The sequence below is a fragment of the Gorilla gorilla genome, chromosome 3, assembly GCF_029281585.2.
Source record: "Gorilla gorilla gorilla isolate KB3781 chromosome 3, NHGRI_mGorGor1-v2.1_pri, whole genome shotgun sequence".
Lineage (NCBI taxonomy): Eukaryota > Metazoa > Chordata > Mammalia > Primates > Hominidae > Gorilla > Gorilla gorilla.
Window position 1 is genome coordinate 123,826,861 of NC_073227.2, and position 288,358 is coordinate 124,115,218.

The 288,358-nt window shown below is 35.9% G+C and overlaps 1 protein-coding gene, 1 long non-coding RNA gene and 1 pseudogene across 2 annotated transcripts; 2 read left to right on the forward strand and 1 right to left on the reverse strand.

Annotated features, from left to right (window-relative positions):
• The first annotated feature begins 71,563 nt into the window (after window positions 1-71,563).
• LOC101125663 (ATP-dependent RNA helicase DDX3X-like) lies at window positions 71,564-73,598 on the forward strand (annotated as a pseudogene).
• Window positions 73,599-87,792: 14,194 nt separating this feature from the next.
• Window positions 87,793-217,638, reverse strand: TACR3 (tachykinin receptor 3). The gene is made up of 5 exons (XM_004040220.4): window positions 216,256-217,638; window positions 155,230-155,418; window positions 153,202-153,352; window positions 91,131-91,327; window positions 87,793-89,632 (listed from the first exon to the last, which is right to left on the reverse strand). The coding sequence occupies exons 1-5, from the start codon at window positions 216,801-216,803 to the stop codon at window positions 89,320-89,322; spliced, it is 1,398 nt and encodes a 465-aa protein (XP_004040268.1). The 5' UTR covers window positions 216,804-217,638; the 3' UTR covers window positions 87,793-89,319.
• Window positions 216,345-221,814, forward strand: LOC134758351 (uncharacterized). Its single transcript, XR_010133445.1, has 3 exons — window positions 216,345-216,575; window positions 218,454-218,834; window positions 220,035-221,814. It is a non-coding gene; the product is annotated as an uncharacterized lncRNA (long non-coding RNA).
• Window positions 221,815-288,358: the final 66,544 nt, after the last annotated feature.

Consider the following 288,358-nt stretch of genomic DNA (forward strand, 5'->3'; position numbering starts at 1 on the left):
ATCAAGGGGTTATGACAAGGTGGGGAGGGTTAGGGAGGTATGGCCAAGGGGGTAAGGTCAGGTGCTGAGTAGAAGAGATTAAAGCCAGGAGTTTAGGACTATGTGGTCAAGGCCAGATGAATACAGCTAAGTGGTCAACACCAGTTTGGTAAAGCCAGGAGACTAAATCTAGAAGGATATGGCTAGGTGGGCGATGCCAGAAGATTAATATCATGTGGGTAAGGCCAGGTTGGTAAGACCATGAGTTTAAGGATACCAAGTTAAGGCAGTATGATTAAGTCCATGTGGGTAAGGTCAGGGGTGAGTTCAGGTGAATAAGTTCAGAAACTGAAGCCCAGGTGGATAACCTGGAAAATAAGGCCAAGCGGGAAGTACAGTTTGGTAAACCAGGTAATGAAGTTCAGAATGTCAAGGCAAGGATTTAAAGTGAGGAGTTTAAGGCTACAACTTTAAGGCCAAGTGTGTATGACCATGTGGGTAAGACAGGTACAACTAAGCCCAAGAGTTTATGAGCAGTGGGTGAATGCTAGGTGGTCTAAGTCTACTGAAAACTTAATGGTTAACATCAGATGGGTCAGGGCAGTAAAGCAGGTAGGTAAGTACAAGAGGTTAACACAGGGAGGTTATGGCCAGGAGGTTGAGGCCAGGTGAATGAAGCTAGGTGATTAACACCAGATAGGTAAGAGCATGGCATTAAAGCCAGGTAGTAAGGTAAAGACGTTAATTGTAGATATATAAGACCAGGTAAGTAAGGTCAGATGGGTGAGGTCAAGATGTTAAAGCTAGGAGGTCAAAGTTAGATGAATCAGGCTAGGTTGTTAACACCAGATTGGTAACAGCAGAAGTTAAAGCCAGGCAGGTAAGGCCAATTGTCTGAGGCCAGGTGGGTAAGAGCAGGAAGTTAAGATTGGGTGTTTGAGGCCTGGTGGTTAATAAAACCATTAAGTAAGGCAGGAGGATAGGTCCAGCAGTTAAATGCCAGTTTGCTAAGACCAGCAGGGTAAGGATCAGTGTGTAAGGCCAGGTAGGTATTCCTAGTTGAATACAGTTAGGTGGTTAACATCAAGTTGCTAAGTCCAGGAGGTTAAGGCCAGGATGGTGATGTGGCTTGGCTCAGTGTCCCTACCCAGATCTCACCTTGAATTGTAATAATCCCCACGTGCTGTGGGAGAAACACTGTGGGAGGTAATTGAATCATGGGGGTGGGTTTTTCCCATGCTGTTCTCGCGATAGTGAATAATTCTCATGAGATCTGCTGATTATATAAAGGGGAGTTCCCCCGTGCATGCTCTCTTGCCTGCTGTCATGTAAGATGTGGCTTTGCTCTTCCTTCACCTTCTGCCATGATTGTGAGGCCTCCCCAGCCATGTGGAACTGTGAGTCTACTAAACCTCTTTCCTTTATAAATTACCTAGTCTCGGGTATGTCTTTATTAGCAGCATGAGAACAGACTAATACATATGGTAAGACCAAGTAGGTAACCTGGTGGGCAAACACAGGTTAAGGCTCGTACGGCAAGACCAGTAGGTAACCTGGCATTAATATCACAGTCATAACCTTGGAGGTTAAGGATAGAATGTTCAGACTGATGGTTATGACTGTGATATTAATGCCAGGTGCGTGACTTGGTATTTAAGGACAAGCGGGTAAGGCTAAGCGGTTGCAAAGAGAGATTATGGCCATAAGATTAAGACCAGGTGGGAAGGCCAGGTGGTGAGGTTTTGTGGGTAAGGCAAGGGGGCTGGGATGAGGCGTATAAGGTCAGGGGGGCACAGTCGGGAGTATAATCCTCATGTATAAACCAGGTTGGCAAGGCTAGAAGGTTAATGGCAGATGTGTAAGGCCAGGTGGGTATAGCCAGGGGTGAAGGCCTCGGAGTTACAGCTAGGAGCATAATGTCAGCATGATATAGACAGGGGTATGTGGCATGGGAAGTGTGATTAAAGGGGGACTTCCAGGGGGTATGGCCAGGACAGAATGGCCAAGGGGGTGTCCTGGACAAGGGTGTATAACCAGGTGGGTAGGTACAAGAGGTTAAGCCTAAGAGTTTAAAGCCTGGAAGTCTAGGCCAGCTGAATAATGCTAAGTGGTTTACACCTGGTGGGAGAGGCCATGAGGTTAAGTTCAGAAGGCTAAAGCTTACAGGGTAAGGCCAAGTGAGTGAAGCCAGGAGCTTAAGACTGAGAGAGGCCACCAGGTTAATAAGATCATGTGGATAAATCTAGGCTCATACATCTAGATTAATGCCAGTTATGTAATGCTACTTGAGTTAGGACAGGTGGTTAAGGCCAAGTATGTGTGGCCAGGTGGTTAAGGCCAGGAAGTTAAGACTGAGTGATAAGGCCAGGTGGTTAATGTGGCCAAGGGGTAAGGTAACGGTCTACCGAATAAAGCTATGTGATTCATACAAGGTGGGCAGGGCCACACGGGTAGGGCCAGGAGATTGAGGCCAGGTGGGTAAAACCAGCTAAGTATGATTCCCAGGTCGAGGCTGGGTAGGGAGGACCCAGAGGCTATGGTTAGGAGGGTACTACCAGGAAGGTAAGGTCAGATGGATAGACCTGGGGTTAAAGACCTTGGCCAGGTCCTGGCTGAGCCTAAGTCTCAGTTTTAGCAGTTACACCTGCGAGAATATAATGTTCCTCATACATCACTTTATTCATAGGAGATGATAATAATCTCTGGGTCGTTGGTCGTGGGTCTATGTGAAATACAGGCAAAGCATGGCATACCACTACTTCAAGTTAGTTCCTCTCTTGTGTCATCACCATCACGATTTAATAGACTAAATGGGACAAACTCATCCTTGCACTGGACAAACACCTACTGGAGGATGGCCACCTTCTCACTTGCTCATTTGCCCCATGTCAAGTCTATGCCAGCTCCTAGGGCCCCTGCAGATCAACTATGCACCCCGTCCTTCCCTATGGCAAATCCTGTTTATTAACTTCGTAGAAGGGTCACTCACAGAAGTTATTTTGCTACTGGCTTTCCTATTTATTAATCCTTCTTCACTACTACAACTAAGAAATGAAGAGATGTGTAAAATGCACAGGGTCAAGGACTGAAGGCGGGAGGTGGTGGCATTTGCTGCCTTTGGTAGGGAAATGGATTTCTGTTGATGGGTGCAGCCAGCTGGGACTGTTTCACTCCTGGCAGCAGTAGACCATATATAAGACACCACAAGAAGGAGATCTGTTTATTGCCCAATGAGGAGTCCTGCCTTGAGGGCAAGTCAGGCTCCATCATAAAGGGAAAACACCTGGGGATGTGGTACTCTCAAACACAGCCTACTGCAGCAATGGTGGTGATACTAACTGTTGTGCTTGTGTTTATAAATCACATTATGCTTCTGCTCACCAGAGATCAATTTCTAATCTACACCAACACAGGCACTGCAAGAGCAATGCAAATCCCCTCCTGCCTGGTCGGAATCTCTGGCAGCAGTGCAGAGGCACAGCCTCAACTGTGATGGCCACACCTGCTGCAGCCTTTTCTTATCCTCAATGCCTGTGCTAGCACTGTCCAGCTGTAGGGCCAGGTTGCCTCAGATGCAGCTCTGCCTCTACATCTCAGTAGTCTGCCCCAGCTATGACATGAACCCTGTATCCCACAGCAATCCACTCCTAGGAAAACCAAAGTCCCGGAGAACAACCCCCACAACCCCCTCCCCCACCACAAATCACTGTAGGAGGGGAGACATACAGATGTACTGACTCGTGGCAGTAGTACATGACTCATGGCAGTAGTACATGACTCATTTTGGGGTACCAGGCTTGTTCCCTGGTACAGCCCCTTCTTCTGAAAAGTGCTTCTTCTTATTTCAGCCGTGCTGCTCTAGAGCAGCTGTTCTCTTGCAGCAGAGAGTTAGCTGGCCAAAAGTGGACCAGCAAGACCCTTACTAGAAGGGTAAAGTAAGACCATGACATTGAGGCCAGGTAGGTAAGTCAGTTTAGTAAGGCAAGGAAGTAATTAACAATTGTATTAAACAGATAAGGCCTATCTGAGATCGGATGAAGGGGCCAGGCTTTCTCCACAAGCCTCTAATTTATGACATAAAACTGGAGTAACTGGAAGGTACACAGACCAAGAAATAAAGGCAGCCAGTTCTGATAACAAGAGAAGAGAATGATGCAAACCTATAACGTGCCAGACTATTGACAGAAGTTTTAACATATATGGTTCCAGCTACATCTGCAAACAATCATTTTGTTACAGAAAAATGCTTAAAATAAATTCCTTTACTTGTGCTCACTAAAATTGTTTGTCTCTTGCGCTCCAAAAAGAAGCTAAGAAAGAAAATTTTCTGGCGTTTTTAAAATCTACAGCCTTGATCTGCCAATTCCATTGACCATATGTCCAGCAGTCAGGCTGGTTACCTGATAAGCACTTGTACCTCATGAGCCCTCATCCTTCCTTTAGCTTTCTCCAGAGAGAACTAGAGAGCGAATGGGTAACAGAAGAGAGGGTAAAATCAACATCCAGAGCAGGCTCTCTGAGCCACAGCACTACTGACATTTGGGCTTAGATAACTCTTTGTTGGGGATCTTTCCTTCACTGCAGAGTGCTTAGCAGCATCCTTGGCCTCCACCCACTAGAGGCCAGTAGCACTCTCCAGTCCTGACAACCAACACCAACATTACAAAATCACCCTCAGTTGAGAAACACTGACTTAAATGCATGATATCTGGGGCTATGCTGACTCTAAAACAGATCTCTTCAAAGATGATAGTTAAATAAATATACAGTTGGCTCTATTTTCAACTCTAATTTTCAGTTAGGAGCATTACACCTAGAAGACAGAAAATCTGACATAAAAGGAGCCAAGCAGTGGGTTCCTGTGGCTGCTTGTAAACACCCATCATGGCAGTACTAGTTTACCCTGTAGTGAGTTTTACGAGCACAGAAAATAACCATTACATAACACATTGTGGGTCAAAATCTCAAAAGAAACGCAAGTTCTTTACTATAAAGGAAATTGGAAAACAAAAATACCACTTATAATTTTGTTCATCAATAATGTGAAGAACAATAATACAAAATTTTCTATAAACCAGTACTGGAGCTTGGTGACTTTCTTACTGAGATATAACCTTGAATGGTAGACTTCTGTTATACCTGAACTGACACACACACATACTTGACAGCTGAAGATGTGGCTGACAGGGTTGCCAGTCTCCAGGAGGGCAATTTGATGGTCTGAATGTTTTTGTGCCCCCTTCAAATTTACATGTTGAAATCCTAATCCCCAATATGATGGTATCAGGAAGTGGGGCCTCAGGAGGTATTTAGGTCCCGAGGGTGGAGCTCTCATAAATGAGTTTAGTGCCAGATAAAAGGAACCCCAGATATCTTTTTGCCCCTTCTGCCACATAAGGACACAGTAAGAAGGTGCTGTCTATGATTCGGAAAGGAGGCCCTTACCAGATGCTGAATCTACCAGTGCTTTGATCTTGAACTTCCAGCCTCCAGAAATGGGAGAACTGAATTTCTGTTGTCTATGAGCCACCGAGTTTGTGATGTTTTTGTTATAGCAGCCCAAATGGGCTAAGGCAGGGCCCCACCTTTTGATATTCATGCCTATGTCATCTTCTTCTCACGGAATTTGCTTCTATAACCTATAGGAGATTGGAAATGACAGAATGTAATTCTGAAGCTAGACGATTTCCTGTTCTCTTGGGTCACTTGCTCTGGTGAAAGCTGGTGGCCATCTTGTGAGGACACTCAAGCAGCCCTCTGGAGAGACCCTTTTGGTGAGGAGCCAAAGCCTCCTACCCACAGCTGTGTGGGTGAGACGTCTTGCAAGCAGTCTCTCTAGTCCCTGACAAGTCTTCCCATGGCTGTAGATAAGGACAACATCTCAACTTCAACAATGTGACAGACCTTGGAACAGAAGTGCCCAACAAAGCCACTTCCAAATTCCTGATCCACAGAAACTGTGAGGGATAATTTTTTATTTCCATTTGAAGTCACTAAATTTGGGGGTTGTTTGACAGTAATAGATACCTTACACAGTGGTGAAAGAGTTTTCTCTAGAACATAAAAAAAAAATGTGTTTCTTTTCATCAGCTGGGTAAGTCATTGAATATATTTTTGGAGGGATCTTGAACCCTCCATAAACTTAGTTCCATATGAAAATGTTATTGGGATAGTCACCTAAAAGAACTAGATTCCACCCTCCATACCCCAAACAGGGCAGCTTAAATCTTCTCATCACTGTGCTTGATTTCCTGAAAGTCTGCTCCGTTTCTGGAAACTGATGCTGAAGGAAAATTGAATAACCTAATAAAGACCTTGTTTGTTGACAATGGTGAAGTACAGCAAGAACCAACTAAGCAGGCAATTACTTTAGTGTTCCCTGAAAAAGAAAATCACAATGTTGCTGGTTCAATTCTAATTTGTGGTCAACGACAACACCACAATGAAGTTGCAAAGTCAAAATGCAGGTGATATTCAAGTGCAGAAGTAAGAAAACATGAAGTTAAAGGGCCAAATAAAAGGATGAAAGAGAAGAGATTTAAAAATGATAATGACACATAAAGTTGAAAATGATGCCACAGAATAAGAATGCTACACAAATCTCACTTGTAGATGTTTACCAGGCACACTGAAAGAGTCCACAATGACCAACCGGAGACAAAGCCACAAATATAAATATAAGGAATCTGCATATATTATTGACCTCACTGCCTGATATGGTTTGGCTGTGTCCTCATTCAAATCTCAATTTGAATTGTATCTCCCAGAATGCCCACGTGTTGTGGGAGAGACCCAGGAGGAGATAATTGAATCGTGGGGGCTGCTCTTTTCATGCTATTCTCGTGATAGTGAATAAGTCTCACAAGATCTGATGGGTTTATTAGCGATTTCCACTTTTGCTTCCTCCTCATTTTTCTCTTGCCCCCACCATGTAAGAAGTGCCTTTTACCTCCCACCATGATTTGGAGGCCTCCCCAGCCATGTGGAACTGTAAGTCCAATTAAACCTCTTTTTCTTCCCAGTCTCAGGTATGTCTTTATCAGCAGCATGAAAACAGTAAAGTGGGGTGTTGCTGAAACGATACCTGAAAATGTGGAAGTGACTTTGGAACTGGGTAACAGGCAGAGGTTGGAACAGTTTGGAGGGCTCAGAAGAAGACAGGAAAATGTGGGAAAGTGTGGAACTTTCTAGAGATTTGTTGAATGGCCTTGCCCAAAATGCTGATAGCCATATGGACAATAAGATCCAGGCTGAGGCGGTCTCAGGTGGAGATGAGGAACTTGTTGGGAACTGGAGCAAAGGTGACTCCTGTTATGTTTTAGTAAAGAGACTGGTGGCATTTTACCCCTGCCCTAGAGATTTGTGGAACTTTGAACTTGAGAAAGATGACTTAGGGTATCTGGTGGAGGAAATTTCTAAGCAGCAAAGCATTCGAGAGGTGACTCGAGTACTGTTAAAAGCATTCAGTTTTAAAAGGGAAACAGAGCATAAGAGTTCAGAAAATTTGCAGCCTGACAATGCAATAGAAAGGAAAAACCAATTTTCTGGGGAGAAATTCAAGCTGGCTACAGAAATTTGCATAAGTAGCAAGGAGCCTAATGTTAATGCCCAAGACCATGAGGAAAATGTCTCCAGGGCATGTCAGAGGTCTTCACAGCAGCCCTTCCCATCACAGGCCCAGAGGCCCAGGAAAAAAAGTGGTTTCCTGGGCCAAGCCCCGGTCCCTGTGCTGTGTGCAGCCTAGGGACTTGTGCCCTGTGTCCCAGCTGCTCCAGCCATAGCTGAAAGGGGCCAATGTAGAGCTTGGGCTCTGGCTTCAGAGGGTGGAAGCCCGAAACCTTGGCAGCTTTAACCTGGTGTTGAGTCTGCGGGTGCACAGAAGTCAAGAATTGAGGTTTGGTAACCTCTGCCTAGATTTCAGAGTATGTATGGAAATGCCTGGATGCCCAGGCAAAAGTTTGCTGCAGGGGCAGGGCTCTCACGGAGAACCTCCGCTAGGGCAGTGAAGAAGGGAAATGTGGGGTCAGAGCCCCCATACAGAGTTCCTACTGGGGCACTGCCAAGTGGAGCTATGAGAAGAGGGCCACCATCCTCCAGACCCCAGAATGGTAGATCCACCAACAGCTTGCACCGCGTGCCTGGAAAAGCCACAGACATTCAACGCCAGCCTGTGAAAGCAGCTGGGAGGGAGGCTGTATCCTGCAAAGCGGCAGGGACGGAGCTGCCCAAGACCATAGGAGCTCACCTCTTGCATCAGCGTGACCTGGATGTGAGACCTGGAGTCAAAGGAGATCATTTTGGAGCTTTAAAATTTGACTGCCCCGCTGCATTTCGTACTTTCATGGTAACTGTAACCCCTTTGTTTTGGCCAGTTTCTCCCATTTGGAACAGCTATATTTACCCAATACCTGTACCGCCATTGTATCTAGGAAGTAACTAGCTTGCTTTTGATTTCACAGGCTCATAGGCAGAAGGGACTTACCTTATCTCAAATAAAACTTTGGACTGTGGACTTTTGGGTTAATGCTGAAATGAGTTAAGACTTTGGGGGACTGTTGGGAAGGCATGATTAGTTTTGAAATATGAGGACATGATATTTGGAGGGGCCAGGGATGGAATGATATGGTTTGGCTATGTTCCCTTTCAAATCTCATATTGAATTACATCTCCCACAATTCTCACATGTTGTCGGAGGGACCCAGGGGGAGATAACTGAATCACGTGGGCCGGTCTTTCCCGTGCTATTCTCCTGATAGTGAATAAGTCTCACGGTATCTGATGGGTTTATCAGGGTTTTCTACTTTTGCTTCCTTCTTATTTTTCTCTTGCCGCTGCCATCTGAGAAGTGCCTTTCGCCTCCTGCCATTATTCTGAGGCCTCCCCAGCCATGTGGAACTGTAAGTCCAATTAAGCCTCTTTTTCTTCCCAGTCTTGGGTATGTCTTTATCAGCAGTGTGAAAATGGACTAATACACTGCCTTAGGAACACACATAATATGGTCAATGTCCATTTTGACTGAACAAGAGTTTACACACGGTACACTTCAGCTCCACAGCCAGCATCATGATTACTAGTTAAAGATCAGAAGCACTCCTGTCTTATCTATGTTTCCTGATAGTGCCTGTACCAATTAGAAAAGGTAAAAAATTATCATTATTTGCCTTCATGAAAATCATTAGAAAAACTATTATAACAATAGCTTTCCTTTATGTTAGCAATAAACTAGTAGAAAATATAAAAATTAAGCCTCTTTCACAATAGCCATAAAAACTTAGAATACCCAGGAGCAATCAATATAAAACATATGCAGAACCAAGAAGAAAGCTACCTAACTTCCCTGAGGAATATAAATAATGACTGGAATAGATATATAACATGTTATAGGGCCAAAATATTAATATTACAAATCAAACTGCATGATAAATGCAATTTAAATCAATATCGCAAGTTTTGAGCATGATCTTAAAGAGTTGCAAAACAGATTTTTGAAGAGGGCTGGAGAGGAGTCCAACTCTACAAACAGCCCCAATCAATGGGAACCTGGTCCAAATGGCTTGATTGTGTGGAACCCAATCCAGTCTGGAATCCATGGCCCTCCTGGAAACAGCCCTTAGATTCTCCTCCTGAGATTTCCCTGTCTACTTCACCAGGGCTTGTGGCTCCTGGGTACCCCTCTGTCAGACTCCAAAATGGACAAGGACCATAACTGAATGACACCTTTCTTTCACCTGGCCTTGAGATGAGTTCTGCACCCAGCCAGGTCCAGCAAGACACATTTGGGGGATGAGCTTGTTCTGGATGCTGGGCTGTGGAACTGTAGCCTGGAGTTGCCAGTAGTCCTCTTGGCACTTGAAGGGAGAACATGCCTAGAAATGAATCCAATCCCTAGAGGTAAGGTAACCTCCAGGATGGCTTCAACCATCCTGATTTTCAGAGTTTATAGCCTTGTCTGATCCCCTCCTCTTATGTGGCTGACCTGCTGACTTGCTTCTAACCTCCAGAATCAAAGGTGAGATTAAGTCTCAAGAGACTGTGACTTTCTCTTTCTCTTTTTCTCTTTCTCTTTCCCTCTCTCTCTCTTTCTTCTTCCTCCTCTGCTGCTGCTGCAGCTGCTTCTGCTCCTTCTCCTTCTCCTCCTCCTCCTCCCCCCACCTCTCTAACTTACTTTGAGGAAGCCAGCCATCATTATGTGAGCTGCCCCGTGGAGTGGTCTATGCGACAAGAAACTGAGAACCACCTGAACCAGGCAAGTGAGCTCAAAGTGGATCCTGCCTAGTGGCACTCAGGGCAACCACAAACTGGCTGACATCATTTCTGTAGCCCCTCAGGCTCTGGGCTCAGGACCTAAGCTCTTATCTGACAGAAGCTGAGGTGATAAATGTTGTTTCAAGTCACTAAGTTGTGGGAGTAGAGACATATTAGGTGACCCCCCAACCTCTGTCCTTCTCACAGCCCCCACTTTAGGGAAGACTTCACAGTGCTATTACAAAGAATAGGATATGGCTGGATTATAAAAAAATGAATTTATGCCAGGAGATTTGAGTTAGAGCTAAGGTTCATTGATAAATATATTCTAAGTGGATAAAGGAATGAAGTAGAAAAGATAAAGCTAACAGTGCTATATCTGAGAATGGTAGGGTAAGGAGCTTCAGGTCAAGCCTGCTGCTGAAAACAATGACAAAATATTAATAAATTAAGAAATGTGTATACATTTAAATCGTGTAATAAAATCAGAGCACTCCTTAGGCAGGGAGAAGTAAAGGGCCAGGATCCACACCCAGGAGGGAATGGAAACCCAGGGAAATGAGTCAGGACCACTTTTCCAGCCCTGGAGCACCCCTATTCCAGTCCAGCAAGAGAGGGACTGATGAACTGAAACTCATAGAGCTTGGAAACCAAACCTAGAGCTGCCCACCGGCCCCCCAAGAAGCAAGGCTTCAGGCAAATATCTAACTCTGGGGCTGGGGGCCCCAACAGCCACACTTTGAGAGGAGAAACCTAGACACTGGAAAGAAACTTGGCTTTCACCGAGAACAAAGCCCAGACTCAGATTCCATGACCTCAGGATTCAGGAGTAGACTCCATGCATCACCACCATTCACAGACTAGCCACTGAGAAAAGCAAAATATTCCCCTCTGAAGGAGGGCATCATTCATAGGCTCAGATTTCCTCTATAGCTTTTGAATAAAAAAAAGTCTAATAATGAAAAAATGCCAAAGCAGACAAGAAGACAAGTCATGACCAAAAGACCAGATCACAGAATTAGGATAATGAAATCACTGGAAGTAAACTTTAAAATAACTATGATTAATACATTGAAGAAATTAAAACTCAAGAGTTAGAATTTCAGCACAGAAGGAAAAACTATAAAAACGGAATTCTAGAACGGAAAAATACAATAACTGTACATCAGACACAACTGGACACAGGTCAAACAATGCCCTCTGATGCTGGAAAAAGCAGAGCCACCACCATACATGAGCCAACAATGCTAAACAGCCTGGTATCATTTGACATGTCAAAGAAACGAACCTTTACATGAATGATTCCTTATCCATTTATTTCCATCCTCCAAACTAAGATTTGGGCTTGCAGCTCCCTTTCCATTTGTTAAAGAAGTTAAATCCATGTGATGAAATTGTCCCAAGTAGATCTTACTGCCAGTCTGAAAGAGCTCTGCTAATGCTGAAGTCTACAGACTAGGATTTCAAAGCTATCTGGAGTTGCAAAACCCCATGGGATTGTTTAATTTTGTGACTTCCCTCCTATTCAAGCCTCCTGTGTGTTGAGAGTTGGGGGCACATCCGAGTTATCACAAAATGAGGATGAAACTACCCCTGGTAATCTACAGCCACATCAACTTTTGTGCTACTTATTTGGACAATATTAAACATTTTTATTTTATATTGCATACTATTTCAAACAAGATATCTACATTAAAAAAGATTTTCAAAGGAAGCTCTAAAATAATAACTTCTAAGAATGAATAACTGGATTAATAAATATCTGGATTAATCTAAAAGTACACCAGACCAAAGATAGGTATGTCTTTATAACTGAGCCTCAAACTCAACCATGAAGACAAAGTTAGAGGTTGACTTCACCATAACTATCTCCCTTTCATCCTTCTCTGCAAAATACGATTTAGGTTCTATTGATAGAGATGTCATTAGAATCTCTGTCATTAGAATATTTTAATTCAAACCGTAATTTTTCTGAGAGGCAAAAGAAATAGCATAGTCTAAAAATAAGACCCACACAAAGTACTCTAGTCATTAATTAACAAGCGAAGTAAACTGTTATGCAATAGCTGAAAAGATCTGATGGGCTATTCCTTATGCTGTTATCATTTACCTGAGAAGTTCCAAGAATATACAAACTACTGTTTTGAACTTAGGCCTCAAAGAATCTTGGTAATCACAGTAAATATTGATGAACAAACACATACTAATGAACGGAATGAAGAAAAAAAATTTAACCTATCCAAAAATTCACTTTATTTAATGTTAAAATTCAAGATATGTTCTCTTAAGTTTATATTCAAATGAGCTTATACTTCCAACTCTTGCTGAATGACAGAAGCACACATAATGTTCACATTTTGCTGTAAATGATGGACAAAGCTTTAATGTCCTTCATTGATAAAGGGTGGGTACAAATCAACAGAAAAATAGAGAAACATCTGAAAAGAAAAATGAGCACAGGATATGTTCATCTATTCACAAATAAATATAATGTTTTAAAAGAAAAATACTAAATTAAAAATGCAAACTAAAAAATGCAATTTAAAATCTTACCCATGAAATTGAGCAAGTTTTGTGAGTTTTTAAATGTAAGAAGTGGGCTGCATTCCAGGCTATAACAAGCTGTAGGGGAGGCACTACTGTCACTGAGTAAGGGTAGACCAGGTATCTTGATGGACAGTCCCCTTGGCAAGAAAATTCTTGTCCAAGATGCCAATAGCAGGAGTTAATTGTATTAAATTTCTGGAAGTAACCCAAAAAGCTGTTGCTAGGGGTTACTTTGGGGTGTGATCAGACATTAGGTTTCTATTACTTGGCCTGTATGAGCTTCTGTGTTAATTGACACTTGTTCTCTGCTTTCTGTCCACACAGTATATGAATGGAAGTGTTCCATTTGAATTTTTTTTACCTTGATTATTTAGCAATTGAATTCAGATAAATGAATTTTAAAGGTAAAAACCAAGCTCTGATTGCAGGGGTCAGGGACTGAATCTCTCCCATCTGTGCTTTCCCAGCTAGGGCTGCACCAAAAGGGTTCTGTAGGCTGCTTCAAGTTCTTTCTCCTCCTCTGTCTCCTCTTCCATCCCTTCCATCCATCTCCCCACTCAATCTGTGACAAGCACATTCCTAGTATCCTGCTAGAGTTTTAAATGTACTCTGACATGACTACAGCTAAAGAGAGAGAAGCATTTTCGAAATGAAATGTTAGCTATTAATCACCAAGGAATTAAGGTATTCTCACACATTTCATACATGGCTGGAAAACATGTTGTTGTTTAAATAAAAGAGTTACAATGTCATATGAAATCAACCTAGGTGCCCACCAATGTTGGGTTGGATACAAAAGTGTGGTACATATACACTGTGAAATACTACACAGCCATAAAAAAGTATAATGTCTTTTGCACCAACATGGATGCAGTTGGGAGGCAGTTATCCTAAGCAAATGAACACAGGAACAGAAAACCAAGTAACCCATGTTCTCACCTATAAGTAGCAGGTAAACTCATGGACATGAAGATGGCAACAATAGTAACTAGGGACTCCAGCAGGGAGGGAGAGGGGCAAGAATTGAAAAATTGACTATTAGGTACTGTGCTCAGTGCTTGATTGACACGATCAATCGTACCTTAAACCTCAGCATCACACTATATACCCAGGTAATAAACCAGCTCATGTACCCCCTGAATCTAAACTAAAAGTTGAAATAAAAAAGAATTACGTGTTTTGTCTAGATATCTTTTAAAAATACACAAATATCTAATTTATTTGTGTTTTAGAAACAAAAAAAAATCAGATTTATAGTTGATGCCAGGGCTCACACACACTCCAGCAGACATCAAGGCATCCTGAAAGTCACCCAATTGTCCCATAGCAATGATATTTATGGGTTTTTGAATAAACATGGAAATTGAAACTTCCAGTCTTAAAACTTGAAATTTACTTTTGTCTCATCTGAGTTCCACCTTCAGGAAACTCTCTGTCAGGCAAGGGACCGAAACTCACTAGATCATTGTATACAGGCAATGAGATATCAGACCCTTCATTCCTTCTGATTGTTTCTCAGATAGAAGATAAGAAGTCCCAGAGTTTGTAGTTGGCAAGCTGGAGACCAAGGAGAACTGATGGTATAAGTTCTAGCTCAGGTCTGAAGGCTAGTGACCCAGGAGAGCTGGTGGTGTAATTTCCAGTCTGAGTGTAAATCCTAAGGAAAAGAAGACTGATGTCCCAGCTTGAAGATAGTCAAGCACACAAAATGAATTCTCATTCCAGCATTTTCGTTCTATTCAGACCTTCAATGAAGTGGATGAGGCCCACTCATACTGGGGAGAACAATGTGCTTTGCTCAGTCTACTGATTCAAGCATTAATCTCATCCAGAAACACCCTCACAGGCATATCCAGAATAATGCTTAACCAAGTATCTGGGCACCATGGCCAAATCAAGTTAACGCACATCCACATTGCTGCTAAGGACATGGTTTTATTCCTTTTATGGCTGCTTGGTATTCCCTGGTGTATATGTGTCACATTTTCTTTATCCGGTCCACCATTTGTGGGTATTTAGGTTGATTTTATGTCTTTGCTATTGTGAATAGTGCTGCAATGAACATGTATGGGCGTATGCCTTTATGGTAGAAGGATTTATATTCCTTTGGGTATATACCCAGTAATGTGATTGCTGGGCTGATTGGTAGACCTGTTTTAAATTCTCTGAGAAATCTCCAAACTGCTTTCCACAGTGGCTGAACTAATTTACATTCCCACCAACAGTGTATAAACATAACCTTTCTCCATAACCTCACCAGCATCTTGTTATTTTTTGACTAAATAAGTAGACATTCTGACTAGTATGAGATAGTATCTCATTGTGGTTCTGATTTGTATTTCTCTAATGATTAGTGATGTTGAACATTTTTTTCATATGCTTGTTGGCTGTGTGTATGTCTTCTTTTAAGAAGTGTCTGTTCATGTCCTTTGCCCACTTTTTAACGGGGTTGCTTTTTGCTTGTTAATTTATTTAAATTTCTTATAGGTTCTGGATATTAGACGTTTGTCAGATGCATAGTTTGCAAATTTTTTTTTCTCATTCTGTAGGGTGTCTGTTTTGACTGTTGATGGTTTCTTTTGCTGTGCATAAGCTCTTTAGTTTGATTCAGTCCCATGTGTGAATTTCTGGTTTTGTTGCGATTGCTTTTGGTGCTTTTGTCATGAAATCTTTGCCAGAGCGTGTGTCCAGAATGGTATTTCCTAAGTTATCTTCAGAGTTTTTATACTTTTAGATTTTATATTTAAGTCTGTAATCCATCTGCAGTTGATTTATGTATATGGTGTAAGGAAGGGGTCTAGTTTGAATCTTTCGCATATGGCCAGCCAGTTATCTCAGCACCATTTGTTGACTACGGAATTCTTTCCTTATTGCTTGTTTTCATCCACTTCGTTGAAGATCAGATGGTTGTAGGTGAGCAGGATTATTTCTAGGCTTTCTATTTTGTTCTGTTGTCTGCTTTTGTATCAGTACCATGATGTTATGGTTACTATAGCCTTATAGTATAGTTCAAAGTTGGGTAGTAGGATGCCTCTGACTTTGCTATTTTTGCTTAGGATTGTTTTGACTATTCTTCCTCTTTTTTGGTTCCATATGAATTTTAGAACAGCTTTTTTAGTTCCGTAAAGAATGTCACTGGTATTTTGGTAGAAATAGCATTGAATCTGTAAATTGCTTTGGACAGAATGGCCATTTTTACCATATTGATTCTTTCAATCCATGACTATGGAGTGTTTTGCCATTTATTGTGTCTCCATTAATTTCTTTCAGAAGTATTTTGTTATGCTTATTGTAGGGATCTTTCACCTCTCTGAATAGCTGTATTCCTAGGTATTTTATCCTTTTTGGTTATTGTGAGTGGGATTGCATTCTTGGTTTGGCTCTCAGCTTGGATGTTATTGGAGCATAGAAATGCTACTGATTTGTGTATATTGATTTTGTATCTTGAAAATTTACTGAAAGTATCAGTTATAGGAACCTTTGGGCAGAGACTATGAGGTTTTCTAGATATATCATCTGCAAAGAGAAACAGTTTGACTTCTTCTCTTCCTATTTGGATGCCATTTCTTTCTTTGTCTTTCTTAATTGCTCTGGCTAGGATTTCCCAGTAATATGTTTAAAAGGAGTAGTGAGAGTGGGCATCCTTGTCTTGTTCCAGTTTTCAAGGGGAATGTTTTTTGCCCATTCAGTATGTTGTTGACTGTGGTTTTGTAATAGATGGCTCTTAATATTTTGAGGTATGTTTCTTCAATGCCTAGTTCATTGAGGGTTTTTAACATGAAGGGATGTTGAATTTTATTGAAAGCCTTTTCTGTCTCTTTAAGATGATCATGTGGTTTTTGTTTCTAGTTATGTTTATGTAATGGATCACATTTATTGATTTGTGTTTGTTGAGCCAACCTTGCATCCCAGGAATAAAACCTACATGATCATGGTGGATTAGCTTTTCGATGTGATGCTGGATTCAATTTGCTAATATTTTGTTGAGAATTTTTATGTCTATGTTCATCAGCGATATTGGTCTGAATTTTTTTGTTGTTGTTGTGTCTCTGCCAGATTTTGGTATCAGGATGATGCTGACCTCTTAGAATGAGTTAGAGAGGAGTTCCTCCTCTGCATTTTTCTGGAATAATTTCAGTAGGATTGGTACCAGTTCTTTTTTACACATCTAGTAGAGTTTGTATGTAAATCACTCTGGTCCAGGGCTTAATCTGATTGGTAAGTATTTTTATTACTGTTTCAATTTTGGAACTTGTTATTGGTCTGTTCAGGCATTCAATTTCTTTCTGGTTTAATCTTGAGAGGTTGTAGGTTTCCAGGAATTTATGCATTTCTTCTAGATTGTCTAGTTTGCATGAATAGAGATGTTCATAATAGTATCTCAGGATTTTTTGTATTTGTTTGAGGTTAGAGGTAAAGTCACCTTTGTCATTCCTGATTGTGTTTATTTGGATCTTCTTTTTTTCTTCATTAGTCTAGCTAGTGCTCTATCAATCTTATTAATTGCTTCTAGAAACAAACTTCTGGTTTCATTGATGTTTTGTGTGGATTTTTACTTATCAAATTCATTCGGCTCAGTTCTGATTTTTGTTATTTCTTTTATCCCTGTAATCTTAAAGTTGTTTTCCTCTTCATTTTCTAGTTCCTTTAGGTGGGATGTTTGGTGGTTAATTTGACATCTTTGTGACGTTTTTAGCACTATGGTTTTCCTCTTAACACTGCTTTAACAGTGTCCCAGAAATTTTGGTATATTGTATTTTTGTTTTTATTTGTTTCAAATAATTTGTTGATTTCTTCCTTAATTTCTTCAGGAGCAGGTTGTTTAATTTCCATGTAATTGTGTGGTATCGAGAGATCTTGGTATTTATTTCTACTTTTATTGTACTGTGGTCTGGTTGGTATAATTTTTTTTAATTTGTTGAAAATTGCTTTATGGCCAAGCCTGTGGTTGATCACAGATTATGTGCTATATGCAGATAAAAAGATTGTATATCCTGTTGTTTTTGGGTAGAGTGTTCTGTAGATGTCTGTTACACATTTTGTTAGGTGTCAAATTTGAGTCCGAAATCTTTGTTAGTTTTGTGCCTCAGTGATCTAACACTGTCAGTGGGCTGTTGAAGTCTCCCACTATTATTATGTGTCATTTAAGTCTCTTTGTAGGTTTCAAATAACTTATTTTATGAATCTGGTGCTCCTGTGTTGGGTGCATTTATATTTAGGGTAGTTAAGTCTTCTTGTTGAATTGGATACTTTATCATTATGTAATGCCCTTCTTTGTCCTTATTTATTATTGTTGATTTAAAGTCTGTTTGGTCTGAAATTAGGATAGAGACTTCTGCTGTCCTTCGTTTTCTGTTTGCTTTTTAGATTATTCTGCATGCCTTTACTTTGAGCCTATGGGTGCCATCATGTGTGAAATGGGTCTCTTGAAGACAGCATACATCACTCCTGTTTGTTTATTCAGATTTTCACTCTGTGCGTTTTAAGTGGGGAATTTAGCCCCTTTACATTCAAGGTTAATATGGATATGTGCAAATTTCATACTGTCATCATATTGTTAATTGGTTTCTAGGTAGACTTGATGGTCTAGTTGCTTTATAGTGTCAGTAGGCTACGTACTTAAATAGGTTTTTTTCATGGCAGGTAACAGCCTTTTGTTTCCATGTTTAGTATTCCCTTATAGACCTTTTATAAGGAAGATCTGGTAGTAATAAATTCCCTTAGTATTTGCTTGGATGAAAAGCATTTTATTTCTCCTCCACTTATGAAGCTTACTTTGGCTGGATATGAAATTCTTACTTGGAATTTCTTTTCTTTAAGGATGCTGAATATAGGCCCCCAATCTCTTCTGGCTTGTAGAGTTTCTGCTGAAAGTTCTGCTGTTAGCCTGATGGAGTTCCTTTTTATGTGATCTGCCCCTTCTCTTCAGCTGCCTTTAATATTTTTTCTTTCATGTTGACCTTGGAGAATCTGATGCTATGTGTTTTGGGCATATTCATCTCATATGGTATCTCACTAGTGATCTCTGAATTTCCTGAATTGGCATGTTTACCTCTCGTGAGCTTGAGGAAATTTTTATGGAAAATATCTACAAATATATTTTCCAGTTGCTTGCTCTCTTTTCCTCTCTGGGATGCCAGTGAGTTGTAGGTTTGGTCTCTTTACATAATTTCATACTTTTCAGCTGTTTTGCTCACTTTTAAAAATTCTCTTTATTTTATTTTATTTTTTTTTGAGATGGAGTCTCACTCTGTCACTCAGGCTGGAGTGCAGTGGCATGATCTTGGCTCACTGTAACCTTTGCCTCCTGGGTTCAAGTGATTTTCCTGCCTCAGCCTCCCAAGTAGCTAGGACTACAGGCATGCACCAATATGCCTGGCAATTTTTTTTTTTTTCTGTATTTTACGTAGAGATGGGGTTTCACTATGTTTGCCAGGCTGGTCTCGAACTTCTGACCTCTGGTGATCTGCCCACCTCAGCCTCCCAAAGTGCTGGGATTACAAGCATGAGTCACCATGCCCAGTCTTCTTTATTCTTTTCTGACTGAGTCGATTCAAAGAACTGGTCTTCAAGCACTGAAAATCTCTCAGCTTGCTCTATTCTGGTGTTAATACTTCTGATTATATTATGAAATTCTTGTAGTGAGTTTTTCATCTCTAGAAGGTCAGTTTGGTTCTCAAAATGGCTATTTCATCTTTCAGCTCTTGTATGATTTTGTTGGATTCTTTAGATTCCTTGTATTGGGTTTCAACTTTCTCCTGAATCTTGATAATCTTTGTGCTACCTGGATTCTTAATTGTACATTTGTCATTTCAACCATTTCAGACCAACTTAAAGGACCATTGGTGGGGAGCTAATGCAGTCATTTGGAGGTAAGAAGACTTCCTGACGTTTAGAGTTGCTAGAGTGCTTGTGCTGGTTCTTTCTCATCTGTGTGGCCTGATGTTCCTTCCTTAAATCTTTAAAGTTGCTGTCCTTTGGATGGCACTTTTTGCTTTCATATTCTTTGATGACCTTGAGGGTTTGTTCATGTTATGAGTTGGGTTTTATTGATTGGTTTCATTTCTGGATTATTTCAGGGGGCTGAGGTTCAGAAGGGCAGAGGTGTTCCTTGTTGGCTGGCAACAAAACTCTGATGACGAGTACTGGCAAAACTGTTTCACCAGGGAGGTGGTGGGCTGCAGTGGTTCCCATATGTGTGCTTGCACCAGTGGTGGTGGGCAGTGATGGGTCCTGCATGTGCACATGAGCCATCAAAGCAGTGGAAGGAGGCTATGGGTGAGTTCAGACTGGAAGGAGAAGGCTGTGTGTGGGTGCATGCCCAAAGGGACCTATGTGCAGAAGCTCTCTGACTGTTAGGTGGGTTTTGCTGGCAAAAGGCCTGTGGCATTAGCTGCTGGTAAGCCCTGCAGATGGGCAGCTGAGGCTGCACTGTAAGAGGTGGCAGACAGGCTGGGACCCTGGGATAGGCCAGCAGGCATGGGGGACACCCAGATCATACTATCCCTGTCCCATGGGCAAGATAGCCCTATTCTGTCCCAGTCTGGCAGATAACAAAGGCTAAAGCCACCTAGATGAGTACAGAGAGCTTTGGGGGATGGGCACCCTTTACTGTGCCCCACTGCAGCCATTCACATACCAAAATCTTTTGGATTCATGAAGGCTGAAATTCTGTCATTGCCAACTCTCTGGGACATTCCCCCTGCCGTGTCAAATGTTCATTATGGTCATGGGGTCTCCTGCAACTAGGATTCTGGAGATCTGTGGTGAGAGTGGGCCACTCTATGCCTATTTCACTCACCCCTCTCCCAAGATCCCCTTGGGGCCAGGAATGAGTCCTGGTGCTAGGCAACCATGTGCATGGGGTCCCAGCTTTCTCCCTTTTCAGGCCAGGTTTGAATCCTCCCTTTGTCCACTCTCAGTGCCTTGTTTTCAAAAATCTGTTTGGACTATCCGAGCCTACTTGATGATCTGGCCTCTTGGTGGGAGAAGTTCTTCCTGGCTGCATCTAGTTGGTCATCTTGGCTCCAATAAATACTTAAGATTATTTTCTGTGGGCGAATACCTGAAGGTTTTGGGAAGATTGGGAAGATGTACTGAAGATCTCAATTTCAGGAAAAGTAACATCATGCTAATGGAATTTTGTCAAGTGGCCTTTGTTATCCAGATAAAAAAAAATTTGGATGATGGGATAGAAATATAAAGCCAGGATATATAATAATATATTGTTTCTGAATGCCTTATGGAAAAATGCCTAATTTTAAGATTTCTTTGTATTATTTAATTTTATTTTAATCATTTTTTAAATATAGGTTTCTCAAAAATAAGTAGTGCTGAGTAATTTCATTTGACTTAAAGTCTAAATGATCAAGGAATATTCACTATTGTTTTAAATTTTTCTATATGGATGCTATCATGAAGTCTGTAACAATGAAAGAATCCAATTTATGAAATAATCTTATTTCCAAATATTCTCTATACAAGATAAATTAATGTTTCTAAACAATATGTTTGGTCATTTTGATAAAACTTGGTCAACTTGGCAACTTTTACTTCATCGGTAACTGAAATGGTATCTCTGAGCATTAGTGTTTTCATTTTTTGAATCTCTTTATTGACTGGTACTTCCAGAAAGTGATGGATAAATATTTTTGCAGAAAAATCCTGCCATTTTCTTGAGAGGTCACTTTGATTAAGCAAGATATTAAAAAATTCAAGAAATTTATAATCTCTTCTTAGCCTTTTGGCTAAGATTATGTGAGTAAATTTGTATATTATTTTATTTTGTAAAAGAAAGAAATACTCTTTATTCAAATGTCAATGTGTTGTAAGCGTCAACAGAATATAATAAAACCAATGTAAAGAAAGACTTTTAAATATTTTTCCCTTTAGAGGCCAGGTATGGTGGCTCAAGCCTGTAACCCTAGCACTTTGGAGAATAAACTTTACAGTTAGCCTAGAACATTTATAAAGAACATGGACATTGTTGTCAAACAAACCTGGATTCTAATTTGGTGTTTTTATTTACCTCTTGCCTTTACTTGGGCAGGGTATTCTAAACTATCACATATTCAGACATGCCATTCTTCAATAATGAAGGGCTACTGTTGTAGCACCTTCTTTCCCATTAATCTTTATGCCTTTTCCCTCCTCCCTCAATTTTTTTTTGATGAGGGATTTATTTCTACATGACATTTGGTGAATATATGTATGTATGTGTATATCTTTACACCCACACATATATATATGTACACTTACACATAAACATACATGCACACACAAACAATATGCCCAGAATATGTAACAATGCCTGACGCATAGTATGTAATCAATAAATATTTGTTCAATCAATACATTGTAAATTTAATTTAATTCACTCATAAATTATACTCTGTTTCATGCCTTTGCACTACAATATATTTGATAAAGAATATTATAAATTATTGGCCACAATTCCAGTCTCAGAGGTTATGGGTAGCATCAACACCCACATATTGGGACCCTAGAGAAAAGATGGCCAAAGCAGCATCCTACCCACAAAAATTATCTAACTCGCTAAGTATACCTTCACTATTCTTTTTTTCTCTATGCTTCTGCTTGATTATATGGTGTTTGTTTTTAAATAATTATTACAGAATGCTTATTATAGATCATTAGGAGAAGTATAAGAATAAAAGTAAAAACACACTCAAAACTCCATCACTAGACACCTGCTTTTATAATTTAGTGTGGACTGTATTTCCTTCTATTTTTTTTTCTTTAAGATGGAGTCTCACTCCATCACCCAGGCTGAAGAGCAGTGGCGTGATCTCGGCTCACTGCAACCTCTGCCTCCTGGGTTCAAGCAATTTCTCCTGCCTCAGCCACCTGAGCAGCTGGGATTGCAGGCACGTGCCACCACACCAGCTCATTTTTGTATTTTTAGTAGATACGGGATTTTACCATATTGGCCAGGCTAGTCTTGAACTCCTGACTTGAGGTGATCCACCCACTCGGCCTCCCAAAGTTCTGGGATTACAGGTGTGAGCCACCATGCCCAGCCTCTTTCTAATATTTTTAAATATACATTTCCTGCCTCCCTACCTCTCCTCCCTTCTTTTCCCTTCCCCTGCCCCTCCCCCTTTCCTCCCTTCCCCTCCCCTCCCCCCAACCTCCTTCCCCCCTCTCCTGACTTCTCTGGTTTCTCTTTATTCCTTCCCATAATTGATATCATGTTATATACTTTTATATTGTGTATATGCACTTTTACCTTTAAATTAATTTCCAGAAAAGTTTTCTCTTATTTCCATCAAAAGATTCCCATTTATCCAATCTCTGTCTTACAGCAATATCATTTAAAAATGGTTGTTAATTCTTGCTAATGTGAGAGATGAAAATAGAATATTAATATTGTTACTCAAAAACATATTTCAGCATTTCAAAAATCTGTGAAATTTAGTTTTTATTTTTCTGTTTTTACCGCTTTTAAGTTTTTACAGCTTTCTGCTGTAGATTCCTTAGAGTATTCTTTCTATGCACACCCATGACTTCTACAAATAATTATATTCTTTTTAATCTTTATAACTATTTGTGTCCTATTTCACTGGCTAGGACCTTCAGAATAATGTCGAATTGAAGGTGACAGAGCAGATATTATTGTCTTACTCCTACCATAGATAGAAAGGGCTATCAACATCGAGCAGGATTCTAGCTATAGGTTTTTTATAGGTCACCTTATCATGTTGAAGAAGCTTCTTTCTATTTCTGCTTGCTGAGAGTTGTTATTTTGAATGATTGTTGAACTTTATAAAAATAATTAATGCTCCTGTTAAAATTATCATATAGCTCTTTTTCTGTATTCTAGTAATATAATAAAATCTATTATTTGATATATGGTTGCTAACAATCTTCATTCCCCGGTAAACTGCACTTAGTCATTATGTATTATCCCTTATATATATTGTTGGATTTGATTTGCTAAAATTCTTTTCAAGATCTTAGATCTATGTTTATGAGAGATACTTATCTGCAGTTCTCTGCTTTTATAATGTCTTTGTCTGATTTTGATAGCAAGGTCATGCTGACCACATAAAATAAAATGGAAACTTCCTCTTCTACTTACTGAAAGAGTTTTTTGTGTGAAATTAGTAGTATTTCTTCCTAAAATTTTTGATAGAATTTGAAGTGAAGCCATCTGGACCTGAAGTTTTCTTTGATGGAAGGTTTTAAGTGATAATATCAATATTTAAGATTGATATAAGAGTATTCATTCTTTTTTTTCTTCTTGAATTAGTTTTGGTTCATCTATGTCTTCCAAGAAATATGTATATTTTATCTAGGTTGTAAAGTTTATTTTCATTAAGTTGGTAAAATTATTTCCTTATTATACTTTTTGTGTGTCAAGAATCTGCAATTATGTCCACTCTTTCATTTCTAATATTATTAATTTGTATCTTCTCTTTTTTATTCATGATTATTCTGGGTAGAGATAAATCAGTTTTATCAATATCTTAAATGAACCAATTTTAGCTTTATTGATGTTTCACTACTGTTCGTTTGTATTTCATTGATTTTTATTCTTGTCACTGTTTCCTTTATTTTAGTGAATATGGATTTATTTTGCCCTTCTTGACAAATTTCTTGGTGCTCAGATTATGGGTTTCATTTCTTTGCTTTTTTAGTATTAGCATTTAGTGCTGTTAATTTCCCTCTAGGAACTGCTTTAGTTGCATTTTTAAAATTTTGGTATGTTAGATTTTATTACATTTAGTTAAAAATAATTTTTATTTCCCTTGTGATTTCTTCTTTGATTTGTGAATTGCTTAAATATGTGTTGTTTAATTTGCAGTATTTGGTGGTTTCCTATTCCAATGTAGTGAAATCTTTTTAATTTATTAATTCCTGTTTTATGTTTTATCCTAGTAATGTACCATGTACATTTGAAAGAAATGTGAACTCTACTATTTTTAGGCATAATTTTTTGTAATTTTCATCAGGACAGTTGATAATACTGTTCAATTTTTCTACATATTTGCTAATTTGTATATCTAGTTGTTCTAATAATTGTTGAGAAAGAGGTGTCAGCATGTTCAACTATGACCATGGAGTTATCTCTCTCTCCCTATAATTATGTCAATTTTTGGTCTGTCTTTAGATGCATACACATTAGTGATTTTTATTCCTCATAAATTGACATTTTATTATAATTAAATATTCCTCTCTCTGCTTATACATTTGTCTTATATTTTATGTGATATAAATATAGCCACTTCAGCCCTTTTATGCTTATTGTTTGCATGTCATATTCTTTTCCATTCATTTACTTTTAGCATATCTGTGTCTTTAAAGAATACTTTTTTTTGCAGCATGTAATTGTGTTTTAAAAAAATTCATTCCAACACTTTCACTCTTTTTTAGTTATTAGTTTTTGTTTGATTAGTCTATAGTATTTAATGTAATTATATATATGACTGGATTTTGTCTATGTCTTCATAATTGTTTTTTCTACTTTCCTCTTCTGATTTTTTTTTTCTGTTGGTTCTACACTCTTGACTTTTTTGGATTATTTAAGCTTGTTAAATTTTTTAAACTTGTTTTGGTTATTTTAGGTTGTACTTCTTCATTTTAATTAATTATTTTTTTAAAAAGTTTGCTCTAGGGATTATAATAAACATTGTTAACATTTGTAGCCCAGTCAGTGTTAAACTTGTACAGATCCATGTAAAATACAGGAATCTTACAAATGTATAGATCATTTCCTAACTGATTATGTATATTATAGTTGTTATATGTACTACATGTCCAAAATTTATATGGTAATATGATTATTCAATAGTCACTTGGTCGTTATTTCTTAAAATATTTTTTCTGTCTCATTCTTCCTCATCCTTCTTCTGACATTGCCATTACCTGTATGTTAGGCCATTTGATATCTAACAGATCCCCAAGGCTCTGTTTCCTTCTTTCAACATTCTTTAGACTGTATTTTAGTGTTGGATAATTTCTATTGAGCTGTCTTCAAGTTTACCTACTTTTTTATTGTGCTCTTTATGGGCTGTTCAAACCACAGCCACAGAAATTTTTAATGTCAGATCTAGCATTTTTTAGAACTACCTTTTTCTGTTCTAGAGTTTACATTTGTTCTTTTTTATTGGCTCTTGTCTGCTGAAATTTCCCATTTTCCATTCATGAAACCATATTGCATTTCCTGAGGATAATTACAATAGCCATTTAAAAATCCTTGCCTGTTAGTTTTAGTACTGACTTCATCTTATGTTTGGATTTAGCTGATTTTCTTTCTCTTAAGAAGTTGCTTATTTTCTTGATCCTTTATATATTAGATCATATTGGATTAAATTCTAGACAATATAAATATTAAATTATGGAAATTCTGTATTCTTTTATTTTTGTACAGTGGGCAGTGTTTTGTTGGTTTTAGCAAGTAATTATCTTGACTGAGATTGTATTACAAACTTCTTTTTTGGGATGGCATCTCCAGTCTAATGTTAGACACTTTGTCTTTGACTTAGTCGTTTTGAGTTTATTCAGGACACCCATGGCTCAGAAGTCAGCAAAGATGTAACTGATAGAATTTGTCACCCCATTCGAAATTTTCTTTCTTAATTCTTCCATTCTCTTCTGAAACTATGGTTTCCCCATCTAAAGAGGCTGGATTTTTTTCTAGCATTGCTTTTGACACCAGTGTGCACTTAAAAAAAATAAAAAAGGATAAAAGTTATGAAAACGGGGAAAGTATATTGTACAGCTCTCCTCCTCCTCTCTTTAAGCCTAAATTGTCACCAGAATCTGTTTGCTTTTGTTCACTCTCTAGTTCTTTCAGGGAGTTGCTTTTTGAATTCTTATTTTCTGTGACACAGTCATCTAATATGATCTTATTCTGTTGTAACCGAAATGGAAACAAATGGTATTATTTTAAAACTATATTGTCTATTTGTGTTTTCTTTTTTCCTGATATATACATGTAGAGAGAGAGAGACACAGAAAGTAGTATGGTGGTTGTTAGAGGGGCAGTTATATATATGCATTATAAACATGCATATATGTATGCATTATAAACATGCATATATATGTATGCATTATAAACATGCATATATATGTATGCATTATAAACATGCATATATATGCATTATAAACATATATATGCATATTGGTCTTTGTAAATCCTCTTATTGATTTCTATATATAATTTCATTATACATATAATTTTCATTTATATATATTTACTGAATATGTATACTGAAATTATACATATAAATGCATGTTGACCTTTGTAAATCCTCTTATTGATTTCAGAAGTTTTCTTGTAGTTTCTTTTGGAGTTTCCATTTTACACTATCTCTAATACAATGTTGACTAGAGTCGGTGATAGTGAGCATTCTTGATTTATTCTCAGTGTCAGCACAAAAATATGCAATAACTGACGATTTAATATTTCTTTTGAAATACTTTTTATCAGATAAGGAGGTTTCTTTCTATTTATTGCTTGTAACGTGTTTTATATAAATAGCTATTGAATTTTTATCATATCCCTTTCCACATTTATTGAGGTGACTGAAAAATCATATAATTTTTCTTTTTTCTGTAAATATAATGAATTACATTGATTTTTTTAAAAAATCACATTTGCATTCTTAGATAAAGACTAATGATTGCAATATACTATCCTTTTTATAAATTGCTGCCTTCAAATTACTAACATTTTATTTAGGAGGTTTGTATGTATGTTCATGAGTTGGATAGGTATTTAATTTTTTTCTTTTCATATTATCAGCCAGTGTTAGAATCAAATTTATTTTTGTTCTTATAAAAATAGGTGTTGAGAAATACTTTCCTTTTGCTATTCTCTGGAAGTTTGTATAAGATTCATTTTATGTAGATCTTAATAATTTAGAGTAATTTATCGGTTAAATCTCCTAGGCTTCAAGTTTTTCTTACAGAATAGTTTAAATAATGAATCCAGTTAAAAATCGGTGGCTCACGCCTGTAATCCCAGCACTTTGGGAGGCTAAGGCGGGCGGATCATGAAGTCAGGAGATCGAGACCATCCTGGCTAACACGATGAAACCCCGTCTCTACTAAAAAAATACACAAAATTAGCCGGGAGTGGTGGTGGGCGCCTGTAGTCCCAGCTACTCGGGAGGCTGAGGCAGGAGAATGGCATGAACCAGGGAGGCAGAACTTGCAGCGAGCCGAGATCGCGCTGCTGCACTCCAGCCTGGGCAACAGAGTGAGACTCCGTGTCAGAAAAAAAAACAAAAAACAAAAAACAAACACAAAAAACCATATAGGAGTATAATATTTAAATACTTCTTTTTTGGGGGGAGGACAGTTTTCCCCCATTTTAATCATTTGTAAATGTACAGTTCAGTGGCATTAAGTACCTTCACATTGTCATGCAACCATCAACATCACACATCCACAGAACGCTTTTCATTTTGCAAAACTGAAACTTTGTATCTATTAAACAATAACTCTCCTTTTCTGCTGTCCCACACTCTAACAGCCACCATTCTACTTTCTGTCTCTATCAATTCGACTACTGTAAGCGTACCTTATGTAAACTTACGTGGAATCAAACTCTATTTGTCCTTTAGGGACTGGCTTATTTCACTTAGCATTATGACTTCAGATTCATTCGTGTTACATATCTGAATTTTCTTTCTTTTTAAAGGTGAATAATATTTTGTTGTGTATATATATATATGTTTTGTTCCTCCTCTTACCTGCCAATGAACATATAGGTTGGAATTCTTTCAACTTTTGGCAACTACAAATAATGCTGCTTTGAATATAGGTGCACAAATATCTGTTCAAGTCCCTGCTTTCAATTCTTTTGGTATATACTCAGAAGTAGAATTACTTAATCACAAGGTAATTCTAATTTTAGTTCTTTTTAGGAGTTGCCATACTTTTTTCCATAGTGGCTGCACCATTTTACAGTCCCATCAACAGTGTATAAGAGTTACAATTTCTCCACATCCTCAACAACACTTAATTTTCTTTCTTTCTTTTCTTCTTTCTTTCTCTTTCTTTCTTTCTTTCTTTCTTTCTTTCTTTCTTTCTTTCTTTCTTTCTTTCTTTCTTTCTCTCTCTCTCTCTCTCCTTCCTTCCTTCCTTCCCTCCTTCCTTCCTTCCCTCCTTCCTCTTTCTCTTTCTTCTCCTTCTTCCTCCCTTCCTTCCCTCCTTCCTCTTTCTTTCTTTCTCCTTCCTTCCTTCCTTTCCTTCCTTCCTATTGGTCTTGCTTTGCTTGTTTTTTTCTCTCTCTCTTTTTCTTTCTTTTTAAATAGACATGATAATGGATGTGAGGCGGTATCTTACTGTGGTTTTGACTGTGCATTTAAGTGGCACCTTATTTTACATTTCCTTAATGACTAGTGATATGAAGCATCCTTTTATGTCCTCATTGGCATTTGCATATCTTCTCTGGAGAAATGTCTATTCAAGTCGTTTGCCCATTTTAAAGTCAGGGTTTGTTGTTACTGAGCTATAGGAATTCTTTAACATTTTGAATATTACTTCCTTATCAGATATGTGATTTGTAAATATTTTCTCTCATTTTGCGGGTTGCCTTCTTATTCTGTTGATAATATCATTTGATGCACAAGTTTTTAATTTTGATGCAGTTCAATTTGTCTACTTTTTCTGTTGTTGCCTGTGTCTTCAGTGTTTTAGCCAATAAATCATTGCCAATTCCAATCTTATGAAGCTTTTCCTTTATGTTTTCTTCTAAGAGTTTTGCAGTTTTAGCCCTTATGTGTAGATCTCTGATTTGTTTTAATTTTTGTATATGGTATGAGGGCTCAATTTCATTCTTTTGCATGGATATCCAGTTTTCCTAACTTCATTTGTTGAAAAGACAGTTTCTTCCCTCTTAAGTAGTCTTTACACACTTGTGAAAAATCATTTGTCCCTTTCAGTCAGAATTTATTTATGGGCTATTCTATTCTATTCATCTGTTTATCCTTATGCCAGTACTATATTTTGACAAGTTGTGGTTCTAAGAATTTTCTATATTATGTAAATTGTCAAAATTAATGGGATAATATCTGATTATTTTTTAATGTCTAATGGATCTGTGATTATTCCCCATTTTTACTTTTTATGATTGATAATTTGAGTTTTTGCTGTTTTTCAGCAATCTTTTTAGGAACTTATGAAATTCATTAACTTTTGAAAAATCATCTTTTGGTTTTATTAAAGTTCATTTTTGTATGTTTGCTTTCTATTTCTGTGATTTCTATTTTTAATTGCTCTCATGTCTTCTCAATTCACTGTTACAAAATATTCTTCTATTTTCTATGGAAAGTTATTTTATGAGGTAACTACAATTTTCAAATTTCATTACTTGTAATTTTGGTCCTTGAATTTCTAAAATAACTATATAATTCTTAGAGAAACAGGTATGTTCCTGAAAAAGAAGTGTATAATAATTGACTTGAGTTGTGCAAATTATAAAGCAGTAAAGTATGTATTAATGACTAACACTAATTACACCAGGTCTATTTTCTACATATTTTTCATGCTTCAAATTTCTTCGTCAGCACTCAGTGCAGAACCATCCTTTGTTTAGTGATTGCACATTCAGAGCTGTGGAATGAAGGCTAACTGTGTTGAAAATATAAGAAAGAAAACACAAAAAAGACCTATTAACCATAATCGAAGGCACATTTATGCCATACAATAGATTAGGTACTTAATTAGGTTAAATGTTGAATTTCAAAGGTGAGAAATGTGTGCTGCTGCTTACTATCTTTTCCAAAAAGGTGGCTAGGCCATTACACAGAAGGAGTAATTTCTTCTGAGACAGTGGAATTCTATTTACACTCTATTAAAATACAAATTTTACATCAGTCCAAAGCTTGTATCCAGAAATTAAATTACTAGCCATTGTGCTCTGGGAGGTAATTACTTGAAAATCTGATTAATTCTGAATTAATTTTTAATGCAGGTAGAATATTAAATGATCTATAAAGAGCTAAAAAATTATCAAGACAGCCGTAAACTGTCTTAGTTTAGACTCAAGACACTCTTTGCTTTCTACAAAGTATTTCAGAGAGAAAAAATAGATAACCCTGGCATTTATTTCATTATTTGATTTTATCAGTGACTCCAGGCATTCAAATCAGCTAAGATAAAATTCTAATCTAAAGATGTGTTTAGATTCTTTTCTCCTTGAAAGTCTGCTTAATAGGAACTAAAGAAGACTTTAGGTAAGTGAATGTCCTATAATTTGTCACCTTCTTAAAAAATCCATCTATTATGGAAAATATAATGTATGATTTCAAACTCAGGATTACAAAAAAGGTAAAATCATTGATAGAAAATTACAAAACTATTTAATTTTTTATGTATAATTTCAAGTTTAAGGAACTTCAGAAATGTTTATCATGTCAGGGTATATCAGTCCATTTGCATTGTTAAGAAGGAATACCTAAGACTGGGTAATTTATAAAGAAAAGAGGTTTATTTTGGCTCAAGTTTCTGCAGACCATATTGGAAATGTGGTGCCAGCATTTGCTTCTGGTGAGGGCCTCAGGAAGCTTACAGTCATAGCAGCTGGTATGGGGGACAAGGCATATCACATGGCAAAAAAAAAGCAAGAGAAAGCGGGGAGGTGCCACACTCTTTAAATAACCAGCTCTTGTCAACTGCCAGAATGAGAACTTACCATGGAGATGACATCAAGCCATTCATGAAGGATCTGCACCCATGGTCCAAACATCCCTTATGAGGTCCCACCTTGATATTGGGAATTACATTTCAACATGAGGTTCGGAGAGGACACACATCCAAATTATATTACATGCGCCATTGCCTTTTATTATTTTTTAATTTAGCAAATTCAGATTCATACTTTTTTTGATGCTCATAATTTGATGGTCATAATTTTCCTTCAAAATGCTCAATCCTTATGTTTTGTTATGGCTTTTAGTTGTAAACTTTCTAAAATTAACCCTATTCTTTCAGGTGGGTTTACTCTGGTAACCAAATAATCCATACACTTTTTCATTGCATGAGCATGCAGATGAGTTGATAGGCAGATCCATATACTACTGTTAATGACAATCTTTTGTCTTGGTTGTCCAAAGTTGCCAAATTACTATTTGAGCAATAGTTTTGCTCTTAGCAAAGAATGTTACTCTTGGGAAAAAAAGAGTGAGGTTAAAATTTTTCCTACTGTTTCATTTAATATAATTTTTATGTAACATTTATCTTTCCTTGCACCTTTATTGGCCATTGACCTTTTCTTTTGGCTGATCTCTTCCTGAGTTGTTCAAGCTCCTACCTTAGTTCTCCACCTATACTTGTCTTTATCAAGGAAAACTGAGGTCCTGAATTTTTCTGCTTTTCTAACCATTAAAATATTAACTTAAACTGTGTTCCATCATTTTAGATTCCTTTTGAAGATACTGATGATCTGTATTAACAGCTCTATGAAATTTATACTTCTCCAAAGGGGACAAATTTTTAGTCCAAGTCTTAGATGTTGTTTTTTAGTTCGTTCTAGGATCATTATTTCACCTCTTACTGAGGTGACTAATAGCACTTGATTTGAATACTACAATATTTAGATTTATGTATTGGGTCAAAAAGTGAGAAATATGAGTCATCCATTTTAAATTAATATTGTGTGTTCGTGTATGTATAGACATACATAATACATACATATGCATGAATATATGTACATATATGACAATATGCATTGTTTGAATTTATATTTTCCAGTTATATTCTAGTTAGAACAAACATAGAAAATGTACTAATTTCAGTAATATTTTAATAAAATCATAGTAAATTCATACTTTTATGGGATTTTGTGTGTGTCATATAAAATTTTTTCACTTATTTGATGTAATGTGTTATGCAGCAATTCTGTAGAACCAGTCTGGTTGTGAGAGGGCTGGTGAGGAAACTTTAGTGGAAAAAAAAGTTCTTTGGAAATCAAACATTTGTCTTGCATGGATTGCTGCACCATTTGGACAACATTATTCTAGTTTCTTGTTTATATATAACCTGAGATTTTGTTCACTACAGTTAAGAAACTGAGGTGCAGACACAAAGAAATTGGCTGATTGGTTGGTAAGCTATCAATTATTGCCTCAATTTCAGAGCCTCTTATTGGTCTACTCAGAGATTCAACTTCTTCCTGGTTTAGTTTTGGGAGGGTGTATGTGTCGAGGAATTTATCCATTTCTTCTAGATTTTCTAGTTTATTTGCGTAGAGGTATTTATAGTATTCTCTGATGGTAGTTTGTATTCCTGTGGGATCAGTGGTGATATCCCCTTTATCATTTTTTATTGCATCTATTTGATTCTTCTCTCTTTTCTTCTTTATTAGTCTTGCTAGCAGTCTATCAATTTTGTGATCTTTTCAAAAAACCAGCTCCTGGATTCATTGATTTTTTGAAGGGTTTTTTTTTGTGTCTCTATTTCCTTCAGTTCTGCTCTGATCTTAGTTATTTCTTGCCTTCTGCTAGCTTTTGAATGTGTTTGCTCTTGCTTCTCTAGTTCTTTTAATTGTGATGTTAGGGTGTCAATTTTAGATCTTTCCTGCTTTCCCTTGTGGGCATTTAGTGCCATAAATTTCCCTCTACACACTGCTTTGAATGTGTCCCAGAGATTCTGGTATGTTGTGTCTTTGTTCTCGTTGGTTTCAAAGAACTTCTTTATTTCTGCCTTCATTTCGTTATGTACCCAGTAGTCATTCAGGAGCAGGTTATTCAGTTTCCATGTAGTTGAGTGGTTTTGATTGAGTTTCTTAATCCTGAGTTCTAGTTTGATTGCACTGTGGTCTGAGAGACAGTTTGTTATAGTTTCTGTTCTTTTACATTTGCTGAGGAGTGCTTTACTTCCAACTATGTGGTCAATTTTGGAATAGGTGTGGTGTGGCACTGAGAAGAATGTATATTCTGTTGATTTGGGGTGGAGAGTTCTGTAGATGGCTATTAGGTCTGCTTGGTGCAGAGCTGAGTTCAATTCCTGCATATCCTTGTTAACTTTCTGTCTCATTGATCTGTCTCATGTTGACAGTGGGGTGTTAAAGTCTCCCATTATTATTGTGTGGGAGCTTACCGACCAAAAAAAGTCCAGGACCAGATGGATTTTCAGCCGAATTCTACCAGAGGTACAAGGAGGAGCTGGTACCATTCCTTCTGAAAGTATTCTAATTAATAGAAAAAGAGGGAATCCTCCCTAACTCATTTTATGAGGCCAGCATCATCCTGATACCAAAGCCTGGCAGAGACACAGCAAAAAAAGAGAATTTTAGACCAATATCCCTGATGAACATCGATGCAAAAATCCTCAATAAAATACTGGCAAACTGAATCCAGCAGCATATCAAGAAGCTTATCCACCATGATCAAGTGGGCTTCATCCTTGGGATGCAAGGCTGGTTCAACATATGCAAATCAATAAATGTAATCCAGCATATAAACAGAACCAACGACAAAAACCACCTGATTATCTCAATAGATGCAGAAAAGGCCTTTGACAAAATTCAACAACCCTTCATGCTAAAAACTCTCAATAAATTAGGTATTGATGGGACATATCTCAAAATAATAAGAGCTATCTCTGACAAACCCACAGCCAGTATCATACTGAATGGGCAAAAACTGGAAGCATTCCCTTTGAAAACTGACACAAGACAGGGATGCCCTCTCTCACCACTCCTATTCAACATAGTGTTGGAAGTTCTGGACAGGACAATCAGGAAGGAGAAGGAAATAAAGGGTATTCAATTAGGAAAAGAGGAAGTCAAATTGTCTCTGTTTGCAGATGACATGATTGTATATCTAGAAAACCCCATTGTCTCAGCCCAAAATCTCCTTAAGCTGATAGGCAACTTCAGCAAAGTCTCAGGATACAAAATCAATGTGCAAAAATCACAAGCATTCTTATACACCAATAACAGACAAACAGAGAGCCAAATCATGAGTGAACTCCCATTCACAATTGCTTCAAAGAGAATAAAATACCTAGGAATCCAACTTACAAGGGTTGTGAAGGACCTCTTCAAGGAGAACTACAAACCACTGCTCAAGGAAATAAAAGAGGATACAAACAAATGAAAGAACATTCCATGCTCATGGATAGGAAGAATCAATATTGTGAAAATGGCCATACTGCCCAAGGTAATTTACAGATTCAATGCCATCCCCATCAAGCTACCAATGACTTTCTCCACAGAATTGGAAAAAACTACTTTAAAGTTCATATGGAACCAAAAAGGAGCCTGCATCACCAAGTCAGTCCCAAGCCAAAAGAACAAAGCTGAAGGCATCACGCTACCTGACTTCAAACTATACTACAAGGCTATAGTAACCAAAACAGCATGGTACTGGTACCAAAACAGAGATATAGACCAATGAAACAGAATAGAGCCCTCAGAAATAATGTCGCATGTCTACAACTATATGATCTTTGACAAACCTGACAAAAACAAGAAATGTAGAAAGGATTCCCTATTTAATCAATGGTGCTGGGAAAACTGGCTAGCCATATGTAGAAAGCTGAAACTGGATCCCTTCCTTACACTTTATACAAAAATTAATTCAAGATGGAGTAAAGACTTAAATGTTAGACCTAAAACCATCAAAACCCTAGAAGAAAACTAGGCATTACCATTCAGGACATAGGCATGGGCAAGGAGTTCATGTCTAAGACACCAAAAGCAATGGCAACAAAAGCCAAAATTGACAAATGGGATCTAATTAAACTAAAGAGCTTCTGCACAGCAAAAGAAACTACCATCAGAGTGAACAGGCAACCTACAGAATGGGAGAAAATTTTTGCTATCTTCTCATCTGACAATGGGCTAATATTCAGAATCTGCAATGAACTCAAACAAATTTACAAGAAAAAAATAAACAACCCCATCAAAAAGTGGGTGAAGGATATGAACAGACACTTCTCAAAAGAAGACATTTATGCAGCCAAAAGACACATGAAAAAATGCTCATCATCACTGGCCATCAGAGAAATGCAAACCAAAACCACAATGAGACACCATCTCACACCAGTTAGAATGGCAATCTTTAAAAAGTCAGGAAACAACAGGTGCTGGAGAGGATGTGGAGAAATAGGAACACTTTGACACTGTTGGTGGGACTGTAAACTAGTTCAAGCATTGTGGAAGTCAGTGTGGCGATTCCTCAGGGATCTAGAACTAGAAATACCATTTGACCCAGCTGTCCCATTACTGGGTATATACCCAAAGGATTATAAAACATGCTGCAATAAAGACACATGCACACATATGTTTATTGTGGCACTATTCACAATAGCAAAGACTTGGAACCAACCCAAATGTCCAACAACAATAGACTGGATTAAGAAAATGTGGCACATATACACCATGGAATACTATGCAGCCATAAAAAATGATGAGTTCATGTCCTTTGTAAGGACATGGATGAAGCTGGAAACCATTATTCTCAGCAAACTATCGCAAGGACAAAAAAACCAAACACCGCATGTTCTCACTCATAGGTGGGAACTGAACAATGAGAACACATGGACACAGGAAGGGGAACATCACACACTGGGGCCTGTTGTGGGGTGGGGGGGAGGGGGCAGGGATAGCATTAGGAGATATACCTAATGTTAAATGATGAGTTACTGGGTGCAGCACACCAACATGGCACATGTATACATATGTAAGATACCTGCATGGTGTGCACATGTACCCTAAATCTTAAAGTATAATAATAATAAAAAAAAGAAATTGGCTGATTGGCCTTTGATTATTATAGTCATTTATTCATTCATTTAATTTTTTTTAAACTAACAGTTACAATCTAATGGGAAAAATAATCTAGCAGCATACCTAATTGAAAATCCTGCCATGAATTTGTACTCTAGCAAGAGCATGAAACCTGGTTTTTATTTTGAGGTACTTAAAATATTAGAGTAAATGAAAACATTTTAGCAACGACTTATAATTCCTCAAAATATCAGCATTTGTAAACTTTTGCATCTAGCTTACTTAAATTCTTTATGCAAATTAGCGTCCAATTATAATTATCAATATTACAGTAATTGAATATAGTGATGGTGTGCATAGCAGAACTAACATTTTAATCCTTTATGTAGTTCCTTGAGTCTGTTGAACAGTACACATATAAAATGTCTTCAACCTACCTGGTGTCGAGCATACTGTGCTGCCCACAGCAGTTCACAGTAACCACAACCCCTGACTTAAAAATATGGAGAAAACGCTCTTGACAGACCTCTGTTGTTGTACTTTCTCAATGTAGTTTGTGATAGTCTTGGCTAATGTGTTACACCTTGATTTACTTCCTATCCTATTAAATTATTCATATCATGCCATATATGAACATGCCAATCTTTAATAAAATGAGCTGAAAATTAGCATTTAGAGAAAAACAAGTTCAAGAACAAATACTCCCTGGAAACATAGTCTTGAAAGAGTCAAAATGAAATCCATTATTTTCGTTTTCATTGAAGGTAAAAATGTGGGTTGTGGGTTGTCCATCTGATAATGCCCCTCACACACATATGAGATCCACGGATTTCTATACCACTAGGTTTCCTGGGAGGTCTACATTAGCCCCAAGGCAGCTGGCCAGCGTGAGTTGTACCTGCATTGTGAGAAGATCATCTTTATTATGTGTTTACAGTTGCCTGACTCAGTATCTGTTCCTAGGCAGACAGTGGACTGCCCACTTGTAGGCTCACCTAACTAAAGTTGTCTCTTACATATCTGGCTATGGAAAATTTAAATGATGATGTCCCTTACATGGCCTAAAGCATGTAAGGTACCTAAAGAGTATATGATGTGTAGAAGATGCCTAAAGCACATGCCTAACATGCTTGGGTGAAAATCCAAGCTGTTACAACTTACTTAGAAAAGAGGTTTACTCATTTTTGTGATCAGTTAAGTCAATCACAATAGGAATATTAAATACTTATTATATGCTGAACATGACAGTCATTGCTAGTATGAATTTAGCCAGTATTGACTTCTCTGATAATCTCAAAACAAGGTTAAAATATGTATAAACAATGATTTGTTCTCTTAGATGAAAAATATTTACAATAAGCAGAAAAAAGCACCATTCTTGAACTATGATTTGGTTAATTTGTAACCTATTATATGTAGTGTTTTTCTTTTTTAATAGAAGCACTTTGGCCCCGTTGCTTGCAAATAGTGCATATTGTTGCTAATACTTTTGTTGTTAACTTACAATTTTGAAATTAATTAATTTAACCACAGGGTGATATGAGATAAGATGACCTATAAATGTTCTAATTTTGACAAATTATTGAAATTTTATGTGTGGTATTTTTATGATTGTTATGAATATTTATAACTGAGAAGATGATATATTTTATATTCGAAGGGTATATATTTTTGCATATATATGAATTTATTTAAATCAGTCTCATTATTTAAAGTAATCTATGTCTTGTTAATTGGCCATTTCACAGGTCATAGATAGAGATATGGGAACAATTTGTACTCTGATTGTTGCTATCAGTTTCCTTTTTTTTTTTTCCTGAAAGATTTTGCTTATGTATGTGATGCCTTTTCATTTGATGCACAAAGTTAATACTAGTATCAACTTTTACACCTACATTATGGACTAGAATTTTGAATTAACCCAATAATTGACTGAGTCTACACTGATACTTTTTAAACATTAAAATTAAATTAAAATTACGATATTAACATTACAAACTCATTTTTATCATTTCTTGCACAACTCACTCTGGAAGAAACTAACATTAACCTCACACTCACCCCTTATTCTATTCTCAGTGCCCTCCTTGGACCCTATGACTCCTTCCCAAGGTCAGAACTGATTAAACACTAGTGCTACTAAGAGTTTTAGCTGAGAGATAGACTGATTTGTTATTTGCTAGGTACTTTGAACAGAAAGGTATTGCAACACTGGAGCTTAAGTGACTATGTTTGAATTTTGAGTCGGTGAAACAAGAAAATATGGTGTTCAGAGAGAATGAAGTTTGGAGTAGACATGCAGAGAGAAGCAGGGACCAAAGACCATACAATCCAGAGAGCGTAGAGGGCAGTGTTTGCCTGGTGCTAAAAATGTTTTGGTTGTTGGTTCCAGTCTTTTTAGATACTCAGCTGTTCTTTCTCCTCAGTTTATTTCCTATCAATTCCCTTGAGCGTCTTAAGCAGCTTCTATTCTTTCAACTAAATAACTATTAGGATACTCATCCTCGCTTTATTTGGTTAGCATTTGCTAAATGTATCTACTCCTATTCTTTAACTTTTAACCCTTATCTCTCAAGATTTTTCTGGATTCTAAACAAACTTGTTAGATAATTCATTAGGAGTTTCTGAGTAGGATGTGAGTTTCAATAGTCATACAAGATAATGAATAACAAATTTGGTTAAAGTAAAAGAAAGTAAAAGACAGAAATTGTAATAGATGTTGCCCATACCTGATGCAGATTTAAAAAACTAGATGAAGGCATCATGAACCATTAACTAACAACAGTGAAGTATTGAGCAAATAACCTACCGTTTTTCAATCTCTCCCTCTCACTTTTTAATTTGTAATAGAGGAATTGTATTAGCTGTCTAAACTATTTCACAGGGAACTTGTGAGGATCAAATGAAATAATATATATGAATGTGCTTTTCAAGAACCCTATTACTGTTTTGTAATGCAAAAGGGTGTAAACCTACAGATACTTCAGATTCAAAAAGAACTAAGTACTTATAGATCTTTATTCTATACAGGTTTCAGATTTGTTGGCTGTGTCAGCACTTCAGTATATCTGGATAATTCTGAGTAAGGTTCTTCCAGGCAGAAGTTAGGGTATGGGGTAAACTTTCTAAAACACTCAGCAACCTAAGCACTTGGTGTAATTTCATGCAGTAAATATGGAATGGGAAATTTTAAAGTGGAGCAGATTCTTTGAATCATGGATTGCTCTAGAATCTATAAAGTCACTTTAAAATACCGAGGTTTGGCGATAGATGCATTTGGCTGCTCTAAACATGGTTGCTAGGCAAATAGCTATCCTGTGGGGATCCCCTGGGAAGTGAATTGCCCTTAAACCATGAGATTGGTGTACTTTTTCAGTGGCTCTTACGTTGTCAATGTACAGAGGAGTTGTGAAAAGTTGCCATTCCTTATCTGTAGCATCACACTGTCACACTGAATATTTTACACGTTGCATAAACGTTAGTGGTGAGCAAAGTACCTCTTTATTTGGACAGAGAAAATTTTATATTTGCGTATAATTACATATAAAAATTATATCCAAGAAGGCCAGGCGCGGTGGCTCACGCCTGTAATCCCAGCACTTTGGGAGGCCGAGGCGGGCAGATCACGAGGTCAGGAGATCAAGACCATCCTGGCTAACATGGTGAAACCCTATGTCTGCTAAAAATACAAAACAATTAGCCGGGCTTGGTGGTGGGCACCTGTAGTCCCAGCTACTCGGGAGGCTGAGGCCAGAGAATGGCGTGAATCCAGAAGGCAGAGCTTGCAGTGAGCCGAGATTGCACCACTGCACTCCAGCCTCAGCGACAGAGTGAGACTCCGTCTCAAAAAAAAAAAAAAAAAAAAAAAAATTATATCCAGGAAATTGTCAAAGGACATGAGATATATTTTTGTAAGGTAAAAAAGCATAATAATGAAAAATGTGAGTTTTGTAGTTACTCTACTTAGGTTCAAATTCTGGCTTTTTGTTCAATTAACTGACTGCATGGTTTGCTTGCATTGTTTGGCCTTACTGGATCTCATTTCCCTCCTCTGTAAAATGATGTAGTAATAATACCATTATCATAGTATATTTGTAAAACTTAGAGAGAAAATGCAGATGAAGCAAATATTGCAGTATTTGGACCCAGGTGCTCAGTAAATATTAGCTAATGCTATAATTTAATAACAAATACTTTAAGACAAAATTTTTGTTTGAAATGAAAAACAATGAAACTGCTGGTGTTGCTATAACATCATTCACTAACATCACTGTTTTGTAATGAAAGGTGCAAAGTATTAATCCAGGCATCCAAATTTATAACAAATATAACCTTAAAGCTATGTGAAAAACTTCAATATAAACATTTTTCAACACTATCAATCTCTCCCAGTTTTGTGAAATGTTGACACTGGCACAAAGATTTTGATGGTTATGTGATTCTTTGCCATGACAAACAACGTTTTTGTCTGTTTATAATGCGCTTTAATTAGAAGTATAAAATCAGAGTTAAGAGGATTTTTGAAGAAATTAGTAGCTTCCTAAGCCCAACTGTATGAATAAGCTTCTAACGGAAACCAAGGACAGGATTATTTTCAGGCTTTTAGTCTTAATAAAAATGTGCAGAGAATTTCAATTCTAATTTATATAAGTAAGTCAGATAAATCAATTTATTTACTTGGATTTTGGCCTGTCACGTTCTATTTGAAAATGAAAAGAATTAATTTTCATATTCTATGCATATTTATTAATGAGTATTTTTTACACTTATTGTTACTACCTTGCCATTTATTATTACCAATTAAATAAGTCCAATCATTTTTTAAACTTTTTATTTTGAAATAATTTTATATGTATAGAAGACTTAGAAAGATAGCATAGAGTGTTCTCATATACCCTTCAGGCAGTTTTTGTTAATGTTAACATTTTATGTTACCATGGTACATTTCAAAATCAAGAAATTAATATAGATACAATGCTATTAACTGAACTACAGACTTCATTTATAATTTCACTGGTTTTCATTCATGTCTTTTGTTTGTTCTAGGAGCCAATCCAAGATGGCGCCAGTTATGTCTTCTTGGTTTCCTCCAGTCTGTGACAGTTTATCAGCTTTCCTTCTTTATTATGACCTTGACACTTTTGAAGAGTATTGACCAGGTATTTTGTATAATGTTCCTCAGTTTTGGTTGGTCTGATTTTTTTTTTTTTCATGAGCAGACTGAGATTGATTATACATTTTGGGGAAGAATAACACAGCAGTGAAGTGCTCTCCTCATATCAAATCAGTAATACATTTGTTCAACAACTTCTTACTGATGATGTTGATCTTGATCACTTGGTTAAAGTTAATATTTTTCCTGTCATATAATCTATTTCCTAGAATTAAGTAACTAGACTCAGCCCATATTCAAGGGGTTTGGGAATGATTAAGCTCCACCTTCTGGAAGGAGGAGTATAAAAAGTTTGCGAGTGTAGGCTAATATCACCATAATAATTAATAAATATTTCAGAGAAGTACCAATACAATAGTTAAACAGTACTTTTGGAGAGATATGTAAATATTCATTTTTCCTAAAAGTTTCTTCCACTAATCTTAGCATCTGTCAGAGGATTTTGCTTGCAGCAATTGTTGTGTGTTCTAATGGTTCCTTCATTTCTCCACATTTATTATTTGAAATTGTTTTGTAAAGAATAGTTCTCCATTTCCCCAGTTGTTTGCTTATTTATTTATGCAATTATTTATATATGTCAGCACGGGCTCATGAATGATTATTTCAATCTTTGGAATATAATTTAATACTGTCATTATTTTGTTGCTCAAAGTGTTTCATCTTTGGCAATTGGGAGCTCTTTTAGGTTGGCTCCTGTATCTTTTCTGGAATGACAGTTCCTCCAAGCTCATCTTGAATTTTCCCTGCCCTCATCCCTATCATTAACCATTTCTTCGAGGGTACCTGGTTCACTTCATTAAAGCATGGTATTTGGGAAAGACTATCTGGGCACAGAGCATGCTCACTGCTACCGGAGTGTCACTGGCTCTAAAGCCTCTAATCCTGTCTGATAGGCCGATTTAGTCAGGAAATATTTGTATGTAAAAAATCCAAAAAACTTTGCTTGTGCCTATATAGATATATCTATATTTGTTTGTCTATTTATTAAAATGTTTGAGTATATACTGGTTTATCCAACTCAAATTCTGCACCACAGAGTTTATTCTAGCCTTCTTTATTATTTATTGTAATTTTTTTTTCTGACAGTAGGAACTCTGACTCCCATTATCTACAATTCATGTAACTAATGAATCACTTATTTATTTATATGCATACCCCAGTATGCATCTAAAATAGTTTCTGAATAACTAAACTATACTCTTGTGAGAATCAAATTTGCCATTGGGTACAGTGTTTGTTATATATGTATACATGTGCCATGTTGGTGTGCAGCACCCATTAACTTGTCATTTAACATTAGGTATATCTCCTAATGCTATCCCTCCCCTCTCCCCCCACTCCACAACAGGCCCCGGTGTGTGATGTTCCCCTTCCGGTGTCCATGTATTCTCATTGTTCAATTCCCACCTATGAGTGAGAACATGTGGTGTTTGGTTTTTTCTCCTTGCGATAGTTTGCTGAGAATGATGGTTTCCAGCTTCATCCATGTCCCTACAAAGGACATGAACTCATCATAATTTATGGCTACATAGTATTCCATGGTGTATATGTGCCACATTTACTTAATCCACTCTATCATTGTTGGACATTTGGGTTGGTTCCAAGTCTATGCTATTGTGAATAGTGCCACAATAAACATATGTGTGCATGTGTCTTTATTGCAGCATGATTTGTAATCCTTTGGGTATATACCCAGTAACGGGATGGCTGGGTCAAATGGTATTTCTAGTTCTAGATCCCTGAGGAATCGCCACACTGACTTCCACAATGCTTGAACTAGTTTACAGTCCCACCAACAGTGTCAAAGTGTTCCTATTTCTCCACATCCTCTCCAGCACCTGTTGTTTCCTGACTTTTTAAAGATTGCCATTCTAACTGGTGTGAGATGGTATCTCATTGTGGTTTTGGTTTGCATTTCTCTGATGGCCAGTGATGATGAGCATTTTTTCATGTGTCTTTTGGCTGCATAAATGTCTTCTTTTGAGAAGTGTCTGTTCATATCCTTCACCCACTTTTTGATGGGGTTGTTTGTTTTTTTCTTGTAAATTTGTTTGAGTTCATTGTAGATTCTGAATATTAGCCCTTTGTCAGATGAGTAGATTGCAAAAATTTTCTCCCATTCTGTAGGTTGCCTGTTCACTCTGATGGTAGTTTCTTTTGCTGTGCAGAAGCTCTTTAGTTTAATTAGATCCCATTTGTCAATTTTGGCTTTTGTTACCATTGCTTTTGGTGTTTTAGACATGAAGTCCTCGCCCATGCCTATGTCCTGAATGGCATTGCCTAGGTTTTCTTCTAGGGTTTTGATGGTTTTAGGTCTAACATTTAAGTCTTTACTCCATCTTGAATTAATTTTTGTATAAGGTGTAAGGAAGGGATCCAGTTTCAGCTTTCTACATATGGCTAGCCAGTTTCCCCAGCACCATTGATTAAATAGGGAATCCTTCCTACATTTCTTGTTTTTCTCAGGTTTGTCAAAGATCAGATAGTTGTAGATATGCGACATTATTTCTGAGGGCTCTGTTCTGTTCCATTGGTCTATATCTCTGTTTTGGTACCAGTACCATGCTGTTTTGTTTACTGTAGCCTTGTAGTATAGTTTGAAGTCAGGTAGTGTGATGCCTCCAGCTTTGTTCTTTTGGCTTAGGATTGTCTTGGCAATGTGGGCTCTTTTTTGGTTCCATATGAACTTTAAAGTAGTTTTTTCCAATTCTGTGAAGAAAGTCATTGGTAGCTTGATGGGGATGGCATTGAATCTGTAAATTACCTTGGGCAGTATGGCCATTTTCACAATATTGATTCTTCCTATCCATGAGCATGGAACGTTCTTCCATTTGTTTGTATCCTCTTTTATTTCCTTGAGCAGTGGTTTGTAGTTCTTGAAGAGTTCCTTCACATCCCTTGTAAGTTGGATTCCTAGGTATTTTATTCTCTTTGAAGCAATTGTGAATGGGAGTTCACTCATGATTTGGCTCTCTGTTTGTCTGTTATTGGTGTATAAGAATGCTTGTGATTTTTGCACATTGATTTTGTATCCTGAGACTTTGCTGAAGTTGCCTATCAGCTTAAGGAGATTTTGGGCTGACACGATGGGGTTTTCTAGATATATAATCCTGTCATCTGCAAACAGAGACAATTTGACTTCCTCTTTTCCTAATTGAATACCCTTTATTTCCTTCTCCTGCCTGATTGCCCTGTCCAGAACTTCCAACACTATGTTGAATAGGAGTAGTGAGAGAGGGCATCCCTGTCTTGTGCCAGTTTTCTAATTAAAAAAAAAAAAACTTTAGTCTTAAAATACCCAGTTAATACACTGTTTCCCAAAGTTACATAGATCAGATTATTTTCCCTCACCCTCTTCAGTGAGATTTTATACAATACATTTGTAATACAGTTAGATTCATTTTTTCATAGTCTGCTTTCAAAACTAGAAACAAATGGGTTTGGATCCCCAAAATCTAGTTAATTGTTAAAAGTTGGCATATTGTAATGTTTACTGTATGTGGTATACAGTTCTTTGGGTTTTGACAGATGCATAAAGAAATGTATCCATCACCACAGTAACATGCAGAACAATTCTATCACCCTAAAACTTCCCTCATACAGTCTTTTTATAGTAGGAATCTTCCCACAAGCCATGACAATCACTAATTTGTTTCACGTTCCTATAGTTTTTGTGCCTTTTCCAAAATGTTACATAAATGGAATTGTATAATACATAAGGTTTGGTTATGGTTTCTTCTATTTGAAAGATGTATTTAAAATTTATCCATGTTGTTGCATGAATTCATAGTTCATTCTGTTTTATTGCTGAGTAGTGAATTCCATTGCATGGATGTATCACAGGGTTTTTACTTAGTCACCTATTAAAGGACATAGTGGTTATTTCCAGTTTGGGACAATTATGAAAAAACTGCTACAAATATTTATGTAGAGGTTTTTGTGTCAATATAAATTTTCAGTTCATTTGGGTAACTGTTTAGTAATGAAATTGTAAGTGGTATGATAACGGTTTGTGTACCTCTCTAAGAAACTGTCAAATGGTTTTCCAGTGTGGTCAAACCAGTTTGCATTCCTATCAGGAATGAATGAGAATTCTTGTTGCTCCATATCTTTGTCAGCACTTAATATATTGGCCTTTAAATGGTTCTAAATTTCTTTTATTTTAAACTGTTAATAGTCTCAAAATGACACTGAAGCATAACTGGTATAATATTATTTGAAAATATTCTGTTGCATGATACTACATAATACGTAGCAAGGTAAATTATTAGTATGTTTAAAGTTAAGGGAAAGGTAACTTCCATATTGTTGTGTATCATTTACAGTTTTGCCCAGTTTTTAAATTTTTTTGGAGTGCATTCCTCTCTTTTGAAGTCAATGAATGACTCATAAGAAAAAATATAAGATCCTATTTGCAATTTTTTTGCTTTTGTTGCAATTGCTTTCAGTGTTTTTGTTATGAAATCTTTGCCTGTGCCTATGTCCTGAATGGTATTGTCTAGATTTTCTTCTAGGGTTTTTATAGTTTTGGGTTTTACATTTAAGTCTTTAATCCATCTTGAGTTAATTTTTGTATATGATGTAAAGAAGGGGTCCAGTTTCAATTTTCTGCATATGGGTAGCCAGTTCTCCCAGCACCGTTTATTAAATAGGGAATCCATTCCTCATTGCTTGTTTTTGTCAGGTTTGTGAAAGATCAGATGGTTCTAGGTGTGTGGTCTTACTTTTGAGTTCTCTATTCTGTTCCACTGATCTATGTGTCTGTTTTTGTACCAGTACCATGCTGTTTTGGTTACTGTAGACTTGTAGTATAGTTTGAAGGTGGGTAGTATGATGTCTCCAGCTTTGTTCCTTTTGCTTAGGATTGTCTTGGATATACTGGCCGTTTTTCTTGTTTCATATAAATTTTAAAATGGTTTTTTCTAATTTTGTGAAGACCATCAATGGTATTTTAATGGTAATAGCATTGAATTACTTTGGGCAGTGTGGCCATTTTCACAATATTTATTCTTCGTATCTATGAGCATGGAATATTTTTTCATTTGTTTGTGTCGTTTCTGATTTCCTTGAGCAGTAGTTTGTAGTTCTCCTTGAAGAGGTCCTTCACATCCCTTGTTAGCTGTATTCCTAGATATTTTATTCTTTTTGTAGCAATTGTGAATGGGAGTTCATTCATGATTTGGCTCTCTGTGTGCCTGTTGGTGTACAGCAATGTTAGTGATTTTTGCACATTGATTTTTTTTTTATGCTGAGATTTTGCTGAAGTTGCTTATCAGCTTAAGAAGGTTTTGGGCTTAGATGATGGGATTTTCTAGATATAGGATCAGGTCACCTGCAAACAAAGATAATTTGTCTTCCTGTCTTCCTACTTGAATACACTTTTTTCTTTCTCTTGCCTGATTGCCCTGGCCAGAACTTCCAATACTATGTTGAATAGGAGTGGTGAGAGAGGACATCATGGTCTTGGGCTTGTATTCAAGAGGAATGCTTACAGCTTTTGCCCATTCAGTATGATATTGAATATGGGTTTGTCATAAATAGCTCCTATTATTTTGAGGTATGTTCCTTCAATGCATGGTTTAATGAGAGTTTTTAACATGAAGGGATGTTGAATTTTATTGATGGTCTTTTCTGGATCTATTGAGATTATCATGCAGTGTTCATCTTTAGTTCTGTTTATGTGACGAATTACATGTATTGACTTGCGTATGTCAAACCAACCTTGCATTGTGGGGATGAACTGAACTTGATCGTGGTGGATAAGCTTTTTGATGTGCTTCTGGATTTGGTTTGCCAGTATTTTTCACATTCATTTTCATCAGGGATATTGGCCTGAAGGGTTTTTTTGCTGTTGTTGTATCAAAGTGAACAGAAAACCTACAGAAAGGGAGAAAATTTTTGCAATCTATCCATCTGACAAAGGTCTAATATCCAGTGTCTACAAGGAACTTAAACAAATTTACAAGAAAAAAGCAAACAACCACATTAAAAAGTGGGCAAAGGACATGAACAGACACTTCTCAAAAGAAGACATTCATGCAGCCAACAAACACATGAAGTAAAGCTCAACATCACTGATCATTAGAGAAATGCCAATCAAAACCACAATGAGATACAATCTCATACCAATCAGAATAGCAATTATTAAAAAGTAAAGAAACAACAGACGCTGGTGAGGTTGTGGAGAAACAGGAACACTTATACACTGTTGCTGGGAATGTAAATTAGTTCAACCATTGTGGAAGAGTGTGGCAATTCCTCAAAGATCTAGAAATATGGTTATAAGATAGAAATACCTTAATATACAGGTGATATAAGATAAAATATGGTTGTAAGATAGAAATATCATTTGACCCAGCAATCCCATTACAGGGTATAAGTCATTCTATTATAAAGATACAGTACATGCATATGTATGTTCAATGCAGCACTATTCACAATAGCAAAGAGATGGAATCAACCCATATTGCCCATCAATGATAGACTGGATAAAGAAAATGTGGTACATATTCACCATAGAATACTATACAGCCATAAAAAGAAATGAGATTATATCCTTTGTGGGGACATGGATGAAGCTGGAAGCCGTCATCCTCAGCAAACTAATGCAGGAACAGAAAACCAAACACTACATGTTTTCACTTATAAGTGGGAGCTGAATGATGAGAACATATGGGACACATGGCAGGGAACAACACATACTGGGACCTGCTGGGGGGTGGTGGTGGAGGGAGAGAGACCATCAGGAAGAATAGGTAATGGATGCTGGGCTTAATACCTAGGTGATGGGTTGATCCTTGCAGCAAATCACTATGGCACATGTTTACCTGTGTAGTGTAACAAACCTGCACATCCTGCACATGTACCCTGGAGCTTAAAATAAAATTGATGGAAAAAAATAAATATGCATTTTTAATTTTGGAATTACATATGTTAAAATGCTAAGATAATAACAGCTCCACATAAAAATTAAAATATAGAAAACTTTCACCAAATTTACAAACATTTTTGAAAAACAAGATTACTACTTGTTTTTGTGTAGGCATAAAGAAATCATTGGGATTTTAAAATATTGATTTATTGTATGACAATAAGTTTATACAGATTATAGCAAATATAAGAAAAGGTACTTAGTAAAAACACAATAGAAGTATTGAGAAAAAATTGAGTTAATCTCTGAACATGCCCCCTTTTATAACCTAAACCGAAACCTCAGAAACTCCTGGAACATTACAGAATATACAATCATACTTTCCATTAGCTATCAGAGTGATGATATCATCACACATCATGTAACCTCTGGAAAACTGTACCAGACACTCATTAGAGAATAAGAGTGAAAAAGACAAACAGCGTTTTAGTTTATTTTAAAAATAGTCGTGTACGCACTGACAGAGTGTTGATGACCCCTAATACTGCGAGAACTGCTCTATTAGGCTGTGAACAGGCACTGACAAACTGGATTGAAAAAGAAGTATAGGGAAGCATAATGAAAAGTTCAGATACTTGAGAGTTTTAGTAATGGAACTTTATCAAAGTGAGGTGTTTACTTGAGAGAGCATCTTAGTCTTTTAGTAAATTATTGAGTGGCAAGGTCAAAACCACCTTATATACATTTAGTAATTTTTTGCTGATATAGTACATGAACATCTTGATAAATATTTAATATTAAAATATGGTTATAAGATAGAATCTTGTAATCAATGACCCAGAAAGCCATTTAATCCATCATCTAAAAAAGAGCATATCAATAGTGAAAGGGCACTACTAATTATAATGCTGAGTCAATCAGTGTAACACAGGTTTGTCCCAGGGGATAAAAGTTCACCTTATCTTGCAAATATATATTCTGAGAGCTTAGTAGATTTCTAAATTTTTGAATACTTCTGTGGCTTGTGCATTTCTCGCATAAGTCAGTAAAGTTTAGATTCTTGAGAGTTACTAAAGGTTTGAATGATAAACAGCAACAGTTGATGAGATATGAATGCTGAAATTCTGGCTAGTTCATTCAGTAACTAAGTAACTCATTTCTGTACATCATCTTCGACATAATTAAATCTGTTTTATACACAATGAAGTTGAAAAAGCATCATCTAGTCCTAAATGATGTATGGTTACTATGAGTATGTTCTCCTGACTCTATATTGGTTTCACACCAACGATCACTGACATGAAAAACAGCCACACAACCTTTATAAAAACAAAAGGCTAATTGAGAATGAATCTTTAGCTCATCACTTGTTATTCATGTTAGTTTCTTGCTTGTATATACATGTGTTGTATTCAACACAAATATTGTGGATAGCTTTGTACTATGAACAAATTTTAAGACTATATCTGTGTAAGAATGTATTTGGTGACAGAGATGGCCAAGTTAAAAAAAAAACTTGATAGTAAAAAAAAACCTTGATACTTTTTATCTCTTTTTTTTTACTAGTGGCTAAGACGGCAGGAATCCTCATCATACACACAAAAGGCTGGTAAATTAAGAAACACAAAGCAATAGTCTCAAACCTGCCACCGCCTTGTTATGGAACTTCTGAGCTATCTCATTCACCTTTCCTTCAGGTGACAAAGAATGGATTATGGGAATATTGAAGTACTCCATAAAATCTATTGAAAGGAATAATCAATATAAATTATTACAAAGTAGTTTCTCTTTTATACCCTCCCTGGGTCTACATTATCCAATTTCCAGGTTGTCTGGCATCTTCCCTTTGTCTTCTTTCTCATGCTGCTTATCTTTTTAGGAATTTCTCACTGAAATCACATTTTAAATGGAGAAAGAGAGAATTGGTTACTCTCTTATTGCTTTTATTCTTCAGTCCTCTTAATACCCAACATTTATTGAAAAATATTTAACTGTTTAAAAAAGACAATAGCCCTTTTTTCTTATCTTCCTGAAATACTGCATTTTCTAGCAATGCTTCTCCAAAACTCCACTCACAAATCTACAACAACCTTCCATAACACAAGTTTACCTACATAACAAATCCGCACATGTACCCCAAACTGAAAATAAAAATCATAAGGCAAAACAAAACAAAACGAAAACAAAAACACACTTTGTTTAATTAAGCTTTATATCAGGGAGCGGTGAGCTCAAAAGGCACATGAAATCATGACCTGTCATATCTGAATTATTTTGAGTGTAACATTTAAAGCCTTTAGAAAAAGGTTCTAGCTTTTTCTGTGTGTGATTGTAAAAAAGTAATCATCTGTGATAGATGATTATTTGCATCAATATGTGGCCCTTAAATCTTTCCTGTAAAGTTCCATTAAGTTAGCTTAATCTCTACAGCTTGATTGAATCTTTGGAGCTTCAGTCTTCTTATGTAGTGTTATTCCATTCATTTTTCTTATTGCTTTTCCTCTAACCTTCTAAAGGTGTGATCTTTGGGAGACATTATCTTTACAATGAGGAAAGGTACCTCGATGGTTAGCATGTGAACTCTGGATCCAGACTGCCTATATTCAAATTAAACCTTGTCAGGTTCTAACCTGAGCTGGCATCTGAGAGGAATTGGGGGATGGGTGGCAGGTAGCCGAAAGAACTCTTGAGGGATTGTAGAAAGCTGGGACATGGCTTTATTCTCTTTCTCCTACAGAGTCAGCAGTGCAGTTATATTATTCACAGGCAATAGTAGCTCAAAGCCAGGTAAGAGCTCAAACAGGTTACATTAAATGGTTACATAATGCACAGGGTTGTGCACCTGTGCTCCAAACCTGCTGTGTCATATTGTACCAGATGTCTACCTCAGCCCACTCCTGACTGAAGCACAGCCATTTTCTTATACCCCACCCTCTATGCTGAGGGAGTTCTCCTAGTGGGGAAACATGCCCGCAGGGCAGAACCCTGGACCCAGAGGCCACAGCAGCAATACAGGAAGCAACACCCATGACTAATATTCCCGCTATGCTGTCCGTTATTATTAGGATCCAGCATGGGCCAGAGCCCAGAGACCCACCATATCTGTAGGGATTCATGAGTAAGGCTCTCAACTGCCTTGATTTCCTTGAAAAGCTGCTGTTATGTTTTGTTGATTGTCAGGGATGAAGGTACAACACTGTGGTCCCAAAAGAGCAAAGGTGCCACCTTGGGCAGCAGTTAATATGTCTAGGGCCATACCGGTCTGCAGTACCACCTTCCTGGTTTGATCAACCTCATCTGTTAATAGAACGAAGGCAACTCAGGTGTTATTCAAGGCTTGAGCATTGTGCTCTGCGAGGGCCGTAACTTACATTTCTACAGTTATGACACCTGCTCCCGGAATGGTTAATGCTAAGGGGTAGAGCCACCAGGGGGCTTGCTGGATTTGCAAAAAACAGGAACGTTGTCCCTTCCAGTTATGTGAGTGTCTAGGCAATGTGGGGATAACAGTGGCAGGCACATAAGGTCACTATGTAATGCATGGGGTTGTGCTCCTGGGCTCCAAACCTGCTGTGTCATACTGTACTGGATGTCTACCTCGGCCTACTCCTGACTGAAGAACAGCCATTTTCCTTATAGACCTCTTTCACAGGGAAATTATGAGTATTAAATAAGTTAATTCATGTAAAATGCTTAAAATTATGACTGATATGAAATAAAGATTTAATACTGTTAGTAGTGGCAGAGATCTAAGTTACCCCAAGTTACCAGTAGGAAATCTGTATACGCCTGCAAGCAACTTTAGCCCTTGTCTACTCAAAAGAAAGAATTTGACTGAGGGACATGAAGCAGAAAACAAGACTGAGGCAAGTTTCAGAGCATGAGTGGAAGTTTATTTAAAAAGGCCTTAGAACAGGAAAGAAAGGAAGGTGCAGTTGGAAGAGACCCAAGCGGGCACATGAAGGTTTAAGAGAGAAGGTCAAATGTCCCGTTCAACCATGATTCTTGGCCTTTTATAGGTTCACCTCTTTCCCAAGATTCTTCCCGTATGTGCAGAGCCCTCTCTACACTTGGGAAATGAGCATGCGCAGTGTGTTTAGGAAGAGTACATATGCCCACCTGAAGCTTTCTTCCTTTTTCCAGTTGTGGGTATGTGAAAGATAATACTTTGCCGTTTTTATCTCTTAATGTGCATACCCAGTAAGTTTCTTCTTTCTGGGGTCTGCCTTTAATAACACTTTAATGTTAACAGGTGTGGACCATCAGAAGATTGTCCCTCCCCGGTTGCTGAATTATCATTTTCTGAGAGGCAGTGTGACAATTTTCAAAACATCACTTGACCTTTCTACTGGGTGGAGGGAGAGCCCTCTCCTGCCCCACTCATGCCTATCTATCTACCTATAACAATAAAATGTATTGAGGGCCTACCATAGTTTAGGGTCTGATAGACACTAGGTGTATAGCTATAAAGATACTATATGCTTAAGAACTGAGTTTAGAAGGAGAGGTACACATTGAAACAAATATAGCTGTCCCTTGGTATCCATGGGCAATTGGTTTCAGCACCCCTCATTGATACCAAAATCTGTGATGTTCAAGTGCTTTATATAAAATGGCACAGTACTTGCATATAACCTATATACATCTTTCCATATACTTAAATCATCTTTAATTACTTATAATGCCCAATATAATGTAAATACTATGTAAATAGTTGTTATACTGTATTGTTTAGGGAACAGTGACAAGAAAAAGTCTACATGTTCAATACAGACACAAACATTAATTTTTTCCCCAAATATTTTCATTTTACTATGGGTTGAATCCATGTATGTGGAACCCACAGATAAGGAGGGCTGACTGTAAGTGAAATAGAACATAATATGCATTGTAATAATATTACACAGGTTATAGAGGTGGCATAAATCTGGAGGTTCTGCAAAGTCTTCCCAGAGATGAAGTATTCAGGCTGATCTGAAACTCTGGCTGGATAATGGAGAAGAGCAATCTGGGCAGTGTTACCACTGGGCAGGTGAGTTCTGTAATGCTGTTCCTGGAGTCATTTCTCCAGGCCTACCCAGGCACTAGTTCTCAAGGTGTTTCAGTAATTTGGAAAACCGAATTTATTAGATTACTTTTTGCTTAAATTATCTAGAGTAGTTTTATATCTTTGCAATGAAACCCTCTATTATCTTTCTTTCCCACAAGACTTACAAAAATCAGAACCCTTGCTTGACAACTGTTTGCTTCTAATCTTAGAAAACTGTCCACTCCTAATATACATGTAAGATAGATACCATGCTTATATTTCTTAAATGCCACCTATTTTTCTGGGCCATATTTTTAAAAATGTATTTTAAATATTCACTACTATCTATTTGTACATTTCAAGTAATTCAACCTTACGAACTCCAACTTGCTTAAATGCAAAATATACACATTAATATCTATGATGTATAGTTGCTGTAAATAAACAAAATACTTTTTATAAAAATGTTTTGAAAACTGTAATATACTACATAAAGTTAGACATTAAAAGTTATTCTACGATCAAATCATAGGGATTTGTTTTTCAATAAATGAAGCCCATAAGTGAGTGTTCTGAGGTCACACAATTAGCATTTAGAAACAGATGCAAATGCAAGTGTATTAACCTGTGGTAGGGCTAATAAATGTCTAGTGACCTAAATAGGGATTAAATTTACATCTCTATTATAGTTTCATTTTTCTCTGTATGCTAATTTGAGAATGCATATTAAGAAAAGCATCATGGTGCAGTGTTTTTTTTAATGATGTGAACTTAGGTTAAATGCCATCTTAATTCTGCCAAGTGAAGTGATGAGGAAATTATACAGCCATTTAAAGTCATTAAAATATTTTGCATTTGTTTTTTGGTCACTTTTAACATTTTATTTTGAATTGCTAAAGTAATTGCCTTGAATTAGGGTGACTTTTTTGCTTTTGTTTCTGATATGTCATTTGGCTATTTTGTGATGTGAATTTTAAAAACATTTTTATGGCCTGAGTGATATCTTAAACCTATTTGGGTAGTTCCTTTAAGGTCCTAATTGTTTTTGGCATTTTGTGATGGAGTAATCAGGACTGTATTTAAGTCCCTTGCTATTGAATATTGCAAATAATTTTAGGGCTGTAAGTACCTTAAAGAACTTTCTTAGTAAATCTAATAAGCAGTAAATACAACTAATAATTGAGTTCAGTCTTAGATTCAGAAACATCAGTGAGATCAATATCTTTTTATCTCATTTCCAAAATTTTTATTTTTTCTCTTCCTTTCTCTAATCTAGGTAAAGACATACGCATCATTATTATCTGTGTTCATTGTAATAGAAAATTACATGCACCAAGAATCAACTTTTGATGAAACTATTATTGTTTCAGCTCCCTATCAAAACTCTCGTGTTTAATCCCCAACTAACTCAAAATACTTAACTGGTTAAATGATGAGTTCTATTGAGGAAAAGAGTCAAACTACATAAAATATTTGAAGAGATTTGTTCTGAGCCAAATATGAAAGACCATGGCCTGTGACATAGCCTTCAGGAGACCCTCAGAACATGTACCCAAGGTAGTCAGAGCACAGTTTGGTTTTATACATTTTAGGGAGACATGAGACATCAATCAAGTACATTTAAGATATACCTTGGTTCTGTCAAAAAAGGTGAAACAATTTGAAGTATTGCAGGATGGGAGTTGTGCCGCAAATTTAAGGAGACAACTTCAGGCTAAACCTGATTTAACGTGACAAAGACCAGATATTTCCTTTTAATAGAAACAATTTCCTTAAAACATCAATAAAACAGAGATAAACAATCACCATTTTATCTGCTAGTAAATGTTAGCTGCACAAAAATACACTTCCAAATAGCTCTAAAAGTAGCTTAAGGTAACAATTTATTTAGTTTTTATTGCTGCTGAGCAGTTCTATTCTAGGCTGGTCTTGGCTGGTCTCAGTTAGGCTTACTCATGCATCTGTGATCAGCTTGTGTGTTGTGTGTTGGCTAGGGCTGGCTGGTCATGGATGACCTCAGTCCTGTGTCTGGTTATTGCCTGAGATGAAAGAGGAGCAATTGGGCCACACATGTCTCCACGTGAGTTCTAAATGCAGAAATATGGCATACACCATTCTTCTTCTAAGCATTAGAAACAAACCAAGTTCTTGGCAAGCCTCTGCTTGTATTGTGCTTATTAATGTTGCATTGGGTGAAGCAAGTCACATGAATAATCAAGATCCAAAGGCTGGATAAACGGACTCTCTCCTTTGATGGGAAGGGAAGAATTGATAGTCATGTTGCAATCTATCTTAGCATTATTCAAAACTATTTTTGAAAAATATAATTGCTCTTCAAATTTCTATCAAGTGGCATGCCCAAACTCCATGATGAAAGTATCAGTAATCAAGTAGATGCTGTTAGTGGTAGGAAGTGTTTTCCCATGAGGTTAAGTTAGGAGACTTGTAGAGAGGCTGCTGTTAAAATAAGCACATTAACACGCACATCCTGAGTCATAAAACTTCTTTGCAGAATTTTGGTCATAAGTTGAGTTTTTGAAAGTTAGTGTAAGCTAGCCCACCCAACCCACTGAAAAAGAAATCATGAATTTGCCTCTTGAATTGCATTTTCTTCTAGGAGAGAGGTATGCCTAAATCACATGTTATAGTGGAATATAGAGCTCTTTCTCTAATATATAATATAATTAAATTATAGAGCTCTTTCTCATATATATTTATTCAGTCTTTCTGTAACAATTCTTGAGATATTACATTACAGGTTTAAGTTGAAAATTAATACCATTCCAAATTGTTCTAGTGCATGTTTGAACAAAGTGGTGATAAAAGCTTCAACAGTTGGTCATTTTCTCTGCTTGCTTTCTTCCAACTGCCTCTGTTACTACCACAAAGGCAAGTTTTTTATACATATGTTATCTGTGATCTGGTACTAGTCACAGTTGTAAAATGAATCATTTTTCCCTCTCAAACTTGGCAATATCTTTTTAAAAAATAAATAAAATGACTTTTTGGGCTGGGCATGGTGGCTTATGCCTGTAATCCCAGCACACTGGGAGGCCGAGGTAGGCGGATTGCCTGAGGTCAAGAGTTCGTGACCAGCCTGGCTAACATGGTGAAATCCCGTTTCTACTAAAAATACAAAAAATAGCTGGGCGTGGTGGTGCACGCCTGTAGTCCCAGCTACTCGGGAGGCTGAGGCAGGAGAATCACTTGAACCTAAGAGGCGGAGGTTGAAGTGAGCCGAGATCACACCACTGCCCTCCACTCCAGCCTGGGTTACAGAGCAAGACTCTGTCTCCAAAAAGAAAAAAAAAAAAAAAAGGACTTTTTGCTGTATGACCAAGTTGTTGCCCATGTCAATATTTCTCTGTAGTTAAAAACTTTCCTAGTTGCCCAGAATTAAAAAAATCCCATTTCTTGAGATGATAATCATCTGTTCACCATTCATCTATTAATTAATTAATTAATCAATAATAAGCTGTGATTATTTCCTCTAAGCTAAGTGCAGTGAAGGATAGCAAAATGAAATGGTATATTCACTGGACCCAAGCTGCTTATAATCCTGTTGTACATAAAAGGCGTAAATATAAAAGGTAAGTGAAAAACCAAAAATAGACAATATATAGCAGGCGACTGCGCTTTACCCATCACCTTCTTTGTTTTACTCTGTCTCTCTCCAGAATGACATGGCGGCCATGCCCTTTTCATAATCTCTTGTTGTGATCTATCACTGGGACAGAAGGAAGGTAATCAATACTTTCTTTATAAATAACATATCATTGAATTCTCACAACACCTTTGTGAGGTAGATGTGTATTACAACATTTACCTCACAAGTAAGGAAAAATAAACCTGAAGTAATTAAGTAAACTTCTGTAGAATACATGAATTTAGATACAGATCTTTTAGGATCTCAAGCCTACAACTTTTACAGATTATCAAGTCTTCCTAAAATTTTCCATCAAAATACTCCAGAGGACAATACCTTACTTTATTTTGAGAGATTATGGAAGTATAGCCCAAAGCAGTCAACCATGAGCCCTTTTTTATTCTAAATTTACATCTGAGTTTTGTTGTCAGCATCACTGCTTCCCCTGTTCACAGGGAATTTCTGCACTTGTTAGTGAGAAATGTCTGTTCAGAAAGAAAACTAACTTAGCCGGAGACCCTTCCAATAGTGTATTGCATACTTAAAAATTGCTAAAAGAGTAGATTTTATATCTACTCACCACAAATAAATGATAAGAATGTGAGGCATTTCATATGTTAATTAGCTCTCTATAGGTATTAAAGTATACATATTTCAAAATATGTACACCATTACGATATACCAACATTCCTTGACTTACGATGGCTTGACCTATATTTTTCCACTTTACAATTATGTGAAAGCAATAAACATTAAGTAGAAACCATATTTTGATTTTTGAATAAAAATCCTTTCTAATAACTTTATTAGAAAGTAGGCTATGTATTAGATGATTTTGCCTAACTGTAGACTAATGTAAGTGTCCCACGAATGTTTAACCTAGGCTAGGTTAAGCTATGATGTTTGGTAAGCTAGGTTTACTAAGTGCATTTTTGACTTACATTATTTTCAACTTACAGTAGGTTTCTTGGGATGTATCCCCATTATAAATCAGGAAGCATATGTGTATACAGTTTTTATTTGTCGATTAAAAACACAAATAATTTTTTAAAAAACACATAAAACACGAATGAAAAACCCCAAAAACCTTGTACTTCAATTCAGGAAGGTCAGACTTTTATTCTGTTTTCATCATAAATACCTGTATGACAGTGAAAACAACTAGAAAAACAACAGCAAAAAAGAAATACCATGCATGACCACAATAGCACAAAAGCAGGAGTGGGGTAAATGTCCATTTGTGTCTGTGTGCGTGTGTATTTTCACTAGAGTCCGTGTGAAGAGACCAGCAAACAGGCTTTGTGTGAGCAACATGGCTGTTTATTTCACCCGGGTGCAGGCAGGCTGAGTCTGAAAAGAGAGTCAGTGAAGGGAGATAGGGGTGGGGCCGTTTTATAGGATTTGGGAAGGTAATGGAAAATTACAGTCAAAGGGGGTTGTCCTCTGGTGGGCAGGGGCGGGGGTCACAAGGTGCTCAGTGGGGGAGCTTCTGAGCCAGGAGAAGGAAATTCACAGGGTTAATCACTCAGCTAAGGTGGGGCAGGAACAAATCACAATGGTGGAATGTCATCAGTTAAGGCAGGGCAGGGCGTTTTCACTTCTTTTGTGATTCTTCAGTTACTTCAGGCCATCTGGGCGTATACGTGTAAGTCACAGGGGATGCGATGGCTTGGCTTGGGTTCAGAGGCCTGACATGTATGTGTGTGTGTGTGTATGTGTGCTTTAAAATATAAGGCTTTATTAAGGGTTTAAACTGTCAATTTGAGACAGGATTGAAATTTTACCATGAAGGTCTTAGGATGGCTTGTGCAAGCCCACAGAGCAAATAAAAACCACATACATCATATAAAACATCTGAATGGGGCACCAGAAAAGTCACAGTTCAGAGTGTTAGTGATTTGTAACTCGTGGGTGCAGAGTAGTGTACCTAAGGGCCCCAGTCCCTGTCCTTTGCAGGTGTTCAAGTCAGGGAGTTCAGGTTCCTTGCAATCAGTTTTTTGCCTCAGTGGTTGTATCTGCTTCAGCAGTCATCTGTGATTGTCAAGTTGAAATTTTGCTCTTCCTCAGCCATCAGAAGTGCCTGGTTTCATCACCAAATTCAGCTTTGGGGTAAATGAAATTAAGATAAGATCTCTTTGTTCTCTAGAAATACTACATTAATAAGTCAAGGATGAATATTGTAATTTTTAGGCTAACTATTAAAAGAACTGATGATAACCATATATATTATAAGCTAATGGACAATTAACTTAGTGGGTGAAATGTAATTGCAAGGGTCCTGTACAGTATGTTCAATGATGATTATAACCCTCTCTTCTGGAATGGGAGCAAAACAATAATTCACTATAATTATAGTTGACTCTTGAACAATGTGGAGGTTGGGGCACCAACCCCTTGCACAGTTAAAAATTGATATATGACTTTTGACTCCCCAGAAACATAATTGCTAATAGCCTACTGTTGACCAGAGCTTTATTGGTAACATAAACAAGCAATTAACACGTATTTTGTATATTGTACGTACTGTAGATCTATTGAACATTTTGCTAGAATTCTTAGTAAAAAATAGTAAAAAAAATGTTTATTCTAAAAGGTTTTTTAGGTGGAGCTTTTAGGATTTTCTGTATGTAAGATTATGTCATCTGCAAACAGGGCAATTTAAATTCTTCCTTTCCAATTTGGTCACCTTTTGTTTCTTTTTCTTGTCTAAGAAAAAGAAATTGCTCTAGGCAGGTCCTTCAGCATTGTGCTGAATAGAAATGGTGAGAGTGGGAACCCTTGTTTTGTTCTTGATCTTAGAGGAAAAGCTTTCAGCTTTTCTTCATTGAGTATGATATTAGCCGAGGGCTTGTCAAAAATGGCATTTATCATTTTGTGGCCCATTCCTTCTGTACCTAATTTATTGAGAGTTTTTTTAAATCATAAAATAATGTTGAAGTTTGTCAAATAATTTTTTTCTGCATTTATTGAGATGATCATATGTTTTTTGTCTTTCATTCTGTCAATTGGTTTACCACATTTATTTGTGATGCTGAACCATCCTTCCCTACCACTTAATCATGGTGTATGATCATTTAAGTATGCTGTTGAATTTGCTTTGATAATATTTTGTTGAGAGTCTTTCACATTTATGTTCATTAGGGATTTTGGCCTGTAATTTCTTTTACTGCAGCATCTTAATCTGGTTTTGATATTCAGGATACAAAATTAATATAAAAAATCAGTTGCATAGCTATACACTAACAAAGAACTATTTGAAAAAGAAGTTAAGAAAATTATCTCATTTACAAACACATGAAAAAGAATAAAATACTTAAAAGTAAATTTGGTGAAGGAGCTGAAAGGTCTGTACACTAAAAGCTATAAGATATTGATACAAGAAATTGAAGAAGACACAAATAAATGGAAATATATTTAATCTTCATGAATAAGAATAGTTAATATTATTAAAATGTCCATATTACCCAAGGTGATCTACAAATCAATGCAATTCTTATCAATATTCCAATGGCATTTTTCATAGTAATAGAAATACAATCCTTAAATCCACATGGAACCACGAAAGATTCCAAATAGCCAAAGCAATCTTGTAAAAGAAGAGCAAAGCTGGAGGTATTACACTCCCAAACTTCAAACTGTATTACTAAGCTATAGTAATCAAAACAGTATCGTTCTGGCTTAAAAGCAGACGCATAAACTAATGGAACAGAAAGGGCAGCTCAGAAATAACCCCATGCATATATGGTCTACTGATCTTTAACAAGGGTGCCAAAAGTCCACAACAAAGAAACGAAACTCTCTTAAATAAAGGACACAGAAAAATCTGAATTATCAACATGCAAAATAATAAAATTGAACCTTTATCTTATAGTATATATAAAAATAAACTCAAAATAGATAAAAGATCTAAATATAAGACCTGAAACCAAAAAACTTCTAGAATATGGGAAAAAAGCCTTCTGACATTGGTCTTATTAATGATTCTTTTAATATAATACCCAAAATACAGTTATCAAAAGCAAAAGTAAACTAGTGAGACTACATCAAAATAACAAGCTTCTGCATGACAAAGAAAACAATAAAATAAAAAGGCAACTTATAGAATGGGAGAAAATATTTGCAAACCATGTATCTTATAAGGGATTAATCTCCAAAATGTATAAGGAACTCACACAACTCAAGAAAACAAACAACCTTATAAAAAATCAGCATAGGATAAATGAACAGACATTTTTCCAAAGCATACAAATGGCCAACAGGTATACAAAAAGATGCTCAACATAATTAATCATCAGAAAAATTAAAATGAGAAATACAATTAGATATTATCTTATACCTGTTGTATGGCTAATATAAAAATGTCAGGAGATAACAAGCGTTGGCAAAGGTGTGGAGAAAAGGGAAGCTTCATATATGCGAGTGGGAGTGCAAATTAGTACAGCTATTATGGAAAGCAGTATGGAGGTTCCTTAAAAAATTAAAAATAGAACTACTATATGATTTAGAAATCCCGCTTCTGTGTTTATATTTAAAATAAATTAAATCAGTATCTGGAAGATATATCTACACCCTCATGTTTATTACAGCCCTATCTACAATAGCTAATATATGGAAACAACCGAAGTGTTAATCATTGAATGTATGGATAAAGAAAATGTGGTATATACCATGGGATATTATTCAGCCATAAAAGGAAGAAAATTCTGCTATTTGTGACAATATAGATGAACCTGCAAGACACTGTGTTAAGTGAAATTAGCCAGGCACAGAAAGGCAAATTTTGAATGATTTCACTTATACTTGGAATCTCTGAAAGTCTGACTTGTAGAAAGAGAGAGTGGCATGGTAGTTGTCTGGGCCTGGCAAGTGGGGAAAAAGGGGAGAAGTTTATTAAAGGTACAAGATTTTCATTATAAGATAATTAAGTTTTAGGGATCTCTTGTACAACATAAGTACTGATGGATGCATTAATTTGGGACAATCAGTGCATAATGTATATGTATATGAAATCATCATGTTGTACAACTTCAATATATACAATCTTTATTTGCCAATTAGATATTTTAATATGAATAAATAAGACATGGAGAAAGAAAAAAAGCAAGAGAAAAATGAAATGTTAAAGAATTGGAAAGGAAGAAATGAAATTGTCACAATTTGCAGATGACTGACGCTGTTTGTAGAATATCCTAAAGAATCTATGGACATATTTTCAGAACGTATGAGTGAAGAAGCAAGTCATCCAGATTCAAGATGAACATACACATATCAATTGTGTTTCTATACACCAGAGGAGATAGGATAAAATTAAAAATTCATATCATCAATATAGCATCTGAAATGGAGTATTATGAATAATTTAATTACTTCTACACAGAAAACTTACCAGTCATTATTGGGGAGAATAGAAAACCTAAGTAAATGGACATATATATAGTGGTTAAAACATATATAAACTCAACATAAAACATAAAAACTCAATATTGTTCAGATGTCAACTTTGTTCAAATTTATTCTTACATTCAATGCAATCTCATTCAAAGTTGATCAGATTTTCTTGTTGAGAATGCAAAGCTAATTCAAAACTTTGTAGAACTCAGAATAGCCAAGACAGTCTTTACGAGGTAAAAGAAAAGAGTTGGAAGAGTTTCACTAACACATTAGTACTTTACTATACAGTTACAGTAATCAAGACATTGTGATAATGAAACACAAACAAACAGACCAATGTAATAAAATAGCATCCAGAAAAACACCTGCACATCTTCATACTGCCACCTGATTTAAAACAAAATGCCACTTCAATTCAGTGGGAGAAAAGCTGGTCTTTTAAATAAATTATGTTTGAGCAATTAAATATGTGCAAAAAATGAATTTTGATACCTATCTCACATTATACACAGAGATTATTTTGTACAGAATGTAGATCTACATGTCAAAAGTAAAACAATGACTATTCTAAAAGAAATCCAAGAAGAATATCTTCATGGGTTTTGGGTAGGCAATTGTTTATTTGGAGGACACTGTACTAACCATAAAGGAAAAGATTGGTAAATTGTAGTACATTAAAATTGAGAACTATTGTTCATCAAAAGATATCACTCAAATGTCAGAAAATTCAGGTGACATAGTGGAAGACTATACTTAAATGTATATAACTGATAAAGCATTCATACTTTATATGTATATATATAAATATTCTACATATCAATTAGAAGAAACAAGTAATCCAATTTCCAATTTAAAAAAAATGAGCAAAAATGTTAAGTGCTCACAAAAGAATAGCTCCAAATGGCCAATAAATATTTAAAAGGTGCTCAACTTTGATCATCAAATGCCATAGGAGTAGTAAGTGTTTTAAAAAGTGAGTAACCTTGTACAATAAGTGTTTTAAAAGGTAATCCACCTTAAGCTGCAATACTTGTTTTAAAAGGTGAGCAACTTTAAAAGGTGCTTAGCTTTGGTCATCAGTAAAATACAAATTTAAACAACAATGTAATTTTTTACACACCTGATAAGATGGCTAACATAGAAAATTACAGCAATACAAAAGTAATTGAAGATGTGGAGCCATTGGAATTTCATACAGTGTTAGTGGAAGTGTAAATTATTGCAACCACTTTTGAAAACTGGCAATACCTACTAAAGCTGAACATGCATATTTCCTACAACTCTATGACCTATGCATCAAAAACCTAGTATAAGACTATTTCATAGCATCACTGTTGGTAATAGTCCACGTTAAAAACACCTCAATTCCCATCAACCATAGATAAAAGTATGGCATACACATACAGTGGAGTACTATATAGCATTAAACTAACATAAAAATTTCAAATCTCACACAGAAAAGGAAGTTCAAAGCAGTTACTTTTAAATGTTAAAGTCTTGAGTCCAATGTTGAATTTTATTTTTGATGAAAAGTTGGACTTGACATACTCTTATAACCTAAAATCATCAAGCACTTTCTATTGTCATATATGTTATACATTGGGGATAGTGTAAAGGGGAATAATTTTGGAGAAAAATGCTCAATACCTATTCCTGATAAATGTTTTGTTTAAGTGTTATACACAAGTCCATGGAGAAAATCATGTTTCATAATAAAATTATCTTCTTCCTGTTAACAAAAGTTTATTAGATACATGTTATTGAATGTAAATGGGCTAAATGCCACAATTAAAAGGCACAGAGTAGCAAGCTGGATAAAAAACCAATACCCAATTGTATGCTGTCTTCCAAAGACCCATCTCACATGCAATGACACCCATAGGCTTAAAATAAAGAGATGAAGGAAAATCTCCAAACAAATGGAAAACAGAAAAAAACAGGGGTCACAATCCTAATTTCAGAAAAAACAGGCTTTAAGCCAACGGAGATCAAAAAGGATACAAAAGGGCATTACATAATTGTAAAGGGTTCAATTCAACAGGAAGATCTAACTATCCTAAATATATGTGCACCCAACATAGGAACATCTAGATTCGTAAAGCAATTTCTTAGAGACCTTCAAAGAGACTTAGACTCCCATGCAATACTAGTAGGAGACTTCAACACCCCACTGACTAGACAGATCATCAAGGCAGAAAATTAAGAAAGACATTCAGGACCTTAACTCAGCACTGGATCAAATGGACCTGATAGACACCTATAAAACTCTCCACTCCAAAACAACAGAATATACATTCTTCATTCATCAATATACATTCATCACCACATGGCACATACTCTAAAACTGACCACACAACCAGACATAGAACAATCCTCAGCAAATAAAAAAGAACTAATATACCAACCATTCTTTTGGACCACAGTGCAATAATATTAGAAATCAAGACTAAGAAAATTGCTCAAAACCATACAATTACATGGAAATTAAAAACCTGCTCCTGAATGACTTTTGGATAAATAATGAAATTAAGGCAGAAATTAAGAAGTTCCCTGAAACTAATGAGAACAAAGATAAAACATACCAGAATCTCTGGGACACAGCTAAGACAGTGGTAAGAGGGAAATTTGTAGCACTAAATGCCCACACCTGAAAGTTAGAAAGATCTCAATTTAACAACTTAACATCACAAATAAAAGAACTAGAGAACCAAGAGCAAACCAATCCCAAAGCTAGCAGGAGACAAGAAATAACCAAAATCAGAGCTGAACTGAAGGAGATTGAGATGCGAAAAACCATTCAAAAGATCAATAAATTCAGGAGTTGGTGTTTGAAAAAAATAATAAAATAGGCCACTAGCTAGGCTAATAAAAAAGAAAAGAGTTAAAATCCAAATAAACACAATTAGAAATGACAAAGGGTATATTATCACTGACCACACAGAAATATAAGTGACTGTCAGAGACTACTATTTTCCAAAAATGTAAAATGTATAGCATTTGTATAACAGCTCAAAAGTGTAAGGCAAGTTAAATTCTGTTTCAGCTTTTTAAAATTGCATATTAAGTTGCTTAACTGAGATTCCAAGCACCTTGACATGAGAAATGGTACTATGACTTTCGTATATTTCTACACAGTTGTAGTGAGCCTTAAGCCTAGTTTGAGAGATATGCTTTAAAATAGCCAATAAGATTACAACTTAGTCAAATAAGTTGTGAAGACTTTATCTCTTACATGCTTCTTATTTATAGATTTTTTTTGCTATTATTTAACAAATAGATTTTGAACTAGATGCTGAAAAGGAAGTTATGCAATTTCTGTTCAATCTTTTTTTAAAAAAACTGTCTAGCAATTAAGTGATCTGAGTGAATTGGAGTTTATGATTCTAATTTTACTTTTCTCTTCTGGGTTGTCTCCTGATTTTTTTGAGAAGCCAACTGAATGATTTGATAGTAGTTTATATTATTATGTAGGTAGTATATTCTAGGAGATGTTTAGAAATTTAAAACTCATTATATCTAGTTTAATTCCTAATATCTCCACGAAATAGCTAATGGGATTTGAATAATGGCCTGTATAAATCATACATTTATGCTTTAATTATTGCATTATTTTGTTTAATTCATTCATTTGTTCTTTTAGCCATTATGTATTATTTTCCCATTATGTGTCTAGCATGGCTGTAGATACTGAGATTGCAGTGGTGAATAACCCAATCAAGGCATTGACTCTCCCCAGTTTCCAGCCTGGTAGAGGGCAACAATATCCAGTAAATGAGTAAGTAAGTAAACAGATAACAGATGGCAATAAATGTATGAAGAAGATTAAAAGGTGATATGATATAGATAAGGACAAATAGCTAAGAGGAGCTCTTGTTTTAACTGAGATCTGAATGATAATAATTAACTAGCCATAACAAGATAAGAAGAAGCCCCTTTTCAGGCAGAAAACACAGCTAGTGTAAAAAGCCATAGATGAGAATCAGTTTATCCTGTTCCAGGGAAACGAGAAGTTGAGTGTGCTTGAAATGAGTGGGTGATGTGAAGCATAAGGCAAGATAAGTTAAGGAGGCAGGCAGAATTAAATGATTTAAGACTTTATAAGCTAGGGAAAGAATTCATATCTTAAGCGTAATGGAAAACTACCAGAGTTTTTAAAAATGTCTTTTATGTAAACAGTGAATTGTTCACGGTAAAAGTAAAGGCTGAGAGTTCAGCTAGGGTGTCCCTGTAGCGATTCTGATGAGAGATAACATTAGGTAAACATAGAAGGTAATGCAGATGGAGAGAAGCAAATAGTTTGGGATTATGTTTTTGAGGCAGAGTTGAAAAGGCTTTCAGACTGATTAGATGTGGGTAAGAGAGAAAGATAAGAATTTATCTGCTTAAACAGCTTATTGAATGATAGCACCATGTATTAAGATGCAGATCAGAGGAAAAATTAGTTTTGGGGTGTTATGACCACTTCCTATTCATCCCATTGGTGAAGGAGGAATCTCTTGCCCAAAATTGTAGGAGATGTTCAAGCACACAACCCCTGACACTGGACAGATGAGATCATCCAGCCACAACACACTGCATGCTGTAAAGGGTCACACAGGTGTTGCACTCAGGAGCTGAGTGAACTGGGCTGTGGGAGGCAGGCTTTGTTAGTAATGGGAGGGTGAGATGTCCCCTGGTTCCTGCAGAAGGATTGGATTGCTTTGCTTGAGTAGTTGTATGGGTTGGCTGGGAGATTAAACCTGTTAGGTTGAGGACAGGGTAGAATGCAACAGCTGACAGAAGAACTAGCTGGGCAGAGAACATTTCCTACTGAGTAGGGGCATATCTGGCGACAGCAAGAGAACTCACAGATAGGCCTTTCGGGCCCTGTAAAGCTAAAAAATGTCAAGGCAGCACTTGAAATTTTAGGTCTTACCCTACGCTGGGGAAATTAAGGTCCCTTTGGCCATGTTACATTTGAGATGACTGTGTAAAGACTGCATCGAAGTGGAGACATCATGTTGTATATGTAAGTCTGAAACTGTGAGACATCAGAATTGGAGGTAAAGATTTAGGCGATAAGGACATTTAACATCATGGGACTGAGTAGAAGAATGTGTAGATAGAGAAGAGAAAAGGTTGAGCTTTAGATGCATTTCAACATTGAGAGTTGGAGCAGAGGAAAGGGAGCATCAAGGAGACTTGGAAGAGTAGCTGTTGAGGTAGGAAGAAAACCAGGAAGGTGAAGTGTTATAAGCCGAGAGAAGCATTCCAAGAAGGAAGTGATTATTTCTGACAAATGCTGCTGAGTTGTCATAGAAGGTAAGTAATCATCAGACCTACAACATGATAACCTTGACAAGAGAGTCTCTGTAGAGTTGTGGGAAATTGGATGTTCTTGGTAGGTACTTATTTATAGTTAGTTGAAACTAGTGGTGTCTGCTGGTCTGTAGCCTCTACTTACTGTTTCCTGTTAATCGCACTATGTAAAAAATAATCTCCTATGGAATCAAAGGCAAATTGATAAGCTCAGAATTCCATAGAAAATTGGCCTCATCTCCCTTTCACAGGTCAATGTAAGATTTTGTGAGCTGTTTTCTATCCAATAGTGCAATTGCTTATGGTCATAGGCAGGAGTATAACAAGCACCCCATGGCCCTGCCTTTCTGTCATGGCTCACTCCATGATTGGTTATACTGGGGCCCTGCTAACCTACTTTATTTTCACAAACAAGACAAGCTCCCATCTCAGAGCACTGGCACATACTTTTCTCTCTGTCTAGAAACATAATCTCTTTTCTTCTGGATAATCTCAACTTTAGGATCACCTTAGGTTTCTTCTTAAATGTCCCTTTCTTAGGAAAGTCTCCCTGGTCTCATAAATTGGCTTATGTTTCCCTCCAACGCACTCTTATCCTGATTTTTCCCTTTACAACTCTTGAATGCATCTGCATTCCATGTTCATGTAATTATCTGAGTACTATCTCCTTTACTTGACTATAAATTCTATGAAGTCATCTCAGTATATTTTATTCTTCACGGTATTTCTGGTGCTTGGCACAAGCCCTGGTGTAAAGGGAGTGAACGATAAATTATAAAAATAACATAATAATAAATACCAGAGGGGTTTTTTTTTTGAGGGAGGTGGCAGACAGTTTATTAATTCTTTTTTTTCTTCTTTTTTATTTTTATTTTTGTTACAGATGAAAACATTTACTTCGGACTGTTTACTACTGTTCGATTCTATTTTTCCTTTGATTTTCTCTTCTCAGTCATAAGCGGAAATGGAAGGGATTCATTCAAAGGTAGGGATAAGGACAAAATCCATTTCAATTAAAAAATTACCTTATGTATAGGATAAGATTATTGAAATGGAAATTATTCTGTTTAAAGTATTAGTATTGCTTAACTTATTTGCTTCTGTGCTCAACTTCACTGTTTAAAAAACCTCATCGAACATCAAACTGTAATATCTACATAAAAATAGTTTTATTTCAGGAAAGCTACACTAGTTTATATATAGTTTCATAGCAAAATTTTATCTACTTTTGTTGTTATTTTTGCACTGCATATACTTTAAAAATATTAATGACTAACAAACATGGGAAGATATTTTGTTAATGGAATAATGCTTCAGAGTTCTTTTTGTCATTCCGTGGTCTTGAGTATCAGTAATTACTTACCAGCAGTAGACAACGTTCTGAGACAGGGGATTGTCTACACTCCATAAATAATCTTCATTTCAACTTTGCCCCGCACTCTGAACTTGGTGTCACTCAGTTCTTGATCTTTATATCTCCCCTCCCTGTACCTCAAGCCCTTTATCTCTCCACTCATACTTGACCCTTATTGTTTCCCACATTTCCCTCTCTGAACTGAAGTGGTAAGTCTCAGACATGAACTGAGCACATTGCTTTAAAAATTGTGGTAATAAAACAAAGCTGAATATTTCATCAAAAGCCTTCCTGAAATAAAAATGACTGCATTAGTATTGCTGAGCCAAAATGTTATGTACTAGCTTGTGTATATAGTAGAAATTAAAAAAAAATTTTTTTTCATTGCTAGTAATGATTCAGGAAACACACTGCACACCAAGTTTGATCTGACGTGTTACAGTTAGGAAAGGCTTTGATCATTTGTAATCACATTAGTGTCCAGTCAAATGACTTTGATGGCTGGCTGAGAGAACCTGAGAAGAATGCGAGGAAGACATGAGAATGTCTTTATTTGTGTGAATCTAAATTGATATTATAAAAGGTAACTGGCTCTGCCTTGCAGAAGAAATTTTTCAGTTGGCATTGTCAAATCTCAAGATAATTTTATTGGTGCCTAATGATACACCATTAGCTTTCTTAACTTCGAAAGTTATTTAGCAGTTAGTGGAAAAAAAATTATGTATTACTTAGGCTTCCTTGTTCCTGCATACTCTGTTCTCTGTGCTTGCCTTTTTTCTCCTCTTCAGATAATTTGTATTTATTCTTTAGGATTCAGCTCAAGCATCTCTTTGTGAAAATTATTCCCTGTTTATCTCTTCTTTCCTACCAATTCTTTGAGATAGGCAGAGGTCCTCTCCCCAACCTGCTCTCATGGCACTCTCTCTCTCTATATATATATTCTTTGATAATTTATTATATTGTAGTGAAATTATTTGTTCACAAATGTAACTGGAGGTTAACTTGCATTTTGATGGTTCAACAAGATAGATTCATCAAGGATAGATGCAATATTAATCAAGTCTGTCAGGCATAGATTAGAATTTTTATCCAAGGAACAATATATAAAAAATAAATAAATGAAAATGACTATATAATAATACTTATTCTTTCATAAGTTCTCAAATTTGTCTTTCCATGTAGGAAGACAATATACTAGTTAGTCAGTATTCTGATATTTTCTCCAGTTTCTTGGGAACTTTGTTAATATTGCTTAACTATCTTAATTTGGAATCAATACTGGGACACCCTAAGGCTTAGAATAAGAACCAGAACTGGGGTTAATTGATCATGGTAACCAGGCTTCATACAATGTCTAAGCATTCATCTGATCAGCCTCTTCTCTGAAAACACTATGTGCTTTAAAACACATAGAGGTGGGCCAGGTAGTGGCTCACGCTTGTAATCCCAGCACTTTGGGAGGCCGAGGCAAGTGGATCACAAGGTCAGGAGATCGAGACTATCCTGGCTAACACGGTGAAACCCCGTCTCTACTAAAAATACAAAAAATTAGCTGGACATGGTGGCGGGCGCCTGTAGTCCCAGCTACTCAGGACGCTGAGGAAGGAGAATGGTGTGAACCCGGAAGGCAGAGCTTGCAGTGAGCCAAGATCACGCCACTGCACTCCAGCCTGGGTGACAGAGCAAGACTCCATCTCAAAAACAAAACAAAACAAAACAACAATAACAAAAAAACACTTATAGGTGGTAGTTCATCTACTTCAAAACTACTACACGAAATGCATAATATCTACGCTTTAAAGATTAAAACATCAGAACGCAAAACACTTGTTTGTTTCCTAGGGTTATTATGATAGTCATAGATGGATAAACATAGCATTTACTTCAAGTTCATGTGGCTGCATCTCAGAAACTACTAGTTAAAGCCATGGGTAGGTTCTAGAGTCAAACTACCTGGATGCAAAGCTTAGTTTCATGAGTAGCAAACTGTAGTTTGGGCAAGATGCTTAAAATTTCTGTTCTAATTTCTTCATTTGTAAGATTGGGATAATACTCTAATTCATTAAGTTGTGTTTAATAAGCCATGTATGACTTTCAAAATACTGACTAAATGCTTAAGTTGGTAATATGAGGTGTGAGGCTGATTAAAGATAATAAATTATATTTGACAAAATAAATGTTAACTTTTAACAACTCTTACTAAACTGAACATAGTTGTTTTGCCTTCTTACACATATTTTCTGTTAAAGACAGATAAAATAGAGCTACAGTTCTTTCATGAGAGGGCCTTCGTGGTGAAACAAACATATTAGCTCAGCAGTGGAAGACTCCTGGGTACTCTTCAGGGATGAGTCATGTGGTGATTGAAAATGTGCTTGGGCTGGACCAGCAGTTTGCTGGCCTAGACCTGGCCTATTCAGATAATCAGAGTGGGGGAAGTACAGCCAGCAAAGGGCACTATATCCCTTTTCGTTGAGGAACAGAGCAGCTACTAAGGATTCTACCATAAAGACAGTTTAGGGTGGCGTTCTAGCAAAGATAAGGATGCCTACAGCAGTTTTGAATCTCCTAATGATTCAAGCACTAAGTCTAGCTTCTTCAGAGATCATGGAAGTGGATCAAGGGGAGGGTTTGATAATCGTGGATGGAGTGATTATGATGGCACTGGCAGCCATGGTGACAGAAGTGGCTTTGGCAAATTAGCATGTGGTGAAAACAGTCACTGGTGTGACAAATAAGATGAAGATGATTGGTCAAAACCACTCCCACCAAGTGAATGCTTGGAACAGGAACTCTTTTCTGGAGGCAACACTGGGATTAATTTTGAGAAATACGATGACATTCCAGTTGAGGCAACAGACAGCAATTGTCCTCCACATATTGAAAGTTTCAGTGATGTTGAGATGGGAGAAACTATCATGGGAAACATGGAGGTTATTATACTAGCCTGACTCCAGTGCAAAAGCATGCTGTTACTATTAGAAAGGAGAAAAGAGACTTGATGGCTTGTGCCCAAACAGGGTCTGGAAAACTGCAGCATTTCTCTTGCCCATGTTGAGTCAGATGTATTCAGATGGTCCAAAGGAGGCTTTGAGGGCCAAGAAGGAAAATTAAAAGTGAGGGCGCAGCAAACAATACCCAATCTTCTTGGTATTAGCCCCAAGAAGAGAATTGGCAATACAGATCCATGAGAAAGCAAGAAAATTTTCGTACTGATCTAGAGTTCCTCCTTGCGTGATTTATGGTGGTGCTGTTATTGTTCAGCAGATTTGAGTCTTAGAAGGTGGATGGCACTTGCTACTAGCCACTCCAGGATATCTAGTGGATATGATGGAAAGAGGAAAGATTGGATTAAACTTTTATGAATACTTGGTGTTAGAAGAAGCTGATCAGATGTTGGATATGGGGTTTGAGCCTCAGATACATAGAAAAGTTGAACAAGATACCATGCCTCCAAAGGGTGTCCACCAAATTATGACGTTTAGTGCTACTTGGCCTAAGGACATACAGATGCTTGCTCATGATTTCTTCGATGAATATATTAATATCTTATTGGCTGTATGGAGGAGTTGGCTCTACCTCTGAGAACATCACAAAGAAAGTTGTTTGGGTGGAAGAATCAGACAAAGTTGTTTCTGCTTGACCTCCTAAGACATCCACTTGATCCCAGGCAAGTATGCACTAACTTTAGGTTTATGGAGACCAAAAAGGGTTTTTATTCTCTAGAGGATATCTTATACCATGAAGGATAGTCATGTACCGGTATCTATGGACACCATTCTCAGAGGGATAGGGAAGAAGCCCTTCACCAGTTACCCTCAGGAAAAAGCCCAATGCTAGTGGCTACAGCAGTAGCAGCAAGAGGACTGGACATTTCAAATGTGGAACATGTTATCAATTTTGATTTGCCAAGTGATATTGAAGAATATGTATATGGCATTGGCCATACAAGATGTGTAGAAAACCTTGGCCTGGCCACCTCGTTCTTTAATGAGAGGAACATAAATATCACTAAGGATTTGTTGCATCTTCTTGTTGAAGCTAAACAAGAAGTGCCATCTTGGTTAGAAAATATGGCTTATGAACACCACTACCAGGGTAGTAATTGTGGACGTTCTAAGAGTGGCAGATTTAGTGGAGGATTTGGTGCCAGAGGCTACTGACAAAATAGTGGTGCCAGCCGTTCCAGTTTCAGCAGCAGCCATGCAAGCAGCAGACACAGTGGTGGAGGTGGCCACGGCAGCAGCAGAAGATTTGGTGGAGGTGGCTATGGAGGCTTTTGCAACACTAATAGATATGGAGGAAATTATAACTCCCAGAGAGTTGGCTGGTGGGTAACTGAGCCTGCTTTGCAGTAGGTCACCCTGCCAAACAAGCTAATATGGAAACCATATGTAACTTAGCTGGATGATACCTTGTGTAGCTTGAAGAACTCGCAGTATATTACCAGCTGTGATTCTCCACTAATTTTTTCTTTTTTAAGGGAGCTCAATGTTCCACAAGAAGAAATGAAAAGAACAATTAACAACCTCGTTCGGAAGGTGGTTTGAAGACTTCATTGCCATTGTCTGGATTAATTCCCCTCCTGCCTACCTCCAACTCAAACTGCATTTATAATTTTGTGACTGAGGATCATTTGTTTGTTAATGTTAACTTTAGATAACTTTTTATTTTGATGTCCTGTTGGCTCAATACATCAATTGTTTTGACAAAATTACTGAACTTGGGCTAAAGTCAAACCTTGGGACACAGGTGTGATACAACTTAACAGGAACCATCGATTCATCCATAAATATTTTAAGGATAAACCTATTTGGTAGCCTCCATTAGGGCTTTTTGATACTTGAAAATTGGGGGAAAACAAACAGCAAATCTTGTAAAGTATATTAATGGAATCAGTTTCTACTGCTGCAAACTGTATTAAGTTAAAGTTCTGATTTTCTCACTCTGTCCTGGATAGGTATTTGTAACCTCACAGCCTTTAAACAAGCCATTCCAGTCATGATGAGGTGATATATGAATACATGCATACATTCAAACACTGTCTTCAAAGTTAACTCAAGTAAATACAGCAACTCCTCTTTCAGTGTTTAGGCAGATTATTAACTATGAGCTAGCCAAATGTGGGCATACTATTACAGGGAATGCTTAAAGATCTGGTAACTTGAAATAGGTTTTTAGGAGAACTCATCTGCTTAGACTTTTTAAATGCCTGCCATAAATGAAATTGAAATGGTAGATGGGGACCACAGCAATGACCAACCCTCGTTAGGGCCCTGGATGATTTTTGGTCTAATAACACATGCTAGTGTTGATGTTTTCTGGTCAAGAGGGTATTAACAGGAAGAATTATGCAGCAGGCTTTACTTTAAATGCTGATTCACATGATTGTTCAAGCTGAGTTGAGATGCTAAACTGGCTTACTATAGGCTTTGTAAAAATGGCTCCAGAAGAGTAACTAACTGAAATCTTTAAGCTCACACAGGTTGGAAATATGTACATAATTGCACAAGGTGTCAATTTACTCTACAGCGCAGTTTTAGTTGTATAGGTTTCCATTGTATTTATAGTCAATTTAAGTTAAATCTGGCCAAAGATGAGCATTGTTCACCACTAAAATGCCTCTGCCACTTTGAATTCTGTTCTAATTTTGTGGCCAGAATGTGGTGATTAAAGCACTCAGTCTTTTTACAGTGGCATAGGAAAATGGCAAAAATTTCCTAAAGTGCAGTAGATTTTCAAGTGTATTGTGCCTTGTTCTAGAACTTTTATTAAGTAGGTACACTTGACAGTATTGAGGTCATTTGTCATGGTGCTATTTCAGTTAGTCTAGGTTTAGGCCCTTGTACTTATTGTCCATAATTTGTACAAAGTACTTCTTTTATTGCACATTCAGATATATATGTATATAGGTCTTCTCTTGTCTTGTGTGCATGTCCTTAAACTTCCAATCTTATTTTGTCTCTTGGAGATTGTTGAACACAGCTTGTCTGGGAAGGGGATGGGACTAGATTTCTAAAATTTATTTGGGACCATTGGGAAGAAAACTATTTGCACACGACAGATTTCTAGATACTTTTTGCTGCTAGTTTTACGTAATATTTATTGAACATTTTGACAAATATTTATTTGTAAGCCTAAAAGTGATTCTTTGAAAGTTTAAAGAAACTTGACTAAAAGACAGTACAAACACAATGGCACTTGAATGTTGAATGTCACCATATTCGTGAAATTATATATTTCAGGGTAGTGTGAGCTTTTAATGTTAAGTCATATTAAACTCTTAAGTCAAATTAAGCAGACCTGGCATTGGCAGTATATTTTTGGCAGCTATAATTTTCTGATATTAGTAAAAACAAAATTGACAACTTGAAATTAAATCATGCCAAGGTATTGATACACTTGTCTTAAGATATTAATGAAACACTTCATCACACTGATACGAAGTGTCCAGATTTTCAGATGTTTGTTGTGTGAGTTTTGCTGAATTTTATGTATTTTTTTTCAGTGAATGTCTGGCACATTGCAATCCTCAAACGTGATTATCTTCAGTTGGCAATTTAGTTGGCATAATCAGTGACTTGTACATTCAGTGATAGCGTTTGAGCAAGTTTTATCAGCAGACAGTATTTTCAGTTAATAAATAAGATTTCAAAATCATGTAAGGTTTTAAACTTGCTGAATGTAAAGATTGCATCTCAAGTCACTGTACCTTTAGTAATTGCTTATTATATTAGTTCAGATGCTAGCAATGCATGTGCTGTGAATATTCTGATTTTATTAAAATGAAGTTGAACTACAAAAAATAGATAAGATGCATAAATTGAACAATCTCTAAGACTACATGGAAAGGAAACTCTTTTGTTCTTGGTATAATATTATGGACCACTGTGAATGTTCTATGGACTTTGTATTCTATATATACTCATATTCTCTGAGGATGATCATAATGGTAGATTGAAATATCACAATGATCTCAACCCCATTCTTAGCAATGCAATTTCATGTGATCATTTAAGAGTATTAGCAATGCACTTATATAGTGCTTAGATATTTTTAGTTGCTTTCACTCTTATCTATAAGGGGTTGTCCTTAATAATCATAGTTTACAAGATTTTCATGTGAGGTAGGTTGCTATCATACAAGGTAGATGAACTACATTGTGTATTGAACCATGAATTGCATGGATTTTGACAGGCATAAAAGATAAATGGCTGATTTGTGTTTGTGGAAGTTCATTCAATTCCTGAGAAAAATCAGGAGGTGAAATCTAAGAAATATTAAGCCATCGAGAGGAGGCAGCTATCTTTTTGAAATTAAGATGGGATGACAGGTCTTTCAGCCTGAGAACAGCTAGCATGTGTACTTTAGTTGTCATGCTCAAGGTCAAAAGAACTTTCAAAGTAGTTAAAGTAGTTGCTTGATTGCCCGCCTGCTGTTCATTCTTTCTTTCTTTCTTTCTTTCTCTTTCTTTCTTTCTTTCTTTTTCTTTCTTTCTTTCATTCTTTCTTTTTTCTTTCTTTCCTTCCTTCCTTTCTCCTTCCTTCCTTCCTTTCCTTCTTTCTTTCCTTCCTTCCTTCCTTCCTTCTTTCTTCTTTCTTTCCTTCTTTCCTTCTTTCCTTCCTTCCTTCCTTCCTTCCTTCCTTCCTTCTTTCCTTCCTTCCTTCCTTCCTTCCCTTCCCTTCCCTTCCATTCCCTCCCTCCCTCCCTCCCTCCCTTCCTCCCTTCCTCCCTTCCTTCCTTCCTTCCTCCTTTCTTTCTTTCTTTTTCTTTCTTTCTATCTTCTTTTTGGAGTTTCACTCTTGTTGCCCAGGCTGGTGTGCAGTGGTGTCATCTCGGCTCACCACAACCTCTGCCTCCTGGGTTCAAGTGATTCTCCTGCTTCAGCCTCCCAGGTAGCTGGGATTACAGGTATGCGCCACCACACCTGGCTAATTTTGTACTTTTACTAGAGATGGGATTTCTTCATGTTGGTCAGGCTGGTCTCGAACTCCCAGCCTCAGGTGATCCACCCGCCTCGGCCTCCAGAAGTGCTGGGATTACAGGGGTGAGCCACTGCGCCCGGTCTGATTTTATTTCACTATGAATTTGGAGCTCTAAGCCTAAAAGAAGGTTTCTCATAATTCATGGAAAAAGGAGAAAACTTTCTCTAAAATATTTCTTGTGTGCATATTTACAAAACCTAAACATAGATTTTTTTCCGGAAATTTTTAAATATGCTATTTTAAAGAGTTTCATTTTTCCATGTTTATATAAGGCATGTTAAAATAGTTGTACACCTAAGATAATAGAGCAGCTTTCAGCATTTAAGTATAAGTGATTGAATGTTGATTTATGAACATTACAGACCAGAAGATTAAGAAAAATTTTTGCACAGTGAAAAATAATTAGGATTTGACCTCATTTTTATGCTTATATCCATATAAGGAATATTTTCACTTATTTTATGTTTAAATATCCATTATCAGTAAGGGAAGCTAGTGATATACATTTTTGCATCTACATATATCTTTGTGATACACAGCCATTTAAATTCAGATATTGAAATACACCACTGCCAGGAGAGGAAATGCACACAATACTTAACCTCTAGAACTTTGTCATTGCTATAGACCAGTGCCTGCTGTGTGCTTTCCATTGTTCCCTTTTCTGAATTTGAGTTTGTAATTATGTTTATGTTATTTATGTTACCCTTTCTCCACCACTGTATATTAGATGTAGAGCAGGACAGATGCCTTGGCATTTTAGATCGTAGATTATAGAACTACGAGTAGCCCCATTAAGGTCAGATGGAGAAGACCACACTCCAGCTGGATATCTGAACTTTGAATAGGATGAAGTAACTGGAAGCTATTTGGGAATGTCAAAAATGGGATGTGACAGGGTATGTTCTGTGTTGGGCACTAGTGGTGCTCATAGATATTTGGTAGCCAGGTAGGTAATCTGTAGCATGAGGCTAGATTTTCACCGGTTATGCTGCCTCCCCCACAGTGCTAAGTTGTTGCTGGGAAGTAGCTGCCTAGTCAGGGTCTGTATTTCTCTGGATCCCTTGCAATTAGGTGGTATCATATATCCAGTATTGCCAGTGGAAGGGCAGTTAGGAATTAGATGTATCTCTTCTAAGACTTCTTTTCTCATGCCTTGATGCAAGAAAACACATTGAGTGTTGGATTTTGGCAGTACCAAAACTACAAGAGGGAAAGAGTTCAATTCATTGACTCATATCTTGGAGAAGAACCACATCCTCCAAAAGCAAAAATCTTATTTTGGAGCTTAGTGTGAAAAATAAACCACTTAAGGTGTTATACATTTTTAGTATCATATATTTAAATGATTATTACTATAACTATTGAAAAATATACGTTTGACATTTAAAAGTCAATTTCTTAAAAGTAACTTTCATTTTTTGGTGGCTTTGAATTGGCAGTGTAGTTTTTGTCTTTAAATGAATGGTGCATTTGATTTTAAAATTATTTTTCATTTTTTATTGAGGTACTTAAACTGTCAACTTTAGCGTTTTCCTCACAGATCTGTGTTTTCTGTACTATCACCTTGATCTTTAAATTGCAGAGGACTAAGAAATTATTTGTCCCTCATGTTCTTTTTAAAGCTTTTAATGAGCTTTCAGACAACTATCTCTTTGCTGTTCCTACTATTAATATTGCAGATGCAACCCTGGGATAGTGTAAAGGTAGGGTAAAGGCAGAGCACTCACTTGACAAGGGGTAGCATGGGATGGATAGGATGGGATGGATTAGATGCAACACAAAGCAATGAGGTAAGGTGAGGTGGAATAACTGTGTAGTAGTAACTCAAAAGTATCACAAATTTTTGGACCACATTAGCCTGGATGACTATTCTTAAGTAAAGAAACAGTGTTGCGAGGCTGAGGCAGGTGAATCACGAGGTCAGGAGATCGAGACCATCCTGGCTAACACGGTGAAACCGTGTCTCTACTAAAAATACAAAAAAATTAGCCAGGCATGGTGGCGGGCACCTGTAGTCCCAGCTATTCGGGAGGCTGAGGCAGGAGAATGGCATGAACCTGGGAGGCGGAGCTTGCAGTGAGTGGAGATTGCGCCACTGCACTCCAGCCTGGGCGACAGAGAAAACTCCGTCTCATTAAAAAAAAAAAAACAAAAAAAAACAATGTTATTCTGGCTTGGCTTTGGATTAAAAGGCTTTGGCTAGGGAATTTACACTCTTTGTTTTCTTTCTTGTCTTTATTGTGTAGGCAGAGAGAGTTTAATTTTAGCCAAATTCTTTTATTCTTTAATAATGAGCCATATTAGTCAAGATTTGCATTCTAGCACCCATTCTTTCAATATGTAAACAACTTTTAAGTATGCAAAATTTTCTTTGAGACGCCTAGGTTCTGCCGCTAGGACCCAACATTTTGAGTTAGTTTTTCTTGCCTAAAGCCCACATACTACTCTTCACTGATCCAGCATCCTCACTGAACCACCATTGGGCTGTTCCACCTTGTTTCTCCTTCCCTATTTCAGGTTCTCAGTTACTTCTTGGGTGCTCAGAATTTGCTGTTACCATCATTGCATATGCTGAAATCAATGAATTCAGTCATGCATCCTGCCAACTCTCTCCGCTCATTACGCTTGCATATATGAGAATTCATGGTGCTCTGCTAAATAAAGGGTTATGTTTGGGGGTCACTGCCTTTTAAGAGCACAAAACTGAAGCTTTAAATGTTTTAGTGCTTTCCACAGCTTAGTGTTTAAACACGTGCTCAGAGATGAATTCATTAAAATGCACTCATCCTCTCAGGTCACTTAGGATTGCCCACATGCATCCATTCTCAGGCTATTTGAAAACTTTGAAAACAGGAGGAAGAGGAAACTCAACAATGGGTATTTCTAGTACAGAAAGGATTTATGATTTAGAATGTATAACAATATTCTGGTGACTTTGCATTCATGCACTACTATCCTTTTCTATAATCTTTCCAGTACATTTTAGAATAAACTGTGGGCTTCTTGCTACAAACTGAGAAGAACAAATCAATGAAAATAAAAGATATAGGTAATCAAAAGATGTCTTCACTTTTCCTCCTGAAAACTCAGACAAGGTGGAGGCTCAATTCAGTTAGGGGAAGATTGGGCTCTTCATAATTGCCTGTGTGACTTGTCAGTTCCTTTTTAATTCGTACAAAACCTTTGTGAGTGTGACATTATATCTAGACAATAGTTATGTTAATTTCCCTAATTGTGATATTATCTGCCTATCAATAACCACCTATTCTAAACTTTAAAACATGTAGCAATTATTTTTCATGCTCGAAACTAAAAGTGACAATAACGTTGGAAAAAAATAAAGACATTTCCTGTGAATTCAGTTAAAATAGAATGCTCACTTTTTCCACAGAATAATGCTTTTTAAAATTTTTATTGCTTATGCGGTACATGCTTATTAAGGAAAATATGATTAACACAGGAAAATAAAAGGAAAATTGTAAACTGTAATTTTACTAAAGACATCTACATAACATTTAGGTACATTTTCTTTTCTCAAGGCATCTATAACAGATATTTGCCATTCTTGTTGAATTCTCAGCATGTGTGTTTGAGGAATTTCCAGCTTATGAAGCAGATCTTGCCTCCCATTTTAGAAGCAGAAAACCCAAGGCTTATTTTCGGTTGGTCCCATAGCTAAGTGCAAGCACATTAACTTCGGCTATCCCAATTTGATATGCACACTCTGGGCTTTGGATTGAGAATTCTTGAGGCAAAGCAGCAGAGACGCAGGAGAATGTATTCCCATTGGGGTGGAGAGGCAGTAGCATCAATATCCAATTTCCGGAGGGAGAAGAAGCAACAGTTTCAGTGTTAGCATCATTTACATGGTTTTGGTGATAAAACATTTTTGAGTGACAGTGACTATGCCCCGCAGTTCTGGTGGCAGTGTAGCTACTTTAATGGTTCTGAGGTGTGATTTATGTATTGCCAGTGACTACCAGGCCCCACACTTGTTCTTCTAGCTCTCAAAGTTTACAAGTTTCCTAACATAGTATCATGCCTATGATCTTAGAACTCTGGGAGGCTGAGGCAGGAGGATCACTTGAGGCGAGGAGTTTGAGACTAGCCTGGGAAACATAACAAGACCCTGTCTCTACAAAAAAATTAAAAAGATGTATCCAGGTGTGATGGCGTATGCTTGTAGTCCCAGCTATTTGGGAGGCTGAAGTGGGAGGATCACTCAAGCCCAGGAATTTGAGGCTGCAGTGAGCTATGATCACATCACTACACTCAAGCCTAGGCAAGAGAGTAAACCCTCTTGTAAACAAACAAACAAACAAACACAAATAAATAAATTAAAATATATTTTTACTAAGATTATCTGAGTTAGTTTATACTGCTCACAACTAAAAACACTGAATCAGTGGATTATTTTTTATTATGTGGTTGGAATCCTATTATAACATGTTTCTTAGTCTGGGGTGAATTCTACCTAGGGACCGGAATTTTCTGAAGGAAATTTTTATGTATGGTTTCAGAGTTATGTTCATAATTAAAGGAAATATTAATAAAAAATTCCAGTTCCATTTGCAAAGACAGAAACTGATTCATTATTTTGTAAGTTACTTTTTAAGGTTTCTTCAACTATTTTGCTTGCTGATTTGATAATTTTTTTCCTTAGAGTTCCTTTAAAAGACATAGGTCATTGACTTTTGCTTAATAAAACTCCTATTTTTCTTAAAAAAATAGGTTTATTGATATATAATGTACACATTTAAATGTTCAATCCAGTAATTTTTAGTATATTTACAGAGTTGTGCAGCCAACCCAGTAATCTAATTTTAAAACATTCTCATCATTCCAAAAAGAAATTGTGTGCCTCTTCACAGTCATTATCCTTTTACACTCCTTCCTCTCTCCTTTAGCACTAGGCAACCAGGCAACTACAAAGCTAATTTCTTTCTCTTTAGATTTACCTACGCTGTTTATTTCATAGAATTGGAATTACACAGTATATCATCTTTTGTGGCTGGCTTCTTTCACTTAGCATAATGGTTTTGAGATTAGTCTATGTCATAATACATATCAGTATTTAATTTCTTATTATGGATTGCCAAATAAAATTTCATTTTATTGCAATTCCATGTTTTATTCATCCATTCATGAGTTGATAGGTAGTTAGGTTGCTTTCACTTTTTTGCTATTATAAATAATGTTGCTATGAACGTCTGTGTATAAGTTGTGTGTGAATTTATGCTTTCATTTCTCTTGGGTAGATACCTAGGAGTAGAACATCTGGGGTCCTGTGGTAACTCTGTGTTTAACATATTGAGAAACTGATGAAGTGTTTGCCATGGTGGCTGCACCATTTTACACTCAATTCAATTTAATGTATCCACATTCAATGCATTCAGTTTCTCCACATTCTTGCCACAGTATGTTATTGCCTGTCTTTTTGATTATAGCTATCCTAGTAGGCATGAAGTGGTATTTCATTGTGGTTTTGATTTCCAATTCCCTAATTGCTCAAATAATTATGGAGGCTGAAAAGTCTCATGATCTGCTATCCACAAGCTGGGGAACCAGATAAGACAGTGGTGTACAGTAGTCTCCTCTTATTTGTGGTTTCACTTTCCATGGTTTCTGTATGTGTATGTTATGACTAGTTGGTTCATAGTATTGCGTATGTTCTCTATTTTCTTATTAACTATCTCTGTAGATGTTCTGTCCATCATTGAAAGGGGAGGGTATTGGAGTCTTCAAGTATTATATTACTGTAGAGCTATTGTTCTCTTTATTTCTGTCAATATATGTTTTATACATTTTGGAGCTCTGTTGTTAGGTGCTTTTACATTTACAATTATTATATCTTCTTGATGAGTTGAGCCTTTTAGAGTTCTGTAATATCCTTCTTTGTCCCTTGAAATAGTTTTTCACTTGAGGTCTAATTTGTCTGTTGGTATAGCTAACTCAGTTCTTGTTTAGTTACTGTATTACATGAAATATATTTTATCCTATTTGTAGCTCTAGATCTAAAGGGAGTTTCTTGTAGAAAGTATGTAGTTGGATCACTGTTTTTTTTCATTATGCCAGTTTTTGCCTTATGGTTGGATAGTTTTAATCTGCTTACATTTAAAGCAGTTACTGAGAAGAAAGGGTTATTTCAATCATTTTGCAATTGTTTTCTGTAAGTGTTAGGCCATTTTTGTTTCTAATTTCCTCTTTTATTGACTCCTTTTGTATTCGATTTATTTTTTGTAGTTAAACCATTTTGTGTCCCCTTTCATTTCCTTTTTTGTATTATTTTTTAAAGATATTTTATTTGCAGTTGCATGGAAATACTTTAACATCTTAAGTTTATGACAATCTAGTTTTAACTGATATCAATTTAACTTCAATAGCATAGAAAATTCTCTGCTTCAGGACAGTTCTGTCCCCACTTCTATGTTGTTATCATCAATTATATATTTATACATCATGTTCTTAACAACAGATCATAATTATTTTTATGCATTTGTCTTTTAAATTGTGTTGTAAATTAAAAGTGAAATTATGAATCAAAAATGCAACTACAATACAATAACACTGGATTTTATATTTGCACAGGTAGTCACCAGAGAGCTTTATTTCTTCAATGACACTGAGTTACTGCCTAGTGTGCTTCAATATCAACCTTAAAAACATCCTTTAGCATTTTGTATAGGGCAGGCCTACTGATAAAGGACTCTCTTGGTTTTTGTTTATTTGAGAACATCTTAATTTCTTCCTCATTTTTTGAAGGATAGTTATGATGGATTAGAATATTTTTTCCAGCACCTTAAATAATATTATCCCATTGCCTTCTGGCCTTCATAATTTCTGATAAGAAATCAATTCTTTTTTTATTTTATTTTATTGTTATTATACTTCTAAGTTTTAGGGTACATGTGCACAATGTTCAGGTTTGTTACATATGTATACATGTGCCATGTTGGTGTACTGCACCCATTAACTCGTCATTTAGCATTAGGTATATCTCCTAATGCTATCCCTCCCCTCTCCCCCCACCCCACAACAATCCCCAGAGTGTGACGTTCCCCTTCCTGTGTCCAAGTGTTCTCATTGTTCAATTCCCACCTATGAGTGAGAACATGCAGTGTTTGGTTTTTTGTCCTTGCGATAGTTTGCTGAGAAGTGTAAGCTCTATTAGGGTCTGGACTCATTAATAGTTATTGAATGAATGAATGAGTTTTTAAAAATAATAAAATAATCTGAAAATAAATTATTTATTCTCATATTCTCATAAAATCATCATTCTCAGAAATCAATTCTTTTAATATTTATTTTCAGATTATTATTTTTAAAAACTCATTCATTCATTCAATAACTATTAATGAGTCCAGACCCTAATAGAGCTTACACTTTAATTGGGGAGATATACAATAAATATAATGAATTATTAAATTATATAGTATTCTGGAAGGTGATAAATGCTATGAAACAATAAACATCAGGATGGAGGATAGGGAAAAATTGTGCATGTTGCTGAGGGGGAGAAGATATGCAATTTTAAATAAGGTAATCAGGATTGGCCTTATTGGGGAAAGATTTGGTGAAATGAAGAAGTTTGTCATGCCACTATCTTGGTGGTCAGCATTCTATAGAGAAGGAATAGTCAGTGTGGGTCCTGAGGTTATAGCATACTTGGCAAAGTTACAGAACAATAAGGAAGCCAATGTAGATGGATCCATGAATGCTGATGAGCACAGGAAAGAATAGGTGAAAGGAGGAAAGTTAGAAAAGGCCACATCATAAAAGTGCTTCTAGGCCGTTGTAAAAATTTTGGCTTTTCCTTTGAGTTAAATGGGAAGGCAGTAGAGGGTTTTGAGTAGAGGGGCAAGATGGTGTGATGCAGTTTTAAAATAATCATTCTGGTTACTTTATTGAGAACCAACTGTATAAAGGAAACAGTGTGGACACTATTGTAATAATGTTTTTGAACATTTATTTTTTTTGTTTGGCTCTGCCCTACTTATGCTTTAGCTCATTTAATTCTCATATCAGCACTTTGAAGAAATTGTTATTTTTCCCTTCTTCACTGATGAGTTAAGTGAAGCTCAGAGCAGAGAATCCCTTGCTTTGAAGTCCTCTGGTAAACTGTTAGTGAAGATTGGATGTAACCCAAGTCTGTTGGTTGGACGATCCCGGTTGTCACAACTCAAAAATTCTATGCTTCATTACTCAGTTACATGCGCTTTTGGCCCTCCCTTCCAATTCACCAGCTCTCTAAGCAAAATTTTTTTTATATTTTGAGAATTTTGTCCCCATAAATTTTTTTTCTGAATCAATAACAGGAAAATTAGACATTTCTATGAGGAAAAAATCAACAAGGAAGCACAATGTAGTTTTTAAGGAATGGCTGGGTGAGTGTGTTTAGAAAAGAGAGAACCCTCCATGACATATATTTTACTAGCCAATAGGAAAGTAGTAAGACTTCTTTTACTTTTAATATTAGTTTTAATGTTTTTAAAGAAAAAATAGAAATTAAATCTGTCACATTATCACATATGCAAATGGTGTAAATATATTAAACATATTCAATATAATTACCACAACTTGAAAATACTTTATTCACTACAAACTTTATATACATTTACTTCTTATATAAACAGATTTTTCATATATATGTATGTATGAAAACACAGAACTAATGACCTTGTACAGCCCTACTGAACTTTATTCTCTATTCCTGCTTGGCCCTAAGGGAAATTATTCCAACCTTATTGTTCTACATGGTCCATGTCATTCTGGATTTCCTTAGCTTTTGACATATTATCAATGATAAGTAGGAAATTGTTACTGTTAGAAGTGTGAGAAATGTTTGTAATTCTCCTGCTTTTCTATTTGATGAAATAGTTTACCAGGTACTAATCAGACATTTTTAGAGGAAATTTTGCATTTGCAAAAACTAAATTCAAATGTTGAGCTGGCCAGCATTTATTTTTCACATTTATTTTGTATTTCATAGGCTTGATACCAAGCTTCTTGGTATTCTTTATGTGCTTTGTAAGGGCGGGGTTCACTCTGAAATTGCTCAGTTCACTGTTTCTAAGACATTGGCAGGATTTGGAAAAGGACATGAATTCAGCTGCTGGGTCAGAAATGTCACCATCATGAAGTTAGAAGATGGAATAATGCAACAGTGTGCTGTACTTGGTAAAAAATAAAAAAGTGTGAGAGTGGATTCTGTAACAATTATGTCTGCTTTAATATTTTCCCATACAGGTAATTTCAATATCTTGTACTTTGTCCAGATGCAAAATAGTAAGCAATGTTTATTTTTGATTTAATGTATTTTGTTTAAAAGAGAATACTTACAATCATGTAAGCCTTTTTGATTCTTTCATATTTGTTTAAAAATATTTTGAATTTTTCTGATACTGATCTAAGTAAAAAAAACCTGGGCTGTTTTAACCATCTGCCTAGTAGTCTGAGCCAGTGTTTGCCTTCAAACAATGGAAAGATTCATACTGAACTTTAGAAACAGAGGGTAGAGTAAATTTTGAAGGCAGATTCTTTTCAAGCTTAGCAAATATGAAAACACTGGGATGACTTTATTTAAAAATGAATCTCACTGAATTTGATTTTGTGCATTATTCTGTAATTCTTATTGTCAAAATGCAGACAAAAGGGTGAAAAATCTTCTCTTTTATATTTCACTCTTGTTTTATTATTGTCGTTTAAATTTTTGAACTTAAAAAAATTCTGCCTATAGGTCTCAGTTTAAGGGCCATGAGTAGTGAGTGAATGATGCCAGTTTTTTTCTGGAAAGCATTGAAAAAATACTGTCTGGGTATTTCTGTCACACTAGAAGGGAGGTGCTCGGTAAGCAACACAACAATATGTATGTTTACAGAAGCCAAAGCAAACCAACAATCCAACTGACGAGGCCAGTATTTTTCCTTAGAAATAAATGTCTTAGAAAATTCTACTGAATTTCTCTAATATGTGAGGGCCAGGAGTTATATTTTTCAAATGTATGATACTTTGGTAGTGGCTGATGACATTAAATTTCAGGGCTAAACTTCATATTCATATTTTACAGCTGAATATGGTTCCATATGTCTAAAACATTAATTAATGCTAGTACCATATCATTCATAAATTTAAGAAAATAATAACTGTTTTTACATATTAGGCTTTTTCTGACACTTTAACATTGTATGATAAATATTCATGTTTTAAGAATGAACATTCAAAAACATATTATATTCAAACAATTAGATACTATATAATAAATTTGCTTATTTAAAACATGCACACAAGCTTCACAGACTTTATTGAGCATATGGCAATGCTGTAATGACCACTTATCATTTCAGTATTTGATTTTAATTCTTTGAAGTTGTTGCATTCATTAAATGATTGAATGTGTAGGCACATTTGTATGTGTGTGTGTGTCTCTTTGTTTATTGGTATCATCAGAAGAAATTCAGCTGGAACACATATGTTTAGCTTGTTTAGACTCCAAACATTTTGTAACAATTGGATATTTCTGGTTTTGGCTTCAAAATAGGGAAGAGATTTGAGAAATAGACCATGATTTGCCATTGAATATTTGCTTTTATTCTGTTCTTCAAAAACATTTTGTTTTAATATTGGTGGAGGCACAACAATAAAGTGTTTGTTAGAGAGTATTATTTTAGACAAATATCTTTAAAAATCAAACTGAAGAGTTTAAAGGAGAAGTTCGTACTACACATTCACATTCTCAAAAAGTTTCTGCTTTCTTGAGCAGGATTAACAGTATCCCTAATTCAAGGAAAGATGATCTGTAAGCACTGAGGCCTGGATGTTACTTTTTACACTTAAAAGTATTTCTTGTTATGTTATGAGTCTCAGAAATGTGCTAGTATATATCTTCTTGTAGTAAATGTGATGCTTTCTTAGGACTATTATCTCATTTCTTTCTGGTAAGACTTCTGAATAATCTAAGCAAATGAAAGAAAAGGTCTTTCTGTGGAAGGATGTGTGTTAAACTCACCCTCTTGCTCAGCTGGTATTAGTTTACATGTATCCAAACTATTGTGCAGATTTGTTTTCTAAGAGGTAATTCACTTGTCTACACCTTGCCTAGTTTACTCATATGTAACATATATTGGTATTTTTCAACCATATATTCTTTTGTCACACTTGTGACTTTTTTTCCCTAAGGAGTTGCCTTTGAAGATATTTTCTCCTAGTCCTTATTCTATTCTCAGTGAGGGGAGAGGAAGAGAACATAAATAGTATTCTTCCTCTATTTATTGGAATGTACCTTTACGTTTTATAATCTAGCTATTTAAAAAATCTGTGAAAAATAAAAAATGATAGGAATTTTCTATATATTTTTAGGGTCTTAACTGACTACTTTTTAGCTTGGTATTCAAAAATAAGTAATGGTCAAAAAGTATACAATTTTTTAAAATTTCACTTTCTCAGAAAAAAAATCAAGAGAATGAAATATACATTTGCCTAATGATTTAACTAGATTTCCTTTTCAGTTAAATGCCACGGAAGAAATCTTTAAATCTTTACATTCTACAAAATGAGTTTTCTTGAGCAAAGATTTTCAGTTCCTACTTCTTGAGGTTAATTTTCCATTACTCTAGTGGGAAAATGAATCATTTAACTTTTTTTCCCATTTTATATCTCTAGGCAAAAAAGCCTATTTTATACAGATTTTATACAGATTTTGTTTCCCTTCACTTACAATATTATGTTTTAAAGATTCTTTAATCTCTTGGAAAAACTATGTCATTTTAATGTCACAAATGTATATTGCAATTTGTAAATGAGACAGACTGGTGAGTTTACAAGTATTTTTCTGACATATTTTTGTTCATTGCATATAATAATTCAGAGTTTTCAAAGAATAAATTTAAAGCCCATTTTATTTTGGGTGGAGGCTAACATGTTATTAGTGTCTTTGTCACATTTATACACTACCTTTCTCAATTTGACCATAGCTGCCTAAAAATTGCTTTCTGCTTCTAGAAGGTATATAGGACAGGACCGATAAATAGGAGAATGGGGTCCTAGACTGGCACCATGATGGCCTCACACTAATCTTTTACCTCAGGAAACGGAATTAAGAATATTCATCCACAGAGGTATAGGGTGAGCTTATGAAACTTGAAGTGGCGGAGGCAGATTTGGAATTCCTGCGAGAGCAGCCATTGAAACTTGGGTCTCTTGGCGTTGCTCTTTTCTTCCGACTGGACCTGGTGGTGTCTGCATCGTTGGGGTCAAACATGACTGTCATGGACTCCATTCTGGTCACGGTGTACATACTGCTTTGCCGGGTTGGATGAAACCTGGTGGTCTTGAGCTCTAGCTCATCATAGCTGGAAACTTTGATGAAAGGACACCAGCGAAATGCTCTCTTGAAGCCAGCTCGAAATCTGAGGAAAAGCAGGCCACAGAAAGAAAAAGTTATTTTTTCAAGCAGATATGTCTTTCAGCTGCCACAGAAAATTCTACGTAAGGCAGTTATAACAACTCAGTTTTTGAGTTTGGTTTTTAGCCAGGCTCTTAGAATTTATGTCACAGTATTGTTGTTAGTCGTTTAGTTCTTGTTTGAATTGAATCTTAATTTCCCATTAATGAGAAGCATTGATTCCCAGCAATGAAAAGCATCTCATTCCCATCAGTGAGAAGTCATCAATAGCAAACGCATAGCATCAGGTAATCAATATGTTAAAGAAACAGTACATTTTTCTATAATAATTGTATACATTTACATAAATATAATTGATTTAGGCTGGCCAGTTAAGGCACTTAAAAATGATATATTTCAAAATAGTTTCTTTCAGAAATGATTACACATTTATAAATTAAAGTCTCATTTAATGTTAGAATTAATTGCTAATCTTGATGATTTTTATCTAATTATATATGAAAGTGCAAAATCATTATCTTTGTAAACCATTAAATGAAGTTGATTAAAAGTGGATGTAATGCTTGTGGGGTGGCGGGAATTGAGATATGGCTTGTGCAATTAGTGAAAAAAAAAAAGCAAGAGTTAATTAAGTATTTAACAAACTTAAGGCACAGTGTGGTAGAACCCCAACTGGGAAGAGAGCTTAGGATTTAATTCATGCAGTTACTTACATAAAGTCCCAATTCTACTTGTGAAAAAAACACATTGGTTTATTACAGGACTTACCAGCCCTATGAAATTTAACCCTATCCCTTCATGTGCTGACCAATACAACCAAGGCGTTTTTATCTGGAAAGCAGATTTATCTTTTTTTTTCTAGTCTTACATTTGACTACAAATATTCTCACTTTTCATTTTTTAACTTTATAAACATCTTTCCCTTGACCACTGTGATTTCTTCACAAGCCATCTCCATAGAGGCTGCACGCTCTCTTACTCACCCCACCTCACAATGCAGGAAGGAGGATTGGAGTTCCCATTGTTTTTACAAAACCTTCTACTTCAAAGTTTATTTATTTATAACATATCCTTTTTAATAAAGTCCGCTCACATATGCCATCATCTCTCCATCTTATAGAAATTATTCAAGAATTTCTAGGAAGTATCTTCATTTCTTTGAGGATTTGAGCATATTTTCAATTCTCCTTCAATCATGAGGGCACTTCTTTTTCTTTGGCAGGTAAAATTCTGAGGTTTTGGAGGAAGAAGTTGGCCCATAGAAGAATCATCCAGTTAGAACCCCAAGATCATTATTTGGGGCATCTAATTATTAATGTGGGATGCTTTATAAAGTGTGTATGGGGGTCTTGAAAGATAAAGCCTGTGCCTCTCTCAGTGAATTCTTAAATTTTCCCTTCCTTCTGCATTTTGAATGTGCACCAAGAAAATGGAACAACATTGTATGTTTCCAGCGAAGGTGGGTGTGACAAGCAACTTGCATTTCGTAGTTTTGTTTTTACCTTTTATTCAGACAGCAGTAGATGATGGGATTGTACATGGTTGAGCTCATTGCCAGCCAAAAGCTAGCCAGGTAGACCTGCTGGATGTATTTCCATCTATTTAGTTGTTGATAGATTGCAGTGAGAATGAAGTAAATATGATAGGGCAGCCAGCAGATAGCAAATGTCATGACAACAATAATCATCATTTTGACAACCTATAAAGAAAAAAAGTCATTTTTGACAAATATAATACTCATTAAATATAATAGTTCCAATAGCTTATTGCAAATCATGCTTTTCTGCCAATACAGTTAAATACACATCATGCCTAGGGAATAGTCAATATATTAAAAAATGGTGAAGCAATATATGGACAGTTGCCTAAGGTAAGTCTTAAGAAATTATGCTATGTCACTATTCATTTCTACCTATCTAAGTGAATGGGTAGTGCTAACTCAAACACGGACAAATATATTTTGATTGGCCTGAAGAAAATCAGTGTTTACAAAAACCCAGAGAGCCTGGAACAGAGAGAGATAGGAACTAGGATGTGGCTGTGTAGCCTGCATTGTACGATAGTGGAGATGTTATCTCCAGGAAATCAACTGTTAAGTCACTATGGAGGTTTACTAGGCTGCTAGGGCTGGGTTTGTTCAAGTCAGTACTCTTCTATAGCCTGACTATAGCTTAAGACTATTTAGATTTCTTTAATAGCCTGCTCACTACGTAACCTTATGAATATTAATTTGGTTTATCTTATAATCTGATATTGGGGAAGATTTCCCCAAATAGTGATTATGTGTAAATATTCACATTAGTGTGAGGAAAATACTAACTTTAGATTTGCAAATAGATTATTGGTTTATGCAACTGTTTTATGCATTAGCTTTTATGACTTTGGTAAGCATAGGCCATTTCCTTTGATTGTATACTTGTGAATGATAATATCCTGGATAGCTCTAATCAAAGTAGAATGTCAGCTATTATTTCTCTTCCACTAGGCCTAAAATTCCTGAAGACAGAATGTCTTAATTATCTTTTTACTCCCAGCATCTATCACAGTCCTTGATATATAGCTGGAGATAAATAGATATAGAATGAATGAATAATAAATAGCAATGTACAATGAACAATGTTCATATCTCTTTTGGGAATTTGGAAATAGTAAAAAGTTTAAAATAAGATACTTTAAGCTAAACAATTTTGAAGCTTACCTGCAGTCAGATTAAAACAAATCAGGGAAAGCTCTGATGTAAAGGGCCTGTGAGGCACCTCGGAACTAGGAAGATACAGTATTTATGAAATGGACTTGTCATTTGACTGCAAATTAGGGATTCAGATGAAGGTTGGCAAGGTTTAGTCAGGAGAGACATGATTTTAGAAATAGGCAAAGCATGAAATGGATGAATGTGGAAGGTAACTCTTCCCTAAGGGCCAAATCACTGTACCATCCAGGTGACCAGCATTGAGCAGATGGAAATTGGCCATCAGAGTTGAAAATCCAGGTCAACAGCTCACAAAATGTCATCACTGGCCACATCACATAATATCTTTTGATTTTCCCAGTGTTCTTCAAATTACATTGCTTTCTTCTGAAGAACTGCTTTTGTATTTCTGCATTTTATTTCTCAGATTTCCTATTCATAATTCATGTATTTGTGAAAAACAAATGATTTAATTTACATTTATGCAATATTTTACGTATTTAACAATTAATTAATTGTCTTTCAATTGCACATTAGGAAATTGAGGCAAAAACCCAAAGATCTGACCATTGTGATTCATGTAACCAAGATCTTTCTTGTCTTTTTACCCTCTATTTACAGATAAAAACATCTGTTGAATATCTTGAGTCTAGAAAATAACATTGAGAATATAGTGGTTGAGGACCAATTCCTCATCCTGAAGTTTACAATGTAATGAAAGAAAGGAAATGTATAATTTTAATAAAAATGCGTGCATTGAAATGTGAGTATGAACATGTGCAGATAAAATTTAAAATAATATTTATGAGAATGTACTAGTTTATTGTAATAAAGAATGACTCAATACATGCCTACTAACTGTAGGCTCAGAGGATATTAGACTAAATGAAATGAGTCTACTGATGTTTTCATTGTTGAATTTGTGAGCATTCTACTATTCCTTGAACAGGGTAGTTAAGCTCCAGCCATAGATTATTTTCCCTGGCTCCTCCCTCTACCTAGAACACTCTTCTAACCATGATTCCCAGGGCTTAAGTACCTCACCTCCTTCAAGCCGTTGCACAATTGTCATTTTTTCTTTGAGTGCTATTCTGACCAATTAATTTAAAATCACAATCTGCCCTTCCAGCCCTCCTAGAACCTCTTAGCTTTCTCTTTCTCTTCAGTTTGTTATGTTTTTTCTTTGTGTCTCCTGATGCTGGACTACAAAAGAGCAAGGATTTTCTGTTTGTTTTGTTCATTTGTATATTTCAGGCACCTAGACTGGACTTCATACATAAAGGGTACTCAGAAATTTTTTAAATGAACAAGTGAAAGTGACTATAAAACAAAAGAAACTGAAAGACACAGACAGTTAAGTAATGTCCAAGATTTTAGTCAGTTATCAATTACTAGTATCATTTGGTTTTCATTTAAGATGGACATGTGTATGTAAAATAAGCATGAAATTTACTGCTATTTCTGCTTTCAAGGCAAACAAATTTAAAAAGAGAATGAGTCCAAAAATAATATAACTTTTTTTTTTGAGACAGAGTCTCACTCTTGTCACCCAGGCTGGAGTGCAGTGGTGCGATCTTGGCTCACTGCAACCTCTGCCTCCCGGGTTCAAGTAATTCTTCTGCCTCAGCCTCCTAAGTAGCTGGGATTACAGGAGCGTGCCACCACGCCTGGCTAATTTTTGTATTTTTAGTAGAGACAGGGTGTTACCATAGTGGCCAGGCTGGTCTCAAACTCCTGACCTTGTGATCCACCCACCTCAGCCTCCCAAAATTCTGGGATTACAGGTGTGAGACACTGCACCCGGCCTAATATAATTATTTTCATGGGGCACATGAAAGCATTAGATTTCATTCTAAGCAAATGTTAAGAGCAAGTAAAATATCTTTGAGAATGTTAACATATATTGTATTTGAATCTTTTATACAGACTGACTACAAACTCCCTATGCACAAAACTGTTTTCCGACAATTGCTGAAAACCTACTAAGGCTATCAGTCCTTTTAGAAAAATTTCAATTTTCATAGTGCAAAAAGTTCAGAAAAACATGCAAAAATTAAAATGCATGTGGAAAATGGAACAGAGACTTCAGATAGCTTTTAACTCACATACAGAGGGCCTTTAGGACTTCTTGCGAAAGATTTATAAACATATTTTAAAAATTTTAAGAAAAGCTTAAAAAACTCTACAGAAATGTTTATAAGTGAAACAGCTGCTATAATATATTTTCTGTACTTATTTCTATATAATACTGTTACACCTTGGCACTCTGCTTACAAAATCTTGTAGTGTTATTTCAGATGATGAACTCTCTGGACTCTAGTTTTGATGTGAATGCAAACGTAGGCTCTTGGATGGGAGAAATTGTCTTGCTTTGTGAAATGCTGAAATCACAAAACTGAAATCACCCTCCTGATAAAATGCCAAAGAAAAGAGCTCTTTGAAGCATGAAGCTTGAGCAATGATAGATGTGCAGGTGCTATGAGCAGTTACCACTGTATTGCATGGCTGAACAATGGTACTAGTGCAGACAGGCTATGAACTGTTAAACAGAAAAGAGAATCAGGTGGTAAACTTTCAGAAATTCTTGAGATTTTTAGGCAAGATGACAATCTGGGACAGAGAAGGTTCAAATCTCTCATCGTGTCTTAATAATGTTATTAAGTGGGTAGCCACCCATTACCCTTGGAAACTTACAAGCAGGATAAAGGAGGAAAGTGGGGACATGTAATGTAGCCCTTACAAAGTTATAGTGCCTATTTTTAGCAGTTAAGAATCTAACTACGTAGGCAGGATGGAACTGCATGTCCTCATATATTAGTGAGAATAAACTTTGGATACCATTCCTTCATGTATCGAAGGGGAAAGATCTTAGATTTTTGTATACCGTACAGATTAGAACTGAAATGCCTACAGTTGTTCTTATTCATCACATTAAATTAGTGTAGGATGGATGATTTTGAGGTTTGGATTGTAAAAGCAAAAATTAGCTTAGGAAATTAACTAAAACGCTGACAACTATTTAGAAAACTCTAGGGGTCATATTCTTTTTTTTTTTTTTAAATTTTGGCAATATTATCTTCTAATTTTTTTATTTTATTTTATTTTATTTTTATTATTATACTTTAAGTTTTAGGGTACATATGCACAACGTGCAGGTTAGTTACATATGTATACATGTGCCATGCTGGTGCGCTGCACCCACTAACTCGTCATCTAGCATTAGGTATATCTCCCAATGCTATCCCTCCCCCCTTCCCCCACCTCACAACAGTCCCCAGAGTGTGATGTTCCCCTTCCTGTGTCCATATGTTCTCATTGTTCAATTCCCACCTATGAGTGAGAATATGCGGTGTTTGGTTTTTTGTTCTTGCGATAGTTTACTGAGAATGATGATTTCCAGTTTCATCCATGTCCCTACAAAGGACATGAACTCATCATTTTTTATGGCTGCATAGTATTCCATGGTGTATATGTGCCACATTTTCTTAATCCATTCTATCGTTGTTGGACATTTGGGTTGGTTCCAAGTCTTTGCTATTGTGAATAGTGCCACAATAAACATATGTGTGCATGTGTCTTTATAGCAGCATGATTTATAATCCTTTGGGTATATACCCAGTAATGGGATGGCTGGGTCAAATGGTATTTCTAGTTCTAGATCCCTGAGGAATCGCCACACTGACTTCCACAACGGTTGAACTAGTTTACAGTCCCACCAACAGTGTAAAAGTGTTCCTATTTCTCCACATCCTCTCCAGCACCTGTTGTTTCCTGACTTTTTAAAGATTGCCATTCTAACTGGTGTGAGATGATATCTCATTGTGGTTTTGGTTTGCATTTCTCTGTTGGTACAAGATTGATTGATTCTAAATGCTTGGAATAAAAATGGTCAGCTTGGTGTGACAAAAAACAAAACAAAACTTCTTGTTTTGATTAGAATACTTTTTTTAAATTTTATTATTATTATACTTTTAAGTTTTAGGGTACATGTGCACAACGTGCAGGTTTGTTACATATGTATACATGTGCCATGTTGGTGTGCTGCACCCATTAACTCGTCATTTACATTAGGTATATCTCCTAATGCTATCCCTGCCCCCTCCCCCACCCCACAAGAGTCCCCAGTGTGTGATGTTCCCCTTCCTGTGTCCATGTGTTCTCATTGTTCAATTCCCACCTGTGAGTGAGAACATGCAGTGTTTGGTTTTTTGTCCTTGCGATAGTTTGCTGAGAGTGATGGTTTCCAGTTTCATCCATGTCCCTACAAAGGACATGAACTCATCATAATTTATGGCTGCATAGTATTCCATGGTGTATATGTGCCACAGTTTCTTAATACAGTCTATCGTTTTTGGACATTTAAGTTGGTTCCAAGTCTTTGCTATTGTGAATAGTTCCACTATAAACATACTTGTGCATGTGTCTTTATAGCAGCATGATTTATAATCCTTTGGGTATATACCCAGTAATGGGATGGCTGGGTCAAATGGTATTTCTAGTTCTAGATCCCTGAGGAATTGCCACACCGACTTCCACAGTGGTTGAACTAGTTTACAGTCCCACCAACAGTGTAAAAGTGTTCCTATTTCTCCACATCCTCTCCAGCACCTGTTGTTTCCTGACTTTTTAATGATTGCCATTCTAACTGGTGTGAGATGATATCTCATTGTGGTTTTGATTTGCATTTCTCTGATGGCCAGTGATGGTGACCATTTTTTCATGTGTTTTTTGGCTGCATAAATGTCTTCTTTTGAGAAGTGTCTGTTCATATCCTTCACCCACTTTTTGATGGGGTTGTTTGTTTTTTTCTTGTAAATTTGTTGGAGTTCATTGTAGATTCTGGATATTAGCCCTTTGTCAGATAAGTAGGTTGCAAAAACTTTCTCCCATTCTGTAGGTTGCCTGTTCACTCTGATGGTAGTTTCTTTTGCTGTGCAGAAGCTCTTTAGTTTAATTAGATACCATTTGTCAATTTTGTCTTTTGTTGCCATTGCTTTTGGTGTGTTAGACATGAAGTCCTTGCCCATGCCTATGTCCTGAATGGTATTGCCTAGGTTTTCTTCTAGGGTTTTGATGGTTTTAGGTCTAACATGTAAGTCTTTAATCCATCTTGAATTAATTTTTATATAAGGTATAAGGAAGGGATCCAGTTTCAGCTTTCTACATATGGCTAGCCAGTCTTCCCAGCACCATTGATTAAATAGGGAATCCTTTCCCCATTTCTTGTTTTTCTCAGGTTTGTCAAAGATCAGATAGTTGTAGATATGTGGCATTATTTCTGAGGGCTCTGTTCTGTTCCATTGGTCTATATCTCTGTTTTGGCACCAGTACCATGCTGTTTTGGTTACTATAGCCTTGTAGTATAGTTTGAAGTCAGGTAGCGTGATGCCTCCAGCTTTGTTCTTTTGGCTTAGGACTGACTTGGTGATGCGGGCTCCTTTTTGGTTCCATATGAACTTTAAAGTAGTTTTTTCCAATTCTGTGAAGAAAGTCATTGGTAGCTTCATGGGGATGGCATTGAATCTGTAAATTACCTTGGGCAGTATGGCCATTTTCACAATATTGATTCTTCCTACCCACGAGCATGGAATGTTCTTCTATTTATTTGTGTCCTCTTTTATTTCATTGAGCAGTGGTTTGTAGTTCTCCTTGAAGACATCCTTCATATTCCTTGTAAGTTGGATTCCTAGGTATTTTATTCTCTTTGAAGCAATTGTGAATGGGAGTTCACTCATGATTTGGCTCTCTGTTTGTCTGTTGTTGGTGTATAAGAATGCTTGTGGTTTTTGTACATTGATTTTGTATCCTGAGACTTTGCTGAAGTTGCTTATCAGTTTGAGGAGATTTTGGGCTGAGACAATGGGGTTTTCTAGATACACAATCATGTCATCTGCAAACAGGGACAATTTGACTTCCTCTTTTCCTAATTGAATACCCTTTATTTCCTTCTCATGCCTAATTGCCCTGGCCAGAACTTCCAACACTATGTTGAATAGGAGTGGTGAGAGAGGGCATCCCTGTCTTGTGCCAGTTTTCAAAGGGAATGCTTCCAGTTTTTGCCCATTCAGTATGATATTGGTTGTTGGTTTGTCATAGATAGCTCTTATTATTTTGAGATACGTCCCATCAATACCTAATTTATTGAGAGTTTTTAGCATGAAGTGCTGTTGAATTTTGTCAAAGGCCTTTTCTGCATCTATTGAGATAATCTTGTGGTTTTTGTCATTGGTTCTGTTTACATGCTGGATTACATTTATTGATTTGCATATGTTGAACCAGCCTTGCATCCCAGGGATGAAGCCCGCTTGATCATGGTGGATAAGCTTTTCGATGTGCTGCTGGATTCGTTTTGCCAGTATTTTATTGAGGATTTTTGCATCGATGTTCATCAAGGATATTGGTCTAAAATTCTCTTTTTTGGTTGTGTCTCTGCCAGGCTTTGGTATCAGGATGATGCTGGCCTCATAAAATGAGTTAGGGAGGGTTCCCTCTTTTTCTATTGATTGGAATAGTTTCAGAAGGAATGGTACCAGCTCCTCTTTGTAACTCTGGTAGAATTCGGCTGTGAATCCATCTGGTCCTGGACTTTTTTTGGTTGGTAAACTATTGATTATTGCCTCAATTTCACAGCCTGTTATTGATCTATGAAGAGATTCAACTTCTTCCTGGTTTAGTCTTGGGAGGGTGCATGTGTCAAGGAATTTATCCATTTCTTCTAGATTTTCTAGTTTATTTGCGTAGAGGTATTTATAGTATTCTCTGATGGTAGTTTGTGTTTCCATGGGATCAGTGGTGATATCCCCTTTATCATTTTTTATTGCGTATATTTGATTCCTCTCTCTTTTCTTCTTCATTAGTCTTGCTAGCAGTCTATCAATTTTGTTGATCTTTTCAAAAAACCAGCTCCTGGATTCATTAATTTTTTGAAGGGTTTTTTGTGTCTCTATTTCCTTCAGTTCTGCTCTGATCTTAGTTATTTCTTGCCTTCTGCTAGCTTTTGAATGTGTTTGATCTTGCTTTTCTAGTTCTTTTAATTGTGATGTTAGGGTGTCAATTTTAGATCTTTCCTGTTTTCTCTTGTGGGCATTTAGTGCTATACATTTCCCTCTACACACTGCTTTGAATGTGTCCCAGAGATTCTGGTATATTGTGTCTTTGTTCTCATTGGTTTCAAAGAACATCTTTATTTCTGCCTTCATTTCATTATTTACCCAGTAGTCACTCAGGAGCAGATTGTTCATTTTCCATGTAGTTGAGCGGTTTTGAGTGAGTTTCTTAATCCTGAGTTCTAGTTTGATTGCACTGTGCTCTGAGAGACAGTTTGTTATAATTTCTGTTCTTTTACATTTGCTGAGGAGTGCTTTACTTCCAACTGTGTGGTCAATTTTGGAGTAGGTGTGGTGTGGTGCTGAAAAGAATGCATATTTTTTTGATTTGGGGTGGAGAGTTCTGTAGGTGTCTATTAGATCAGCTTTGTGCAGAGCTGAGTTCAATTCCTGGGTATCCTTGTTAACTTTCTGTCTCGTTGATATGTCTTATGTTGACAGTGCGATGTTAAAGTCTCCCATTATTATTGGGTGGGAGTCTAAGTCTCTTTATTGGTCACCAAGGACTTGCTTTATGATTCTGGGTGCTCCTGTATTGGGTGTATATATGTTTAGGATAGTTAGCTCTTCTTGTTGAATTGATCCCTTTACCATTATGTAATGGCCTTTTTTGTCTCTTTTGATCTTTGTTGGTTTCAAGTCTGTTTTATCAGAGACTAGCATTGCAACCCCTGCCTTTTTTTCTTTTCCATTTGCTTGGTAGATCTTCCTCCATCCCTTTATTTTGAGCCTATGTGTGTCTCTGCATGTGAGATGGGTTTCCTGAATACAGCACACTGATGGGTCTTGACTCTATCCAATTTGCCAGGCTGTGTCTTTTAATTGGAGAATTTAGCCCATTTACATTTAAAGTTAATATTATTTTGTGTGAATTTGATCTTGTCATTATGATATTAGCTGGTGATTTTGCTCGATAGTTGATGCAGTTTCTTCCTAGCCTTGATGGTCTTTGCGATTTGGCACGTTTTTGCAGTGGCTGGTACTGGTTGTTCCTTTCCATGTTTCGTGCTTCCTTCAGGAGCTCTTTTAGGGCAGGCCTGGTGGTGACAAAATCTCTCAGCATTAGCTTGTTTGTAAAGGATATTATTTCTCCTTCACTTATGAAGCTTAGTTTGGCTGGATATGAGATTCTGGGATGAAAATTCTTTTCTTTAAAAATGTTGAATATTGGTCTCCACTCTCTTCTGGCTTGTAGAGCTTCTGCTGAGAGATCAGGTGTTAGTCTGATGGGCTTCCCTTTGTGGGTAACCTGACCTTTCTCTCTGGCTGCCCTTAATATTTTTTCCTTCATTTCCACTTTGGTGAATCTGACAATTATGTGTCTTGTAGTTGCTGTTCTCGAGGAGTATCTTTGTGGTGTTGTCTGTATTTCCTGAGTTTGAATGTTGGCCCACTTTGCTAGATTGTGGAAGTTCTCCTGGACAGTATCCTGCAGAGTGTTTTCCAACTTGGTTCCAGTCTCCCTGTCACTTTCAGGTACACCAATCAGACGTAGATTTGGTCTTTTCACATAGTCCCCTATTTCTTGGAGGCTTTGTTCATTTCTTTTTATTCTTTTTTCTCTAAACTTCTCTTCTCCCTTCATTTCATTGATTTTGTCTTCCATCACTGATACCCTTTCTTCCAGGTGATCGCATCGGCTACTGAGGCTTCTGCATTCATCACGTAGTTCTCGTGCCTTGGTTTTCAGCTCCATTATGTCCTTTAAGGACTTCTCTGCATTGGTTATTCTAGTTATCCATTTGTCTAATTTTTTTTCAAAGCTTTGAACTTCTTTGCCATTGGTTTGAATTTCCTCCTGTAGCTTGGAGTAGTTTGATTGTCTGAAGCCTTCTTCTCTCAACTCCTCTAAGTCATTCTCCATCCAGCTGTGTTCCGTTGCTGGTGAGGAGCTGTGTTCCTTTGGAGGAGGAGAGGTGCTCTGCTTTTTAGAGTTTCCAGTTTTTCTGCTCTTTTTTTCCCCCATCTTTGTGGTTTTATCTACCTTTGGTCTTTGATGATGGTGATGTACAGATGGGTTTTTAATGTGGATGTCCTTTCTGTTTGTTAGTTTTCCTTCTAACAGACAGGACCCTCAGCTGCAGGTCTGTTGGAGTTTGCTAGAGGTCCACTCCAGACCCTGTTTGCCTGGGTATCAGCAGCAGTGGCTGCAGAACAGCGGATATTGGTGAACTGCAGATGCTGCTGCCTGATCGTTCCTGTGGAAGTTTTGTCTCAGAGGAGTACCAGGCCATGTGAGGTGTTAGTCCGGCCCTACTGGGGGGTGCCTCCCATTTAGGCTACTTGGGGGTCAGGGACCCACTTGAGGAGGCAGTCTGCCCATTCTCAGATCTCAAGCTGCATGCTGGGAGCACCACTACTCTCTTCAAAGCTGTCAGAGAGGGACATTTAAGTCTGCAGAAGTTACTGCTGTCTTTTTGTTTGTCTGTGCCCTGCCCCCAGAGGTGGAGCCTACAGAGGCAGGCAGGCTTCCTTGAGCTGTGGTGGGCTCTGCCCAGTTCGAGCTTCCTGGCCACTTTGTTTACCTAATCATAAAACTAACTCAGCAATGGCAGGTGCCCCTCCCCCAGCCTCGCTGCCACCTTGCAGTTTGATCTCGGACTGCTGTGCTAGCAATGAGCGAGACTCCATGGGTGTAGGACCCTCCCAGCCTTGTGCGGGATATAATCTCCTGGTGTGCCGTTTTTTAAGCCCATTGGAAAAGCGCAATATTAGGGTGGGAGTGACCCGATTTTCCCGGTGCTGTCTGTCACTGCTTTCTTTGACTAGGAAAGGGAATTCCCTTACCCCCTTGCACTTCCCGGGTGAGGTTATGCCTCACCCTGCTTTGGCTCGCACACCGTGCGCTGCACCGTCTTGCACCTACTGTCTGGCACTCCCCAGTGAGATGAACCCGGTACCTCAGTTGGAAATGTAGAAATCACCCATCTTCTGCGTTGCTCACGCTGGGCGAACTTATCCTTTTTATGGCGGCATAGTATTCCATGGTGTATATGTGCCATATTTTCTTTATCCAGTCTATCATTGATGGGCATTTGGGTTGGTTCCAAGACTTTGCTATTGTGAACAGTGCTGCAATAAACATACGTGTGCATGTGTCTTTATAGTAGAATGATTTATAATCCTTTGGGTATATACCCAGTAATGGGATTGCTGGGTCAAATGGAATTTCTGGTTCTAGATCTTTGAGGAATTGCCACACTGTCTTCTACAAAGGTTGAACTAATTTATACTCCCACCAACAGTGTGAAAGCGTTCCTATTTCTCCACATCCTCTCCAGCAACTGTTGTTTCCTGACTTTTTAATGATCACCGAACTACAAACCACTGCTCAAGGAAATAAGAGAAGACACAAACGGAAAAACATTCCATGCTTTCAAGAATCAATATCTTGAAAATGGCCATACTGCCCAAAGTAATTTATAGATACAGTGCTATCCCCATCAACTACCATTGACTTTCTTCACAGAATTAGAAAAAACTACTTTAAATTTCATATGGAACCAAAAAGGAGCCCATATCTCCAAGACAATCCTAAGCTAAAAGAACAAAGCCGGAGGCATCAGGCTACTTGACTTCAAATTATACTACAAGGCTATAGTAACCAAAATACCATGGTACTGGTACCAAAACAGATATACAAACCAATGCAACAGAACAGAGGCCTCAGAAATAACACCACACATCTACAACCATCTGATCTTTGACAAACCTGACAAAAACAATCAATGGGGAAAGGATTCCCTATTTAATAAATGGTGTTGGGAAAACTGGCTAGCCATATGCAGAAAACTGAAACTGGATCCCTTCCTTACACCTTATACAAAAATTAATTCAAGATGGATTAAAGAATTAAACATAAGACCGAAACCCATAAAAACCCTAGAAGAAAACCTAGGCAACACCATTCAGGATGTAGACATGAGAAAAGACTTCATGATTAAAACACCAAAAGCAATGGCAACAAAAGCCAAAATTGACAAATGGGATCTAATTAAACTAAAGAGTTTCTGCACAGCAAAAGAAACTACCATGAGTGAACAGGCAACTTACAGAATGGGAGAATTTTTTTGCAATGTATCCATCTGACAAAGGGCTAATATCCAGAATCTACAAAGAATTTAAACAAATTTACAAGAAAAAAAACAACACCATCAGTAAGTGGGCAAAGGATATGAAGAGACACTTCTCAAAAGAAGACAGTTATGTGGCCAACAAACATATGAAAGAAAGCTCATCATCACTGGTCATTAGAGAGATAATAATTCTTTTTTTTTTCTTTATTATTATACTTTAAGTTTTAGGGTACATGTGCACATTGTGCAGGTTAGTTACATATGTATACATGTGCCATGCTGGTGCGCTGCACCCACTAACTCGTCATCTAGCATTAGGTATATCTCCCAATGCTATCCCTCCACCCTCCCCACACCCCACCACAGTCCCCAGAGTGTGATATTCCCCTTCCTGTGTCCATGTGATCTCATTGTTCAATTCCCACCTATGAGTGAGAATATGCGGTGTTTGGTTTTTTGTTCTTGCGATAGTTTACTGAGAATGATGATTTCCAATTTCATCCATGTCCCTACAAAGGACATGAACTCATCATTTTTTATGGCTGCATAGTATTCCATGGTGTATATATGCCACATTTTCTTAATCCAGTCTATCATTGTTGGACATTTGGGCTGGTTCCAAGTCTTTGCTATTGTGAATAATGCCGCAATAAACATACGTGTGCATGTGTCTTTATAGCAGCATGATTTATAGTCCTTTGGGTATATACCCAGTAATGGGATGGCTGGGTCAAATGGTATTTCTAGTTCTAGATCCCTGAGGAATTGCCACACTGACTTCCACAATGGTTGAACTAGTTTACAGTCCCACCAACAGTGTAAAAGTGTTCCTATTTCTCCACATCCTCTCCAGCACCTGTTGTTTCCTGACTTTTTAATGATTGCCATTCTAACTGGTTTGAGATGGTATCTCATTGTGGTTTTGATTTGCATTTCTCTGATGGCCAGTGATGATGAACATTTTTTCATGTGTTTTTTGGCTGCATAAATGTCTTCTTTTGAGAAGTGTCTGTTCATGTCCTTCACCCACTTTTCGATGGGGTTGTTTGTTTTTTTCTTGTAAATTTGTTGGAGTTCATTGTAGATTCTGGATATTAGCCCTTTGTCAGATGAGTAGGTTGTGAAAATTTTCTCCCATTTTGGGGGTTGCCTGTTCACTCTGATGGTAGTTTCTTTTGCTGTGCAGAAGCTCCTTAGTTTAATTAGATCCCATTTGTCAATTTTGTCTTTTGTTGCCATTGCTTTTGGTGTTTTAGACATGAAGTCCTTGCCCATGCCTATGTCCTGAATGGTAATGCCTAGGTTTTCTTCTAGGGTTTTTATGGTTTTAGGTCTAACGTTTAAGTCTTTAATCCATCTTGAATTGATTTTTGTATAAGGTGTAAGGAAGGGATCCAGTTTCAGCTTTCTACATATGGCTAGCCAGTTTTCCCAGCACCATTGATTAAATAGGGAATCCTTTCCCCATTTCTTGTTTTTCTCAGGTTTGTCAAAGATCAGATAGTTGTAGTTATGCGGCGTTATTTCTGAGGGCTCTGTTCTGTTCCATTGATGTATATCTCTGTTTTGGTACCAGTACCATGCTGTTTTGGTTACTGTAGCCTTGTAGTATAGTTTGAAGTCAGGTAGTGTGATGCCTCCAGCTTTGTTCTTTTGGCTTAGGATTGACTTGGTGATGCGGGCTCTTTTTTGGTTCCATATGAACTTTAAAGTAGTTTTTTCCAATTCTGTGAAGAAAGTCATTGGTAGCTTGATGGGGATGGCATTGAATCTGTAAATTACCTTGGGCAGTATGGCCATTTTCATGATATTGATTCTTCCTATCCATGAGCATGGAATGTTCTTCCATTTGTTTGTATCCTCTTTTATTTCCTTGAGCAGTGGTTTGTAGTTCTCCTTGAAGAGGTCCTTCACATCCCTTATAAGATGGATTCCTAGGTATTTTATTTTCTTTGAAGCAATTGTGAATGGGAGTTCACTCATGATTTGGCTCTCTGTTTGTCTGTTGTTGGTGTATAAGAATGCTTGTGATTTTTGTACATTGATTTTGTATCCTGAGACTTTGCTGAAGTTGCTTATCAGCTTAAGGAGATTTTGGGCTGAGACAGTGGGGTTTTCTAGATATGCAATCATGTCGTCTGCAAACAGGGACAATTTGACTTCCTCTTTTCCTAATTGAATACCCTTTATTTCCTTCTCCTGCCCAATTGCCCTGGCCAGAACTTCCAACAATATGTTGAATAGGAGTGGTGAGAGACAGCATCCCTGTCTTGTGCCAGTTTTCAAAGGGAATGCTTCCAGTTTTTGCCCATTCAGTATGATATTGGGTGTGGGTTTGTCATAGGTAGCTCTTATTATTTTGAAATACATCCCATCAATACCTAATTTATTGAGAGTTTTTAGCATGAAGGGTTATTGAATTTTGGCTTCATCCCTGGGATGCAAGGCTGGTTCAATATACGCAAATCAATAAATATAATCCAGCATATAAACAGAGCCAAGGACAAAAACCACATGATTATTTCAAGAGATAATAATTCTTAATTAGACTTAGCAAATCATACTTATCTTTTGTAACACAGATATGCGGTATTGTTAAGCATGTTTTTTTTCTTTTAGTCCATATCATGGCCTATGCATTATTCATCTTTGTGCCCCTAGAAATTAGCATAGTTCTTGAGTTTTGAATTTTGAAAGTATCTTTTGACTTTTGAAGGTATCTGATTTTCAGACTCAGTTTATGAACATTTGAATTGCAGGAAGCATTATGTATTTATTTTTATCTTACCAGTGTTTAGTGTTATTATGCTCATAATAAGAATTCAAAAATATTATTTAAAACAAATAAAACAAAAATACTTTTAAATATTTTACATTTAAATTAAAATAATCTTTATTGCTCTTAGTTTTTGTCTCTAGCAGGCTGGATGTTTGGAAAGAATAGCTATTTGAGCCATGTGATAATATAGGCTTAAGAAAGAAATACAGTTTTTTTTGTGTACTTAATCTATTGTGTACTTAGATTGAACATATAGAGAATATTGACTTGAAATATACATTTTAGATGATATTTAATGCCATGGGAATGAATGAAATTACTCAGAGAATAGAGAGTGAGAAGTGGTCTAGATTAAGCCCCAAATAAGTCAGACATTTTGAAGTCAGTCAGACAGAGACAAAGGGCTGGAAAGGATATGAGGAACAAGCAGTGTTTGGCAAGAAAACTGCTATAACGTGGTCAGAAACATCACTACAGGGTTTTCCTCTCCTTTAGGAGGGATTGCCAGTCCTGTAGAGTGTTGCTCAAAGTTTTAGTAAGATAAGAAATGATGGTTTCCATGGAGACTAGTGGTTGAACTGAACCAGAGCACCTGTGGTGGAATTGTGCAGTCAAAATCTAAATGGAAAGGTTTAAAGTGTGAATGAAATATTATTGGATACATACCTAAAAGAAAATAAATCATTCTATCAAAATGACACACGCACTCATATGTTCATTACCACGCTATTCACAATAGCAAAGGCATGGGATTAACCTAGGTGCTCATCGATAATAGATTGGATAAAGAAAATGTGGTTCATGTACACCATGGGAAACTACATAGCCATAAAAGTATGAAATCATGTCCTTTGCAGCAACATGGATGCAGCTGGAGGCCATAATCCTAAATGAATTAAAACCGAAATAGAAAACGAGATACCACTTGTTCTCACTTATAAGTGGAAGCTAAACATTAAGCACGCATGGACATAAAAGTAGGAACAATAGGTACTGTAGACTACTAGAGGCAGGAGAAAGGGGAGCATAGGTGGAAAAACTACCTATTGGGTCCTGTGCTCACTACCTGGGTGATAGAATCCAGACCCCAAATCTCAGCATCACACTATATACCCATGAAACAAATTTGCACATGTACCCCGTGAATCTAAAATAAAAGTTGAAATTAAAAAAATGGATGTTTTCATTGGTTATAATGGAGGGGCATAGATTGGAAGCTGGGTGGAGGATCAAAAGATAATTTTCTAAAATTAAACATACTGAAAGGTGTTTGAATGCTATTGGAATAAGCCTATAGGTCGTCAAGTACAACCGAAGGCTTATGCTTTCTAACAGAGTAGGAGCAAATGGATTCTGCAAACTTTGGGGAGGTGGACATTTCCTCATTGTAATAAAAAGGTATGATTGTAGAGAGTATTGTAAGTTACATGGTCAGAAATCTAATTTCATTTATTGTCTCCTAGTTTCTTAATAACTAGTGCTCAGTGTGCCTACAAACAAGATAGCACATAGAACATTCTGAATAAATATTTGTAAAATCAATAAATTAATAGAGCCTGAGGCAATGTCATTAGCTAAATAGATGAGGAATTAATTTGATTAGAAAACAATGTATTCTTCCCTAAATCATACATATTTCATATAAAATTGAAAGTGCTCAGAAATTGGGCTGCCTCTAGGGTGGCCAAAAATATGAAGTGTATAATAGGGAACTACACAGTGTAATGAATATCATAGGACAGGCTTCATTATGCTGTGGAATTATTAATGATAAGCTACTAATAGAAAAAGATAGATATTTGTTGGCCTTATTCACTGCATTCTATTTCAACAGTGGCCACAAAATTATTTCCATACACAAATGTTTTTGTAGGATGTAATATTGTGTTAGTGTAGATTTATTTACACCCTAAAGCAAATATAATTCAAAATATATGTTATAGAAGCTCGTGCTGTCTTCCCTCAATATCAGCAATGCAAAAAGAAAGGAACTGCTTTTTATTGTAAGAAATAACTCAAAAAGGAGCAACATAAAAGTACATTTGGTCTTTTATTTTTATGTTTTATTTTGTTTATAATTAACAGATAATGGTGGTACATATTTGTGGGGTAGTGTGTTTCAATACATATATAATGAAATGATCAAATCAGGGTAATTAGAATACTTATCTCAAACATTTGTCACTTCTTTGTAGTGAGAACATTCAAAATCCTTTTAGCTATTTTGAAGTGTACAATACATTATTGTTGACTATAGACAACCTACTGTGTAATAGAACATGATAACTTATTCTTCCTATCGAACTGTAAATTTGTACCTGGTGACCAACCTCTCCCCATCCCCTCTCCTGCCACTCTCATCAGCCTCTGGTAACCACTATTCTACTAGTGATTAGTGAGAAGTAACCACTCACTTCTTCTATAAGGTAAACTTTGTTAGATTCTACATATGACTGAAATCTTGTGGTGTTTGTTCCTCTGTGGTTGGCTTAACATAATGTCCTCTAGGTTCATGGAAACTGTTACAAATCATAAAAAATAATTTTTTATGACTAACTAGCATTGTATTGCGTATATAACCATATTTTTTTTAACCATGCATCTCTTGGTGGACACTTAGGTTGATTCCACTTCTTGGCTATTGTGATTAGTGCTGCAATAAATATAGGAGTGCAGGTATCTCTTCAACATGCTAATTTCATTGCTTTTGAGTATGTACCTTGTAATGGAATTGCTGGACCATGTGGTAGTTCTGTTTTTAATTTTTTGAGGAACTTCCATGTTATTATCCATAAAGCCTGTACTAGTTTACAGTTTGTCCCTTCAATAGTGTATAAGAGTTCTTTTTCCTGTGCACCTTTGCCAACATTTGTTATTTTTTGTCTTTTTCATAATAGCCATTCTAACTAGGATGAGATTATATCTCATTGTGATTCTAATTTGTGTTTCTCCAATAATTAGTGATGTTGAGCATTGTTTTTCATATACCTGTTAGTCCTTTGTATGTCTTCTTTTGGGAAATGTCTACTCAGATCCTTTATCCATTTTAAAATTTTATTATTACTATTATTTTTGCTATTGAGTTGTTTGAGTTCCTTCTATAGTCTGGATATTAACTACTTGTCAGAGGCATAGTTTGCAAATATTTTCTCCAATTCTGTAGATTGTCCCTTCACTCTGTTGATTATTTCCTTTGCTGTACAAAAGCTTTTTAGTTTGACTTCATCTTATTTGCCTATTTTTGCTTTTATTTCTCTTGCTTTTGAGGTCTTATTCAAAATATCCTTGCCCAGATCAATGTCATAAAGCATTTCCCCATAAATGTTTCTAGTAGTTTCATAGTTTTGGGTCCTCCATTTATATCTTTAATCCATTTTGAGTTGATTTTTGTAAGTGTTGAAAAACAGAGGTCTAGTTCCATCCATCTGCATATGCATAACCAGTTTTCCTAGCCCCATTTAGGGGCTTGTCCTTTCCCCAATGTGTGTTCTTGGTGCATTTGTTAAAAATCAGTCGGGTGTAAAATGTGGATTTATTTCTGGGTTCTCTAATCTGTTCCATTGGTATATGTGTCTGTTTTTATGCTAGTATCATGCTGCTTTCACTACTTTTGTTTTTAGTATATTTTAAGGTCGGGTAGTGTAATGCCTCCAGCTTTGTCCTTTTTGTTCAAGTTTGCTTTAGCTATTCAGGGTCTTTTATAGTTTCATGAAAATTTTAGGATTGTTTTTCCTATTTCTGTGAACACTTTCATTGGTATTCTGATAGGGATTAAATTGAATTTGTAAATTGTTTTGGGTAGTATGGATATTTTAGCAATATTAATTCTTCCAATCCAAGAACATGGGATATTTTTCCACTTATTAGTGTCCTCTTTAGTTGCTTTTGTTAATGTTTCATAGTTTTTAATTGTAGAGATCTTCCATCTCCTCGGTTAAGTTTAGTCCTAGTTACTTTATTTTTTTGTAGCTATTGTAAGTGGGATTGATTTCTTAATTTCTTTTTTAGAGAGTTTGCTGTTGGTGATAATTAATAACTAATTAACACCTTAAAGAGCAAAAGTAAGGTACACACAGTTGCCTCCTAAGGCAGAGGGGGAGTAAAATTTGTTGGAGACCTTTTATGTGCAAGGCTCTGTGCCACATGCATTACCTCTTTGAACTAATGCAATCTGTACATATTGGAGGTGCCAGCTAATTATATTTCAATTATAGTTAAACTGTCTAGTAGACAAGCATTTCCTTTTTTTCAACACAGACATGTCATCAAGAAGTAGAGGAGAATGATTCTGGAGCAAAAGGCCAATAAAAAAGTTTACTTTTTTGCCCCTCTAAAAGCTACATTCTTCTTGTGAACATCCACACCTCAGAAAGTGGCATCATCATCTATCTGACTGCCAGAGACAGACACTTATAAGTCATGGTTGTTTCTTTGGTTTTCCTCATTTTCACTGCCCCATTCAATCACTTGGCAAATCCTATTGACCAAGACATCAAAATAAGTCTTATATCTTTTAATATCTTGTCATCTCTACTACTATAACCTCTGAGAAAGCATTGTTGTCTCTCTCCTAAACAAATGCGATAACCATCTAATTGGCCTCTGCTTCCAAATAGCAGATACAGTAACTTTTTAAAAAATGTAAAATAGATTACCCTCTACTTAATTTTCTTATTGTATCTGAAATAAAACTGAACATTCAAAGCTTCTGTTATATTTTGCTGCCGTGTTCTCCAGTCTCACCCATTACATACTCCCATTGGTTCTTTATGCCCCAACATCCTGACTTCTTTCTGATCCTTAAAAACATCAATCATTTTCCTACTTCAGGCATTGCTTATGTTGTCTTTCTTGCCTGGAGTGCTCTTCTCCTAATTCTTTGTGTGCTTTATTTGTTCTTATTGATAAGAACTCAGCTAGAATATCACTCCAACAGTCATTTCCTACCACCCTAGTTGAAGACAACTCCGATTGCAATTATTCTATTTCATGGCTTATTTCCTTCAGCTTTTCCAGTGTAATTTGTTACTCTCTTGTTTATTTAGGGGTTATCTTTGCCCTGCTTAAATGCAAATGCCATGAAGTTCTTTCTTTTTTTTTCTTGTGGTTATTTTTTGAGACAGTCTCGCTCTGTCACCCAGGCTGGAGTGCAGTGGCTTGCTCTTGGCTCACTGCAACCTCCGCCTGGTTCAAGTGATTCTTGTGCCTTAGCCTTCTGAGTACCTGGGACTACAGGTGTGCACCACCACACCAGCTAATTTTTGTGTTTTTTAGTAGAGATTGGGATCTCGCCATGTTGGCCAGGTTGGTCTCAAACTCCTGACCTCAGGTGATCTGCCCACCTTGGCCTCCCAAAGTACTGGGATTACAGGCGTGAGTCACAGAGCCCGGCCTGGGAAGTTGTGTTTTGCATTTCTCTCTCTCTCTCCAGTGCTTAGAAGAATACCCAGAGCACATGATAACCCTCTTTTAAATAAATGAATAAATGAATATATAAATAGATGAATGGTACAAAGTGAAAGATTGGTATTCTCATACATGGTTTGGAGTTGTGATGCCCTAGATAAAAAACAGCTTAAACATCATATGGGCTTCTGAGAGAGTGTTATAAAGTTTCCCTTTAGAGTCTCTTTCTATATTGCAAATCTAATTAATAATATACAGATAGTTTTGTAATGTGCAAAAATGGTCAATATACTAGTTATATTTTAGCAGTCGTATATAGTGCTGATGAAAATAAGTCTTTGTATAGGCAAAGTGCTTACTTTTTAGTATAATAACATAAGCGTTGTGATTAAAAAGAAGGACTAAGAGCCAGGTGATAAGAATTCTAGTCCCAACCTTGCTAGTAAATATCTGTGTGATAAAGCCTCAGCTTTCTCACATACCTATAAAATGAGGCTAACCTCATAAGGTTGTGTGAAAATTATTTAAAATAATGCTTTTAAGCATTACTTAGGGAAAACTGCCATCTTGCTCACTGCAACCTCTGCCTTCCAGGTTCAAGCGATTCTCCTGCCTCAACTTCCCGAGTAGCTGGGATTACAGGTGTGCGCTACCACGCCCGGCTAATTTTTTTTTTTTTTGTACTATTGGTAGAGACGGGGTTTCACTATATTGGCCAGGCTGGTCTTGAACTCCTGACCTCGTGATCCGCCCACCTCGGCCTCCCAAAGTGCTGGGACTACAGGCGTGAGCCACCGCGCCCGGCCTATGAATGTATTTGTAAAGGCAAGAGAAGACCATGGTCGTGAGCTGAGGGACCATGGTTAACATGAAGACCGAGTACTGGAGGGCCAAATACTTCTGTCAAATTTCATAATAGCAAGTATGCAGCTAGTAGGAGTTAAAGCAGTTAAAACAGCTCTTCCTTTTACCATATTTCCTGCTATCGTGTGTGTGTGTGTGAGAGAGAGAGAGAGGGAGAGAAAGAAAAAGAGAAAGGAAAAAAAGGTAGAGAGAGAGGGAAAGGTTGGGTTTGTTTTGTTTGGGAAGTGGCATCAAATTCATGTTTCTCATTGCAACTTAAAAAACAGCAAGCCTAATTGTTGGATAGTTATAATGGCTTTACTACTTCTCCAACATAGCATATTTCCACAAAATAACAAGATGATAGATATTCCTTGAATAGCTTTCCTATTAAAAAACTATTATGATGATTACCAGAGAAAGAAAAAGACTAAATGTCTTGTTCTTGACATTTGTTTTAGTTGTACTGGAAAATTAGAAAAATAAAACTTAATAAAATATGTTTCACAATGCAAAGACAATATATGTTCTTAAATAGTAAAAAAGTACATAGACTCCAATGGCAATTTAATTCTTAACTGTAATATGTAGAGCATAAAATTAACCAAGGGATTAATCTCGGTATATTTTTTTGTTTGTGTTTAAGATTTCAATTTGTACTGGCTCATAAATTTCATCTGAGATAAAGGAAAACAGCTTGTCTATATATCTATTTACTCCTTTAGATCATAAATATTTTCTGAGAAAGAGTAATATCCTCTGCTTTGACAATTCCGGAAATACATTTTATAACAGTGCATTCAAGTGTTTCCCATAATATGTCAGAAAAACTGCAGATGTTGTGGAAAATTCAATGTTATGGATTCATACAGGTCAGTAATGTCAGAAATTGACCTGTGCTAGAGGAAACTCCTAGACAGGATAGTGAAGAATGCAAAGTTCTAAGTGAAACATTAATACAAGTTTGTGGGTTACTACACAGCACAAAACAGACAACCAAAGAAAACAAGACAGGACATATTATAAAGATGTTTCCAATATAAGAATTTTAGGGATTCTGGCTCCCAATAATGGCAGAGTACATACGTGTGTGTGTGTGTGTGTGTGTATCACAAATGTATAGAGCATATACGTAAATAATATATGGAGTATATAGTATATATAGTATTGTACAATGTAGCTTGTATATTTATCTCTCTATAGACACACATATATACATTATACTTGTGCATATATATGTATGCATGTATTTGTATGTATACATTTGAGTCCCACCAAACTAGAGAAAAATCCTCAGTAAAAACTGTTTTCAGTAGAAACCCTGATTTTCCCAGGTGTATGCTTAAATGCTATGCCTAAAATTAAAAGATTTAAAGATTAATCCTAAAACCAAGGGCAAAACTAAGATAGATTTCCCTAACAAAATATAAAACCAAATCTCAGCCAGGCGCAGTGGCTCACGCCTGTAATCCCAGACCTTCGGGAGGTCAAGGCAGATAGGAGCCTAGGAGTTTGAGACCAGCCTGAGCAACATAGTACAACCCTGTCTCTACCAAAAAATACAAAAATTAGAGGGGCATGGTGGCATGTGCTTGTAGTCCCAGCTATTCAGGAGGCTGAGGTGGGCATGTCGATTAAGCCCAGGAGGTCCAGGTTGCAATGAGCCATGATCAGGCCACTGCACTATCACTTGGTAAACAGAGCAAGACCTTATTTCAAAATAATATTAAATTAAAAAGAATTAAAAAACCCAGACCTCCACAAATCTGAGATGACCCACCAGTAATTTTAACTGACTTACAGGAGAAAGCATAGAATTTTTCAGATGAAGATATGATCCAGACTCTTAATATGCTACTTCACAATGTTCACTAAGCAACAAAAAATTATGAGATGTGTATAAATAGAAAAATGTAATCCATAGTCAAGAAACAAAATGAGCAAATATATTTCACAATTAGCAGGGAAGACCTTTAAATAAGTATGATAAACATATTAAGGTATCTACAGAAAAAGTTGTTAAGGTATCTACAGAAAAAGTTGTAATGAGTTAAAAAATCGAGAATTTTAGGAGAGATATAAAAAGTATTTAAAGAAAGAGAAGCAAATGCAAATCTTAAAATAATATCTTAAATCAATACAAAACATTTCATTTTAATCATGATTATGTAAATACTTGATAATACTTGATTCATTTTGTTACTATCTCAAATCTTTTCCCAATAATATAGCTCTAGAATAAAACATTTCTTTTGTTTTCATCATTACCAGAAGAAAAAAATTAATTTTGGGGGACTTCTAAGCAAAATCTTTCTATTGTTAAGTTCCCATTAATTGCTGCTGTTTCTGGTCAGAGTCTATTCTTTTTAGCAACTCATAAACATAAGAATTGGTGTATGCTGCCTCATCAAAAGTGGAAACCAGACTTGGAATATCAAAATGATTCATTATCATTTAAGGTTTATTTGAGTCATAAATATTAGAAGATCATAATTCATTTGAGTCATGGTTTTTCATTTGAGTCATGGTTTAAGAAAAGCAAGAAAATGTATAGCAAACTGATTTATTTTGAAATATTCTATCCTCCATATTAAATGTAAACTTTCATATATAATGATTATTTTTTAAGTAATGACTTAAATAGGGAATGAACTTAACTAGTATCATTTTGAAAGAATATGTGTTTATCAGGCACCCGGGGAAGGTAATTAGGAGAGAAAAAAATATCACCAGACGTCATGATGCTTGTAGATAGAGAAAATAAAATTGATGGGAGAAAAATCATAAAATATCCTAAAAATTCAGTGTCTATGAGTTTAGGAAAAACATTTTTTCACTGGCTTTTAGTCGTCCTTTGAGGGCATTTGCCATCAGAAAAAATAATTCTATTTTTGTTTTTGTTGCAATTGCTTTTGGGAACTTAGCCATAAATTCTTTGCCAAGGTCGATGTTGAGAAGAGTACTTCCTAGATTGTCTTCCACGATGTTTATAATTTGAGGTCCTACATTGAAAGCTTTAATCCATTTTAAGTTAATTTTTGTATATGGTGAAAGGTAGGAGTCCAGCTTCAATCTTCTGCATATGGCTAGCTAGTTATCCTAGCACCATTTGTTGAATAGGGAATCCTTTCTCTGTGGCTTGTTTTTGTCAATCTTGATAAAGTTCAGATGGTTGGTTGTAGGTGTGTGGCTTTATTTCTGAGTTTTCTATTCTGTTCCATTGGTCTGGGTGTCTGCTTTTGTACCAGTGCCAAACTGTTTTGGTTACTGTGGCTTTATAGAATAGTTTGAAGTCGGGTGGTATGATGCCTCTGGATTTGTTCTTTTTGCTTAGGATTGCTTTGGTGACTTGGGCTTTTTTTTTTGTTGTTGTTCCATATGAATTTTAGAGTAGTTTTTCTAGTACTGTGAGGAATGACATGGGTAGTTTGATAGGAATAGCACTGAATCTGTAAATTGCTTTGGGAAGTGTGACCATTTTTACGATATTGATTCCTCCAATCCATGAGCATTAGATGCTTTTTATTTATTTGTGTCCTCTCTGATTTCTTTCAGCAGTGTTTTGTAGTTCTCCTTGTAAAGATCTTCCACCTCCTTGGTCAGTTGTATTTGTAGGCATTTTATTTTTTTGTGGCTATTGTAAGTGAGTTGGTGCTTTTGATTTATCTCTCAGCCTGGAATGCTGGTATATAGAAATGCTATTGATTTTTGTACGTTGATTTTGTATCCTGAAATTTTACTAAAGTTGTTTATCAATTCTAGGAGCCTTTTGGCAGAGTCGTTAGAATATTTCACGCATAGAATAATGCCATCTGCAAAGAGAGATAGTTTGACTTCTTTTCCTATTTGGATGCTTTTCATTTCTTTCTTTCTCTGAAAGTTGCTGAAAGTGTTTATCAATTTTAGAGCCTTTGAGCAGGGACTATAGGGTTTTCTAGGTATATAATCATATCATCTGTGAAGAGAGATAGCGTGACTTCCTATTTTTTTTTGACAGTCTCACTCTGTCACCCAGGCTGGAGTTCAGTGGCACGATCTCAACTCACTGCAAGCTCCGCCTCCAGGGTTCAAGCAATTCTCCTACCCCAGCCTCCTGAGTAGTTGGGATTGCAGGCACCTGCCACCACGCCTGGCTAATTTTTGTATTTTTAGTAGAGACAGGGTTTCACCATGTTGGCCAGGCTGGTCTTGAACTCCTGACCTCAAGTGATCTGCTCACCTCAGCCTCCCAAATTGCTGAGATTACAGGCATGAGCCACTGCACCTGGCCACCATTTAGATGGCTTTTATTTCCTTCTTTTGCCTGACTGCTCTGGCTGAGACTTCCAGTACTATGTTGAATAGGAGTGGTGAGAGTCGGCATCCTTGTCTTGTTTCAGGTCTCAAGGAGAATGGTTTGAGCTTTTGCCCATTCAATATGATGTTGGTTGTGGGTCCGTTACAGATGGCTCTTATTATTTTGAGGTGTATTCCTTTGAAGTCTAGTATGTTGAGGGTTTTTATCATGAAGAAATTTTGGATTTTTATCAAAAGCTTTTTCTGCATTTATTGACATGACAATATGATTTGTGCTATTGATTCTGATTGTGTGGTGAATCACAATTATCAACTTGCAGATATTGAAACAGCCTTGTATTCCAGGAATGTCTCCAAAGTAACAAAAACTTGCTAAGTTGATAAGTGGGACCTAATTAAAATAAAGAGTTTCTGCACAGCAAATAAAAACTATCAACAGAGCAAACAGACAACCTACAGAATGGAGGATATTCACAGACTATGTACCTGACAAATGTCTGATATCTAGAATCTATAGGGAACTTAAAACAACAAGCAAAAAAAAAAACACCTTATTTTAAAAATGGGCAAAGGACATGAACAGACATTTTTCAAAACAAGACATACAAGTGGCCAACAAACATATAAAAAATGCTCAGCATCACTAGTTGTCAGAGAAATGCAAATTAAAGCCACAATGAGATATCATCTTACACCAGTCAGAATGGCTTTTATTAAACAGTCAAAAAACAACAGATGCTGGTGAGGTTGTGGAGAAAAGGGAACACTGTTGGTGGGCTTAAACACTATTGGTGGGAACATAAATTAGCATGACCGCTATGGAAATCAGTCCAGAGATTTCTCAAAGAACTTAAAATAGAGCTGCCATTCAACCCAGCATTCCCATTACTGGGTACACCAAAGAAAATAAATCATTCTACCTAAAAGACACATACGTTCATCACTGCATATTCACAATAGCAAAGACATGTGATCAAGCCTGGTACCCATTAATGATAGAGTACAATTTAAAAAATGCCCATATACACCTTGAAATACTATGCAGCCATAAAAAAGAGGGAAATCATGTCCTTTGCAGGGACATGGATGATCCCGGAGGTCGTTATCCTAAACAAACTAATGCAGGAATAGAAAACCAAATACCACATGTTCTTGCATATAAGTAGGAGCTAAACATTGAGCACACATGGACATAAATATGGGAACAATACACATCGTGGACTACTGGAGCGTGGGAGTGGATTTAAAAAACTACCCATTGAGCACTATGCTCACACCTGGGGGATGTGGATTCATACTCCAGACATCAACATCACATAATATTCCCATACAACAAATCTACACATGTACTTGTCTCTAAAATAAAAGTTAAACTTTAAAAAATAAAAAGATTCCAAGGAAACAGATTCATTCATTAATCTTATAAGCATTTATACCATTCCTGAATTATGTTATGTACCTTGTGAGTTGTTGAATATCTAATGCTAAGGCATAGACCCTGCTCTTCAGTTTGGTAAAATTTCTTGGAACAGATAGCTAAACAAAAGAACATTACTTATATAATGTTGTATGCCACATGCTAGAGTTTTCCATGTGGTATTGTGGAAGCTCAATGTGAAACACTGAGGAAGTGGAGATATTGAAGAGTCCTTCTAGAAGAATAGCTGTCTGTGATGAGAGCAATTGAAAAGCGGTGGGGGAAAGCAGGGATGAGTCTTCTGATCACAGAAAATAAGGTAACCCAAACTCATGCCTCCTTCTAGTATAACGAATAGTTTCGCTGAGCGGGATGTACCATGTACTACAAGGTATGCTGATGAAGAAGCTGGAAGATAAGGATGGAGGTGAGAATAGAGGGCCAATTTGTGTTTACAGGTCAGAGAAAGCATTAAAGAATTTTAATAAGGGTATTCATAAATTCAGATTTTAGAGAGATACTTTGAAGACAGTTTAGAATGGACTTCATTTGAGTGGAATATAAGATAGGCAGGAGGCTTTTTATAAATCCAGACAAAGAATTAGGTAGTTCTAAACAAGAATGGAGAAAAGGCTTGGGAAAGAAGAAAATAACTATATGAGTACATTTAGAGTTAATTTGAAGGTCCTTGTCATTCATTGAACATTGATTAAGGAAAGGGAGAAGTTATAGATTATTTCCAGATTTTTTGTCTGGACCACTGTACGGATATTAAGAATATTCTATAAAATGGAAACAAGCATTTCAGAGCAAAAATTATTATTTAGTTTTTACCAGCTTACTTTGAAGGGTCTACTACACATAGGTTTGGAGTCAGAGGTGTTTAATAAAATTTTAATCTCAAGCTCAGGGCCTAAACCTAGAGAAATCTAGATATGGGCATAATACAAACATAGATTTGAAAGTAATTTTTAAGGGTGTTGATATCCTTGGAGATGAGATTATCCAAATGAGATCCTAAATGAAAGTATAAAAATATAAAGAATGGGACTTTGGGTAAAGAGTAGCATTTAAGTGGTTGTTAGAAGAAGAAAAGCCAAAAAAGTCTACTGAAGAGGAATGGTCTGCAGAGAGAAAGGACACCAATGCCATGGACAGGGAGACTTCTCAAAGGGGGAGTGATCAAAGGGTGTCTGTTCCTTCAGTCTAGCCAAGGACTGAATACATCCAATGAATTTAGGAACAAAGAAGTCAAAGGTAACTTTGGCAAGGGCGGTTTCAGTGGAATGGTGTGTTGGAAGCCACAGCGAATTAATCAAAGGTGTAAAAGATAAGAGAAGCAGGCAAAGAGATGTGAGCATACTTACATTTTGAGAGAGAACATAGTGAAGTAAAATAGGTCATGGTTCAGAAGACAGATGGTTTCATTGACGGAGGACTACTCTTGAGAAGGAAGTACCAAGGATACAGAATATTGGTAATGAGTGGATGAAGGACATGAAAAGATAGAAATCAGTGAAAGGCCAGGCACGGTGGCTAACGCCTGCAATCCCAGCAGTTTGGGAGGCTGAGGCAGGCGGATCACAAGGTCAGGAGATCGAGACCATCCTGGCTAACACAGTGAAACCCGGTCTCTACTAAAAATACAAAATTAGCCGGGCGTGGCAGCGTGTGCCTGTAGTCCCAGCTGCTGGGGAGGCTGAGGCAGGAGAATGGCGTGAACCCGGGAAGCGGAGCTTGCAGTGAGCCGAGAGGCTTGATGAGGTGTTCAGAGTGAGTCTAGCCAAAAATATGTGGCCAATTGAACCTCCAACCCCCACATAAAAAAGAATCCAAAATTCAATACTAGGAATTATTCAGGTACCAGAGAAGAACTGCATTGCTGTGGAGTTATGGAGCTCAGTAGCAAGCAGCTATCAGACCCAGAGGAGACTAATGTCAAGGTGGTTGGATAAGGGCATTCACCCAATTTTAAGAAACTACACTTCCAAAAATAAAATGCATGTTAAAGTTCTACTCAAAATGAATCAGAGGGCAAAATTTAAAAGATGAAAATGCCACGAGGTCATTTCCTGGATCTACCTGTCCTCCAACTGGAGTATACCTACCTAATGTATTTAAAATAATGTACAAATTTAAATAACAAAATCTTTAAAATATGTATTTATCTTAAATCCTCCTCTTCACAGGAGGATTTAAGATACATTATTTTAAATATTGTATTATTTAAATCCTCCTGTGAAGATTTAAAATAAATACATTAATGCTTTATACATATATTTAAAATTTATACAAATAAAACTATAAACTTTTTTTCCACTCAACTATTGTAATCTGGTACTTTAGTTGGATCAAAATATATTTGCAAAGCTCTATATTTCAGAGAGAAGAGAATCTGATTTATGCTGCTAAATCATGCAAAGATAGACACCCTGAGATTTTTCTCTATTTTTTTTTAAATTAACAACTTCATATGCTGGAAAATAGTTTTCTGCTTATTTTATGGCAAAATTTATTTTGGCTTGTAATCATAGACTATAACAACAGCCATGTTTGTGCCATATAAAAATTTGATAACATGACTATAGCAAAACGTATCTGAACTATATGTCCCATTTTAGGTTATGAGACTTAAGGAGGGTGTGGGTTAAATCCTTTATTTTTGAATCACTTGCCCAAGACTGCCTAAATCCTAGGCAGTCTTATAGGAAGACCAGAGAGCAATAGAAACTGAATTTTAAGGCATAGGGTCTCCCATTCAATATATTACAAGTGATCCCTAAATAAATGTAAGTTGATTTATTTATTGCCTCACAGTACTGGATTCAGAGGTCTCTATGCATAGTCCTTCTTGCAAAAATTCTTGCTTGGTAATGAAATTTTCTAGGAGATGCTCCAGGAAATCTCACAGCTAGAAGGTAGACTCGTTTTCAGATGATGGAGACCTGGCTTATATTCTGAATAATGTAAATAAAACAGTGACTTCTAGTTCTCCAGGATATTTTGTTTTAAAGTAAAACACACTACCTTGTTCAATCTAGGTTAACTGTGGCATATCAACCTTTGACTATCACTCATCAGTTTTTAATTTCTAATGAGAAACTTTATATGAATAGAATTATTTCATACTTGATCATCTGCCTTTTAATCCACATGGGTAACATTTGAAGGACCCGTTGCTTATTCTAATTAATATTTGAGTTCCTATTCCCTTTAGGTATGCAATTACTGTTTTCTGTGTTGTTCTCATGTCTTTTATGATGCTGTTTTTCTTTGCAGATTTAGTATACAAAGCATGTATGTTCCTTTAAGGTGTTAGCAAAAATAATTTTCCTTGTCTGGGCTTAGATGGTACAGCAAGAGGCTTTAGAAATTCCTGTTTCAGAGGTTTATATAAGGCTGCCACATCTTTCTGGAGAATGATGAACTAATGAAGCAGAAATAATCTTAAGATAATACCTGAGAATCAAAAGGGATAAAGTAATCACAGTGCATTATTCCACTAGTTCTAAATGTTTTCAAATAAAAAAAAGATTAAAGACAGGCTTGAGAGGCATACAAATGATTTCGACAAAGCCATAAATTTGAAAATATGCTGAGTAAAGTATATAGGTGTATAGAAAATCATAGCACTTTGGAATTTACAACTTAAGCAAAGTAGTAGAAGAAAGTCTCCCCGAAATCTTTGTTGAAATGAAATAAAAATGAAAATAGTATTAGAAAGAAATCTGAAGAGATTTACAGCATGTAATTGGAATTACAGAAATAAAGCATTTGTGTAACATGGTTTATAAGACAAAACATTATTTTTCTATTTGTAATTCCCTTTTGACTTGAAGGAGAGTGAAATGTGGGTACATGGAGAATATTTTGTTTTCTGAGTAGGGTAACAGATGTGGGTAGGTATTTGGAAGTTTGGAATCATTTGAGTTATAGGAACTGGGCTACAGTTTGAATTGTCAGAACAATTCTAAATTTGTCTTTAAAAAGTGTGGGTGAATGGTCTTTCTGGATCAGAGAAATGGATCAAGGGGGAGCAGCAAGACAGGGAAAGGTAGAGAGGGAGAAGAAAAGAGAGAAGGAGATTTAAAAAGAGAGAAACACGCAATTGCCTCAGAACTGACTTCAGAAGAAATGTTGAAAGGAATTTTATGCCGTGAGAGACAAATTATCCTTTTGGACTAATCTACAAAATCCTCAGTAAATTTACATTTTTCATTAAGGACATATGAAAAAATTAAAAAAGTTATATACATGGAGGCTAAAATCTGGTTTACATAGGTAATGATAAATGAAAACAATATTACTGGGAATTGAATGGTATAAAACGTGTAAGGACTATGAGACATTTACAGAGTGCTCTCTTGGTGGGAAGTAGGTGTCGTGCTAGGCACATTAAAAACTTGGTCCCTTGTTACAAAGATTATGTACAAACGAAAAGGTGAAATAATTTTGAAATGAACTGTTTCCTGCAAGGCAAGGATAGACAAAAGAGAAGGAGAGATGCAAGGGAAAGTGGAAAAAAAACTGCCAAGTAGGGATGAACAAAAGGAGTAAAATATTCAAGTCAGGCCAGCAGAAAAATACTTTCCTCAATTTTCTTTCAGCTAAAGAATAAACCAGTTAGAATGATATGGGCGTGGGGGGTGGGGGGTTGTAATTCTACCTTCATTTAGTAGCACTCTCACTTGCCATGAAACCTGTATCTTCATATTAGAGCAGAATTCATCCTTGGTGCCAGGAAGCTCCCGGAATCTATGAGGTGACTTGGATCAAAGAGATCAATATCTAAAGACTTTAAATAACCTCTGTGTAATCTGCTGAACTATATCCTCCTAAAATTTTTTTGTTGAAGTCCTAACCCCCGGTACCTTACACTGTGACAGAATTTGAAGATAGGGCCTTTAAAGAGGCAATTCAGGTAAAATGAGATCATACACCTGGTCTGTAATCCAAAAATAACTGTGCTTTTATCAGAAGAGATTAGGACACAGACCTGAAGGGAAGGCCACATGAAGATCCCAGAGGGATGGAGCCTTTTACAAGCCAAGGAGAGAGGCCTCGGGAAAAATCAACCGAGCCTACATTTTGATCTTGGACTCTAGCCTCCAAGACAGTGGAAAAATAAACGTCTATAGTTTAAGCCACCCAGTTTGTGATACTTTGTTATGGCAGCTCTAACAAACTATCTTTTTTACCTTTCCCTCCCTATCACCTCATCACCCTCTAAATCATATGGGACAGATGTGAACTGACGTTTGTATTGTTATTCAACCTAGGTAGATCCATGTTGAGTCATATACATGTGTAATTTACACAGGTGCTTCTGTGGCTGAAATTACTAATCTAATCTGGTATCTTTTACCAATTATATCCATCAGAGAGAGCCTGGTCATATGTCACCCCTGGATCTTAGCTGTCAACCAAAAGGACACTAAGACAAAAAAGCCTGTCGTTTATGTGGGCTTTTATTATTATTGTTATTTTTTTTTAATGAATTTTTGTGTTTAGGAAAAAGACGTATAGCTGGTGTAACCAGCTAAGGGCCTGGGGCAGAACGGGAGGCTTGCGGGAATGTGTGTCGGTTAGCAAATATGCCATGGAGATTTGCAACACTTAAGCCTGCGTGTACTCCTTGCTATTCATCATTCTGTTAACTGCACCTCTCTAGTAATTATTTTACATGGCCAGGTAATTTATATTTGATGTTGATAAATATAGTCCTACAAAACATTGAAGTAGTTTTCTCCAGTATGAAAGAAAGCAGGCATTGTGTTTGTTGTTGTTTTCAGTATAGTTTAAGGTTAAGGGAATTTGTAACTTTATAATGAGTAATAAATGCATGGTATAATTTCTTTTTACTGTTAGAATTTTTAGTTTACTGCATACTGTATCAGTAATCTATATAATAAAAAGGTTCCAAAGGTTCCTATGTATTATTTTAATTGTGGTGGGGCCGAGCGCAGTAGCTCACACCTGTTATCCCAGCACTTTGGGAGACTGAGGTGGGCGGATCACAAGGCCAGGAGTTCGAGACCAGCCTGGCCAACATAGCAAAATCCCATCTCTACGAAAAATAAATAAATAAAAAAATTAGCTGGGCGTGGTGGCAGGCACCTGTAGTCCCAGCTCCTTGGGAGGCTGAGGCAGGAGAATCACTTGAACCCAGGAGGTGGAGGTTGCCGTGAGCCGAGATCACGCCATTGCATTCCAGCCCGAGTGATGGTGCGAGACTCCGTCTCAAAAAAAAAAAAAAAAAAAAAAAGTCTAGGTATTAAAGTTGTGCTAATTCTTCCTTGGTGGTTCATACCTGTAATCCCAGCACTTTGAGAAGCCAGGGTGATGGATCACCTGAGGTCAGGAGTTCGAGACCAGTCTGGCCAACATGGTGAAACCGTGTTTCCATTAAAAATACAAATAAATAAATAAATAAATAAATAAAAGCTGGGCATGGTGGTGTGCACCATGTATAGTATAATCCTAGCTACCCAAAAGGCTGAGGCATGAGAATCACTTGAACCTGGGCGGCAGAGGTAGCAGTGAGCCGAGATTGCTCCATGGCACTCCAGCCTGGGTGATAGAGCAAGACTCGGTCTAAAAAATAAATAAATAAATAAATAAATAAATAAATAAATAAATAAATAATTTTTTAAAAAAAGTTTTGGTAAAGGGATCAATTCACCAAGAAGAGCTAACTATCCTAAATATATATGCACCTAATACAGGAGCACCCAGATTCATAAAGCAAGTCCTTAGAGACCTACAAAGAGACTTAGACTGCCACACAATAATAATGGGAAACTTTAAAACCCCACTGTCAATGTTAGACAGATCAACAAGACAGAAGGTTAACAAGGATATCCAGGACTTGAAATCAGCTCTCCACCAAGCGGACCTAATAGACATCTACATAACTCTCCACCCCCATATCAACAGAATATACATTCTTCTTAGAACCACATCACACTTATTCTAAAACTGACCACATGATTGGAAGTAAAGCACTCCTCAGCAAATGTAAAAGAACAGAAATCACAACAAACTGTCTCTCAGACCACAGTGCAATCAAATTAGAACTCAGGATTAAGAAACTCACTCAAAACCGCACAACTTCATGGAAACTGAACAACTTGCTCCCGAATGACTACTGGGTAAACAACAAAATGAAGGCAGAAATAAAAATGTTCGTTGAAACTAATGAGAAAAAAGACACAAGGTACCAGAATCTCTGGGACACATTTGAAGCAGTGTGTAGAGGGAAATTTATAGCACTAAATGCCCACAAGAGAAAGCAGGAAAGATCTAAAATCAACACCCTAACATTACAATTAAAAGAACTAGAGAAGCAAGAGCAAACACATTCAAAAGCTAGCAGAAGGCAAGAAATCACTTAAGATCAGAGCAGACCTGAAGGAGATAGAGACACAAAAAACCCTTCAAACAATCAATGAATCCAGGAGCTGGTTTTTTGAAAAGATCAACAAAACTGATAGACTGCTAGCAAGACTAATAAAGAAGAAAAGGGAGAGGAATCAAATATACGAAATAAAAAATGATAAAGGGGATATCACCACTGATCCCACAGAAATACAAACTACCATCAGAGAATACTATAAACAAATCTACACAAATAAACTAGAAAATCCAGAAGAAATGGATAAATTCCTGGACACATACACCCTCCCAACACTAAACCAGGAAGAAGTCAAATCTCTGAATAGACCAATAACAGGCTCTGAAATTGAGGCAATAATTAATAGACCACCAACCAAAAAAATCCAGGACCAGATAGATTCACAGCTGAATTCTACCAGAGGTACACGGAGGAGCTGGTACCATTCCTTCTGAAACTATTCCAATCAATAGAAAAAGAGGGAATCCCCCCTAACTCATTTTATGAGGCAAGCATCATCCTGATACCAAAGCCTGGCAGAGACAAAACAAAAAAAGAGAATTTTAGATCAATATCCCTGATGAACATCGATGCAAAAATCCTCAATAAAATACTGACAAACTGAATCCAGCAGCACATCAAAAAGTTTAACCAACACAATCAAGTCAGCTTCATCCATGGGATGCAAGGCTGGTTCAACATACGCAAATCAATAAATGTAATCCATCGTAAACACAGAACCAATGACAAAAACCACATGATTATCTCAATAGATGCAGAAAAGGCCTTTGACAAAATTCAACAGCCCTTCATGCTAAAAACTCTCAATAAACTAGGTATTGATGGAATGTATCTCAAAATAATCAGAGCTATTTATGACAAACCCACAGCCAGTATCATACTGAATGGGCAAAAACTGGAAGCATTCCCTTTGAAAACTGGCACAAGGATGCCCTCTCTCACCACTCCTATTCAACATAGTGTTGGAAGTTCTGGCCAGGGCAATCAGGCAGGAGAAGGAAATAAAGGGTATTCAATTAGGAAAAGAGGAAGTCAAATTGTCCCTGTTTGCAGATGACATGATTGTATATCTAGAAAACTCCATCATCTCAGCCCAAAATTTCCTTAAGCTGATAAGCAACTTCAGCAAAGTCTCAGGATACAAAATCAATGTGCAAAAATCACAAGCATTCTTATACACCAATAGCAGACAAACAGAGAGCCAAATCATGAGTGAACTCCCATTCACAACTGCTACAAAGAGAATAAAATACCTAGGAATCCAACTTACAAGGGATGTGAAGGACCTCTTCAAGGAGAACTACAAACCACTGCTCAATGAAATAAAAGAGTACACAAACAAATGGAAGAACATTCCATGCTCATGGATAGGAAGAATCAATATCATGAAAATGGCCATACTGCCCAAGGTAATTTATAGAATCAATGCCATCCCCATCAAGCTACCAATGACTTTCTTCACAGAATTGGAATAAACTACTTTATAGTTCATATGGAACCAAAAAAGAGCCCACATTGCCAAGACAATCCTAAGCCAAAGGAACAAAGCTGGAGGCATCATGCCACTTGACTTCAAAGTATACTACAAGGCTACCATAGCCAAAACAGCATGGTACTGGTACCAAAACAGAGATAGAGACCAATGGTACAGAATAGAGCCCTCAGAAATAACACTGCACATCTACAACCATCTGATCTTTGACAAACCTGATAAAAACAAGAAATGGAGAAAGGATTTCCTATTTAATAAGTGGTGCTGGGAAAACTGGTTGCCATATGTAGAAAACTGAAACTGGATCCCTTCCTTACACCTTATACAAAAATTAACTCAAGATGGATTAAAGACTTCAATGTTAGACCTAAAACCATAAAAACCCTAGAAGAAAACCTAGGCAATACCATTCAGGACATAGGCATGGGCAAGGACTTCATGAATAAAACACCAAAAGCAATGGCAACAAAAGCCAAAATTGACAAATGGGATCTAATTAAACTAAAGAGCTTCTGTACAGCAAAAGAAACTACCATCAGAGTGACCAGGCAACTTACAGAGTGTGAGAAAATTTTTGCAATCTACCTATCTAACAAACGGGTAATATCCAGAATCTACAAAGAACTCAAATTTACAAGAATAAAACAACCCCATCAAAAAGTGGGCAAGGGATATGAACAGACACTTCTCAAAAGAAGACATTTATGTAGCCAACAGACACATGAAAAAATGCTCATCATCACTGGTCATCAGAGAAATGCAAATCACAACCACAGTGAGATACCATCTCACGCCTGTTAGAATGGTGATCATTAAAAAGTCAGGAAACAACAGATGCTGGAGCAGATGTGGAGAAATGGGAATGCTTTTACACTGTTGGTGGGAGTGTAAATTAGTTCAACCATTGTGGAAGACAGTGTGGTGATTCCTCAAGTATCTAGAACTAGAAAAACCATTGACCCAGCAATCCCATTACTGGGTATATACCCAAAGGATTATAAATCATGCTACTATAAAGACACACACACACGTATGTTTATTGTGGCACTATTCACAATAGCAAAGACTTGGAACCAACCCAAATGTCCATCAATGATAGACTGGATAAAGAAAATGTGGCACATATACACATGGAATACAATGCAGCCATAAAAAGATGAGTTCATGTCCTTTGCAGGGACATGGATGAAGCTGGAAACCATCATTCTCAGCAAACTATCACAAGGACCAAAAACCAAACACGGCATGTTCTCACTCATAGGTGGGAATTGAATGATGAGAACACTAGGAGACAGGGCAGGGAACATCACACATGGAGGCCTGTCAGGGTGTGGGTGGCTGGAGAAGGGATAGCACTTGGAGAAATACCTAATGTAAATGACGAGTTGATGAGTGCAGCAAACCAACATGATACATGTATACCTGTGTATCAACACTGCACGTTGCGCACATGTACCCTAGAACTTAAAGTATAATAAAAAAAGAATAATAAATACATGGTATAGTTCCTTTTTACTGATTAGAATTTTTAGTTTACTGCATACTATATCAATAATGTATATAATAAAAAGCATCCTATGTATTATTTTACTTGTGGCAGAGCACATAAATATTTAATAAAATATTTAGTGAACTATTGAAACTTTACAGAAAAGTTTAATTCATTTAGCAGTAAGATAAGTAGGCCTTACTTTCAGTCCTGAGGGAATTAATATAGTCCTGAAAACATTAACTTTGTCTGGAAGATTCAGATTATAATCTTTCCTTTGTGTGTTGGGACTGAGCTGAGTACCATGTTGGAAATTAGGAAGCCTAAAGTCCAGAATTGGCTCTCCCTGTTTATAACAATTCTGACCTTAAGCAAGTCACATCACATGACTGTAGATTCTCTCATCTATAAAATGAGAAGGTAGTTGATTCACAAAACTCCATCCATCCGGCATTATGCTAGGCACTGAGAAGACAATGGTGAGTAAAGCACTGCTCTTGATCAGTGTTCTTTAATAGAGCCTAGAATTTGCTTGTGATAAAATACTTTCCTTTTTCTAACCAAGTATCATTTCAATTCAACCTATTTTTGATTTATCTTGTTCTTTCCTCTATTTTTTAAGTCTAATAGCTGTGCAAACTTATTTTTACATGGGGTCTAATTGTAAACTAAAGAAACATAAATGGTTATTAGATAATATGTTATTATTTACTAAAGTGAATATTCCAAATATTCACAAATAGCCTAGTTAAAACTATTTAACTGTATATTAAAAACTACTCAATCAAGATAAAATAGGGAAACATGGACATTTAGAAATGCACATTCGTCTTAGGAGAGGGAAAAGACAATAATGTTTGTGTGAATTTAGCTTACCAGATGAGACAGAAAACATTGAAACAAATTCTGATAGAAATCTTGTCATTATACATGGAACCAACCCAAATGCCCATCAATGATAGGCTGAATAAAGAAAATGTGGCACCTATACATCCTGGAATACTATGCAGCCACAAAGAGAAATGAGATCATGTCCTTTGCAGGGACATGGATGAAGCCGGAAGCCATCATGCTCAGCAAACTAACACAGGAACAGAAAATCAAACATCACATGTTCTCTTTCACTTATAAGAGAGAGTTGAATATTGAGAACACAGGGACACAGGAAGGAGAACAACATACAGCAGGGTCTGTTGGTGGGTGGGGGGTGGGGGGTGAGGGGAGGGAACTTAGAGGATGGGTCAATAGGTGCAGCCAAACCACCATGGCACATGTATACCTAGGTAACAAACCTGCACGTTCTGCACATGTATCCTGTTTTTTTTTAGAAGAAATAAAAGAAATATTGTCATTTTAAAAAGTGTACTGAAAGCTGGATGAAAGCTTATGAAGAAAGAATAAATCAATACATTGAAGAGCAAGGACCAATCTATTTCCAGAAAAGTTAATCTGTACAGAAAGGCAGGAGATCATTTTAGCATTAAATATAAAATCTAACAGTGCCCTGTAAATGTAACCACAATATTCATAAAAAAAGGGGGCAAGATAACTCTAAGTGACATGGACAACAGAACTAGAGGGATATAATTTATAGAAGGAAGAATAAATTTGTTCTCTTAAAACTTATGTATTGAGTACATATTGTAAAAAAAGATTAAAAAGTGTTAGTATGATGATATTATTATATTATTAATTATTTTCCTGACATCTTTTTGTCCCTCTTTTACTGACATTAACTACAATGCAGTTCCTAGACCTTAGTGTTAGACTGGGTTCCAAACTAGATTCCTCTGCTTTCTGGACACACCCTCTAAGCCTTAGTTACATCATCAGATAGCTAAGTATAATAATACCTCTTAGTGTTGATGACACTACTAAATGAGATAATGTATGTGACTAACAATGCTTAAATATGTGGTCTTATTATAATTAAAAGTAATTTACTAAATAAAGAAATATTGAGCATCTGAAAGAAATGCATGTAGATTTTGTAATCCTAAGGGCTAAATGAATAAAGTAACAGAGTCCCATGAGGTAGCTTATTTACTGCAAATTAATTTATTTTATTTTATTATTATTTTAAATTTTATTTTTCCATAAGTTATTGGGGTACAGGTGGTATTTGGTTACATGAGTAAATTCTTTAGTGGAGATTTGTGAGACCCTGGTGCACTCATCACCCAAGCAGTATACACTGCACCCTATTTGTTGTCTCTGATCCCTCAACCCTCCCACTCTTCCCCACAAGTCCCCAAAGTCCACTGTACCATTCTTATGACTTTGTGTCCTCATAGCTTAGCTCCCACAATCAGTGAGAACATAAAATGTTTGGTTTTCCATTCCTGAATTATTTCACTTAGAATAATAGTCTCTAACCTTATCCAGGTCATTGCAATTTAAATGAGCTAATTTCTATTTTCAGTTGAATCGTTTAAAAAATAGCCAGGTGTTTTCCTGAGCCCATTGTCTTGGGGTTTAATTCCACCATAGGTTTGCTGCATTTGTTCTGTTTTATGACCACAGATATTCCTAACTTTAGTTAGTTCTTTTTTTAAAAAAAGCAAGTCTTTCAAAATAGAAGCTGAAGAAAGTACATAAATATGAGTCAGAACCAATCGACCTATCACCATGTGAAATAAGCACCTAGAAATTCATCTTCTGCTCACAAAAGGTCAGAAGCTAAAAGATTACACATGGTTATAAATACAAGCTGGTTATACTTCCAATGCAAAACTAAATAGGACTAGAAGGCAGATGGCATTAACCCTTTTACTTTTGAGAGCACAAAAACCACTGCATGAACTGTTAGTCATTAATTCACTTTTTTCCCAAAGGATATTTTATTAATCTGTTATTAACAGTAACCTCTAATGAAGAGGAACAATGATATCAATGGAATTTTCTGCATTGCTTAAAAATCTTTCTTTTGCTGAATTAGAAATAAAAACTTCAAATGAGATAAATGCAAACAGAAGCCAATAGTTCTGGCAAAATGATTTTTCTCTGCTCCTCTGAGTTGGCCTCCAGGAGGTTGGGGGAATGAGATTGGGAGGAAGAAACATAAACAGTGAGAAGAGAAATGTGTGCTCACGATACCCAGTAGGTGGTGCAGCTATACTAGCTATAATTTTGCCATTTAAAGGGCATGGTAGAATGCTGTTCTCTTCATGAACATTTATAATCAGAGTACAGAACGCATTGATATGAATCTCTGTTCATGAATGACCATCAGTTGTCATCTTCATCAGCATAAACTGTAAAGTACCTCTTGCTGCATATGAACTATTTCACCTTGCTGGATTTTCCTAAAGTGAATTCAACTTCTTCAACAATTGCTGGATGTACGCACAGAAATTGGTTTCTATTTTCTGTCAATAGTGTCCTCATTTTCTTAGCAATTAATCTTAAAACAGAACTTTTTCCACTTCCAGTATCTCAGTATCCATAGCTAATAGAGTTACCCAACTCTGGTGATTATTTTAAAAGGTTTTCACATTTATCCCTTTCCATTTCACCTTTAGTTTCTCTAGCTTCAACTTCCTTATCTGCTTATGCATCTCTCAAGTAAGATAACACCTTTTCTATCTAATCCAGAGCATTGTTGGGAGTGTAAAATAAAATAATATGTAGGCTGTGCTACAAAAGGTTTTAGAGTTGGGAATTTTTTTAATCAAAGATTCTGAGCTAGTTTCAGTCTCCATATAGCTTGCTTGCTTCACCATTTGATGTGCTGGGTCTGCGCATACAAGTATATTACCTACATTATATATGCACACATATATGCATATTTATATGAGTAATAGAGACAAAACTACTACATATAAACATGACATTGTACTATAAGTATGATTTAATACTCTCAGTATCAATGATTTATCTCCCACTAAAACATTTGCCTAAATGTAGATCAAAGTGCATATATTTTATATTCTTTCTGACAACTAGATAGGGCTAAGGGTTGAAGAGGAAGGAATGAGGTGGAGCAATGACTGAGATTGAAGAGAAAGAAGTATAGGGACTGGAGTCTTATCAACTGAAAGAAGAACTTTCATTTTTGAGGGGAGAGGTCTCCATGCTAAACTGAACTTAGGTGTGCATCTTCCAACCGCTACCCCTGTGCAAAACATAACTAGCAGACAACTCAGAGCCTAATCATAAAGGATTCTTCTAAGCCTTCCCGTGCTTAATATAAGGTGGGTTGCTTTGGTGACTTGCTTAATGTCAATGGTGTGAAGGAAAACTTTGGCTCTAACCAAAATCAAGGGCACGGAACCCACTAAGAATTTTTTGTGAGCTTAGCCAACTAATATTTATGCTTGAAATATAAACCCTTTTGTAAGATTTAAATAAAATCACTTGTGCACAATGCCCGGTACACATTAGATGTTGAGTAAATATTTGATGAATCTCAATCATTGATGTCTATAATTGGAAGAGAATTTAGAGGTAGCTCTGTCTTATTATTTTATGAATAAGTTAATGAGCCTAGAAAAAAATGATCCTACCAACATATTACTGAATCAGTACCAGTCTAGCAACCAGCAGTCCTGAATTTCAATTCTCTTTCCATTATATTATAAACCTTTCCTTTCTTTTGCTTTGTATCATCACTCTCCTTTCTAACATAGTCTTTCTCTCTTTCTCCCCCTCCCTCGTCCTTCTTCCTCTCTCATAGGCACACACAAAACTTTGTGCTCATTTGGCTTAAGAATCCAGAATTTCTCAAAAATAAACAGCTAAATTTATGTAGGTTTACTAAGATTTAACAATGTATTTATTGTAGAGTTGCTTTCATTGCAATAAAACCATTAATTACTCTCAGTATGCTTTAGGTGAATTAACTAAGGAGAATTTGTTAAGGGAGTTTATGTATTGTTTTCATTTAGTATGTAGCAAAAGGAGCTGTTGAATGCTAGAAAACAAACCCATCTGAACTAAAAAACACAAAATACTAGGTATTGAGCAGATTTACAATTTTTAATCAATCAAAACACAGATTTTACCTTAGTGCATCTCACTTTGGTAAGTATGTGCAGTCCCAGCTTACTCATGAGTTTTTTTCTGAGAATTAATTTTTAAGTTGACTCTGGTACTTACATGAATTTTGATTGCTGATATTGGAAAATATTTTCTTTTCAGAAATGATGTTATACATTTTGGTTGGCTTACCACACAAAAGCCTTTTATCTCAGAATATGTAAATAATACAATAATATAATTCAATGGTACTGGTAACACATTCAAAAGCTAGCAGAAGGCAAGAAATAACTAAGATCAGAGCAGAACTAAAGGAAATAGAGACACAAAAAACCCTTCAAAAAATTAATGAATCCAGGAGCTGGCTTTTTGAAAAGATCAACAAAATTGATAGACTGCTAGCAAGACTAATAAAGAAGAAAAGAGAGAAGAATCAAATAGACACAATAAAAAATGATAAAGGGGATATCATCACCAATCCCACAGAAATACAAACTACCATCAGAGAGTACTATAAACACCTGTATGGAAATAAACTAGAAAATCTAGAAGAAATGGATAAATTCCTGGACACATACATCTTCCCAATACTAAACCAGGAAGAAGTTGAATCTCTGAATAGACCAATAACAGGCTCTGAAATTGTGGCAATAATCGATAGCTTACCAACCAAAAAAAGTCCAGGACCAGATGGATTCACAGCTGAATTCTACCAGAGGTACAAAGAGGAGCTGGTACCCTTCCTTCTGAAACTATTCCGATCAATAGCAAAAGAGGGAATCCTCCCTAACTCATTTTATGAGGTCAGCATCATCCTGATACCAAAGCCAGGCAGAGACACAACCAAAAAAGAGAATTTTAGACCAATATCCTTGATGAACATCGATGCAAAAATCCTCAATAAAATACTGGCAAACTGAATCCAGCAGCACATCGAAAAGCTTATCCACCATGATCAAGTGGGCTTCATCCCTGGGATGCAAGGCTGGTTCAACATACGCAAATCAATAAATGTAATCCAGCATGTAAACAGAACCAATGACAAAAACCATATGATTATCTCAATAGATGCAGAAAAGGCCTTCGACAAAATTCAACAACCCTTCATGCTAAAAACTCTCAATAAATTATGTATTGATGGGACGTATTTCAAAATAATAAGAGCTATCTATGACAAAGCCACAGCCAATATCATACTGAATGGGCAAAAACTGGAAGCATTCCCTTTGAAAACTGGCACAAGACAAGGATGCCCTCTCTCACCACTCCTATTCAACATAGTGTTGGAAGTTCTGGCCAGGTCAATCAGGCAGGAGAAGGAAATAAAGGGTATTCAATTAGGAAAAGAGGAAGTCAAATTGTCCCTGTTTGCAGATGACATGATTGTACATCTAGAAAACCCCATTGTCTCAGCCCAAAATCTCCTTAAGCTGATAAGCAACTTCAGCAGAGTCTCAGGATACGAAATCAATGTGCAAAAACCACAAGCATTCTTATACACCAATAACAGACAAACAGAGAGCCAAATCATGAGTGAACTCCCATTCACAATTGCTACAAAGAGAATAAAAAACCTAGGGATCCAACTTACCAGGGATGTGAAGGACCTCTTCAAGGAGAACTACAAACCACTGCTCAATGAAATAAAAGAGGACACAAACAAATGGAAGAACATTCCATGCTCATGGGTAGGAAGAATCAATATCGTAAAAAAGGCCATACTGCCCAAGGTAATTTACAGATTCAATGCCATCCCCATGAAGCTACCAATGACTTTCTTCACGGAATTGGAAAAAACTACTTTAAAGTTCATATGGAACCAAAAAAGAGCCCGCATCGCCAAGTCAATCCTAAGCCAAAAGAACAAAGCTGGAGGCATCACGCTAACTGACTTCAAACTATACTACAAGGCTACAGTAACCAAAACAGCATGGTACTGGTACCAAAACAGAGATATAGACCAATGGAACAGAACAGAGCCCTCAGAAATAATGCCACATATCTACAACTATCTGATCTTTGACAAACCTGACAAAAACAAGAAATGTAGAAAGGATTCCCTATTTAATCAATGGTGCTGGGAAAACTGGCTAGCCATATGTAGAAAGCTGAAACTGGATCCCTTCCTTACACCTTATACAAAAATTAATTCAAGATGGATTAAAGACTTACATGTTCAACCTAAAACCATAAGATCCCTAGAAGAAAACCTAGGCAATACCATTCAGGACATAGGCATGGGAAAGGACTTCATGTCTAACACACCAAAAGCAATGGCAACAAAAGCCAAAATTGACAAATGGGATCTAATTAAAGCAAAGAGCTTCTACACAGCAAAAGAAACTACCATCAGAGTGAACAGGCAACCTACAGAATGGGAGAAAATTTTTGCAACCTACTCATCTGACAAAGGGCTAATATCCAGAATCTACAATGAACTCAAACAAATTTACAAGAAAAAAGAAACAACCCCATCAAAAAGTGGGCAAAGGATATGAACAGACACTTCTCAAAAGAAGACATTTATGCAGCCAAAAAACACATGAAAAAATGCTCACCATCACTGGCCATCAGAGAAATGCAAATCAAAACCACAATGAGATACCATCTCACACCAGTTAGAATGGCGATCATTAAAAAGTCAGGAAACAACAGGTGCTGGAGAGGATGTGGAGAAATAGGAACACTTTTACACTGTTGGTGGGACTGTAAACTAGTTCAACCATTGTGGAAGTCAGTGTGGCGATTCCTCAGGGATCTAGAGCTAGAAATACCATTTGACCCAGCCATCCCATTACTGGGTATATACCCAAAGGATTATAAATCATGCTGCTATAAAGACACATGCACATGTATGTTTATTGCGGTACTATTCACAATAGCAAAGACTTGGAACCAACCTAAATGTCCAAAAACGATAGACTGGATTAAGAAAATGTGGCACATATACACCATGGAATACTATGCAGCCATAAAAAATGATGAGTTCATGTCCTTTGTAGGGACATGGATGAAACTGGAAACCATCATTCTCAACAAACTATTGCAAGGACAAAAAACCAAACACCGCATGTTCTCACTCATAGCTGGGAATTGAACAATGAGAACACATGGACACAGGAAGGGGAACATCTCACACCAGGGACGGTTGTGGGGTGGGGAGAGGTGGGAGGGATAGCATTAGAAGATATACCTAATGCTAAATGATGAGTTAATGGGTGCAGCACACCAACATGGCACATGTATACATATGTAAAAAACCTGCACGTTGTGCACATGTACCCTAAAACTTAAAGTATAATAATAATAACATAAAATAAAAAAAAGAAAAATCAGTTGACCACAAGAAAATGTAAAGAAATACTTTATCTTATTTATTGTTTCCTTCTTAAGTACAGAAATAATCAGTATAATACAGAGAGAAAGAACACATTCTCTAGAATCAGACTTTCTGGGTTCAAATCCTGACTCTATTGTTAAATAAAATAGGCAAGTTACTCAACCCTTCTAATTACTTCTTTATCTGTAAAATGAAAATAACAGTGATGTCTTCCTTATGCAGTTATAAGGATTCAATGTCTAATGTATCTGAACAACCTAAGTAAGGTGTATGGCACATAATAAGCACCAATCAATGCTAGCTGTGTTTCTAGACCTATCATAAGCATTATCTTTTAATTAATAATCATAGTTAGGTTTATATTTGCTTCATGAATAGGGCAAAATAAGTGAAGATTGGATTTGCATATTTATGAGCATTAGGAACTAGAGACTTTGACATATATATTACCTAGATTAACCCTCATCAAAACATTGCAAGAAAAATATTATTTTAGTATTTTATAAATAAGAAAATGGAAGGTGAGATATCAAGATGTAGTAAACCAGTAACTGGCAATGCAAGAATCAAACCATGCTGTCTGACTCTGTAGTTTATGTTTGTCCCCATTATAAAATATTGCAAAGATATGTATGTATATGTGCTGTGTTACACACAATATCAGAAATGCAAGAAATTTAAAAAGGCTTTTTTTGGCAAAGGAAATCTTACTTGTGGCAAAATTCAGTTGAAATAATCCTAACCTTGTAATAAGAATCAAGAATAGAGAAAAAATGCACTTCCCTAATGATTAGCGATGTAGAGGGTTTTTTTCACATATTTGTTGGCCATTTGTATACTTTCATTTGAGAAATGTCTGTTTAGTTCTTTTGCCTATTTTAACATCAAGTTACTTTTTTTCTTGCTGTTGGTTTGTTTGAATTCCTTATGTATTTTGGATACTAACCTCTTATAAGATGTATGGTTTACAAATTTTTTCTCCTAATCCATTCATTGTATCTTTACTGTATTGCAAGCTTGTCCAACCCATGGCCCACAGGCTGCATGTGGCCCAGGATGGCTTTGAATGTGGCCCAACACAAATTCATAAATTTTTGTAAAACGTTATGAGATTTTTTTTTTACGATTTTTTTTTCTTTTAGCTCATCAGCTATCATTAGTGTTAGCATATTTTATGTGTGGCCCAAGACAATTCTTTTTCTTCCAGTGTGGCACAGGGAAGCCAAAAGATTGGACACCCCTGCTCTATAGATTGTTTTCTTTGCCATGCAGAAGATTTTTGTTTAATGCAATCTTGTTTGTCTATTTTGCTTTTGTTGCCAGTGCTTTGAGGCTACACCCAAAAAAATAATTATTCAGACAAATGTCATAAAGCTTTCCCCCTATTTTTTCTTCTAGTAGTTTTATAGTTTCAAGGCTTAACATTTAAGTATTTAATCCATTTTGAGTTGATTTTTATATACTATGATTTAAGGGTCCAATTTTATTCTTCTGCATGTGTATACCCAAGGTCCCTCAACACCATTTATTGCAGATACTGTTCTTTTTCAATTACGTGTTCTTGGTACCTTTGTTAATATCAATTTGTTGTAAATGTGTGGGTTCATTTCTGGGCTCACTGTTCTGTTTCATTGGCCTAGGTGGTTTTTAAAAAAATTCCAGTACCATGCCATTTTGATTATTATAGTTTTGTAATATATTTTAAAATAAGATAGTGTGATGCCTTTAGATTGTTCTTTTGATATATGAAAAAATGTTCAACATTACTAATCATGAGGGAAATTCAAATTAAAACCACAGTGATATATTACCTCACACCTGTTAGAATGGCTATTTAAAAAATGGAAGATAAGTGTTGGCAAGAATGTGGAGAAAAGGGAACCCTTCCTTGTACACTGTTGTTGGGAATGTAAATTAGTACAGCCATTGTGTAAAACAGTATGAAGGTTACTCAGAAAGCTAAAAATTAAACAAGTATTATATGATTCAGCAATCTCACTTCTGTATACATACCCAAAGGAATTGAAATGAGTATATCAAAAGATATCTGCAATTCCCAGTTTATTGCAACATTATTCACAATAGCCAAGATATGTAATCAACCTATGTATACATCAGTGGATGAATGGATAAAAAACGTGGCATATGTACACAATGAAATACTAGTCAGCCTTTAAAAAGAAGGAGATTCTGCCATTTGCAATAACATGGATGAACCTGAAGGACATTATGCTAAGTTATATAAGCCAGGCACAGAAAGGCAAATACTTCATAATCTCACTTACATGCATAATCTAAAAATGTCAAACTAATAGAAGTAGAGGGTAGAATTGTGGTCACCAGAGGTGATGTTGGGAGGGAATGGGAGATGTTGATCAAAGCGTACATTTCAGTTAGGCAGGTGATATAATAAGTTTTCAAGGTCTACTGAACAGCATGATGACTATAGTTAATAACAATGTATTGTGTATTTTGAAATTGCTAAGAGAATAAATTTCAAATGTTCTCACAACAAAAAAAGATAAATATGTGAGGTGATGGATATATTAATTAGCTTGATTCAATCATCCTAAAATATGGATATACATATTTATATATATAATCACATTGTGTATATATAATCACATCATATATAATCACATTGTACCTCATAAGTGTATAAAATTATTATTTGTTAATTTTAAAAAGGAATAGAGAATACAATTATTGTCAACTGAAAAATGAGTAAAAATAGAAAAAATGTTGCTTTTTAAATTGACAAATTATTATTATTTGTCTATTATAAAAAGAAAACATCAAATACTAAAGAAAACGTGGTATATCCACAAGAGAATATTGTTTCAGCCATTAAAAAAGAATGAAATCCTGTCATTTGCAGCAACATAGATGGAACTGGAGGACATTATGCTAAGTGAAATAAGCCAGGCACAGAGAGACAAATAATGCATGTACTCACTCATATGTGGGAACTATACGAAAATTGATCTCATGGAAGTACAGAGTAGAACGGTGATTACCAGAGGCTGGGAAGGGTAGGGTGGAGGGGAGTTAAGGAGAGGTTGGTTAATGGATACGTACATACAGGTAGATATAAGGAATAAATTCCAGTGTTTAATAACAGTAGGGTGACTAGGATAAAATATGCAACAGTAATTTATTGCATATTTTAAAATAGCTGTAAGAAAGATTTGGAATGCTCCCAACATAAAGGTATAATAATTTTTGAGCTGATGGATATACTAATTACCCTAATTAGATTACTATGTATTGTGTTAGTGTATCAAAATATCACATGTACACCCAAAATATGTACAATAATTATGTATCAATATGAAATTTCAAAAAGTCAAGTGAATTTCTATGTTTGCTAAAATTAATGGCACTTTCTGATTGTATTCATGTCTTACTACATTACCACAATAAATGAGAGTAAACACAGGTTTTGTAATAACTACTGGATTTGCTTTATTGTTTTTCTGCCTTTTTAGAGCAGTGCTGACCAATATGATAGCCACTTCTACATGTGGCTATTTAAATTTAAACTTACATAACTAGAATAAAATAAAATAAACTTAGTCATTTGTTTGTATTAGCCATACTTCAAGTGTTAAATAGCTACCTGTGGTTAGTGGCTACTGTGTTGGATAGTTCAGATATGGAACATTTCTATCATTGAAAAACCTTTTATTGGACAGCACTGTTCTAGAGTAAATCAGGATGTAGAATGGAATGATAAGCAGGAAATTTCAGTAGGGGGGAGATTGCCAGTCTGGCGACAGAGTGAGACATTGTCTAAAAAAAAGAGAGAGAGAGAGAGAGAGAGATAGAGATACAGATTGCCTAAGGGTAGCTACCAATTCTTTGCAGTTCAAAGTAGTAGAAATAACAGTTGTTTTGCATTCTGTAGGAATGAACTCTACTTGCACTACCTGTCAGTTTGGGCAACATTCACCTTCCCAGAGCTTCAGTTTTTTGATTTGTTAAATGAGGGATAACAATTTCTACCAGGCTTCACTCCCAGGATTTTTGTGAGGATGAGTACAATGATATATGTCAAAGCTCTATATAATGATTGTATAAAATCTATAATAATTGATATAATTCTCAGTTGTGTGTGTGCCTGTATGTTTCATGAAGTATTGATAATGATGGCAATTGTTATAGATTTCATATGCTGAGCTTCATTTTCCTGCTAGAAATTCATGACGCCTGAACATGATTCCATCTCTCCTGAATTTGTACTTGCAGAATGAGTAGTATTAACAGATAATCCATAGAGAAACTTTTTCAAACGATTGCCAAACACTGAAAGGCTTTAGATATTTCCTCCTAATGTTTATCTTTTCTTATCTTTTTAAAAAAGAATAATCATTTCCACTTCTTCAGTACTACTGGAAAACCACAAAAAAAAAATAAAAACTTTTCTAGGCTTTTCAAAGTGTTTCACATTTACTGCCACACATAGAGAGCAGGATTTACTGCCACACATAGAGAGCAGGAGGAATATTTAATCAAAGGGTTTAAAGCATGTGGTATTGGCAATCAATGTACAACTCAGATATAGAAGGCTCTCCTGATTGCAAGTCGTACCATGAGGTGGGGTAGATAAAGTTACTAGAATTAGCAAAGAGCTATTAGTTTTCTTTAAGCTTCACTGTTTCAATTAGAAACAGTAGTTGAATTGTATATATGGTAATATTATACAAGCCCATCAGAAGTTTCAGATGTTTTCTGACTTTGTTTTGTTTTTAGCTATTTTTCTTTTAAGCAAAAGCTTTTAAAGAACAAATTGCATACATTTTCAGCATACACTGCTGGGTTAAAATATTTATATAATTTCAGAATGATATGAGATAGATATAGTCTAATGATATTCATTGATTCATCAGTCAAAATAAAAACTTTTCTCAAAATATCTGAATGAAAAATAATTGGTAAATAATCATGAATTTCTATATAAAATTCCTACAATATTTTTTCTTTTTTGGGAAGATATTTCATAATACATAACAGAAATTTAAAAATTTTTTTCTAGTTCCTGACTTTCATTTCCCTAGAAAATTTACTATTAAAATGTTAGTTTTATACCAAGATGATAACATGCCTTTTTAAAAGAAAGTAGAATACATTAGTTTTTAAAAGGAGATATTATGGTTTTATGATTAATAATAGTATGAATAACAATATTATTATGACAAATTATTAAGGAAAGATGCATAGAAATAAGTGGAAATGTGTCCTGAAAATGTGGAAATGTGTCCTGAAAATGTAGAAATGAGAGAGGGACACAAAAATAGGTAAACCACAATTCCATTATATATGAGCTTGAACATCTCCATGATATATTAACATTGGAAATCTAAGTCATATGGGTAATTTCAAGGTTTTTTTTAATTACAACAAAGTACATAAAGATAAATAAATTGGCATGGAAAAAGAGTCAGACAAAAGTTCCAGTCTTTTCACAAAGCCAGCATTTTAGCAGTTTCTCAATTACCCTGAACATTTACTACTGCTGATACTGCACAATGAGCTATCTCTTAGAAAAATGTGAAAATGTGTACATATTGTGTTATATTGATCACTAAGCAGGGTAGTAAAGGAAGACAATTGTTAAGCAGAAGTTCAGATTAATAGTATAAAATATGATGTAAATATTAAAACACAGGGAAGGAAATGTGCTATCAAATTCTTGATTCAGCTTGCTATAATGGATATTCTCCAAGAGTAAGAGATTTAGTTTATAGGCTAAATCTAAGAATGGAAAAATGGAAAATTACTCCATTTCCTCTGTGGCTGTTGCTGCTGTTGTCACTTTGGTGAAATGTATAGCCACAGGAAATTTGACATTTATATTTCTTGTTACAATTAATGCACAAAAAACCATAGAAAACCTTAGGACACTTAGAAACTGATTTTATCTTTAATGTAATTATCTTGACTATAAATCTTGACAAAATCTACAGCCATCTGAACAAATTCTTAATTAAAAGAAAAAAAGGAGAATCAGACATTAATGTCAGGAAATGAGTTCTGCATCCAATTTGAGATTCTTTATTTTGGAAAAGATACACAATGGTAGGAGAAAAGGCAAATATCCATATGAACTAAATGCCTCTTGTGTAAAAGATACAGTGCTAGGCTCTAGAACCACAATTTTAATTCCAAAAGGTCTCTACATACAATCTTATTTAAACCTCCACAATTTTCAGCAAACAGGGCATAATAAAGTTAAATATATGTGACCAAGATTACCCCTAGATAGGGCAAGAACTGGAATACAAGGATCTTTCACATCCAAGACCCTGTTCTTTCTGGTTAGCTGTGGGGCCAAGGCACAGCATGCAAAACCTGTCATGTACATGGCACGGAGCTCTTGGCTTTCCTAGTTCCTAATTCAGTCATTTAATAGTCTGTCTGTATCTATAGAATTACTTTCATGACCAAGAATTGATATTTTTGTTATTGGTCAAATTTGAACATACTAGTACTGAGGGCAAAGCTTTGCAGCATGTCCTTAGAACCCTTCCTCCAGGTGGAGATAATTCTCTTTATCAACACAAGCGGAGGTTTGGCATTGAACCAATATTAACGCAACTTGTAAGCAGTTCATTTTTCTTTACCTGATTCACAAGGCTAACAGAAGACTAGAAAACATCTTTCCTGAATTTAGACAAACTTTGTCTATTCCACTTCCACAGTAGGAATTTTTAATAAATAATCTTTGACGAATGAAGGTGGATCTGATATAGTATAACATTCACATTGTTTCCATTCTCTATATAGACTTCTTTTTTCTTATTGATGCATTTTATAATTATAATCATTTAAATATTATGTTTTATGTCCAATCATACAGCTGTTGATTAGTATAATTTATTCTCTTTCCATCTTGCTAATTAATCATTGGTCTTGTAGCATTTATGTTGTACAAGGCCAGTGTTGTAGATAGTTACTCCAAGATGCCAGTAGGGATTCATTTGTGTCCCTCACGCATATATTTTGGGATGTATTTTGTCATTGCCAAGGATTTTTAAATTATTTATAGGAGAATGTGACTACATTTTCTTCCAACCTGAGATGGAAAGAAGTAGACTTTATTTACGGAAATACTATGTAGAAGAGATGGATAGCAAATCCTTTCTGTTTCCAAAGTGAATGAGTTCAAATTGTAGTCATATGGATTTAGTGAGCTGTAAATAAGATGCTAACTCTAAGAAGCATTACAAATGACTTTGAGAAGATATCTATAGTTTTCTTACTTAGGGAACAGTATGATATAGGCAAGACTAAGAAAATAAAATAGCATATTTAATTTCTTTTACCAAATATCCTAAATATGAAATCTGTTAGCCCCTCTACTCATTTCCTCCTTACAGTCTTCGATTTTAGTACAGAATAGGAGCAAGGCAAGGGATTCATGAAATTTTAGATTCTTATCAGATCTATCATTCTAGAATAGTTTTTTAAAACTGCAAGTGTATTTTAAGTCAGTTTGTGAGTTGAACACTAGATATTTAAAATTCAGCTTTTCATATGCCAACCTATGGTGTATTGAGTAAAGACATAAAGTTTCAAATTTTGTTGTATAATTGTTATAATTTGAAACAGATAGTTTCAATAATGATTTTCATACATGGCATTTTAGCCAACGTTTTAATAGGTAGCCAAAATCTTTGACTATCTACTAATAAGTAGACTAAAGTTGACAAGGATCAGTTTCCTTTTCTAGATACTAAATTATTCTCAAACTGGAATGTAAGCATTAATATAACTTGGTCAGCAAACAGGATAATGTTAAGAAAGCATTCTCTCTTAAAATTTATAGAAGTATCATAATTTCAATTTCCAACTTGAATATCATAGTAATGTATTGAATAATGCACATTTCTTGAAGGAGAGCTTTAGTAAGATTAGCAACAAATTATCATTGAAAAAAATGAACTAAACTTAGCCTAGGCTTTGAGGATTGTGTGACAATTGTTATTCTATATTTTGAAATTAGTTGAATATACTTTTCTTTAAAGTATAGGGATTTTTAAGTTAAATACTCGGCCTCATTTAAGAGGTTCAACACTCTAATTTTAATGGTGAGGAAACATTTTTAAAGCTATCAGCTTATTTCTCAAGGGTAATATTCAGTGTTTTTACCTAGTGCTAGTTAATACCAGTGTTGTTATTTTTAAACTATTGCTACTTAGGCAGGACATAATAAAAATTGAGTGGGAGTAGTTAATCCAAAATTATCTAAACGTTTCATATTAATTCAAAGTTTAAATATGCTAGGTTCTATATAACATAAAAATGTGAGATATTTCTACTGGTTATACTTCAAAGAATATAATTCACAAGGCTTGAAATTGACCACAGTTCCTAAAAGTAGTGGGAGAAAGAGAAATGGAAGCAATGCTCTTCAATATTTACAAAGGTCTTCTGCTCGTGACTAGCCTAAAATTTTTTCAGCTCTTATATATTCTTGTACATGAGTAATTGGGAGTTCAATCAGCATCTGCTAGCCTTTCATTATTTATTATTTATTTCTGTGGGTACATAGTAGAGGTATACATTTATGAGTTACATGAGATATTTTGATACAGGATAATGGGGTATCCATCACTTCAAGCATTTATCTTTTGCATTACAATCTAATTATACTTTTTTAGTAATTTTAAATGTACAATTAAATTATTGTTGACGATAGTCATTCTGTTGTGCTATATAATATGGGAACTTATTCATTCTTCGAACTATATTTTTGTACCCAATAACACTCCTCACTTCACCCCTACTTTCCCACTACTGTTCCAACCTCTGGGACCTTCCTTCTACTCTCTATCTCCATGAGCTCAATTATTTTCATTTCTAGCTCCCACACATAAGTGGGACCATACAAACTTCATCTTTCTGTGCCTGGCTTATTTCACTTAACATAATGACCTCTAGTTCCATCCACGTTGTTGCAAGTGAAAGAATCTCATTCTTTATGGCTGAAAAGTACTCCACTGTGTACATGTACCACATTTTCTTTATCCATTCATCTGTTGATGGACATTTAGGTTGCTTCCAAGTCTTGGCTATTGTGAATAATGTTGCAATAAACATGGGAATGGATATGTCTCTTTGACATGCTGATTTCCTTCCTTTTGGTTATGTACCTAGGAGTGGGATTGCTGGATTATATGGTAGTGCTATTTTTATTTTTATTTGAGAAACTCCCAAACTGTTCTCCATAGTGTTTGTGTTAATTTACATTCCCATCAACTGTATGAGAGTTTCCTTTTCTCCACATCCTTGCCAGGATTTGTGATTGCCTGACTTTTGGATAAAGCCATTTTAGTTGGGGTAAAATGATACCTCATTGTAGTTTGGAATTGCACTTCTTTGATGATCAATAATGTTGAGCATCTTTTTTATGCTTGTTGGCCATTTGTATGTCTTCTTTTGAGAAATGTCTATTCAGATCCTTTGCCCATTTTTAATTGGATTATTAGATTTTTTTCCTAGAGAGTTGAGTTACTGATATATTCTGGTTATTAACTCCTTGTCAGATGGGGAGATTGCAAATATTTTCTCCCATTCTGTGGGTTATCTCTTCACTTTACTGATTGCTTCCTTTGCTGCACAGAAGCTTTTTAACTTGATGTGATCTCCTTTTGTCCATTTTGGTTTTGGTTGCCTGTGCTTGTTGGGTATTACTCAAGAACTCTTTGCCTAGTTCAATGGCCTGGATCGTTGACCCAATGTTTTTGTGTAGTAGTTTCATAGTTTCAGGACTTAGATTTAAGTTTTTAATCCATTTAGATTTGATTTTTGTATATATTACATAGCCCCTTTGAGGCTGTTTTCTAGATGCTGTAGGTATGCTTCATTGTTTTTTATTTGTTTTTCTTTTGTTTCCTCTTACTGTACATTTTCAAATAGCCTGCCTTCAAGCTCACTAATTCTTTCTTCTGTTTGATCAATTCTGCTGTTAAAAGACTAATGCATTCCTCAGTATATAAATTGTATTTTTCAACTCCAGCAATTTTTCTTGATTCTTTTTAATTATTTCAATGTCTTTGCTAAATTTATTTGATAGAATTCTGAATTCCTTGTGTTCTCTTGAATTTCTTTGAGTTTCCTCAAAACTGCAGTTTGGAATTCTCCGTCTGAAAGGTCACATATCTTTGTTTCTCCAGAATTGGTCCTTGGTGCCTTATTTAGTTCATTGCATGAGGTCATGTTTTCCTGGGTGATCTTGATGGTCATGGATGTTTGTCTGTGTCTGGGCATTGAAGAGTTTGTCATTTATTGTAGTCTTCACAGTCTAGGCCCATTTGGACCCATCCTTCTTGGGAAGGATTTCTAGATATTCAAAAGGACTTGTGTATTGTGATCTAGGCCACATCTGCATTAGGGGGTACCACATACCTAGTAAGGCTGTGGTTCTTTGCAGACTCACAGAGATACTGCCTTGTTGGTCTTGGATAAGATCCAGAGGAATTCTCTGGATTTCCAGACAGAGGCTCTTGTTCTCTTCCTTCACTTTCTTCCAAATATAGTCCCTTTTCCTGTTCTGAGCCACCTGGAGCTGGGTGGGGTGGATGGGGTGACACAAGCAGCCTGTGGCCACCACCACTGGAACTGCATTTGGTCACACATAAAGCAAACACAGCACTGGGGTTCACCCAAAGCCTGTTTTAATCACCACCTGGAGATATACCTAATGTAAATGATGAGTTAATGGGTGCAGCACACTAACATGGCACATGTATACATACATAACAAACCTGCACGTTGTGCACATGTACCCTAGAACTTAAAGCATAATAATATATTTATATATATATTTATAGATAAACATATATAAATAATACATATTTATATATATTTATCGATAAATATATATAAATAATACATATTTATATATATTTATCTATAAATATATAAAATAAATTTAATAAAATAAATATATAAAATAAATTTAATAAAATAAAATTTATATAAAATATATAAATATATTATATATAAATATATAATATATATTTAATACATATATAAATATATAAATAAATATATATAATAATATATATTTTTTATATATGTATATATAAAATAATCACCACCTGGCTACCATCTATGCTTGCAGGCTGGCATACTACAATGAGCAGGTGGCGAAGCCAGCCAGGCTTGTGTCCTTCCCTTCAGGGTGGTAAGTTCTCCCAGGTAGATCCAGAGGTGTTCTGGTGGGTCCAGAGTTCCTCCTAGGTGGGTCCAGAGGTGCTGTCTGGGAGTCAGGGACAAGAGTCAAAAACCTTAGAAGTCTACTTTGTGTTCTATTGTACTGTGGCTGAGCTGGCATTCAAACCACAAGAATCAGTTGTTTCCCCTCTTCTGTCTTCATTTCAAAGGCAGAGGACACTTCCTGTGGCCACCACTGCCACAGGCCTACAGGGAGTACTGCCAGACTACCACCTATGTTCACTTAAGGCCCAGAGTGTTTTAAATCAGCTTGTGGTAAATGCTGCCTGGCCTGGGATTCACCCTTCGGGGCAGTGGGCTCCCATCTGGTCCAGGTAGGTCCAAAAATGTTGTCCAAGTGTCAAGGTCTGTAATCAGAGACCCTAAGAGCCCACTTTGTGCTCTACCTCCTTGTGGCTGAGCTGGTACTTAACATGGAAGACAAAGTCCCCTTTACTTTTCCCTTAGCTTTTCTCAAGCAGAAGGTGTTTTTACCTGTAGCCCCCACAGCTGGGAATGTGCTGAGTCTCACTTGAAAGTAGCATGGTTTAGGCTCACCCAAGGTCCATGGTGTACTACCTGGGTATTGCCACTGGTTATTCAGGCTCTCAAAGGCTTTTTAGTCAGTCGGTGATGGGTCTTGCTGTGACTGGGTCCTTCCCTTCAAGGCAGTGGGTTCCCTTCTAGTCCAGGTTGTGTCTAGAAATGTCATCTTGCACCTAGAACCTGGAAAGAGAGCCTCATAACTCTGACTGGTGTCCTATCTTATTGTGGCTGAGCTAGTATCCAAGATGCAAAACAAAGTTTTCTTTACTCTTTCCTCTCCTTTCCCAAGTGGAAGGAGCCAGTTCCTTTTGAACCCATGAGCCCTGCTGCCTGGGATTGTGGGGAGGTGGTACATGCACCCCCTTAGTCAACCCCACTGATGTCTCAGTAGATTGTACACCACCCAAGTCCACTGGTTGTGAGCCCCGCACAGCACTATGACTCACATAGAGTTGCGGTCTTTGTGGCCTATACTGCATTTAAAGTTTATTTAGAGCCCCAGAGGACTTTAGCCCACTGTGGTGAGGCGTGGGGGAACTCAACTTCTGACCCATGGGATGGGTGACTCCCATCTGGCTAGGGCTGGATTAAATATTCCCTCTATGCACAGTCATCAGCTAGATTTGGATCAGTTTTGCTTTCTCCTGTGACAGGGCAGCACTGAGTTCCATGCAATGTCTAACAATTGCTGTGCTCTCTCTCCCAAGGGCAAAGATTCTCTCTCCATGCCACATGGCTGCTGCTGGGGATGGGATGGGGTGTCACTGGCAATTCAAGACTGTCTTTACTACACTCTTCAGTGTCTCTTTCAGCTATATGAAGTTAAAATCAGATACCGTGAGAGCTCTCGTGATTTTTGGTTCTTAGGAAATGATTATTTTTGTGTGTAGATAGATGTTACATTGGTGTCCTTCTGGGGTGATGATCAGTGGAGGCTTCTATTTGACCATCCTGCTCCACCCCATGTAGTCTTTTATTATTAAGAGTCTGGCTCAGAGTAGTGTATAGAATTGTTTTTCCCAATAGTCATGATTAGTTTGCACTCATGTAGCCAATACTTTTTTTAATGTCTTATGTCAAATCTGTAATATCAAAGATGTATTCTCTAGGAGACAACATATGAATAAATGGTCCATCCAGGGTAGAACTTCTGTGTTTTAAGTAATGATATGAAAAAATCCAAAATAACATGATTATTAGTAATAGCTGTATTGTAAACAACTCCAGAACAATATTTTGACTTTAGATAAAAAGAAAAAAATTAAGAGAAGAGCCAGCTATATTTTAAAATTTTATTATTTTGAACAATATGCATATTAGTGCCTAGATATCAATGCTCATACCAATAACTGACTGTAAAAGAAATCTAAGGACAAACAGATTTATTATGAGAAGTCCATGACATAAAGGGCCATTTCGTATTATTTCAGCCTAGAATACAAACCAAGAGGAAGACATATAAACTGGAACTTTAAAACGTCTTACTTTTTTGAAATATTCTAGAAGGGTCACACTCCCAGTCTGAATTAGTATTTCTATTTTGAAATTGTGGAGTAATGAAATCAAAAGGTAATGTTTTGCCTTACTCTCACCATTTATTTAGAGACAAAATTAAAAAAAAAATCCCTCTTCCTTTTTGTTCCCTCTGGGACTCTGAATTCAAAAACAAAAGAAACACTCAGATTAAATTTTTATTTCTTTCTAGAAAAATACATGCATATGAAGAAAAACTATAATCTACAATTACTGGGTTTATTTTAATTTGTTTAGGCATACACAGTGAAATGTTTAAAAAAAAGCTGAAACTGGATCCCTTCCTTACACCTTATACAAAAATTAATTCAAGATGGATTAAAGACTTACATGTTCGACCTAAAACCATAAAAACCCTAGAAGAAAACCTAGGCAATACCATTCAGGACATAGGCATGGGCAAGGACTTCATGTCTAAAACACCAAAAGCAATGGCAACTAAAGCCAAAATTGACAAATGGGATCTAATTAAACTAAAGAGCTTCTGCACAGCAAAAGAAACTACCATCAGAGTGAACAGGCAACCCCCAAAATGGGAGAAAATTGTCGCAACCTACTCATCTGACAAAGGGCTAATATCCAGAATCTACAATGAACTCAAACAAATTTACAAGAAAAAAGAAACAACCCCATCAAAAAGTGGGCGAAGGATATGAACAGACACTTCTCAAAAGAAGACATTTATGCAGCCAAAAAACACATGAAAAAATGTTCATCATCACTGGCCATCAGAGAAATGCAAATCAAAACCACAATGAGATAACATCTCACACCAGTTAGAATGGCAATCATTAAAAAGTCAGGAAACAACAGGTGCTGGAGAGGATGTGGAGAAATAGGAACACTTTTACACTGTTGGTGGGACTGTAAACTAGTTCAACCATTGTGGAAGTCAGTGTGGTGATTCCTTAGGGATCTAGAACTAGAAATACCATTTGACCCAGCCATCCCATTACTGGGTATATACCCAAAGGACTATAAATCATGCTGCTATAAAGACACATGCACACGTATGTTTATTGTGGCACAATTCACAATAGCAAAGACTTGGAACCAACCCAAATGTCCAACAACGATAGACTGGATTAAGAAACTGTGGCACATATACACCATGGAATACTATGCAGCCATAAAAAATGATGAGTTCATGTCCTTTGTAGTGACATGGATGAAACTGGAAACCATCATTCTCAGCAAGCTATTGCAAGGACAAAAATCCAAACACCGCATGTTCTCATTGAACAATGAGAATACATGGACACAGGAAGGGGAACATCACATTCCAGGTACTGTTGTGGGGTGGGGGGAGGGGGGAGGGATAGCATTAGGAGATATACCTAATGCTAAATGACGAGTTAATGGGTGCAGCACACCAACGTGGCACATGTATACATATGTAACAAACCTGCACATTGTGCACATGTACCCTAAGACTTAAAGTATAACAATAATAAAATTTAAAAAAAAAGAAATAAATGACAGAAACTAACCAGGTACTATAGAGAAATTATTCTGAAATACACAGAACATAACATCAGTCATTGACTCTGATGATACCTAAGATATAGCTATAAGAAGTTATCCCAAGGAAAGAGTATCTTTCAACATGAGCAAGATGTTATATAAGGCGGGTTGAAATTACAAAGGGGAGAGAGATACTGTTCATGTAAGAGGGCCATGTTTTTGAAGCTCTCCTCGCTTTAGGATTCGTTTGTAGGTGCCAGAGGCCATTTGGTTGTTTGTGCACATTATTTTTAAGTAAAGCTTTTTGAAAGAAAAATAAAATTGAATTACATACACAGTAGATATATTTTTGTACATCCTGAAATGAGTAAATTGATCTGGAAAAGCTCATTCTTACTTTTTGTTTTCAAATGCTAGAAATCATGGTAAATGTTAACCAAACATAAATGTGGTCTAGTATTATTTGTCAATATCAGAGAAAAAGCACTATTAAAATGGAATCCATTTTGTACATTGCATTTTTAAAACCTGATTGATCACTGTTAAGTGAGTTTTTGTAGCTAAGTGTTTTTAAGACTGTTGACTGAATTTTAAAGGAAATGTCCATGTGTTGCTAGTAGTACTGTGTAAATAAGTCATAAGTGGAACAAACAATAATGATTGGCATAATCAGTAGGATTCATTCATCTTTGATAAAACCTCTCCAAGATGCATTAGGTACACACCAACTGTGGAGAAAAGGATGGAATGTGTTTCCTTTTAACTCCACAAATTTATGAAAAAAATCTAACTTATTTAGTTGCATAATGGTAGTAGAAAAAATCTCAATAAAATAATCCTAGTAAAATATAATATTTTAGAGGTGTTTTTGTTTCATGTAAATTAGAAACAACCTTTTTCATGTCACTCAATAAATTATAGAATAGTATTAATACAATCCTCATTCTTTAATCATACATACATATAAAATGTCTTATCAGGGGAAAGAACACACAGAGAAAGTGAGAGAGAAATAAAAAGAAACAAGAGGGGATGCAGGAAAGATAGATGTATATTAGAAAATTATTGCACTTTCTAGAAGAGATGTCATTCCTGGGATAAAAGAAGCCTTGAGCAGATTATAGAATACATCAGAGGCATTCTTTTCAATAAACGACAAAGAAAGATGGAGTTGCAAAAATACAATCAACTGGAATAGTGAAATTTTAGCAATTTCAGCAGAGTAATTAAGAATACTTTACAAAAGGCAATTTTTAAGAAGTCCTTATGTAATGAATTAACTATTATATAACAGACTGATTATAGTATGTGGACAGCAGCTTATACAAAACCAAAGAAAAAAGAAAAGAAAAAAATTAAAGCAAAGACATTAAAAACAGGAGTAGAGCATCAGATCATATTGTATTAACACGCCATGACTAGATTGCTTTTCTTTCTGATATACCATAACCTATACAAACGCTAGGTAAACAACATGGACCAGTACCTTTCTTTTGGCCTTTAGCTGCTCATGATACTTGTCACAGGTATCTCCTGGGATTTCTCCTCCCCAGAGAGTAATTCCAACAATGGTGTATGTAATACCCATGATGAGCAATGGGAAACAGTACACCAGTATAATGACGATAATATGGTAACTACGAAAAATAAGAAAAACACATGCTGAAGACCTTATTGGAATGAAATATTGGGGACTGAATTTGCTCAGCTTTAAATCATAATTAAAACTACCAAGAGTTATTTCTACATTATCTCTATACATTCATCTCAAAATTCCATCAAAATATCATGCTATTGTCACTTATATTTATGTTTCAAATGCTGCCAGTTGATGTTGTCAATCTTTACTTGGTATATGAAAACTATAGCTGGGTTGAAGGGCTCAGTTAAACATAAGTTCTCCTTGCCTAGAGGTTGAGGATGAACGACTTTCCACTGCTATGTACTCTGCTTGGTAATTGTTGAGCTAAACCAATTAAATATATCATTGGAGGAAAAGGGAAGAGATAGAATAAATGAATCAACCGGCATATGTTTTCTCCTATATAGGACTGTCTTCTCTATTGCTGCAACATCAGACATACATAAACTGTTTTTCATTCAAATGGTGGGAAAAAAGTAAGTAGATACTCTGAGCCATAATTAATCCACAAGTTACTACAATTTTTAAAAATCAGGTAAAGACATTTACATGCAATTTTCCAGAGTCTGGGTCCATTTGATTGCATTGTTAACTTGGTAAAAACAAAACAAAACAAAACAAAACAAAAAAACATGTCGACATAGTAGTCAAACCAGAAGTATGCTGCTGTGAATTATCAAATTAAATTCTGGTATTTAGTAGCTTTCAATCAAAATTATAAAAATTCAATTAGCGAGGAAAAGGAGAGTAAGCCATACTACAATAGCCCAAATATAATTTAAAATTTTACAAACTTTTGTATGGATTTCACTGTCTTGGAAAGCTTTAAAGTAATTAAAAAGTTTGTTAGAACGGTCTTCTCCATACCAGTGTTTTTTTTGTTTTGTTTTTTGTTTTTCGTAAAGTGAATCTTAAATATCCTTGCCTTTCCATTTCTCGGTAGATTACTAAGTATTGATTTAAAGTCAATGAGGAAATAAATCAGTCAACAAATAATTTGAAGATGATAGCATTATCATACAATTAAGATGTATTAATAATAATGAATAGGGTACTCAGTTTAATATGAGCTGTCTGATTTTCCTTAAATAAGTGCCTCCTAATATTTTTGTTCAAAAATCTGAACTTTGGGTAGAGCAAAGGTAGATAAAACGACTGCTTTAAATGGCAACCATTATTTGCACCATTTGTTATTTTTAAAGGGAAAAATTGGTGAGTAAAATAGAAAAATAAGTACGTTATTAAAATAAAATTTAAGATTATAATTTAAAAATCAAATGCAATAAATTACACAATTACATTATTATTCCTTTTTGCTCTATTTAAGGTGGGTATAAAATATGAACCAAATTTTACCATATATTATAGCATTTGTATTTCCTTTTCAATCTAGTGTTCAGGTTTTTTTAATGCTTTTTGCTTGTCTAGAGACAAGCAAAAGAACACAAACCAAATCAAACCAAAATAAAATTAGATAACCTACTAGGGTGCTCCTTCCCTTCAGCTACGCTTCCTAAAAGAGCAATCAACACATCTGGGCTTTGATTTCTTCCTTCTCACTCATTTCTCAATCAATAACACAATGCTTTTCTTTGCACATTGCTTTTATCTTTTATCACTTCCTTCAGGAAACTCTCCAATGCCATCCCACATAGACATCCTCATATTTCCAATTAAAAACCTTAGTAACTTACACAACTTATTGACCACACACAAATCATACCATATTACAGTATTTTTATATATTTCCTTTTCCAAATAATGTATGAACCCTGGGGGAAATGTCAGTCTTATTTAATTGTTGCTCCTAATCTGTAGTTTCCTAAATGTTTGATAAACTGAATTGAAAACCATAATAGAGAATTAACTTACGTGAAATGTTGTTTGGGACCTTCCGGCCATTGCACAAAGCAGAGAGTACGGCCTGGCATGACTTTGGTTTTGGAATAAAGACATTGAGGGAAGGCAAGTAGAAATGCTAGAATCCAAATACTTCCAATGACAATCTTGGTTGCTGTAGCAGACAGTCTGGGTTTCAAGGGATCAATAATAGCCATATACCTGTATAAAAACAAACAAAACCATTTCATTGGTTTTCTGTATAACAGAGTTTGAAATGGAGTTTCAAGGGTATTTCAAAGGCATTTCAATAGTTAGAGTCATTGCTCTTTTGGGAAACCAGTTGATAAGGACTGCTTGAGTAGAGGCAGCGTAGAATGGTAATCATGGCATAGTCTAGGAATCAGGAAGATCTAGGTTCAAATTCTATTCTGACACTTGTTTAAACTTTTTGAACCTCAGCTTTATTATTTTTAAAATTGAAATAAGAACACCCATCTCTTGGGGTAAAGTGAGGATCAACAGATGTAAGTCAGCGGCGCCCAGCCTTTTGGCACCAAGGATCGGTTTTATGGAAGATAATTTTTTTCCATGGACTCGCAGTGGGTGAGGGAGCGATGGTTTGGGGATGATTCAAGGGCATTACATTTATTGCACACTTTATTTCTGTTGTGATTCCATTGTAATATACAATAAAATAATTATACAACTTGCCATAATGTAGAATCAGTGGGAGCCCTGAGCTTGTTTTCCTGCAACTAGATGGTCCCATCTGGGGTTGATGGGAGACAGCGACAGATCATCAGACATTAAGTTCTCATAAGGAGCACTCAACTTAGATTCTTCGCACCTACAGTTCACAATAAGGTTGGCTTTCTATGAGAATCTAATGCCGCTGACCTGACAGGAGGCGGAGCTCAGGCAGTAATGCAGCACTGGGGAATGGCAGTAAAAACAGATGAAGCTTCTTAGCTCACCAGCCACCACTCACCTCCTGCTGTGCAGCCTGGTTCCTAACAGGCCAGGAACTGGTACTGGTCCCTAACCCGGGGAACTGGGTACCTCCGATGTGAGTGAAAGATATTGATGATTTGGTATTGTGCCTAACACATTAGAATTCATAAATGTCTGTTGAATGGAATTGGAAAAGCACTTAATAAGTGCTTACAAATACTGGTTTCACAGCTCAAAACCTTCATGTCTCCTCTGTATGTTTAACTTTTAAACATATAATTTCTAGAGAAATAATATGGATTATGCCACATACTTGACAAAGATGAGAAACTCCTATAAAAGATATGGTCCATAAACCCATTTAAGAGCAGCAGGAGATAAGTTCAGAATTTCCGTGATTAATAAATCAAGTTTGATTGAGGCTATGCCTTCCTGTTATACCTCATATTGAATTCATACTGCCTCATGAACATCTTCATGGTGCCTATCTGTGTAACTACATATAACACTGTTGTAACGGAAAAATATATTTGAGTCTCTAAAAAGTATACTTAAAGCATACTTAAATATGACTTTTGGAGGGAAACTTCTTGGGGAAGTTAGGAATTCTGTAAATATGGTAAGTAGAGTCATGCTTTATTAACTTAGTACCAGAGTAACAATATAGCTGAAAGAAGCAACTTCCAATTTTGAACTGGAGATAGCATGGCTAATTGCCAAATTCTAGCTAATGTTCAGAGACAAAAATAATATGTACCAAACAAATTAGCTTTTTGTATTTTAATAAAACATGATCTTTATGTTGTTTCAATTCTACTTTTGGTCATTTTATGTTTATAGAATATATTTTGATTTATGAAAAATTTTCAGATGTAATACTTTCATCAAAGAATGAATATCATCGCATAGGCCAAAAAATGTTAACCTTAAGAATAAATATTTCTTATGGCTGCATAGTATTCCATGGTGTATATGTGCCACATTTTCTTATTGTGCACATGTACCCTAAAACTTAAAGTATAATAAAAAAATAATATTCCATTATAAAAAAAGAATAAATATTTCAAAATAAGGATATTTTATCAATATGTTTATAACTCTTTGCTGTTGTAACTACTGGGCAGAATTAAATTTTCAGAAGATATTGTGAAAATTATCTATATAATATTCTTAATATTAACTATAGTCATGATTTACCTAAAGAAAACAGTCTTAATTCATCATGTATAACAGCCATTAGGTAAACATGAAACTTAGATTTGAAAAATAATCATATTTGTCCTTTTGTGACTGGCTTAATTCACTACATGATTCCAAATATATGTAGTATCTAAAAGACTGAAACTTATGAAAGCATAGAACAGATGATGATTGCTCAGGGCTCAATGTATATAAAGTTTTAATAATGCAAGATAAAGAAGTTCTAGACTTCTGCTGTATAACATAGTACCTATAGTTAGCAACAAATTATCATGAACTTTATCATGTTAAAAGGATAGATCCCATGTTAAGTGTTCTTAACACACACACACACACACAACAAATACACACACATAAGAACACAAGGAAATTTTTTGAGGTGATGGATATGTTTAGTGCCTTGATTGTGGCAATATCACGTTTTTCCAAGCTCATCAAAATGTATACATTAAATATGTGCATTTTTTGTATATCAAGTATACCTCAATAAAGCTTACAGAAAGAGAAAAGAAAAAGTAGTGACAAAAAAATACCTAAGTTTAGGAAAACAGTGTGAACTCTACAAAGAAAAATAATGCATATGTTTCAAATAGGAGACTTTAAATTCAACTCTCATGGTTATTTTGGTGAAGATAATAACAAAAAAATTATTGATTGTTAATCATAACTAGGGTACATAATGTATGTAATAGGGTTACATACATCACATATACTTAATAGCCATAATAATCCAACCACAGAATAATACTATTACCTCTATTTTACAGAAAGGAAAACTGAGGCTTAAAAGATTATGGGAATTGTTCATAATGATCCAGATAATAAGAGAAGAGCTAGAATTTTAAGCCAGTTTTGCCAGTCTTCAAAGACAATATAGATACAGATTATAGATTTTGAATATAACCATTTATTTTAGGAGAGAAATATATATATTTCTCCTCCACGATATATATGTTAGATACTTATGTGTTATATGTGTGTGTGTGTGTGTGTGTGTGTGTGTTAGAGATACCCACCAAAGAATCAGAAGTAGAATTTTGCCATTTTGCATTTTTGAATCTAAAAGCCTTTATGTGTAACATTAAAACAAAGGTAAAATATATAAAGGAATTATATGTGGGCATTTCTGTTCCTGCTCATGTTGATTATAACTCACATAGTATTTATCTCAATATAGGAATTATTTCTGTATTGGTGTTTCAAAGCCAAGCACCTGTCAATAAATTTGTTGTACTGAACTGAATATCCCTCAAATCTCATTATAATCTTTTGCTTTGTTGCTTGCTCTGGCATCTAATGAATGTGATTTAGGTATTTAGACAGTTGATTTTCTGAGAGTAAAGGGAGAAGTGGAATAACACAAGAAAGCTTAAAGCCCTGTACAACTCCTATAGCACAGATAATTCAAAGTAAATTGCAAATCGCATTGATTCTTCTGGCCAGTCTAATTAGTCTAATGCTAGAGAAAGTATTTTCTGAAATAATTTCTACCTGTTAGAAATTAATTTCTAACAGGTAAAATATCATTTTATTTGAATTACATGGAAATAATCAGTTTATGTTCTCATGAACATGTTAGTGATAGTAGAGATACTGAAACTTCTAGCATACCTTTTTGTCATAGCTGGTCTGATCCATGATTCATTTATTCAATAAAACATTTATTGAATGCCTACTATGGTATTCCAAACACTAGTGACCCAACACTGGGCAAAAATGGTTTTCTGTGAAGTAGAAAAATACTTCCCAAATTGTGAAGTCCATACCATTTGTGAAGCAGACAAATACTAATCAAATAATCTCACCAATAAATGTAAATTACAGATGTAACAGCTGTTACGAAGGTAAGGCCAAGTGTATACATGAACTGAGAAAAATGTATTTAGATTGTACTTCAATTGTCCCTAAGAAAAGTCATTCTAGGTTGAAACTTGGAAGGATAACCAGGCAAGGTGGCAGAAGAGTGAGGGTTGCAAAGATTTCTGGGAGAATGAACAGCATGTGAAAAACTCCTATGTTGATGGTGTTTTTTTTTCTTTTTTGAGACTGAGTCTTGCTCTGTCGCCCAGGCCGTAAGTGCAGTGGCACGATCTTGGCTCACTGCAACCTCCGCCTCCCAGGTTCAAGCAATTCTCTTGTCTCAGCCTCCTGAGTAGCTGGGACTACAGATGCCCGCCACCACGCCCGGCTAATTTTTGTATTTTTAGTAGAGAGGGGGTTTCCCATATTGGTTAGGCTGGTCTCGAATTCCTGACCTCAGGTGATCTGCCTGCCTCGGCCTCCCAAAGTTCTGGGATTACAGGCATGAGCCACCGCCCCAGCCTGATGGTGAGTTTTTACGGTTTGAATTGTGACCCTCCAAAAAAGAAATATTGAGGACCCAACACCCAGTATCACAGACCTTATTTGGAAATAGATTCTTTACATAGGTAATTGGGCTTAAATCAGGTCATTAGGGTGGTCTCTAACCTAATATGACTAGTGTCCTTGTTTAAAGGGAAAATTTGGAAACAGATATGTAGGGAGAATGTTATGTGAAGACAGAAGATTGAAATGTGGCATCAACAAGCCAAGAAACAGCAAAGATTGCCAGCAAATCACCAGAAGCTAGGTTAAGACAAGGAAAGAGTCCCCTACAGGTTCTTGAGGGAGCATGTATCATGGAGCATCGATTTCAAACTTCCAGCCACCAGAACAATGAGACTATAAATTACTGTTATTTAAAGGCACTCAAATATGTGGTGCATTGTTACAGCAGCCCTAACAAGCTAAGACAGTGGGTACAGGTGGAAGAAGCATCATATTCTTTAGTAATTACAGGATACTGCAATTAATATGCAGAAAGTAAAGAGGGAAGGTGGTTTAAGATGAAGTTATAGTACAGGTTGTGGATTTTTTTTTTCCAGTAGAAAGTAATTGAGACAATTTTATCAGAGAAGTAGAATAATCAGATTTCCTCCAGAAAAGAGCTTCGAGCTTCAGTCTGGAGACTGGAAGAGGAAAATAATGGAAGCAAATGTTGGGCACAGTGGCTCACACCTGTAACCCCAGCACTTTGGGAGCCCAAGGTGGGCGGATCACTTGAGGCCAGGAGTTTGAGACCAGCCTGGCCAACATGGAGAAACCTCATCTCTACTAGAAATACAAAAATTAACCTGGTGTGGTGGCACAGGCCTGTAATCCCAGCTACTCAAGAGGTTGAGGTATGAGCATCTCTTGAGCCTGGGAGGTGGAGGTTGCAGTGAGCAGAGATCACATTACTGCCCTCCAGCCTGAGTGACAGAGCAAGACTCTGTCTCATAAAAAATAAAAAAACATATATATAAAGAATGGAAGCAGGGAAGTAAGTTATCTAACTTATGTTCTGATTTGGTTCAGAGATAATTGCTGCTTAGATTAGGGCATTACCACTGGAGGTTGAATTAAGTGAATGGTTTGAGGAAAGTAAAGAAATACCAAAATACTGTTGTAGAAAGGGACACTTAGTTGGCCAAAGAAATAGGGAGAATTGCCAGGCTCTGATGAAAACTTATTTGAAATTGTTGATTTGGAATTCGTTTGGGCACCAATATTTTCTATTCTGTAACTTTCTTCAGCAACAATAATTTGCATGGAGAGGATGGATATTTAGGCTCACCTGAACAAACATTCTCTGGACTTTGAGAATAAATAGTCAGATGTGAGATATAATTTCACCCAAATAATTGTCAGTGCTTTATTGCTTTAAAAAATATTTTATGTGATCACATCAGCTTTTCCAAGGATTTTCGCCGAGCTTCTCATCACCATTCTTCCTTCACCAAATTCTTAAAGACATTAGAATCTCCTTAGTAGGATTATTTCACAAGTAACAGCTAAGAGCTGATTCTTTACTCTTCATATTAGCATACCACTAAACATGTTTTAAAGTCACTTTTTATTATCCTTTATAGAAGCTGAAATTCTCAGAAGCATCTATTGAAAACTAATAGTTTTAAAGCCACCTCTTAAAAGTTTTCCTTTCCACTCTAATACTAGACCGCTTTGCTTTACCACTTACTATTTTTCTGATATAATTGAGGTGGTCTTTTATGTTTACTTATTGTCTTTTGAAAGGCAGATTAGTTTGGATGTAACTTTTGTCTGATGTCAATAAGAAAGCCTTTTCAATTTTGTAATTGTTATTTGTATCTATTATAATTCTTCCTTTTGTTGGCATTTTTATTAAGTTGTTTCTGGATTTTTATGTGCTTTTACATATTTTCAAGTTTTGCAATGAAGACAGAATCCAGCCTTCAGATGTTTATTTGATTGTAGAAACTATGCAAAAAATAATTTGCCTAAAATGATACGAATTTTACTCTCTTCCAATCAATTTGCTCCTGGTCATAGTAGAATATGTTCTAATCTGTTAAGTCCCAAACACAAAATACGGTCTGGCTACTCTCTGTGCAAAATAAAGATTAGTTGCAACAGCTGCTCATGACCCATAAAGTTTCAACTTCTGGCCTTCAGTGCTAGGGTATTTTCTGCTTTTCTGCTTTGGCAAATCATTTGAGAGATACATGACCTTTGTCAAAATGCATTTTCTAGATACATTTTATTTTGTGATTTTTTTCATAACTGCCTTTTCTATTCTTTGTTTGTTTGGTTGGTTGATGGGCCTCTTGCTCTGTTGCCAAGGCTGGAGTGCAGAGGTGTGATCACAGCTCACTGAACCTCCAACTCTTGGCTCAAGTGATCTTTCTGCCTCAGCTCTCTGAGTAGCTGAGACTACAGGTGCATGCCTGGCTAGTTTTTTTTTTTTTTTTTTCCTGTATTTCTTGTAGAGATGAGGATTCACCATGTTGCCCAGGCTGGTCTTGAATTCTTGGGTTCAAGCTTTCTGTCCACCTTGGCCTCCCAAAGCGCTGGGATTACAGGCGTGAACCACCAAACCCGGCCCATAACTGTCTTAGACAAACTTAAGAATAAATGAATCATTTAGCTGATTATAAATGTTGTCTTAATAAATTTCAAAGTGAATAAGCTTTTATTAAAATAATCTATATTTGCTGACTCATGTATGACTCATCTATGACTATGACTATTCATATATGTATATATGACTATGACTATTCATATATGTATATATGAATATATACATATAATAGGATATTATCTGTCAAGAAACAAATCACTTGTTCATCTCAAATTCTTTGATTTTTATAAGTAAAATGTATATACTGATATTTGAGGGAAATTATATTTAAAACAGCTTCAGAATAGTGAAAGTATTTGTTTCTATGTTATAGGCATTCAATTTAGATTTAGAATTAGGTTTATCTACTCATTTATGTATTTATTTTAAACAACTTCTTGAATACCAGCTATCTTCTGGGATTTTGTTATCTTTTTTGGCAATATTGATGAACAAAGTAGAAGTAGCTCCCCTGCCCTTGTGGAGTTCAGAGTCTAATGCAGAAGAAATATATTACTCAAGTAGTCACAAAATAGGTTAGAAATGATCACACAAATGTCCCTTGAAGTAACGTTGCCTCCAGGATATTTGGTTAAATGTTCCTTGGGGCTTTAGTGTGATGGCCTGTGTGCTCAGTACCATACCCCATGATTTTTAAAGTTACCAATATGACTTTTAAAGTTCCCTCTGTCACTATTCTTGAATCAGTACAAAATATACGTATGATTTCCAAAAGAAATTTAATTATATAAAGCATTTCAGATTTCAAAATTATATTGAACTTAGAGATTTATGAGAGAGGAGAATACACTGCCATTCTTTGTCCTGATGTTTGTCCTTGAGTTTGTTCTTTTTGTAATGTTCACCTAATTTTCTAAAACCCTACATACATCATGGGTGACTCTTCATTTACAACCTCTTGTGAAGTTTAACCCAGTCCCTCACTCCCTCATTAAACTGGTAGGTCTAGCTCAACCTTTTGGAAATTCTGGTGAATAAAAATTTCCTCATTGTTTACAGTGTGATATTATAAAGATATGTACAAGTAATTATGAAGCATAAAATAGGGAATTTGACCTCGTCTTGGTTATAAGTGGACACAGTGGTAAAGACATTAGGTATAACTTCCACAAGAAAGCAACGTTAAGATTAGAAAAATAAGTGGGGGCTTATTTAGGGTGAAGGTGGGAATGAGAGAAGGAAGTTGAACAGCAAAGTCCTGAGGTAGGAGAAAGCAGAGTGCATTTGGGGAACTATGGAAGGCCAGCTCTACAGCATACAGGACAGGGAAAAAACAGGTGGTACTGAATGAAGCTAGAGATTTAGGTATTAAACATGACCTCATTAATATATTGATTATAAATATAAATTTTCTATTTTAACAATAAAAGTAATAATTGCTAATGCGTGAATGCTTAGGTACCATACACTCTAAGAACTTTATATATAACTCATTTAATACTAAAATTTTAATTTTTTACTTAAATAGTAATTACAAAATGATTTGTATCAAAATGCTGCATCAGTAAAGAATATTACATGAAACAATGCCTACTCAAAATTTCAGATAACAGATTTAGAAGTAGTAATCTATAGCGGCAATATAAAACTTGCTAAATTTTTTGCTAAATTTTTTGCTAAAAATAAGTAGTTTTAAAATCAGAACATATTTGATTATTTCACCCATGAGATATAAAATTCTAAATCACTCTTTTGAAGTCCAGTTTACTGACATTTTGTGTCACCTCTATATTGTCTCAAAAACCACTTCCATAAGTAACTTCAAAAGAGCTGCTTCATAAAGTCACTTCAGTGTCATCAATTACATATTAAAAACTTTGAGTTCAGGCCAGGCATGGCGACTCATGCCTGTAATCCCAGCACTTCAGGAGGCCAAGGTGGGTGGATCACCTGAGGTCAGAAGTTCAAGACCAGCCTGGCCAACATGTTGAAACCCCTTCTCTACTAAAAATACAAAAATTAGCCAGGCTTGATGGTGCATGCTTGTAATCCCAGCTACTTGGGAGGCTGAGGCAGGAGAATCACTTGAACCCGGGAGGCGGAGGTTGCAGTGAGTCAAGATCGCGCCATTGCATTCCAGCTTGGGCACAGAGTGAGACTTTGTCTCAAAAACAAAACAAAACAAAACAAAAACAAAAAAACTTTGAGCTCAAATATTTTTAGCTCCCACATACAGGTACTGAAGAGGATAGGGTAAAGAAAGTACAGTTAATAAATACAAAAATACAATTAGATAGAAGAAATAAGATCTAGTGTTTAGTATCACAACAGGGCAGCTTATTTAGCTAATACTAATTTATTGTATATTTCTAAATAACTAAATGACTAAGAGACTAGAATTAGAATGTTTCTAACACAAAAGTGCTAACTGCTTGAGGTGATGGATACTCCAATAACTCTGACTTGATCATTACACATTATATGCTTTTATCAAAATATTACATGTGCCCCATAAATATGTACACCTATTATGTATTTATAATAATGTAAAAATACTGGTACACTAAAAGACCACACTTTACCACTTATCTTACATGAATGTAAGAAATCTGCACTTATAACCCCCTCAAAGTTGTAAAACATTTAAAAGAAATAACAAAGATTAAAACAAATTTTATTAAAACAACTTTATTGAGAGTTTAATTCCCTATGAAGACACTTTTGAACTCTTAGCAGATTGTTATTATTATTATTTCCTTCTGAGATGGGGTCTCTGTCACCCAGACTGGAGTGCAGTGGTGTGATCTTGGCTCACTGCAACCTCTGCCTCCTGGGCTCAAGTGATCCTCCCACCTCAGTCTCCTGAGTAGCTGGGACCACAGGTGTGCACCAACACTCCCAGCTATTTTTTATATTTTTAGTAGAGATAGTGGGATCTCACCATGTTGTCCAGGCTGGTCTTGAAATCCTGAGTTCTAGTGAGGAGCCCACCTCAGTCTCCCAAATTGGTGAATCACCACACCTGGCCAGAAGATTATTTTTTTGAAAACAATTCCTTTACTGACATACAGGAGAACCTTGGATATGTTGTAGGTCTGGTTCCAGACCACCACAATAAAGTAAATATTGCAGTAAAGCAAGTCACAGAAATTATAGGTTTCCCAGCACATTTAAAGCTTATGTTTCCACTGTACTGTAGTCTATCAAGTGTGCAATAGCATTATGTCTAAAAAATGTACATAGCTTAATTAAAAATTACTTACTGATAAAATGCTAATGATCATCTGATCCTTCAGCAAGTCATAATCATTTGCTGGTGGAGATTCTTGACTCAATATCAATAGCTGCTGACTGATCAGGGTGGTGGTTGCTGAAAGTTGAGGTGGCTGTTGCAATTTTTGTTGGTATGTAAGAATGCTTACTTTTTAAATTTTATTTCAATCTTTAATTTTTTTTGAGTACATAACAGTTGTTTCGGCCAGGTGTGGTGGCCCACACCTGTAATCCCAGCATTTTGGGAGGCCGAGGCAGGCAGATCACCTGAGGTCAGGAGTTCAAGACCAGCCTGGCCAACATGGTGAAACCCCATCTCTACTAAAAATACAAAAAATTAGCCAGTCATGGTGACGTGCACCTGTAATCCCAGCTACTCAGGAGGCTGAGGCAGGAGAATTGCTTGAACTCGGGAAGTGGAGGGTACAGAGAGCTGAGATTGTACCACTGCACTCCGACCTAGGTGACAGAGTGAGACTCTGTCTCAAAAAAAAAAAAATAGTCGTATGTATTTATGAAGTATATGTGATATTTTGATAAAATCGTATGATGTGTAATGATCTGATCAAAATAATTAAGATATCCATCAGCTCAAGGATTTATCATTTCTTTGTGTTTGGAACATTCCAAATCCACTCCTCTAGTTATTTTGGAATACACAATATATTTTTTTAGTTCCAAGTATGAGTGAGAATATACAATATCTGTCTTTCTGTGCTTGGCTTATTTCACTTAACATAATGTCCTTCAGTTTTATTCATATCATTGCAAATGACAGGACTTCATTTTTTCATGGCTGAATAGTATTCTATTATGTATCTATTATTAAAAGTAATGGCAAAAACAGCAGTTACTTTTGCACCAATCTAATATACCACATTTTCTCTTTCCATTCATTGATGAAAAGTTAAGTTGATTCCATATCATGGCTATTGTGAATAGTGCTACAATAAACATGGGATTGCAGATATTCCTTCAATATACTAGTTTCCTTTTTTAAAAATATATATCTAGCACTGGGCTTGCTGGAATTTCTATTTTAGTTTTTTGAGGAACCTCCATACTGTTTTCTAGCAGCTGTACTAATTTACATTCCAGCAGTTCATGAGTGTTTCCTTTGGTCTGCATCCTCATCAGCATCTATTACTTTTTGTCTTTTTGATAAAAGCTATTTTAACTGAGGTGACATGATATCTCATTGTGGCTTTAATTTACATTTCTTTGATGATTAGTGATTCTGAGCATTTTTTTAATATACTTGTTGATGATTTGTATGTTTGCCATTGAGAAATGTCTGTTCAGGTCTTTTGCACATTTAAAAATGGTATTATTTGTTTTTCTATTGAGGTATTTGAGTTTCTTACATATTCTGGTTCCTAATTTCTTCTGAGTTGAATATTCTACAAATATTTCCTCCTATTTTTACCTTTGCTGTGCAGAAGATTTTTTTCATTGGTGTGATCCCATTTATGGATTTTTTTTTCTTTGATTGCCTGTGCTTTTGTGGTCTTATTCCAGAAATCTTTGATAAGACAAAAGTCCTTAAGTTTTTCCACAATGTTTTCTAATGGTAGTTTCATAATTTAGGTCTTACATATAAGTCTTTAATTAATTTTTATTTGATTTTTTATATGGTGAGAGATAGAGGTCTAGTTTCATTCTTCTCCATAATGGATATCCAGTTTCCCTAGAACCATTTGTTATATGGTCATTTCTTGTCAAACTTGTCATTTCCCCAATGTATGTTCCTGGCACCTTTGTTGAAAATGAACTGGTTGCAAACATGTGGATTTATTTCATGGTTCTCTATTCTGTTCCATTCGTCTATGTGTCTGTTTTTATGACAGCACAATACTGTTTTGGTAACTATAAATTTGCAGTATAACTTGAAGTCAGGTAATGTAATTCCTCAAGTTTTGTTCTTTTTGCTCAGAATTACTTTGGCTATTTGGGATCTTCTGTGATTCCATACAACTTTTAGGACTTAAACAAATTTTCTACGAAGAATATCATTGGTATTTTGATGGGAATTGCATTGAATCTGTAGATTGCTTGGGGTAAAATAGACATTTTAACAATATTAATTCTTCCAGGCTATGAACATGAAATATCTTCCCATTTTTGGTGTCCTCTTCAATTTCTTTCATCAAGATAGAGATCTTTTGCTTCTTTGGTTAAGTTTATTCCTGGGTATTTTATTTGATTTGTTGCTATTATAAATGGGATTGCTCTCTTGATTTCCTTTTCAGATGTTTACTGTTGGCATATAGGAATGCTATTGATTTTTGTATGTTGATTTTGTATTGTCCAACTTTATTGAACTCATTTATCAGTTTTAACAGTTTTTCATTTTTAGTGGAGTCTTTAGGTTTTCTAAATATAAGATCATATCGTTTGCAAACAAGAATAATTTGACTTCTTTCTTTCTAATTTGGATATGCTTTATTTCTTTCTCTTGTCTAACTACTCTGGCTATGACCTCCAGTACTATATTGAATAAAAATGGTGAAAATGGGCATCCTTGTCTTGTTCCAGATCTTACAGAAAAGGCTGTCAGTTTTTCCCATTCAGTATGATACTGTAGGTTTGTTACATATCGCCTTTATTGGATTGAGGTATATTTCTTTTATATCCAGTTTGATAACAGTTTTTAATCATGACATGACATTGAATTTTATCAAATGCTTTTTTAGCATCTTTTGAAATAGTCATCTATTTTTTGTCTTTCATTCTGTTGATGTAATGTTTCATGTTTATGGATTTGATGTGAATCTCACCTGATCATGATGAGTGATCTTTTTAATGTGTTGTTGAATTTGGCATGCTAGTATTTGTTGAGGATTATTTTCATCTATATTAATCAATATTGGTCTGCAGTTTTTAATTTTTTTTCTTGTGGTAGTGTCTCTGCCTGGTTTTGGTATCAGGGTAATGCTGGCCCTAGAGAATGAGTTTGAAAGTATTCCCTCTTCCTAATATTTTCAGAATAGTATGAGTAGATTTGATGTTAGCTTTTCTTTAAATGTTTGGTAGAATTAAGCATTGAAACCATCAAGTCCTGGGCTCTTCTTTGATGGGAGAGTTTTTATTACTGGCTCTATACATTACATAATATTGGGCTATTTGGGTTTTCTATTTCTTTATGGTTCAATACTAGGAGGTTGTACGTATTCAAGAATTTATCCTTTTCTTCTAGGTTTTCCAATTTATTGGCTTATAGTTGCACAATAGTAGTCTTTAATGATCCTTGAAATTTTTGAGCTATCAATTATAATATCTAATTTTTCAACTCTGATTTTATTTATTTATATTTTCTCTCCTTTCTTCTTTGTCTAAAGGTTTGTCAAGTTTGGTTGTCTTTTCAAAAAAGCAACTTTTTATTGTGTTGATCTTTTGATGTAGGTCTTTATTGTTATAAACTTCCCTCTTAGTCCTGCTTTTGCTGTATCCCACAAAGGTTTTTAAAAATAAGACAATAATGAAGTTTACCACATCAATTAACTCTTATTTTCACAAAAGATTTCACTGTAGCATGCAATGCTGTTTGATAGCATTTTACCCACAGTAGAATGTCTTTCAAAGTTGAAGTCAATACTCTCAAACCCTGCTGCTGCTTTATCAGCTAAGTTTATATAATATTCTATATTGTTTATTATTATTTCAACAATGTTCACAGTACCTTGCCCAGGAGTAGATTCAATTTAAATAAGCCACTTTCTTTGTTCATGCATAAGAAGCAGCTCCTCAACATTAAAGTTTGATTATGAGATTGCAGCAATTCAGTCACATCTTCAGGCTCCACATTCTTGTTCTTTTGCTATTTCCACTACAACTGCAGTTACTTCCTTCACTGAAGTTTTGAACCCCTCAAAGTCATCTATGATGTTCTTAATGCTATCTAAAATGGTGAATCTTTTCCAGAAGATTCTCAATTTACTTTTCCCAGATCCATCAGAGGAATCACTATGGCAGCTATTGCCTTACAAAATAAATTTCTGAAATAATAAGACTTGAAAGTCTAAATTACTCTTTGATCCCTGGGCTGCAGAATGAATGTTGTGTCTTGTGTCAGCAGACATGAAAACAACATTAATCTCATATATCTCTATCAGAGCTCTTGGGTTAGTAGGTGCATTGCCAATGAGCAGTGATATTTTGAAAGGAATCTTGTTTTCTGAACAGTGAGTCTTAACAATGGATTTAAAATATTCCTTAAACCACGCCATGAACAAATGTGTCATCATCCATGCTGCGTTGTTCATTTTATAGGGCACTGGCAGAATAGACAGCATAATTTTTAAGGGCCCTAGGATTTTTGGAATAACAAATGAGCACTGGCTTAACTTCAAGTCACCAGCTGCACTAACCCTTAGTAACAGAGTCTGCCTGTCATTTGAAGATTTGAAGTCAGGCATTGACTTCTCCTCTCTAGCTATGAAAGTCCTAGATGGAATCTTTTTACAATGTAAGACTGTTTTCTCTACATTGAAAATCTGTTCTTTAATATAGCCACCTCATCAATGATCTTAACTAGGTCCTTTAGATAACTTGCTGCAGCTTTTCAACACTTGCTGCTTTGCCTTGCACTTTTATGTTATGGAGATGGCTTCTTTCCTTATACCTCAGGAACCAAACTCTGCTGGCCACAAGTTTTCTTCCGCAGCTTCTTCAACTCTTTGAGCTTTTATAGCATTGAAAAGAGCTAGATCCTTGATACGTATTAGGCTTTGGCTTAAGGAAATGTTGTGGCTTGTTTGATCTTGTGTCCAGACCACTTAAACTCTATATCAGCAATAAGGCTGCTTTGGTTGCTTACCATTTGGTGTTCACTGGAGTAGCACTTTTAATTTCCATTAATAACTCTTACTTTCCATTCAGAACTTGGCTGTTTGGTGCAAGAGGCCTAGCTTTCAGCCTGTGTTGGGTTTTGATATGTCTTCCTCACTAAGCTTAATCATTTCTAGCTTAACTCACTCAAATAGCGAGTGACATTGTGACTCTTTCATTTCAACACTTAGAGGACATTGTATGGTTATTAACTGGCTTAATTTCAACATTGTTATACGTTAGGAAATAGGGAGTCTCAAGGAGAGGAAGAGAGTCAGGAGCACATGGAACAGTCAGAACATATACATTTGCTGATGAACTTCACTTTCTTACATGGGCATGGTTCGTGAAGCTCCAAAACAATTACCAGAGTAACATCAATGATCTCTGATCATAGGTCACCAGAACAGATATAATAATAAATAAAAAGTTAAAAATATTGTGAATATTGCCAAAATGTGACACGAAAACATGAAGCGACACATGCTATCAGCAAAATGGCATCAATAGTTTTGCTCGATGCAGGATTGTCACAAACCTTTAATTTGTAAAAAGCACAATATCTGCAAGGTGTAATAAAGCATAGCGAGATAAAATGATGTATGCCTGTATGTGTTAGGTTGAAATTCACCTATAAATAATATTTCTAGTAGTCAATGCTTTATAGAGATAACACAAAACACTATACATAATTAGCTATACATGATACTCTATTTAGACTGTAAGCTAGATATACTTTTCCAAATGTGTACAACACCATTCGATTTCATTTTATTTCATTTTTTATAAGAGAATGAGGTTTTAGATGAAAAGGGAGTGGCAAACGGTGGCTTAAACGTGGAGGAGTTAGAAAGAATAAGAGTGAAAGAAACTCCCAGGTAAGAGCAATAGACTTTTTGCAGAGTAGTTAATAGGTAAAGGAAGTGAAACATTTTAGCCTTGAAAAGAGGCGGAACACTTGGAAGCTTTAGTTAAATATATGAAAGGCTGTAGTGAGGAACAGATTTCAAAAACAGTGTTAGAACACTTTATGAGTAAAAGCTCAGATTACACAGTTTCTATGAGAAAAATGACTCACAGCTATCCAGAGCACAATGAACTGTCTCCAGTGCTATTACGTTTTTCTGTTTGTTTGTTTTTTTCTTTGTTGTTGGAGGTCCTCAGGAAGAGTGAGTAACCATTTATTACATGAATTAAATAACTATAAGCTACCAGATAAACCGTGGAAATAGATGGAAGTAGGCTCCCTCACAACTCTGAGATTCTAGTTTTCATCAGAAGGAGCTTGTCTTAAAGCTGATTAATCATAGTTCCAGGACCTTATGTTCATAATTCAACTGATGAGGACAAGTAAACAAAGCTACATTTTTCTTTTGTTTTGTTTTGAGATGGAGTCTCGCTCTGTCACCAGGCTGGAGTGCAGTGGCACAATCTCAGCTCACTGCAACCTCTGCCTCCCGAGTTCATGCCATTCTCCTGCCTCAGCCTTCCAAGTAGCTGGGACTGCAGGCGCGCACCTCCACGCCTGGCTAATTTTTGTACTTTTAGTAGAGATGGGGTTTCACCATGTTGGCCAGAATGGTCTTGACCTCTTGACCTCGTGATCTGCCTGTCTCGGCCTTCCAAAGTGCTGGGATTACAGGCGTGAACCACCGCGCCCAGCCTACATGTTTTAATTGGTACTGCAAGGCATTAGTTTTGGCAGGCATTTTTCTTAACCAATTATTGACATTAAAATTCTTTGAAAATAGATGTAAATTATTTTGTATCTATCCTCCTAAAGAATGAATGGCTTCAGAAGAAATCTTACTATACTTATATAAAAATATAGGTGTTTTTCATTCATGAAAAATGAACACTTTTTTGAGTATCCTCATTCTAAATATTATTCATATGGACATAAGAGTTATTCTAAAATCCTCCCTTTTTCTCACTTCCTTTGCACTGTTGAAGTCTTATGCATCCAATTTCTGACATCACCAAATCTGTTCTTTCCCTCTTTTCTATCAATGCTTGGATCATTGAAATGTCCTCATAATGAGTTTCCCTGCTGTGGCTCTTTCCTTGCTTTCTTCACAATGTCTCCAAAGTTGTCTTTAAAAATATTTTCCTGTGTCTTCACTTTCTAGAAGATTAACTGCAATTTTGCTCACGTTTTACAACAGTGACACTAGACATCTTATCTTTCCCCACAAACCTACTAGATTGTAGGAAATATATTAGGAAATAAGGAGTCTCAGTCAGAGCTCTAGGGAAAATAGATGACATGCAAGAATGTGCAAACTGAAGAGAGTTTAATGAAGAGGCCATTTACAAAGTTATCGGTAGACTTCAAGGAAATCGATGTGAAATGAATATTATCCAGGACTAGCAATGCCAGGGAGTGGGTACCCCACTTCTCCAGGTGTGAAGGGTGAAAGGATCCTAGAATCTGAAATGAAGATATGAAGCCTTAGGAGATGAACATCCAATAAGAGATATGCTTACAGGTTGGAGGCTTAGCCAATTTGCAGCACTCCTGAAAGGAAGGAGAGGTAGACACGTCCGAAAGCCACTCTCATCATTTCCTCCCATTTCCTCCATGTGTCTCCCATTAGGCAACACCAAGAAAAGGCCAAAGAGCAAGGGACCCTATTGGTGCAATCCACACAGGTATTTAGCCTGGGTGGAGGGGAGGGGGCAAAGAAAAGAAAGAAATGATAGGGAGTAGATCTGAACTGAAAAATCAAAATTATCCCTCTTGCTCATACCTTTTATTTATATAATTGGCAAATTTCTACCCATGCTTTAATTTCCACTCAGATACAGAATAATCACTCTGAATTATTTCCTTTCTATTCTTCCATAGCTAGTTTTTACACACTCAGTGCTTCAAAGATATTGTGCTTAGACTTTGATTTCACCTCATTGTTCTAAATGAGCTACGAGAGGAAAAAGATACTGATTTATTCTTCTCTGTGTTCTGTAGCACTCACCTTGCAGCTTCTGGCTCACAGGAGTCAACATAATTGTTAAGCAGTGAATGCAAATGATTGTTTAACATTTGTACAGATAGATGAATAATTGTTCACAAATGAGGACTTCAGCATGTATATCGATTTTAAAATAAGTAGTTTTCTTAACTTTGCTAAATAGAAATAACAAACATAACACTATCATAACGTTAAAATTACACTACATAACACAATATATTCAAAGAGCTAGATAATGTCAGATGCAGTAGACAGTCAATCTAAGTTATCCTAACCTATATTAAATATAATAGTGAAATTAACCCAGGAAGAAAAACAGCTATAGAGATAAGATGCAGACAAAGACAAACAAATATAGTGTGTTAAAAGTGGTTCTTCAGGATAAAGAATCCAGAAATAAGACTACACATCTAAGACTATCTGATCTTAGACAAACCTGATAAAAACAAGCAGTGGGGAAAGGATTCTCTATTTCACAAATGGTGCTGGGATAACTGGTTAGCCATATGCAGAAAATTGAAACTGGACCCCTTCCTTACACCATATACAAAAATTAATCAAGATGGATTAAAGACTTAAATGCAAAAGCCCATAAAAACCCTGGAAGGCAATCTAGGCAATACCATTCAAGACATAGGCACGGGCAAAGATTTCATGACAAAGTTTCCAAAAGCAATAGCAATGAAAGCAAAAATAGACAAAAGGGATCATATTAAACTAAAGAGATTCTTCACAGCAAAAGAAACTATCAAGAGTAAACAGCCAACCTACAGAATGGGAGAAAATTTTTGCAATCTATGCATCTGACAAAAGTCTAGTATCCAGCATCTATAAAGAACTTAACAAATTTACAAGAAGAAAATAAGCAACCCCATTAAAAAGTGGACAAACGACGTGAACAGACACTTCTCAAAAGAAGACATACATGTGGCCAACAAACATATGAGAAAAACTCAACATCACTGATCATTAGAGAAATGCATATCAAAACCACAATGAGATACCGTCTCACACCAGTCAGAATGTCTATTATTAAAAAGTCAAAAAGCAACAGATGCTGGTGAGGTTGCGGAGAAAAAGGAATACTTTTACACTGTTGGTAGGAGTATAAATTATTTCAGTCGTTGTGGAAGACAGTGTGGTGATTCCTCAAAGATGGAGAAGTGGAAATACTATTCGACCCAGCAATCCCATTACTGATATATACCCAAAGGAATATAAATCATTCTATTATAAGGACACATGCATGTGTATGTTTATTGCAGCACTATTCACAAAAACAAAGACATATAATCAACCTAATGCCCATCAGTAATAGACTAGATAAAGAAAATATGGTACATATACCATGGAATACTATGCAGCCCTAAAAAGGAATGAGATTATGTCCCTTGCAGGGACATAAATTGAGTTGGAGGCCATTATCATTAGCAAACTAATGCAGGAACAGAAAACCAAATACTGCATGTTCTTATTTAGAAGTGGGAGCTAAATGATGAGAACACTTGGACACATAAGGGAGAACAACACACACTGGGGCCTTTTGGAGTGTGGAGGATGGGAGGAAGAAGAGCATCATGAAGGATAACTAATGGATGCTGGGCTTAATACCTAGGTGATGAAACAATCTGTTTGGCAAACCACCATGGTACAAGTTTACCTATGTAACAAACCTGTACATCCTGCCCATGTACCCTTGATCATAAAATAAAAGCTGGAAATAAGAAAAAAGAAAAAAGGTGGTTCTTAGGTAGTTGTGAGTGGCATAGAAAGAAAAAAAAAAAGCATATGCCAAATTCTGATACGAGGATTAAATAAAACTTTGGATATTGTCCCTAGCTTTTCAACAGAAACCTGTTTCATCAAGGTAATGTAGTATAGGTTATCTTTCTTCTAAATCTCTCCGTTTAAAACAGTTTTGTTGAATGGAGAGTAATGAGATCTTCTATGCAACTTGAATAATGGCAACTAGTGCTCAGTGATTCAAGGATTAAATGGAAATATTCTCCACACTCCAAGAGTGTGACTCTTGGAGACTTTGTAAATTCATTGGATGTACTAGGAATTCATTCCTTTCAGTTATGTCTGATGTTGATCTACATTGTATCAATTTTTTTTTTTATCAGTTAAATAGTAGCTTGTGGCAGTGCCAGTATATTCTCTTTAAATTTGCAAAGATGATGGTGGCCAACAAGCATGACGATTTCCAAATCTTAAGGGTATGTAAGTTGTGAAGATGGAAATATCTATTTAGTTGTGCAAGTGGAATAAAGCAAGTATTAGATAACTTCAAAATTCAGATAACAAAGATGAGAATCAGAAACTTTTCCATAGTTGGCTTTTCTTTTTAATTGTATTTTCATCTTATTAAAATTGATTTAAGCAAACTATTAAGTTACTTTTTAAAACTTTAAAAATCACCTCCATTCATTTATTCATTCATTTATCCATACAACAAATATGCATTAAGTGCCAAATAAATGAAAGCATTATTCTAGAATGTGTGACTATAAAGGTACGCAAAATAGATAGCAGTGGGTACTACGCAGAAAGATAAAACAGATTAAATGGATAGAAAATGATGTGAGTCTGCTGTTTTACAGTGGTCAGTTCATGCATGAGATACACTTAGAAAATAAAAGGTAGTTGCTTTTTTTTTTTAACAGCTGCTTCTCTGTCCTCACACCACATCTACAAATATAAGATTATTTTATTTTAATAATCTTTTCTCTTTGAGGGCCATAAGTCTTCTCAGTCTTTCTGAGCTCATGGGAGGCAAGTGACTTATTAGTAATATAATCTGACTTCAAAAAGCAAGTATTTTCCAGTTCTGTCATTTTCATGTCTCACCACTGAAGAAAATCAGGGATGCCAGAAAGTTCACACTGAATTATTAATTTTCTGTATGGCGGATTTAAGTTCCATTAATTTAAGAACATTATTATGCTTACTCTAAAAATTTCATAAAGTGCTAACTGACATCCTCTATGTTGCATTACTATGTAAATACAGGAAATTAACGTTTTTAGTTCTGGAGGCCCTAACTATGCCCATTTGCATTGCTTTCTTATAGGTAAAAGCCAATCATAATCCTGAATTTGTATTCTTCTCTTCCAAAACAGTAAAATGGAAGTCATACTTTCTGAGTAGAACTGTGTGTATTTCTTTGAGATGACAGTGTGGCGTATAAATAATGGCTGCTATGGTTACCTTAATAGCAGCATATTTCAAACCTCAGGACTGGAATTGTTAGGTGGTGAAAGTATTCTGAGGGGGTCATCATATCTGATTCCTATAAACCATAACTCCAAATAAATGTTTGAAGTAGTAGTAGTACTTTTGGTTTTCCTGAAACGGGTGCAAAGAGCTCCCACATCAGATGCCCTTTCATTCTCAGGTTTTATATGCACTGAAAAGACATCTCAATAACAACCCTTTGTGGAGTAACTGCTGACTTTGAGGAAGCTGGGGGAGAGGAGATGGTATGAATCCTTTTAATTGAGCTCTACTTGTTTTATGAGACACCCCCTTTAAGATAACTCCCTTTAAAGTTTTAGTTTGAGGATACAAATTTAAATTTATGTAATAACATTCCATAATATAATGGTGACTATAGATAACTGCAGGGAAAGGTAAGTAGAATGATGGTTTGTAATAAAAGCTCTCCATTGGCAGATAAATAAAAGATTGGATATCAATTATCTCTAACAAAAGGTACACTGGAACTACATAGAATGCAGAAGCTGGGGCAGACTAACAATACAAGCTCTATTATATATATTTTTTTAAATATGGAGTAGTTTGGTGTGATAAACCCTTAAATCTCATTCAATGAGAAGCTGCATTATTATATTGCTAAGTAATTATGTTTCTTTATAGTACTCTTAAATCCTTTAATTGAAAGCACTTGTTATGCCTCAGATTATACTGTTAGACTGTGCTCAAGCTATGTGCAGTACTTGAGAACAGATAAAAGTAGAGTGCTTTTGAGGGTTTCATCACCCATATGATGAAACATATGGGATGTTTCATCATATGGGTGATGTTTACATTAACAATAAAAAAAGCCCATATGAGCTTGGGTACTTTTTATTGTTAGCAAGTAGAACTAACCAATTGAAGCAGCAGTCACATCTACAGAACAGAAAGAAAATGGTGCTTAGTCTGTAGAAATTTTTATTCTACTGAGATAAGGAGGAATGTTTAAGCTTGTTTGGAGAAAAAAATCTGAGCAGACCTAGTAAAAATCAAAGAACATGTATTATAATAGAAACCAGTATGGAAATTTGCTCTGGTAACAATCCATTAGAAAGTTTCCAGATTAAGTGATATATATATATATATATATATATATATACACACACACATATATCTTAATATATATATTAATATATATATACATATCACTTAATATATATATTTCTCATTATTGTCAAGTGAAAATGCAATAAGAACTATATACAGAATATTTTATCATTTGTACCGTAACAGATAGCTAAGAATAGAAATCTGTTCAGAAGGCTACTTTTTCAGGTCTCATCATCATTTACCTAAGTCATCTATCACCTGAAATTATTGTTGACAACTATAGATTTTCTGGTTTTGTTTTCTCACCATGAGGATCTTTTAAACTCTCTATAATAAGCCATTTCATCTATGTTCTCACTTAATAGGGTAATAGGGCTATTAGGAAATTGAACATTATTCTGATAGCTATGTTTCTACATCCACCTCTTTGATAACAGTATTCACATTTTTTCAAAAGAAAATTCTAATTATAGGAGTAGTTTTATTTCTGTTAAATTATTTTTTCTCTAAGCTTTCTCTTTCTTCCTTATATTTTTTTCTATTTTAATAGGTTTGCTTTCTCTTGCTAAGATAAACTATTTTATTGAAAATAGAGCATAATATTCTTCCTTTTAAAATATTACACCCAACAGATTTGCTTGTTTTCTTTAAACTGGTAAAATAGGATATTTAAAAAAAAATTTACCAAATTCAAGATAAAATTTCACTTTAGTTATTCAGAGGCAGTCAAATCACATACAGTATTCCACACACCCCAACAAATACAAAGTCACATTCCTACACGTTATGAAGGATCTCTCAATTCCCCTCACTTTTTGATGCTAAAAATTGTATCTCAAAATATAGTGTCTCTCTCTCTCACGGCCTAAATATAACATCAAAAATTTATTAGATATATCCTTCTTGTTTTGTCATAACATCTCTCATTTATAATTCATTTGAAATCATAGATCATAAAATTTGTAGCTTAATGGACCTTATATAACGGCATAGGTATATTAAAAGTAAAATGGTAGAAAAAGATCTACCATGTACATCAAGGCAAAGAAAATTACCAGAGATTCTTTATCTTGTTTAATGCTTAAAGGATCAATTTACCAAGAAGATGAAATAATCCTAAATGCACATAATAACGGTGCTTCAAAATACATGAATCAAAAATTGACTGAACTAAATGGTCAAATCCACAAATCCACAATTATAATTTTGGATTTCATAATCTTTTTAGAACTTATAAAATTAGTAGATAGAAAATCAGTAAGAACATAGAAACACTAAATAACTCCACCAATGAACTGCATCTAACTGACATTTACGGAGCACTGAGTCAAACAAGAGCAGAATATATACTTTTCAAGTACAAATAGGCATTTACCAAGATGACCCATATTCTAGAATAGAAAACAAAATTTTAAATGTGCAAAAAATTAAATATATATTCTTAGATAATAATGGAATTAAACTAGAAATCAATAACAGGAAAGAGAAAAATTTCCAAACTTGGAAATTACACAAAACACTCTTAAATAATTCATGTTTATTAGTTTTATTTGGTGTGTAATAACTTGTCATCAACTTAGTAGCTTAATACTTTTAAAATTAATTATTATTATTCACCCACTCTTATTCTGGTCTGTAAAACAACACCTTTTAAATTCTTGTCATTATTATTTTTAGAGATGGAATCTTTCTCTCTTGGCCAGGCAGTAGTGCATAGTGCAGTCATGGCTCATTGCCACCTCAAACTCCTAGGCTCAAGTGATCCTTCCACCTCAGCCTCCCATGTAGCTGGGTGTATTAGTCTGTTCTCACACTGCTATAAAGATACTACCCAAGGGTGGATAATTTAAAAACAAAGTAGGTTTAATTGACTCACAGTTCCACATGGTTGGGGAGGACTCAGGAAACTTACAATCATGGTGGAAGAGAAGCAGGCACATCTTACATGGCAGCAGGCAAGAGAGACTGAGCAAGAGTGGGGAAAACTGCCTTATAAAACCATCAGATCTTGTGAGAACTCACTCACTATCACGAGAACAGCATGGGGGAAACCACCCCGATGATTCAATCACCTCCTACCTGGTCCCTCCCTCGACACATAGGGATTATGGGGATTACAATTTGAGGTGAGATTTGGGTGGGGACACAGAGCCAAACCGTATCACTGGAGCTACAGGTGTGAGCTGTCACATCCTGCAAAAACAGTTAATATCTGACAGTTTCTGAGTCAGTAATGAGGACAACTTAGCTGGGTCCTCTCTTAGGATCTCATAAGGTGCTGTCAAGATGTTGGCTGGGCTGTTTTCTCATCTGGAGGCTGGACTGGAGAAGGATCCATTTCCATCTCTCCAAGGTTATGGGAGATTGTTGTGTGTGTGGCTGTAGAATTCATGTTAACTTGATTTTTTAAAGCCAGCAATGAAGAAAGAGAAAATCTAGAGCTAACTGATAGTGAGATGGAACTTTAGATAACATAATTCAATCACCAAAGTGACATCTCATCACATATGCCACATTTTATTGGTTAGATGCAAATCATAGGTCCAGTCTTGACTCAGTGGGAGGCTAATATAAAGGTAATGAAGATGAGGAGGCAGAAATTCTAAGAATCATCATAAAATTTGTCTACCACACAATGGATCAAAGAAAAAGTCTATGGAAATCTAGAAAATATTTTGAACAGAATGAAAATGTAAATACAAAATTAAAAAACCTGTGGGATTCAACTAAAACAGTACTTGTATGTAAATTTACAGAATTAAATGCTTACATAAAATATTTAAAAGTTCTCAAATAAGTAATCTAAGATTCCATCTTTGAAAACTAGAAAAAATAAGGACAAAATGCACCCAAAGCAAGAAAAAGAAAGGAAATTAAATAAGAGAGGAAATCAATACAAGTCAAAGTGAAGTGACAATAGAAAGAAAATCAGTGAATCCAAAAAATAACCTTTTGGAAAGCTTGCTAAAATTGATAACACACTAGAAAGACTGACCAAAAAAAAAAAAAAAAGAGAGAGAGAGAAGACAAAAATAAGCAAAATCTTAAAAAATAAGTGATACTACTACAGAGAAACAGGCATTCAAAAAGAGTATAATACTACACACATATATAAATAGATAAAATAGACCAGTTTCTTAATATGTGCAAACTACAAAACTCTACCCAAAATGAGTTCTATATTTACCAAATTTCCAAAATACGAATCTCTAGTACCTGATGGTTTCACAGGTGAATTATGTCAGATATTTAAAGAAAAATAACACCAGTGCTACAAAATCCTACATAATTGAAAAGTAGAGAACACTTTATAATTCATGACAGGAAGTGGGGGAGGAGAGATGGGAGAAGAGAGAGAAGGAGAGAAAGAGAGAGAGAGAGAAATGAGGAGAGAGAGAGAGGAGAGCCAGAGAGAAATACATCATCCAAAAATGGTATTTGTTTACATAATTTGAGACTGGTTTTAATATTAAAAATTCAATCAATTTAACCCAAAAACCAATTTAAATATATCAATTGATAACAGAAAAAAACATTTGATGAAGTTCAACATCAATTTATGATAAACTCTCAGCACATTCAAATAGAAGACAATGTCCTAAATCTGATACAGAGAAATCTACAAATAACCTAAAACTAACATTCTGTTGAAAGACAAAACACTGTATATTTTTGCTGTGATCAAAACAATCAAGGATGTCCACTCTTACCACTTATATTTAACATTGTGCTAAAAGTGCAGTAAGTCATAAAAAAGAATGGATAGGCATACAGATTCAAAAGAAATGTAATAGTGTCTCTATTCATACAGTAGAAGATTGTCTATGTAGATGATCCCAATAAATCTCCAAAAATCCCCACATAGACCTAATAAGTGAGTTTGATAAGGATGCAGAATACAAGTTCAACTGACAAAATCAATGGTATTTTTATTTATCAGCAATGAACAATATGAAACTAAATTTTACAAAGCTACCACTAATACTAGGTCAAAAATAAAATAGGCATGTAGCTATCAAAACATGCAGAATCTACATGATGAAAACTGCAAAATACTGATAAAAAAATAAAGACCTAAATAGGTGATAAAAAGGCATCCTATGTTCACAGTTTGAAGGATTCAGCATAGTAAAGATGTTGATAATATCCTAACTGATCTACATATTTAATGCAATTACATTAAAAACTCCAGTAAGATTTTTTTATAGATACATAAAAGCTCATTCTAAAATATCTATTAAGGCTGGATGTGGTGGCTCATGCATCTGTAATCCCAGCACTTTGGGGGGCTGAGGTGGGAGGGTCACTTGAGGCCAGGAGCTCAAGACCAGCCTGGCCAACATAGCAAAAAACCTGTCTCTATGAAAAATATAAAAAATTAGCCTAGTGTGTTGGTGAACACCTGCAGTCCTAGGAGAACTGCTTGAACCTGGGAGGTGGAGGTTGCAGTGAACCGAGATTGCACCACTGTACTACAGCCTGGTGACAGAGCAAGGCTTTGTCTCAAAATAAATAAATAAATAAATAAAATGTATATTAACTAGTTTAAAAGCGGGATAGGAAAAATAACTTTACAAAAGAAGACTGAAGTTGGGGGAATCACTCTATCACATTTAAGAACTTCTGTGCAGCAGTAATCAATACAGTATGGATTTGGTAAAGACATAAATCAATGAAACAGGATTTGGAGTCTAGAAACAGATGTACATAAACGTGGCCCACTGATTTTTGTCAATGGTATAAAGACAGTTAAGTGAATAGTTGATAGTATTTTCAACAAATATTTTAAAACAATTAGATATTTGTATGCCAAAATATTTTACATTGAGTTCAAGCTAAGACTTAAAAAAATTAACTCAAAATGCATCATACATCTAAAAGTAAAACATTAAAACAACAAAATATTTAGAAGAAAACCTAGGAGGAAATCTTTGTAACCTGGACATAGGCAAATATTTCTGGGACATGACAATAAAAAGTTCATATGAGCAAAAATGTTGATAAATTAATCTTTATCAAAATTTAAAAATTTTGCTCTGCACAATGCCTTGTGAAAAGAGTAGAAAAATAAGCCACAGTCTGGGAGATATTTGCAAATCACATACTTGACAAAGTACTCATATGCAGAATATATAAAGAACTCTAAACACTTCACAATAGAGTATACTCTCAGAAAGATGGTGTGACGAACTCCAAATATCTTCTCCCCCAACACCAAAAAAGACAAAATGATCAAAATTAACTATTGAAAGTCTCTGAAAATTAAACAAAGGCCATATAAGTTAACAAGTATTCATTAAGGATAGTGAATCTCTGTAAGAGCAAGAAGATTCCATGTCTACCTCTCCCTTCCCCAGGTCCACAGTGTGAAAGTTCTGCCCTGTGTGGGTGGGGACATCTATGAGAATTACTAGCTCTGCTGCCCTGTTGGAGTGGGCTGACTTTGTTTAGTGAAAAGAATGGAAAAACTCTTACCTAGGGTATTTGTTGAAAATAATAGAGATCTCATCTCAGTTGTTAAAACAATCAGTGGTTAAAACATAGCAGTGTTAGTTGGAGAAAGCAACAAATCTGCAGTCTAGTTATAAATTTAACAGGATGATTCAGGGGAAGAGACAGTCAAGTAAGGCTCTGTTTGAATCCCTGCTGATCTGCAAGGCTGATGCATGCACAGGGCTGTGCCACTTAGAAAAGACAGGAAAAAGTCTTAAGAGATACTAGACCCTGGATGAATGTGAGGCAGACTTGTAAACATTCTGAATTTTATAAGCATTCCCATGACACAGATCGAATGGCAAATAGTAGTCTTACTAGTTCAAGTTATTGAATCACAACCGCTGACCAGTTATTGGCTGACTGAACAACCACTAACTAAGCTGACTCAGAGCTAAACCTTTAGAAACCAGTCTTAAAAATAAACACAAGAAAAAAACTGAGCAATGGTACCATACACCAAAACTGTCAAACAAACACTCCACAAAATTAGTACACACAAGTCACTAAATAAATAAACAACAAACAAGAAATGATAACAGTAAACCCCAAGGTGGAGTGGGAAAAATAGAATTCATAGTTGTTACATTAAATTATATAAAATGTCTGATTTTTGATAGAAAATTATAACACATGAAAGAGAAAAACATGACCCATATGCAGAGATAAATGCAGTCATTAGAAATTATTTTTGAGAGAGCCTAGAAGTTGGACTTAACAGACAGAGATTTCAGTGCAGCCATCATTAATATGTTTAGAGAACTAAAGAAAAGCTTTTTAGGACCAGATGGATTCACAGCCGAACTCTACCAGAGGTACAAGGAGGAGCTGGTACCATTCCTTCTGAAACTACTCCAATTAATAGAAAAAGAGGGAATCCTCCCTAACTCATTTTATGAGGCCAGGGTCATCCTGATACCAAAGCCGGGCAGAGACACAACCAAAAAAGAGAATTTTAGACCAATATCCTTGATGAACATTGATGCAAAAATCCTCAATAAAATACTGGCAAAACGAATCCAGCCCAACACCAAAAAGCTTATCCACCATGATCAAGTGGGCTTCATACCTGGGATGCAAGGCTGGTTCAATATATGCAAATCAATAAATGTAATCCAGCATATAAACAGAACCAAAGACAAAAACCACATGATTATCTCAATAGATGCAGAAAAGGCCTTTGACAAAATTCAACAACCCTTCATGCTAAAAACTCTCAATAAATTAGGTATTGATGGGACATATCTCAAAATAATAAGAGCTATCTATGACAAACCCACAGCCAATATCATACTGAATGGGCAAAAACTGGAAGTATTCCCTTTGAAAACTGGCACAAGACAGGGATGCCCTCTCTCAACACTCCTATTCAACATAGTGTTGGAAGTTCTGGCCAGGGCAATTAGGCAGGAGAAGGAAATAAAGGGTATTCAATTAGGAAAAGAGGAAGTCAAATTGTCCCTGTTTGCAGGTGACATGATTGTATATCTAGAAAACCCCATTGTCTCAGCCCAAAATCTCCTTAAGCTGATAAGCAACTTCAGCAAAGTCTCAGGATACAAAATCAATGTACAAAAATCACAAGCATTCTTATACACCAATAACAGACAAACAGAGAGCCAAATCATGAGTGAACTCCCATTCACAATTGCTTCAAAGAGAATAAAATACCTAGGAATCCACCTTATAAGGGATATGAAGGACCTCTTCAAGCAGAACTACAAACCACTGCTCAATGAAATAAAAGAGGATACAAACAAATGGAAGAACATTCCATGCTCATGGATAGGAAGAATCAATATCGTGAAAATGGCCATCCTGCCCAAGGTAATTTATAGATTCAATGCCATCCCCATCAAGCTACCAATGCCTTTCTTCACAGAATTGGAAAAAACTACTTTCAAGTTCATATGGAAACAAAAAAGAGCCCACATCGCCAAGTCAGTCCTAAGCCAAAAGAACAAAGCTGGAGGCATCACGCTACCTGACTTCAAACTATACTACAAGGTTACGGTAACCAAAACAGCATGGTACTGGTACCAAAACAGAGATATAGATCAATGGAACAGAACAGAGCCCTCAGAAATAATGCCGCATATCTACAACTATCTGATCTTTGACAAACCTGAGAAAAACAAGCAATGGGGAAAGAATTCCCTATTTAATCAATGGTGCTGGGAAAACTGGCTAGCCATATGTAGAAAGCTGAAACTGGATACCTTCCTTACACCTTATACAAAAATCAATTCAAGATGGATTAAAGACTTAAACGTTAGATCTAAAACCATAAAAACCCTAGAAGAAAACCTAGGCATTGCCATTCAGGACATTGGCATGGGCAAGGTCTTCATGTCTAACACACCAAAAGCAATGGCAACAAAAGCCAAAATTGACAAATGGGATCTAATTAAACTAAAGAGCTTCTGCACGGCAAAAGAAACTACCATCAGAGTGAACGGGCAACCCACAAAATGGGAGAAAATTTTCACAACCTACTCATCTGACAAAGGGCTAATATCCAGAATCTACAATGAACTCAAACAAATTTACAAGAAAAAAACAAACAACCCCATCAAAAAGTGGGCAAGGGGCATGAACAGACACTTCTCAAAAGAAGACATTTATGCAGCCAAAAAACACATGAAAAAATGCTCACCATCACTGGCCATCAGAGAAATGGAAATCAAAACCGCAATGAGATATCATCTCACACCAGTTAGAATGGCAATCATTAAAAAGTCAGGAAACAACAGGTGCTGGAGAGGATGTGGAGAAATAGGAACACTTTTACACTGTTGGTGGGACTGTAAACTAGTTCAACCATTGTGGAAGTCAGTGTGGTGATTCCTCAGGGATCTAGAACTAGAAATACCATTTGACCCAGCCATCCCATTACTGGGTATATACCCAAAGGACTATAAATCATGCTGCTATAAAGACATATGCACACGTATGTTTATTGCCGTACTATTCACAATAGCAAAGACTTGGAACCAACCCAAATGTCCAACAATGATAGGCTAGATTAAGAAACTGTGGCACATATACACCATGGAATACTATGCAACCATGAAAAATGATGAGTTCATGTCCTTTGTAGGGACATGGATGAAATTGGAAATCATCATTCTCAGTAAACTATTGCAAGCACAAAAAACCAAACACCGCATATTCTCACTCATAGGTGGGAACTGAACAATGAGAACACATGGGCACAGGAAGGGGAACATCCCACTCTGGGAACTGTTGTGGGGTGGGGGGAGGGGGGAGGGATAGCATTGGGAGATACACCTAATGCTAGATGACGAGTTAGTGGGTGCAGCGCACCAGCATGTCACATGTATACAACATGTAACTAACCTGCACATTGTGCACATGTACCCTAAAACTTAAAGTATAATAATTAAAAAAAGAAAAGCTTTTTAAAAAATTAATAGTAAACCAATAATGCAATGATTCATCAAATACAGACTATCAAAGATATAGAAATTACAAAAAGAATTACATGGAAATTCTGCAACTGAAAAGTATAACAACAACAACAACAATAAAACCTCTAAATATTTTTAAATTTAGCAGAAGAAAGCATCAAGCAATTTAAAGGTAGAACAATAGAGATTTTTCAGTCTGAAAACAAAAAAAAAACTTAACAATGAAAAATTAAAGACAAATGAACAAAGTGTAAGAGATTTGTGAGACTCTGTTAAATATACAAGCATATGCATGATGGGAGTCCCAGAAGAAGAGGAAAAAGAAGGGAACAAAAATATTTTTAGAAAATAATTACTGAAAACTCCCTAAATTTGATGAAGCACATTAATCCACAAATATCAAAAGCTCAACAAACTCAAATTATGATAAATGCAAAGATCTGCACCTAGGCACATCATAATTGCAGTGTTGAAAGTGAAAGAAAAAGTAAACAACAAAAAACAAAATATCCTTGCAGTTGACAAGAGAAAAGTAATTAATTGCACACAAGGGAGCCATAATGAAATTAACAGATGGCTTTTCATTGAAAACAATGAAATCCAAAAGAAAAAGGCAACGGGATGGAATATTAAAAGTGTAAAAGAGAAAATTGTCAACATGTCTTTCAAAAACAAGTTGAAATAAATTCCAAGACCAACGAGACAATGCGTTATGATTAAACCTGCCTTAAGTATATACTAAAGGATGTTCTTCAGGCAGAAAGAAAGCAACATCAAATGGTTTCTCAAATCCACATGAAGATATAAATTAAACTCCAAATACACAAGTATGTGGAATGTAAAACAACAGAAAAGCATTGAATGTAAAACACACCATGCAAACATTAAATGAGAGTAAATGAGTAAAAATACAAGTAATGAAGTGGCAACATTAATATCAGACAAAATAGACTTTAAGACAAAAAGTTACTGGAGACAAACTAGGAACTCATTAGAAAGAGATACAGACACAAAACATATATGCATCTAACAAGAGACCTTCAATATACGTCAATATGCATGAAGCAAAAACAGAACAAAAGGGAAATAGACAATTCAATAATAATAGTTATAGATGTCAATAAACCACTTTTACTAATAGATAGAAGAATTAGAAAATCAGCAAGAGTGTAAGAGATGTGAACACCATTCACCTATTAGCCCTGTAATTTATAGAACACTCAACCTAATAGCACCGAAATACATATTCTTGTCAAGGGAATATGGAATATTCTCCAGGATAGGCTTGTCTAGGCTATAAAATAAGTCTCAACATTTTTAATAGACAAAGATGTATTTATTCTGAAGAGAAACTACAAAAATAACAACTGTGTGAGGCAATGCATTTGTTGATTAACTATATTTAACCATTCTACAGGGTATATAGAATTATGTTGCACACGGTAGGTACATACAATTTTATAATGTCAACTAAAAAATTATGTCACACACAATAGGTAGATACAATTTTATAATGTCAACTAAAAAATAAATTTGAAAATTTGACAGTATCAATTGCTGGTTAGAATTTGGAACAAGTGCAACTCTCACACATTGCTGTTATGAATACAAAATGGTAGTGCAGTTTCTTATAAAGTTAAATGTATGTTTTCTATACAACCCAACAATCTCACTCCTATTTTCTTGCCCTAGAGAAATGAAAACTTCTGTTCACACAAAAAACCCATACATGAACACTCATAGCAGTTCTACTCATTGCACAAAACTAGAAACAACCCAAATGTCCTTTGTAAACAAACTGTGGAGCAGCCATACAATGGAATACCCTCAGGGATAGAAAGAAACAAACTCTTGATACATGGATTAACTTGGGTAATCTCAGAGATGTTGTGGTCAGTGAAAGTAGTAGCCAGTCTTAAAGGTTACATGTTGAATAATTATATTAATATGACATTTTCCCAAAAAGATCAGCCTGCAGTGGTAGCAGGTAGATCAGTTATTCCCAGGTTTTAGGTCAGGAAGAGGCTGTGAATACAAAGAAGAGCATAAAGGCTTTCCTTTGTGATGATGAAATTGTTCTGTGTCCTGGCTGTGGTGGTTGTTAAATGAACTATCCATGCATTAAAAATCTTACATCTGTATGTTGGCAGCAGGCCCCTCAAAATCTGGCCATAAACTGGCCCCCAAACTGGCCATAAACAAAATCTCTGCAGCACTGTAACATATTCATAATGGCCCTAACGCCCAAGCTGGAAGGTTGTGGGTTTACGGGAATGAGGGCAAGGAACACCTGGCCTGCCCAGGGCGGAAAACCACTTAAAGGCATTCTTAAGCCACAAACAATAGCATGAGCGATCTGTGCCTTAAGGACATGCTCCTGCTACAGTTAACTAGCCCAACCTATTCCTTTAATTTGGTCCATCCCTTCGTTTCCCATAAGGGACAGTTTTAATTAATTGAATATCTATAGAAACAATGCTAATGACTGGCTTGCTGTTAATAAATATGTGCGTAAATCTCTGTTTGGGGCTCTCAGCTCTGAAGGCTGTGAGACCCCTGATTTCCCACTTCACACCTCTATATTTCTGTGTGTGTGTCTTTAATTCCTCTAGCACCCTGGGTTAGGGTCTCCTGGACTGAGCTGGTCCCAGCATCTGTACATCAATCAAAATAAATTTTACTATGTGTGAATGTAAAAATGAAATTATGTGATTGGAATACATGATTCATTACCATGAAATCAAATTTGTGATTTCTTATATTAGACATTCTTGATTTTAAAATGTTTATGTAAAAAGGTTTACCATGTAAACACTAATCAGAAGAAAAGATTTGCTATATAAATATCATAAAAATTAGACTTAAAGGCATGTATTATTAAATATAAAGAAGGACATTTGATAATGATAAAAGGGATCAGTTCACAGGAAGACATAACAATCCTAGATTTTAATTAACATTGCTTCAAGTAGTACAGTGCAAACTTGACAGAATTAAGATGAGAAATAATCCACAGTCATAGTTGCACTATAACATACCACTCTCAGTAGCCAATAAAACAGGAAGGCAAAACAACAATAATAATGAAACTTAATAAAGATAAAGAAGATTTGAACAACATGATTAACCAACTTGCTGTAATTAAGAGGAGCGTTTCATCACCATCACGTCAGATAATGGCAACAATTCTATTTATTTTGAAATGTTATGTGTACGTGTGTTGCTAAAGTGTTTTTCCTTAAACATTAACAAATCCAATTAGTGGAACCACATCCAGATAGGAAATAAATAGAAAATACTGTGTCATTAGATATTGTCTATTATATAACTCCAGTGACTCACAGGAATGAATACATATAGTAAACCTCAGTGTAAGTTCTGAGGGGCCAGGTTACTGCTAAGGGAGAGTCATTGCCCAGGCTTCTATGAGTAAATCACCAATGGAATAACATATTAATGAGAAAGCATGTGAACATTCAGGTCATTGTACAAAATGCAACAGTGGATTACTCTCATCCTGCTTTACAAACAAGTTACATTTCCCTTCTCATTAAATGTATACTTTTGAAATACAGAAGAATATACATAAGAAAATACAAATTCTCCACAATACTGCCACTAAAGGATAGAATTGCTCAACATCCTGGTTCATTTTTCATTTCCTTTCACAATTTTATTTTGCATATGCAAATATATATGCATACATTATATCATTATGTTTTTAATCTGTAATCTCTACAACTTGTTAATATTTTACTATATGTCCTTTTGCATATCAATATCTTGAAAACATTATTTTATATCACTGATTAATGTATATTCTAAAACATAGAAGTCTATTTTGAAACTGTATTGTTAAAAATTTGCAAACAATAAAATATTTCTTTGCATCTTTATTTTTTATGGGCAGACACACAGAGGTGAAGCTGCTGTGTCAAAAGGAATTAGTAATTTCAGTGTACTAATTGCCAAAATAATTTCTCAAATGGTTGTTCTGATTTCTATTTCCTCCAGCAGAAAATTAGAATGCTCACTTCTCTGACTTTCATCATCACTGCATTACCATAAAATATGGTTGCCTATTTTTAGGTAAATGTGCATTTCTTTAATTATTGTAAAAATGTTTTGTCTATGTAACCATTTTATTTTTCTAAAATTGTCATCTTTTGCATATTTGTATTGATATTTTCATATTGATTCATAAGAACTAATTTTAAGGTAAAATATTAATTCTGTGTCTTTCATTTAATCATAAATACTTAAAGGTTTGCTTTATCATCTAATTATGCTTAATATAATGCTTTAGTTATATAGTCTTATATAGTCAGATTAATCAATGTTTTTCCCTGTATTCTGATGCTCTTGTGTTTAGAGATTTTTTTCCTAGGTAAAATGAAGAGCTTGATGATAATATTTTCGTTTTTTATGATTTTATTGCTACAGTTTATTCTATGAGGTATTTATGTTAGTGCTCAGTGCAAAGTAGGATTCTAACTTTATTTCCAAATAATTAGCTAAATTCCAAATTTCGTATTTTGGGAAATTATACTTTTCTTATTGGTTTATAGTACTTTCTTGGTAATTATCTCTTATTGTAACCAAGTAGTTTAGGTTCGAAACACATTAAAAAGTTTTTTCTTTCATTTTTCTCCTTTCCTCCTAGTCTCAAGACTTGAAGCAAATTTCAGAAACCTTTTTTTCCCTCTTTAGTCTTAAAATATAGCTTGAAGTGTACTTTTTAAAACTCTACATCCCTCCCTTTCCCACCATACACTTCCTTACACTATGCACATTTATCTAACTGTATGCTTGTGAAGCTTACACCATGCACACTTATCTATGTGCTTACTTGGGAGTTCCAGGGACTAATCTTGAGACACACCAAGCATGGAGACCCAGTTGCAAAATTCTGAAGATTACTTCATGGTAGTTAGTCAACAACCCAGCCATTGCTGAGACAATGCCAGCCTGAGTTCCAGGTGGACTGCAACTCAAGATAGCCACCGGAATAAGACACACAGACTTTGTACCCAGCACAATTCCCACATGCTTCCCGTACCAAGTTCCGTTTTTTAGCCCCTCTCCCCAACCTAAAGTTTGAAATGGTTTCTTTAAGGCACTAGCCTTGGCCATTTCCCTATGGCTGAGTCTAGATTAAAGTGACTTTCCTTCTGCTGCGCTTCTTCCTTGTTTACCAGCTTTATACATAGCAAGCAGCCAACCTTGCTTTTGATTATAATATATGAAAGAAGTTCATGTGTAATGAACTTGGTATTAAAATGTTTATGTAAAAAGGTGTTTACCTTGTAAACACTAACCAGAAGAAAAGATTTTCTATATAAATATCATAAAAATTAGTCTTTAAGGCCTGTATTATTAAATATAGAGAGAGACATTTGATAATGATGAAAGGGATCAATTCACAGGAAGACATAATCCTAGATTTAAACTTCTTACATATTTACATATAATTATTGATATCAACAATCAATTTGACTGCAGATTCTTGTTCAAATTCCAAATGTTTTCATTTATTATAATGTTATAGTATTTTCCTATCTCATTGGACAATTTTCTTCATTATTATTTTTTATTAGTAGTAAACATTTCTTGGTTAATCTCAGTAGCTTATAATCAGAAAACTTTTAGACAAATAATAATTTAAGTTCCATTAAACTTCTACTATGGTTTTATTGGAATTACAGTGAAACTAAAAATAACTGGTATACTTTTACCGTTTAATCTTTTCAGTATGTGTTTTCTATTTTCTAGTACGTTTGACTTTGAACAACATGAGTTTGAACTACACAGGTCCACTTATACGCGGATTGTTTTCAGTAAAATTACACCAAGTGTGTCTGTCTCTCCTGCCTCTCCTTCCACCTCCTCCATTTCACCCTTTGCTACCCCTTAGACAGCAAGATCAACCCCTCTTTCTTCCTCCTCCTTCTCAGCCTACTCAACAAGATGATGAGAATAAAGACCTGTATGATGATCCACTTTCACTTAATGAATAGTATATTTTCTCTTCCTTATGATTTTCTTAATAATATGTTCTTTTCTCTAGCTTACTTTATCATAAGAATACAGTATATAATACATATAACATACAAAGTATGTGTTGACTGTTTATATTATTGGTAAGGCTTCCAGTGAAGTAAATAGTAAAGTTTCGTGGGGCTCAAAATTATACACAATTATTTTTACTGTGCAGGGCTCAGTGCCCCTAAGTCCTGCATTGCTCAAGGGTCAACAGAATATAGATATGTCTCTCTCTCTCTCTCTCTCTCTCTCTCTGTGTGTGTGTGTGTGTGTGTGTAAAGTTTACTTCATATAGTTCTCACATATTATATTTGCAGATGAATATTGTTTATTATGTTAAGAAATACCGTATATTGTAGTTCGCCAAGAATTCTATCAGGAATGGGAATTGAGTTATCACAAATTATTTCAGAATCCACTTAGATGATCATATGCTTATTTTTGAAATTATGTGTTAATAGTTTTCAGTATTTAGCCATCCACACTCTTTAGGTTACATTTTCTGTAGCTGTTTTCTTTCTCCCTTTTTTTCTTTTCTATTCTATTTAGAAACCTATATAATTATATCTCTGAGAAAGGTATTTTCAGTAAGTTACAATGTTTGGTAAATAGAATGATCTATATCAACGAGCTAAATAGTGTGGAAGTCTGAGAAAAGAGTATCTATTGATTACCAAACTTAGGCAATTAGGCTGTGATTTTTTTTACATACAGGTAGTCTTTGCTTTGCAAAATGGTACTTGGAAATCAAAATGATCATATAAACTGAGACCATGCAAAGTGATCTAAATAATCACTGGGAAAAATACAATTTTCCTGTAATCTTTAACATTTTTGTTAAAAGATCAGAAACTCCCTTACTCTCAGTTATAAATACATAGAGAAATGAAAAACAGAAAAACATTTTTGTAGAATATAATTTTAAAACATTAGAAACAATGAGAAGTAAAACGTTTTATTTCTTTGTAAAAAAAAAAAGTATCACAAATAGTTTGAACAGAATTTGCCTTCTTCTCGCCATATAAAATTATGCAGAGCAAGCATCGTTTCTATGCTTTGACAAAGCATTCTCCTTTTTTCTAAGTTTGAATTATCTTCCAACATTTTATCCTTTGCACTTTCAAAGTGGTGAACTATCTTGAAGAGTTTCTTTTTTATTTTTTTATGTGAAGATTTTTGCTGATGCCACTTCCTCTATGATGGCTTCACCCTTTTGTCATTACCAGTTTCTTCCTTTAGGTTGATAAGTTCACCTTTCATAATTCCCTCAGGCTGCAAATCTAGAATCTGAAGAGTAAAAGTATCAACATTCCCTCCATCAGTTATTCTTCCATAACTGCGTTTACATTGGATTCAAATTTTACTTCCAGCATTATCACTTCTCAATTCTTTTTAATTTCTTCACTCTACTTTCATCTTTGCTGACCAGCCCCTCTTTCTTTAGCTATGATTATTATTATTATTGAGACAGGTTCTTGCTCTGTCACCCAGGCTGGCATGCAGTGGTGCAGCCATAGCTCACTATAACCTTAAACTCCTGGTCTCAGTTGATCCTCCCATTTCTGCCTCCCAAAGCGCTGGGATTACAGGTGTGAGCCACTGCTCCAGGTCTTGATTAGCCATTTTTAAAAATGGCATGTGAGTTTCACACTGGAAAGCACTTGGGCAATGGAACTATGTGCTTTTCTGTTTGTGTATGAACTGAATGAACAGATCAGTAACCAATCAGTGGCAGATTTTGAAAGAAGGAATGTGATTGCTCATTGATTATGATGTTAATCTGTTATTTGTAGAGTGGTTCATAGACTGAAAAGCTAGCAGCTAAGTTTGTCCTTTATGCAAACACTCACAGTTAATGTGTGAGTTAATATGATGTGGTAAATGAAATGTGAGCCATGTTGTTGGGGGCACTTGTGTTATTTATTTATTTATTTATTTATTTATTTATTTATTTATTTATTTAGAGATGGAGTCTCGTTCTCTTGTCCAGGCTGGAGTGCAGTGGTGCCATCTCAGTTCACTGCAAGCTCCACCTCCCGGGTTCACGCCATTCTCCTGCCTCAGCCTCCGGAGTAGCTGGGACTACAGGCGCCCGCCACCACGCCCGGCTAATTTTTTGTATTTTTAGTAGAGATGGGGTTTCACCGTGTTAGCCAGGATAGTCTGGATCTCCTGACCTCGTGATCCGCCCACCTCGGCCTCCCAAAGTGCTGGGATTGCAGGCATGAGCCACTGCGCCCAGCCGGCACTTGTGTTATTTAACTAAACATTGGTAACTCAAATTTGTGTGCAGTGAGAAGTACATGTTTAGACTTGATAACTTTTAATGCAAATATGTATTTATTCTATCTTTAGTATAAGTATTCTATTTGTGAACTAAAACTTTAAAGCTAGTATCTTTTTGTTTCCAGTGAGTCCTGTTTCACTCCTCCTCTTTAAAGGTTTCATCAGCAATTGCTCTGTGAATGGTGAACGGGGATTGCCAGTAACTTCTTATGTAGGAAAGATACTGCATTATGTTATTTTAAAAGATAATATTGAATTATACTACTCTTGTTTGATTCTGAAATACTACGGTCTTCAATATGAAACTAGATTATGTAAACCTTTGTGGAAGATATATTTAACTTATAATTTTAACAAGTAAAACATTTTAAGCTAATGGAATCATAATTAGTAGTTAAAGAAATTTGAATGTATTTTACATCATGTAGTTAGCTATGGGAAAAAAACCTTTTACATATTCATTTATTTTGAAGGTATAAAAGTCAATACACATGGTACTATGACTTTTAAAAATTTACTTCATTTATACACCTGGGATTTGGATTAATAGTACTTATACAATATAAATACTCAATTTCATAAGTGCCTAGCATCTTTTGTTTGATTTCTTCAAAATTGTTATTTATGCTCCTTTGAAAAGTCTCAAATCTTTTTCTCCATTGATGGTTCACCTTAATTTGAAGGTGATCATTATCCATGAGATTATATATTTATATGATTTTTAAAATTTAATATTAGCAACACAATTTATCAGAGGATATTTTCTTTTCTTTTTTTCCTTTTTTTTTTTTGGTAAAATAAAGAACATTAAAAACACTTCTGGAACTGATGTACTTTATGTTAAGTGAAATAAGCCAGGCACAGAAAAGACAAATTTCACATGTTCTTACTCATAAGTGAGAACTAATAATCTTCAATAATGAACTCATACAGTCAAATGATAGTTACTAGAAGCTGAAAAACATAACAGTGTGACTATAGTTAGCAATAATCTATTGCATATTTTAAAATAAAATAAAAGAGTAGAATTGAGATGTTCCTAACACAAAGAAATGACAAAGAAATTGAGGTAATGAATACCCCAATTACCCTGATTTGATCATTGCACATTGTATGACTGTATGAAAACATCACATGTACCCCCCATAAATATGTATCATTATTAGGTACCCATAAAATTAAAAATTAAAAATAAACAAAAACACTTTTGCAACTTGTTTTTCTGTTCTAACACAATAAATACACTCTCCCTTGTTATGTGTTCTCATAGTTACCATGCACTCTACTTATTATTCATTCATTTAGTTGATACACAAGTCAAGCCTTGTTTTCATGGAAATTCTAACACTATAGGGGAGAGAGGCAAAAGTAAGTATTACAGATGGTCCAATTACATAGTATTTTAGGAGGTGATACATGTAATAAAAATAAAGCAATTTTATATAATAGTCAGGGTCCAGAAGCAGTATAGTGAACGAACAACATGGCTGTTTGGAGGAAGAATATTTCCTACAGAGTGCAAGGTCCTGAGGTGGAAACTTGCCTCGTATGCTGACAAAATGAAGGAGAACAGTGATGGCGGAGCACAGTGGGAAAGTGGTAGCAACAGAAAAGATTACAGAGTAACAAAGGACCAGCTAGTCTAAATTCTTGTAAGTCAGTGTAAGGACTTCAATTTCTACCTTGAGAGAGCTAAGGAGCCATTGAATGATTTGTAGAGGAGATATATTGTGATTCCATTGCTAATAGGTTCACTCTGGCTGTTGCATTGAGAACAAACTAAAGGGGAACAGGAGTAAGGGTAAGAAAACCAGTTAGGTGAGTATTGTAGTAATTTAGGTGAAAAATGATATTGGCTCGGACTAAGGTGGCAGCAGTAGGAGTCTTAAGTGATTAGATGCAACATATAATTTGAAAGTAGACATGACTAGATTTGCTGATGGATTGGATATGTATGAAAGATTAGATGAGCCAAGGATGCTTCCTGGAGTTTTGACCTGAGGCTCATATTTTGACCTCAGAAGATGGCAGTAGGAGTACATTTTAGAGGAACGTCAGGAACTCTGTTTTGGATGTGTAAATCTGAGATGACCCTCAGACACTCAGATGGAGATGTTGAGGAGGTTGTTGTATTTAAAACTCTGGATTACTGACAAGGGTTTTAAACTAGAGGCATTAATTATTATATATAATTTCATGGAATTACAAGCCATATCTACTTTGTTTATTTCAGTGTGTCCCATACCTATACAACATCTAGTACTTACAAGGTACTTGAGAAATATCTGTTGAGTGAGTGAATACACAAACAGCGAGTCATGTGCTGGTAAATGATTTTAATCACAGGTACTCCTGGATAAACAACAAAAAACACAACTCCTGATTTGTAGTGTTTCCAGATTTCTGTGGTGTAAATACTTCTCCCATGACTTAAAGCTATCAAAGTAGTATCACCGAATATTACTTTGTATTCCAGTTGGGAAGAAATGTGCACAACTGGTTCCTTCTAGCTGGTATAAACAGGCTATAGAACACAACTGGGCCCACTGTTGATTAGTGATATAATCATAGACATACTTTCCCTTACTTACAGGAGTGCATAACAGATAATTTTAAACAGTCTTGATATTTGGGCAGGTGTGAAGGAGAAACATCTTATAGATGATACTACAAGCTGAGAATAATGAACTTAAGCAAATATTAAAATCCTGTGTGACACAGCACACGAAACACTACAAACACTGTGCTACTTTATCCCTGTAGCCTTCAGGCAGGCTTCTATTACTCCAAACAGGTGATGTCTCCTTATACAATTCTGGGGGAAATTATTTTACTGCTTACAACATATTATGATGTTACCAGGACTCTCTTGCCAGAACTGTCTTTACAATTTATGTCAGACATCAAATGTGTTTTTAAAATGTTGCTGTACCAAGATCAAGTGGGCTTCACCCCTGGGATGCAAGGCTGGTTCAACATATGCAAATCAATAAACATAATCCAGTGTATAAATAGAACCAACGACAAAAAGCATATGATTATCTCAATAGATGCAGAAAAGGCCTTTGACAAAATTCAACAATGCTTCATGCTAAAAACTCAATAAATTAGGTATTGATGGGAAGTATCTCAAAATAATAAGAGCTATCTATGACAAACCAACAGCCAATATCATACTGAATGGTCAAAAACTGCAAGTATTCCCTTTGAAAACTGGCACAAGACAGGGATGCCCTCTCTCACCACTCCTATTCAACATAGAATTGGAAGTTCTGGCCAGGGCAATTAGGCAGGAGAAGGAAATAAAGGGTATTCAATTAGGAAAAGAGGAAGTCAAATTGTCCCTGTTTGCAGATGACATGATTGTATATCTAGAAAACCCCATCGTCTCAGCCTAAAATCTCCTTAAGCTGATAGGCAACTTCAGCAAAGTCTCAGGATACAAAATCAATGTACAAAAATCACAAGCATTCTTATACACCAATAACAGACAAACAGAGAGCCAAATCATGAGTCAACTCCCATTCACAATTGCTTCAAAGAAAATAAAATACCTAGGAATACAACTTTCAAGGGATGTGAAGAACCTCTTCAAGGAGAACTACAAACCACTGCTCAATGAAATAAAAGAGGATACAAACAAATGGAAGAACATTCCGTGCTCATGGGCAGGAAGAATCAATATTGTGAAAATGGCCATACTGCCCAAGGTAATTTATAGATTCAATGCCATCCCCATCAAGCTACCAATGACTTTCTTCACAGAATTGGAAAAAAACTGCTTTAAAGTTCATATGGAACCAAAACAGAGCCTGCATTGCCAAGACAATCCTAAGCCAAAACAACAAAGCTGGAGGCATCACACTACCTGACTTCAAACTATACTACAAGGCTACAGTAACCAAAACGGCATGGTACTGGTACCAAAACAGAGATATAGATCACTGGAACAGAACAGAGCCCTCAGAAATAATGCCACATATCTACAACTATCTGATGTTTGACAAACCTGAGAAAAACAAGCAATGGGGAAAGGATTCCCTATTTAATAAATGGTGCTGGGAAAACTGGCTAGCCATATGTAGAAAGCTGAAACTGGATCCCTTCCTTACACCTTATACAAAAATTAATTCAAGATGGATTAAAGACTTACATGTTAGACCTAAAACCATAAAAACCCTAGAAGAAAACCTAGGCAATACCATTCAGGACATAGGCACGGGCAAGGACTTCATGTCTAACACACCAAAAGCAATGGCAACAAAAGACAAAATTGACAAATGGGATCTAATTAAACTAAAGAGCTTCTGCACAGCAAAAGAAACTACCATCAGAGTGAACAGGCAACCTACAGAATGGGAGAAAATTTTTGCAACCTACTCATCTGACAAAGGGCTAATATCCAGAATCTACAATGAACTCCAACAAATTTACAAGAAAAAAACAAACAACCCCATCAAAAAGTGGGTGAAGGATATGAACAGACACTTCTCAAAAGAAGACATTTATGCAACCAAAAAACACATGAAAAAATGCTCACCATCACTGGCCATCAGAGAAATGGAAATCAAAACCACAATGAGATACCATCTCACACCAGTTAGAATGGCGATCATTAAAAAGTCACGAAACAACAGGTGCTGGAGAGAATATAGAGAAATAGGAACACTTTTACACTGTTGGTGGGACAGTAAACTAGTTCAACCATTGTGGAAGTCAGTGTGGTGACTCCTCAGGGATCTAGAACTAGAAATACCATTTGACCCAGCCATCCCATTACTGGGTATATACCCAAAGGATTATAAATCATGCTGCTGTAAACACACATGCACATGTATGTTTATTGCGGCACTATTCACAATAGCAAAGACTTGGAACCAACCCAGATGTCAAACAATGATGGACTGGATTAAGAAAATGTGGCACATATACACCATGGAATACTATGCAACCATAAAAAATGATGAGTTCATGTTCCTTGTAGTGACATGGATGAAGCTGGAAACCATCATTCTTAGCAAACTATCACAAGGACAAAAAACCAAACATCACATGTTCTCACTCATAGGTGGGAATTGAACAATGAGAACACATGGACACAGGAAGGGGAACATCACACACTGGGACCTGTCGTGGGGTTGGGGGAGAGCGGAGGGATAGCATTAGGAGATATACCTAATGCTAAATGACAAGTTAATGGGTGCAGCCCACCAACATGGCATATGTATACATATGTAACAAACCTGCATATTGTGCACATGTACCCTAAAACTTAAAGTATAATAAAAAATAATAAAATAAAATAAAATGTTGCTGTAAAAAATATACCTCAAAAGTATTTAAACAAAGTTTAATCAATTTGTCCTATTTTGGAGTCCAAATTGTTTTGCATGTATCTCAGAGTCATCATATTTTAAAAGTGTTCATTTTAATTAATTAATATTGTTTTTAAAATTTATTGTGGTAAAATATATATAACATAAAGTTTGCCATTTTAACCATTTTAAGTGTACAGTTCAATGGCAGTAAGTACATTTACACTATTGTACAACCACACCACCACTCATCTCAGAACTTTAATTAATAATTATTTGACATTATGTGGTTTTGTGTGAAAGAATAGCATTTTGTTGTAGATGATTAAAAAAAGAAAACTATAAAAGAAAATAAAATTATCCAAAGTCTCAACATTCAGAGAAAATTCAATCCATATTCACCTCATGGCACATATAAAATTATATCGGACTGTTAAATCCATGGTCTAAAAATTTCTCATGTGTTAAAAATCCTGCTGAGTCTAGAATTAGATTAAGAATCTGACTGTGTCTAATGAAGTGGTGGAGCTGCAAACCCCAGTTGTCTATTCTGCAGCATTTATTTAATATACCAATGAGGAAACCTCAATAAAAATGATTTATGTTCAGAGTGATGAGGCATAGGGAAGAAAGGGTATGCACAATTTCTCATGCTGGACATTTGATTTAGAACTGAACCCTATGAAGAGAGAACTGCAAGTAGAAGATGAAGGAACTTTGGGTATTAAGAAATTGGTAATACATGGCCGGCCGTGGTGGCTCACGCCTGTAATCCTAGCACTTTGGGAGGCTGAGGCGGGTGGATCACGAGGTCAGGATATCAAGACCATCCTGGCTAACACAGTGAAACCCCATCTCTACTACAAAATACAAAAAAAATTTAGCAGGGCGTGGTAGCAGGCGCCTGTAGTCCCAGCTATGCAGGAGGCTGAGGCAGGAGAATGGAGTGAACCCGGGAGGCGGAGCTTGCAGTGAGCCGAGATTGCGCCCCTGCATTCCAGTCTGGGCAACAGAGTGAAACTCTATCTCACACAAAAAAAAAAAAAAAAAAAAAGGAAGAAAGAAAGAAAGAAAGAAAGAAAGAAAGAAAGAAAGAAAGAAAGAAAGGAGATTGGTAATACATTTAGCAACATGTAGGAATGAGATATTCTTCCATATTCTATTTAGAAGGCTTCACAAAAATGTCATGCTGAGGGCAAAGTTTGTAACTTGTGAATCTTGCAGATTTGGATGCAACGTGTTAAAAATAGCAATATGGAAAAGGAGATGGCATCCTACTCCAGTGAAATGGCCATACTCTTTACGGAAGTGTTGACATTGCTGTAGAAGTACTGTGTTAGTTTGTTTTCACAAGGCTATAAAGATACTACCCAAGACTGGGTAATTTATAAACAAAGGTTTAGTAGACTCACAATTCTGCATGGCCAGGGAGACCTCAGGAAACTTACAGTCATGGCAGAAGAGGAAACAGGCACATCTTACACGGTGGCAGGTGAGACAGAGCAAGCAAGAGCAGGGAAAACTTTTATAAAATCATCAGATCCCATGAGAACTCACTCACTATATTAAGAACAGCATGGGAGAAACCAGCCCCATAATCCAATCACCTCATACCTGGTTCCTCCCTTGACACATAGGGATTATGGGGGTTACAATTCAAAATGAGATTTGGGTGGGGAAACAGAGCCAAACCATACCAAGTGCTAAAGAAGACTACTGATAAGCTCTTACCACTATCCTCTCCCCGACTATCCTCACTAGGGACGCTGAAATAATTAGGACACTATAGCAAGAAATGGTTTATAAGTAAAAGTTATGAATCAAAGAAATTTAAATATTCATGTTAACGTTACCATATTTATACACAAGGGCATGGAGACTTGGAAGAATTGTGGTTATATTCAAATATGTAATTTTTTATTTCTACATAAAATTTTGTTTTTGGATGCTCTATAATTTGTTAGATCATTTTCTTTTCTTGGGAATTTTAGTTGTTTTCAGTTCTTTGCATTTTGGCTTGAAAACTATCTTTAAATATGAGTTTTTATTAAAAATCTATTATTATTTCTTAAAAATTAAATCCTGAGTAGAAAAAATGACTCAAAGGATGTATGAATTGACAATCACCCTCCTAAGAGATTTTTACCAGTTTATATCCAAATGTTAGGATAAACTATATAAAATACTAATTGATAATTTTAAACTGTAAAAATTGCAATTTCATAAAAAATATGTGTAAAAATGCCTGTTTCATTGCATGCTTACCAATCTCTTATCATTTTTCTTACATAAAAAGTGGTATTTCATGGCCTTTTCATTCATTTATTTACTTTTATAATTCATTTATTCATCAATCCAGAGTGCATCCTTACTATGTTCAAACCAGTATGACAGGCATAAGAATGCAAAGGGGACTAAGAACATTCAGCCTGCCTTTATGGTACTTACAAGTCTCTTAGAGCAAATTATCAACCAAATAGTCTTAAACAGAAACATAAAATTTATATTTCATAAATAAATATAAATATGAAAATGTTATGATTGTCATGTGCTATGGGAATCTATAAGGAAACAACTAATTTATATTGGGAGGATCACGGAAAGTGTCTCTGTAAAAGTGACATTTGAACTGTTATCTAAAAGAGGAGTACATTTAGCTAATGAGGAATTGGAAGAAGAGAATTTGAGGGAGAAGGAAAACTGTATTCAAAGATTTTATGGCAAAAAGATAGGATCATCCATTTATGAACTTGAAAGAGGATCTGAGTGGTTGAAACAGAGATTAGGCCAATTGAATTATCTAATGAAATTTTACTGGATTAAGAATATTATTCTTCTCATAAGTGCAATGGAAATATTGTAGGATTCTAAATAGGGGTGTGGAAAATATTTTCTCATGTATGTTTTGAAAACATAATTCTGTGTTGCAATATGAACACATCAGGGTAGGTTAAGCCTGGATGTGGGGAGACCAATTAGGCTATTTTAGTGGACCAGAAAAGATATGAGGGTGGCTTGGAGTAGGGAAGTGGGAGTAAAGGCAGAAAAAATGTAATAGATTTGTGAGTTATTTGAACAACTGGATGAATGCTTGCACTTTTTATTGAAACACTGAAAGAGGAAAATATCTGGAGGTAAGATGATGGGTTTTGTGGAAATTAAAGGGCCTTTCAGACATCCAAGTAGAAATGTCAAGGAGGTAATTGAGTATGCATGACCACACATCAAAGAAGGGTTACCAATGGAATTTTATATTTGTGAATTATTTGCTTCTTTGAGTTTTAAGCCAAATACATGAATTATCTATTAAAAAATTGAACTAAATTTTATAGAATAAAACAAATCTCTATATTCTGATGCTAAAGTATATCTAAGATCTATAATTTGTCAAATAAATGTTTAATAACAGCATGTTAATTTATATGACATAATGTTATATTGTTTTAATAAAGAAAATGTATCTGTGTATATATACACACACATATATACACAGATATATATAGATATGTATGTATATAATGTACTATACATGAGTGCATAGAGAGAGAAAGAAAGTATATATAATAAAAAACTGGGGGGAGCATTGCAATGTGGATGTGACGGTCATAGGTTGGTGATATTTAGGGGGTAGGATAACAATGGGTAAAAGTTAAATTTAACTTTCTAATACTTATATATTTTTGTTTTTTCATTGTGAATGTGTGGCTCTTACAATGAATAAGAAAAAATATGTTTAAGTATAAGACTGGGAAGGACGATGAATCAGGATCAGCAACTGGGGACTGGGATAAAATCGATTCCAAGAGCTTTTGCCATATATTACAACTTTGAGTTATCTGCTTCCCAAGCTATATCCAAAGTTCAAATGAGAAAAAAAGATACTTCAGTAGAAAATATGCTTTATCCTTTCTTGCAGTTTTATCTTTGTATCAAACCAGACCATCTGGAAACTTTGCTCAGGTACATGTTTAGTACCTGAAAATGTCGTTCACTGAGTTCTGCTCTGGTACCATGCCTTTGGCCCACTCGGTGGAATGCTAAATAAAAATCCACAGGAAACCTGCTTTTGCATATATGACAGTGTGCTTGAGGATATTTTCTTCTTTTTACTCATACAAATAATTCCTTGAAACTCAAGTATCAGAAATTCTTTAGCACTTAAGGAATGTGTATGTACTGTCTTTACAGAGTGTAAACAATGTTACTAATTTATTTACTTTTTTTGTATAATTATCAAGAGACTCAGAGACATATTTGAAGTTTAACTTTTATAAGAAATTAAGACTGTTTGACCCCAATGTCCACTTTACAAATTTACTTTGGCATGACTTCATATATATAACAACCTGGTCTTGTTTTATATTGATGTATTTTTTTTCTCCAATCTTAATTTTTTATTCATTTATATTTGTCTGTTCATTGTATAGATTCTTATGTGTCTATAATTCAGAAGAAAATCAATAAGACACGGTTCCAAGATGGCCAAATAGGAACAGCTTCAGTCTACAGCTCCCAGTGTGAGCGACACAGAAGATGGGTGATTTCTGCATTTCCAACTGAGGTACCGGGTTCATCTCACTGGGGTTTGTCAGACAGTGGGTGCAGGACAGTGGGTGCAGCCCACTGAGCGAGAGCCGAAGCAGGGTGAGGCATCACCTCACCTGGGAAGCACAAGGGGTCAGGGAATTCCCTTTCCTAGTCAAGGGAAGCTGTGACAGACGGCACATGGAAAATCGGGTCACTCCCACCCTAATACTGCACTTTTCCAATAGTCTTAGCAAATGGCACACCAGGAGATTATATCCCGCGCATGGCTCAGAGGGTCCCACGCCCAAGGAGCCTTACTCATTGCTAGCACAGCAGTCTGAGATCGAGCTGCAAGGAGGCAGTGAGGCTGCTGGAGGGGCACCCACCATTGCTAAGGCTTGAGTAGGTAAACAAAGTGGCCAGGAAGCTTGAACTGAGTGGAGCCCACTGCAGCTCAAGGATGCCTGCCTGCTTCTGTAGACTCCACTTCTGGGGGCAGGGCATAGCTGAACAAAAGGCAGCAGAATCCTCTGCAGACTTAAATGTCCCTGTCTGACAGCTTTGAAGAGAGTAGTGGTTCTCCCGGCAGGGAGTTTGAGATCTGAGCACGGACAGACTGCCTCCTTAAGTGAGTCCTTGACCCCTGAGTAGCCTAAATGGGAGGTACCCCCCAGTAGGAGCAGACTGACACCTCAAACAGCCGGGTACCACTCTGAGACGAAGCTTCCAGAGGAACGATCAGGCAGCAACATTTGCTGTTCAACAATATTTGCTGTTCTGCAGCCTCCACTGCTGATACCCTGGCAAACAGGGTCTGGAGTGGACCTCCAGCAAACACCAACAGACCTGCAGCTGAGGGTCCTGACTGTTAGAAGGAAAACTAACAAATAGAAAGGATATCCACACCAAAACCCCATCTGTATGTCACCATCATCAAAGAGCAAAGGTAGATAAAACCACAAAGATGGGGAAAAAACAGAGCAGAAAAGCTGAAAATTCCAAAAATCAGAGCACCTCTCCCCCTCCAAAGGAAAGCAGCTCCTCGCCAGCAATGGAACAAAGCTGGATGGAGAATGACTTTGACAAGTTGAGAGAAGAAGCCTTCAGATGATCAAACTTCTCTGAGCTAAAGGAGGAAGTTTGAACCCATCGCAAAGAAGCTGAAAACCTTGAAAAAAGATTAGACAAATGGCTAACTAGAATAACCAGTGTAGAGAAGTCCTTAAATGACCTGATGGAGGTGAAAACCATGGCATGAGAACTATGTGACAAATGCACAAGCTTCAGTAGCCGACTTGATTAACTGGAAGAAAGGGTATCAGTGACTGAAGATCAAATTAATGAAATGAAGCAAGAAGAGAAGTTTAGAGAAAAAAGAATAAAAAGAAATGAACAAAGCCTCCAAGAAATATGGGACTATGTGAAAAGACCAAATCTACCTCTGATTGGTGTATCTGCAAGTGACGGGGAGAATGGAACCAAATTGGAAAACACTCTGCAGGATATTATCCAGGAGAATTTCCCCAACCTACCAACGCAGGCCAACATTCAAATGCAGGAAATACAGAGAATGCCACAAAGATACTCCTGGAGAAGAGCAACTCCAAGACACATAATTGTCAGATTCACCAAAGTTGAAATGAAGGAAAAAATGTTAAGGGCAGCCAGAGAGAAAGGTCGGGTTACCCACAAAGGAAAGCCCATCAGACTAACACCGGATCTCTTGGCAGAAACTCTACAGGCCAAAAGAGAGTGGGGGCCAATATTCAACATTCTTAAAGAAAAGAATTTTCAACCTAGAATTTCATATCCAGCCAAACTAAGCTTCATAAGTGAAGGAGAAATAAAATACAGACAAGCAAATGCTGAAAGATTTTGTCACCACCAGGCCGGCCTTAAAAGAGCTCCTGAAGGAAGCACTAAACATGGAAAGGAACAACCGGTACCAGCCACTGCAAAAACATGCCAAAATGTAAAGACCATCAAGGCTAGGAAGAAACTGCATCAACTAACAAGCAAAATAACCAGCTAACATCATAATGACAGAACCAAATACACACATAACAATATTAACTTTAAATGTAAATGGGCTAAATGCTCCAATTAAAAGACACAGACTGGCAAATTGGATAAAGAGTCAAGAACCATCAGTGTGCTGAGTTCAGGAGACCCATCTCACATGCAGAGACACACATAGGCTGAAAATAAAGGGATGGAGGAAGATCTACCAAGCAAATGGAAAACAAAAAAAAAAATGCAGGGGTTGCAATCCTAGTCTCTGATAAAACAGACTTTAAACCAACAAAGATCAAAAGAGACAAAAAAGGCCATTACATAATGGTAAAGGGATCAATTCAACAAGAAGAGCTAACTATCCTAAATGTATATGCACCCAATACAGGAGCACCCAGATTCATAAAGCAAGTCCTTAGAGATCTACAGAGACTTTGCTCCCACACAATAATAATGCAAGACTTTAACACCCCCCTGTCAACATTAGACAGATGAACAAGACAGAAAGTTAACAAGGGTATCCAGGAATTGAACTCAGCTCTGCACCAAGTGGACCTAATAGACATCTACAGAACTCTCCACCCCAAATCAACAGAATATACATTCTTCTCAGCACCACGTTGCACTTATTCCAAAATTGACCACACCGTTGGAAGTAAAGCACTCCTCAGCAAATATAAAAGAACAGAAATTATAGCAAACTGTCTCTCAGACCACAGTGTAATCAAAATAGAACTCAGGATTAAGAAACTCACTCAAAACTACTCAAGTACATGGAAACTGAACAACCTGCTCCTGAATGACTACTGGGTAAATAAAGAAATGAAGGCAGAAATAAAGATGAGAACAAAGACACAACATACCAGAATCTCTGAGACACATATAAAGCAGTGTGTAGAGGAAAATTTATACCACTAAATGCCCACAAGAGAAAGCAGGAAAGATCCAAAATTGACACCCTAACATCACAATTAAAAGAACTAGAGAAGGAAGAGCAAACACACTTAAAAGCTAGCAGAAGGCAAGAAAAAACTAAGATCAGAGCAGAACGGAAGGAGATAGAGACACAAAAAACCCTTCAAAAAATCAATGAATCCAGGAGCTGGTTTTTTGAAAAGATCAACAAAATTGATAGACTGCTAGCAAGACTAATAAAGAAGAAAAGAGAGAGGAATCAAATAGACGCAATAAAAAATGATAAAGGGGATATCACCACTGATCCCAAGGAAATACAAACTACCATCAGAGAACACTATAAACACTTCTACGCAAATAAACTAGAAAATCTAGAAGATATGGATAAATTCCTGGACACGTACACCCTCCCAAGACTAAACCAGGAAGAAGTTGAATCCCTGAATATACCAATAACAGGCTCTGAAATTGAGGCAATAATTAATAGCCTACCAATCAAAAAAAGTCCAGGGCCAGATGGATTCACAGCCAAATTCTACCAGAGGTACAAGGAGGAGCTGGTACCATTCCTTATGAAACTATTCCAACCAGTAGAAAAAGAGGGAATGCTCTCTAACTCATTTTATGAGGCCAGCATCATCCTGACACCAAACCCTGGCAGAGACACAACAATAAAAGAGAATTTTAGACCAATATCCCTGATGCACATCGATGCAAAAATCCTCAATAAAATACTGGCAAACAGAATCCAGCAGCACATCAAAAAGCTTATCGACCATGATCAAGTGGGCTTCATCCCTGGGATGCAAGGATGGTTCAACATATGCAAATCAATAAACATAATCCAGCATATAAACAGAACCAATGATAAAAAGCACATGGGTTATCTCAATAGATGAAGAAAAGGCCTTTGACGAAATTCAACAACACTTCATGCTAAGAACTCTCAATAAATTAGGTATTAATGGGATGTATCTCAAAATAATAAGAGCTATTTATGACAAACCCACAGCACATATCATAATGAACGGGCAAAAACTGGAGGCATTCCCTTTGAAAACTGGCACAAGACAGGGATGCCCTCTCTCACCACTCCTATTCAACATAATGTTGGAAGTTCTGGCCAGGGCAATCAGGCAGGAGAAAGAAATAAAGGGTATTCAATTAGGAAAAGAGGAAGTCAAATTGTCCCTGTTTGCAGATGACATGACTGTATATCTAGAAAACCCCATCATCTCAGCCCAAAATCTCCTTAAGCTGATAAGCAACTTCAGCAAAGTCTCAGGATACAAAACCAATGTGCAAAAATCACAAGCATTCTTATACACCAATAACAGACAAACAGCCAAATCATGAGTGAACTCCCATTCACAATTGCTTCAAAGAGAATAAAATACCTAGGAATCCAACTTACAAGGGATGTGAAGGACCTCTTCAAGGAGAACTACAAACCACTGCTCAATGAAATAAAAGAGGACAGAAAGAAACGGAAGAACATTCCATGCTCATGGGTAGGAAGAATCAATATTGTGAAAATGGCCATACTGCCCAAGGTAATTTATAGATTCAATGCCATCCCTATCAAGCTACCAATGACTTTCTTCACAGAATTGGAAAAAAACTACTGTCAAGTTCATATGGAACCAAAAAAGAGCCCGCATTGCCAAGTCAATCCTTAGCCAAAAGAACAAAGCTGGAGGCATCATGCTACCTGACTTCAAACTATACTACAAGGCTACAGTAACCAAAACAGAGATATATACCAATGGAACAGAACAGAGCCCTCAGAAATAATATCACACATCTACAACCATCTGATCTTTGACAAACCTGAGAAAAACAAGCAATGGGGAAAGGATTCCCTATTTAATAAATGGTTCTGGGAAAACTGGCTAGCCATATGTAGAAAGCTGAAACTGGATCCCTTCCTTACACCTTATACAAAAATTAATTCAAGATGGATTAAAGACTTAAATCTTAGACCTAAAACCACAAAAGCCCTAGAAGAAAACCTAGGCAATACCATTCAGGACATAGGCATGGGCAAGGACTTCATGACTAAAACACCAAAGGCAATGGCAACAAAAGCCAAAATTGACAAATGGGATGCAATTAAACTAAAGAGCTTCTGCACAGCAAAAGAAACTACCATCAGAGTGAACAGGCAACCCACAGAATGGGAGAAAATTTTTGCAATCTACTCATCTGACAAAGGGCTAATATCCAGAATCTACAAAGAACTCAAACAAATTTACAAGAAAAAAACAAACAACCCCATCAAAAAGTTGGCGAAGTATATGAACAGACACTTCTCAAAAGAAGACATTTATGCAGCCAAAAAGCACATGAAAAAATGCTCACTATCACTGGCCATCAGAGAAATGCAAATCAAAACCACAATGAGATACCATCTCACACCAGTTAGAATGGTGATCATTAAAAAGTCAGGAAACAACCAGTGCTGGAGAGAATGTAGAGAAATAGGAACACTTTGACACTGTTGGTGGGACTGTAAACTAGTTCAACCATTGTGGAAGACAGTGTGGCAATTGCTCAAGGATCTAGAACTAGAAATACCATCTGACCCAGCCATCCCATTACTGGGTATATACTGAAAGGATTATAAATCATGCTGCTATAAACACACATGCACATGTGTGTTTACCGTGGCACTACTCACAATAGCAAAGACTTGGAACCAACCCAAATGTCCATCAATGATAGACTGGATTAAGAAAATGTGGCACATATACACTATGGAATACTATGCAGCCATAAAAAATGATGAGTTCATGTCCTTTGTAGGGACATGGATGAAGCTGGAAACCATCATTCTCAGCGAACTATCGCAACGACAAAAAACCAAACACCACATGTTCTCACTCATAGGTAGGAATTGAACAATGAGAACACTTGGACACAGGAAGGGGAACATCACACACTGGGGCCTGACATGGGGTGGGGGTAGGGGTGAGGGATAGCATTAGGAGATATACCTAATGTAAATGACGAGTTAATGGGTGCAGCCCACCAACATGGCACATGTATACATATGTGACAAACCTGCACATTGTGCACATGTACCCTGGAACTTAAAGTATAATAATAATAATAATAATAATAATAATAATAATAAAGAAAAAAAGACAGAAAATCAATTAGATGGAAAAAAATAGGAGCTCTTCAATCACAGTGGAAAATAAAGTCATGGTTCTGGATGAGATTGGTTGGGGACAGGAAATAAGAAGAAAACAGGCCCAGAACTTAGCATAAAGCAACTTCTGCATTTAATCATTATGTACAGGCAGAGATTCAGAAATACAGCCATAGAAGAGAGGCTGAGGAGGAAGGATATCAGAAAAGTTGGAAGCCGAGAGGTGAGACTTCCAGACAGTAGCCACCTGTGAGGAATATTGCTCATGGGTCAAATAAGTCAAGGACTGAAATGTCCACTGGATTTCTCAGTGTGGCTCTTTGGATAGTGTTGGGAAAATAATGAGATTTGAGTGGCTTTAAGAGCAAATAGCACATAAGGAAATGAAAATATGGGATATAAGCCAATGATAGTTTCATGCTTGTTAGACATTTTTCTTTTTTTGGGATTTTGTTTATGTCTTTTGTTCTTTTTACACTGGGGATATACTTTTTCTTTAATAAATAAGAATGTTATATATTAAGGATTTTTATGCCTGTTAAATATGCCATAAATTCTTGTTTGACATACACTTTTCTGTTGTGGTTAATGTAACCTTGACATCAGCCGGAGTTCAGCTAGTTATAAAAGAGTGACCTCTGATTACATATGATTCTGTGATAATCTTATTACCCATTCAATTAATATATATTTATTGCTTTCACTATATGCTCACAATTTTATAAGAATTGGCACTATAATTTTAACTGAACTTTGACAACTCACTAGAGCAGTAATTTTAGTGGATGCAAATGGGATATTTTAAAATTATTGAATGAGAATTACAAATTTTAGAAAGAGCCAAACAGTTATGATAAGTTTCCTGAAAGTTAATTTTACCATAGTTTTAGTTATTATTTTGTAAATAATTCAAGAATATGTAACAGTTGATCTTAGGCTAAAAAGTTCATCATTTGAGGTAACTAGTGATAGTGAGTCAAGTATAACTATAACACTAATAAAGAGTATTAACTGCATGGAAAGTGACTTTTCCTAGAGTGCAGAGGAAGGATATTGCACTTGGTACTCAAATTAAAGACCGAAAAAGGATTTTTAAAAAATTTAGCAGAGTTTATATCTATAATGTTGATAATGATGCAAAATTTACCACAATACATTTAGATAATCTGTTACTAGATTAAGGCCTCAGTATTTCTCATGACTGTATATTTTTATTTGTTCAGAATAATTTTCAAAAGCTCTTCCTAGAGGATCTTTGAGTACTTTGCATAAATTAGGTTTATGAAAAAGTGAAATAGAAGATTACCAAATAAATTAAAAACAACAAAGGGTAGCATAGAAGACCAATTTTTATCTACTTGGCCATTACTATTCTTACACAGTTTTGTTGAACGCTCCTTTTAATAATTATTCATGTAAGGTATGCCACTGGATTTAGAGAACAACTTTTTTGCTATCTTTCTTAAAGCTTTTGAACAATTAGATAAAACAGTAATTACTCCTTGATATGGTTTGGATCTGTGTCTCCACCCAAATCTCATGTCGAATTGTAATCCCCAATGTTGGAAGTGGGGCCTGGAGGGAGGTGATTGGATCATGGCGTGGATCTTTCATGAATGGTGAAGCACCACGCTCTTGGTGCTGTCTCCTGATAGAGTTCTTGTGAGATCTGGTTGTTCAGATGTGTGTGGCACATTCCCTCTCTCACTCTTGGTCCTGTTCCTGCCTGCCATTTAAGACTACTGCTCCTGCTTTGTCTTCTGTCATGATTGTAAGTTTCCTGAGGCCTCCCCAGAAGCAGAAGCCACTATGCTTCCTGTATAGCCTGGGGAACCATGGGCCAATTAAACCTCTTTTCTTTATCAATTACCCAGTCTCAGGTATATCTTTATAGCAATGTGAGAACAGACTAACACACTCCCTTAAGGTTTACAAGAAACAGTGTATGTGGTTTAAAAAAATATTTAATTAAATACTCAGATCAATACTGGATCATATGCCCTGAAATTTTCATTTACTATATGTTATAATAAAACTTCCTATAATTTCTAACCTAATCTCAAAGCATGTGCTTAGAAAATGAAAGAAAATATGTAACTATTTTCTAATATGACCATACATCAAGTACTACATGCCGTAAATGAATGGAAATCAAAATATTTGTATTGTAATAACTGTTCTATTAATAATTTTCTACCTTCTACTTTCTCAAGTAAAACATAGAATATATATATGTAAGATATGTTATATATACATGTAAGATATACAGTTTAAACAAGTACTAAATTCTAATTTGATTAAAGGTAATGACTTTGTCTAATCAAACCCTGCAGTCATCACAACTTGTTAGGTGTCATAATAGTGTAGAGGTGAAGAGAATCACTGGCCCTGGAGCAAACTGCAGTGATTTGAATCTTGACTGTACTGCATAATCTTGGAAAAGCTTATCATCTTTGAGGCAAGTGTTACATTTATATGTTATTTTTCAAAATGGCAAATTGGGGAAGGATGGTGGAGAGAAAAGCAACTCTTCACTGACAAATAATTTTATCTTGTGAGTGTGTGTGTGTGTTTGTGTGTGTGTGTGTGTGTTGGAGGTATAGGGGTGAGGAGACAGGTACTGGTAGTAGTAAAGTAGACTTCTAGGCAAGAAGGAAATGTGTAGAACTAGAAGATGGATTTCTGGCAAATTAGAAAACAGTTTCGCAGGACTTTGTAGCAAATCAGAAGTTAATGTGCTTCAGAATAAGACCAGAACTGGTGATCTCACAGTCAAATCTAGTAAACTTACTAATATTATTTAAATCGTGAAAACAGAAAGTAATTTTTCCAGTACAAAATGAGTGCTGAACACTTCAAGGAAAACTCAATGCCTTTTACTATAACAATTGTGTGACCGTTAGCTTAAGGTTCTCCATTTGTAAGATACAGGCGTTCATTGAGGGAATATCTACATTTCTCAGAGTCATAAGAGGCTGCAACCATTTTGCTACAGCTGAACAAAAGCCATACTTGCCCAAGTCAAAGTTGCAATTATTTTCAAGATCACGGGTCTTTTGATTTTAGGCACAGGAACAAAGCGAATTGAATATATTTTCCATTTAGGCTAGGTTGATATAATTCAGTTTATATTAAGTGGGGATAGAAAACATGCAAAATTAAATAATTGAAGTTTTCACACTTCAATTGTAGTCTAAATTGGGAAATATATACTGTTTACTATATTCTTAGCTAAATGAGTCAGTAAGTCCATGCAGAAGGCACCATGATTCAGTGTCAACCTCAGAAAGGTTTTAACTTATAAAATATAGCCTATAAAATGATTGAAAATACCACATCATTCAGGTGTCAACCTCAGAAGGGTTTTCTTTAACCTATAAAATGACTGAAAACAGCACAGGGTCAGTTTTTACAGTTCATGTTTGATAAGACACCAATGCAGAAAGATTGGTAAACTGTTGGACTGGTAAACTATTGAGAGTTTAAATAATTGTTGTATTTTGTATACTTTTTGATTCTAAAAACTATTTTAAACAAGCTTTTCTGTATTTCTGTATTTTTTTAATCAACTGCTCAAATAAGAACATTCTTTTAAATAATAGTTTTAAGAGATTTTCAGTACTCGAACTGAGTATGCTTCAGATTTTATAGCATATTGTATACTCTAAATTTGTTAATAGTTTTAATGATTAATGCTTTACATAAAGAAATAGTAAAGATTAATAGTAAAGTATTCATTAATTCAAACCAATGACTGTAATAAGATAGCACTAAATGATTATTTAAAATAACTCCAAGACAATCCCATAAATGTTGGCAGGAAGAAATTGGAAAGAGAAAAACACAACCTTTTTTTTCCCCTTCAAATTGAAATACAGATTTCACATGCACTAAAATTTTCTTCAAAGTTCATATTGCATGATTAATCTTTCAAGAAGATTGTAAGAATTTTATAACATTATATGCTAATACCTCTCCTCCTAATCAAAACATCAAAAAACATATACTATAAGAAATAAAAAGAAAAACAAACAAAGCAAAACAAGCAAGGAAGCTGCTCAAACAAAAGGAACACTTAACTTCTATCTTGGTGTAGTAAGATTAGAGGCAATTTCACTTATTTCCCAACTGGAGTCTGATTTTTTTTCATTCTTTGCACTCCTATACATAGTAGAAATGAAGGGGTGCATACGTGTGGATAATCAGAGATAAAGGAGAAAGGGAAGATTGACGATTTTAGAGGCTTTTTAAAAAGTGTGATTTTGTGTTTATTTATTCTAGTTAGTGGCTACTAACCTCTGCTCCTTTAATTTAATCCTTTGAGCCTGGCACGTGAAAATATTTTCTAGAGATATATGTTACTAATACCTCAGTGCTCAGTATTTCAAAATAGTAAACACAGAGGATGAACTTACGGAAATAACCTGTTTTTTTCTTATTTTTGTATTATAATGGCAACTGAAATGTCATAAGAATTAATATTTATCTCCATTTTATTTTGATATGTTTGTTAATGTTTAAAAATAATCTTTGCATGAATAAGAACATTGAGACTTCAAGTTAAAGTGAAATCACCCTCATGTATCCCCCATGCAACTGCCTTTCACAAAGCTGAGACTGAAATCAACTGCTATTGATTTTCACCACAAAGTTGAATTAAAGTGAAGCCAGCCTTCAATAACAGGTAGGGATTCACCATTGTATTTCCACAAATACCTATATTTCATAATGTTCAATATGAGAAGGCAAAGGCACATAGAGTTTTTAAAAATTTGGTTACACACTTGCAGACACAGGGTTTACTCAGTTCATAGCCTCTGCAGATTACTGGAAATTAAATCTAATCTGAGATGTGGTGGAAACTGCTAGTTTACAGTAGTTTTTTGGAGAGTGTGTGTGGTCTTTGCTAGTTCTTGGTGACTGGGAGACCAAACCAGTGTTGGCCTTGGGGCAAGACTAGGGAATAGGGAAGGATGAGGATGAGGAACAGACAGAAGAGGGAAGGGTGGAGGGGCGACTCATTTACCATTTCTCTGCCAAAAAGTGACTGACAGAGAGAAGGAAGGCCAAAAAGTGCACTTTACAGATGACATAAATTTTGTTCAAAAGTCATTTGAGAAAGTTTGCTAGTACTTAAACGTTTCTAGCTAAGTTTGCCCTACTTGGAAAGGCATTTTCACCTGTCCCTCATTCACCTTCTTCAGTCCCTCTAGATATCCTTAATAAGGCTCAATGATTTAGGGCTTGAGTGTTGGAGGCCACGGAAGCAGAAACTTGTTCAGCCACTCGAGGGCTACAAATGGGTTAGTGTCCTCCTTTCAGCAAAAATTCTTAGTCTCTTTACTTTTATAGACCCAGTTACGTTACTATTTCCTTTGTAATCTTATCCCACAGCCCAGCTCTTTTCTTTCCCTTCTCCCTCTTTCCTCTCTGTCTGTCCTCTCCTCACCTGTCCACCGCAATGGCCGTCATGGAGTAGATGCTGGCGAACACAGCTGTGATAGGAAAGAAGTTCTGGAAGCGGCAGTAGTTGGCGCCAAAGTACCACTCGCTATGAAGCGCATAGATGAAATTGACCAACGTGTTGAAGGCGGCCATGGAGGCGTCGGAGAAAGCCAGGTTCACAAGGAAGTAGTTGGTGACAGTCCTCATGCGCTTGTGGGCCAGGATGATCCAGATGACGATGAGATTTCCCAAAACTGCCACTGCCACCACCACACCATACGCCAGGGACCAGAGCGCGATGCGCCAGGACGGCTGCACGAACTGGTTGGTGAGGTTGGCCCAGGGCTGGGAGGGCGCGGGGGAAGCCACAGGCAGTCCCAGCGCGGAGGGGGAGGAGGAGAGGTTGCCAGCTTGGTCCAGCAGTTGCAGCCACCCAGTCTCAACTGCCCCCGTGGCCGCCCCGGCAGCTAGCGAGGCGGTCAGGTTCACGGCGTCTGCCCCCACGCCTCCACCCCCGTCTATCCAGGTTTCTGCTGCTGGGAGAGTGGCCATCGCCACCGGTCTGCAGTCCCGGACCCTCCCACTCACCCACGGGCAGCCCAAGACGAGACTCCTCTGAAGTTCTTCTCTGCCTCCTGGTCACTTTGGTGCCGGGGTCTTCAGATAAGACTGGAAGCTGAAAGATACTGCAATCCCTGCTGGTTAGGGGATGCAGCTGGGGCTAAGGGGCAACAGCTGCACTTTCTCAGAGGCGCTCGCGGCTCTGGCAGGCAGAAGGAATGAGATCCTCCCTAGATTAAGGGTTACCGCGTCACATCACACCTAGGGAGGGTGCCAGCTGCCCGGCACAGGCTGGAGAACTGAGCATCCTGCGCTACAGGCTCTCTTTATACTCATGGGGTCCCACGCTTCGGTGACGTTGCAGGGGCCGCGGAGCTGACTATCCCCTTCGCTGGCTGTGATTGCACTCGCTCCCTCCATCCCGCCCTTCCCATTTCATTCATTCGCTGCAAGCAGCTGGAGCTTGGCAAGCTGACCCGCGCAAGGGAGGGCTGCACTCCCTCAGCTGTAATTAAAATCTTTCCAAGATTGTTTGCCTTCTTTTAACTTCAGGATATCTTGCTGAGGTCCCTGTTCTCAAACATGTATTGGGGACCATTCCTTCCTGCACAAATTAACCATTCACCCATGAGGCAAGGGCAAGATCCTGCTGATTTTTCGGAGAGTGCATGAGTGTAGACTGCTGCAGGCTGTGGGCACAGTCAGCCGCAAACGTTTTTAGGTGTCCCTGGGTTTTGAATTTCATTCAACTTTCTGCTCTGGTGTTTATATTCTCTCGTCTCAGATTCCTTTTCCTCTCGCTCCCACTTTCCATATCCACCCATTTTCCCTCTTCCTGTACCTCTATCACTAGAAATCCGTCCCTCTGACCCCATTCCCAGCAGGCAGCTGGAGACTCTGGATTCTCCTGGAGGATTCTGCTCAGGTTGGAATGTCGTAGCACACTAAGGGTAAATCGCAAATCCCAAGGAGTACATTTTCTTGAAACACGACAACGAGACAGATCTCTACATTTCCCTGGGTTGAACGTAGCCAGTAAGCACTGTGAATACACGCTCTTGGTTACAGGGTTCTGGACATATGGTGCCTTAGTTTTCAGGGCTTGACCATGAGGACACACTGATGAGAATACCGTAACTGAACAAATACTTGGGTTTTCCGGGAAGACAGGCAGGACCTGATTTCTGAGCTTTGCTTGAGAATAAGTGAGCTAAAGTGCTCGGTGGAGTGCAAGCTGGAAGGACATAGTCTGTGCTTAGACCAATCTCAGGAAATTTATCAAGAGGTTCCAGAGCCGAAACTCCTTTGTTAGCATCCTGGGGGCATGTGTATAAATTTAGGGTTAAATATATATTTAGCAACCTACTGGATATATGTGAACTGTTTGAACCTCTCTTGTCATTTAAAAATGAGTTTTTAAAGAAATCTCATTTACAGTATAATTATATGATAGTTTCTACAGACTTCCCTCAACAACAGCAGGCCTGAGGAAACACTCTTCCCTCTAGTTATCATTGTGTATTACATCTAAACATGTTTAGGTGAAAGGGATTTGATCAACAAGTTTAACAAGAGAAGGTAACTTGTGATTTGTGCATATTCTGCTTTTTTCTTTTCTTTTCTTTTTTTTTTTTTTCCTAGTTCTGTCACCCAGGCTGGAATGCAGTGGTGCAATCATAGCTCACTGCAGCCTTCGACTCCTGGCTCAAGCGATCCTTCCCCACCTCAGCTTCCTGAGTAGCTAGTACTACAGGCATGTGCCACCAGTGCCACCACAACCAGCTAATTTAAATTTGTTGTTGTTGTTGTTGCGACATGGTCTGGCAATGTCGTTCAGCCTGGTCTCCAACTCCTGGCCTTAAGCAATCTTCCCAGCTCGGCCTCCCAAAAGGCTGGACCTCCAACAATGCTGGGATTACAGGCATGAGCCACTGTGCCTGGCCCTTCTGCATTCTTTAGTTTTCCAGTTTAAAATATACTCTTCAAAGAACCTGCTGTGATGATTGGACAAGTGGACTTAAGGTGCGTAGTGATAAATAGTGTTTTCCTTCTTACAGTTATTATGACTAAATGGCTAGTGTATAAAAATGATTTTAAGCAACCTGATAGTTATTATCACAGCCTTGACACAATCCTGCTTCAAAGTAAATGCATGCAGACCATGATGATTATCAAATGTTATTTCCCTTTTCTTCTGAGAGGCCTGTGAAAATATGTGATAAATCATAGGCAAAGTCAATAAGATTAGCACTTTCTGCTTACTAATTCCAATGGTTTAATTTAACTATTTTCTTTTGAAAGATTACTTCTTTGTTCTAATTCATCATCTAGAAATTACTTGAGTTACAAATGAAAGCCTCTTCCTTTCCCAATGCAATTAAAAAGACATTAAAAATATATCTCCGTATGACACACCTGCTTACTCAAGATTACAAAATAGGTTATGTGGTGGTTTGGTAATTAAGCATGTTTTGATCAGATTTTTGAAGTTGAAAAATTACTTAGTTGTGTAGAAATACACTCATTTTACTGTTGCTTTCCTTGTAATACTTACAACAAATATTTTACTTTTTGAGTTTTGCCTTCATTGGGCTTATACAAAGTAGAGGGGATATGACAAGGAAAAAAAGGATAATGATGGAATTAGAAATAGATATAATGAAAGAAGTTTAAAAATTTATTCCTTTCAGAGGAAGGGAGGCATTCAGGGCATGGCTTTCCTTCTCAATCTGCCTTACCTACTGAGAATCTCCCTTGACTCCAAGAGGGATCAGTGATAATTCATTGTCTATCATTTCTTAGCTATGTATTAGCATACTTCTTTCCAGGTGCTATGCCAGATACTGGGAGTATAGCAATGAAGCAGTTATATATGAATTCTATTCTTGAAGCCTAGAGTCTAGCAGTATTTTTTCACATTAAGAAATAGGAAGGAAAAAAAGGATCTGAGAAGTCCTGTAATAAAAGTACTTTAGCCCTCTCCCTCTGCCTCTTCCTCTACCTCTCCCTCTCCCCCCGGTCTCCCTCTCCCTCTCCCCACGGTCTCCCTCTCCCTCTCCCCCCGGTCTCCCTCTCCCTCTCCCCACGGTCTCCCTCTCCCTCTCCCCACGGTCTCCCTCTCCCTCTCCCTCCACGGTCTCCCTCTGATGCCAAGCCGAAGCTGGACTGTACTGCCACCATCTCGGCTCACTGCAACCTCCCTACCTGATTCTCCTTCCTCAGCCTGCCAAGTGCCTGGGATTGCAGGCGCGCGCCGCCACGCCTGACTGGTTTTCATATTTTTTTGGTGGAGACGGGGTTTCGCTGTGTTGGCCGGGCTGGTCTCCAGCTCCTAACCGCGAGTGATCTGCCAGCCTCAGCCTCCCGAGGTGCCAGGATTGCAGACGGAGTCTCACTCACTCACTGCTCAGTGTTGCCCAGGCTGGAGTGCAGTGGCGTGATCTCCGCTAGCTACAACCTCCACCTCCCAGCCGCCTGCCTTGGCTTCCCAAAGTGCCGAGAATGTAGCCTCTGCCCGGCTGCCACCCCATCTGGGAAGTGAGGAGCGTCTCTGCCTGGCCGCCCATCGTCTGGGATGTGAGGAGCCCCTCTGCCCGGCCGCCCAGTCTGGGAAGTGAGGAGCGCCTCTTCCCGGCCGCCATCCCGTGTAGGAAGTGAGGAGCGTCTCTGCCCGGCCGCCCATCGTCTGAGATGTGGGGAGCGCCTCCGCACCGCCGCCCCGCCGCCCCCTCTGGGATGTGAGGAGTGCCTCTGCCCAGCCGCGACCCCATCTGGGAGGTGAGGAGCCCCTCTGCCCAGCAGCCGCCCCGTCTGGGAGGGAGGTGGGGGGCAGCCCCCGCCCGGCCAGCCGCCCCGTCTGGGAGGTGGGGGGCACCTCCGCCTGGCTGCCCTGTCTGGGAAGTGAGGAGCCCCTCTGCCTAGCAGCCACCCCATCTGGGAGGTGTACCCAACAGCTCATTGAGAACAGGCCATGATGACGATGGCGGTTTTGTCGAATAGAAAAGGGGGAAATGTGGGAAAAAGATAGAGAAATCAGATTGTTGCTGTGTCTGTGTAGAGGGAAGTAGACGTAGGAGACTCCATTTTGTTCTGTACTAAGAAAAATTCTTCTGCCTTGGGATGCTGTTAATCTATAACCTTACCCCCAACCCCGTGCTCTCTGAAACATGTGCTGTGTCCACTCAGGGTTAAATGGATTAAGGGCGGTGCAAGATGTGCTTTGTTAAACAGATGCTTGAAGGCAGCATGCTCTATAAGAGTCATCACCACTCCCTAATCTCAAGTACCCAGGGACACAAACACTGCCAAAGGCCACAGGGTCCTCTGCCTAGGAAAACCAGAGACCCTTGTTCACATGTTTATCTGCTGACCTTCCCTCCACTATTGTCCTATGACCCTGCCAAATCCCCCTCTCTGAGAAACACCCAAGAATGATCAATAAATACTAAAAAAAAAAAAAAAAAAAAGAAATGGTAACAATGGATACCTTTACCTTGTTTCCAATCTTAGTGGGAAAGTATTCAGTTTTTCACCATTATGAATGATGTTATCTATAGGTTCTTTGTAGATGGCCCTCATCAATTTGAGGAAGTTCCCTTCTATTCCTAGTTTGCTGACTATATTTATCATGGCCCGAAGGTGAACTTTTTCAAATGCCTTTTCTGTATCTATTGGGACAACCATATGGTTTGTTTTTTAATACACTTATGTGGTGAATTGCATTTATTGATTTTTGAATGTTACAGTATACTTACATTCCTGGTATAAATTCTACTTTTTCATGATGTATTATCTTTTAAAAATATGATTAAAATATGATTGAATGTAGTTTACTAATAAAAATAAATAAATAAATAAAAAACATGTTTAAAAAAAAGAAATAGGAAGGTACGGAGAAAAATGAGAGTGTTTAACTGTGTAAGAGAATGTGGTGCCCACTGATTCTGGATTGTTCCAACTTCTCTTGTAAATGTTTGAGATGGACATGCTAATTACCCTTAACTGATCACTATACATCGTACATATCAAAATATGTACCCCATGAATATGTAAAGTTATTATTTGTTAATAAAAAATAAAATTTTGAAAATATTTTAAATAAATACAAAGTAAAAGTACAGTCATCTCCAGTATCCAATTTAAAAAAAAATTGTGTGTGAAAATTGAATGAAATTTCAAAAAGAAAGACTTAGCAAAAGTGTATGCCTTAGAGAATGAGAAGGTTGAGGAGATCATACCTGAAGACGAGATTTTCTGACTAAAACAATTTGGTGGAATATCTGCTTGTTGTAGCCCAGGTTCTGAATCCTGCTCTTATCTGAACCTATTTATTTGATTTCCTAATTCTTCCTCATGCTTTTTCTCTTACTATAAGATATCCAAAAGTCTTAGCCTTAGAGTACTGAGGGAAGGAGCAGAGAGGGCAAAAGAAATGGTAGAACATCAGAAAATGACTGTTAGAGTAGGATCCTACATTCTGGCATTTAAAACTTGGAAGTGGGTATAAACATGCACTTATGCAAATGTATGAGAACGTATGAGTCAAGCACGATAGACAACTTGATAGAAGATGTTAACAGGTTTTACATAACAGCAAACTAAATTGGTTTGACTACATAAGTATAATACAAATTATCATTTTTATGCTTACTATTACTATTTATTCCTAATGCTAACTATTGCTGACTATTTATTCCTAATGACCAATAAGTTTGTCTATTTTATTATGAATTATTATATTTAGAAAATTATATTTCTTCTAAACCTTATTTCCTCCCCATATTTTGCTTAGAATACCTACTGGCAATATGCCCCAGTTATTTGCTAACTATTATAAAGAGAATGGATACTTGTCATGTGTTGATTATTTTTTTCTCTCCTACAACTCCAGGGCACTTAGTGTGGTATATTTCATACTTGAATTTTTATTATAACAGGCCTCCCAAATATAAGCATAATAGGGTAAAATTTCAGGTTGTGTTGATGGCTAGTGGAGAAGTTATTTTGGGGAAGAAGAACTTGTCAAAATTCCAGATTTCTGTCTCTGACACCAATCTTCTACTTGACAGTTCTCTCACATTTTTAGTGTTAGTATGTTGATTGTTTCCTACCACGTTGAGATATTTTTTCTTCCTTGCCAATTTCAGATCATCATAGTCTAGCCCTTTTACCCTTGTATTATACTTCTTTCCTTTGTTATTTCATCAGTTTAGTTTTGCAGTTTTATTCAGTCAGTTCACCCTTTGAGTTTTGAGGTCTTACAATCAAGCTACTGAGCATTGCTGAAAATCAATCAATCAATGTACCTCCACTTAATTATGCTGACAGGTCCTCCTTAAAAATTCTTGTACTTTACCAGACACTCTTTCCATGTGGAATTGAAATCACTTTCTATTTCCAAAATTCTCATCATGTCTTCAAATCTCTTTCTTCTACACCTTCCTTCTCATACTCAGCAAGTGATGTTGTCTCCAATGTATCTGCAAAATTAAAAACCATCAGCCAAGAATTTTGACATTTCTGTGCATTTTACCTATCTTTTCATTGTTTGTTATTGTCTCAATTACAGTGGTTTTTCCCATCCTAAAACCCACTCTTTGATCTGTGCTACTTGTTCTTTCAATCATTCCTCTTTTTCCCTGTCTTCAACATCTCATTCTTTTTTCCCTTTTTCTTTAGTAATGAAACATATCTAAGAATCTACATTAAAGAGCTTTTCTTGACCACATTCCGTTATAATTACCACTTTTATCTCCTATTTCATTCCTAGATGAGCTGCTTTAATGACATACGTAAATTCAATATTTTCTTTCCTTTACTCGAAATGAAATTTTTAGGTATTAAATGTTATACCTTTCAGTTAATGTACTCTCCTATCAATTACCTGCATGCTAAACCAAATAGTCACTTCCCTTCCTTAACTTTCTTGATCTTTCTGTAGCAGTATAATTTGACATTTGCATTACTTTCCCAGATCTATCATAACAAAATACTACAAACCAAGTATTTTGAAACAACAGAAATTTATTTTTCACCATTTGTGAGGCTAGAAGTCTGAAATCAAGTCATAGGCAAGGTTAGTCCTTGTGGAATCTCTGAGGGACAATATGTTCTATTCCTTTCTCCTAGCTTCTGTTGGTTGCTGGCAATCTTTGGGGTTCCCTAGTTTATAGATGCATCACTCCAATCTCTACCTCCGTTACTACATGGTGTTTTCCCTATGTCCTTCACATTATCATTCCTGTATGTTTCTCTGTGTGTACATTTCTTCTTCTTTTAAGGACGGTAGTCATGTGATTAGGGACAACTCCAAATCTAATTTCAACTTGATTTCTTGTTCAAAATCCTATTTCCAAATACGGTCACATTCACAGGTACTGAGTGCTAGTATTAGAACATAGTTTTGGGGTTAGAAGGAACACAATTCTTCCCACAACTGTTCACCCTCTTGCTCCTCAAAATTCATGTCTTTCCCATGTGCAAAGTATATTCACACCATCCAACATCCCCCAAAATCTTAACCCATTCTCCACTACAAACTCTAGGTCCAAAATTTTATTTAAACATCCACTCAAAAATTCCCCAGTCTCATCACCGAAATGAGATATACATGAGACTCTGGGTATAGTCCATCCTTGGGCAAAATTGTTCTTTATGCACAGGCCTCTGAAACTGGGAAACAAGTTATCTTTTTCCAAAATACAGTGATGGAACAGGCACAAGATAGACATTCCTATTCCAAAAGGGAGATAATGAGAGGAATTAAGGGATCACTGGTCTGAAGCAAGTTTGCAACCCATCAGGAAAAAAATATTAAATATCAGGGCCTGAGAATTATCATTTGTGGCTTGATGCTCGGTCCTCTGGGTCTGTGGAGGTTTCACCCTGGCCTCAATTGCATAATAAATAAATTACTCTTGTGTTTACAGACAGAAAACATAATTTAAAGATATTTAAATTGATATAACATTGATATATATCAGTGTTACCATTGTGTTCATGACCTTGATTTTTTTATCTGTACACATTTCTGTATTTCTACATTTATATTGTTTATAAATCTTTTAAAATGAATTACTAAAAAACGTAAATTGTAAAAAGAAAAATGACCTGGCTTAGGAACTCCTTAATGGTGAGAAAGAAGGGGACAAATTGAAAATGTTTTCTGAGTCTGAACAGCTAGTTGAAAGAAATACCCTTTTTACTATGGTTGAAAAGATGTGCCCTACTAAACAAAAATCACACATGAAGATTTACTTTCATTAATGCTTTGCTATTGTTTCCTAATGGACTGACTAGCTAATCGAATCTGATGACATGTTAATAATATTACTGTAATAGCTCCAAAAATATCAAAAGACATTTTAACAAAATCAGACATTACACACTAATTATCAAATTAGTGTTCTACAGTTTGGTAAGTTGTGGCTTTGAGGAAGTGAATCAACCAATAAACATCTCATCTTTTATTATTTATTTTTGACTGTTCCTGGGAAACAGTGAAGAGCACAAGCTTTGGAAACTGATAGATTAAGGTTTGACTGGAAACTCTTGCTCTTTTTAGTTTACTGACCCTACCTTCTCTTAGGCTCCATTTCATCCTCGGTAAAATTGTGATATTTATATTTAAACATATATCTTTTGTATAAAATGTTTACTAAATGGGAACTGAATTTATAATTTCTATATTAGTTTAATTTAGTCCCTAAGTATAGAAAATGATTTTATAAAAATAATAGTTAACATTCATAAAGCACCTTGTGTGTTCTAGACTTCCAAGCGTGTTCTTTACACTAATTAAGCTATTTATATGTCCTAAGTGTCCTGTGCAATGATATTATTATTATTCTCATTTTTGGATTAGGAAATGAGGCATAAAGAGATTAAATAAGTTATCTGAAGTTACACGTAATATCTAGAAAATAGTGGAAGGCACGGTTGTACCCAGAATCTGGTACCAGAGTCTAGGATCTTAGTCATACTATCATACCATCTTTCTAAGAAAACAAGCAAACAAACCATGTAAAGGTTGGCAAAAAAATCACATAAAAAGTTAGAACTACAACTAAATACAATTTAATACATTGTTCTTTTTCTCAAATAGCTCTACCCGTAATCAGCTCATCTTCAAGAGAAAAACAAAACAAAACAAAACAAAGGGAGCAAACAAAAAACTATCAAATAATAAAGCATGAACATTGTCTAGTTAAAACTGATGGTTCAAAGATGTCATCACTCTGCTTTTCTGTCTGAAACAAACAAATAAACACAAAACAATAAAAATATGTACAAATACAAAAGAAAACTTCAATGGAACCTGTGGATAATTTCAACTCCAGATTACAATAAACAGAGCAGCATTGGCTTATCCAATCAAATATTGTACTAATGCCAAGGGGGATAACTGCCAAGTGGGAATAAATTGGTAGAGTTCATAGTTTTCCTAATAAATGGGATACTCAAAGGAGTTGGATCAATCATTGTCTGCTAAGTGTCTTAGTCTATTTTATGTTGCCCTAACAGAATGTCCTAGACTAATTTATAAAGAAAAAAGATTTATTTAGCTCACAATTCTACAGGCTAAAAACTTCAAGGGCATAGCCCTGGTTTATAGCAAGTTTGTGCTGTGTCATAACATGGCAGAGAAGGTCAAAGGGGAAGTGGAAACATGCGAAGAAAGAAAATCGTAGGGGCTAAATTCCTGGCTTTAGAATAACCACTCTTTGCAGAAATACTCCTATGAGAACTAATCCAGTTTCAGACAGCAAGAACCAACCCACTACCAAGCCATTCATAAGATACACACCCCTTTCACCCAAACACCTCCCACTAGGTCCCATCTCCCAATGTCACTGCATTTGGGATCAAATTTCAATCTGAGTTTTGGTGTGGACAAACTCAAACCATAGCACTTAGACTCCTATTATATGATTGCTCCAAAGGACTGTGTGAACATTCATGAGTCCTATGTAACAACAAAAGGTGGCAAGAGAAGAAAAATTAAACGAAGACATTGGAATTGAAGCCATTTCACCAGAATAGATTCTGTAATGATTTAGAGTAAAGGTAAAATTTAATTGTCAGTTTTGCAGTTGCTGATTTAGAGAGCCAAAGAAATTTGAGAGACAAATTATTACATAAAAATTAAAATGTGGGAGCTTCATTATAAGGCATGAAAAGTTCATATGCCAGGGTAGACATTCATCAGAAAGGGTTCAGTGGTAACAGAACAACAGAACTCTACCCAAACTCCTATCACCAAGACCAAAACTTAGGCTTTTGTTTTGGGAAATAGCTGGCCAGAAAGAACAACTTCCACCCACACACATTCAAAGATAAACAAAAATCAATTTAAAAAATCACTAAAACCTATGTAAAGGTTTTATACAAAAGAAAAAAGAAAAGAGACATGACAAAGAAATGTCAGATAAATAAGTACTTTAAAATGCCAATAAAATTAGTGAGTGAAAACTAAAGAAATTTAAAGAAATAGTCAATTAAATGAAACCCAAAGAATAAAAAATATTATAAAAATAAAATCAGATGCAGAAGTAAAAAGGTTTCTATTACATGAAACAGAGCATGAAGGGTAGGTTTGAAAGGAATCAAACAAAAAATGAAATAATTTAACAAGATTATAAAGGAAATTATAGCCATAGAATAAGTGATCCAACACATTCATAGAGTTTCTGAAAAGAATCAAATACATGGGATGGGAAAAATTACACAAAAATACAATATAAGAGAGTCATCAAAAATGGCGTAGGGAATTCCAAAAGTCTGTCCCTTCACAAAAGCAATAAACTGACAAAAATGACCATAATTAGCTTTCAGAATTCTGGAAACTAACAAAAAGCTTACAGCAACCAGAGCAATACTTAATTTAAAAAAACAGCTGAATCTCAAAAAGAGAGCTTTAATGGCATTTTAATATATTAAAATACCATGGCCCTATCCCCAACTCCCCAGCTCAATGGTGATATATGAATAAAAAGAAACTGTTCCTATAAAAGAAAAACTACATCTAGATTCAGAAAGATTAATCATGTCACAATCAAAATTTACTCAAAAGAATAAAGTTAATATATATTCAAATGAGGTTAGTCGGTCTTTGGATAATGAAATAATTTTATAAGTAACAGTTTAAAAAATATCAAATTACTCATAAGTTTAATAAATCAATATGGTCTTGAAATTTTGTAAAACAACAATACCCATTGGAAGACAGTTGAGAAATTCTTCAAACTTCTTAGGGAAATAACGTGTTCCAAGAAATTTTTATCCATTGATTAAACTCATGTTCAAATATAAAGATCATAGAAAGACATCTTCAAATATGCAAGGACTCAGGTCTTACAGCAGTGATGAATGTTAACTAGAAGACCATAAAAAAATACTCCAACAAGCAAACAAACAAATGTCAGATAATTTCTTTGGAATTAAAACTCAGCCAACAAAAGGAGGACTAGAGAAGCTATGATTTAAAGATGGAGACCATGAGCCAGAGCTAGGTATGAGCCACTGTGCTGACTCCAAGGTGATTGATTGACATCCTGACCACATTGTTCTAAACAGCAACACACAACATAGTCACAGATTATATGGGGAGTATTTTGTATAGCCTCTGTGCAAGAGCATGTCATATCACAAACGTTCCCCTTGAAAGTTCTTTATATCCACTGTAAAATATAGTTTGTGCACATGGCATATTTTCTAAAGAATGAAATAGCTGGTCTTAAAACTTTGGAATGTATTGCTGCTTCTGCAGCTCAACTCAAGATAAAGATTACATTGTATTTTGAGTTCAGCTTGTATAAAAATTCACATTTAAAACACTAGAATCATGCTTATTTATGAAAAATCTTTACACTAGAGAGTTGAGAATGACCAATTGAGAGTCTTGTCTCCAATCTCCTCCTCCTCTCTATGACATATGCTAATTCAAGGTAATGAGAAGGGAAATGAGAAGGGTATTATCTGTACAATGTAAATTATTTATCTCCCTCCTGTCTTCCTTTTCTTTCCATCTCTCAGCTCTTTTCTTTCATTCTTTGTTTCTCAGGCATATTCACTGAAATTTAAGAAAATTAAATATGTATGTGATGTAGAATCGTAGAATGAGGTTGATGATCATTTTGCCATCTGCATTTTTACTCTCAAAATAATTTGGAGATAATATTGCAAAGAAATAAAAACATGTTTATATGAATTTGCTAAAAATGAAGATAATTCCAGTAACAAGGATTTTTTTTTTTTTTGCTTTCTTCATAAGACATAGTTCTGTTCAAGTAACTATAGGGTGGTAGGAAAGGTATCTGTTGATTATATGCAAACAATAAGATTTTCCATATTGATTCAATAGGTACAGGTGATGTAATTGAGAGAAAAATTAATTTTTCAAACTCATTAAAGTATATAACACCAAATGTAAGAACTTCTGGTTTATGTAGGGGGAGGTTGGGGAATGGTGGAATTATTCAGTTTGTTTTTATTCCTTGAAATAAAAGCTCCTCAGATGCTAATTGAATCAAGTTAATCCCTAAAATTGTAGAATTCTATGATTGGTATATATTTTCTGTGTTACATATTAATTTGCTATCATTTGAAAGAGGAATTAGAAATTAGTGGGCACTGAAGGTGCTGATATCTTTACTTACATATGACTCATTTATTGTTGGTATATTTTTTCATTCAAATATTATAATCATTGCATAAGCTCTAGAAGAGTAAAGTTATGTTAAATAGAAAATAGATAAAATTTAGGCTGGGCGCAATGGCTCATGCCTGTAATCCCAACACTTTGGGAGGCTGAGGCAGGTGAGTTCAAGACCAACGTGGCCAACATGGTGAAACCCCGTCTCTACTAAAAATACAAATATATATATATATATAATATATATACGTATATATACAATATATATACGTATATATGCACGTATATATACATATGCACGTATATACACGTATATATGCACGTATATATACACGTATATATGCACGTATATATGCACGTATATATGCACGTATATATGCACGTATATATACACGTATATATGCACGTATATATGCACGTATATATGCACGTATAATACACGTATATATGCACGTATATATACACGTATATATGCACGTATAATACACGTATATATGCACGTATAATACACGTATATATGCACGTATAATACACGTATATATGCACGTATATATACACGTATATATGCACGTATATATATATAAATTAGCTGGGCGTGGTGGTGTGTGCCTGTAATCCCAGTTACTCAGGAGGCTGAGGTGGGAGAATTGCTGGAGCCCAGGAGGCAGAGGTTGTGGTGAGTTGCACCACTGCAATCTAGCCTGGGCAACAGCACAAGACTCCCTCTCAAAAAAAAAAAAAAAGAAAAAGAAAAAAGAAAAGAAAGAAAAAGAAAACAAAATAGATAAAATTTGTGAATAATGATACACAAAATTTTCTGGGTACACATTTATTCCAAAATGTTTTTAGTATTGAAGGGTATTTCTAAAACCATAATCTATAATCAACCTCCATTTTGATTATAGATTATCAGCATGGTTTGGATTAGAAATTCAAACATAGCTAACTCTCCAAAGTATTAACTGCATTTTAATCTTTGTACTATTTTACACTGCCTAGCATAGTATTCTACAAAGTTATTGACTGAGAACTAAAAAAGCATACACTGTCAATATGTACCTTTATATAAAAGTTATATACATGTATGATTGCAGTAATATGTGTATTTAAAATATTCAAACATAGAAGGTAAAGATAAGACCATAGAAAATATTTTTTAAAGCACGTGTAGGATTTTAGCATGTAATCTTCATTTATATAAAATGGCTTTGAAAATGAATATGAAAATTTTTCTTACTTCCATAATTTAAAATTTAATTTAAAATTATATTAATGATATTGCATAAACATTTCTGTCACATAATCTCTATAAGCAAGCTATTAACAACTTCGATACTTCCATGGCTGCTTACACAGCTGAGAGTCATAAGGTGTGTTGAAATAGCTGCACTAGTATTTATGGTATTGATACATTTCTCAATTGATTGAAATGTTTCTGTTTTTTCTTTTGAAGTCCCATCCTCTTCCCTGGGAACCTTTGGAGCTTCTCAGGGTCACAACTACTAAAAAGATAACATCTGATACTGAATCACCTATAGGTGCTAGTGCACCTGTGATTGGCAAATTAAGGAATGATGACCTTTTTACTGGGAAGTTGGTGCATTTTTATTATCTGCTGAGGCTGTCTCCAATCATGCTAAACATCTCCCCAAGTACTAATCATAATTATTGTTAGTGCTGTTATCACTAAGTTGCATACATTTTGAGAGGTGTCCTTAATCCTACTTTCCCCATATGCCCCATTTTTTAAAATGTAATTTCTTTTTTTTTTTCCCCAGTCTTGGGTATGTCTTTATCAGCAGCATGAAAACAGACTAAGACATATATTCTCATCCAGATATTACCACCATTTTCCAGTTGCATCAACAGTTCCTAAAGTCCTACTCCATCTCCCACCCAGCTGCCACAGATTATCTCAAAGTTCACACAGACAGACACCCTCAGGTCATCTGGCTGAGTGTGGGCAACATCTGCATGTTCCCGTCTGCTATATTGAAACCGGCCCAATTGTCCCCAAGAATTGACATTTATGGTTTATTTGAATAAACACAGGAATTGATCCTCCCACTCTTAAAACTTTAGAAAGTTACATTTGTCTTATCTGAGTTCCTTTCTCAGGAAACCAACCATCAGGCCTCCCAGGTAGCATCAAGGAACTGAAACTTAACAGATCACTGCATCTGGACAATATGTTACCAGACCCCATACCCATCATAACTGCCTAATCATGCTGGGTGCAGTGGCTCACACCTGTAAAAATGTAATTTCTTTTCTAGGGTAGAAGTCTTTCAGGAACATTTATAATGACATATTAGAAATGCCTGTGCATAATTATTACTAATATCTTTTTTATGAATGAGAAAACTGAATAACAGAGAAGTAATTTGAACCTTAATTGGCAGAGCCAGGATTAAAATTTAGGTATTTCAACAGCAAGGGCCATAGTCTTAATCACCATGTTCACTGGCCTCAATTTAATTGGGAATTCACTGGAAGAGGCTAATGTGGTTTTTCTATGTTGAATCATCACACAGGGTAAAACAGGATGAAACAAACAAACAAACAAAAACACCAATAATTTCTAAAATGTTAACAAAATGGAAAATAAAAGATAATACTTTTTAAAATTATTTCTATTTCAATGTATATTTAATTTATATCACCATACTAATTAGGTATTTTGAATATCACCACTAATTGTGAGGAAATGAATTCTTATGTCCCACATTATAAACAAAACACCTATGAGGGTATTTCTTTTGATGGCTTCATTGGTAACCTGAAAATCAGATTTCTAATAGGATCAAATTGCTTAAGAGAAAAAGATGAAAGATTCCTGTAAACTATAGCCAAATACCTAATGGTGATATAGTCTAGGGTTTACATAGTTACATGATCAAGGGCAAGAAGTCTCTTTCTCTTCTTTCTCCCTTCTCCTCCATCTCCCTCTCAACAGAAATTTCAACCTTAATTTTATAGGTTTATTTTAAGAAAAATCTGTTTTCCAATCTATAGAGTAAATTGGTTTTCGTTTAGTAATGAGATATGAGAGAATTGTATTAATTTTGAAACAGCCCTCATGACCTCATTATTTTTGATGTTTTCTGTGGAAAAACAAAATTTCCAGGGTAGCTGAAACTCTAAATTTAAAATTATTTTAGGGCTTTGAAAATGGTGTATGTAAAATAAAAACATACGAAAAATTGAAAATGCTGAAAAAATAAAATGTTAAAAGTCTACATGGATAGTTACATTTATAAAGCTTTTAAAAGCTGCGAATTATTTCATCTAATTGAATATAAGTGAGTCTAACCTTAGCCTCTCCTCCTTATAACGCTGGTCTCCAGTGAGATACAGATACTCCATGTAGTGCTGGAGAGGAGTCACCAGGATGTGGAAGAACATATTGGAACTCTTATTATTTTTATTATCTTCTACATGTTCTATGTTACTGGTGCATATCTTAAAAATTTATATATTACTAAAGTAGAACAAATGTATAATTTAAACAGTAATAACTATATATGCATGCATGTGTGTGCATATGCTGATATTTGCACTGGTGGAGAACTGTTATAAAAGATCTTTATGCTATGCTTCGCTGCCCTGTTTCCTTTCTGCTACTGCTGCCACCATTCCCCAACCACAGAGAAGGTGGGTATGTTGCTTTCTGTCCCTAGCAGATTTTCCCCTGTTGGCATCAATTACCAGGACTACAAGGATGCTGGGGTGACACAAAACTGCATTTACTCTCATTTGTACCATCTTTCTGAATTCCAGTGATGATGAGATAAGTGGGGTTTCATTTTACATATACTAACTATATATTACCTTGGACAATCATGCCTACAATTTCCACTCTACATGGCAGACTCTTAATCCAAGCTCAGTGTCTTGCATTCTATCTAGCAGGTATTAATTCTTTATTCAGAGGCTTAAAATTATTCCACTGGAAGTACTAAACTAATAGACCTATTGATTTTTTTATAGGTATGTTAGGGGAGGGCAAGTAAAATAATTTTGGGGAAAAAAATCTCAAATAAATCATTACTGAAATCAAAAAATTCTGATCCTAGTCTTTGCAATGTTCACCACTGCCCTTTCTTGGTTGCTACATTTTGTTACCTGACCATTAAAAAATGTCATCTGCTGTCCTGTAAACAAGACTGTCTTTCTGAAATCTTAGAGAGAAAACTGATTAAAAAAAGATGCAGTTTATTTATAGAGCTAACTCTTCAGACAATGTTTTATAGACTCTATTGGTCTCCCTGAGCTTAGAAGAAACTAATTGCTTCATCTGCATAAATCATTTCTTTGGATGGCTGAAAAATAAAATTAATGGAGAGAGAAAATTAGCTCAAAGTATGCAGAAGTCTCTTTTTTGAGGAAACTGTAAAGATCGCTTAATCCATATTTCTCAGAGACACAGCAATTGAGTCATTAAGAACTGACATGAAGTCATTTGCATTTGTATAGGTAAAATGGCCTGGGAGTAGTGAAGAAACTTTAATAACATTGCTGGACACAGGTTCTCAATGTACTGTCATACCTAAAATCAACAAGAAAAAGTTAAAAAGTTATGTAATAGAATCAGCAGGATGTGGCAATTTGATTGTATTATAACTTTCAGGTAAAAGTATGGCTCAAAGTAGAAATTTATGAATGAACGTTATGGTCATTGCCTCGTGCTTACTATAATATATTATTGAAATGAATATGATCTCCAAATGGAAAAAAGCTTCCCTTGCCCAAACTTTTGGAAAAAGAATGTGCACATCTTCTCTTCTTCCTGTTTTAATTGGGCATGCTAGATTGGAATCTTTACAATTGCCTAAGCCCACACAGTGGTTCATTTAAAACAATATAGAATACATGGAGGGCATAAGGAAACTTCACTTTAATTGAAGGTCTATTTGATGCAGATATTAGTACTCACCAGTTCCTTGTTCAATATGATTGGTAAGAAAAGCTAATTAATTCTGGAATTTAACTATAGTTTATAGAAAACTAAATGCAGTGATGTTTCATGTGGCATTAGCTGTGCACAATATGATATCAACAATTCATGCTTGTGCAGCAAGGTACAGGAAATTGGCATTTGATTATTGATTTAGGTAGTGCCTTCCTTTCCATCTATATTTTAAAAAGAAGGCAAATTCAATTTTTATTCATGTGGAATGGCCTCTAGTGCACATGTATTATGTTCCACAAGAATATATAAATTCTTCTACTTATACAAAAATCTGTAAAGAAGAGACTTAGACTTGATTCAGTTGAAATTAAAAAAAAAAGCTGTTATCCATTATATTGATGCCATAATGTTGCTGTCTCAATTTGAGACCAAGCTAGGAATGAATTACAAATGCTTGATATGACCACCAGAGGATGATCAACCTGACTAAAGTACAATGCTTACAGCAAATAGAAAATATCCTAGGCCCCCTTGCACAGGAGCAACTGGAGATATTCTTCAGACAACAAAAAATAAGTTATTGTCTCTGACAGATGCCAAAATAAAAGGCAGAGAGAGTGATTTTGTCTTTTAGTTTCTAGAGAAAACACATTGCATCTGGGAATGTTACTAGCCTATATTCATAAAGTTACCAGGAAAATCAATAATTTTGAATGGAGCTTTGAGCAGAACAGGCTTCCTTTGTGCTTCAAAAAGCCAGAATGCAATCAAGCTCGTTATGGCCTCACAACCAGCACAGTTAAATGATTTTGGAAGTGCCTGCATTGTGTAGCCACATTGACTGGAGTCTGGAAAAAGTTTGTTACTGACACCCAGCAGCAGCTGCTGGGATTTTGGACTAGGAAATAATCTGATACATCTTCAAGGTACACATCATTTGAAAAGTTAGCTGATTATTGGGCTTTAATTGAAAGTGTTTCTATTGCTGAATGGCATACAGTTATTTTGAGGCCTGAGATGCTCATCATGGCCTGGGTTATATTATACCATCATTGCAACTGGGAGAGAAGTACTATACACCGGCTTTCCTCATTAAATGGAAATGGTATATTCAAGAATGTGCAACGATTCCTACCAACAAAGGTAGCAATAACAAATGAACATGTAGTTGCTATGTCTTTGGGTCTTTCTTTGAATCTTCCTGAGGATTTACCTAACCGTCTGGCTAAACAGGATCCTTCCAATAATTAATTATTCGAGGACACTAAAAATACAACAACATTTACAGATGTTGTCTCAAGAGTGTAGCATTGCTACTCAATCTCAAAAATATCAGTTCTGTGACTAGTTGATGGTTATATGTAAAAAAAAAAAAGAGGGAAATGATCAATTCACTTAATGGACAAAATTAAGAGGCATTTCTTATGCCATCAGATAAAACATAATTATAGAAATAATGATATGGTGTGAGTTTTTACTATTTAAAGGCAATAGCCAATAAACTAATAATATATTTAGAAAATGAGCCGGAGATAACTGGAAGATAAAAGGAATCTCAGTGTCAGGTGCTAGATTATGGACAAATTTAAGGATTTAAGAAATCAGTATGAGGCATATTGATGACCATCAAGAGAATCAAAAGAACCCCATCCAAATGCAAAAGAGGGACTGAAACCAAGAAGTGAATGCTCATGTTTGATACATGAGATGAATGGCCATGGAGGCATGAAGCAATAAACTAACTGACAGAAAAAAAAAAAACTATTTCATACTGTCTCTCTCAGAAGCTCATGGTATTACTAACAATTGCCTTGTTTGTCAACAGCACCATCAGAGATTGAGAAGCCTGGAGCAGATGCAGGCTGACCCACAGCTTGTAGGGGGATTACACTGACCCATTATGGTGGACACCAAAGGGCCTTGATCAGGTTCAACACTCAATCTAGATTTGGATTTATGCACCCATGAACTGAAAAAGAAATGCCTCTAAAAAGCCGTTAAATGCCTAGAGCAGAAAATAGTTCAAAATGAACCTTCTGCTTACATAGCATTTGATCAAGGAACTCATTTTATTGCAGATGCAATGGCAATGGACTGAGAAACATCACACTTTATTACCCACAAAATAGAGGGAAAATAAAAAATTGGAATGAACAATTGAAGCAGCTGCTTCCTATATTGAGAGGTGATAAAGGACTAAAGGAATGGCTTGTACAACTCAATAATGTGTTAAAACTTAATATATGTGAATATAAAGGGAGTTCATAATTGGACAGATTGTTGAGATGCAGTGGGGAAAATAGAAAACAGAGAGTGAGGGATGCTGTAGAAACATACATAATTTTTTCCCCTATTTCTAACATTTCTTTTTCCTTTTTGTCCCTGATTCTTTATTATGGGAACTGGATCACATTTATGAGTTCCAAAGGGAGGAATTATTGTGAAATATTACCCATGACAATATCTGTGAATGAAAATGAAGTTAAAAGGGAAAAAAGAAAGAAATCTTCAAGAGAAAATTGGAAAAAGTAGACAGGTGAAGATGATCCAATACAATATGATTGGCATCCCTGAAGTAAAAAACAATTAGATGAAATAGAACAAAGATTAACAATTGTAATTTAAGAAAATATTTCTGAAACAAAATGTTACTTAAGCCTATGTATTGAAAGAGTACAATATTATACGGGAATTTCAGCGGAGATTAGCAATGCTAAGGTATAAACCATTGAAACTACTCTAGTCAAAGATTTTTAAAAAGACATTTGGAATCCAGGGGAAAAAATTAAGTTACTTATACAGGGAAAAAGCAAATAGGTACAAGATTTCTTGAAAATAACATTTTAAAATGGAATACAGTGGAGCAATTTATTTAAGATATTCAAGGAAGCAAAGATTTTGTATCCCGCCAAAGTGTAAAGGCCACAGACAATTATGAACATAGACGATATTAAATAATATTGTTCCTGTCATCTATTTATGCATAATCTTCTTAATAATGACTTTGGACATTTGAGCAATTATAAAAAACTGTTATTAGGTGTGGTTATAAGCAAAAAGTATATTAAATTATGCAAGCAAGCTAAATGTTTAAGATGACAATGAGAAAATTGTTTGTTCCTGATTCTTTATTGTGGAACCTGGATTGCAAGTATGAGGTCCAAAGGAAGCAATTGTTAAACATGATCCAAAAGAACTCTGAATATGATAAAGAAAAATGCATTTTTAATGCTAAAGTTCCAGAATGTGGATCTTAATACACACCAAATTACTTGAGTTCTCAAACAAAGGAGTGCAATAAAAAGAGATGATTGAGGGAGAGGGATGAGGAGACTAATAGAGAATAATAGAAATTTTAGAATCATAACAACCATGTGCAATGTATGGGCTTTTCTAAATCTTTATTTAGATAAATTAAGTTATATCTGAGACAATTGATTTGAATATGGGCTGGATAGTAGATAATATTAAAGAGTTGTCCATTTTACTATGTATGATAGTGGCATGGTTGTGATATATAAAAAAGATTTATATCAGAAATATACACTGAAGAATCTACTAGTTAAATGACATAGTTCGTGATTTTATGAATATTCCAGAGAAATTAGAGGGTTAGTAAATATTAAAACTGATCCATGGGAATTTGTGATACAATTATCTCTACCATTGTAGATATGAAACCATTTCCACAATAAAATGTTAATGAATAATTCTCATGTGTGTATTTATAAACCAGATCTAAAAACCTAACATGTTTATTTTAGCCAGTTAATTATAACAGGTTTATTTTAGCCAGTTAATTAGAATTTCAAATTTTGGCAGCAATAATGCTTAAAAATGAAAATGCTATCTATATTTAGCAAAATAAACAATAAATTGTTTTAAATGATTACATAAAACAGTTACAAAAATATTTAAATATCTATGAAAGTTATTGAATAATATTAGAAAAATTAACAGACTTGTTTTCGCAGGGCTTTTCTTTACACATTCTACAATTATATCTCTCTTTCTCTCTCTTTTTGATTTTAGAGATGGGTCTTGCTCTGTGACCCAGGCTGGAGTGCAGTGGCATGATCATGCAGTGGCATGATCATAGCTCACTGTAGCCTTGAACTCCGGCTTCAAGTGATCTTCCCACCTCAGCCTCTCAAGTAGCTAGGACTGCAGGCAGACACCATCACACCTGGCTAATTAAAACAAAACAAAACAAAACAAACCTTTTTTAAAAAATATATACACAAACGTTTTGTTTTTTTTAAGACAGTGTTTCACTGTGTTGCTCAGGCTGGTCTGGAACCCCTGGCTTCAAATGATTCATCTCCCTCAGGTTCCCTAGTTGCTGGGATTATAGGTATGACCCAATATGCCCTGCAGTAGCTCTCTTTTTAAAAAGAGTTACAATTCTCCCTGGTTTTCATATCTACAGCTTCTTTCTGCTTAAATATTCTCCAGAAAAAATATTTTGGAAGATTACTGAGCACAAATAGGCAATAACAAATGTTTTCTGCTATGTTCGTGAAAGTAATAGAAATGTTTGTATTGTAGAGTATAACATTTATGATTTTATTGTACCTGTTCTTGTTAAATATAAAACTAGTCTTTCTACATCACTTCACTAAACTGTGGCTAAAATAGATCAACAGTAGCTAACAGAAAAAGAAATAGTCATTTAAAGGAACTTCCTCTTAAGTCATGATAGTTTTTTAAAGCTATGTATTTGAGATAATCTCACATTGCCTATATTGTTGCTAAAGCTAATTCTTTACTTCTCTACATTATTGATTATATTAATACTTTCCTTGACTTTCTGGTTTGCCAAATAATTTTTTAAAAATTTATCATCATTTCAAATGTTCAGTTAGCTTAAATAGACATGCATTTAGGAATATACATAAAACTACTTCAATAAACTGTATCCTACTGAAGAAGGATAATAGGAAAAATAAAACATTTTATTAAACTTGGTGCCAACTATATTATTATTTTTATATATTCTATTATTTTCTCTACTGTTTAATAGTTCCTTTAAATTTGTCAGAGGAAATCATATCCATAGTATTCCTGTCCCCCCCATCTTGCCAATCTCACCATCTGTGAGATAATTTCACAACTTTCTATATGTTCTTGCAATCAATTACAAACATATATTCACTTAGTCTTCCCCATACATTTTAATTTTCCTGAAAAATTGGATCTATGCTGTATATTTCACTCTGCAATTTGCTGTTTTTCAATCAGCCATTTTTTTAGTTTCTCACAAAAATTTAATATTCTTCTATTTATTGTGTGTAGAAATTTCCACAGTGCTATAGCTATATCATATGTATTTATTCTCCCATTGGTGGATGATATAATTATCTACTCAAATTTATACTGGCTATTTCTTCTACTTATATAATTTTAAATAAAAACTTTATCTTTCAGGAAAAGATTCTTAGAATTGAGCTAAAATAAATCCACTTATTTAAATGAAAATGTAAGTTGCTTGCCAAGAAGTTGTCTCCTTCTTCCCAAAAAGTTGAGTAAATATTTGTAAATATTGCTTCGCTTATGCTGTGACAGAAACAATAGAGAGGAACAGTATTAATTCTTTCTAAGAGTTACTTCCTTTGTCATCACTGTTTAGCTTGCAGATGCTCATACAAGGAAAAACAGTGAGTAAGTGCTTGGTTATAAAACCTTAAATATAATCATTTGGGTATATACCCAGTAACGGGATTACTGAGTCAAATGCTATTTCTGGTTCTAGATCCTTGAGGAATTGCCACACTGTCTTCCATAATGGTTGAACTAATTTACACTCCCACCAACAGTGTAAAAGTGTTCCTATTTCTTCACATCCTCTCCAGCATCTGTTGTTTCCTGACTTTTTAATGAGTGCCATTCTAACTGGCATGAGATGGTATCTCATTGTGTTTTTGATTTGCATTTCTCTAATGACCAGTGATGATAAGCATTTTTTCATGTTTGTTGGCTGCATAAATGTCTTCTTTTGAGAAGTGTCTGTTCATAAACTGAATAAAGAAAATGTGGCACATATACACCATGGAATATTATGTAGCTGTAAAAAAGGGTAAGTTCATGTCCTTTGCAGGACATGGATGAAGCTGGAAACCATCATTCTCAGCAAACTAACACAGGAACAGAAAACCAAACATCGCATGTTCTCACTCATAAGTGGGAGTTGAACAATGAGAACACAAGGACACAGGGAAGGGAACATCACACACTGGGTCCTGTCACGGGCTGGAGGGCTAAGGGTGGAATAGCATTAGGAGAAATACCTAATGTCGATGATGGGTTGATGGGTGCAGCAAACCACCATGGCATGCATATACCTATGTAACAAACCTACACGTTCTGCACATGTATCCCAGAACTTAAAGTATAATTAAAAAATAAACCTTAAATATTAAATTAAGTTGGTCTCACAAAGGAAAATTTTGTTATCATCATTCATTCTTTTGTAACACTGGGCATTAGGTAAGAAAATAATATTTTTTAAAAAAATTTTATAATTGTGTATAACAAAAGTAATAGATAAGGGCAGTGACCATCACTCTGAATTTGATACCAAAGCTAGCAAACACTTAGAGAATGAGATTCCTATTGCAGCTTGAATATTTTAATAACTAAAAATGTTTGGTTTATAATAGCTATTTGGAAGCAGTTTTTAATATAAGAGGTTATTTCACAGTTCGCAGTTCAACAGACCTCATCTCCTTACATATGAGAAATTTTTATCTGTTTTGCAATTTTCAATGACTGCATTTATGGAATGGCAATAGACACAACATGGCTTAAATGCTGGGCTTTTATAAACACTATGTCCATCCAGACACAGATATTCATTACTATTACTATTTTGCATACTTAAGCATGATTGAATAAAACTGTTTTTCTCTTCCATAAAGTAACTCCTCACATATATATGTGTACACAAAACTATATGTATGCATATTTTAAATAGATATACATGTTATATAGTTATGCGATGCACGGCAAATTATATATAATACATATTTTTGTATATAATGTGTATGTATTATTTATCATATGTTTCATTCCATATATTATAATATTGCTGATTGAGTTGAAACTGGCCCAATCATTTTTGGCCAGAGGTGTGTTTCTGTCTCTCTTTGGCCCTGCCGCTGAGGACCCCAGCAATGTTCCTGATTGCCTTGGAAGAACATCTACATCTAGATAGGTGAGTGTCTTTTGTGGGCCCAGGCAGCGGGCTCTGCTGTTCCCAAAAACTTCGGAAATTTTAAAGGATTTTCTGTTTGCAAGTTAAGCAAGCCTAACCAACAGAGAGAGGAAGCACCCCGACTGTTTCATTGTGGACACTCTCAGGGCTTGTGTGTTGCTGCAGCAGTTGGATTGCATTTTGTTGATTGTTTTGTGTGTGTGTCAACGTAGTCGTAGGGGGGTTGGAGTTCTATTTGAGAGTGCAGGCTGGGCTAGAAATCCAGCCTATCTTCAGGGTTGATCTGAACGTAGTTTTTTTGCCATGGCTAGGCCATACCACCCTGAACACACCCGGTGTCATCTAATCTTGGAAGGTCTTTGAATTGTAATGCCGTCTTCATTTTGCTGTTGAATGGAAAAGCAGGTGGGAATTCCATGTATCCAGATTATACGCTGTTGTTCTGAGCAGCGCCAGACCTGGTTAGTACATGATGTTCTTCTGTGGTGCTGTTTGGCTCCAGTGTTCTTTGGAGTCTGGGGAGGTTTGGCTTTGAAAAGAGTCAAACTTCCATGGAAACCACTTTACCTAAAATTCTGGTTCGCAGCCTTTATTAGATTATCTATCAAGGCAAACAAAGTTTAGCAAGGTGAACACTTTCATAAACCAATGAGTTTGTATTAGTATCTCATGGCTAGAGTTCCAAGATAAAAGCTATTTGATCTTTGTATGTGTGCCTATATGTTTGGGTGTTATGTGTTGTTTTTACAAGGTACCAAATTGGCTTATAAATAAAAGAGTGCACATAGATTAAATATGTGCAAGTACTTTTCAAGTTCATATGAGTTAAGTATACCTTTAAACAAGCTGGCTTTAAGATAATTGGTAAAATAAAAATAGAATTGTCTTCAGAATTATCTGCATACATTTTTGTCTGGACTTTATATCTCTCTCTGTTGGGCATTTTAAGGTGTAGGATTTGGCCCCAAAGGTTATAAGACTGTAAACTCAGCCGAGAATAAAATGATCTTTGTGTTATCTTTTGACAAATAAGACTAACGTTGTTGATTTAATAGAAATGGCTGAATCTTCTGAGTTATTGGTGAAAATACCTTTAACTTTAAGGTTGTTACCTGATATTCACAGGCTATAAAAATGGTTAACAAGGAAACAACTTGAAATGATGACTAGGTTTGTCTAACATCTGTTCTCAGAAGTAATCTAGATAAACTGTTAAAAAGTGAAAAATTGAGTACATGCAGATGGGCAAATGTTTGTAGGCGAACTTTTATAATTTAAAGTCATAGTTATTTTTGGATGCTTGGTGAATGTTTAGGTCATTTCCAATTAAGAAAGGATTGTGACATGGGGAAACTTGTTTTTAAAAATCGTGCAATATTCTCATCTATAAAATGCTAATACCAGATTGACAGTTCAGGATTTCTCACTTCCCAGGTCTTCACTGAAATTTAAGGTTACTGAGACAAAGAATTCTAGTTTACACATAATCCTGTAAATAAAATGTGCCAAAAAAATGTGTCCTTATTGAAAGAATAACTTTGTCTCATTGAGAAGTTACTAAAGGTTAATTTAAACAATGGACTTTGAAAGGTTATTTGTGAAACAAGCTAGGAACCAGTAAGTAGGGGAGAGAGATGAAGAAAGTTATCAATATATGAAAATGTATTTTTGGTAAGGAAGGTTATAAAGAAAGGAGGATAATTTTGTAGGAGAAAGGATCTTGGTAAATTCTTATCCTAAAGTAAAATGAAGAGAAAATTCAGGACAAAACTGAAGGACCAAACATGTTATAGATGGTCTGTGTAAGTCATAAGTAGTTTTTTTTGTTTGTTTGTTTTTCTGTATGTCTGTCTTCATGCACATACAGGGAAAATAAAACATTTAAAAAGTTAACAAAATATTAATAGAAAACTGGAGATATTTGGCTAATTAATATTGCTCATGGTTAAAAATGAAGGTGAAGTAGATATTGTGAAGAAATACATTGGCAGTTTGGTAATTCTTTAAAATAGTTGAGCATGAAGCCAGATTTAGCATGGAGCCAAATTTCACAAATGCTTGCATTTCTTTGTTTCACACGATATTTGCTATTCTGCATATAGTATTAAACTAAGGTGCTTACTGGTTGTGTGCCTGAAGTGATTATCTTAATTGCACAACGTGTATGATGGTGTTGGTAGATTTAAAGATACTAATCTTTTGTGTGTGTATGTGTGTGTGTGTGTGTGTGTGTGTAAAGCTCTGGATAACACTGTAGCTTCGAAGGTAAATTAAGGATGCTGTTATAAAGACACAGGCACGCATATGTTTATTGTGGCACTATTCACAATAGCAAAGACTTGGAACCAACCCAAATGTCCGACAATGATAGACTAGATTAAGAAAATGTGGCACATATACACCATGGAATACTATGCCGCCATAAAAAATGATGAGTTCATGTCCTTTGTAGGGACACTGATGAAATTGGAAACCATCATTCTCAGTAAACTATCACAAGGACAAAAAACCAAACGCCGCATGTTCTCACTCATAGAGGGGAATTGAACAATGAGAACACATGGACACAGGAAGGGGAACATCACACTCTGGGGACTGTTGTGGGGTGGGGGGAGGGAGGAGGGTTAGCACGAGATATACCTAATGCTAAATGACGAGTTAATGGGTGCAGCACACCAGCATGGCACATGTATAATATGTAACTAACCTGCACATTGTGCACATGTACCCTGAAACTTAAAGTATAATAATAACAAAAAAAAACAAAGAAAAAAAATTAAAAAAAATAAATAAAGAAATATGCAAACGAAGGTAAATTAAGGAGAAGAAAATTTAAGGTTGACTTTGTTTTTTGCTTTTAATTCACATTTATTTGCTCTTCTTTCGGTTTTACTTGGATATACATACATAAAGTCACTGTTTAGTTTCTAGTGGAAGGCTTTTATTTGGTTCTCTGAATAGTCATTTTGTTTCCTAATAATTTCCAACAATTCATTATTTTCTGTTCATTTAAAACATAAGCTACTTTTGTCAATAAATGATAGAGCGTACCAGCCACTTAAAAATGGGTTGGTTTGGTTTACATCTGATAATATAGAGAGCCGTAAGAGCTTTAAGTTTCCTGGCCAAAAATTAAAGAACAGTTCCGTTACTAGAATGCTAGCAATTGGACACAAGCAAAGAGTAATCTAACCACTTTAATACAATGGTTTGATGTGCTGCAGGCAATAACTACTAGATGTGAAACTAGTGTTCAATTTGTGATGTGTTAGAATAATAGGGCTTTCTGTAGTATTAGTAAACTGAACCACTAATTTCTAAATGTTATGTCTAAATATTCATTGAACATTGGCTTCTGTTCTTAGCATAAGTGCCTATATTATACTTGATCATTTATATTGTAGATAGACTACTTTGCTGTAAGATAAGTTTCTGCTCACACATTATCAATAGAGTGCTCTTTTACTATAATTTTATTTCTATATTGCTCTTAAAGTCTTTTGATTATCACTTTGGTTAAATGAATATTATTTTGTAATGACCTGTGATTCCGTTTTGAGCAAATATTTCGAGGCTTTCAACATCTTTGATAAACATCTTATCAACTAATCCTTGTGTTGTAACAGGATTTGACTCCTGGGTCTGAAAAATGGCACCAACTCCTGCTAAATCTTGAACATTGACACCAGCCAAAGCCTCTTCTTCAAACCCAGGAGAAGATGACAATCAAACTGCTTTAATGAGACACAGGGCCAGAAACTAAAACTTTTCAATCCCTCCAGTCCCATCGGAAGAGGTTATTATGGAAGATCTTAAGGGCTGATTTTGAGGGATAAAATTAGTTCAGGCCCTCCAAATCAATTGTGTTCAGGCACACAAATGCCTAAACAGCTGACAAATTAAGGAAGTTTGCCTCTCTACATTCCTTAACTCAAATGAGTCTAACAAAGTGCTTATGTTTTATATAAATAATTGCTACAAGTCAGTATCTAAGACTAGAAATCAATTCTGTAAACTTATTTTTTGAATTCTGTGTTTTGGCTTTTATGTCGCTTAAAAGGTTTTAAGGGTTAATGAGTACCTGCCCATCTCCATTCTTGTCTGACCTAGGACATTTAATTGGGATAAGTCTTTTGGCCATAGGGGTTCTACTAAGGGCCAGGATAGACCTGGGGGAGGTAGCCACACCACCTGGCAATGATATGGGACAAAATAAAAGCTTAGCCATTGATGCTGCCTCTGGCAAATCTTGGCCAAGAGGGGGAAATACAAAGTAAAAATAAAATCCTAAGTCCCTCTGCCACTGACTAAGTGGACCTACTTGTGGCCAACAGAACCCCGGAAAAACCTTACAACTGAGTTCCCAGCCACGATGGGATAAGAAGTCAAACATTCCTCATTGTACCCCCTTCCTTTGGCGTTAGATACAACAACTGACTCGACCTCTACAGGCCTGATTGAGGCTTACCCTATCAGGACTGAGAAAGCTACCAAAGCCATCAAAGTAAAGCCTTTAATGAAGGAGATAATTCCTGTGTCCAAGGTGACAATGGAGCCACTTTTATAGTTCAAGTAACTCCAGAATTATCACAGCTATTGAGTATTAATTAAAAACTATGTTCATCTTGGAGAGTGCAATCTTCTGGAAAGACTGAAAGAATGAGTAAGACATTAAAGAAATCTTTCTAGAATATGCCAAAAGACAAATCTTACACATAAAAATCTTGCCTCTTGCCCTGCTGAGAATGAGTATCACCCAGAAGTGGGTTGGCTCTTAACCCCTTTGAAATGTTGTATGAGAGATCATTTCTCTGTCTCGTGGACTACCTGTCACTTAAGGATTTTTCTTCCTCTGAAACAAACTAGATTATATATTAAAAAAACTATGAAACACATTGATTAGTCTCTCTGAGTTTGCTTCCAAAGGACTCCAGTTCACTATGGATGTGCCTCTTCACTCTGAAACCCAGGGAACAAGTCCTGCTGAAGACCTGGAAATCCACCAGGCTGAAGGTCGTCTGCAACAACCGGGTCAGCCCCTTCTCGGTGCTGCTGACCACCCACTCGTCTGTCAAGTTAGGCAGTGTTAAGCCATGGATTCACTGCTTGGGTAAAACCTGCTCCTCTGGGACTCCTCCAGGGGATAGCCATGGTCTTGTGAATCCTTGAGTGGCCTTAAATTAATATTTAGAACTCAGACAAGGACTCTAGCTAAGTCAATTATCCCATGATACCCATCCCTAGCATGAACCAGGCAAAAAAGTTGATGACCTTATTCGCCATGATGGAGAAACTGATAAGTAAAAGGGGAGACTGAAACCAGCCCAATTTTAACCTTACATCTTTTTTCAGGAAACTGACCATCAGGACTTCTGTATGATATCAAGGAGCTGAGGCTTTTAGATCACTACACTCAATGAGATGTGCCTGTAGTCTGGCCAATTTCTCTTCCTTTCACCCTACTAATTCCTGTCTTACCACACATAGTTGCAATGAGGTGCTTGACCCTACATTTGATCATCTGCTTCCTGTTGATCAACTCTTCACCCTGCTCCTCCTGTTTTCCTTCCCTGCTATAAAAACACTTAACTTAGTTGAAGAGTGGGGATGGATTTGAGGTTTGACTCCTGTCTCTTTGGCTGATGTCACTGGTAATATAATAAAACTTTATTTCTTAGCAATACACATCGTCTCAGTGATTGGCTTTCTCTGTGGTGAGCAAGGAGACTTACTCCTTGCTCTGGTGTTTGGTGACACATATATCTGATCATCTTTCTGTCATCTAGGAAGCTATGTGGGGGTTGGCACTGTCACTGGGCAATAGGTGTGACTCAGTCTTTGTCTCCTCATTCTCTCCTTTCCACCCTCAGTATTAGATCTTTTATAATTTACTCTCCCCTCCTCGGCATCACTCCAACTTCTTTTTTGAGATAGTTTAGTAATTTTTATTTTTATTTAATCTAAATATTCCCTGAAGAATATCTGTTTGTTTTTTAAAAAATTCTTTTATTTTTAATTTTTGTGGGTATGTAGTAAGTGTGTGTATATATATTTATGGGATACATGAGATGTTTTGATATAGGCATACAATGTGAAATAAGCATATCATGGAGAACTGGGGTATCCATCCCCTCAAACATTTATCCTTTGAGTTAGAAGCTCAAGGTTATTTTAAAATTTACAATGAAGTTATTATTTACTCTAGTAACCTTGTTGTGCTATAAAATAGTATGTCTTATTCATTCTAACTTTTTTGTACCCATTAAACATCTTCACCTCCCCCAGCCTCCGCTCACCACTAGAAACCATCCTTCTATTCTCTATGTCCATGAGCTCAATAGTTCTGATTTTTAGATCCCACAAATAAGTGAGAATGTGTGATATTTGTCTTTCTTATTTCACTGAACATAGTCTCTAGTTCCATCTATGTTGTTGTAAATGACTGGATCTCATTCCTTTTTATGGCTGAATAGTACTCCATTGTATATTTGTACCACATTTCTTTATCCAATCATCTGTTGCTGGACTCAGGTATTCCTGTGTGTGTTGCAGCACCGTTTACAATAGCTCTGTTTAAAGAAACGTAATTTAGCAATTTTAGTGCACACTATTTATATTTGAATATCTTGATCTAGCTTTATAAATATTGCAAAATTCTTTCACCACAATTTTATTTTCTCTCAATCTCCTCCATCTTATCTCATGTTTGCATTCTATGTTTGTAATCATCTGTAGATGGCAGTCAATTCTATTTTAGCTGCCACTTTGATAAGTAAAGAATCTAAATGTCAATTTGATTTTTTTCTTTTGGTTAATTTTTTTGTAGATAAGATTTTTATTTCTGTTAACTTCTTTTTAGAGTCAAACAATTTTTATAGCTAGAAATGACATAACTGGATATGATTTTTCTCATGAATTCGGTCCAAGTATTTTCAATCTGCAAGTCTGTTTTCTCTATCTCAAGGAAATTTTCTTTTATTCTTAATTTAATTTTCACCTGTTTGTGTACCTCCTATTTTTATTAATATTTATCTACTATTTGTACTTTAGATGTCATTGATGTATTATCCAAACTCTCATTTTTCTTGTATCTATTTCTTTATACTTTTGTTTTATGATACTGATATTTCTTCAACTTGATTTCCCAAGCTGATAACTCAACTTTTAACTTTTTCCATCTTCTCCTAAATTAACTTGTGCACTGAATTAATAGTTAAATTATGTCTTTTGGGTATTTTATTTTGGATGGATTGACTTTCTTCAATCCATATATTTTTCTTAAATCTTATTAAGTACACATCTTTGCCTCCTACATCAGATCTATTTTGCTGAATATTCTTGTTTTCACTTACCTTTTTCTCCCTGTGGCAACTGGATCTCTCTGAGGCATGAGGAAAAGGATTATTTCCTATTTTTGCATCCTAAGGAGTGGGAACATCACAGTAACTCCTTCCAACTGTTAATTGGCTTCTTAGGGCTAGACTAGGCATAGTTGAGCTTCCTGATATGATTCTATTCCCAAGGATACCTGCAGATCTCAGACCATATCCATGTTCAGATAGTGAACTGTGGCTTTGCCACGTATCTCTCTCCCAAAGTGGTCTCCAAATACAACCACCCCTTCCCATAGATTAATATTGCATTTATTCTCAGTAGAAACTCTGAGAGACCCTAGCCCACCTGAATGAAGCACTCTGAAGGTCTCAGAAAGTATATGGTTCAGGAGAGAAAGACGACATGGAGAGAGTACAGAGAAGGGAGACCTACTTGTTATGTTAGTTTTGCTCTCAGAATACCTTAACATCTACCTCAATAGTACATTTATAAATGAAACATAAAATATAAGTTTAAGAATATGCTTATAATCTTTCTGAGGGTAGAGAGTGAGCTCTATAACTTAAACTCTTCAGCATTAGGAATATAGGAGCTACAGTATACAATATAAAAGCTAAATTAGCCAGCACTTCAAAACAAAATCCATGAACATTATTCTATGTTTTATTTTTTTAATTGCTTATTAAGCCTCTGCTATCAGAACTTGAATTTCTTCCTCATATCATGTATATGATTTTAATATTGCCTTTCTTCTCCATGAGAGGTTGAACAAGTTCAAAGGAACCTATACATATAAATATTTATATGTTTCTACATAGTTTATATTCTTATATTTTCCTTCAAAGCACAACAGAAAATATGTGGAAAAAATGTGATTTAAACATATTTTGTGTGTTTAAATTGATATCATAATGTGAATAAAAAGAAAGTCTTCAATATATTATTCAATGAACTGAATATATAAAATTTTATTAATTTGAATAATTTTTAAACCCTAATTTAAAAATATTCTTTGATACATAAAATTGGAACTAAATAGTATATTAAACTAAATCATGTACATACTAACTTGCTAGAATAGCTGTACTGAAGGGACCCATCTGTCAAATTGTGAAAAAAAGAAATAACAATAAGTGTTCTTGAAATTAGAGTCTATGATCTCAGAATGCACATTAATCTTAGCATTAGTTATTGCCAACATTATCTCTCCAATTTGCACAGTATTTTAAAAGATATTTTTGTGTTATAGCTCTTATTGTAGTTAGCACCTAGCAAAGAATCTGAATATAGCTTGCTAAAAATAGAGTATGAAAAACGTGTAGTGTGTAGTAATGCCTTGTGAACTTCCTCTATTTCTATAAAGACAAGATTTTTGTTATGAATTTCTGAATAAACATAAGATGAAACATAAATAACTCATGCTTTTACTTATATCTAATTATATACTTTATGCTTATATCAAATTATACTGAATTGACTGGGATATGATTTTTGAATCCCATGTACCTGCAACTGCTATTGGAGGATTTTGAGTAACAGGGAGATTCTCTTTGTGTGCAGGAGTTTCTGAGGTTAATTCAGGATTTTCTCACTGTACTCACCACCATAGAGATCCCATATAGAATATCTCTGAAACCTCAGAGGAAAAAATAATGAGAAAGTAAATTGCAACCCTGTTTTCTCCCCTTAAATAAAATCAGATTTTATCTTTAAAAACTGTGTTTGGAAAAAAAAAGTCATTCAAAAGTTTAGAAACAACTTCTTGAAGCCCTGATAGCCTAAAGTAAGTTGTCCTGATGACCAGTTCCAGAAGGAGACTGGATTGGGCTACATAAGTAACAGAAACCACTGGTTAGAAGTATACATTATTTTTTTCTAAATATATTAGAAAAACAAGTTATTAATTTTCATTTTTGAGAGTTGAAGGAACTCAAATTGGATAAAATTTATTATTCCTGGGAATTGATTGGAAGATAATGTCAACTAATTCTTCCAGGAGAATACTTAGTAGTATTATTTAGAAGTGCTTTCTAGGATTATTACAAAATTGGGCCAGTATTTTTTTGCACTAAATATTGAAATTATTTATTTCTGAAACCTGTAAATAAAATAACAATTAGAGACCCCAACATCCACTGAAGAAGGACGCAGAGGTAAGATGGAACCTTCAGCTATAGAAAGAATTTCAGCAAAATAAAACTGATTTCATTAACTGCAAAACAGCTATCTTGAATCAGAGATAAAACTTTAGTAGATATTAATAGGCAGAACATACAGGAAACAGTACTTAAAGGCTTTATTTTGAGCAAGAACATAAGTAAATATTAAGATACTAGTATGCACTGTCCAGCACGGTACCACCAGTCACATGTGGCCTGCGGCCACTTTGAAATGTGGTCAGTTCAAACTGAGATGTGCATTAAATGTAAAATACACACTCGACTTTAAACATTTAACACGGAAAAAGTATCTCAATTTTATATTGACTACATGTAGAAATGATAGTTTTGGACATTTGGTAAAGGGTATTCTTTGTGTGTGAGACTAGAAAATTAAGACCCCACTGATAATTTTATATTCTCAAACAAACTGTATATAACTCAAACACTAGAATTTGGTTCAGACATTTTCAGATATTATGGTAATTTTAATCACCTTCATAAAATAAGTCTTTCAGATATTGAACTGGATGAAACTTATTTGAGTATTAGAGTCAACATTTTTAGGCCTAGAATAGACTAAATAACATGAACAATTTACTCCCAGTTTTTGGCCCAAATGAGGCCCTTTTCTGTTTGCAAGTTGTCAGAGTTTTAGCATCTAAAGCCAAGGTAATATGTAGGCATTTTTGCCCCTCAGTAGTTAATTACACTTAACAGCTTTTATTTAAAACAATTATACATACTGCACAGAATCTGTTCTTAAGGGAAATAAAATTAAATACTCTCAATGAATGCACAACTAATTCATCTTTACAATACAGTGTAGATGCTCCAAAATATGTGGGTGGCACTGCATTAGGATTTAGAATATATATTAAAAGGGAAAATGTATTATACACCAAGTAAGGTCACAATAGAAATCCGGAAGGGAAGATCACATGCATTTTGGTTGATTACAATACTCTTTGTGACATTCATTAAGTAACTCTATGTGTCAGGGACTATTATAAGGCTTTACATTTATTAACTTATTACAACAAGACTTTGAGTTAGGTACTTTTATCATTTTAAAGATAAGAAAATTCAGACTAAAAGAGGTTTAGTGTTATAACTGTTATTTCAGTGGGTTAAGAAGGATCCAAACACAGCAGATTGACAATAGCAAAGTCGTGGAATCAATCTAAGTATCCATCAGTGAATGATTGGATAAAGAAAATGTATACGTATACATGTATACACATAATATACATGTGTATGCACACACATCCATGGAATACTATGCAGCCATAAAAAAAGGAAATCATATGTCTTTTGCAGAAACATGAATGAAACAGGAGGCCATAATCATAAGTGAAATAATTCAAAGTCAGATACCACATTCTCGCTTATAAATGGGAGCTAAGCAATAGGAACACTTGGACATACAGAGGGAAATAAGTCAATGGAGACTCCAAAAGATGAGAGGTAATGGGAGGTGAGGGTTGAAAAATTACCTATTGGGTACAATGTCCACTGTTCAGGTGATGGATGCACCAAAAGCCCAGACTTCACCACTACACAATATATGTAACAGAACTGCACTGCCAGCCTCTAAATCCATAAAAATAATCTGAAAAACACACTTATATTTGCCTTTTATAGCTAGATAGCTAAGCCCATGTAATATGATTCCATGGGGAAGGAAACATATTATATTAATGTATTCTCAATATTGCTCACAAAGGTGTTTCTCAAACTCTTGCATTCACTGAAATAAAACAGTTTATGATGCATCTTAAAGAATTCTTTCAAAAAATTTTAATACAGGTATTTTCATTGCATTTATAAATTATATTTTAAGAGGCCTATGATGAGTAGGGAAGGGTGTAACAAGATGAAGCAATTTTTCACAATAGTTTAGAGGTTCAATGCAAAGTCTATGATATAAGATTCCTTAGTTACATATTGATTTTCTTTACTACTACTTGTTTACTTGTGGGTAAATCACTTAATCTTTTGCTTCAATTTCTTAATCCATATAAGGGAGACATTACTACTACTTGCAGTTTAGAATTGCTGTGTTAAAGGAGACAAGTCATACCTCATACCCATTCTTGATTTAATAGAGCTAATAAATATGGGTTTCTGTTCTGCATCCTTGCTAGCAATTGGTATTCTAATATGTATGTGGTTGTTTATTTCAGAGAGTAAGGTCTGGAATCTGTGTAGATGGGATAAGTCTCTTGGGTGCTGTATACCTGCTTGATTGACTTCCAATAAAAACCTGAAAAGACAACAGGGCTCAAGTGAGATTCCTTGATGGGTCATACTTGTGTGTTCTCATATATCTTTGCTAGGATCATTAAAAGCATCCCTATGTGACTCTGCTGGGGGAGATCACCTGGAAGCATGTGTCTGTTTTCCTCTGGACTTTACCCCATGTGCCTTTTCATTTGCTAATTTCAATCTGTATTCAGTCACTGTAATAAAGCTCACCGTTGAGTATTAACAGGTTTGCTGAGTCCTATGAGTCCTTGTAGGGAATCACTGAGCCTGAGGGTAATCTTGGGAACTCTATCACAAGTCCTTAATATATTAGTCATAATTATTTCATATTCTTGTCCTGATAATTCCAACATGTTTGTCATATCTGAGCCTAATTCAGATAATTGTGTTATCTTTTTAGTTTTTTCTTGCCTTTTTGCACAACTTGTAAATTTTTATTGAGAGCTGCACATGTTGTATTGAGTAGTAGGAAATAAAGTAATAGTAAATAAAGTAAATACACTTTAGTGTGAAGATTTATTTAAATCTGTCTTAGTTGGGCTAGATTTAATGTTTGTTGCAGCCATAGATGCTAGAGACTTTAAATTCCACCAGTGTCCTTATTTTTCTCTTTTCTCTTGTTTTGAGTGGTTTCTCTATGTACTACTCCTCAGAGATATTCTGTGCTTTGCATCTCTGTAAGTTGTAATCACTGTTATTACATTGAAGATCTGTTGCTTTGATGGTAAGATATAGGGGAGAGAGACCTGTAATCTTTTGATTAATCTCAGTTCTTTAGAAGGGCTATGACTCAGGCTGTAGCCTTTACAAGTATTTCTTACCCTTTTCCGGTCTTCTAGCTATTTTTTAACCTTATTTCCTATTCCTTTTCCGGGATGCAGCATTTCCAATTTATTAAAGTTCTGTCTTCTATTAACAATATTTTTCCCCTCAGGTGAGACTGGAAGGTAGGAGATTGCAGTAGATAGGAATCCCTTTCTCCCAGTTGAGATAGGGTTTCAGAATTGTGATCTGGCATAATTTTTTTTTCTCATAAAAAATGGGATTTTGTCTAGAGGAGACTTTGGAAGTATTTCATGAGAAGGTTACTCTTTTCCCTCATTCTGCCAGAACAGCAAGGAGATCTTTTTGGCTCCTCATAATGAAAATCTGGAAGGGTTCTTGGAAGGAGAGTCCATCAAAATATAGGTTCTTCTAAGACTACAGCCCCATTCCCATTGCAGTCCATACTCAGCCTCCATCAATTATCAAAATTACTATGTTTCTTCAAGTTTTTGTTTCCACAGATTTCTGCTCCAGGTAAGCAACTTTCAGTTGCTTTATCTCTTTGGATGCCCCTCTCTCTCCAGATTTTGGAGTGGCATTTGGCCTATGACATTAGTTCTTAATGGTCCTTCGCAAAGTCATCAGCTTTTTTATTGTAAGGATGGAAGTAAAGAATTCTAAAATCTTTACATGTTGGAGCTGAAACTAGAACAGCTCTAATGAATTTTTAGAATATGCTTCATGTATTTCTGCCATGCTTTTTCGTACTGTCAAAGTAATGCTGCTTGTTATGTATTGATTTTCAAGGAATGCATATATACATGTACACATGTTCCTTAATATTGAATAACAAAACATTGTAATATGCTAAAATGATTCAGTGAAATATGTAATACATTTCAGGTAAGATCATTAAAATCAAGACAATTTCTAAGAAAGTTTATATTTAACTGTGTATGCTTGAAATGGAAATAGAAAAGCCATGGTGTATTTAAAACACTTTGTTATACCTGCCAGGCAAGGAAGGGAATAAGACAGAGTTGCTAAGTGAGAAATACATGTACAGTCTGCAGATGTGGGTACTCCAGAGGAAGCAAATGGAATTCTATTATTTGGATAACATTTTGACAAAAGACTGTGCTGTGTGGAAGAGTGTAAGGCATAATTGCATAAAGGAACAAAGAGGGTTAAGAGCAAAGCAAGGCCACATAAACAAAGATTGTAAGGGTCAGGAAAAAATAATGTTAAGTAGTGGTGGATGAACCCCAGCCCACTGATGAGACAATGTTTTCAAAATTGTCCATTGTCTAAGCTCGTTTATCTGTGGATCAGTGTGCTTCATATCCTTTGATGAGTGCAGAAGCAGACATACCTATTCAACACTAAAATTATCAATTTATGATGCAAGGCATTTTACATCTTAAATTTCATGTAATATTAGGTATTTTATAAGTGAAACATATTACTACTGATTTACTAATTAATATCCTCTAGCCATTAGATTTAGTATATTCATTATTTGTTCAGATAATAGTTTCAACTATTTTCTTTATTGTAAATTGTTTTTTTGACAGTAAATTAATCTTTTCTAGTTTTTCAGGGAAAGAACAAAGTAGATAATAAGACAATATCTAAAACAATATTAAAAATAACCAATGTATTGAGACCTGTATTCCTAATGCAAGATAAGGCCATAGGGCCTGAGGCACCACTAGACCCTGAGCCTTCACCGTTTAAGGAAGGGAATCCCCACATTCCCAATGGGGCATGGTACACAGATGGCTCTACCTCAGTGCTACCGCTGCCTGGACCACTGTTGCAGTCCAGTCTACTACTGACACCATATGGTTTGAAACTGGGTGTGGACAAAGTAGCCAATGGGCTGAACTTAGAGTAGTATGGATGGTGATCACCAAGGAGGTGACACCTTTGGTAATCTGTACTGATAGCTGGGCAGTCTATCAAAGCTTAACTTTGTGGTTAATTACCTGGAAAATACAGAAGTAGCTAGTTGGCCACTGACTCATTTGGGGCCAAGCCATGTGGCAAGACCTCTGGAAAATGCGCCATCAGAAAGAGGTAATTATTTAACATGTGCCAGGTCATATGCTTTTTTACAACCCCAACAATGATAAGGCAAATGCCTTGGCCAAGGTCCAATGGCTAGAGTCAGCACCAACACGAGATGTGGCCTTGTGGCTACACCAGAAACTTGGACACATGGGAATTAAACTCATGCAACAGGTCAATTAGTGTTGGGGTCCGTCCCTGACCAAGCAAGACCTTTGGGAGTCTTGTCAGAAATGCCAAGCATGTGCTCACGCATACCCTAAATGGAGGCAGCAGCCCAGTGTTACACAATGAGTAACAATACGGTGAGTGCCCTTGACCAGGTGGCAAGTAGACTACATCAGGCCACTGCTGAACTCACAAGGGTATATGCATGTGTTAACAGCTGTAGACGTGGCCACAGGCTTGTTCGCCTACCCCTGCAGGGCGGCCGACCAACATCATACTATTCGAGTCCTACAACACTTACATGCCCTGTATGGTTGCCCTCTGTCCATTGAGAGTGATAGTGAAACACATTTCACTGGATAACTGGTACAACAGTAGGCACAACAAGTGGACATAAAATGCCATACAACCCACAAGCTGCAGTTATGAATGAGTGATATTACAGGCTGTTGAAGAATGGGTTACACTTGCATGCCACTCGCCGTCTTGGTGGGGCTGGAGTTCCAGGCTGGACCTACTGCTCCAAACCTTGAATGAACAGCCACAGAAAGATGGGCCAGCCCCAGTGGAGGCTTTGTTACACTAGGCCACCACCCCCATTCAGTTGCAGATACATACCAAGGATGACCACCTCCCACCAGGTATGGGGACAAATGGTAACCTGTTGTTGCCTGTCACAACACCCCTGAAGGCAGGGTTACAGAAAACCTGGCTGTGGCCATTGACACTCCAGGCACCCCACTGCTGGTGCTTGGCTATTGTAGCTCACTGAGGGGAGGGCCTACAGTATGACTCGCATGTCACTCCTTGGGTGTTCAATACATGGCCCCCACGGTTGACTGTTCATAGGGAAATGGGCCAGGAAAGAAACCCTCCTCTGAGGAAAAAACGTACTGCCTGTGTGGCCTATTATGAGCTCCCCTGTGACTTTGGCACATATACAGGACTCAAAGGAACCATGGGGAGCTGAAAAGGTGTGGTACCATTGCCCAGGGCAAAAGCCTTTGGTGGCTGCATTGTTATCCAGAGATGAGAGGTGATATGGCTGTGTCCCTAACCAAATCACAACTTGGATTGTATCTCCCAGAATTCCCACATGTTGTATGAGGGATGCAGGGGGAGGTAATTAAATCATGGGGTCCAGTCTTTCTTGTGCTATTCTTATGATAGTGAAAAAGTCTCATGAGATCTGATGGGTTTATCACGGGTTTCCACTTTTGCTTCTTTCTCATTTTCTCTTGCCACTGCCATGTAAGAAGTGCCTTTCACCTCCCGCCATGATTCTGAGACCTCCCCAGCCATGTGGAACTGTAAGTCCAATTAAAACTCTTTTTCTTTCCAGTCTCAAGTATGTCTTTATCAGAAGCTTGAAAATGGACTAGTATAAAAGGTTAGCCTTTATTTTGCCTGAAGGATGTGATTTACCTCTGTTAGTACCTGTGCTTCCTCTGTCATTTTGACCGTAGGTTAACATGCTCCAACTGCATTTGGACTGGGCCCACAACTATGCTGAGGTGACCAATGTTTCCATCTGTTAGATCTGCCCTGCCTTTCCAGTACCAGCTGCAGAAGGCTTGCCTTGGCACATACATTCAGCATCTGCAGAGGACTGGACATGGCTGGAGACTGGGGTCCCATGGCTGATGCCTGGACAAGCTCTGGACAAAGGATGCTGCAAGACCTACAGTGTGCCTTCCCCATGGCTGGCCCATAGCGTTTATGATGGGTGGGACTGGCTAGTGGGGGAACATGTAATACCCCAAGCCCATGCACTGCAGCGCATAGAGCGACAGTGGGGTAACACCCCTGTGGGATAGGTATCTGTCACAGCCTGTGTAAACATAACACATGTCATCACACTGAAGGTATGGTGAAACAAGCAGCCCCACCAAGGCCAGGCCCTGACGGATTTTGTGTCCCCTGGGAGTTTATGGGTCTCTGAGGACAGAAGGTGGCCTTACCTACCAGTGGACTGGACTGGATGTTGTCCCTGGGGATGGCCTTATTTATCTGCCACTGTTCTCCCTACATTGCCAGACACCTGTATAACTGGGAGGAGCTGTGCTCTTGGTTTTGTTGAATGCAATGAGCCCCCTGGTGTCTCTACCCCTTGGTAATGTTTCATAACTATAGAAGCACGAGTTACTACTCTTGCAGAGCACATTGCTTGGGCTCTGAATTACACTCGAGTGGCCCTTGTCCTGTTAACAGGCGAGGTTGATCAGATCAGAAATGTTGTGTTGCAAAATCGAATGGCCTTAGACATAGTAACTGCTGCCCAAGGAGGCACCTGTGCCCTTGTAGGAACACAGTGTTATACCTTTATCCCTGACAATGGGCAGAACATAACAGCAGCCCTACAAGGGGTCTCATGGGAGATTAAGGTGGTTGAGAGCCTTACTCACAACTCCCTGCAGAGATGGTGGGCATCCCTAGGCTCTGGCCTATGCTGGGCCCTAATAATAGCATAGCTGGGATCCTAGCAGTGAGCTGTTGTTCTCTGTATTATTGTTGTGGGTTATGGATTCAGGGCTTCACCCTATGGGCATGTGTCCCAGCCTGGAGAATGCCCTTGGCCTAGGGAGTGGAGTGCAAGGGAAATGACTGTAGTTTAGCCAGGAGTAGGCCAAGGTGGCCTTCTGGCATAGCATGACTCAGCGGGTTTGGAGCACAGGCGCACAACTCTGCACATTATGTAACCATGTGAGGCACATTAGGCGATCATACACGTGAGCTCATGATTGGCTTGGAGCCACTATTGTCTGTAAGAGGTATAATTACCCTGCTAACACTATACATATAGCTTGCGCCCAGGCTTACTCACACCCAGAGAGAGAGTAATGCCATGTCAAAACTGTCTGCAATTCCTCAAGTGTTTTTCCAGCTACCTGTCACCCCACAAAAATAGTTACACTTTAAAATTGTTCTTAAAATGTATTAAAATATAACTAGAATGCTCCAGATTCTTGTACAAACAGTTCTAGCAATTACAACAATTGAGTAATGAGAATTCACATCCATATTACTCATTCTAGTGATGCAAAAACCATTTTAATGTGTATTATGTATCTAGTATTTGCTGGACATTGTGCTTATTAGTGATTCAAAAAATGTCATGGCTTTGATTACTAACTAATGCTTACAGATATTGCACTGTGGCTACAGAGAATGAATTCAGTTTGTATTTTGTTTTCTTTAGGGAATCCTTTACATTATGTTTCCTTTTCATCACCCCCAGAAGTCATTTAGTTGAAACAAAGGCAATATCTTCATGACTAATTTACTACACTCATTTTTTGTTTCTGGTAGAAACAAAGTTTGGTAGTAGCAAATAACTAGAAAAGAACAAACCTGGAGGAATAAAAAATTTTCTTAAACCTTTCTTATGAACACAAAACTATACTTTTATTAATCTTGATGGTATGTTGCAAGTTAAATAATACCAATTTACATGGAAGAAAGAAATACAACATAGGCAACACCTGACTCTTGTGTGCCTCATAAAAAATTCCAGAGTAAATAACTCTCAATGATTAACATTTGAGGAAATAATTCTTAATAAAATTAGGCTAGCAAAAATTAGAAAGCAACAAAAATAGCAATTGATAATCATAGAAAACTAAAGACAACACTGATATACACAAATACTATATAATATCCTTCCATAAGGTTACAACTATTTAAAACATTCTATGTCTATAACATTTTCTGGTAGAAACCTGAGAAAGAGATCTCAGGAAACCCTCTTAGTAGATTGATTTTATTATAAAAATACCAAAGTCTATTTCATTTAGTATATTACTGTTAAATGGTTCTTAGTTTTATGTAACAGAGTAAAGATTTTAGAATTATCTTTATGACACAAATCTGCTTCTCTGTTTTGAATCATTTTTTAGCTCATTAAGATCACAGTCCTTGTCAAACACTTGTATATTTGTTTCATGGACTATTCTAAATTTAACACTTGAACAGATTTGTTGTCAAATTTAAGGGATGGAGAAACCCAAATTATTTTAATTCTAACAAAATCCATTAACACAGTTCTAGACTTGATAAAAAATTAAATGTTTTATTTATTGCAGTTAGTCATTTAGTCATTTAAATATATATCCATTCAATGCCCGTCTGTGTGTGGCATTTCTCTAGGGGCTAGAGATGTAAACATTATGAAGACTAGTGAGATTTCTGCTCACTTACAATAGTAAGAAATTACACACTGCAATATGTGTAACATAGGAAACAGACAATAGATCTATGTGGCAGAATAATGGAGGTGCTGGGAATGGTGGTGGTAAGGCAGAGCTGACCTTTTACCAGATAGGGTCATCAGATAATGGTTCTTTGAAAGACTGGCATTTGTATTAGTGCCCTGTTTCTTCTGTAACAGCCACAAATTTAGTGGCTTAAAACAATACATATTTTCTCACACTTGTGAAGTTCAGAAATCCAAAAACGTCTCAGTGAACATCAAAGTGTCACCAGAGCTGTTTTTCTCTTTGCTATAGGCAAGAATCCATTTCCTCATATTTTCCAGCTCCTAGACACTGCCCACATTCCTTGGTTTATGGCTGCCTTCTTCCACTTTCAGCACCATTGAATATAGGTTGAGTTTTCACATTGAATCATTCTGACCTCTTATAATCAAATTCATCTCTATCTCCCTTTTCATCTATAAACATCCTTGTGGTTACATCAGGCTCATATAATAATCCAGGATAATCCCCTTTCTCAAAATCTTTAACTTAATTAGATCTCCTAAGTCCTTTTGCCATATAAGATAACATATTTACAGCTTCTTAAGGTTACGATGTGAACATTTGGTAGACCATTACTTTGTCTATCACAACATTTAAGTTAAATCTCATGAAAATCAAGCTTGTAAAAAATGGGAGAAAATTCATTGTGTATACTGGCTCTGAGTCTAGAAAGCACTTGAAATATTGCAGGAATTGAAATTATATTACTGTGAATGTCTCATAGTGAACAACAGGGTGTCATGTGATGAAATTTTGTACACAAAAATTTAGTTTACAAGCTGTGTTAGGCCATTCTTACATTGGTATAAAGAAATACCTGAGATGATAATTTACAAGAAAAGAGATTTAATTGGCTCACAGTTCTTCAGGCTATACAGGAAGCATAGTACCGGCATCAGCCTCTGGTGGGGCCTTAGAAAGCTTCCAATCATGTCAGAAGGCAAAGTGGGAGGAGGAGCGAGAGAGAGAGTTGGGGGTTAGCAAACACACACTTAAACAACGAGATCTTGTGAGAATGCACTATCTCTAGGACAGCACCAAGCCATAAGGGTTCTGTCCTCACGACTGAAACACCACCCACCAGGTCCCGTCTCCAACATTGGGATTACAATTCAACATGCGATTTGGCAGGAACCTATATTCAAACTACGTCACAAACCATCAAATATAGAATGTGGTGAAATCTGATTTGGAAATGATGTTAGATCTGTGTACTAACCGTCTCTGTTCTACTTTCTATTTCACTTTTTCTTATGTTCTGAAGATTTTTCTTGTGTCCTTACCTAGAAAGTAAAGCCTGTCTTAGTTTGGATTGTCATAAAAACAGACCCTGAGATAAGGTTTTGAGTGTAAGTAGTTTATTGGAAAGCATGAGGATCCCTGATGGGAGCTGAGAAGGTAATATAAGGAGAGGAAGGCCATATGCTATCCAGTAGATGATTGAAGCTTACTGTTATGGGGGAAATCTGGGAAAATGTCCAAATGTCCAAAGGGCCAAGAAAATTGCTCTATAATGCACTAATTCTCAAGAGCCATAGTTTGAGGGATGCCCTTGGAGAATGTTTTCTCAGTATTTCATGCTTTTTGTATAGGAAGAACAGCAAAAGAATACCAGTTTCTAAAATCCCAGGAGAAAGAGTCATCAGGCAGAGGCATTTGAAGGTCTGGAAAGTGTACTAGGAGTCATTCAGATATGGTGATGTCCACTATAAGGCCCTTAAAAACATGATTGTCCTATTCTTCTAAATCACAATTGTCTAAGGTAATGTAGAAAAGATGCAAAAAGTTGCCAGCTGTGGTTATTGACATTCTCAATACTGCCAATTTGGTTCCAAAGAGTGCAGAGCGCACTGTATATGGCAGAATTTGCTTTACCATACCAGCACTTATGATTCATTGTCCTTGGCTTGGGATAGACTAGATAATAAAGAATGCTGTCACCCTGAAAAAGATGAAATTCCTTCCTTATAATATTCTCAGGACCAACCCTATTAACTTGTCAACATGACAAGGCATTATATAATAAAATGCAGACAGTCTGTATTTACTTTGAATTCTGAATGGAATGTACAAATCCCTGATATACAAGAGATGTGGGGAAAAATAAATGGGATTTGCAACACTTTCCAATGATTTAATGCTGATTTTTTCTGTTTCAGAAAAAAATCCTTTCACTGTCTTGTTTTCCCTCTGATGTGGGTATTTTATCTTAATAGAATTTCGTAAAATACTGACACCTTATAAAGAGGCAGACATTTACTGCTATACTTTGGTTTTTCATGGAGAACTGTCAAAATATGTTTTATGGTTCTTTATTTTTCTTTTCACACTTCTTTCTCAGTAATGTTCTCTTAGAAACCTGGCCCAAATTGAATTTTACCTTCCTTTGTACTTAGTGAAGCACAGCCCAAAACAGTTCTGGTATGTCTCTTTCTATTTCTGGTAACCATAGCTTTATGGCACAGTTATGTAATAAAGCTATTCTCAAGGGAAAATGTGTGAAATATTTTTATTAGGAACTAATATAGACTATCACATGGGAGCATCAAGGGAATATGAGGTTTAAACCTCCCATCTCTGCTACTGTTAAATGTAGTAATGAATGATCAATTTAACAGACTAAAATGTTTCTAGTCAATACTATTTCCCACAATTAGTATGTTATCTGTATATCGTTCAACAAAGTAATCATTCTTTGTCAAAAAGTCCTATTTGAAGACCAGGTTCTATACTGTACAGTAGCCCTTTTGCTATAAGACAGCATTTTTGTATAAGAAAAAAAAGTAGTTTCTATTTTTAAGGATGTTATTCTTGACTTAGTTTCATTAACTCTGAAATAATCTATCAAGTCATTTGGATCATGTCATGAAACTTAAAGAGATGAACAGATAATAAAATATATCCCACACTGTAATGTACAGAACAATGGTCCCAAATGTATGTTTATGTCTCAATCTCTAGAATCTGTAAAAATGACTTTACATGGTATAAAAATGAATATTACTGTATATGGCAAAATATGATTGTGTTTAAGATCATTATGTATCCTTAAACAGACAAAGTGACAGACACACAAGATGATGTGAAGACTAAGACAGACATTGGAATAATGTGGCCACAAACTTCCAAGGAATGGTAACAGTCACCAGAAGCTAGACAAAGCAAGACACAGTGTCCCCCAGAGGCTGCAGAGGAAATGGGATCTTGCCGGCACCTTAACTTTGGACTTCTGGCCTCCAGAGCTGTGAGAATAAATTTTTGTTGTTTTAAGTGACCAAATTTGTGGTAATTTGTTACAGTAGCCACAGGAAACCAACACACCCTCTTTCCATTGGTAGAAGATAATAATGGAAATCATGTTGTAGACTTCACAAGTTTGAGGCCAATTAAAAGAAAATATGTATATGCTATACCTTTTGTTTGTTTTGGAACTTTCTATTTAATGTTGAGTAGATACAAAATAATTCTTATAAAATACATATAAGGAAAAAGAATCACAATACAACAAACAACTATGTACTCATCAGTCAGTTAGGAAATGAACATCATCATTTACTTGGTACCCCTCACCAATCCCATCCATAGCTCTTCCTTTTCGGATTAATCATTTATCCAATTTTTCTGTTTATCACTATTTTTTAAATAATTTTATTTGTATTTTTAAACAAGATATTGATTATTGTTGGATATTTTTGAATTTTATATTGATGAAATCATTGTATACTTCTGAAAGTTGTATACATAAAATTCTGGAAATTCACTTATGTTGCTCCACATAATTTATTCATTTTTTTCTACTGTATGATATTGCAGTATCTAACTATTAGACTAATGATATGGTTTGGCTGTGTGCCCACTCAAATCTCATCTTGAATTGTAGTTCCCATAATCTCCACATGTCATGGGAGGGATGTGGTGGGAAGTAATAGAATCATGAAAATGCTTCATGATTCTCTCTTGCCACCATGTGAAGAAGGACATGAGCTTCCCCTTCCACCATGATTGTAAGTTTCCTGAGGCTTCCCTAGCCATGCTGAGCTGTGATCAATTAAGCCTCTTTCCTTTATAAATTACCCAGTCTGGAGTAAGTCTTTGTTAGCAGCATTAGAATGGACTAATACAACCCTAATTTATTTCTGCATTATATTGTTGATGGATTTGTGGTTTCTTTTATTTTGATATTAAAAAATCTTTGCTTCCCTATCTTGGTGAATTTGTACAAGATTTTGCTGCCATATATATCTACGAGTAGAATTACTTGTGTCATTGAGTTTAAATATTTCCAGGTAATTAGAATTTTTTTAAAAGCTTGAATCAAACTTCTGTAGAAGTAAATGATAGTTACAATTTCTCCAAATCTTTCTCAATAGTTTATATTATCAGACTTTTTAATGTGTGCCAAATGCTTGGTCGTGAAATGATATCACAATTTAGCTTGTTAATGCTTACATGCTATTATACATTTATTGGTCATTTGGGCGTTATCCATCTTTGATAGTTTTATTAAAATCTCTTTATTAGTTTTTGTATTTGTGTTTGTTTATATTGATTTACAAGTATGCTTTATATTTTCTTAATTCTAATCCTTATTAGTTGCCTGTATTACAGATAACATCTCTCACCTGCTGTGTTCAGTTTTTACTTAGTTTTATAGTGTCTTTGTTTTTAAAAGTCTTATTTTAATGTGTAGAACAGTCTAACTTTTCATTTGTAATCGTTCTTGGGTCTTCTTTATGAAATTCTTTTAAAAAATGAGGTCTTGATTTCATCTTACAAATTTAGGTCTTTATTATATCAGGACTTTATTTTTTACATGTTGTATATGGTAAGAAATTTAATTTCATTTTTATTCCATATACATTGACAATGATCCTGGGGGCATTTATTAATAGCTATATAAGTAATTACTTTTATTTGTGATCTAATATAACAGCTCTACAATAGATAAAAATGCAACAAATATTGCATGGCTTAGTTATCAAACATCAAGAAACTATACAGGCCATTAATTCAGCCCATATATAGTTAGTGCTTAGGTTTCTTTGGTTCAAGCTAATATTTGAAGGCAGTATTTTAAATTCATCTTTTCCCCCCTGGGATTTCAGAAAAATAACAAATTAATCTATTCTGTACGTGTGCTTCAAGAAAATAGTCATTTGTTTCTAGTAACTTGTGGTTTACTCTTTCATTCAAATTCAAGCATTTATTTACCACCATCTATATCAAACACTATATTATACAGTTCAAATATAACAGTAAATAATATTCCTGATCCTGGATGTCATTAACCTGTGATTTAACAGGAAAAATGGCCACTAAATGAGTTAATATAATGGCAACGAAAATAGTGAAAAAGAGATGTACACAGTGCTACCAAAGTGTATGTCAAAGTGGCATCAGTATTTTATATACTCATAAATGTGGGAAATTTGGGAAAACCTATCTTGGCCCCTTTAGAAAACCTTCCTAGTTGCCTGAGTAACATGGCAATGTTGTACTAGACTGTGATTTCTCCTATAAGAAAAATATTACTGCTATAAATATACATGCTTATTTTCCCCCTTACCATAAAGCCATATTGTAAGGAAGTTGAGGCCTCATGCAGACATCAGATGTGAAAAATCTCAGCCAGCCACGTGAAACCCCACAACAGCCAGCATAAATTGCCAGACATGTGAGTGAGTAAACCTCCGGCTGAATCCAGTCCCAGGCTGTCAAGTCAGTGTAGGCTTTTTAATATTTCCAGCCATATCTGCTAGGTCTTGTCCAAATTCTTGATTCTCAAAATCCATGACAATAAAATAATTGTTTTAAACTAAATTTTGAAGTTTTTTGTTATACAGCAATTGTAATTTGAGTGATTCTAAATTATATGATGAGCTTTGGAGAGAAGGAGATATGTATTGTAATTCTTTTATTCTTACATAGTCCACTATAGCAAGTAAGGGAGAAAAATTGCACTAAAATCTCATGAGTCCCTCTCTCAACCAAAGAGGAGCTCCATATCTTTGTTCATGGCTTTCTAATTCAGGAGCTCCAATGATTTACAACCATTGCCCGAGTGGAGTCTTTAAATATGACCAATCTGTAGTAACTCCTGCTTGATGGGAATAAAAGAATTATAAACATGCCATCTCACTTTATCATCTACCCTCTTCAAAGTTATTAGCCAAACTAATTTTCAAGATTCAAGTTGAGACCTAGAAGGTGGAGAAGTTCCTTAAATCCTCTAACATAAGCCAATATTCCAACCCATTTCCACCTTATTCCTAAAATTAGAGTTTGATGCTCAAATCCAATTACATTGGAGTGTGCTTCGGTTTTATTTGGCACTCATTACCCTGTGGTTTCAACTCTCTTGAGGCCTCCTTTGAGGGAAGGAGGGTGAGTATTAGTCAAATGGGCCTTCATGGGTCCATTAGTCGAATACGACTTACTATTTCTAACTTCACCACTATTTCAGAGTAAGCAGAGAGGATCTATTAACTTCTAATTGTAGACTTAACATAATACAAGTTAGTTGCTCATCAACTACCAACGTTTATTATTTGGAAAAAACTGGTAACTGTAATTATGGTGAAGACAATAGCATCTAGAATTTGAGAACTTTCCATGTACCAGCCTTTTTCAGTTTTAACCACCTTGCATATGTTCTGTCTTCTGATAGCTCCATCACAACTATGAGGTAAGCATTAGATAATACTTTAAAGAGCATATTTTTATTTTGGGGCATGAGAAAACTAAGAAGCAGTAATTTGTTTTAGGATGCACAGCTCGTGAGCAGCAGCACCAGAATAAATCTAAGCTATCTGATTAGAAGTAATTACTTCCTCACCTACATTTTCCTGAAACTGGAAGTAGATTGTTTGGGAATTATTGATTTTGTTGTTTGGGAATTATTGATTTTGTTGTTGTTCAAAGATTATTTCCACCTTCAAGCACATTCATGGTGACCAGTTTCTTACCCTGTCAGAGGACTAAATCTGGGTGTAAAAACTATTTTCATTTAGCAAGTACTTTCACTGTTGAAAGCTCAGCTTTAAGGTTTTCAGTACAAAGCATACATAGGGTTTGCTGAGGTCGCATAAAGGATTTTGCCTGGCCAAACATAAAACCAATTTGTTTATCGTAAATTCAATTTTTTAATTATTTGGTTGATTATCTCTTGTAATGGATCAGCTGATGTGTCACTTCACAGGTGTTTGGACTTCAGATTGATCCAGAAAAAAGATTTAACCTCAGAATGAACATAATATTTATTCATAGAATAGAGTTGATGGAATTTAGTCACAACACAAAATGAAGTGAATTACATGAGGCAGGAGATAACTGTATCAAATACATTGCCATTTCCAACAATAATACTGTTAGTTCTGATAAAATTTCTGATAAACTATACTGACAAAAAAATACATTGGGTGGTCATATATGGTTGTTTTTTTTCAACTGTAAATATTGCTGCATGCTGTTGACCACTGGTTAGACAGACTGCTTTATGACATGTAGTTATTTTTTCTGTCTCACAGTTAAAGTTGTCTTTGGGAATTAAATAATGTTGCATCAGAGACCTTGAGTAAGTTTAGTATTTTTCCCTGCTACATAGAAATGTTTATGTTTTTCTGTCTTTTTTGATTATTTGTATTTATCGTAAACTTACTTGTTAATGCATAATATGGTTTCCAGAAAAATTTGAGAAATGATTATTCCATATACCATTAAATGAAAAGCAACTATTAGTGGAATGTTTTGATTCCAAATCACATCAATTCAAGGGCTTTATGGACACTTCAGGAAACAAAATTTTAAAATTATATAAAAATGTTCAAATACAAAGTTTCAGAATAATATTGATATCTATTCTGGTAACAAAAAGACAGATTGCACAATTATATATCTCTTAGAGAGTGAGGAATTGGCTTGTATTATCTGCATTTTGAAGGCTACAACTATGTAAAAAGTTAAAATTCATAAACAGAATGATTTATTAATTTAAATACTACCAGAGATGCAATAAATGAAGATACTGAATGTTAATAATTGTGAAGTTTCAGCAAAAACATTTGATTAAATAACTAATTTTGAATTGGCTCCTCTGCTCCTGTCTTCTCTTGAACTGACAATAAGGCTAGTATATGACGTTGAGTTCAAGGTAGGGAATAAGAGACAGAAATGACTGTATTCTTTGGCATATATGTAAAATTTGTCTTAGTTTTTAAGTGGAAAGTTTTATTTGACTTCTGTTTGGAAAATTAAAACAGACAAGTGTCTTCCACCAGTCTTTTACATTTTCATCCGACTCCAATGCAACTATTTTTAAAATTTTCTCTGGCCTATCTTTTCTTTTCCACTTGCATTATTTCATGCCTTTCTTCTCTGCCTACTCACTCCACTTGTCTTCAGAATGCACAACTTTACTTACTTACTTTTGAAAGTAGTGCATTGTAATAATGTATTTCAAGTATTTTTTATATATGCTACTACAAAAAGGGGAGAAAATAATTATTTTTAGTATTGAATGTGGACCAATAGACTGAACACAAAAAATAAATTTCAATCATTATAGATAACGAGTGGGGAAAAAAAGATTTCAGGGCAGTGAAATGATTCTGAATTGTAGACTGAGTAGTGTGTTTCTGGCCCTCTGGTATAAAAGTATTGCTTTATAGTGAATAAGACAAATAATATATTGTTATAATGACTCATAAGTTAAAGACCTTAAAATTTTAATGATGGTCTGGTTAATTCTTCATTATAAACCACTAAATTAGAAACTTTATCATTATTTCCAACTAATATGAAGTTATTGGCAAAATTACTCCCCTTTTACAGATAGTGAAAACAATTTAAATAACTACAATGCTCTGACAGTGGTAGTTCTTCAAATTATAGATTTTTTGATTGTCAAAACAAATAGCAAGATTTTATTTTTTTCGGAAGAGTCAAAATTGCAAATGACAATAATGGAGAAATTAGCTTTGTGCAATTGTATTGGTCCAATTTGAGTCTCACATGCATTCATTCATTGAAGAATTGCATTCATTCAGCTGATATTCATTAAATATCTCCTGTGTCATATAGTGAAGATACAATGATGGACAAAACATAGCAATGTCTACACTTCTGAAATAATGAAGACCAGCATCAAGCAGGTTATCACAACTGGGAGGATTATCACAATTGTGCATGCAAAATTGAATGAGAGGGTAGTCTGACATCCACAGCACTTTAAAAAGAAGTTACATAGTATCACAACTCTTGGCAAAGATTCTAGGGAATTATTCTAAAGCTTTTTTTTTTAAAAAAGTATGGAATATTTTAAATTTTATGTTATTAAAATGTTACAAGGAGTGTCAGAAATATACTTAAAACATGAATTGACATTATCATAAACTTGTAATAAATACAGGCAAAAATTATTTCTAAAAGATACTTCATAACATTTATTAGCAATTTTCTGTTGATTTCAAAATCATTCTGTTCATCCTAAAGAGGCTCTTGGATGCTAGAAAAGTTTCCATTTGTATTTTATTCCAAGGGTTTTACTTCGCTTCTATGCAATAGAGTTTATAAATTATGCCTTACAATATGTCACACTTGATAATTTGAGAAAGAGTTTATGTGGGAGATGGTAGTACACAGAGTTAGTCACTGATTTGTTTTTAAAAGCACCATTATCCTAAGAGTTGAAAACTCTAATAGATTAGGACTGTTCAAATTATGATGCATGATGTATTAATATCCTTGACATTTGTTAGAAAATTTTTTTTTGATAAAGGAAGTCACTAATAGCTGCCCACCCAACGTCAAACAAACCAACCTTTTTTACTAACAGAAGAACATATTTCATTGCAGCAATAATATGATTAGCCAAAACTCATTTTCCGGCCTCCCATAAGCTAGAATAAGTTGTCAGTTCTGTTCCGGTCAATAAAACCTTAGAGGAAGACTTGCGACTTCAGAAAAAGGCATTTCCTTATTCTTTCTGCTTGGAATTCAGATAGGACGGGCTGACTAGCCAGTTTTTAAAATTATTTGTATACATTTAAGAAGTACAAATGCACCTTTTGTTACATGGACTGTAGTGGTGAAGTCTGGGCTTTTAACGTAACCATCATCCAAATAATGTACATTGTACCCATTATAAGTAATGATGATCATTAGAGCAGTGGAGCAGAATTTAGAATGAATCTAGGAAATTGATAATTTGTGAACCTATGTAAGTCACTATAGATGGGACCTATTTTTTCCAAACAATATTTATTAAGCCACTGTAGTTGGGTATCTGTTGAATCAGCGGAACTCAAGCAATGACCAAATGAAGAGTTTTGTTACTATAGTAACCTATAATATGTTAAATTTTAGTGGTTCTCAAAGAGACTTTTGGCCAAATAATCATTTTTTTCAAAGAATAATTAACATATTAATAGATGACAGTAAAACCAATTTGTAAAAAAGTATGACATCATGATTTTGTTTGATTCCAATGTTTATGTTCTTCCTTTTTCAAAGGCTTTGTTAAAGTCTAATTCATATTTTAAAAATATAATTCATATTTTAAAAAGTATAATTCATATTTTAAAAATTACACATATTTAATGTGTACACTTTGATGACCATCACCACAATCAAGGTAATAGACATGTGCAACATCTCTCAAAGTTTCCTTGTGTCCATTTATTTATTTAATTAGTTTGTCTTGAGTGTATATGTGTGGGTGTATGTATGTAGTAAGAATACCTAAGATCTACCCTCTTAAATTTTGAAGTGCCCGATACCATATTGTTAACTATAGGCGGAATGTTATACAGGTCTTCAGAAATTACTCATCTAGCACAACTGAACTGTATGCCTATTGAACAACACCCTATTTCCTCCACTCTTCAGCTCTTGTTGACCACGGTTGTATTTTTTGCTTTTGTAAGTTTGACTACTATAGATATCACATATAAGTGGAATCATGCAGTATCTGTCCTTTTGTGACTGGTTTGTTTCACTTATTATAATGTCCCTCAGGTCTATTCATGTTGTCACAGATGGTAGAATTTTCTACTTTTTTGAAGCTGAATATTATTTCATTGTGTGTGTATACCACATTAGCCATTCACCTGTTGATTGACACTTGGATTGCTTTTATGTCTTGACCATTGTGAATAATGTTGCAATGAACAAGGGAGAGCGAACTCTCTTGGAGATTTTTATTTCAATTATTTTGGATATATACCAAGAAATAGGACTGCTGGATATTGTGGTAGTTCTATTTTTACTTTTATGAGGAGCCTCTATACTCTTTTCTAAAGCTGCTGGAAGAGTGTTTATTCCCATCAATAGGGTATAAGAGTTCCAATTTCTCCACATCTTCACTGACACCGATTTTTTTGGTTTGTTAGTAGCCATCTTGACAGGTGTGAGGTGATACCTCATTGTGGTTTTGATTTGTATTTCCTTGATAATTAATGATGTTGGCCATTTGTATGTCTTCTTTGAAGGAAAGGCTGCTCAAGTCCTTTGTCCGTTGTTTAATGTTGCTTTTCTGTTATGTTATAGGTGTTCCTTATATATTTTGGGAGTTAACTCCTTATAAGTGGTTTGCTATAAGTTGATTTTCCATATGGTAAGAGATAAAGGACAAGTTTCATTCTTTACATGGCAGTTCAGTTCTCCCAGATCATTTATTGAATAGTGAGTCCTTACTCCAGTGTATATTTTTGACAATTTTATCAAAGATTATTTGGCTGTAGATATGTTGCTTTATTTCTGGGTTCTCTATTCTGTTCCATTAATCTCTATGTCTACTTTAATACCAATATTATGCTGTTTTGATTACTATACCATTGTAGTATAGTTTGGATTCAGGTAATGTTATGCTTCCAGCTTTGTTATTTTTGCTTGAGATTGATTTGTTTATGTCTGGCCTTTTTTGGTTCCATATGAATTTTAGGGTTGTTTCTTCTAGTCTTTGAAAAATTATGTATTTTTTATGAATTGCATTAAATCTTTAGATATGATGATCAGTTTGGTGACTTTAACAATATTGATTCTTCCAATCCATGAGCATGGGATATTTTTCCACTGGCTTGTGTCATCTGCAATTTCTTCAGTGTTTTGTAGTTTTCCTTGTGGAGATCTTTCACCTCCTTGATTCAATGTATTCCTAGTATTTTATTTTTTGTAGCAATTTTAAATGGAATTGAATTCTTGATTTGGTTCTCAGCTTGATTGTTACTGGTGTATAGAAATGTTAAATTTTGTAAATCAAGTAAACCTGAAAGTTTATTGAATTCATTTATCAAATATAGGAGTCTTTTGGAGGATTTGTTATGGTTTTCTAGGTATAAGATTATATCATCCTTGAACAGAGATAATTTTACTCTTTCTTTTCCAATATGGATATCTTTTATTTATTTCTCTTGCCTGATTGCTCTGGCTGGGGCTTTCAGTACTATGTTGAATAGGAATGGTGAAGCTGAGCATTCTTGTCTTGTTCCAATTCTTAGAGGCAATTCTTTAATTATTCCCTATTCCCTATTGGCTGTGAGTTTGCTGTATATGACTTTTGTTATTTTTAGGTGATTTCCTTCAATGCCTAGTTTGTTGAGGACTTTTATCGTGAGAAGATGCTAAATTTTATCAATGACTTTTTCCATATCAATACAATCAATATGGTTTTTGTTTTTAATTCTGTTTATGTTATGAATCACATTTATTAATTTCCATATGTTAAGCTATCTTTACATGCCTGGAATAAAACCCACTGGTTTGTGGTGTATTATCTTTTTGATGTGATATTGGGTTTGGTTTGCTAGTATTTCTTTGAGTATTTTTGCCTCTGTGTTAATGGGGAATATTGGTCTATAGTTTATAAATTTGTTTTGTCCTTGTCTAGCTTTAGTATCAGGGTGATACTGGCTTGTAGATTAAGTTAGAGAGGGTTCTTTCCTCCTCAATTTTTTGGAAGAGTTTTAGAAAGATTGGTACCAGTTCTTCCTTGTACACTGGTAGAATTTAACTGTGACTCCGTCTAACCCTGTTTCATCATTGTTGTTGTTGTTGGGAGGTTTTTTAAAATTATTGAGTCAATCACGCTACTCATTACTGGTCTGTTCAGGATTTCTACTTCTTCCTGGTTCAACCTTGGGCAGTTCTATGTTTCCATGAATTTATTCATGTCCTTTAGGTTTTCTGGTTTGTGAGTCTGTAGTTGTTTTAGTAGTCTTTTATCTTTTTGTATTTTTGTGGTATCATTTGTAATGTCTCTTTTGTCATTTCTAATTACGTTTTTTTTTGTGTGTCTTCCCTCTTTTCTTGGTGAGTCTAATTAGCAGTTCATCAATTTTGCTTTTATTTTTAAAGAACCAACTTTTTATTTCATTGATACTTTGTATTATTCACTTTGTATTATTCTTTTGTTCTCAATTTCATTTAGTTCTGCTCCGATCATTGTTATTATCATTATTTTTTTACAGATTTGAGTTTGGCCTATTCTTGTTTTTCTAGTTGAGGTGTCATGTTAGGTTGCTAATTTGTGATCTTTCTATTCTTTTGATGTAGGCATTTAACATTATAAACTTACTTCTTAGTACTGCTTTTGCTGTATCCCAGAGATTTGGGTATGTTGTGTTTCCATTCTCATTCATTTCAAAAAATGTTTTAATTTCTATCTTTATTTCTTAATTGATCATTCAATGATCACTCAGGAGCATGTTGTTAATTTCCATGTATTTGCATAGTTTCTGAAGTCCCCTTGGAATTGATTTCTAGTTTTATTCTACTGGATTTGATTTTTTAAAATTTGTTGAGACTTGTTTTGTGGCCTAACATATGGTCTATCTTGGAGAATGTTTCTTGTGCTGATGGGAAAAAATGTAAAATCTGTGGTTCCTGGGTGTAGTAGGTGCTTATATTAGGAATATGCATAGAGAAACATTAAATAAGATAATTTAAATTAGGCTTGGAAGAGGAAATTCTTCCTAAAGAATGTGACATTGGAAGGATGAATAGTATTAATTAAGGGATGAGTTAGTGGAAAAGCTATTCCAGGGAAAGGAAACACTACATATGAAGTCATGAACTTCTTAGAAGGCTGCATGTGAAAGGTAAAAGCCAGAAAATGTAGGAATGAATCAGATCATCATATGTATTGTGCGCTGAACTAAGGAGTTCAGAGCAGTAGAGAATCACTGAAGACTCTAAAGAAAAAGAAGGTAAATATGAATGTTTAGTGGCTGAGTGGAGGATAACTGGAAAAGTATGAGCTTGAAGGAAGTTCCTGCTTAGCAGGCTAGTGCAATGACTCACGTGAGAAGCTTTAAAGAACTGGTCCCAAGTCCGTAGTGCTTAATATTCCTGGGCCATGAACTCCTTTAAGAATCTAATAAATGATGTGTACTCAGGCATTGCGTATCAGCATATAGTTGTAATAAGATGAAAAATAATATTCCCCAGATTTCAGGGGTTACTCTTATGAGAAAAAATAAAATGCCAGTAATGAAAAGCACATGCATATCTTTAGAGATTGCAGGCTAGTGAGGTATGTGTATAATGCAGTGTGTAGGAAGCTTATGGGTGCTAAGCAGTATGAAAATGACACGACAAAAGGGACTATGTAGAGAATAAAATTCCTCCTACTGAAATAAACCTAAGGATTGAATTTAATACAGAAAATGTCACAGGATTTAAAATGACTTACCTTAACCCAGAAAATGAAAGAATAAACATATCAATTACCAATTACTTAAAACATTTTAAAATGTAAAAAAAATAGTATTGAATATATATCCATCCTTCTCTACTTCTCTTAAAATAAGAATTCCCAGAAAGCTTCACAGGGAAGTTTTATAAAACTATTAAAAACTGATAAGTAAAATGTAAATAAAAGCCTTATAAAGCATAGCAAAAGAAAAAGAAAACTTTCATGTTATTTTCAATAGGAAGCATTATATCAATATCAGAAGACTGACAAAGTTAAAAAGTGAATACAGATTAGTCTTAATATGAACGTTAATACAAAAATCCTAATGACGTCTTAGCAACATAATTCAATGTAATATAACTTGAACAAGAGTTTTATTCTAGAAATGGTGATTTCATAAGTCATAATAAAATATATCTAAAGAGAAAAATTATACAATCATGTTCACATATGCCAAAAATTCATTTGATTGAATATCCATTTTAAAATAAACTTTTCTATTAAAATACTTGCTTTAATATATAAAAGGTATATATTTCAACCTAAATTCCAAAATTATGCTTAATCTGAAAAAATACATCATATTATAGTCAGAAAAGGCAAATATATTCGTGCCTACCACCATTTTTTCTTAATTTTAATAATCATTTTAATTTTCAACATGTCTCATATTTTTAACAGCACTGAACATTATTGGTTTATAAAGAAAATTAAACATAGAGGAATTAATATGCCCTGATGTAGAATATTCATTCATTTATTTTATTTATTTTGGAGATATAACTTCCCTAGCAATGCAGCTTGCAATAATTAAAACAGCAAGCATTCCTATAGTGCTTACTATGTGTCAAACACTTCAAGTACTTTACATATATTAACTCAGTTAATATTCACAACAATCTTGAGTTAGGTAAAATTTAGATACAAGGGAGTGCAGTAATTTGTCCAAGATCAGATAAGTAGCAAGTTGGAAACCAGGATTCTGCATGGTCTCTTCAACTACACATTTGGCTTCCTTGTAGTAGCAGATTCATGTTTACTTCTGGGAAGATTACTCACTTGGTCTTATATTAAACTATTGCTAGTATTACTTTTTTCTCAGTGAATGCAATTATTTCTCGAAATCCTTTTGAAACTGTATGTTCATTTTGTACTAATATGCAACTATTTTCTTTTAAAAACACTTTCAAAATGAGGTCATTTTTGATGATGCAAAAATGTGAGCTTATTTTTCTTCTGAGTTGGAAATAAACTACTTTCTTAACTGGTTGAATTCTTAGATCCCCCTACTTATTTTCCCAGTTAAAAACAAACTTCTGAATAGAAATTCAACAAAGATATAAACATATTATGACTCAATATATATACCATGAGATTTTTGAACTGAAATATTGCCAATATATTGAACCCCATTTTATGGGCCTTCTATATGGTTGGAATTTGTGTCCCTGCCCAAATCTCATGTTGAATTGTAATCTCCAGTTTTGGAGGAGGGGCCTAGTGGGAGATGATTGTATCATAGGGGCAGATTACCCCTTTGCTGTTCTCATGATAGTGAGTTCTCATGAGATCTGGTTATTTAAAAGTGGGTAGCATCTCCCCCTTCTCTCTTTTCTCCTTCTCTGGACATGTAACACACGCCTGCTACCCCTTTGCCTTCTGCCCTGATTGTAAGTTTCCTGAGTCCTCCAAGCCATTCTTCCTGTACAGACTGTGGAACCGTGAGTCAATTAAATCTATTTTCTTTATAAATTACCCAGTCTTAGATATGTCGTTACAGCAATAAGAGTTTATTACAGCAATGAGAGTTCACATTGCTCTAATGAACTACCTAAGATTGGGTAATTTAATGTGCTCATTCTCTCAAAATGAGTACATTTTTTTTTATTTACTCCACCTCCTCACCAAATACTTGAGAATGAGACTTAAAATATGGTTCAAAATGTATTTTAACTGGTATTAAATTTCTAGATTGACAGATACTTTTTCTTTAAGATGATTTTTCCCTTATTTAACCTTTATTGTTTCTGAGAAGATAGCCATCATGTTTACTGCTACTGTTGTTTCATAAAATGATATCTATCTATCTTATTTTTTCTGACCATTTTGGGATATTCTCTTTATTTTTGACTTTTAGTACTGCAATCATGATGTGAATGTGTATTTCCTGTTTTGGGTTTGCGGATCTTGAATCTGTGGGTTGCAGTGTCTCATCAATTTTGGAAAATTCTAATTGATTACTTCTTTATTATTTATTCTCTCCCATTCCTTTATGGGCATGTTAAGGCCCTTATCTGTTAATTTCAGTATATGGGCTAGCTATAGGTTGGCTTCTATTTCTTTTTCCTAAACTACGAATTGTATTTTTCTATTTCCTTATGTGTGTCATAATTATTGATTTGATGCTAAACATTTTATTTTAAAGAATAGTAGAAAGTGAAGTAGGTAATACTACTCTCAGCAAAGGGCACCCCTCCTACTCCTTCATCTATCTGATGACAGCATAGTGGGCTGAGTCAACATAATCCATAGTTGAAATGAGTGAGTTTTGTTGCAGTTTAATTATAAACAGTTCATGACTCGCTTTTCAGGGTTTGAAGGCAGGGTTGGGAATTTCCGTTAACAGGGTTTGGATCCTGATCACAGGCAGTCTTTGCAGATCTCTTAAGGCTTTAAATTCCAGTTTCTAGATTCGCAAATGAAAGGAGATTTCCCTCTGCTTACATACCAGCTGCTGACATTTTGGGTCACCTCTTGTTCTCCAGGTTTGCATCCAGACTTCCGCATCTCAGGAGATTTTTCTCCACACTAATGCCTTCTCCATAGAGTCTGGCAAGTTTATTCCCGGCCCTTTATGAAGGCCCTATGCTTCCAAGGAGAAGCTCTCTTATCCTTCCTTCTATGTCTGCAGGCTTCAGTGTGCTTCCACCTTGTAATCAGTGAAGGCTCTGTGCTGAACAATTAATGGGCATTTATAAACTCACTCAGTAACTGGAGTCCAGTGAATGAAAATAGCCATGTGTCTTCATAGGAAGGGCTTATACCTTCATGGAGTTCAATAAATTTAGATTTCTTTACACTCTCAGCCCTCTGATGGTGATAAAAGGAAAACTTCAGCCAAATTAAATTTAAAAGAGATTAATTGAGCAATGAATGATTCGCGAATTGGACAGCCTTCCGAGGCAGAGTAGGCTCAGATAATCCAGTGCGGTTATGTCATGGAAGAATATTCATGGAAAAGGAAAGTGAGATACAGAAACAGCTGGATTGGTTATAGCTTGGCATTTGTCTTATTTGAACACAGTTCAAACAGATGGCTACATTTGTTTGTGGCCAAAACTCAGTGATTGACACAAGAGTAGTCCACAGTCTGTTTATACCTCCACTTGTTATAGTTCATGTCACAAAGAGTACCAAAAACTTCCAGGTACAGTCCCTAGAGTCCTTTTTTTACAGCAAAGACTGTACTTCATCTTTAGATTATAATCTACCAAGGTATGTTTGAGATATATTTGTTTCTGGGATCCACACAAATGTTTATTGTGGGGTTTTTCATATATTGTTGGCAATGTCACTAAATCCGGGATTTGTAACCATTTACACTAGGTAAAAATAATCAAATTATACATTTCCAAATAACATCAATAAGCTAGTACAATGTAGCTCTCAGAGAGTTTTGAATTTTAAACACCATATTATGAATCACTAAGCAGCATATAATATCTTTATCTTGGCTAAGGGTCAGTTCCAGATTTGCAGTTATTACTGGAGACAAGCATAAAGCTACCCCAGTCTAAATGCAAGTTAACTCTATCCTTACATAGTCCATCCTCCTGCCTCTTGATCAAGTCTTTTTAATTTCAAGTCACTGCTTATCATTATATTTTATATTCCTTTCAAAATATTTCTAACACAAAAAGTGCAAAAGAAGAAACACCAAATCATTAGTTATTTTTATCATCTAATAACATCTAGGTGTTGCTTTAAATAAACATTTTAGTTTACTAAATACCCTGGCAAAACCTTGTTTATAATCATGCACAAGCTTGACATCTTCTTGACTTCTTTCTAACACCAACTTTTAAATTTTATGAAATTTAGTGGCTGATTCAAAGTATCAACTCATTGATGACTAACTAAATCTAGTTCTTCCTCTGGTGTTGGCTTCTATCAGAATAACATCATTTAAGGGTTTTAATGCCATCTTCCAAAAACATTTAATTATAAATCATATCACAACATTTATAGAGTTAGTAATTTACTGAGTTGGTGAGAATCTGGAACAACAGAGATCATCATCATACAGGCAGGTATAAAAATTGGTACAATTTCTATAGAGGAAAATTTGACAACATTTTTAGAAAAACTTTCAAAGTTTAAAATGGACAAATGGACATAGCTCTCAATGCAGTGATTCTACTTCTAGCTTTGAATCCTACAGATATACTTTCATTTACATGGAATAAAGTTAGGCAGCACAGTTTCTAACAGCAAAATATTGGGAGCCTCCAAAATATCTAAATAAAATTGGTTATATATTAAGTAAGGGCTCTACATAGTAAAATTTTTGCAGTCATTAAAAAAAATTTAGATTAAAATATACAACAATCCTCAAATATATTTCATTTTGAAAAGGAGCAGAATATGGCAAAGCACATTAATATTAGTGAAAGATAAGTATATAGATAGAAGTTCTGAATATGTATACATACATATTAAGTGTATGTACTATTTTTGGAAGTTAATATAATGAATGATTAATATATTTGCTTTTGGGAGAACTGGATGGCTAGAGGTCACCACATTGTGTTTTGTATAGCATAGCCCATTTTGTCAAGGCAAGTGACCTGGAGTATAAATGCCTGCCGTTCAAGTCCTGGCTCAGCCACTTATTCATTGAATGACTTTGGTCAAGCTACTTAAATCTGGACTTCACTTTCCTCATCTGTAAAATGGGGATAATTATAGTACCTGTCACATAGTTTGTTGTGAGGGTTAAGAGTTAATACATGTCAATCATTAAGAATAGTTACCAGAACAAAGTAAGCATATTTGTTTAAAAAGTATATAAAATGTATATCAAAACTACTTGAAAGGAAACCAGGTAGTTCAATACTTTGCAAATATTATGTTAGAAACATTGATACTGCTTGATAATTTACTGAAAGTATCATGTATATTCAACTGTGCTTGTGGTTATTTTGAAACTAGAAATTGACATTTTAAAAAGCTATCTATTATTTTGAATTTCTGCTACAACATGTGATTAAGAGAATGTTCTTAAATAACAGGACATATCATTTCTATCCATAGATAAATTTCCATGGAAGACTAATGCTAAGTTTGGAAATTTCAAACTACTTGAGGCAATTTTTACTTTTCTTCTGGTAGATTACATGATAAAGTACATGTATATAAATAATCTACGATATTAAGATACTTAAAAAGACAGTAGCTTCTAAAATCTGCTAATTAATTGGATTTAAATGATGAATTTGTCACAGTTCCATTGGATGATGCGATAATGTGTAACAGGAAATAGATTTTCAGCCTACGCCATGACTAATTTTTTGTAGCTTTTACAGTGCTTATTATTTTTATTTTATTGGATTGCTTAGAGCATATCAACTTGTCAAAATCAATGCAATGGAATGCTTATCCAAATCTTCATAGCTTCAGCATGATTGCTGGACTATATACTAATGTAAATTAAACAGGAAAAACAAAATAACAATTGCTATTTGTTATTTCTAACTTTTAAAAATAAGTACAATTTCTTTTCAATGTATAGTTTGCCTGTAAATAACTATCAAAATTATAAGTACTTTAGGGTCAATCATTCTCTATTCTTAACTTTGGAAAACATATTCTAACTTGGGTTTACATTTATTTAATATACTTGAAGTTGGGCCTTTGTTATTCTGGCAGTCACTTAAAGTTTCACATAAATGGGTGCCTACTCCTGGATCAAGGGATATAAAATGTCATCAAATTCTAGGCACAGAAAATTACAAGGCATAGGAGGCTATACTTAGAGTCTGTCAGGTGAGCCATAAACACCAATGTGTCTCAGCATATCTCAGTTTTTACTGTAGGTAATTACTTTGATTTACAGTATTTTTTAAAAAGTATTTATTTATTTAGGTCAGTTTTAATTTCACCAGGAAATTGAGAGGGAAGCACAGAAATTCTTCACATACCCTCTGCCCTCACACATGCATAGACTCCATCATTATCAACATCCTTACCAGAGTTGTATATTTGTTACAATTTGATTAAACCTACATTGAAACATTATCATCACCTAAAGTCCATAGTTTACATTAAGGGTCATTCTGGGTGTATGCATTCTATGGGTTTGAGCAAATGTATAATGACATGTATCCACAATTATGGTATCATATAGAGTATGTTCAATGCCCTAAAAATCTTCTGTGTTCCAAATACTTATCTATCTCTCCCCTCTGATGCCTGGAAACCATTAATTTTTAATTATAGCAATGGTTTTGCCTTTTCCAGAAAGTCACATACAGTTTGTTCTTTGGGCTTTTTTTTTTTTTTTTTTTTTTTTTTTTTGAGACAAAGTCTTGCTCTGTCGCCCAGGCTGGAGTGCAGTGGCGCGATCTCGGCTCACTGCAACCTCCGCCTCCCGGGTTCAAGCAATTCCTTGCCTCAGCCTTGTGCATAGCTGGGATTACAGTCACGTGCCGCCATGCCCAGCTAATTTTCCTATTAGTAGAGACGGAGTTTCACCATCTTGGCCAGGCTGGTCTTGAACTCCTGACCTCGTGATCCACCCGCCTCGGCTTCCCAAAGTTCTGGGATTACAGGTGTGAGCCATCGCCTGTATACTCTGTCTAGGTATTTACAGATTTACTGTATATTCTGTCTAGGTATTACACTTAAATAAATTAAAAAACAAAAAGGTGAGGCCCAGAAAAGAAATGCCAATAGATTTATCTACAGTGTTTTCATTCACCCAGCCAAAGGCTCAAAGAGGTAGGTTATTTGCAGCAGAAAAGAGTCCTGTCATCCCTCCATCTCTTTCCATTCAGCTTCCCTTATTAGCTTGCTAATAGGGCCCAAGGAGATAGAGTCATGAAAGGAGACAAAATTTGCATAGTAGAGGCAGTTACACTAGGTGTTTAGGGCCCTCTGGGTGAAGAGGGACAACTGCTAACCCTTTCACTTTAGGGGGCTTGTGTTGGCTCTGTGGAGGCTCCCTTAGGTGGAACTCTTCCACTGTGATTCCCAGTGATACAGAAAATGCATATCTTCTATCAGCAACTTTCCCTGATTTTCCCATTGTCTGCTTTACAGCATATTATAATAGAATACCTCAGCCCCATAAACACTCTCCTTATGCAAAAATTAAAGTAGCTTTTAGCTACTTCTTGACCAAGTGCTTCACAATGGGTCTATGGGAAACAAATTACTCAGCCTTTGTCATCAGATTGGAGTGCAGTTACTTTTTGGGTGTTGCCCTACACCCAGCTGCCACAGACATGACACCCTCATTCGTTGACCCAAGAAATGTTGTGAGTGCAGGTCAATACCAGCCAGAGGCAAACTCTCCCTTGCCATCGCAGCCACGGTCTTGCATGTTTAGATTATTTAGTATACCAGACTAATCACCTCCTCAAATCAAGTGCTGGTTGGTTCTTTTGAGGCTTCCTCATCTAACTTGTAGTAGATCAAGTAATATCATCCACTCAGTCCCTTTGACAAAAGGCTTGGCATTCATATATGGCAGCAATGCTCCAAAGGAATTCTGTCATTCAGACAGTGATAGGCTCAGTGATAAATGTGTCATATTCTCTGTGGCTTAATACAATGTATCCAATTTTTTCTACCACATCTGATGCAAAGCAGATAGTTCTTTTTGGCTCTACTCTGATAACCCCAAATCCAGGCCTTTTCCATCATATCAGAATCATGCAGTCTTCAAAATTATGGTAGAAGAAAAGACAGGATCACACTGTTTGTTTGTAAGGCCGGTGTCTGCAAGTAGCTTAAATACCCTCCACCTCCATTAAGTTAATTTTGTTAGCCAATACTCAGTCTTACACCCCCTGACATAATTTGGGAGCTTATGCCTTATTCATATTCCTGGGGAAAGACATTATGCAGTGAATACATAGCATTGCTTCTGCCACAGAAACTCCTTCACTCTTCATATCTCCTTATACCTTTTCAATAGAAGTTCTTGAAAGAGTAAATATCTCCTATGATGCTGGTTTTTGGATACATCCTTTGAAAATATGCTTTTTAGTCTAGCTCCTTGCTTTGATATCTGATATCCGTTATCACCTTGGAATCTCAGACAAAATAGAAACAGGATTAGTCTTAATTTAGTATTTCATTTAGATCTCCTACTTAGGTGATTTAACAAATATTGAGCAAAAACTGCTTCAGAGCTGGAGAATACGTATCTTCCAATTTATAAAACAATTCTGCCTGATAAATTTTGCTACATGAATGTTAATAGTGTAGAAATCATCAATATATAAAAGCATCTCAAAGGTATCTGAGTCATCTGTTCTGTATGTTTATTGTGTAGATTAAATATATCAGAGACTTCAGTTTCAGTACAAAAAATATATAGAGGCATACCTCAGAAACATTGTAGGTTCAGTTCCAGACCACCACGATAAGGTAAATATTGTGATAAAGTAATTCACATGAACGTTTGGTTTCCTAGTACATATAAAAGTTATGTTTATACTATAGTGTAAATACATTATTGTTTGTATTTAGACTATAATAAATGTATGAATAATATACAGAATACATTTCATGTCATACTTATAATATTGCTTGTAATGTCTATACAAAATACATTAAAATTACTCTATTACTAAAATAATTCTAATCATCTGAGCTTTCAGTGAGTTGCAATCTTTTTGCTGGTGGGGGGTCTTGTCTCAGTGTTGATGGTTGCTGACTAATCAGGGTTGTGGTTGCTGACAGTTGGGGTGGCTGTGGCAATTTCTTAAAATAATACAGTAATGAAATTTGCCACATTTATTGACTCTTCCTTTCATGAAAGATTTTATGGAGGATGTGAGGCTGTGTGATAGCATTTTACCCACAGTAGAACTTTCCAAATTGGAGTCAGTCCTCTCAAATCCTGCCACTGCTTCATTAACTAAATTTATGTAATGGGCTAAGTCATTTATTGTCATTTCAACAATGTTCACAGCATTTTCACGAGTAGATTCCATCTTAAGAAATAACTTTCTTTTTTTATCCTTAAGAAGCAACTCCTTATTGTTAAAGTTTTATCATGAGTTGTGGCACTTGAGTCACATTGTCAGACTCTATTTCCCATTTTTGTTCTCTATTTCCACCACATCTACAGTTAATTTCCCCACAGCAGTCTTGAACTCTTTGTAATTATCCATGAGAGGTGGAATCAACTTCTTCCAAACTCTTGCTAATGTTGATATTTTGACTTTCTCCCATGCACTGTGAATGTTAATAGCATCAAGAGTGGTGAATTCTTTCTAGAAGGTTTCCAATTACTTTGCCCAGATCTATCAGAAGAATCAGTAGTTGTGGCAGCTATAGCCTTATGAAATATATTTTTTTAATAATAAGACTTGAAAGTCAAAATTACTCCCTGATGCATGGACTGCAGAACGGATGCAGACCAAATCACACAAGAGCTCCATCAGAGCTCCATCAGAGCTCTTATGTGATTTAGGTGCATTCTCAGTGAGCAGTAATATTTTGAAAGCTATCTTCTCTCTAATCAGTAGGTCTCAACAGTGGCCTTAATATATTCATTAAATCATGGTGTAAACAGATGTGCTATCATCTGGGCTTTGTTGTTCCAGTTATAGAGCATAGGCAGAGTAGATTTAGGAAAATTCTGAAGGCCTGGGATTTTTGGAATGGTAAATGAGCATTGACTTCAAGTAAAAGTCACAAGCTACATTAGCCCCTAACAAGAGAGTTCCTCTGTCCTGAAGCCAGGCATTGATTTTTCCTGTCTAGCTGTGAAAGTCTTAGATGGTATCATCTTATAATGAGTGTAAGATTGTTTCATGTACATCAAAAATCTGTTGTTTAGTTTAGCTAACTTCTTCAATTATCTGAAGTATACTTGGTAAGTAACTTGCTGAAGTTCCTACATCAGCACTTGTTGCTTCATCTTGCACTTTTATGTTACTAGAGATGGCTTTTTTATTCTTAAGTCTCATAAACTAACCTCTCTTAGCTTCAAACTTGATGGGAGTTAGGCTCATGCCGTAGATTAGGTTTTGGCTTAAGAGAATGTCATAGGTGGTTTGATCTTTTATCCAGTCTATTAAAACTTTCTCCATATCAGCAAAAGGGCTGTTCACATTCTTATCATTAGTGTGTTAACTAAAGTAGCATCTGGAATTTTCTCCAAAAGCTTCTTTTGTTTCACAAGTTGGGTAAGTGGTGCAAGAGGCCTAGCTTTTGGCCTACGTCAGCTTTCAACTTGCCTTTCTCATTAGACTTAACCTTTTCTAGCTTTTGATTTAAAGTGAGAGACATGGATCACTTACTTTCACTTGAACACACAGAGGCCATTGTAGGGTTACTAATTGTCCTAATTTCAACATTGCTGTGTCTCAGGGAATAGGGAGGCCTAATGAGAGAAAGATAGATGGGGAAATTACCTGTCACTGGAGTAGTCGGGACATGCACAACATTAACAGAACACATTTACTGTCTCATATGGGCATGACTCATGGTGCCTCTAAACAATTAGAACAGTGACATTCAAGATCAGTGATCACCATAACAGAATAATAATTTAAAAAGTTTGAAATATTGCAAGAATTACGAAAATGTGACACAGGGACACAAATTGAGCACCTATTGGAAAAAATGGTGCCAATAGAAGATCAATGCAAGGTTACCATAAAGCTTCAATTTGTTAAAAAAAGAAAGAAAGAAAGAAAGAAAAAAATCAGTATCTGAAACACATTAAAGCAAAGCACAATAAAATGGGGGTATTCCTGTAAATAGTAAGATTTTACTGATGAAATATTAAGACATTTGAAAATGCTGTTGGAAATTTTTTCAATCTTTCCTGAAAATTCAAAGTAAAAGAAAATATTATTCTAGAAATGTTTTTCAAACTATTAAAGCAGATAAAGGCAGAATGGAGCAGTTGAAAGGCATATGTGTGGTTGTCTTGAGCCTACCCTTATATTTTTCGTGGTTCTGAAGTAATTTGAGCAAACTTAGAGCTCCAACAAAGCAGTTTGAGATATCCTGTTATTTATGGTTTTGAATACATTAGTGTGATGAACTGGAAAAGAAGAGTTAAGATGTATTTAGTGCTAATTATACGTACAATTTTTTTTTTTTTTTGAGATGAAGTCTTGCTCTGTCACCCAGGTGGGAGTGCAGTGGGGCAATCTCGGCTCACTGCAACTTCTGCCTCCCAGTTTCAAGTGATTCTCCTGCCTCAGCCTCCCGAGTAGCTGAGACTACAGGCATGTGTCACCACGCCTGGCTAATGTTTTGTATTTTTAGTGGAGATGGGTTTTCACCATGTTAGCCAGGATGGTCTTGATCTCCTGACCTCGTGATCCACCCTCCTCAGCCTCCCAAAGTGCTAGGATTACAAGCGTGAACCACCACGCCCGGCCGTGTACTAAATTTTTACACATGGTACCATATTTAATCTACACCTCCATTAATTAAGTACTATAATTATACCATTGAAAAATGAGTAAACTGAAGATGTGAGTAGATAAATTATTTGCCTTAGATGCGAACCCAGGCAGTCCAACTCCAAAGCCTACTTTTTAGCCATTTTGTTATGTGATGTTTCTCTTAATTCATTTGACATTGATAATACTATAAATCTCAGAAAAAGAAATATCTAAATAAAAATTTCATAGCCTCAAAAGAGAGAAACTTTATGTAATACTCTGTGGTTTATATTCTGCTTTTACATGCACATATCTTAGCTAATTTGAACCTCACAAGAATCCCACGAGATTGAATTTTTTATTTTCACCAGACCAACAAGATCTGATGGAAACACCAGAGCTATCTAAAAGTAAGTTTCTCTTACTTTGTGATTCTGCCTCCGCAAACATTCACTCACCTGATGAAAAAACAGAAGGGAAAAATATGATGCTATTCTCACTGCTAAAACATAAGCTTAGAAGGTAGAATTGCATAGCAGATTGATATAAATGGGATTCCAAATAGGTTTTTTAATTTGAATCTTTTGAGTGCTGAGAGTCTGAGTTTCCCACATCTTTTATATTTTTCTACTCCAAATGGCTATGGATTTCCCAAAGTTAGAACTTTCTGCAATTCATTTATAAGGCCAGACTTTGATGACAGAGGACTGCTGTAGCCTTAGGTATATTGGCTGGCTGCTTCAGGAAAGTAGAAGTATACAGGATTATTCTGGAGATAAGAAACCTTCTCATGATTGTTAACTCGTACATAACAGAAAACAAAAGCTTATCTACCATCCAAATCATATACACCTAGTGAAATGCCAAGGCAAAGCTTCACACTGAGCCTGATTACATCAAAGTTCCTGGTCAATCAAGTCCCTACTCTTTCCCCAGCTCACTAATCCATACTAACAATCAGAAAGCAAGGAATTGCATTCAGCATTTAATCTTTACTGGTACATAACTTTGAGTGAATGCTTGCCATTTTAAACATCACCTTGTTTATTTGTGAAATGAAAATAATTCTCTTTACATCACAATGTTTCAGTCATCAATTTATGTATCATCTAATACCTTATCAAGTATATTTAATACTTATGCAATATTACATGATTACATAATCTCTCTCTGTGTATGTACACACACATATCCTGAAATCACTGGCTTTGACATGTGTACCAATTATCTCAACAAATTAAGTATATTACAGTAATTCTATTTCTGGAAAAAAGCTTACTTAATATGATCTTTCTATACCATATTTCTATTATTCTAGTATAAACACAACCTTGTTTTTATGTTAGATTCTCCTGTGGAGCTTCAACCAAGACTTAGTAAATCAACATTTTCACAGATAAAGCTCAGGTTTATATATTTT

Bases quoted from the DNA above. Each gene is read 5' to 3' on its own strand.
- TACR3 (XM_004040220.4), bottom strand. From the start codon at position 216,803: ATGGCCACTCTCCCAGCAGCAGAAACCTGGATAGACGGGGGTGGAGGC. The intron at 153,353-155,229 runs GTAAGTTAATTC...TATTTTTCGTAG, and splicing joins GGTCCCAAACAACATTTCAC to TTACCATATTATCGTCATTA. The intron at 91,328-153,201 runs GTACTGGTCCAT...TTTTCTTTATAG, and splicing joins AGCTAAAGGCCAAAAGAAAG to GTTGTCAAAATGATGATTAT.